Genomic DNA, 246454 nt, shown 5'->3' on the forward strand with positions numbered 1-246454 from the left:
TAGATTCCAATGGGTGGAAAAAAGGTTGCACGGTAAAAAAATTGTTGTGCAAAAATCGCCCATTTGCCGTTGCTAGGATTTTTTGGCGAAGCAAAATGGGACAGAATCACTCATCCAGGGCCAGATTTATGGCGAGGCCACAAACGCCGGGCCTAGGGCGGCACAAATTTAGGGACGGCCTCAGGGCGCCATGACTACGAATCCGGCGCCGCACTCATCGCTTATACTTAACTGTTTTTTTACAGGACATGTAATCTGTAAGCCTAGAATAAGGTTACATAATCATGTACATATTGTGGACACTTCTAGAATATCCAGTTACAAAGACTGTAGTAATTGCATGTAATTAAACTGCAATAAATTATTTTCAAATGATCTGGTAACTTTAGCCAAAGATACACTAGGAGAGACCCCTTGACACTGTATAGAGGTGCATCAGGCACACATTGTTCATTCACACTAAAGAAGCGATCTACTGGTGCTGGAAGCTGCCAACTGGGCACCCCATCCGGTCTGTAAAAGGCTGCAAATAAACGTGATGTGGCCCCGCATACAGCGGCCTCTGCAGAAAACTTCATCGTTTTCCCTAAAATTGTTCACATTTGGGAAGGGAAGTTCTGAATCCTAAATTCCAAAAGGGAAGTGGGTCCCAGGCTGCAACCATTTCTGGAAAAAAATACTTGGCCTGCCTACATTTTTTATATATTTTTTCCCTATTAATATATTGGTACCAAGTATCACTTTTACCCGTCAAGCCAGTAAATTACAAGCAAGGTGGCAAGTGGGTGGGGTTGTACACCAGCAATGGCCAGAGTAGATTGGAGTCAGGATCTAAAGTGTCTAATGTTGGAATGTAAGGCAATTGAAGGGCCATAGGTCACACAGTACTACTTTTTTTTTTTATTATAAATAATGGGACCCTTTAAAGACTTTTTTTGCCTCACTAATTTAATCCCTAACCCGATATATGTAACTCTAGGTAGAGATGAGCTAGGGGCCACATGTATTATGAGAATCTGTATGTGTACATAATGATATGCTGGGCACACAAGATTCATGGGCAGTCTGTATCATAGTCTAGAGCAGTGATCCCCAACCAGTCGCTCGTGAGTAACATGTTGCTCCCCAACCCCTTGGATGTTGTTCCCAGTGGCTTCAAAGCAGGGGCTAATTTTTTTGAATTCCTGGCTTGGAGGCAAGTTTTTGTTGCATAAAACCCAAAGTAAAGCCAAATAGAGCCTTCTGTAGGCTGCCAGCTCACATAGGGGCTACCAAATAGCCAATTATAGCCCATATTTGGCACCCCAGGTACCTTTTTCATGCTTGTGTTGCTCCCCAACTCTTCTTACATTTGAATGTTACTCACGGGTAAAAAAGGTTGGGGATCCCTGGTCTAGAGGAAACACTGCAATGAGAAGGGTGAAACTGCTGAACTACAGTCTGATGCCCATGACCCAAAACAACCCCAGCACAATAAGGAGCTGAGTTTATTCCAGCCTATAACTCCTCTAAAGCAAGCAATATGGCAGATCCTACACAGAGAACAAATATGAACAATTGCATAGTAACAAGTCATGAGAAATCACAGTAATGTTGCTATGTGGCACACTCTAGCCTAATATAACATTTCCAAACAGGGATGCTACCAATGGCTTATCAGGGGAAGCAGAGTGGGAAATAAACAGGAAACAGGAGTTCCATCCAGGAAGCAGTCAGTCCACAGTAAATGATAATGACAGCATTACAATAAAAGGTGCATCCCACAAATCAACAGGCCTGTAAAGAAAATAAACAATAGGACTGGCGGGGTGCAATATAATCAGTGCACTGAATTTTTTTTATTTACTTTCTCTTTGCCATACCATCCACCTTTCCGTTTAGAAATGATTATAAAAGCAGCGGTGCAAAGGGTGCTGAAATCTCTGCAGCCCCACCTCATGGTTTTCTGTACTGTAGTATTACTAATAGTGTAGATGGAGCATTGAACACACCTGACGTGCAGTTGCAGAGATTTCAGCACATTGTGCGCTGCTGCTTTTAAAGTGGAAGGTTGAAATAAATACTCTGTTGTACCTCAGCTGATGTGGAAACACTCCTGTCACGGCTCTGAATGTTGTTTTAAGGAAAATGCCCTGGCTTATCCAGACACGGCGGTGACAGGAAAATGGGCCATTTTGGCCACTACTGTTTTCTGCTGTATGGCAGTGGAGGACAAATGTGTGTGTGTACTGTAAGCCTAATAACTGTGAAGCATTCACTGCACCTCTGTGATCTCCCCAGTGCTAGAAGTGGCCATTCCTGTTCAGGTACAGTAGCTGAACCTACGTCTCATTATGCCAACCTACTACATAGTCAGCAAATTGCTCACATCTGTTATCTTCCTGCACACAAAGGGCAAAGACTCAATGCCACCTTAGGGTCACATAAACATATAGACCGCAGGCTTTGTAGCCAAGGACTGTGCCTCTAAAATTTTATGTTGTGTGCAATATATTGCATTTGCGAAACACCCAAGGCCAAGCTTAGCCTTGAGAAAGCACCTGGCATTGTGGGAACAGCTGTTAGCCATGAGGCAAAGCACTGCTGCAATTTGTATGCTAGCACGTCTCCCTCCCTGCTTGTGTTAATGTGCACTCACCCTCCCTCTTGCCCAGCGCACACACACTTCTTTTTTTTTTTACCCTGTTTTTTTTTTCCAAACCCATTTTACAATTTCAGCATGTCAGTAACAGAACTATTACTTTTGATTTATGCTTCTTATATGTATGTGTTCTCAGGCTCACAAACTTTCAGCTGTCACTATTGTGGGGGGGTAGTCAACCTCCAGCTGTTACAGAACAAGCAATGGCTGTATTATAACTTCCTATCACCATGTTCACTAGGCATGCTGGGAGCTGTAGTTTAGCAGTAGCTGGAATATGAAAAATTGCCTGTCTCTACTCTGTCTCTACCTTGTCAAAGACTAACAGTAAAGTACATGGTCACTTTCTATAAGAGTAGGAAATGTAATTTATGGCAATCTCCATGATGTTTCTGACATTAGTAAACTAATGGTAAAAATTAAAATTACCTCTATGATATGCCGTCTGTGTGCTTCCATTATTGTAATGATCTTGGGGGAGGGTCCTTCTGTGATGTGGGCTCAGCTCTAACTGTCAGCTCCACCCTTCTATCAGGCAAAACTCAAACTCCGTGCCCAGTAGTGTACTTTGCTTTGAGTATTTCATAGGGATTTTACTACTGTTATTGGTTTAGAAGGCACCATTATCACTTTAATATGTATAGACATGGTTGCCACCCCATTCCTGTAATACTGACTACATACAAAATCTTCATGCTGTGTATAATAATCAGCGCAGATAAATGCAACAGGCTGCACTGGTTGTTAATAAGCCATGCTGAAGTCTTTCAAACTAATTAGTAATCAGCTAAACCGTGTGTGGATTTGCTAAGTGGCCAATGTTAGGGCTCTCACACAAGGACGGTTTGTTTGACGTGTTTCAGATGCAGGTTTGAAGGCACCTAAATACATCAGCTAATTGTTTCCATTAGATTCTGCTTGGTTTTACTTATGAAGGTTCAGAGTTGCATTTGTGTTTCATCTTGTGCTTTAGACACAACATTTTCATGCTTTAGGCACATGTTCAAAAGACAATGGAATAAAATACTGCAATTAGAACACACAAATATGCACTTAGTTGCATTTAAAAAAAACTCATATAAGTGCAATATGTGTTGTTTTTTTTTCGCATCCGTTTGTAAATGCATAAAAAAGCCTGTGTGTAAATTTGCATCACTAGGTATAGATATTTAACTATTCTTTATTTATATAGCACCAATATATTCTGGGGCTTACAGTCTAAGGTCATTATTACATTCACTTAACACCTTGTGCCTAGGGTCTTTTTTTAATCACTAGCCAGTTAATGTGTCCATGGTATTTGAAGTGGCTCCTTGTATATCAGGTGCAGAGGGGCCCACACAACCCCCACAGGCCCATCTTACAGCAGCCCCTCTGGCATTTGCCAGAATCCACAGATTGCCAGTCTGGCCCGTGTCTACATTTCTGGATTGTGGGAGGAAATTGGAGCACCCACATAAACCCACCTGAATGGAACCTAGGACCCCTGCACAGCAGTGCCTAGCAAGGCAATAATGCTACCCACCACATTTCATCAGTACAGTTTTAAAGAAATGGTATGACGGATTCTGTGGAGCGGAACCAGTGCAACTAATTCAGATTATACACATTCAGTATCACTGAATCCAGACTTGTTTAGCAGTGCTTGTACAATATACACAAACACATAACAGCATAGAGTAGGGTTGCCATTGGGCCAACATATTACTAGCTGGTAAAAAAATGAGCCATTGTTATTAAAGTTGTTAATAGGAGAGAAAGACTAAAGGGATAGGAAGGTACTGTCTGCCAGAAGAGGTGGCAACCCAATGTACTGCTACTGGTCCAGAGCAAATGCTCCAACAGGATGTTGTTCTGGTTTTAAAATAATTCCAGGCAGCAACTGTTTTTGTGAGGTTTACAGAAGGCAGGAAACAGGAAATCTATTTGGGGCCGCATTGAAGATTAAGATTCAGGGAGAGCATGTTTTTGTGCATCAGTCTCCCAGTATGTGTCACGGTGCCATCTTTCATGTCCCAGGATGGGTTTATAGCATTGGCTGTGAGCACACAGCTGGGATGTGGCTAAAGGTCTAGGGCAATGTTCCCTCTTGGTCTTGCCTTCTTAGTTGTGTGCGCAAAAAATGTATTTTGTGTGCATTTTTTAAAGCTGAGTAGCAAGTAAATATAAGTACAAAATTATAGTCTTTACAAAAAATTATTTGTGCACACCACAAAAACTTTATGTACAAGCACACAGCCTTGAGGGGCAGTAGTCTACAGGCCCTGGAGCAAAATTTGGTGCAGATCCCCCTCCTGGTCAGCAGTGATCACTAGTTTCCTAATAAAGAAAAACTGTGTTTTTCCCATTATTGTTTTTTCTTTTCCTGTGTGTTATACTGGTTTGTCAGAGGGCTGCGGACAAGTATGTGATTTAAATGTATGGTTAATTTAGGGATAACATGTCTTGGGCTCAACTGGGCCTGTTTGAAATGTCCACACTTGCAGCTGGGCCAATCCATGGGTGGGCTGGACTGTATCTGTGATGGACAAGAAACAAAAGGCAGTAGCATAAGGGGTGCAGCCAAGTGCTGGAGCCCACTGCATAGGGAACATGGCTGTGCTGGCCAGTGCAACTGCTAATTATCTGCCCAAGACCATCATAGTGTCACACAGGGCCAGTGCAGGGGGAGGGGGGCTTACAAACACCAGCTCGTAATAGCATTGGCATCAAGCAACCTTTTTACTGGCCTGGTTAGTAAAATACCAGGCAGCTGGCAAACCTACACCTACTAGAAATGGCTTGTGAACACCGGAGCTGCCCTGCACCACCTCTATTGTCAATATTATCCGACATATCACCTTGTAGCACAAAGAGAGATGGGGCAAAAAAAAAAAAATATATATATATACAGTATATCTCCAGCATGGGGAGCCAGCACTCACATAACACTGGAATACTTTGCCTGGGTGCAGTCGCCAAAGATTTGAAAATGAATAAATTCCAATGTTTAGGTACTGCTTACACAGGACTTAGAATTCTTTTGAATGATGTATATATATATATATATAGTCAATATTTTTGCTATATACATATGGGACATCCATCCTGCATTTCTCCAAATCGTCAAATGTTGTTCAGATGTCTGGGGGATGCTGGGAACAACAATAGCTGGAGATTGCAGGTTACATATTCCTGGTTTACTGTACTGTTACTGTAATTCCTCTGCTAAGTCTTACTGCATTGCCAGAATCCCCTCCTTCTAACTTTCAGTCCTGTATATACAATAATTAAATTTAAAAAAAAAATACAGTAATAGAAATGTTATTTTATATATAGATTTAATGACTGCATATAAATCATTTGTGCTGAATTATACCACACTCTGTTTAACTTTTGTTCAAAATAACATCCAGGTTTGTAGCCTAGGAATAGTGCAATTACTCAGGGCACCTCAGTAACGCAGACAGAACAGACAGGATTATTCCTGGTTAGAGGAGCTTGCAATCTAAGCCCTCTGCAGATCACAGTCTGATACTGGAATATAAAAGCGACTGCCTGTGCCTGTTGGTAGAGCCCATATCTTTCCCCAAAGAGAACAGTTAACAATAGCATGCCAGGAAGAACAAAGGGGAAAGTTCCAACCAATAAATGGCCAGAACTGCCATTTCACAAAATGCAATAGGCTTGAGAAGGAGCCAATGGCAAAACGGTGTTTTCTGACTGTCAAAAACACGTGGGAAGAGATGATTAGAAGCTTGTATTTATTGGCTGGCTGGATCCCTCCTCCCCACACATCTCTCTGTCTGCATCTTACTAACACCCTGAGCTGCTCCCAGGCCTCCTCCCTGGCCAGTCTGCTCTTAACTCCTTGTGTGCCTATGTGACCTGCAGCAACTAATGCTATCATCCTTGATTTATAAAGAAAGTAGGGATCGGGCAAAATGAGCTTTCAGGACGCATACATATTATATAATAAATGTAATAACAGAGGGCCTTCCTTTCAAAATCTTACGTTACAAAGGCTCATTCTAAAGATTCCAGCACTGTTTCCATGCTTCCGTTTAACCCAGTGCGGGGGCAACAGATGGTAGAAAAGCACAATCTAGGTGGCTCCCAGTTGCACACAGTTAAATACAGTACAATGCTAACCTCTTCAGGGCCTGTAGGGAAGTGCTGCTTCTGTATGAATTAACTTTCATTCTCACCAGAGCACTTAAAAAGGGTTAAAATAAAGAATATGCCACTTCTTCTTGGTCATTGTACTGATAATAATATCAGCAATTATTAAGTATGTGTCAGGCCATCACAGATTGTATGTATAGGTGGCCATACACTGGGCAATAAAAGCTGCCAGGTTGGTCCCTCCAGAGTGTGTCAGCAGTTTATTGATAAGTCGGATATATATCAGTTTGGAAAAACCATCCGCTAGGAGTGCATTGGTGTGTACGCAGTCCTCAACTGAGGGGTCTCCGTGGCCCTATGGCCAGATATCAGATCAGCCTGATGTGGCCCAGAAAGTGGCCTAATCAGGCCCAAATCCATTATTTTGGTGACCTTACTATATGTAGTAACTCATATCAACCAATGAGTTCAGTTATCTTTTGCTGATGCAATGTAGTTGCTATAATGAAAGAGCATCTGATTGGATACTAGGAAGTTATGGAATGTTCGATTAAGACATCATAATAGTTCAGTCCCTATGAAGATGCCTGGAGTGAAAAAGTAAAACCAGTGTTTGATTGTGACCAGGGTGCAATGTTTCTTCTTGCTGTGTTTACTTGAGTTTCCACCAGGGGCTCCAGCTTTCTCCAATGTCCAAAAACACACTGCTAGATTAATTCAATTCTGATGAAATTCCCCATAATTTGTACATGTAGCAGGGAAATTAGACTGTAAGATCCCCAGGGATTGGACTGATGTGAATAACAGAGTATCCTCTAATGGAAACATATTGGCATACATGAATAAAGTAAAAATGATTCTTCATGCCAATGTTATTAATAGGGAAGAAGGTTAAAAATATAGAAAGGCTGGTGTTTTGGTCTTTTTGCAAAGCGGTTTTCCTGTGACTTCTGTCATGTGTCATAATAGTGACAATGGACAGTGTATAGCATACGGGCACAAACAGCATATTAATCTATATATGTATGTAACATGTATGTAACCGAGCACCAACTGGAGGGCTGCAGCCAAGTTCCCTTGCATAGCTGGGCCTAAACCTACTGCCGAGCTAATTTGTAATGGTCTTCAAGCTATTTGTATATAATATTGCTAATACAGCGTTTGTCTGTGCTTTTCTATTCTTTTCCCTGGTGACTTTTGAAACAATGTAACACAAGTGAGCAGACTGACAGACCTGTCTTGCTGGAGGAGACTGATCTCTGTGCAACATTGTCAAGCGCTGCTCTCAATAGCAATTACATTTACAAATAACTTGTAAATCACTAAAACATTTTTAATATTTTCATATTGGAAAGTTGCGTAGAATTATATTTTCATTTATTAAGCAAAGCCTTATTTTTGGGTTGACATTAATACAAGATTAAACCATTTTAAATATTCCATATCTATAGTTCTGGTGTTTCAGGTACATTATGATAGATATTTTTACTGTGTAACATGTATTATCAGGTTCGGACTGGGCCACCGGGAAAAAACCTGGTTGGGCCCCGGCTGCCCAGATCCCATCCCTTTTACCGCTCCCCCGGCCGCCAGCGTCTTCCCCTGATGCGTTGTCAGGATGTCGGGCGGGTGGCAGGGATGGGGGTCCCTGCAGGGGGTAAGGGGGGCGCGGCCAGAGGGGCACCTTGGGTGGTGAGGGACCCAAGAGGCGGCACCCCCCCAATATTATCATACATAGGTAATGCAAAATCATCAAGCAAATACATTTAAGGCACAATTATAGATAGCATGCAAAGACAGTGTTATTATAGATTTAATTTCTGGTGTCAGTATCTCTTTAAGTAGCACAGATTCATGTGGATGTGACAGTGACCCCACAGGGAAGCAGCTCGTAATTGTATTACAGTAAAAAGCTATGTCCTTGCATCTGATGTACTTAGCCAGGAATGCACTAACATTTTGAATAAGTAAGATGCAAATGCTATTCATATTATATATTTATATAACCTTGGGGCTGAGGCAATGTAAAATAAAATGGGGATTACTCTGGGTTAGGGTGCCTTCTAATAACCTTTCATTTAGATGATTCATTTATATGTATTTTGAAAACCTCCAAATGTATTTAGGTGTTTGTATATATAATGCTATATACAGTATAATGTAAGGGTTTCATCTTTATTATTCCAGTTTCTTTTAACTCACCAATTGTGTGAATTCCCCCTATAGCTGCTCTGTGTGGGTGACCAGTGTGTTCCCCCATGGGAAAATCAGTAGCCTACATTCCCATTACTTGCTTTGAGCAGCAGCTTTATGCCTTGTCAGTATGTATGTATGTATACAGTATATGTATAACTTTATTTATAAAGCGCCACAAGGGTACGCAGCAGGGCCGGAACTAGGGGTAGGCAGAAGAGGCAGCTGCCTAGGGCGCAATGATTGGGGGGCGCCAGGCAGCCTCTCCTGCCTACCCCTAGTCTGCGATCCACACATCGCTCTCAAACTGCGCGCGAAACAAAACGGGGTGCACGATTCTCAAACTGCGCATGCGCGCCAAACAAAAGGGTAGGGGGGGTGCGCGATTCTCAAACTGCGCATGCGCGTCAAACCAAAAGGGGTGGGGGTGGCTTGCGCGATGCAGGGGCGAGGCGGCCGACCGGGTAGCCTAGGGCGCCCGGTTGGCTCAGCCCGCCCCTGGTACAATCTTACAAAATTACACACAGGGAGGACAAGTGTTATAATAAATAAATACAATAAATATATATAAATGCACAGGGAATAAGTGCCATGTTGTATGAGACACAGTAGGAAGGAGGTCCCTGCCCCGTAGAGCTTACAATCTAAGGTATGTTTCTCATACTACCCATAAGTCCCCGCAGTGGTTTCTGTGCACTTAAATTTATTCCAATTAAACCCTTAAACTGGGTGTCTTGGGCCACTCTAGTCAATGTGAATAGAATGCAGAAACATAGAATCTATATAGAGATTCTAGTCCATCTTATTTTGTTCATCTGTATCAGCCACTGTGCTCCCCGTGTCTTGCAAGAGAACTCACGCTTTCTGCATTTAGATCCACAGTGTTTCTTGCTCTGTGTAATTAGTTGTGCAGTAAAATGATCATATTATTTCCTGATATCAATTGTTATATGTTTGGTGTTATGATATCCTCCAATGAGGGCACATGATCATCTCATACCAGATCCCACGTGATTGGCTTTCTTTTTTTAATTTATTTTTGTCTTCCTTTTTTTTTTATAAGAGACCTACTAAAATAAGATCTGAACAGTATACATGATTATAAATGTAAAAAGAAGTGAGCTTTGCCAAGTTTTCTGAAAGAAGGGCCCTTTAATGTTATGATTAAATGATCTTTAAGTGAGTCATGAAGTGCACAAGAAAGCACTGCTCCTGTGGCAAAATGAGCTTACACCAGGTCTATATGAGGTAAGTGCAAGCCACTCAGTCATAATGAATACTGATTAATCCACAGCCAGGCTGGGAGTGAAGAGAGGACATTGGCAGGAATGGGAGGGGGCAGTTTAGGGGAAGTCAGAAGAGGAAGAGGAAACAGATTGCAAGGAGGATACAATGTGTGCACAATAACCCAGCTGAGCAGGGCATCCTGTCTCTGCAATGTAAATCCGCACAGCTGCAGGCACCAGTAGTACCCATCATCAGGCTGCTGGCTAAACATACATCCATACACAGGGCAATGTCATTCCAGTTTGGTAATTCTTGTACACTAAAGCCCAAACAGCCCAAATTCACAGAGAATGTTTATGGCATCATATGGCATTTGTCAGAAAGTACACTGCCCTCTGCTACCATTCAGGAGAAAATTCATAATACCGACCTTGATTTAAAGTAGTTCCCTACTCTGCCTTCACCTATGTCTCTGTATTTATTAGCAAGTACTCACCAAGCTGCGCATTACTCCCTTCTATCGATCGGCTCCTTACTTATTACCTCTTCACATTCACATTTTCAGGACGTCGCTAGAGCTTCACCACCTTCTCCGTTAGTCCCTTCCACCTTCCATTAGACTTAAAACACAATTCTTAAGTGAAACTTGCCCTCATCTAGCTGAGCTCTCCTTTATAATTGTCTATAAGCCATTGGCACCTGTAATACAGTGCAATACACAGTGCCATGTCTGTCACTTTGCTGACTTTACCTTGCCCAACCCACTCTGTATCTTATACCTCAGGGGTAGGGAACCTATGGCTCGGGAGCCAGATGTGGCTCTTTTGATGGCTGCATCTGGCTCGCTGCCAAATCTTTAATAAAAAAAAAACGGGAGGCATGGCCAACACTCGGCGGATAGAAGACGTGTTCTAAGCCTTAGATGCATCCGCATCCGGCATCCTTGGCACCCACCCTACCTTCCCCTTGCGCTCGGTGGATAGAAGACGTGTTCTAAGCCTTAGATGCATCCGCATCCGGCATCCTTGGCACCCACCCTACCTTCCCCTTGCGCTCGGTGGATAGAAGACGTGTTCTAAGCCTTAGAACACATCTTCTATCTGCCGAGCGCAGGTCACGCCCTCCTCTGCATCGCATCTGGCATCCTTGGGATCCCCCCTACCTTGCCCCGCAGCATCCGCGGGCAAACATATTGTATGGCTCTCATGGAACTACATTTTAAAATATGTGGTGTTTATGGCTCTCTCAGCCAAAAAGGTTCCCGACCCCTGTTATACCTTCTTCTCATTTACCTTGTAAGCTGTATTGTGAAGGGTCCTCTTCAGCCTGTATATGTCAGAATATATATATATTCTGTATGTTTTATGGGAGCACCTTTCTTTTCAGCGGGACTGTGGTTTCTTTGGGTATTTAATGTTCCCCTTCCAAGTACCCCATATACAATGCAAATCTGAGAGAATTAGTGATTTATGTTGTGCCACACAGTTTTGCACACATTTGCACAGGGGAAAATTGTGGCACCAAATACCCAAAAGCACCTCAGTGCTGGCAAAGGGAATCATGTTAAAATGCAAACAATGGCAATTTTCCACGCAGAAGTGTTTTATTAGTTGTGAAGTATGAATATTGCCAGTGATGGATTTTTCACATGATTCCTCTTGCTAGTTGCTGGCAGTTTGATTCTGTATTTTGTGTGGAAACAAAAATGCTACATGTGCCATAGAACTCCTGTAACTTTGGCATCAATAATATAAGCATTATATTCTCCTTTCTAACAAATCTGTGGTGTATACCTACTGCCAGTCAGGCAAACCTGAAATCCCTCTGTAATGTTGTTGGAGACTAAAGTAATTAGAATGATCAAAAATGAACTCTATGATTGTTTGGGACGAGTATGGCCACTTTTATAGGACGGAGGGCACAGCTCCCTGTGCTATTATGGTTATACCATTTGTGTGGTTCATTACTCATAGTAACTGGGCACATTATATTTCTTTACCTGTACATTTTTTTTTACCAACAGAGATGATTGCCTTATGGGATAGACATTGCTTTAATAATCTGGTTATCCCTGCATCAAAGCATCAGTAAAAATGAATTCTGTGTGTCGGTTACTATGAGTGCAGGGGCCACTAGAGGTCAGCTTTACTCCTAGTGATCATTTTCTGTGTGTGCACTTTCTTGTTTTTGTTATTTAGTTCTAGTGGTGCATAAAAGGGAGGGGAAGCTCGGAGCAACGTGACTTTGGAAGGGCCCGGCAGCTGCTCACTGGGTTCATTTTTTACATAATTCAGGATTTAGCGTAGCTCTGTGTTACACATTGTAAATGGCATGTATGTGTACACACCAACAAAACCAGTTGTTGGTTGGGCTGTGGATGGTAAACAGACTTTTGAGCATTATCCCCCAAACAATGTTAGAGGGTTGGGTTGTGCTCAGGTTAAAATAAATGCAAAATTCTTTGTGTGCAGCACAATATATGTGCGCTGGCCTCACAATCTGTGTGCAAGGGCTCAAAGTGCACAGCTTACTGAGAACATTGCTTGTGCGACAGTGATATTAAAGCTGATTGTGCATATAAAGATCATCTGGTGAGATCATACAGCAAGTGGCTCTTTGCTTGTTTTGGCAACTGAAGTGGTATATATAAAATTGGGCTGATAAGATCATTTGGCTCTTTGGCCAACTACTGGATTATACCAGAGGCCCAAGTAGACTCACAGGAAAAGAACCACATTAACAGCCCTTTTGCTGCCCTAACCCTATGAAATTTTCTAACCTGCCTAATAGATAGGTTGACAATCCCCAGCCATTATGCAAGATGTCATTTTGGCCCTATACACATACCAATAGGGTGATGATAGATACCTGGAAAGTATATCTAGAATCTTTGCCATAAAGCAGGAAAAGAAGTGATTAAAAAAACTGAATATTGTATTATTAACAATACAATGTGAAGACTAATAGTAAAATAAATTATTTAGATTACTACTGTTTGCAAAAATGTGATATTTCTGTCAGTTTCCCTTGAACTGCTGACCAAAAGGCAGAGTAATACTTGCCTGCGTGCTCATAGCTTGTGCATGACTACATGTTATAGAAGTTGTTTTTAGCAAGCCATTGCAAAACAATAAACACATTAGGAAGGGCTCGAGTCTATTTCCCAAGACCGCAAACAATTTTCTTTGGGCCAAATGCTCACATGTACATAATTATGGACAGACATCTCCCAGCCAACATATAAAACTGCTCAACAATGCATTACACGCAGGCAAGAATTTAATTAAACCATAACACCATCAGTACATTCTTTCCACTGGCGGAGAAATGCTGAGGGCCGCGCTTATCATTCTCAGTCCGACCACTGGCTCAGCACTTGATTAAGAAAACTGATGCTGCGATTTGTGGATCTCTAACGTTTATATTTATATTATGTAAGAATGTATACATTTTATATTTGTCATCCTCCGACTAGCAGTCTTGGTAGAACAAGGGCTATAGAGGAGTTTCTCTGATTTAAATAGGATGAGCCTTTGCAGTTTGCTTTAGTGTGGAAGTGCAAGCGCAGGACTGGTTGCCAGATATTTAGGCCAAACACTAAAAAAAGTCATACACACAATTTCTTTAGCAGGAATACAGTGTTCCCTCAAAGCTGTAAGCAAGATGAATTACAACAGTACACAGCAAAATGATAAGGCACAGAAATGTTGTGTGTGCACATGTAATGCAATACCTGGCCCCCATGCTGCATACACATTTTTAAAATGAGTTCAAAAGCAAATTAAGTGCACATTCACTAGATGAGAAAGAACTTTGACACATTGTCCTTTCTTTGTTAAGATACAGCAGAGCCAGAAGTATTCTCTATATCCTTGACTTGGGTAAAGCAACTGAGAACACAGCAGGTCAAATAAAATGATGCTTAACTGCTGGCACAGGATGAAGTTCAGACACTGGTCTATTGACGGAGACTACTGTAGGTATCACAGGCATAGTATCTTTACCTAAAGCAGTATAGAAAGTCAAATGTCACACACTTTCAGAACCTATACTGATGGGTACAGTTCCTCTTGGTTCTCTAAAAGTTTTAGCAACTGTTCAGCTTTTGCCACTGTAATAACAGCACTAGCTGGCACCACCTAGATGTGTTTGTGCAAGGAGATACCAACTGATTCTCTAGTTCTCTGGTCCCCTCCTCTTGGCACATTTTGCCTCCTCATTAGTTCCGGTAGAGCTCACACCTAAAGTCACAGGCAGCTCACCAAATAGGATGGTCAGTCTGTGCTGTAAAGGTGATGGTGACTAAAAAATGTTTAATTTTGGTACTTAAAGTTAGTCTTTTAGGCATTATCCTAGAATCCTGCATTGAAATCCGTTTTTCAGATTTTTTTATATTTAATTTTGATATTTCCCATGGGGCTAGCCATATTATTTATTTCCCAGGGTGCCACAGCCATGTGACCTGTGCTCTGATAAGCGTCAGTCACACTTTACTGCTGCGCTGCAAGTTAGAGTGATATCACCCCCCTCCCAGAAGCCGATCAGCAGAACAAATGGGAAGGGAGCAAGATAGCAGCTCCCAGTAGGTATCAGAATAGCACTCAATAGTAAGAAATCCAAGATAGAGTGGACTCGGGGTAGGCAGGAGAGGCTCCTGCCTGGCACCCCCCAATCGATGGGCCCTCTTCTGCCTACCCCTAGTTCCAGCCCTGGCGCCTACACTCCAATAATACAGCTAAAAAAATACATTTGTTGTTTCAAGAATAACATTTTAAATGGTAGATTGAATTATTTGCTATCTAAACAATATAATTTAGAAATAAAAAGCATACCGTACAAATCATGACAGTATCCCTTAACAAATATCTGTCCCTGTGCCTACTTGTTCAGTTAAGTTTATTCTGTATAAAAAGATATTGGTAACAAGGAACTGCTGAACTCGTAATGATTGTAAGGTTTTTAAATATACATCTATCTCTATATCTAAAACACTGAATGCTTATAAAGCTGCTAGTGCAGATGAATTCTATTGATGAGATTTTTTTTCCTGTCCTGGCTGCAAGAAATTAATACTGTATATACTCAAGTATAAGCCAATCCGAATATAAGCCGAGGTACCTAATTTTACCTAAGAAAACTGGTGTTAGTTGGAGGGACTCGAGTATAAGCCGAGGGTTAATTTTTCAGCACATTTTGGGTGCTGAAAAACTCGGCTTATACTCGAGTATATACGGTACTGATGCTTAGGTTCTTTTCTTCTCAGGACTCATAATCTTCCCCTCTCACCCTATCATCCATCCAGAATTCATCACAGAACTAGAGGATTGGGTTCATGGCTATATTGGTATCATAAAACTCTGACCTGTTCCAACATTATGTTTGGTGGTCTTCCTTATGATGTCTCTACCTGAATGGCCTGCCTCCAGCAGAAAAACTGCATAACGTACCCTGTTCCTCTTAAAACCTTGCTATGCTCTTGAACTTGCTATGGTATTTGTTTCCCATCTCAATGGCATTCCTTCTTCTGTTGTTCCTAACTGAGGCACAACATAGAACCAATCAGTCTTGTTTCCTTTTCCTTGCTCTTTCTTTAAAGGGTTTCATGTAGGTTTCATGTAGGTATAATCCCTTTTTAGTGATATTTCATTTGGTTCCTTCAAACTCTAACTAAATGCTGCTGATACCATTGTACCTCTCTTGTTTTTTAAGGTGAGGATCCTTGTTTAACTTGGTTGTATGAAATCAATGTTTGATTTACTTTATGTGTAGAATGCCTTCTCTTCTTCCAGTAATCCTGCTTTTGTTCTGGTTACAAATGTGAGGTTTAAAACATCCTGGACGCTCGTAGACTTTGCGGCAAGATTCAGTACCTCCTTGGCTGAAAAGGTGTTTGTCCTGAAGAAGGGTCCTTAGTTTTATGCTGTTGATATGCATGCTTCTTGCATTATCAAGAAGTTCTTAGTCTGTGCCAACAAATGTACATACCCTTCTCCTTTAAAATGATTACCTGAAGCCTTGTAAAGCTGGAGATTGGACTGACCATTCTATGCTTCTTTCTGCCTTTGGTTGTATTTTGGTTGCACTTAATGTAGAATCTAATGTAGAATCTAGGCCCTGACCTTCAGCTGTGATACAGATTTTCACTTTCTTTCCTTCTTTCCTTCTTTCCTTCCATCACCTGGTAGAGTACAAGACCCTCTGATGCCTCATCCTTGCTGTTGCCTGAGGAAATTCAGATTTTCACAGGTGACCACTAGCACCCGTAAACCCCACCAGAAAAAAAACTGTCCATTGATACATAGGCATTGATACACAGGTCTAGGAAAGGCAGGTAAAAGCAAAATTAATTGAAAATCATATGGGATACAAATACCTTCAGCTACTCAAAGCTTTTACATGGTTTTAGAGTCATATATGGAAGTTACTGATCAAGAATAAATAAAAGATATTGCTGCTGAATTGTCAGTAAACTATTGACACTGATAAAAGCAGTAGGGAAATATACTGAAAGCACAGAGTTAATGTAGAGCATCACCGAAGAGTAATAACATACAACCTTGGATTTATTGAACGTCATAAGGGTGTTGGGTTGCACGTGATGCTAAGGAGAAGGGATGCAACTGTGAAATACTGTCTAAAAGGCTACCATTCTGTAGACAGCTCCTTATTAAGACAGGACCCCCAGTTCCTTTTTGCATGGTGTCCTATATATATATACAGGAATGCACCTTGATTAATACATACATCTGAGTCTCAACTCAAAGAGCCTATTTATAGGTGGAGGGGGATTTTTGTGTTTGGGGGGATCTTTCTGTAATTTGGATCTCCATAACTTAAGTCTTCTAAAAATCATTTAAATATTAAATAAACCTAATAGGCATGTTTCGCCCCCAATAAGGATTAATTATATCTTAGTTGGGATCAAGTACAGGTACTGTTTTATTATTTCAGAGAAAAGGGAATCATTTAACCATTAAATAAACCCAATAGGACTGTTCTGCCCCCAATAAGGGGTAATTATATCTTAGTTGGGATCAAGTACAGGTACTGTTTTATTATTACAGAGAAAAGGGAATCATTTAACCATTAAATAAACCCAATAGGGCTGTTCTGCCCCCAATAAGGGGTAATTATATCTTAGTTGGGATCAAGTACAGGTACTATTTTATTATTACAGAGAAAAGGGAATCATTTAACCATTAAATAAACCCAATAGGGCTGTTCTGCCCCAATAAGGGGTAATTATATCTTAGTTGGGATCAAGTACAGGTACTGTTTTATTATTACAGAGAAAAGGGAATCATTTAACCATTAAATAAACCCAATAGGGCTGTTCTGCCCCCAATAAGGGGTAATTATATCTTAGTTGGGATCAAGTACAGGTACTGTTTTATTATTACAGAGAAAAAGGGAATCATTTAACCATTAAATAAACCCAATAGGGCTGTTCTGCCCCCAATAAGGGGTAATTATATCTTAGTTGGGATCAAGTACAAAGTTCTGTTTTATTATTACAGAGAAAAAGGAAATAATGTTTATAGATTTGATTTATTTGCTTATAATGGAGTCTATGGCAGATGGCCTTTCCGTAATTGGGAACTTTCTGGATATCGGGTTTCCGGAGAAGTGATTCTATTATATTATAGGGGAATACAAATTACATTTATTTTCTGGTCAAGACTCAAGACCTAGAATCACATAGCTGCGATGCTCTTGTAGCTCTTCTTTAGTGGCACAAACCACCATTGCCAAGTGTAAGCTATGTTCTGTGCCTTGTGTTGGATTAAACAATTGGGTACAAGTTGCAGAGTTGTTGGTAAAGGAAGTCAGACATTATATACAGGCTAGCACTTTTTTGTCTCATAACCATCCGCAGTCGGGATATTGGCCCCGAAAATTCTTCCCTTGTCTGCCACTTCTAATGCTGCAGTATAAAAATGGCACACCAAAGACTATACCTAATGGCACACCAGACTATACCTAATGGCACACCAGACTATACCTAATGGCACACCAAAGACTATACCTAATGGCACTCCAGACTATACCTAATGGCACACCAGACTATACCTAATGGCACACCAAGACTATACCTAATGGCACTCCAGACTATACCTAATGGCACACCAATACTATACCTAATGGCACACCAAGACTATACCTAATGGCACACCAAGACTATACCTAATGGCACACCAAAGACTATACCTAATGGCACTCCAGACTATACCTAATGGCACACCAGACTATACCTAATGGCACACCAAGACTATACCTAATGGCACTCCAGACTATACCTAATGGCACACCAGACTATACCTAATGGCACACCAAGACTATACCTAATGGCACTCCAGACTATACCTAATGGCACACCAATACTATACCTAATGGCACACCAAGACTATACCTAATGGCACACCAAGACTATACCTAATGGCACACCAGACTATACCTAATGGCACACCAAGACTATACCTAATGGCACACCAAGACTATACCTAATGGCACACCAAGACTATACCTAATGGCACACCAGACTATACCTAATGGCACACCAAGACTATACCTAATGGCACACCAAGACTATACCTAATGGCACACCAAGACTATACCTAAGAATAATCAGCTGCTAGAGCAACCTTTCAGCCTGCTTTGTGCCCCAGCTTGTCTGTGATTTAAATGCCTGCACGTTCTAGTTACCCTAAGGCTGATGCCACACGTGGCGTTTTTCCGCTGCGTTTTTTCTCAGCCTAAAAACGCCACACAAGCCACACAGCCCGAGACTATGGCGTTTTTCAGCCTAGTACTGGTGACGTAAGCAAATCCCGTTTCCATGGTGCTAATAGTGCGAAATAGCAAAAAACGCCGCGTATTTCTGCTAGGTCTGGCAGCTGCCTTTGCGTATACATAGGAATAGCTTGCTTTGCAAATACTGGCGTATTTCGGCCAACGGTTGAAAAATCCGTGCTAAGGCATTTTCTAGCGTATTTCCGCATTGTGTGGTTTGCTTTGCGTCTTTTCAAGTTATTTCTATGGATGATGATATCAGGCGTTTTTCAGCCGCTGAGAGAATTAGAAAATACGCAGCGGAAAAACGCCTCGTGTGGCAACAGCCTTATGCTGGAATGGTGGGGAAATATTCTGTAAATTAGAATAATAAGAGCAATTTGGGTGAGTTTTTGATCTCTGCACATTGTATTTGCCTTAATAAATGAACCTTTGAGTTACACCGCACTTTATAATAATTTATAACAAACACAGTTAACAAAAATGGGTACAAATATAAACTGGGATCCAAGGGCTCTGCTAAGAAACCTTCAATCTGCTCCCTCTCTCTCTCTCTCTCTCTTTTTTTTTTTTGCAAATACTCAACTGTGAAGGACCATCAGCACATCTTATGGTATCAGCATGTCAATGGCTGACTGACAATGCTGTGAATTGCAGACTAACCCAGTTTGAAGGAGCTGCATTTTGGATATCTGTGGTTTAAATCACTAGTTGCAAGTAATTAGATTTTAGACAAATGACAACTTTAGCAAGATGCTGCAAAAGCTTTCTTGTGATTAAGAAGCTTCTGAAGCACTAAAAGCATCAGAATATCTTGTTTATTTATCTGATAGCTCATTTACAGGAATTAAGATCAGCCACAAAGTTGCAAACTGTCTGTGATTGGAAATGCAAACAAGGAATGGGTTAAACCATTCCACTGCAGGTTTCTGTATGTACTGACAGAGCTGTAGCTCCCTCTTCTGTCAGTCTTTGGTATTATACATTAAAGCTTGAACCCACAGCACCCTGTTAAACAAAGCAGACACTCGTTTGTATGAGTGTTTGTGTTCTAATAGTTCTACTTATGTACGTGGCACAATACAAAGCAGAAACATTATTTTGTGGTTTATCATTTGAAAACATATTGGGGATATTTAGTCTAAGGGGACTTAAACTTTTTGTCTAATTTCATTAAGTTTTTCCTATAGACTTCAATAGAGTTATTATGTGATAAAGTGACATTAGTTTTTCTCATTGAATTGCATCCAGCTCTATGGGAAAATCTGGAATGGAAAAAGAGACAAGAGGATAGAGGTCCTTGCAGGGCCGGAACTAGAGGTAGGCAAAAAAGTCATGTGCTTAGAGCACAATGCTGTCAGTGGGAACAAACACACACGAGCACGCTGACTGTGAGGGAGGGGAGGGTGATGGGAGGGGGGCAATAGATTGTACTGGTGAGGGGGCAGACCAGGTTGCCTAGGGAGCCCGGCACTGGGTCTTTGCCCTGTAGTCGTCTAAATGGATCTCTTGCTACATTGCTTTTGTACAACCTGTAGAGCAGTAGTACTATAGAAGCCTGACTAAATATAAAATGGAAATGACAGGGATTCTGTTATAGGCTACTGCAACCAACTCTTCACCATTTATTTGTACAGCACCAGCAAGTTAAGTCTCTTTACATTTATTAATAACAAACACAGGTTATACAATAGTTACAGAATAACAGGATCAGAGGGCACAGCTCATTATAATTCACAATCTTAGTTTATTAATTCTTATTGTCCTGTCATTTAAGATTTTAACTTTTGAAATATTCCAAAACAGTTTTCTGGCATTTGTTCTGCCCAGTCTTTTAGGGCAACTTAGGGATCACAAAAAAGTATGCAGGCCGCAAATTTACTATAAAGGTATACAGGCCTTCGGTATGGGGACCATGTATGTGCATTGATGCAGCCCTTGATCTGATGACAAAATCAAACCTGCTCAGTATACAGTGGCTTGCAAAAGTATTCGGCCCCCTTGAACTTTTCCACATTTTGTCACATTACAGCCACAAACATGAATCAATTTTATTGGAATTCCACGTGAAAGACCAATACAAAGTGATGTACACGTGAGAAGTGGAATGAAAATCATACATGATTCCAAACATTTTTTACAAATAAATAACTGCAAAGTGGGGTGTGCGTAATTATTCAGCCCCTTTTGGTCTGAGTGCAGTCAGTTGCCCATAGACATTGCCTGATGAGTGCTAATGACTAAATAGAGTGCACCTGTGTGTAATCTAATGTCAGTACAAATACAGCTGCTCTGTGACGGCCTCAGAGGTTGTCTAAGAGAATATTGGTAGCAACAACACCATGAAGTCCAAAGAACACACCAGACAGGTCAGGGATAAAGTTATTGAGAAATTTAAAGTAGGCTTAGGCTACAAAAAGATTTCCAAAGCCTTGAACATCCCACGGAGCACTGTTCCACCGATCATTCAGAAATGGAAGGAGTATGGCACAACTGTAAACCTACCAAGACAAGGCCGTCCACCTAAACTCACAGGCCGAACAAGGAGAGCGCTGATCAGAAATGCAGTCAAGAGGCTCATGGTGACTCTGGGGGAGCTGCAGAGATCTACAGCTCAGGTGGGGGGAATCTGTCCGACAACTATTAGTCGTGCACTGCACAAAGTTGGCCTTTATGGAAGAGTGGCAAGAAGAAAGCCATTGTTAACAGAAAACCATAAGAAGTCCCGTTTGCAGTTTGCCACAAGCCATGTGGGGAACACAGCAAACATGTGGAAGAAGGTGCTCTGGTCAGATGAGACCAAAATGCAAAACGCTATGTGTGGCGGAAAACTAACACTGCACATCACTCTGAACACACCATCCCCACTGTCAAATATGGTGGTGGCAGCATCATGCTCTGGGGGGGCTTCTCTTCAGCAGGGACAGGGAAGCTGGTCAGAGTTGATGGGAAGATGGATGGAGCCAAATACAGGGCAATCTTGGAAGAAAACCTCTTGGAGTCTGCAAAAGACTTGAGACTGGGGCGGAGGTTCACCTTCCAGCAGGACAACGACCCTAAACATAAAGCCAGGGCAACAATGGAATGGTTTAAAACAAAACATATCCATGTGTTAGAATGGCCCAGTCACAGCCCAGATCTAAATCCAATCGAGAATCTGTGGCAAGATCTGAAAACTGCTGTTCACAAACGCTGTCCATCTAATCTGACTGAGCTGGAGCTGTTTTGCAAAGAAGAATGGGCAAGGATTTCAGTCTCTAGATGTGCAAAGCTGGTAGAGACATACCCTAAAAGCCTGGCAGCTGTAATTGCAGCAAAAAGTGGTTCTACAAAGTATTGACTCAGGGGGCTGAATAATTACGCACACCCCACTTTGCAGTTATTTATTTGTAAAAAATGTTTGGAGTCATGTATGATTTTCCTTCCACTTCTCACGTGTACACCACTTTGTATTGGTCTTTCACGTGGAATTCCAAAAAAATTGATTCATGTTTGTGGCTGTAATGTGACAATATGTGGAAAAGTTCAAGGGGGCCGAATACTTTTGCAAGCCACTGTATATATTACCAATTTTCATCCAGTTATTGGTCAGGCATTGTGTCAGACAGCACAATAGATGGGCCGATAAGCTCCTTTTCCTCATAGTGGACTATATATTCTAGCTGTACACTCATATATGTAGTGCAAACTAGAGGCATGGATTAGTTAGCAGGGGGGAAATCAAAGAAAAATGTGTCTTTGCCCCAAACATTATGGAGGGCACTGTATATATATTTACCATGAAAATGCTTATACTATATGAAACAATGGTCTACATATGGGATGTTTCCTGTGATATATTTTTATTGAGGCCTACAATGTTTAGGGGTATAGACCAAAAAAGCCAATAGATGGCTGGCAACCCTGGCATGTAACTTTCTTTGTGTCTGTAATATGAAAAGCCTACCAAACCAGCAACATTACTATAGTAACACACAATACTCACCAACATTTTACTTAAGTTACATTGCCTGGGGCCAAATAAAAGAAAAATGTTGGATGTGAGTGGTTATGTTTGTCTAGGATTGAACAAGCTACAAAAAGGACTCATCTGGTGAAGGAAATAAAATGTATTTTTCCCTCATATCCTCCCCTTCTTGATCTTAATTGTCTCTATGCAATAGTTAAGAGCAACACACAGTTACACAGTGCAAGGTATAATACATTTTAGGCTTAAACAGCATTATATTTCAATAAAGGGTTAATGATTAGCAGAATGCAAGAAAATTTGCACAGTACCTGCAGGAATGGGAAAACTGTCATCACATATTTTCTCAAACATTCTTGTCTAATCCTGTTTAGCTGTTAACACAGGCTCTAAGGAACTGTCATCACCAACAAACCTAATGTAAACTGAAAGAGCATCTCTTTGTAACCCTGGATCTTGCTTTTCCATTTTCTGCACAATGTACAATATTTTTAGTTATTTGGTTCTCATATTGCAGACATGGCTTGAATGCCAACACTACAGCAAGTGTCTACATTCACCTTATTCAGTTTCTCCCTGTGGCACCTCCTGCACATTTTACTGACACCCCTAACAAGGAGTACAGGGGGTAAAAATGTAATTGGTCCCATTACACCAGTGTAAGAAAAAAGCAGGAATTAATATGGCTTACTGTATCAGATAGGGGTAGAAATGTTCTGCTTCCCCAGAGGAGGTTTTCTTAATATCAGCCTTGTCTCTGTCTCAACAGAGGCACAGAGAAGAAACACTGGGCAAGTTGGGGTTGTTTGCACTAGAGAAAAGGTGCCTAAGGGGGGATACCACATAATAAAGTGATAAGGGTACCATATAATAAAGTCCCTAAAGCTTTACCAGTAGATCATTCCAGCAGACACAATGATAAAAAGAAAGGAGGTGTCATCTTAATATTGGAAATTAGTTTTGCACAGTGAGATCTGTGAAATTGTGGATTTCTCTCACTGAATCAGTCTTACTGGCTGATACATTATATAGCTACAAGAAGGGGTTGGATGGCTTTTTAGCAAGTGAGGGAATACAGGGTTATGGGGGATAGCTCTCAGTACAAGTGAGGGAATACAGGGTTATGGGAGATAGCTCTCAGTACAAGTGAGGGAATACAGGGGTAGGGGAGATAGCTCTCAGTACAAGTGAGGGAATACAGGGGTAGGGGAGATAGCTCTCAGTACAAGTGAGGGAATACAGGGGTAGGGGAGATAGCTCTCAGTACAAGTGAGGGAATACAGGGGTAGGGGGGATAGCTCTCAGTACAAGTGAGGGAATACAGGGGTAGGGGAGATAGCTCTCAGTACAAGTGAGGGAATACAGGGGTAGGGGAGATAGCTCTCAGTACAAGTGAGGGAATACAGGGGTAGGGGAGATAGCTCTCAGTACAAGTGAGGGAATACAGGGGTAGGGGAGATAGCTCTCAGTACAAGTGAGGGAATACAGGGGTAGGGGAGATAGCTCTCAGTACAAGTGAGGGAATACAGGGGTAGGGGAGATAGCTCTCAGTACAAGTGAGGGAATACAGGGTTATGGGAGATAGCTCTCAGTACAAGTGAGGGAATACAGGGGTAGGGGAGATAGCTCTCAGTACAAGTGAGGGAATACAGGGGTAGGGGAGATAGCTCTCAGTACAAGTGAGGGAATACAGGGGTATGGGAGATAGCTCTCAGTACAAGTGAGGGAATACAGGGGTAGGGGAGATAGCTCTCAGTACAAGTGAGGGAATACAGGGGTATGGGAGATAGCTCTCAGTACAAGTGAGGGAATACAGGGGTAGGGGAGATAGCTCTCAGTACAAGTGAGGGAATACAGGGGTAGGGGAGATAGCTCTCAGTACAAGTGAGGGAATACAGGGGTATGGGAGATAGCTCTCAGTACAAGTGAGGGAATACAGGGGTAGGGGAGATAGCTCTCAGTACAAGTGAGGGAATACAGGGGTAGGGGGGATAGCTCTCAGTACAAGTGAGGGAATACAGGGGTAGGGGAGATAGCTCTCAGTACAAGTGAGGGAATACAGGGGTAGGGGAGATAGCTCTCAGTACAAGTGAGGGAATACAGGGTTATGGGAGATAGCTCTCAGTACAAGTGAGGGAATACAGGGGTATGGGAGATAGCTCTCAGTACAAGTGAGGGAATACAGGGTTAGGGGAGATAGCTCTCAGTACAAGTGAGGGAATACAGGGGTAGGGGAGATAGCTCTCAGTACAAGTGAGGGAATACAGGGGTATAGGAGATAGCTCTTAGTACAAGTGAGGGAATACAGAGGTATGGGAGATAGCTCTCAGTACAAGTGAGGGAATACAGGGGTAGGGGGGATAGCTCTCAGTACAAGTGAGGGAATACAGGGGTAGGGGAGATAGCTCTCAGTACAAGTGAGGGAATACAGGGTTATGGGAGATAGCTCTCAGTACAAGTGAGGGAATACAGGGGTATGGGAGATAGCTCTCAGTACAAGTGAGGGAATACAGGGTTAGGGGAGATAGCTCTCAGTACAAGTGAGGGAATACAGGGGTAGGGGAGATAGCTCTCAGTACAAGTGAGGGAATACAGGGGTATAGGAGATAGCTCTTAGTACAAGTTGATCCTGGGATTGGTCCACTTGCCATCTTGGAGTGAGGAAGGAATTTTTTCCTTTTCTGAAGAAGCTTCTTTTGGGGTTTTTTTTGCCTTCCTATGGATCAACTAGCAGTTAGGCAGGTTTTACATTAAAAATTAAAATTGATGGACGTGTCATTTTTCAGCCTAAGTTACTTTGATACAGTTCATACACGGCATGAAGTTGGCATCTATGACTGTTCTGGAATGAATTTATAAACAAACTTTTACTAGAACAATTTAAAATCAGTGGACCTGTCCCAATAACCAGTTTGGTTAGTATGATATATCCTAGATCACATCTGGGGCTACTTTTTCCTTCCAAGACAATATCTATAGAAAGTTTTTTGTAAGTATTTTGTAAAACACTGATGTTAGCATGTTGCTCCCATAACACTGCCTAGGCTTAACTCAGGAGTTGCATTTCAAACTTTTTACCCACAGGGTATACCCTGACTTGGATTGAGTTTCTAATTAGGTAACTGTTTAATAAAAGTTACTAGGTGACTAAGAAGCATTGGCACCAAACAAGTGTTCTTAGTTAACTAATACCTTTTTTTGAATTGTGATTTGGTTAAATATAAGACACAATAGAATACATATTTTAATATATCTCAATATCAATCGAGTATGTACAACTATTAACTTTTATTAAACACTTACCTAATTAGAAAATATCACCATGATAAAATCTAGCTTCAGCTTTCTCTGGGGATTCATTTTTAGTGTTTGGCACTTTTTGCATTAAAGGAGAACTAAACAGTACATAACTGGGCCCCTATCCAAAGTGGCCTTTTGTTGTTAGTATCAGTTCTTCTTTCTGTAATTGGCAACAATAACGAGGTGCAGTTGAAGCCAGGCCTAGATCGTCTTCACTAAGTACGATCCTGCTGGAAAAGGGAGGGGACCCAGGCATCGCTCCAGCAATTGTCATGAGAATTTTTTAATGTTTTACCCTCTTTGAAGGCACTTCCTGGGGCATCTTTTAGTTTTTGTTGTGCAATTGTTTGGTGTTGCAATTCTAGGTCGGGGGGGGAGAGGGTCTTTGGAGGGGACAAGCTATTAAGATAACTATTTGCAAGCAAATCATTGCAAAATGCAAACAAAATAACAACACCCAAACCAATTACTTTTATATGTAAAAGTAAGGGTGTGAAAGTTTTGTGTGCCGCCAACCTGCGTACAGGCAGGCAGAAATCCTTGGAGGGCTGCAGGAACCAAAATAGGGTCACCATGTGACCCAGGATGGAGGGGGTTGGGGCTCAGGAACCTGCAACATGGCATCCATTTCTCTGCTGCGGCCTCATTTGTGCCGCTGCTTGATGCCTAGGGGCAAACCAGAAGTGCTGCAGGTCATAGAATATCCAGTATGTGCCACTCTGGGTTTTTAAATACAGATCATAGGTTAAAAAGAGACTCTTAAACGCATGTTTAGGAAAGCACATGGGCACACTGGTTGTGATGCAAACTATTCGGCACATTCAGCGATGCTGTAAATGGAGTAAACACTGCATTGTGGGTAAAAACCACAACAGTTTGCCTCAGTTTTAGCACTTTGCACTTGCAATTGAGCATTTCCCTCTCAAACATTTCCCTATCTAATCATTCAGAGACCTGCACTGACTCCAATACCACTTTTACACTGCCTTATTGTCTTAGGGCTCTGGCACACGGGGGAGATTAGTCGCCCGCGAGCAGGGAGTTTTGCCGCGGGCGACTAATCTCCCCGTGTACCAGAGCCCTTATGCTGCTACAGTGCCTACAACAGACAACAATCTAAAATTATCTGACACAATCTGTCACATGACTGCCAAACAGTCTCATTCATACAGAACAAACATCATGTTAATGTACCTGCCTGTAGGGTTGCCGCCTGGTTGGTAAATACATGCTGGATCTCAATGTTATTAATAGGGAAGAAAGCTAAATAAATAGGAAGGCCGGTATTTTTTGCCACAAAGGTAACCATACCTGCATGTTAAAGGACATGTAAAGTTTTTCTCCAGGCTGGAAGAGAACAGCACAAGCCTGTGAAAAGAATTGCCTGAGCGCCTCCATTTTACTTACCTTTCTACCCACATCCCAGGCATCTCCTGTGCGAATTCCTGTTTGCACATGGGCAGTAGAGTATACCAGGTGAGATTTACTCTACTGCGCATGCACAGAACGCCAAGTACCGAGCAATAAGAAAGTAAGGTAAGGAGGTGCCGGCGTGGCTTCTAGTAGCAGCTACTTGTCACAGCTACTAAAATAGACAATACTGATAACTGTCTCTATGAGTGTTTTAACAGAGACAATTCTCAGTATTGCCTATGGCAAGGGATTTTCTGGTGTTTAGTAGGTATAACAAATAGCTCTGTGTGTCTATTTTGGGGGGGGGGGGTGCCTAACATATTGGCACCCCCAATGAGATAGACTTTACATGTCCTTTAATAGTCACTCATGTTTTCTAGCTGGCATGGAAAAGTGTGCCAGAGGGTTAGAGAGTTGGGTTAATGGCTATGACACATGGAGCTGCGTCTCGCCAGTCACATTTCTCAGCTACAAAACGTCAAAAAATACCCTGCCATAAACAACAGAATTTTGTAGCTACGACAAGTGGCTGACTACAATGTAGCTTAGTGTGTCATTGTCCTAAGGCTAATATCCCACGGAGTTAGTTAGATCTCTGCTACCATGGGCAACTAACTGATCTGAAATGCCTTTCCATCGGCAACAATTAGTAGCCTGCGTTAGTTCAAACTATAGGAATAGCAGATGCTTCAGCTTCCCAAGTCATGCAAAGTTGCCTGCAGGAGGAAGAGATGTGTAGGCCTTTCCACCTGCGATTCCAATTGTTTGATCTAACGCAGGTTAATAACTAGCCTAAGAGTCAATAACTGTTGATATTCTATATTAGTAGCCCATATGCCACTTTTTACATGCTAGATAATCCTACTAGTTGTCAGTGTGTTCTTGAGATCTTCTATCCCTCTGTTTGACCTGCCCTGACTCTTCACCATATTCTCACCACTTGAACTTTATTGGTTGTTTTTACAGTTCCACTAAGCACCTTGATAACATTTCAAAGAATAGCCAGTAAAAGAAATATGTATCTCTCATTATAGCATTAAAGGGGAAATAAGAAGGCTGGTTGTGAGGCTTACATATTGGGTATGGCCGCTCCTACACTTCCTTATACAGCTCACCATTGATTTACATAGTAACTAGGGATGCACCAAAGCCATAATTTTGGCATCCCTAATAGTAACATAGTAAATTAGGTTCAACCTTTTATACCTATATATAACCTGCCTGTTAGTTTATCCAGAGGAAGGCAAAAACCCATCTGAAGCCTCTTTAATTTGCCGCAGAGGAGGAAATTACTTCCTGAGTCCAAGATGGCAATTGGACCAGTCCCTGGATCAACTTGTACTAAGAGCTATCTCCCATAACCCTGTATTCCCTCACTTGTACTGAGAGCTATCTCCCATAACCCTGTATTCCCTCACTTGTACTGAGAGCTATCTCCCATAACCCTGTATTCCCTCACTTGTACTGAGAGCTATCTCCCCTACCCCTGTATTCCCTCACTTGTACTGAGAGCTATCTCCCCTACCCCTGTATTCCCTCACTTGTACTAAGAGCTATCTCCCTACCCCTGTATTCCCTCACTTGTACTGAGAGCTATCTCCCCTACCCCTGTATTCCCTCACTTGTACTGAGAGCTATCTCCCCTACCCCTGTATTCCCTCACTTGTACTGAGAGCTATCTCCCCTACCCCTGTATTCCCTCACTTGTACTGAGAGCTATCTCCCTACCCCTGTATTCCCTCACTTGTACTGAGAGCTATCTCCCCTACCCCTGTATTCCCTCACTTGTACTGAGAGCTATCTCCCCTACCCCTGTATTCCCTCACTTGTACTGAGAGCTATCTCCCTACCCCTGTATTCCCTCACTTGTACTGAGAGCTATCTCCCCTACCCCTGTATTCCCTCACTTGTACTGAGAGCTATCTCCCCTACCCCTGTATTCCCTCACTTGTACTGAGAGCTATCTCCCATAACCCTGTATTCCCTCACTTGTACTGAGAGCTATCCCCCCTACCCCTGTATTCCCTCACTTGTACTGAGAGCTATCTCCCCTACCCCTGTATTCCCTCACTTGTACTGAGAGCTATCTCCCATAACCCTGTATTCCCTCACTTGTACTGAGAGCTATCCCCCATACCCCCTGTATTCCCTCACTTGTACTGAGAGCTATCCCCCCTACCCCTGTATTCCCTCACTTGTACTGAGAGCTATCTCCCATAACCCTGTATTCCCTCACTTGTACTGAGAGCTATCTCCCATAACCCTGTATTCCCTCACTTGTACTGAGAGCTATCCCCCCTACCCCTGTATTCCCTCACTTGTACTGAGAGCTATCTCCCATACCCCTGTATTCCCTCACTTGTACTGAGAGCTATCTCCCATAACCCTGTATTCCCTCACTTGTACTGAGAGCTATCCCCCCTACCCCTGTATTCCCTCACTTGTACTGAGAGCTATCTCCCCTACCCCTGTATTCCCTCACTTGTACTGAGAGCTATCCCCCCTACCCCTGTATTCCCTCACTTGTACTGAGAGCTATCCCCCCTACCCCTGTATTCCCTCACTTGTACTGAGAGCTATCCCCCCTACCCCTGTATTCCCTCACTTGTACTGAGAGCTATCTCCCATACCCCTGTATTCCCTCACTTGTACTGAGAGCTATCTCCCATAACCCTGTATTCCCTCACTTGTACTGAGAGCTATCCCCCCTACCCCTGTATTCCCTCACTTGTACTGAGAGCTATCTCCCCTACCCCTGTATTCCCTCACTTGTACTGAGAGCTATCTCCCCTACCCCTGTATTCCCTCACTTGTACTGAGAGCTATCTCCCCTACCCCTGTATTCCCTCACTTGTACTGAGAGCTATCCCCCCTACCCCTGTATTCCCTCACTTGTACTGAGAGCTATCTCCCCTACCCCTGTATTCCCTCACTTGTACTGAGAGCTATCCCCCCTACCCCTGTATTCCCTCACTTGTACTGAGAGCTATCTCCCCTACCCCTGTATTCCCTCACTTGTACTGAGAGCTATCTCCCCTACCCCTGTATTCCCTCACTTGTACTGAGAGCTATCTCCCCTACCCCTGTATTCCCTCACTTGTACTGAGAGCTATCTCCCCTACCCCTGTATTCCCTCACTTGTACTGAGCTATCTCCCCTACCCCTGTATTCCCTCACTTGTACTTAGAGCTATCTCCCCTACCCCTGTATTCTCTCACTTGTACTGAGAGCTATCTCCCCTACCCCTGTATTCCCTCACTTGTACTGAGAGCTATCTCCCCTACCCCTGTATTCCCTCACTTGTACTGAGAGCTATCTCCCCCACCCCTGTATTCCCTCACTTGTACTGAGAGCTATCTCCCTTACCCCTGTATTCCCTCACTTGTACTGAGAGCTATCTCCCCTACCCCTGTATTCCCTCACTTGTACTGAGAGCTATCTCCCCCACCCCTGTATTCCCTCACTTGTACTGAGAGCTATCTCCCTTACCCCTGTATTCCCTCACTTGTACTGAGAGCTATCTCCCATACCCCTGTATTCCCTCACTTGTACTGAGAGCTATCTCCCCTACCCCTGTATTCCCTCACTTGTACTGAGAGCTATCTCCCATAACCCTGTATTCCCTCACTTGTACTGAGAGCTGTCTCCCATACCCCTGTATTCCCTCACTTGTACTGAGAGCTATCTCCCATACCCCTGTATTCCCTCACTTGTACTGAGAGCTATCCCCCCTACCCCTGTATTCCCTCACTTGTACTGAGAGCTTTCTCCCATAACCCTGTATTCCCTCACTTGTACTGAGAGCTATCTCCCCTACCCCTGTATTCCCTCACTTGTACTGAGAGCTATCCCCCTACCCCTGTATTCCCTCACTTGTACTGAGAGCTATCTCCCATAACCCTGTATTCCCTCACTTGGACTGAGAGCTATCCCCCCTACCCCTGTATTCCCTCACTTGTACTGAGAGCTATCCCCCCTACCCCTGTATTCCCTCACTTGTACTGAGAGCTATCCCCCCTACCCCTGTATTCCCTCACTTGTACTGAGAGCTATCTCCCATAACCCTGTATTCCCTCACTTGGACTGAGAGCTATCCCCCCTACCCCTGTATTCCCTCACTTGTACTGAGAGCTATCCCCCCTACCCCTGTATTCCCTCACTTGTACTGAGAGCTATCTCCCCTACCCCTGTATTCCCTCACTTGTACTGAGAGCTATCCCCCCTACCCCTGTATTCCCTCACTTGTACTGAGAGCTATCTCCCCTACCCCTGTATTCCCTCACTTGTACTGAGAGCTATCTCCCCTACCCCTGTATTCCCTCACTTGTACTGAGAGCTATCTCCCCTACCCCTGTATTCCCTCACTTGTACTGAGAGCTATCTCCCCTACCCCTGTATTCCCTCACTTGTACTGAGAGCTATCTCCCCTACCCCTGTATTCCCTCACTTGTACTGAGAGCTATCTCCCTTACACCTGTATTCCCTCACTTGTACTGAGAGCTATCTCCCTTACCCCTGTATTCCCTCACTTGTACTGAGAGCTATCTCCCCTACCCCTGTATTCCCTCACTTGTACTGAGAGCTATCTCCCCCACCCCTGTATTCCCTCACTTGTACTGAGAGCTATCTCCCTTACCCCTGTATTCCCTCACTTGTACTGAGAGCTATCTCCCATACCCCTGTATTCCCTCACTTGTACTGAGAGCTATCTCCCCTACCCCTGTATTCCCTCACTTGTACTGAGAGCTATCTCCCATAACCCTGTATTCCCTCACTTGTACTGAGAGCTGTCTCCCATACCCCTGTATTCCCTCACTTGTACTGAGAGCTATCTCCCATACCCCTGTATTCCCTCACTTGTACTGAGAGCTATCCCCCCTACCCCTGTATTCCCTCACTTGTACTGAGAGCTTTCTCCCATAACCCTGTATTCCCTCACTTGTACTGAGAGCTATCTCCCCTACCCCTGTATTCCCTCACTTGTACTGAGAGCTATCCCCCTACCCCTGTATTCCCTCACTTGTACTGAGAGCTATCTCCCATAACCCTGTATTCCCTCACTTGTACTGAGAGCTATCCCCCCTACCCCTGTATTCCCTCACTTGTACTGAGAGCTATCTCCCCTACCCCTGTATTCCCTCACTTGTACTGAGAGCTATCCCCCCTACCCCTGTATTCCCTCACTTGTACTGAGAGCTATCTCCCCTACCCCTGTATTCCCTCACTTGTACTGAGAGCTATCTCCCCTACCCCTGTATTCCCTCACTTGTACTGAGAGCTATCTCCCCTACCCCTGTATTCCCTCACTTGTACTGAGCTATCTCCCCTACCCCTGTATTCCCTCACTTGTACTGAGAGCTATCTCCCCTACCCCTGTATTCTCTCACTTGTACTGAGAGCTATCTCCCCTACCCCTGTATTCCCTCACTTGTACTGAGAGCTATCTCCCTTACCCCTGTATTCCCTCACTTGTACTGAGAGCTATCTCCCCTACCCCTGTATTCCCTCACTTGTACTGAGAGCTATCTCCCCCACCCCTGTATTCCCTCACTTGTACTGAGAGCTATCTCCCTTACCCCTGTATTCCCTCACTTGTACTGAGAGCTATCTCCCATACCCCTGTATTCCCTCACTTGTACTGAGAGCTATCTCCCCTACCCCTGTATTCCCTCACTTGTACTGAGAGCTATCTCCCATAACCCTGTATTCCCTCACTTGTACTGAGAGCTGTCTCCCATACCCCTGTATTCCCTCACTTGTACTGAGAGCTATCTCCCATACCCCTGTATTCCCTCACTTGTACTGAGAGCTATCCCCCCTACCCCTGTATTCCCTCACTTGTACTGAGAGCTTTCTCCCATAACCCTGTATTCCCTCACTTGTACTGAGAGCTATCTCCCCTACCCCTGTATTCCCTCACTTGTACTGAGAGCTATCTCCCATAACCCTGTATTCCCTCACTTGTACTGAGAGCTATCCCCCATAACCCTGTATTCCCTCACTTGTACTGAGAGCTATCTCCCCTACCCCTGTATTCCCTCACTTGTACTGAGAGCTATCTCCCCTACCCCTGTATTCCCTCACTTGTACTGAGAGCTATCTCCCCTACCCCTGTATTCCCTCACTTGTACTGAGAGCTATCTCCCCTACCCCTGTATTCCCTCACTTGTACTGAGAGCTATCTCCCCTACCCCTGTATTCCCTCACTTGTACTAAGAGCTATCTCCCATAACCCTGTATTCCCTCACTTGTACTGAGAGCTATCTCCCCTACCCCTGTATTCCCTCACTTGTACTGAGAGCTATCTCCCTTACCCCTGTATTCCCTCACTTGTACTGAGAGCTATCTCCCTTACCCCTGTATTCCCTCACTTGTACTGAGAGCTATCTCCCCTACCCCTGTATTCCCTCACTTGTACTGAGAGCTATCTCCCTTACCCCTGTATTCCCTCACTTGTACTGAGAGCTATCTCCCATACCCCTGTATTCCCTCACTTGTACTGAGAGCTATCTCCCCTACCCCTGTATTCCCTCACTTGTACTGAGAGCTATCTCCCATAACCCTGTATTCCCTCACTTGTACTGAGAGCTGTCTCCCATACCCCTGTATTCCCTCACTTGTACTGAGAGCTATCTCCCATACCCCTGTATTCCCTCACTTGTACTGAGAGCTATCCCCCCTACCCCTGTATTCCCTCACTTGTACTGAGAGCTTTCTCCCATAACCCTGTATTCCCTCACTTGTACTGAGAGCTATCTCCCCTACCCCTGTATTCCCTCACTTGTACTGAGAGCTATCCCCCTACCCCTGTATTCCCTCACTTGTACTGAGAGCTATCTCCCATAACCCTGTATTCCCTCACTTGTACTGAGAGCTATCCCCCCTACCCCTGTATTCCCTCACTTGTACTGAGAGCTATCTCCCCTACCCCTGTATTCCCTCACTTGTACTGAGAGCTATCCCCCCTACCCCTGTATTCCCTCACTTGTACTGAGAGCTATCTCCCCTACCCCTGTATTCCCTCACTTGTACTGAGAGCTATCTCCCCTACCCCTGTATTCCCTCACTTGTACTGAGAGCTATCTCCCCTACCCCTGTATTCCCTCACTTGTACTGAGAGCTATCTCCCCTACCCCTGTATTCCCTCACTTGTACTGAGAGCTATCTCCCCTACCCCTGTATTCCCTCACTTGTACTGAGAGCTATCTCCCCTACCCCTGTATTCCCTCACTTGTACTGAGAGCTATCTCCCCTACCCCTGTATTCCCTCACTTGTACTGAGAGCTATCTCCCCTACCCCTGTATTCCCTCACTTGTACTGAGAGCTATCTCCCCTACCCCTGTATTCCCTCACTTGTACTGAGAGCTATCCCCCCTACCCCTGTATTCCCTCTCTTGTACTGAGAGCTATCTCCCCATACCCCTGTATTCCCTCACTTGTACTGAGAGCTATCTCCCCTACCCCTGTATTCCCTCACTTGTACTAAGAGCTATCTCCCATAACCCTGTATTCCCTCACTTGTACTGAGAGCTATCTCCCCTACTCCTGTATTCCCTCACTTGTACTAAGAGCTATCTCCCATAACCCTGTATTCCCTCACTTGCTAAAAAGCCATTCAACCCCTTCTTGAAGTAGAGGCAGAGGTCCTATGTGTTGGAGGGTAGGATGCTGATCAGCAAACATAATATAGCCAGAGATGTTATACCTTAAGTAATAATGAAAATAATGTTAATTACTGAACCCTGGGCACATCCCTGTGGAACAAGCATATTACCCCAAAAGCCACAAGTCTACAATTTAACCTTCATGATTTTTTGGGCCCACTAGCTATCTACCTTAATGTATTAGCTGCATGCCATCTCCTGTTCTGTTTTCCAGCTATTTGGGACCTGACATTTCACTTTCCTAGAGAAAGTGCCTAAGTGACAAAGGTGGCTGTAATACATACCAGAGCAGAGGGCAAGGCCAACTAAAAGGCATTTTGCAAAGCAGGTCTGTGGTATCATATACATGTCACACAGACAACTCTAGAGAAGCTGCTGCCATTTCATTATGCAGCAGGGAAAAAGGCCCAGCAAAATGTGTTTAACCCTTTGCTCACCAAGCATATATAAAAGAGTGCAAGTAGCAATCCAGAGCTGCAGAATATGTTGGCGATTTATAAATAAATGTTAATAATAATAATAATAATCCATACAGGAAAATAAATAAATGGCATTTATATATTAAATAGATCATGGAAAAAAAGTGAAGGTTTTATGTCACCTTAAGTAACCTTCAAAGGATATATCAGAGCTTTTAAATATGAAACCAAGCTATTGATAAACACAACCAGAGAGCAAGGATTCAAAAGTTGAAATAGTTCTTCAGTCGGGCTCAGGATCTAACCTCACACTAGCTACTCCTACCTTTTTCTCCTACTGAGGCCCCTTACACAATAATATTGTGCAAAGCTGATAGACTGATAGAGACTTGCCCCAAAGGACTTTTAGTTGTAACAGCAGCTAAAGATGGTTCTTTCAAGAATTGGCTCATGGGACTGAATAATTATGCAACCAGCAAATGTCTGCTTTTTTAATTAATTTTGGTGACCCTATAAAAAATATTTGCACATTCAGTGTTGGTAATGTTTAGTAAATAAAATCCCATCTAAAGCCATTTTAGAAAACATTTAGAAAAAAATTTAGAAAACAGCTAGGCACAGTATTTGGCCCACTACAGGGAACCAGTTGGGCGGAATAGATATGTGATTCTGAATTCTTCACAGTGACATCTGCTATGATTAAGGTAAAGTGCAAACTACATTTTTCCCCACTCTTTTATGATGTCAGATTCCAGCCTGGATGGAATGAGGATCTCATTCCAACATCTCTGCACATCTGTTCTAGAACAGAACACTGTTAATTCCACTCCACATGGTGCTTTTGTGCCTGGATTCCAGTCTCACAGGACTTTCTGATGATTCAGCATGCAGCACACTAGGACAGGTTTGAGCAGAAAGGCAATAGAATTGAAGCCACAGAGTGGCCCTAAGGAAAATATCCTTGCTAAAGAGTATTTGGTATATTACTACATTAGTAAGTAAAAAAGTATACAAGACGTAGCCCTGTAGCTACTGGATAACATCTCCCACAACCCACCTGACAGGTGACAATGGTGGGATTTATATTTCAACAGGAGATAAAGTTTTAGCACATATTTTATTTATAAGCACTTCTAATTAAACTGGGCCATATTCCTTACGCACGTTTCAGTCTGGACTTGAAGCATTTTGTGTCATCATGCTAGCTTAGTTACAGGGCCTTCAGTTTACTTACCTGACCCCAACTCATTGCCCTCATGTAGGGTCCACTGCCTTCATGAAGAAACAGGATTGTACTTGCTCAGTACTCAGAAATTGCCAGCAGGAGGTGTAACATTGCCAATGTCTTTTTTTTCTACTGCAGATGTTACAATTTAACCTATACATTTACATTAAAGCCCAGTGAGAAAGAACTAGCTTTCACTATTTCAGGAAAAGAGACTATTAAATAAACTCAGTATATGTCACTCAATAGTAATAAATCCAAGTCCGGCTTGGGATGCCTCCAGGTACATGGGAGTAGGAAAAATAGGTTACCTGAAAGCAGTTCTAATGTGTAGTGCTGGTTCCTTCTGAAAGCTCAGACTCAGGCACGATGCACTGAGATAGTGCCTACACACCAATATTACAACTAAAAAGAAAATACATTTGTTGGTTCAAAAACAACATTTTAAACAGAGTGAAAGTAAAAAAAAAAATTTGAAATAAAAAGTACACCATAATCATAACAGTATACCTTTAACTGCTTATTGGTGGCTATGGCTTCCCAAGCAATACCCCCCCCATATTAATCATCTACTAAACCATAGCCTAGCTACACACTAAGTTTCTTTCCTATATTCTCTGAGCCTTCTGGCAATCCCAATCTGATGAGGTAGATGCAGGAAAGCCAGTTATAACTTTTAAATGCAGAGCTGAAGTACATGTATGTATGAGATGGCTGCAGCAGACCGAGTGCACAGCTTGGCTATGTCCCTTCTACAGATGCCCAGTTTAGCCCTTTACAGCAGTCAGTTCTTCCATGCCAGCCATGCTATAGGGAACCAGCCTCTGTGCTGTGATGCCATTAAACAAATGCATGCAACACTACACTAATGACTACCTGTTATATTTGCTTGCATGTTGTGTTGCAGGATATGCTGGTACTAGTAAATAGGCCACACATCTTCTGTATTACATGCCAAGAGCACTAGTAGGAACAGCAAGATTAATACTAAACTGTGCTTTGGATTTGTGGGGGCTTTTATTGCACTCCCTCAGGAACCACTGATCAAAGTACCCAATTTATCTGACATGGCTCCCAATAACTGTATTTCCCCAGGCAGTGCCTTTAGTGTATGGGTGGGATTTAGCAAGTAAAGGTTATTGGAATCTGCACTTCTCAAAGTAGTGCCATAAACCCAAGTAGACTGATTTGTCACATTAGTAGGGAAATAAGCAGTGGAAACTGGACAGTGGAAAGTAGTGTGCAGCCCTGTATGTCAAACAGCCCCAGCCCTAATGTGAATGTTCAATATACCGAGTAAAATGCTGTCCCCCACCAAACTTGTTACTCAGTGCTTAAACTATTGTGCCCAAGTGCTGCTACTAAAATTACCCACAAAACCATTGAAGACCAAGTGGGATATGGAGTTATATTTGAACTTAAGTTACCAGGAGCAGGTTGATGAATGCACTAATGTATAGGTCAGCCAAGAGACATTAGAGATGTACTGTGTAAAGCTCAGATTTGCAGAATCTTAGGCTGTAGAGGTTTCCAGCTTGAGACTCCATGCTACTCAGTCACAGCCAGAGAAGCCGATGATCCACAGAAGTTAGAAACTGCTAACAGACCCAGTTGTGGTTTAATATAGCTACAGTTTGTATTTTAGGTTCTGAAAACCAGATTGCTGCATGTTGCACTACATAGGCCTTCCCTTGATCACCAATGGAAAATGGCATAAGTTTGAGCAAAAGGTGAGAAACCTGTGTCATAACTGCAACAGGCTACAAATACAGAAGCTGCAAGAGGCATGGCTTCAACAAATACCTTTAAAGACTGCCTCAAACTGTTGTGAAGACTCATGCATAAGATACCAAGAGCTAGCTGTATCAATGCTGTGTAGGCTACACACATCATTTAATGTGAAGCTTGTGGCAACTGAAGGCACTGGATTCTCATGTAGCACCTGGGTTTCCCCAGATAAGCAATATGGCTCACCAGGAGACATTAAAGCTGCCCCAAAGTTGGAATCTGACAACTATAGATAATGCAAAATTGGAAGGGGCAAGAGTAGCCAATAATTATGGCACATTACATCTATGTTAACACAAGTTTAAGGAACACACCTGGCAGTCCAGAACAAAAACCAAAAACAGAAGTTATTTACTGCAGCGCTTTATTTTATCCTTACAGAACGGTGTTTTGGAAGTTACAATTCTCATCTGGATGACATACAAATTTTGGTTTTCTACGTTGTGAGAACATTAAGGCAACATACAAAAAAATTTACATAAATTAACTTGGATGCATAAATTTACAGGTGTTAACTGCAACATTTGTAACTTTCTTCAGACCCATTTTGAATGTTGGGAATACAACCTGGGTTAAGAAAAAGACTGGTTCTTGGGCCTGAGTGTCAATTTCCAACCTTACTATAAACTGGAAAGATAGAAGAGATTCCTTCATGAACTGACCAGCCTCCGACATGAAACAATGGAGTATTAAGCGCTTAACTGTGTGTGGAAGTCTAAACCTCAGATACCCTGTACACATCTCCAAAACTCGACTTCTCCATAAACAGCCCCTGTAACCTAGAGGAGAAGTGTCATTCGCAATACTGTCGCAGATCGGCAGCCTTTCACAGAAATGCTTCTTTCTACGTAAAGCTTAGCTTAAGTGTCACCCAGACTGTATGCCAACCAGGCAATATAAGAGATGTGTACAGGGTACAATATGCTAGCATTGATGCCACAGGAATGATTTGAAGAGACAAGCACAAGTCTTGCATTACAAAATCCCCCAACAGTGACTATGTGTGTCTTCAATTCCTAGGATAAGTTCATTTGGAAGTTGGCCCTTTTTCCAGTTTCAAGAGGCTAGCATGAGGCGTACACATTTGCCAAGGCAAATTAATACTTTGAAGAACTCACGCAGCAAATGCAACGCATCTGCTAGCAGTCCATTTAGAAGCATTTGCGGTGGACAATGGATGGGCCAGATTCATCATACTCCTGCTTGCTGATCCACATCTGCTGGAAAGTGGAGAGGGAGGCCAGGATAGAGCCACCAATCCAGACAGAGTATTTGCGTTCAGGTGGGGCAATGATCTGTGGAGAGGAATAAAGTTCAGTACCAGTGCATAAATACTGGAGATTCAGGAGAAGAGAGACAATAGTAACCAGTTTGTTAACTCACCTTAATTTTCATGGTGCTGGGGGCCAAGGCAGTGATTTCCTTCTGCATTCTGTCAGCAATACCAGGATACATTGTGGTACCTCCGGACAGGACAGTGTTGGCATACAGGTCCTTACGGATGTCAACATCACACTTCATGATTGAGTTGAATGTAGTTTCATGGATGCCACATGATTCCATACCTATGTGTAAAAAAAAAAGTTAATTGCTAAAGTTCCATTCTTACTTATACTTGGTTCACTTTAGTCACTTTAGTCACCTTTAGCAACTATACAGTGTACTGTGGAAACAGGACCTACTACCTAGACCAGATGTTCAGGAGGAAGAGTTATTAGTCAGATGAAATGCAACGTCTTAACAGATACCCACCCAGGAAGGAAGGCTGGAAGAGTGCCTCTGGGCATCTAAACCTCTCATTTCCAATTGTAATTACTTGTCCATCAGGCAGTTCGTAGCTCTTTTCCAAGGATGAGGAGGATGCAGCAGTTGCCATCTCTTGTTCAAAGTCAAGAGCAACATAGCAGAGTTTCTCCTTGATGTCACGCACAATTTCTCTCTCAGCTGTGGTGGTGAAGCTGTAGCCTCTTTCGGTCAGGATTTTCATGAGGTAGTCTGTCAGGTCACGACCAGCCAAGTCCAGACGCAGGATAGCATGGGGCAAGGCATAACCTTCATAAATGGGTACTGTGTGGGTGACACCATCTCCAGAGTCCATCACGATACCAGTGGTACGACCAGAGGCATACAGAGACAGCACAGCTTGAATGGCGACATACATAGCTGGGGTGTTGAAAGTCTCAAACATGATCTAAGGGATACATGAGAACAATGTTAATTCTAAAAATCAAGACGAGTTAGAACCCCAAACCATGCCAGCATGCCATCATGCAAAACAAAGAGATAGATGTGTAGAAAAACAGAACAAGCAGAAATAAACCAATGAAACAGAAACCTGAGACTTCAGGAGGGAAATGCCAGGAGAGGTACAGAGCCCTGAAAATATTGAAAGAAAATTGGAGTTTGAGAAATAAGAATGAAGTGTACAAGAACTACCCCAAAATAAGTGTATTTGGGCCTTCCACTGAAAACAAACCTGTGTCATCTTTTCTCTGTTGGCTTTGGGGTTCAGGGGAGCTTCTGTAAGCAGGACTGGGTGCTCTTCAGGGGCTACACGAAGCTCATTGTAGAAGGTGTGATGCCAAATCTTCTCCATATCATCCCAGTTTGTAACAATTCCGTGTTCAATTGGATACTTAAGGGTAAGGATACCCCTCTTGCTTTGGGCTTCATCACCTACATAGCTGTCCTTCTGGCCCATACCAACCATTACACCCTAAAACAAAAAGAACAGTAAGTCAGCCCAAGAAAAAAAATTTAAGCTGCATTTGCTGGATGAAGGATTAAAGCATCACTTATATATACCTGGTGTCTTGGGCGTCCAACAATAGAGGGGAACACAGCACGGGGAGCATCATCTCCAGCAAAGCCGGCTTTGCACATTCCAGAGCCATTGTCAACGACGAGTGCTGCAATTTCCTCATCCATTTTATTTCTGTGTGGTAAACAAACAGATCATCATAAGCAAAATAAGGGACTGGCTATTTATCTCAGTCAGTAGCCACAACCTCACTCCGTACACAGCTAAGCCATTTGTAGGCAAGTGTACCAACAGTAAGGCATAGTAACCGTTTAATCCACTTCAGCCCCACCCTACCATGAGCGACAAGCGTTAAACACTTGTTTCTTAAGTAAAAAGATTAATCATGAATTATGTGGAAAGTTTGTACACTGAAAGCTGTACAAGGTAACAGGGAATATCCCACAGCTGATTAACAGCATTAATAGTAACACAATCAACACTTCTATGATTAGATAATCGTTTAATGAAAGGCTAAGGCAGCCCTTTTCATAGGCTAAAGACTTGAGGCAAGTGGTACAGCCAGTCACGCCCTGTTATTCCCCTCAATAGGGAAAGGGCACACCACAAAAAAAAAAAAAAAAAAAACACAAAAAGGCTACAAGACTTCAGCTGTCAGGCTAACAATACAGTGTAGCTATCCAAGCAATATAGAACATTTACAAAAATGACAGGATGTAAAGCACACAATCACCCAAGTTATTTGTATTTAAGAACAGCTGCCCATACTGCAGAATCTTTAATTTAATATAGTTATAAATAAACATAATAGAATAGATTTCTCTGACTCGCCCTAGTGTTAACCCCCGCCCTTACTTTATACAACGCAGGAGCCGGTACCGGCTAATGAACAGCAGCCCCACCCCTAGAACTGGTGTGATGTTTAAATCTGCCCTGACTGCTCGCTCAGCCAATCACAGAGCTCTTGCCCTAATATGGAAGCAGAATGCAGCAGCCACGCCCTGCCGCTGAAACAAAAAGCTACAAGCTTCAAACTCGTGGGCGTGGCCAACAGAGGTGGGGTGACTCATACAAGTAACTGGGGGGGGGAGGCGAGAAATAGCTTCACCCCTACCCTTTAGAATGGTGCAGCCCGTCATGCTATCGCAGGGAAACCCGCGCAAACTTCTAGCCATAAGGGAGGGAAGCCACCTCCGAACGGCGACTGACACCAGAGCCATATAGTTCTGTACATAGCCATATTAACATCATTCGGCACCCAGGGTAACCAGAAGTATGACAAGGGCCAGATATGTATATAGAATATGCCTATTTTAAAATAGAATATCGCAGGGCATTGTAACACATTAAGATCAACAGCAGCTTTTTAGGAGAACAAGTTAAGCGTGCATTACTGGAGACTTACAAATATCCAAGCCACAGACAATACGGTCATGTAACAATATATAGACAGAACACTACCACACGCTATCCCGGCCAACGGTACCCCATAAGACTTCTTCCGCCCACCACCCACACACAGCCGTAAGACATTGTCTAAGGTCTTACCTTGGTGCTGGAGGTTTCCTTAAGAGGAGAAATGCAAAGCTGGCAAGTTGTTACAAAGAGCGGGAAGTAGCTGTCAAGTCCGCTGCCACCGGCTGAATGAGAACCCAGTAGCGGCCGTTATCTCTATTTAACGTCACAGGCTTCCAGCCCCGCCTGCTGCCGCACAGACAGAAGATCGCCAAATATGGGCATCTTTCAGAAACACGCCTCGCCATTGGTTGCTTGGTTGGGAGAAGAGGCGGGACCGGAGTCCTGGCCCTACGTCCACCCGGAACCCCTGAAGTTACATGCGCTTATGAGCAATAGGGAGGCGTGTAAGGCCTGGCCGTGTTAGAGCAGGAAAGCCGCTACCCTTGCACATATATGTTACTATTACTTGAAACATTTCTCTAAAATGTATTGTAAAATACAGGGAAACATCGTAGTCCGGGGATTTCTAACTCTCAAGTTCTTATGCGGTGGGACAGTGAGATACGGATTACTGGGGTAGCGGAGGTTGCTGGGAAGCGTAGTTAACAATAGCAGGCGAGCGTGGTGCCACTATGGCCAAAGGGAAGGATGGAAATACCTTTTAAGGTCATGTTTTTTTCCTTAGGTGTTTCATTGTCCTTATACAGAGGGTGTGCATTTTCCTACAGTATACCCAATAGGAACACATTACATCCTTGAAACTTTATTTTTATTTCTTTATCTAAAATTAGAGTGGGATCTGGTCGAATTCCAAGCCCAGGGAGTTTTGTAAATAAAGTGCTAAGTGATACATGGGCTAAACCCTATATAGATATAACACAAATGCATGGATTGCCTATAGACAGGATATTAAAGGGCGTGGTTCTACTACATACCCCCTTTAGGTACCTTGCTGGGAAATGCTTTATTTTGTATTCTCTGAAGCCTCAGGTGCTTGAGCATTCTCCCTTTAGGGCTAAGATGGAAGGAATACATTCAGGGTGGGACTGCTGGGAAGTGAGCTCAGTCTTGCATGTCACATTACCTTAAACAGAACTTTCTAAAGAACAATCCCTGAAGGCAAGGGCTGCTTGGTGGGTACATTGCCAGATTATAAAGACAGATTCATTAAAGATGTTCGGAACAAATTGGAATAGACATTACACATATAGAGAGGGAATGGCTTAGGAATTGCAGCAGTTGTTAGAGGGAAGCTTACTTGCAGAATATCCTGTATAGTGACAGTCATGTGTTTGGCTTCATGCAGAAAATGTTGTTATGGTGAAACAAAGTTCATGGTACGTTACTGGGATGGTCTCTGTATAAATCTGTTCAGAAACATAAACTATAAGTGCAGAATGTACACTTACCTATACTGATCTGCCCAATTTGAGCTGATAGTTCTCTTGACTGTCTGCTTCTACTGGGGAAGGGAGTCGATTTTGGGGTTCAGGAGGGGCAACATCACACAGCAGAATGTAAATCCACAACATAACCAGGTGGGCCATACCTAATTGTAAATAGAGGAAAATTATGATAAATTGCAACCACAGAGAACTACTGCTTTCAATGCAAACCCCTTTTCATGCACTTCCTTAATTAGATTTAAGTCACAGAGAAGTTCTGTTATCTATGATGGCAGTCTGCACTGCAATATTAAATCTATGTGGTTTGCCTTACATGCTGTTCAGCTTTTTACATTAATCCCATACTGCATGTTCAAGTGCCTGGTTAGGGTGAAGACACATGGAGCTACTTAGTAGCAGCTACTTGTCACAGCTACAAAATGCCAGAGAATACCCTGCCATAGATAATACTAGAATTGCCTCTGCTAAAACACACTTAGAGCCAATTATTATTAAATAATCAGCATTTTCAGTTTTGTAGCTGTGACAAGTAGCTGCTACTAGTAGTTCCATGTGTCTTCACCCATATAGTGAAATGATGATGGCAATGATGAGAATGGTGCAGCTATAAGTAGTCCCTAGTAGTATGTGTGGCATATAACCTTGTACTATATACATAGTTAACAAAAAATGTGCAGCTGAAGAGATTCACCTCAGAATCATCCCTCTGCTGATCCTTCACTTTTGCACAGACCCTGTGCTGGGAATGGGGGGGGGGGGGGGGGGGTTAGTGACCCCCTATAAACACTACAGTTGCTTTTTTACTTCTTTATATGATGTACCCCACATAGTACTGGTGCAGACTTAGATCCTATTGGATGTGTCTCCTGTCAGTCTGATACTGTTTCCTGTGCCTGTGACAGAGTGCTGCAATACAATATGTGGATTTGTCAATAGAATAAAATAGAGTAAAAAAAAAAAAACACTCCCATCCCTTCAGAAAACTGATCAGAGAGACAGGAAAATGACTGATTTAACAGGTATAAAAAGTAACTTTTAAAGTGGCCTTTGTAGTTTTTTAGTGGAAAATGAATTTTTAACACACTGAGAGCATTGTTGGTGGTTTAATAAGATTGGGAATTTGAAGGTGAACAACCCCTTTAATAGTGAGGTGTGCCGCCTTAGAGGAGTGGTCATAGCTGCCAAAAAGAACAAGAGTCAATTCAAGGGTCTGTTCACTAGGAAGTTCTTACAATATCAGGTTCTGAGTGTTAAGTGAAAAATACATATACAGTGCATACACATGTTTAAGCTGATTCCACCTCGGCTGGTGTTCTTCCTCCATCCAGTGCAGGTTCTGCTGCTTGATATGCCACGGCAATCAGTAGCCTCTGGCCAACAGCGATTGGATCAGAACACAAAGGAAACCCAAAATATTCACATACCCTTTAAATATTCCTATTATAACAGTTTACAGTAGGAAGCGGCTGTAGCCAGTACTAAAAGGGTTAGTGGTATACCCAGTGGTGCACCAATTTGATACAGATCCATGCCCAAATAACCCCCCTCATTCCCATATATCCCAACATGTGGCATCGTGTTGGCACTTTCTTACTGGGTTCATGCTCTTCATAGATATGCTACTGGCCGAGGTGTGTGGCTCATAGGTCATGCAGCAATACATTTGACACTTCCATGTACCTGAAACCCAGCCCTTTGATAATGTTCACTCGGTTCCATGACAGCTGTAATTCTGCAACAACTAGGGTGCCAAAGGTTCCCTGACCCAGCACTAAACGTTCATGTTTCCACATATCAGCAATAATGCAGTTTGCTAATACTGTATTTGCTGCCAGATGGGCAAGAGTGCAATACTGACCACCCCTCCCCCATCGTTTCCTATTGTGTGGCTGGGTCTCCTCAGAAAGCAGGGGATGGGACTGCAAGGGGCCTGTGAAGGTCTAAATATTAAGTGGCAACAGCTTTCCTATACAGGACGAGCTAGGATGTGTATGGCTTGTTTGTGCTGTAGAGCATATTTATCAAAAGGTGGACTATTGCTCATTACAGTTCACCAGAGGGAAATTTTTATGGAATTTCTTTAAAGAAATTTTATCAGGGTGAACTCTCACTTTCAGACTGTAATAATACCATACAAGTAAGTAGAAGAGAAGAGAAGTTTTAGTTGCCACAACTAACACTGCATCATTTATTAAACTGCAACAACATATGATTAAAATACAGGTACAGGTATCGGACCCCTTATCCGGAAACCCAATATCCAGAAAGCTCCGAATTATGGAAAGGCTGTCTCCCATAGACTCCATTTTAATGATATAATTCAGATTTTTAAAATGGATTTCCTTTTTCTCTGTAAAAATAAAACAGTGCTTTGTATTTGATCCCAACTAAGATATAATTAATCCTTACTGGATGCAAAATAACCCTATTGGGTTTAATTAATGTTTTATTGATTTTTTAGTAGACTTAAGGTATGAAGATCCAAATTACGGAAAGACCCCTTATCCAGAATACCATTGGTCCCGAGCATTCTGGATAACGGGTCCTATATCTGTATCACTAAGGTAATTTTATTTATGCCACTAAATACACAGGCTGATTTCAGCTGCCGTTATCGGTCCTTTAGACCGTTTCGGCAGCTTATCTGCCCTTGTATGGGCACCACCGAAATTGCCCTGCCCTTGTATGGGCAACACCTGAAACTGGGCAGATATCGTTTGGACAGGTTTGATTTTTCCATTGGATTTGGGTCCGCATTGGGTCGTTGCTGCGGTCCCCCAAAAGACATATCAGTAGAAGATCCGCACGCTTGGTGACCTCTTATGGGGCCATGTATGGGCACTAATAACGGGCCTGCCTGAACTTGGGCAGATCTCGATTGGGCAGATTTAAAAATCAGTCGGATCGGGGACTGCATCGGCTTGTTGATGCGGTCCCCGAACCACCGGATGCCTATACCCGTCGTTCTAATTCGATCATTTGGCTCCAGGGCCAAACTACTGAATTAGCCGATAACGCCTACCCGTTGGTGGGGGTATTGGTAGAAGATCTGCTCGCTTGTGACCTAGCCAAGTGAGCGGATCTTAGCGTATATGGCCACCTTTAGTCATTGGTGTTCTGACCACTGCAATGATATACACTGTCCTCCTAGGGCCCTAGTCAATCAGTCAAATGAAAGCAAGTCACACAAAATATACATTCTGTTTTCTGAAGAGAATGTGAGGCAGGCAACAGGTTTCAGATTCCTGCTCTAAGGTACCTATATTGACCTTTGACATAGACAATGGTGGCTAGAAACATGTGGATGTGATATATCATGCTAAGCTAGCTATTCAGGGGAAAACATTTCTATCTTGTTCTCATCACAAGAATTCCTCACATTCCTTTTGTTAAAATGGGAGAGGGACTGATTTCCATTGGGGATGGCAATGTGTGTGTGACTGGCCTTAGCGAAAAATTCCATGTGATTTTCTTTGTATGGTTAAATTCATCCATCCTATATTTGGTTAGGAATCCTTTCTAGAACTGATCCCTATCTCTTAGGTATGATCAAGGAGTGATTTTATAAAATCACCATGTCCATTGAGCCTTTATACATGCAGGTTTACTAGTCATGACTTAGTAACTATGACAAATTGCATAATAATGTACAAGTTAGGGACATATATCAGTTCTAATGGTATACCAGTATTTGCTCAATTTGAATCGTCATTTAATAGTGCAGTGCATTTTAGCTCAGCATGTCTAGAAATTAGTCTGTAGGGTCCATCTACCATTTCTCCCAAACAGGTGCAAGAGCACTAAGGGTGAAAACACACAGAGCAACTAGTAGGAACTACTTGTCACAACTACTGAAATAGACAATGCTGATCATTTACTGATAACTGTCTCTGTGTGTTTTAGCAGAGGCAATTCTCAGTATTGTCTACGGCAGGGTATTTTCTGGCGTTCAGTAGCTGTAAAAAAGTAGCTGCTACTAGTAGCTCCAAATGTCTTCGCCCTAAGGGATGCAAAAAATGCTGTGCTTAGGACCCATGCACAGAGCACCCACAAGGCAGACCCTTACACGTTTTAGGCATCCCTTACCCAGTCTCCCAACACAGTAAGCAATTCTCCTGAAGAGTTTGTGTGAGCAGTAATCATTATTTGATGCAAAGGGCCTAGTGCACATGTGCAGAATTCATTCTGCAGGATTGGAACAGTGTTTGCACATGCGTGATGATGTCATGGCATGACATCATTAGACTACACAATGCAGCACAATGCTTCACGTGGCCTTTGGGCAGGTGGTGAGAACAGGGCCCCGATGTGAGCGGTGTGTCCTGCTGCTCCCTACCTTGCTCTTCTGAATGACCTGCAAGGATGGGGTGGGTAGGGGGGTGCCTACATGCCTCCCCCTGCCTGCCTCTGCTGGCTCTTTTGCTATATAATGCAGTCAGTGCTGGATGCAAAGGCTGTGCAGCAGGTTTTATGCTTTCAAATGGATCGCAGAGGCCCACAGTCTTCTGTTCTCTGTACTGGTGTACAGCAGCTGTGTTAGTAAATCAACCCCTCTGTGATTTTACTGCAAGTCCATGGATGTGAGTGCTGTGGGTCTCTGTAAGAAATGGGAATATATACAATTATACAGTTCAATAAATGTGGTAACAGAAACTGAAAGAAGTAGGACCAAGTCTGTTTGGTTTGGGTACCACTGAAGAATAAGGAGGCAATGTGTGTACCAGAGGCGGATAATTTCATTTCCACCCAATACACAATACAGTGCAGTAAAAGGGATCACAGGTTAATTAAACCAGTGACTCAAAGGGCGGCAATCATAGCCACAATAAGAAACGTGACTGTTCATCTTCACACTCACAAGTCTTACACAGGCCGGCCTACCTATAAATAAACAGTCATCAGTAAAGTGCTAAAGCAATACAGACCAGATGGGGCAGGACATGGAATTTTATCATTGGTACACAGGGCAATTCACTCTTTGCTGTATATTACCGCAAGGCAAAATTACAATGTGTCCTGATAGGTTAAAATGTACTTTTTGTAGCTTTAAAGGAAAACTATACCCCCAAAAAACGCAGGTCTCTAAAATTATATTGTATAAACAAGCTCAAATGTAAAAAACCCTGATTCATCTAAATAAACCATTTTCATAAAAATGTACTTTATTAGTAGTATGTGCTATTGGGTACTCCTAAATAGAAAATCTCCATTTTAAGAATTAAGGACTGCCCCCTGGGATAATAGGGTTCACAGTGCACACAAACAAGCCAAGGCACACATACATGCTAGGCCCCATCAGCCAATTAATGGACAGAGTTCTGTCTTACTTCCACACTTCTTCCTGTTACAGTCAGAGCTGCATTATTTCTGGTCATGTGATCTCTGAGGGAGCACCCAGCCCATCACTAAATAGGGGCTCAAGGGAAAGGATGTAAAATATTTACTGATTCTTTAATAGGTCACTTAACATACTATAAACTGGGGGTATAGTTTTCCTTTAAAGGAAAAAAGTATATACAGTACATTGATAAATGTTATTAATAGCTTCGGCCTTGCAGTCTCTTAACTGTGGAGATCACAATGTGATATTCTTTGCTTGAGGCACACAGATAAAGATCTGATGCAAGAATGAAACTAGAATGGACATTCTTCAGATTCCCTGTCCCTTATTTCCAAACAAAAGTGCAATTTTGCACCAAGGCTGTAACCTATAGCAACTAGTCAATTTCTTTCATTATGCTTAGCTAACTACTGGTTGGTTACCAGGGGTTACAGTAACAGTGAAAATTAGCATCTTTGTTCCAACTTTTTTTTTATGTGATAGGCTTAATGTATATATAATTAAACATACAAAAGGGCAGGATTGCTTTCTCACTGACACCTATTATATCACCTTGGAAACTGATGGTGCCACCATACACCAGATTAAAGCAACAGCTTCAGGCATGTCCTATGTGGGCACTATACAGAATACTGAGCAGCAACTTCAATTTACATGCACAGATCAAGACAAACCAACGCCCTGCTTGGCACCCAGACAGAATTGGTTTCAAATTAGCCTTAACCGAATGCAGTTTCCTTTGATTACTGAACTGCGCCCTCCCTTCATTCCACCCACCAATCTGTACATCAGTGAGCAGCTAGGGTGTCCAGAAAACCCACGTTCTAGGGCAGCACCATGACTCAGTGTGCAGCTGGGGAAGGCTTGTAGCTTTATTTCCTAGATCAGGGTGGAAATGGTCGACAGTCATGCTTCTACTAAAATAAGTCCTGCACTGGGCAACAATATGCCATTAAACTGTGATGTTTCTTACATCAGGCCATATTCTTTTATATATATATATATATATATATATATATATATATATATATATATATATATATATATATATATATATATATATATATATATATATATATATATTTACTAGACCTTTTATGAAAATTTGGGAGTTATGAAATGGAAATTTGAGTTGTCTGTCCCCCTGCTGGGACTACAATTCCCATAATCCCCTAGCAATTCTGTATTTCTGTACTTCTTCCAAGGGAAACACACTCTCTATTCTACTCTAAAACTGTCCCGGTTTTATCTACAACTACTTGCATTTCTTGTACGTTGATCATTCATAGAAGCCCCTGGCGTGTTATGTACAATGATGCAAGTCATACCAGTCTGATGACTAAGATGATGCATGCTACCAGATGTATTAAAATGTGAACCCCTTTCTTTTTCTAATAGAATAAATTGTATCTTTCAGTGTTTGTAGGGACTAAAGTGAGAAGCTTTAATGTATATGTCATTTACATGTATTTCAATGGTGTCATATACTCATGGCAAAGAAAGGGTTTAGCTGAAGTCTGTACGCCACAATCATCTTCCTGTGTGATGAAACCATTCATGAATTTGCAGCTCTGATACATTCTTCTGATGATTTCTATCACCCCTCCCTGCACCTCATTTGATTTTCATTGCATGCAAGAATAGCCAAGAGCTGTCAGATAAATGGATGGCCCTTCTGGTGTGCACTGGATGGGAGTGTCCCAGCCATGAGAAACAACAATCATTGTTATTAAAGGGGAAATTTTCCTCACTGTATTTCTTAAACACATACCTTAATACCTTTTGTAATTAACCAAAATTGATCCACATCAGCCCTATCTGACTCATTCAGTGAATAGAGACATACATATGTGTGCATGAATGTAAATTGTTGTAAACACATTCTAATTACCTAGGGCAGTGCTGTACAACTGCGGTCCCCCATCTGTCTGGTTGCTGTGACTGCTTACCTTTGTGTAAGATTCAAATGGTATCCATACTGAGATTAACTGGCCCCTGCTTTGCTCACACCTCAGATTTAGGCTGTAAATTCTACATTGTTCACACTGTGTGTCCCATATTCTGCCTGCTCTATGCTGTGTGTGTGCCATATTCTGCCTGCCCCATGCTGTATGTGCCATACTCTGCCTGCACTATGCTACCTGTGAGTGTCATACTCTGCCTGCCCTATGCTGTATGAGTGCCATATCCTGCCTGCCCTATGCTGTGTGTGCCATATTCTGCCTGCCCTATGTTGTGTGTGTGCCATATTCTGCCTGCCCTATGCTGTGTGTATGCCATATTCTGCCTGCCCTATGCTGTGTGTGTGTGCCATACTCTGCCTGCCCTATGCTGTGTGTGTGCCATACTCTGCCTGCCCTATGCTGTGTGTGTGTGCCATACTCTGCCTGCCCTATGCTGTGTTTGTGTGTGTGTGTGCCATACTCTGCCTGCCCTATGCTGTGTGTTTGTGTGCCATACTCTGCCTGCCCTATGCTGTGTGTGTGTGCCATACTCTGCCTGCCCTATGCTGTGTGTGTTCCGAAAAATTCAGGCCCTCGGTAACACAGAAGTTGAACAGTGCCTGACCTAGGGCATATATGAAATGTTTCAGTATGGAAGAAAATGTATACTAGGGAGAATAAGAATGCCGCTGCAGGGGAACGCAGGCCAGAATGCCCACTTGTATCAAGTGTAATGAAGGAGTATTGACTATACTTTATTATAGGGCTAGTTTACATAGGTATTAGATTGCACCAGTGCAGTTACTCATAACAAACAATCAAATCTTTGCTTTCACTTACTTTTCATTTTCTAAATCTGGCCATATACAGTAAGTTCAAGTAGTTTGGTTAGGTCTCCAAATGAGCACATTTTCCTGATTTAGCTCACCTAACTACAGGGTTGGTACCTCCTTCCGCCCTTACGAAAAAATTATATATCCACAGAGCACAGTTTAAGGGCTGGTTCAAACATGGAAATTAGTTTAAAAATAAAATACAGATGCCCATCTGGCAAAAACAATACAGGTTCCTCTTGTCCAGGTGCCCATCTGGAAAAAGCAATACAGGTTCCTCTGGTCCAAGTGCCCATCTGGAAAAAGCAATACAGGATCCTCTGGTCCAAGTGCCCATATGGAAAAAGCAATACAGGTTCCTCTGGTCCAAGTGCCCATCTGGAAAAAGCAATACAGGATCCTCTGGTCCAGGTGCCCATCTGGAAAAAGCAATACAGGATCCCCTGGTCCAGGGGCCCATCTAGAAAAAGCAATACAGGATCCCCTGGTCCAGGTGCCCATCTGGAAAAAGCAATACAGGATCCTCTGGTCCAAGTGCCCATCTGGAAAAAGCAATACAGGATCCTCTGGTCCAAGTGCCCATCTGGAAAAAGCAATACAGGATCCTCTGGTCCAAGTGCCCATCTGGAAAAAGCAATACAGGATCCTCTGGTCCAAGTGCCCATCTGGAAAAAGCAATACAGGATCCTCTGGTCCAGGTGCCCATCTGGAAAAAGCAATACAGGATCCTCTGGTCCAGGTGCCCATCTGGAAAAAGCAATACAGGATCCTCTGGTCCAGGTGCCCATCTGGAAAAAGCAATACAGGATCCCCTGGTCCAGGGGCCCATCTAGAAAAAGCAATACAGGATCCCCTGGTCCAGGTGCCCATCTGGAAAAAGCAATACAGGATCCTCTGGTCCAGGGGCCCATCTAGAAAAAGCAATACAGGATCCCCTGGTCCAGGTGCCCATCTGGAAAAAGCAATACAGGATCCCCTGGTCCAGGTGCAACCTGCCCCATACCCTGCACTCAGGTGTAAAAACTCACAGCCAGGGAGAGCCCACTTCCAAACAAGAAAGCATTATGCTTACCAAACAGTCCTGTTGACCCGAGTGTTCCTGCCCCGAGCCCGTAGCCAGGGGACAAATCTCATAACAAAACTTCACACATTGGCAGTGCACTCCAGGTCAGCATAAAAAAACGCAACAGTTAATATTAAAATCGATCAACCTTTATTTGCACATCTAAAAAAAACAGCTTGAGGTCTTACGCGTTTCATGATAGCGCACTTCCTCAGAGACCTCCCTCCGCCACAGGGCATGTAATCATTCCATCATTTTCCCCTCTGTCTGTATAATATATTGTAGAACTGTACAGCACTGTATATATTGGTAGCGGGATATAATAAAGATACACATTCATACATACATACTACTGCTGATATATTCCATATAACCCCCAGCAAAATAGTCTTTATCTTTTCTCTCTCAAGATCTACAGGTCGGGGCATGATATTTTAAAAATGTCCATCCTCCAATAAAACCAACATTCTTGAGGCATAAGCCCTTTCAGGCAGACACTTCCTTGTCTTCTGAATTGATCTGACAATATTTACACATGTAAAGCTGGCCATACACGCACCGATGATGTCGTACGAGACCCCGTTTCGTACGATATTCGGTGCGTGTATGGCAAGTCGGCGAGTCGACCGATATCGCAGGAGGCTGCTGATATTAGTCGACTCGCCGATCGGGCGTGTTAAAAGATTTTGATCGGGTTCCATAGAAGGCGCCTGATCAAAATCTGCCTTCAGGGCTGAATCGGCAGAAGGAGGTAGAAATCCTATTGTTTTTACCTCGTTATCTGCCGTTTCAGCCCTGAACGGTAAGTGGCCGTTTGTACGATCTTTCGTGCGACCATTGGTTGCACAAAAGATCGGAAATCGCCATGTGTGTTGCTTCTGCATCACATTGACATAGCTTTGTCAGAAACAATGATTTGATTGAGAGTACTTCCAGAGACCTTGTTCCATAGGTCTTAAACTACTGCCAAGGGCTCCAATCTGCAGAATGGTTTGTCTGCACCCAGAGATGCTGCATCAAGGTACTGACACATGGATCGGATTTTGGTGCGAAAATTTTTGGCACCACCGAAATGCGAGTGTCTGCACCAAGGCCATCGCAAAGTCTCTGGGTGGAGACACACCATTCTGCATATCAGAAAGGAAGGACAGTTTCTCAGCCTGCACCTACACACAGTTAGAGAAACTGCTCCGTGTGGCAGTAGTAGGATATACAGCGCTTAATAGAATTCAGAATGGCTGTAGTAAGATACACTAAATAGGATACAGAATCCTTTACAGTGAATATGAAACTATAATTTGTGTATTCAAATTTAAGCATGGCTGTGAAAACTGTATAATATTTTTGCTGTTACCTGACATGAAGAGCTTGGTTTATTGCATATTAAGGTTTTGTGGAATCCTAAACTGATTCCTGAATCCTTCGACTATCCTGGTAACTGAAAAAAAAGTTAAGCAGGGTTATGCAGGAAACATTCAGCATTACAATGTGGTCTAGTTGACAGTGTTATGGGCCAATGTGTATTGGAGACCCGTGCAGTAGCAACTGTGAGGAAGTGGTGGGGCAGGAATGCTCTGTAGCCTTTATTTCTTTGAGAAATGATGTACTGCATCTGCCTCCCCAACCCCTTGAGAAACTGCATTCCATACCTTTAGCACTCTCAAAAATACCTCAGTTGGAGATTAAACTTACATGTTATTTTAAAATGAATTTGCTCAAGGCTTTTGTCACATTCTTCACTTGTGCACGCAATATATTATATAGGTTTCCTTCTCGGAACCGTTCAGTCAGCCTTATAAAATGAAATAATTGAGGTAATTTACTAACAGAGGTGCTTCATTGCAGCATCACCTTTACCATTAGCAACCAATCAGCAACGATTTGATTTGTTACTATTGGTAACTGCACTGGTATAATTTAGGACTTTGTTAGTTTATATACCCTAACGTCTTGTTGCTTTAGCCTTGTTTAATATACCAAAACATTCTTTATAGGGCTGTAGGTGTATAATAAGCAAAATCATATAAGAGAAGTGTTTAAAACTCTTGAGTGAGTCCCACACTTGGTGAATTGATGAACGTGGGTGTGGTAACCAACGGAAACCAAGAATCAGCAGCTAGGTAGCAGTCAGTCTAGTTCAGTCAGCAAATTAAAATCAAATATCAGATTAGGCAGCATGGCTGATCCTTCATTTATATTTGTGAGTTACTTTTCTTAGTCTAATTTAATTACGCCTCTCCTATATTGCAAGAGCCTTTATAAAATACATACTGCAGGGGTAACTTTCTCCATATTTTTTACCATTAATTTATTTAAGCCAAAGTCTAGCTATATGAAAGTAGTTGCTAGCTGACATGTAATGGTTGCTGATAATTATTACTAATGGGTTAATTATTCAAGAAGGATGCAAGGAATTCCAGCATCAATGGAATCTTAGTGGGACAGGTAATAACAGCAGCAGGTTTGGCCCAAAGGTTAATTCTGAGTAAATTCCCTCAGCTGTCAGCACTGAGTCATTGCACTGGGGAAGAAATGCGGGACTGCAGGTGAGGTGTGGCCCCCTGAGCGACTGTTGCCTTTCTGTCCTTTTATGGAGTTGATACACAGAGCGGCATGCAGTCTCCACTCCTCCCCTCTCTGCACACACCTAGGCCCCATAATCCTCCTTCCCTGAACAACTACACAAATATGGGTCTGGCATGGGTGTTCTTAGCCTGCGCTTGTGACTATGGGTGTGTTACCATGAGGACTTCCTAAATATAACTTGTTATCATAATGACAGTCTGTGTAGTAATATAATGCTAAGTTTCACTCAGATGAGCTTACATTCAAAATAGAAAACCAAATCTCTCATACAAAAAAATCCCTGAGAACATTTGCGCTTTTTGCAGCTAGCGGCAGGTTCATTCATGCAAGTACTAAAAATGTCTGGCATATAATAAAAAAAAATAATAGGTCATTTGTACCAGAGGCAGTTTTCCAAGGTGCCTGCATTAAGACTGTGCTGCCATGGTAACATAGTAACTTCAGTTGAAAAAAGTCCATCAAGTTCAACTTTTTATGTCTATATAAAAAATGCTAGCTGACCCAGAGGAAGGCAAAAAAACTTCTCTCCAATATGCCTCAGAAGGGGAAAAAAAAATCTGACTCCAATATGGAAATCAGACCTGTCCCTGGATCAACTTTGTACTGAGAGCTATATTCAGTGACTGTGTATTTTCTCTCACTAAAAAACTATAACAGGATTCTGGGAAGAAATTCCTTAAGGCTCCTAGAAAAGTCCCATTTACATGGGTTTATCCTATAGGCTAAAGCTCACCCACTGGGTTTAAAGGAGAATGCAAGTCAAAATTTAAAAAGCATACTGCCCAACAGTCCTCCTATTGTTTAGTAAAAACGCCACACTTTTGGCTCACCTAATCAAATATTTACTCAGTCACACTTACTTCACATTTTCTAGAACAGGCAGCCATCTCTAAAAAGGTATTCTCCCTTCCTTTCCCTCCTTGCTTCATACTGCACATGTGTTTCATTCCCTCCCCCCCTCCCCTCTGCCAGATCCGCTTCTGATTGGCTGGTGGGCATGTGTAGCTCAGAACAGGAGACAGGATCAAGTTACACACATGCTCAGAGAATAGGAAGGCTGCCGCTGGCACCTACAGGAAGGACAGAGATATTTTGGTGATGTCACTGTAGGCTTCACACTGCTGTAGGCTGCCAGCACCATATCTCAGAGAAGGAAGCAGGGATCTGGGAATTTAGATATGCAGTAAGTACTTAAAAAGAATGCCTTTAGACTTACTTTTAATTTATATTAACCTTTCATTGTCCTTTAAAGCAGAAGCCAGGATAATAGCTGATCAGATTCCCAACTACAGACTGGTTTCGCCCTTTTTGGGGCTCATCAGTGTAGCGCAGGGTTTCCAACCCCTTCTTGAAGCTATCTAGTGTATCTGCCAGTATGACTGATTCAGGCAGGGAATTCCACAACTTCACAGCTCTCACTATAAAAACCCTTTCTGAATATTAATTGGAATTGATGTCTGCTGGAAGCACCTAGTGGTAAATAAAGCATTAGACGATTATTATATGATCCCCTTATATATTTATACATAGTTATCATATCCACACTTAAGCACCTCTTCTCCAGCATTGACAGCAGTCAATCTTTCAATAAAAATAATGTCTTTATTTGCTCAGCTTAAAAACATGAGATCCTTAATGGCTTATGATACAGAGTGACTGAGATCCTGTACAATCAGTACCCATGAGCAATTCCCCTGCAGTGCTACCTGACCATGTAATTCTGCAATAAACCTTTGCTAAGATCAGCTGATTATATAGGCAATGTACCCTCTATCATAAAAGCTAAGAAGCTAAGTCAACAAAGAGTCCCGTGACCACATGAGGGCACAAGGCCTATAGTATACAAATGATATCACCATTTATTGATTATAACCAATGACATCACTAGGCACTGTTTCTAAGAATATACAGTAAATTATATTTTGATATTGTGTATTTTATAGGGGCTTACGCAGTAATATGTTCCAGCAGTTAAGTTTTGTTGCTCTAGTGCAGACAATAAAATCTAACGTCTTACTGTTGCTATGAAATACTGGACAGATTCAAATGTAGCTTGTGTTATTAATATGTGTTACATATGATGTATTAAAGGGAAAGCATAACATTTTCCAAGCTATACAGATTATTCCTTGTTTTATTTCATTATGATCAGTTGAACCAGACAAGCAGTCCATGGACTGGTTAATTCATGCTAGAGAATCATGTCACAAACAGTTACAGGTCAAAAGAGGAAGGATACTGTAAGTAGAACAAGGATAAAATGGGAGTAATTCTCTGAGCTGGCTTCAAGGTGAGGAGGACGTATGAAAAGCTGGCATTTGTCGCAGAGAATGCAGAAGCTGAAATGGGGAACAGAAAGAAAAAAATGAGGAATTTACAGGAATGAAAAAGCAGTTTACCCAATATGATAAGCTAATTCTACTGATGAAACCAAATGCATAGACCTTGCACAAACAGCTTGGCTCAATATATAACATATTGTTTTACTTTGTTAGTGGTGGAATTGGACCTTTATTAAGAGTATGTACTTCTACATGGTTTATATGCCATTGGTACCCAATATAAAATCTATGCAGTGTGAAACAGATACAGACTACAACAAACTGCATACCTTGCAACTGAGTGATATGATTAAAGCTCATCTTCTGAGGTTTCAGAGCCTCACTCTATGGTTGTGATGTCCCTTTGCTTGGGTGCTCCACACCAATCTCTGTGCTGTAACACTATTATAGGTTTAGAACTAGCTAGAGGGGTAGACATGTCCTTCAATACCCTTGTAAGCAAGTATCACTTTTACTGATGGCAAATGTAGATATTCTTTCTGGCTCTATGCAACAGCAGGCGAGAATAGGCATTATGAACAGACAGAACGAGAAATGGCTAAACAGAAAGCATGGAGAGTAACAGCAGGGTACAGTTTGAAATGGGTTATACATTAGATTAACAATATTAGAAGCAAATTCTCCAGCCATAACACAATACACCGAAGGCAATCCAATGCTATTGGAGATATTATACCCCAATTTTTTATTTTTTGCTTATCCCTTCAGATGTCAGTGTAGTTTGTTATAGTCCATATGAAATTGCACTATTACAGCATATTAGAAACATGACTATTATTCTACATGTGAACCCAGATCCTCCAGATATATCTGCTGGAGTCTGAATATGTGGTTATATGAAATGTGGTGGAATTGTTCACTGTGGGATTGTTACGTGTACAAGGATAGAACAAAAAATAAGTACACACAGGCAGCATAGGGCAGGCAGAGTATGGCACACACAGGCAGCATAGGGCAGGCAGAGTATGGCACACACAGGCAAGGTAGGGCAGGCAGAGTATGACACACACAGGCAGCATAGGGGAGGCATAGTATGACACACACAGGCAGCATAGGGCAGGCATAGTATGGCACACATAGGCAGGGTAGGGCAGGCAGAGTATGGCACACACAGGCAGTACTTCGCCTGCCCTATGCTGCCTGTGTGTGCCATACTTTGCCTTCCCTATGCTGCCTGTGTGTGCCATAATCTGCCTGCCCTATGCTGCCAGTGTGTGCCATACTCTGCCTGCCCTATGCTGCCTATGTGCCTTACTCTGCCTGTCTTATGTTGGCTTTGGGAGGTAAAACTGGCAGGGGTTTGTTAGCATTTAGAAATAATCATTATATGGTCCATAAAGGGTGTAATTATATGATGGGAATTGCTGTGCTATCCACGGGGGAGGCATATAGATTTAAGGGTGTGTCTTAATATGACATAATATAATTCTTTTACATTTATGAATGAAGGGTGATATCTCTACACCAATCATTTTGGTTTTTGCTGCGCTACCACCATTAACGTGGGTATTGTCTTAAATGCTCTTGTGATAACATGGGTGTGGTTTGAAGTGGGTGCAGTTTAAAAAAGGGGAGTGGTCAAAACTGGCTTCCATTATCGGCCCTCCACCATGTAGGCCAGAAAAATTCCAGCCCTCAGTACCACAGAAGTTGGACAGCACTGGACTAAATGATCTTCTTTGAAGAAAACTAACACCATGTAGGTAAGGTAGTACAGTATTATTTAAACCTAACATGTGGAATGTACCGAAACAATTGGCAGGACAGAACCTTTTAAGGTGATAGACAATATCTATCTGATTCTCAGACAGCCAAAAATAAAACAACATCCCTAAGGCTCAAGCCCCTAATGCTTCTGGGACCCTGTGTCAGTGCAGACTGCATTGTGAATAGTTCAGCCCTTGGAACCTTGTGCTGTGTAATGGTCAGTGCTAATACTAATACCTTTTTCTGCAGATATAAATAATCCCCACACTGAACCCTTTCTGTTACCCCATGTGACCCTTTCATATAATCCATCACGTTGCTTATTAAGTGTTTCCCTTTAGCTTCTTACATTGCTTCTTGTAACCTCTGTTGTTCCAATTACCCACCAGCCCTTTTGTATCTTCCGTGCAAAGAAAAAATCACACCAATAGTTTGTATTACCAATTCCCATATTGCATTGTAATATGCATTGTAATACACTTTTATCCCTCCAAAGGCCCCTGAAACTTTAGGAATAAAATATTTTTCATAAACATATATTACAACATACTATCAGTATGTTCCCCTTTAGACTGAATATATTTGTTGCATAGTCTGTTTCATTTATAGATACACCCCTAAGCCTATATAAGTTATCCCAAGTACCCATGTCAGCTATAAAGTGAATGTCGAGAATCCAGTATTAGGGTGTGAAGGATCCCTTTGAGGACTAGTCATGTGACCTGCTAAAGGGATCTGTCCCCAAAACTTTGTGTTTGTTTGGCTTGACAATGTAAAACGCAGGGGTTATCCCCTTTTTGCATTCAACCTGTGCGCTGGTGAAACCTGTTATACAGAAAGTTATGAATTACAGGAAGGCCATTTCCCATAGACTCCATTTTAATTAAATAATTCACATTTTAAAGAATGCTTTTCCTGTAATAACAAAACAGCACCTTGTACTTAATAGGAACTACGCTGCATGAATCCATATTGGTGGCAAAACAATCCTATTGTGCTTAATTAATGTTTAAATGATTTTTTAGCAGACTTAAGATATGAAGATCCAAATTACAGAAAGATCCCTTATCCAGAAACCTCAAGGTCCCAAGCATTCTGATTAACAGGTCACATAACTTTATTAAACAACAGGTCCCATAATTTTATTAAACAATTTAGCTTTTATCTGTTTTGTGCTTGCCTACTTTTTTATCTCCTTTACCAGATTTGAACTAGAAGAGAAATGTACATATATTTTTATCCTTTTATAAATTGTGCCAGCATATTCTGCAGTGCTTTATAGAGATTATCCATCCTCAACATCAGTCCCTGCCCTAGAGGAGCTTACAGTCTAATCTTTATTTGAAAAGCTCTTTCAGTTTATGAGCAGATTGCATCTATCAACACATAATGCAACTCAGAAGCAAAGACTGGAAACTGTATTAATATTTACTGCAGTAGTGATGCATATTTTGTATTAATTGCTATTAGGTTTGCATTGGAACCTGGAAGACTGGAATCCCTGTGCAAGTTTTTCAGACTTTTTCACAGTGACTTCATGGACAGCTAGGCGCACAGGTGGATTTTTTCAGCAACAGCTCCAGGGCACCTTTCTCTGCTCCCGCACAGCAGCTGTTGCTGGAATGAGGACAGGCAGCCAGAAACATGTTTGTGCCTCTACACTGGAAATGATGCATGGGGTGGGGTGGACTTATTAGACAAATGGCTTTAGGTGCAATAGTAAACTGTTATACTGAGAAAGTACTTTACATATATAGGCCGCATAACTTTAAAACAGAAAAACTATACTGAATATGCCAAGCTCTTTACAAACTTTTGTAGCCACGATCATTAGATATAATTTGTATATGCTCTGTCTGGCCTGTACCATAGAGCAACAGTGACCCCACAGCTTTAAATGACACAGTTATTCCCAGCATTAAAAGGCAAAGTGACCCACAACATTGAATGATAGTAACTCAGACACCCTTAGAATTAAATAGCACAGTGACTTTCATCATTAAATGGCACAGTAAGGATCATTTACAACTGTAAAGGAGTTCAAAAACAGGTGCAATAAACATTTTTTGCTCTTTTCACACTAGAGAGACAGTCCAGAAACGTAGTTATTTTAAAAGCCGTTGTTCTGTCTTCCAGGCACTAGGGAAGAAGAAACTAAAAGCTGAAGACATTCCATGTGCATAATTATTCATGCCACTGATTGTGATCTTTACATTTTTGTTTGCGGACCTGGTAACAGTATCAGACTGGGGTGTCTGGGGGCACCAGGGCTGCCACCCCAGGGCCCCCCACCCCAGCCATAAAGTCAGAGCAAGGGTCCAGTCCAACTGGTAATGCTGTTGTAGTTGTGCTCCCGCTGGTCTTTTGGTTTTTGCTATAGGTTTTGCACTATTTGCTGGTACAAGTATGGGATCTGTTATCCAGAATGCTTGAGACCTGGGGTCTTCTAGATATAAGATCTTTCTGTAAATATCTTAAGTCTGCTAAAAATAATTGAATCATTAAATAAATCCAACAGATTGCTTTGCCACAAATATAGATTCATGCAGCTAAGTAAGGATCAAGTACAAGGTGATGTTTTATTGTAACAGAGAAAAAGGAAATCATATTAGACTATATCAGCAACTTTCTAAAACACAGTGTTCTTCTGCTACCTCTGTCAGCACCATACGCTGCCACAATCACTCATGTCATGGACCCCCCCCCTCGACTCTCAGTGAAATAACAGCAGAGCCACCTGGCAGGCGTCAACATGGCCCAAGGGTCTGAGACAGGAGACGTGAACAACAGATAGGGGACTCGAAATATGTAATTATAACCTCTTAGTTACACTTTTTCTTGTTATGTATGTTATATTGTTTGTATATAAGTGTTATAGAACCCTGAAAAGCAGGTTTTATTATTCTGTTTGTAGTTTGTAATGTGCTTTTGCATCAGTGTTTTCCGATAGGTGAATGAATCTGTTTATTGATGATGATGATTATTATCATGGATTTATAAAGCACCAACATATTCCACAGTGCCGAACAATAAATAGGTTTATACACTGAACATACTGAATTGCATACAATGTATCTCTTCTAATTATCATCCTGCAATCCTTTATACTACTTTTCCTACTGAAAAGCACATTTCTAAAGTCAATGCAAATAAACTAATCAGCCTGCTTGGAGAAGTTTTCTATGGGGGGTTTGTAAGTGCATGACCTTGCCTCACCAGAGGTGCAAGGACAGCCAGTAAGTACAGGTCCCCATTGCAGTGGGGAGGGGGGGGCATGTACCCCTCAATAGGAATATGCTGCAGGCAGGAAGGGTGGGCTGCAGAAGTTCAAACAAACCATGAATGCTTTTAATCAAAGTAAAAAATCTTTATGTCATTTAGCCATGAAAATGATAATATGTCAAAATACATACAATACATATATGAAAATCCACCTAATAAAAAGCAGCAAAGTTTCTTGCAATCACATGACTTCTTTATGCACCTTTATAAAGCCAGTAGTTCATTAGAGCCCACGAAGTAGCGATACAGTTGCTGTACAGCAAGAGTAAACGAATAATGACAATTTACTGCTTCATAAATATGCCTGAAATGCTCTGATCCAGCCAATTCACAAGAATTGGCTGCTTTAAGTTCCCACTACAATTGTTTTTTAGCACTAGGCGCCTTCTAATAGCAACAATTAATGTCCTAGGCAAGTCAGGATGCTTCCTAGAGAAGCTGAAAGATGGCAGTAATTTTATTGGAATGTGCTATGAATCAGATGTGCCTCCCACTCTCACATCCCTCTGTTCTTTCCATCCTTTCTCCAGGTAGCACAAGCAGAGGCTGCTGTAATGTGTGTATTACTCCACAAGGTGTACCAGCACTCACTCAGGGTGTGCCCGGATATCAGGTTCAGCAACCACAGTGTATTTGTTACTAGAAATGCAAGCAACAAGCAGCTTAGTGATCTTCATTCTGCATTGCACAACAGCCTTTCAGTTGCTTATAATAAACCAGAAGGAAAGGAACATCTCATTTTATCATTAGTCATGAACTGAAACTGTAATGCTCCTTTTAAATGATATACTGTATACTTAAAGTGCATGTTGCTCCTATGTATAATAGGGCTCAGCGAACATAAATAAAAAGCGGCTGTAAAGACTTTCTGTGTTTGCAAAAAGCACTATTTGAGACTTATGTAATGCCAGAACACTCTTTTTTTGCACTGATCTTTCACAGTTACTCTGTGTCATTTATGAACACACCCACGAACACAATTCATCCAAAATAGACAAACTGGAGAGCACATATGAAAACATTTCTTTGCATCCAAACACACCCCTGCTAATTCATCCATAAGGGCCGGAACTAGGGGTAGGCTGAAGAGCCACATGTCTAGTGTGCAACAAAGGTGGGGCACTAGGCATGTACCTTAACTACCTGCTTACCCCTAGTTTGGCTCATCTACCACCTGCCTACTTCAAGTGACCCCACCTTCCCTTGTCAAGCCACTCCTCCACCCCCTGTTCCTCACCTCATGCTTAGGGTGCCCCCATAGAATTGGCAGAACTGTAAATTTTGATTCTGGGGAACCCTGGAGCTACCACCACACCGGACCCAATTTGCATTAAAATGCAAGCACAATTATGTATGTATGTATATCTTTATTTATAAAGCGCTACTTATGTACACAGTGCTGTACAGTAGAATACATTAATACAAACATATCTGTTTTGAACACACTGGGTATGAATGCAGAATTTGCTTCTGAAACTGCACATTGTACTTTAATTCATAAGCAATCCCTACTGTTTTAATCCTTTTGTAGCAGTGTCATAACTACAGGGGTCATAACTGTAGGACAGACCCCATGTTTCCATGAAACAGCTTTAATGATACAGATAAATAAATGGAGCATAGGGAGTATAGTTGCAAATCAAGTTGAAAGAAAACGTTAGCTCTGGATTATATATTTCTGATGGATATTTATGTCCTCTGAATATTCATCTATTATATATACTTAGACTTAACTTTGCCTTTAAGGGAACAGTAACACCAAAAAATGAAAGTGTATAAAAGTAACTAAAATATAATGTGCTGCTGCCCTGCACTGGTAAAAGTTGTGTGTTTACTTCAGAAAGACTACTATAATTTATATAAATAAGCTGCTGTATAGCCATGGGGGCAGCCATTCAAAGGAGAAAAAGCACAGGCACATAGCAGATAACAGATAAAACACTATATTGTATTCTACAGAGCTTATCTGTTATCTGCTATGTAACCTGTGACTTTTCTCCTTTTTTCCAGCTTGAATGGCTGCCCCCGTGGCTACACAGCAGCTTATTATATAAATTATAGTAGTGTTACTGTAGCAAACACACCAGCTGTACCAGTGCAGGGCAACAGTGCATTATATTTTTATTACTTTAAAGCTCTTTCATTTTTTGGTGTTACTGTTCCTTTAAGGGCTGCATATGCTGCTTGCAGGCTTCAGTAGTTGCAAAACTGGCCTTGTAGATAATTTCTGTTTTTCTGTTTAATCATCCAGCTGGGTATCCAGTAATAAGCTCTATCTTTCTATGTCTTCATCCTCCACATAGAGCAGACAGGGAATTGCCTGTAAGTTTTAGATAAAGCACAAGTGGGTCCCTCTTCAATGGGTCTTGTAGGAGACAGGATTCTTTGATATGTGAAGCCTCTTTTCTGATTGACAGGTGAAAGTTTTATTCTCTGCAGGGTTAAATTAGAAGTGTATATTTGTACATTTTTCCTTTACTCGTGTCACAACAAAGACTTGTACAAAGCAACATCAACATCTCTTTCTCCAAGCGATCAGGTCAAAACTCTTTAATATTTTGAACAGAGGCCCCCTTTACCACTATGTTTTGATTTGGATCAGCCTTACAAATAGAGGTCAGATGAAGCAGAGACTGAATTGCCAGGGCACCAAAGGATCCCCCGGTGATCACAGGTACTATCAACTAATATAAGTTTTAGGCCGCTGTTGGGCTTTAGGAGGCCAGGTCTGATACTAAGAAATAGGAAGTGAAAATTCTAGAGAAATGTGTTTCCCTGCTGAGTACTGCTTTCCCTGAAGACACAGAAAACACACATAAAAAATCTGTTTGTCTATTTATAGGTATAATATAGATGTGGGTATGCTATAGTAGAGCCTCTATTTTGCTACGGTTTCCTGTTAGTTTAGCTAAAAGGCAATAGCTCTTTTACATCACTACAGCTTGACATAATAATACCATTTTGGACACCCTATCAGTTTATGGTTATGTTTACTAATTGTTCCCCTGGTGCAGAGAAAAGTAAGACTTTTCTTGTTTGCATTTCCATATTTGACAGATTTATTGATATGTTATTGAGTATCTATGATCTGGGAACCGGTGCTAGATGTCAGGTGCGAACTATGGTATGACTGCTCTATAATCTGCTGTGTTTTCTGGCAGCTGCTTTCACTGGCTTTTTATATCCTTTTATGCTTATTCTTTGCTGACACTCTTAATATGGACGGGAGTTGTATTTCATACCCCCAGCTATGAACATCCATGATCACAACAGCGGTCTTGGTGCTTTTCCCCAGCCATATTTGGGTGGTCCTACCAGTCCCAGTATCCAGAGTGTCTGTAGTACTAGTGCATACCTTCATACCCCAGTGTTGGTTTTTCAACCCTATGTAACTATGTAACTCTATTCTGTATCACATAGAAAAGCTAATGGAGGTTTAGCTTTGCAAAACAGCTTTTTTTGGAATTCAAGGTATTTGTGCTGAGTATGCCCAGAGGTATGGGCTAATAGAGCCCGCACTCCGGTTGGGGGAAACAATAGTTTTTAAAAAAACAAAAAAAAATAGCCCCTGCAGCACTAGGCTGCCCTCACCAGGAGGGAGCTTGCAGGGCACAAGTGTATGTGCATAATTAGTGAATAGGGGAAACTCGTTCATTATGCGGCAAACAACATGGCCACAGGCAGCCTAGTTCTGGTGGGGCTGTATTTTTTTTTGTTTTTTAAACCTTTGTTTTCCCCAACCAGAACACAGGCCCTATTAGCCCGCACCTCTAGAAGGGGAAACCATTAGTGGGTGATAGGTGCACTTTAATGGCATAATATTCAGACATAAATTATATCACTGTATCTATGCATTCTACTAAGGAATAGGATGTAGATATTTGACACGGTAACACACAAGGGAGCTGTACACAAGATAGAGAGCAGTTCCACTGGAAAACATATGTTCTCTGTTAAGAAACACGTAAAAAGATCAGGAGCAGCCAATTGTAAATTGGAGTTTGTGAAATGCCGTTTAACTTGAAAGAGCCGTTTCTCACTGTTTCCTTCTGGCTCCAGTGGTTTTTATTATCTTTGTCAATTGCCTTGTAGTGCAGATGACATCTACAGTAAATGTATATGGTGATAATACTAAAAGAAGATTATTTGCCTGTATCTCTCGCTCTCTCTGTCTAAGGCAATGGATACAATTAGGACACATGCACCGCCATTGTTAGAATGGGATGAATGAATGAGACAAAGCCAATGCTGAGTGAGCACCTCAGACTCAAACCAAAGAGGACAGTTTCCAAGAAATCCTCTAAATTTCTTATGCTTTCTGTACAAAGATTAAAATATGTGAAACTGAAATGCTACTCTTTAAACCCAAATCTCCACAGGTCAGACCAGAAAAACTAGTAATATAGAAGTAAAGGATCATTTCGCTGCCAGGAAGCAAGTTGGAAGCAAGACAAAGTGTGTACGATAGAGAAATCCATGTACCTTCATTCTTGGTTATTTAAAATAGAACTACCCCCCCCCCCCCCCCCAGGTACAAAAGTCCCCTTAACTGACCTCCCACTTCTTGCATAGCCTAGAACTTTGAAAAGTGGCCCTATAGAAAAACCCAAGCTAATAAAGCAGAGCAGCGCAGCCGCATACCTAGGCAGGCGCTTCGGACCCTGCTTGAGCATGCGCAGTTGGGGCTAACTGGGAATCAGCCGCGATTGCACAAGCAGGATCCGTGTCAGCAGTGAGACCCAAAACATTTTCTAATGAATGAGTATGGTGCCTAGGTACACTGCTGCACTGATCTGCTTTTTTAGCTTGGGCCACTTTTCAAGTTAGAGGCTATGCAAGAAGGGAAAGGTGAGAGGGGGTCCATGCAGGGCAGATTAGGGGGCTTTTAAAGTGTTCACCATGGCCTTGAAACATTGTTTGAGCCTCATAACTTGTAGTTAGGTATAAATCAGATCTGTTTCTGAAGGTAATGCTATGTCCTTACTGCAGTATTTGTGGAAGTTTGCAGGCCAGAATGAGTTCTGTAATTAAAGTTTATATGCTGCAGTACATATTCCCAAAATCAACTCAATGTGACTGTTAACAATATGTCTTTATAAATATGTAACCTTATCATAAGCCAACTGAGAAGGGTGTGCAAAGACCAAATTTTGAACTGCAAAGAGTGGTCGGAGCAGGCCCAGATTTGTGGCGAGGCCAAAAAGCCCCAGGCACAAATTTAGGGGCAGCATGCCGCCCAAGCTGCACTGAAACTTTGCTGGAGCCAACCAGAAACCATGCTGTACTGGATCCAGTGATCTCTAACGGCCCAGAACCTATAGCAAATGTACAAGGGGTTGAACCTTTGGGTAATAGTGACCATAATATTATTTAATTTGATGCAAAAACAAATATACACTGGGGCTAACAAAGACCCTTAACTTTAGAAAAGCAAATTTTAACTCCTTAAGGGCAGTTCTCCAGAGCATAGATTGGGGCATTAGGTTTTCTGCTAAAAACACAGGGCAGAAATGGTTGTCATTAAAAATAATATTAAATAATTACTGCTGTCAATTAATTCCCTTAAGAAGTGAAGGTAAAAGCTTTAAGAACCACCCTATGTGGCTTAATTCGGAAGTACAGAATTTAATAGGGAAAAAGGAAAACATTTAAGAAATAAAAGTCAGAGGGGACAGAAACTGCATTTAATGAATATAAATACTATAACAAGTGTTGTAAAACAGCAATCTGGAAGGCAAAGATACAAATGAGGAGCTCTTTGCGGCAGAGGCTAAAACTCAAAAAGGTTTTTTTTAAGTATATTAATAGTGAAAAGATGCAGGTTGAGAGTGTGGCCCCATTGAATGATGGTAACATTATGGTTACAACAGATATAGAAAAGTGCAAATGTGCTAAACCAGTTCTTTTCTTCAGTGTATAAAATAGAGGAGCCAGAGTGCCAAGACCCACCCAATAGCTGCATTCTTTGCTCAGTTCCATCTATTCAGTAGCTGACGCAGTTATTGCAGTTGTGGTTGCAGTAGATGTGATCTATTTGGATTTTGCCAAAGTGTTTGATACCTTGCCCCACAAATTAATGCTTTCTCAACTAAGGTCTGTTGGTCTTAGTGAAGTCATTTGGATAGGAAACTGGCTACAGGATCGGGTAGAAGAGGGTGGTTGTTAATGGTACATTCTCTACTTGGAGTAAGGTTCTTAGTGGGGATCCCTCAGGGTTCTGTACTGGGTCAACTTTTGTTTAACTTGTTCATAAATGACTTAGGGGAGGGTATTATAAGTAATGTATCAGTGTTTGCAGATGACACAAAACCAGGATGCAGCAGGATCTTCACAAACTCTCAATCTGAGCAACTAAGTGGTAGATGAGAATTTATGTTGATAAATGGATGGTCATGCACCTGGGATGTAAAAATATGCAGCCACTTATACCCTTAATGGGACTGCACTTGGCAAATCCATAATGGAGAAAAGGCAAGCAATGCCAGGCAGCAGCTGCAAGGGAAAACAAAGCTGTATTAAAAAGGGGCATAGAATAGAAGGGGGTTATTCTTCCAATTAAAGAGTACTGGTAAGGCCCCATCTAGAATATGCCCTCCAGTTTTGTACTTCAGTGCTCAACTGGGATATTATTGACAGGCCCGGATTTGTGGAAAGGCCACAAAGGCCCGGGCCTAGGGCGGCACAAGTTTAGGGGCGGCATGCCGCCCCGCCGCAACAGTTTTTTTAAATTTGGCTCCCATACGGAGCAGTCGGGACCTCTCCCCACTGCTCCGTATGGGAGTTTAAATGTGCGTTTGCGCATGCGCATTGATCGCGCGGCGCCCTCTCCCCCCAGTGCGCATGCGCACTCGTGGGGGGGCGGGGGCAGCCTCGGGGCGCCGACAAGTTAAATCTGGCCCTGATTATTGAGTTAGAGAGGGTACAGAGAAGGGCAAGTAAACTGGTAAAGGGTATGGGAAGTCTCATTTATGATGAAATACTGCCCAAGTTAGGGTTGTTTTACACTGGCGAAGAGTTGCTTAAGGGGTAAAATGATATTTATGTATATATCAGGGGATCATATAACAATCTTTCTAATGCTTTATTTACTCAGTAGGTCCTTCTATTGACAAGATATTAGAATTAGAAGAAAGAAGATTCCGTCTTAATATTCGGAAAGGATTTTTCACAAGGATTTGTAACTTTTTGTGTGATACTGTATCAAATGCGTTAGCAAATATATGGGCAACCCATGACCCAGTGAATGATTACAGTGGTCATTGATGGATTTAGAGTTGGAGTTGGGCTTTTGTCTACTTGAATTGCCAGGGCCTAGTTTGAATCTCAGTCCAGACCTGTGCAAGATGATTGAGGGTTGAACTTTAAAGTAACAAGCAATTATTAAACAAAAAAGAAGAACTCAGTGCCAATGATCCTGCCCCATATGGCTGCCAGTAGGATGCCAAGATAAATGTTTCTTGCCCTGCACATAAGCAAAGGCCAAGAAACAGCACCTCCACTCCATTTGTGTGTTTTCTCTGCACTGAGAGGATCTGTCGATCTGGATGCATACACATGGAGATAATTCTGGCATTAAAATGCATACATAGAAATCTGTTCCGCCTATATGCACCCAGGCTGTTGCAGAGCCTGTCAGTGCAGAGACACACACACACTTAGATGTGAGCAGAGGGGCTATTAGCCTGATCTAATACACAGGCTGCGAAACAGCTCAGCATTGCACTAGTCTTGATGCAGTGATGAACACAAAAATATTAGCATAGGCTCCAACTCTAAATCCATCAATGACCAGTGTAATCACTCATTAGGTTATGGGTTGCCCATATATGCTAAAGCATTACATACAGTATCACACAAAATGTTAAGGATTAAAGGAAGGAATATTGGCCTGGAACATGATATTTGTACCTGGATAGAGAACTGGCTGAGAATAGATTACAAAGAGTGGTGGTAAATGGAACATTTCTAATTGGACCAGCATTGTTAGTGGAGTACCGCAGGAGTCTGTTTTTGGTCAGGTGGGTTCCTGACCACTTGCTCTTAGTGTTGGGACCTGCGGGAGCCCTCCTGCCGGGACAAAGACAAGCTCGGGGACAAGAAGGATGCAACCACAGGGGCAATTCAAACTTGTTCAGTTTATCTCTGTGCGCACATAGCTTTTATATCCTTTGTGTACATGCAAGAGCAAAAGAATATGTTTAAACAAAGACCATCTGTACTTCAAGGCCGATCGGTACGGGATGTGTCAGCAAAGGGATAAGATACAAAATATGGAAGCTGCTCAAGGATACTTCTTAGAGAACTATTATAGGGTGTCAGGCTTTGCAGACAGCAGTTACAAAATGGAGTTATATTTAAAATGGAGTATAACAGGCTAAGCTTGAAGGAAGGAAGGAGCAGCAACCACTATGCGACGATCGATTGATCGAGCCTAGCCTTCTTTCTGTATAGGAAGGAGTCAGGCTAGGCTCGATTGTCGCATAGTGGTTGCTGCTCCTTCCTTCGCCGTAGTTTTAGCAGGTATTTTCTATTAAAGCATTTAAAATACTAAGTGGTTTGCAGGACAGGGCAGTTATTGGTGCAGGGTAGAATAGCTTTTTTACTTAAAAAAATTTTGTGTTACATTTCCTTTAAGAAGGATATTTATGAGCTAGAGAGAAAGTGCAGAGATGTGCAACTAAATTGATAAAGGGGATGGTAAATTTAAACTATGAGGTTAGACTGCCAAGGTTGGGGTTGGTTTTTCTGGAGAAAGGGAGCTTGCACGGTGACATGATTACTTTTTACAAGTATGTAACAAGATATTACATACAGATAGTGGAGGATATTTTTTCCCATAGAAAAGATCAGTGCGCCAGAGCCCACCCCTTTGCGCTCGAGGAACTTAACTTTACAGCCTTAAAGGTCACAGGTGGCGTGCAGCACTAACCAAAATAAGAAAAAGACATGGCAATTTTTATTATTGAATATGCCTGATTAACTATATCATGTGGCATGAAGCAACTAGCTAGGAGCACTTGGCAATGCATGGGCAAGTCTTTTTAGGAGATCATTTTTATTACGGTACTCTTTACTTATATTGTACCAGCTGCCTATATACCACTTTATACTGTAGAAATGTAAAGCACTTTGGGGGACCAGTGCCGACCCTAACCTCTCGGTGCTCGGGTCTTCTTTGCACATGTGCGCTTTGGTGTGTGTTTTGGCTAGATGCATGTCTGGACACATGTATGTGCACTAATGTCTGGTGTGGAATTTTATATTTTACTGGCCTTCTGCTGGTAAACATTGCCTAAGCTATCTCGGAGTATTTATTTCCTGCCCAAGCCTTGTCTAAGTTCTGTTTCTCTGGTTTTTGACTCTCTGCCTGGTTTTTTGACCAAGAAAGCTCTTGGTCTGTCTTGACCTCTTGCCTGACTTAAGGTGGCCACACACGTGGAGATCTGCGATCTTTCGTGCGACCATCGGTCGCACGAAAGATCGTCAGACCCGCCACTAACCTTCAGGGCTGAAACGGCAGATAAGGAGGTAGAAACAATAGGATTTCTACCTCCTTCTGCCAATTCAGCCCTGACGGCAGATTTTGCTCAGGCGCCTTCTATGGCGCCCGATCAAAATCTTTTGACCTGGCCGATCGGCGAGTCGACCGGTATCGCAGAAGGCTGCTGATATCGGTCAACTCGCCGATCGGCCATACACGCACGAATATCGTACGAAACGAGGTTTCATACGATATTATCGGTGCGTGTATGGCCAGCTTTAGTTTATGATTTTGCTTTACCCTTGCCTGTACTGCGTTATTGATCTTACTCCGCAGTGTTCAGATTCTCCCAGCCCCCAGCAGAAAGTTCCGGGGCCCCAAATGGGGAATCGGTCACCATAGTAGCCTTTGCAGCTTTACACAGTCCTTATGCCCCGCATCTAGTCCGGCTGATTGCACTAGTGCAATGTGAAGGCAGAGCTTCAGGACATTTGGGGGAATCCCTACTTACTACTGGAATTACCCATATTTTTCACTGAACTTAAAAGCTATTGGATATGTTGTGGTATTTGTAGGTACTTTTGGATGTGGTAATGCTGACATGATATTTGATGCTGCTTTTATTACTCATTCATTATTTAGCAAACAGTCGTGTAGATTTAACAGTGGGGTGTCATATTTTCCATTTTGAGTTTGTGGAGAATTATATTATAGCCTTTTTATTAGTTCTCCACTAAAATCCATCTGTTTTAGCAAATGAGCCCCAGAGTGTATTTCTGTTTATAAATGATACGGGAAGTTGCACTGCAAAGTGTAGCACCTTAAAAAAATATAGACCTGCTACCTTACCCACTGGTTAATGCACAGCCTGACCTACTGCCCCCCACTGCCCTGAACCACAAAAAGTGATGTCATCATGAACACGGAAGTGACATCATCTGAGATGGACTGAAGGGTGAGTGAAATGCTGTACTATAACTCACCCAATACTTACTGAACCATTTTCCAACATTTTGCTAACCACTACTGACTCAATATTCTCAGGACCCACAGGTACCCTACCCACTGTTGGACTTTATCACGTCCTTACTTATGGAACAATCCTTCTCTTGTAGATCGTTGACTTCCCACCAATAAATGATATGTAGAGTAAATTAAACTGGTAATCAGCACCAATATTAGTTATGAATTGGTAAGCACCCCAGTTCAAAATACACATTTAGTACAAAGACATGGCTTTGTACTGCATGGATCTAGTTTTTGATGGTGCTTCTGTATACAGGGGTATCTTGGGATAATACCACAAACACCAGAACCCTTGGAAAATGGTTGTATTTGGTAATTATAATTAGTCATTTTGAAGCACTACATAAATTGGCATATTAAATAACCTCAACCCTGCCAAGAACTATTTATACACTCCCAGATCCTACTACATATTGTTAAATGCTAAATTATTCAATAATATAGTAAAGAGATAATATTCTCTTATTGAATTTTCACATATAATGGACTATTAGGGAGCTCTGATGATGATTCATGTACTGTTTCCACATTGCTATGGAATTTGAGCTCTGCATCTGATGTGTCTTCTATTTTCATTTCTACTCTGCTTTCAAGAATATTATGACAGCTTAATATTTTAAATCTTGTTTCATGTTTATTTTACATTGCAAATGGCATTATATAGTGTGTGTTATGTGATGGGCAGATTTACTAACCCAGATGTTAAATTGCACTAGTGCAGTTACCCGTGGCAACCAATGAGCAATAACTTTGATAAGACAACCGCAAGTTAGAAATAAAATATATTATATCTGATATTTTTCCTGAAGGATACTGCTATACAATTATAATTCTGGGGACATGGCCAGGCTAGACACGTAAGCAGGTGTGTGTACGTGAAGCTCCGTTGGAAACAGTCATTCCCACCTTTACGCAATTACAACAGACTATCTTTCCATGCTTCCTATTACAATATCAATATCTTCAATTAAGACACATTTTCAGGCAACAATTTGGTACCCTATCCTTACCCCACAGCTTGAATACAGTAGTGGTACCGTGAGGGACTAACCGCTCAGAAATGCCTTTCCACTGGAAACAATAGGTGTCGCTGGTTAAAGGCCATCACATCGCTTTCTATGGCACACACAGGCAGGGTAGGGCAGGTAGAATAAGGCCATACTCTGCTTGCCCTATGCTGCCTGTATGTGCCATACTCTCCCTGCCCTACCCTGCCTGTGTGTGCCATACTCTGCCTGCCCTATGCTGCCTGTGTGTGCCATATTCTGCCTACCCTATGCTGCTTGTGTGTGCCATATTCTGCCTGCCCTATGCTGCTTGTGTGTGCCATATTCTGCCTGCCCTATGCTGCCTGTGTGCCATATTCTGCCTGCCCTATGCTGCCTGTGTGTGCCATACTCTGCCTGCCCTATGCTGCCTGTGTGTGACATATTCTGCCTGCCCTATGCTGCTTGTGTGTGCCATATTCTGCCTGTCCTATGCTGCCTGTGTGTGCCATATTCTGCCTGCCCTATGCTGCCTGTGTGTGCCATACTCTGCCTGCCCTATGCTGCCTGTGTGTGCCATATTCTGCCTGCCCTGTGCTGCTTGTGTGTGCCATATTCTGCCTGCCCTATGCTGCCTGTGTGCCATATTCTGCCTGCCCTATGCTGCCTGTGTGTGCCATACTCTGCCTGCCCTATGCTGCCTGTGTGTGCCATATTCTGCCTGCCCTGTGCTGCTTGTGTGTGCCATATTCTGCCTGCCCTATGCTGCCTGTGTGCCATATTCTGCCTGCCCTATGCTGCCTGTGTGTGCCATACTCTGCCTGCTCCATGCTGCCTGTGTGTGCCATACTCTGCCTGCCCTATGCTGCCTGTGTGTGCCATATTCTGCCTGCCCCATGCTGCCTGTGTGTTCCATACTCTGCCTGCCCTGTGCTGCCTGTGTGCCATATACACAAGCAGCATAGGGCAGGCAGTACATACAGTGACACAAAGCTGGCACTGCTTCTACAGTTTGAGGTGTGAACAGGTGAAGAATGTAGGCACTTACAGTCTGAGCCTGAGGTGTGAACAATGCAGGGACTGAAAGGTGTGAACAGTTCAGGGGATTACATGTTTAAACAATACAGTGGTTTTTAGCCTGAATCTGATACCATTTAAAGCTTACACAAAGGTAAGAAGTCACAGCAGCGAGACAGAGGGGGGTTGCGAGCAGGATGTGGCTGCAGGCCACCAGTTGGACAGCACTGTCATAGAGGAACTACCTAATGTAACCAAAGCATCCCATATCTTAATCAAAATACTGCTCTTCTATGCCAAAAAAAACTACATTTCAAAAAGAAACTCTTGGCCCTATACAGATTAACATATGAAAGTAGAGGGTGTCCAGGTAAATACTAGAAGGTCTTGGGACCATAGGGAATTGATCCAGAACTAGACCCACTAAGAAAAGGTACCTAGTGATGGTGCCCCCCTAAATAATTGTAACACTTCAATGCCATGTACTAATCAAGGTTTTTGTTTGAAAATCAATAAAAAGTATATTGGGAAAAAAAAGATTACATAATTTCTGCACTGCAATCAGTTATATGATATTTTGCTGACCTTTCTTTTGGCTTTAGAAGTCTCAGACTTTCCATCCATTGCTTATGTAACTGAATGACAGCCATATGTAATATAATGTAATACTATGTCATTGAATGATAGTGTTGTAGAGTGCTTTCATCATCTGTCCACTTGAAACCTGCAGTTATCTTTGAAAAATACAAAAAACTACCCTTTCTGCTTATTCTGTCTCTGTTTTCTCCGCAAAACCAAGTTAAATTAAAAATTAAATATTTATATATATATATATATATATACACACACACATGTAAGCATAATCTAATAACTGAGTACCATCAACCCCTCCTCCAAATATATGTTCTTTCTTTAACACCAGCTTGCAAAATATAGTAAAAAGTAAAATGACCCAACCTTCTTTCTGCAGTAGTACACTCAGTTACATTATGTGTTACATTAAGTATATGTCATCCTAAACCAACCAGGGGCCTAGCTGAGCTGGTAAGGGATGATCTATCCTCTGAGGCTGGAAAGAGATAACACAGACATAAAAAAATCATTAGAACCCAAGCTGCTGGCCTTATTTTCAGGAAGGGAGAGGGGTGCTTGAAACACAACCTTCGCCTTTAGGGAAACAAGTAGTGACTGTAGAATCAGACTATTGTCTTTACTCCATTATCATTAGCTGAGTCTTGCAGAACGTTAACTGATGCATTCATTCTAGTGAAAACTGCATATTTGGTATGCACTACTTACATAAGTAAGCTGGAATTCCCCAAGTCATAAGACTTTTCCCAGTTTTTTTATGGTTATACCCTATGTAAGGTAATTATATTTGAAGCCCATATTAAACCATTGTTTCCATGTACCTTACATGCATATAAAGCCTGGATGATTGTTTCACAGGAGCACATGGACCACCTGATTACCTGTTCCCTCTATCTGATAATAGTATCTTCAACAACACAACATTTGCACAGAACTGAGAAATGCCAGTCTTGCCATTAAGGTTCCCCAAGTAATAATCATTATCTGCTTTTTGCTTTTGGTTTTCTACAGTTGGTTTGCACCAATGATAACGAGACCTCTGAATTCAAGGTGGTTTTGGAATCAGTAATTTAGGGCAGCCCCTAGGATTCCAGGAAACAAAAGCAAGAGGTTTTTCTAGTAGTGACTGGCTGTTGCCATCAGTGGGTTTCACAGGCAAGGTATTTCCATGATTGTTTGTGGGAAAAAGCAAATAAGGATATGTTGACCATCCTCCATATAAATGTGCAGGTGTGTGTGTGTGTGTTTGTGTGTGTGTACACATGCCCCCACACTCGAAAACAAGTGGCTCAGCTGTAAAGTACCCACTTTAAAGCAAAATCACCTACTTTGAACAATACTATCTAAAAGCCAGAGTTGTGTTTGCAGTATTAATCAGGTCACATTCAAAAAGCTCAGCACAATAGACCTTTTTAATAGAGCAAACAGTATAGTCAGTAAGAGATTTGAATTTCAGTTCTCTGAGTCTCTGCTATTTGCTCTGTTAGGGAGGAGGACTGTTGGCATATGCCAAAAGTGCCTTCATTAAAATGGGGTAACAGAAAACTCCTTTGTAGCTATTGTTGTTACACGTTGAACTACCTGGGTTTCCAATTTCTTTTCAGTTTTATGTGCCTAGACTTTTTATTTGTAGAAAGAGAAAAGTTGATTGTACCCAATCCAATACACGCGCTTTTTTTAAGCTGCTCTTTTTTAGGATCAGCTGCATACAAGGTGTAGAACAATTTGGCCAAGTTATACAAAGACAGGAGTTTAGATAATGCACAAAAGCACTTCCATTTATTTGGTGCCTACTGGTGTATCGAGGCAATGTGTAGTGAAAAAGAAATGCTGTAAAATGCTTTTCAGACTTAGAAATAATAGCATTAAATATATATATTTTTTTATATTATTAATATTGCACTAATATATTGTGCAATTGTACAGCGCTTTACATTGTACACATCAATCCCTGCCCCTGTCAGGCTTACAATTTAAGGCCCCCCATCACATTTACACACACAGGGTCGGACTGGGGGGTGCAGGGCCCACCGGGGCTTCTGCCTCAGGGGCCCCTGCACCTCCCAATGGCCTCCACCGCCTTTACAACCCCCCCGACAGAGGCCCCCAACACCCTCTGACCCCCTCCCCCCGAGCGTTCCTAAATTAAACTTACGTGCGGAGCGTCTGGGGAGGGAGACCAGGGGATCGCGGCATTGCCGTGGGGGGATTGGATCTGGTCCACTGGGCCCACCGGGTTTTTTCCCAGTACCCCGGCAGCTCAGTCCAACGTTGTACACACACTATTTTATCAGGAGCCATTAAAGCTTCTGTGTTTTTTTAAAGATCTGTGTGTTTTTGAAGTGTTGGAGGCAGCTAGAGTATCCGGAGGAAACCATGCATGCATGGGGCTAGTGCCCTGGCTGGACATAAAACTAGAACCCCACAACTACATTGGTACCCACTGCACCCCCAGGCTGCCAATATTGTATACCTCTACAGGTATGGGACCTGTTATCCAGAATGCTTGGGACCTGGTATTTTCTGGATAAGGGGTCTAATCGTAGTAGGATCTCCATGATTTAAGTCTACTAAAATCATTTAAACATTAAATATACCCAATAGGATTGTTTTGCCTCCATTAAGGATTAATTATATCTTATTTGGGATCAAATACAAAGAACAGTTTGTTATAACAGAGAAAAGCAAATATGTTTGAAAACTTTGTATTCAATCAGGGTCGGACTGGGGGGTGCAGGGCCCACCGGGGCTCCCCAGCCGTGTCCCCTAACCCCCCCAGGGGCCCTCCTAACCCCCCCCCCGCAGGGCCCCCGCCTGACGTCCTCCCCGAGCACGTATAAATTGAACGCGTCAGGGGAGGAACAGTTAGTAGGGGGAGCGCCAGCAAAGGTCGGACTGGGCCGCTGGGGCCCACTAGGGCCGGGGCCCACCGGGATTTGTCCCGGCGGCTCAGTCCAACCCTGTATTCGATTAAAATAGAGTCTATGGGAGATGACTTTCCGGTAATTTGGTGCTTTCTGGATAACGGGTTTCCGGATAACAGATCCCATACCTGTATATGTTTTCAAACAATTACACTGGACGCAACTGCATTTTTCTCTTAAATAGTACTTTCTTGGCAGAAGGGTATAAGCCCATTTTGCACTGATGGGTTTGTGAAATACAATTACATTAAAGAAAAAAGGCAGCATAATGGTTAGCGGCAAAGAGCAGATGTTCTGTTTGTCTAGATTAAAAAACAATAAAGCGTCCTAATACCTCTTACCAAGTGAATGACATTGGTAATGCACTAAAGAGCTTTCAAGGTTATACTTAAGCAGTCAGAATTAAGCCTCATAACAACACAGTAAAAGTTTAAGAAACTACTTTTCTTTTACTTGTTCCAGTATTTTAGTCAAGGACTTGCATCCCCCATGTTGCAGACTTGGTGTATTCTTCTAGAACGCCACGGAGGTTCAAAGGCTCAAACCTGTAGGAGTTTTGAACAGATGAAGCCAAAGCACAGTTTGGAGCCGGAGGAATGCTAAACGGATTAAACAGAAAAAAAACTATCAGGATAATTGTAAAGGAGATTATACCCTGGGCTGCAGAAGGGGGCCTAGGAGGTGACCTATACAAGCAGCATAGGAATCAGAGAAGCAGGTAATGTTATACAGGTGTAAAAAGGAAAAGATACAGACAGAATTCAGCTGATGGGGAGGAGGGAAGTATTGTATTACCAAATTGTTGTGCTTTTTATCCTGTAACATTTTAGTCAGAAGAAAAAGGCATCTGCCAGTGAAGATTTTGTTTTGTTTTGTTTTGCAGAGAGCTATAAACAAAATATTTTACATCAAAATACATTACTCTTTTTTATTGAAACAGAATTTAATAGCTCTATAAGAACCAGGAGAAAGTGCTCACTCAGATGAGTTGAATATTTGAGAAGCAACTTGACAAAGGAACCATTGTTTGTGGCTTATGAAATAGTCCACTATTGGTTACTGGATGTTTGCGGTTCATTGAAAACCAGGGACAGAGCTTTTGTAATCCTAGATGTGGCCAATTAAACTGGCTGCAGCTACCTCTTGACTGAGCAGTCTGGATGCAAGCTAAACATGTAAAGACGAAAGTCTTTCTCTCCATCCAGTCTGAGAGGATGATGCGAGCCGAGCTTCACCGTGCAGATTAGAGGAAGGCAACTGATACAGCCCAAAGTAGAGGCATCAGGAGCCGGATCAACAGAGCGTCATAAGGTGTTATGTTGAGGTGCTCTTAAGTTCATTCAATTTAATCCAGATCTGGCAGGGCTGCTTACAAAGCACCTAGACACGGACTACAGTTAACACAAGACTCTTGCATTAAACCTCCATAGAATATTTCCTTGCAAAAGGAAAATATGCCAACCAATGGAATACACCAGATTCTGAAGATCCAGTTTGGCTTGATCAACTGTGATAACAGGTATCTTACAGGAGAAGCATTTGGTTTTAAAGTGTATGCAACAGCTCCAAGCCTAAAAAAGAAGCAAATATGGACTTTAGAACAAGACCAGGTGGACAGTTCAGTAGTTTACCTTAAAAGCCATCACCTGGCACGATATTTGTCTGCTGACAAAGATGGAAATGTGTCTTGTGAAGCAGAGAAGCCAGAAGAAGACTGTCGTTTTACCATCTCTGCCCAGTCAGATGGACGGTGGGCCCTCCAGTCTGATCCCCACAAACGCTTTTTTGGGGGATCAGTAGACATGCTGTCATGTTTTGCACAAACCATAACTGAGACAGAGCTCTGGGCTGTACATTTGGCAATACACCCTCAAGCCAACCTTCTCAGTGTCAGCAGAAGGAGATATGCACATTTGACTCCCCAGGAGGATGAAGTCTCCACAGACAGCAACATTCCTTGGGGAGTAGACTCTCTTATAACTTTGGTCTATCAGGATAAAAAATACTGTTTGAAGACATGTGACAACAGATATCTGCGGAATGACGGGAAGTTGGTTAAAGAACCTGATGAAGGAACTGGCTACACCTTGGAATTCAAAGCAGGAAAGCTGGCCTTTAAAGACTGTAGTGGAAAGTATTTGACACCTATGGGACCCACAGGTACTCTGAAATCTGGAAGGAGTTCAAAACCTGGCAAGGACGAACTCTTTGATTTGGAAGAAAGTCACCCACAAGTTGTCTTCATGGCTTCAAACAGAAGATATATTTCTACAAGGCAAGGTAAAGAAATTCACACGTTATTACCATAGTCATAGTCTAACCCTCTAAATGTCACTGACAGGCATGAGTTTAAAGAAGAAAGTGACTAGTTACTATATTAACTGAATTTTGCATTTCTAAGACTTATGTTTATAAGCAGATGTAAGCTACTTCTATCCTAATTATCTTATCTAACTACTAGCAAACCTATTCACAGTGCAGTATATAAAACTCTAAAGAGCCAGTCTAATGACTATGAAATACATGTATGTGCTTTCATGACATAAGACACAAAAATAACTGACTGCTGGACTAAAATTCCCATCATCCTTTAGACATATTAGGGGTCATTTATCAACACTGGGCAAATTTGCCTTTGGCCAGTAACCCATAGCAACCACTCAAATTGTTGCATTCAAGGTTCTACCTGCAGCTGGCTGAAAAAAGCCAATCACTTATTGGTTGCTATGGGCATACTGCCCACGTTGATAAATGATCCCCATTGGGTAGATGTTATGACTTACCTGGGGTAAGCATAGATTAGCAGTAAGTAGTTAAGTTATTGGGGAATCTTTATTTCCAGGGATTTCTTATCAACTTAGTATAGGCATGTTGTACAGTAAAAGGCAAAAATGTCATTATTGCTTTTCTTCTGTCTCATAAAAACCATATAATATTTATATGCCCTAAATAAAGGCTATAAAATAAAATGTTCTGACACATGATAAAACGTTCCTTGTATTGTGTTGCTTGCGGTTGTTTGCAACACTGGGGATCTAAACAACTCAAACTCCCATCATTCCCCAGAAGGGGCCACAGGCTGCAAATCTCCTATCTTCATTCTCTACTTTCTGGCCAGAAAGCTGTTTCCTGCTGTGTAGGGTACAAACAACTCAAAATTCTTCCTTTCAAACCAGTAATTAAAGTAGCCACATTTTGAATATTTTTAGAACTATCAACATATGGGAAACCCTTTGATCTCTCATACTATGTATTCCCCATCATGCCCATTCTGAGAAAGTTAGGGACTGTTTTATTCCTTTTCACCATTGTCCTCTACATATGATTTACCTTTAAAAGGTTTCTTGAAAGGTCAATTATTAATATGGTTTAACCAATAAGTGGAAGCTTTTCCATTAGTTTGGACATCATATAGAATAATTGGGAAGACCAATTGCTTGGTAGTTCCTGGCCATGTATAAAATATCATTGGACTTTGAACTTTTTTGGGGTCAGGCTCCTAACTGAGTGCTCTGGAGTAGTAACCCCTCCCTTGGGCTGCTTGGAACCAATGGGGTTAATGGGGAGGTTGGATTTGGGTCTTTGAACCACTTAAATGTTGTTTGTTCAGGTATTATGCTTCACTTAAAAAAGGGCTTTGCCCAAAACATGTAGTGGAACATGCCAATAAACACAAAGTCCTGCAGTGTCAGGTGTCCTCCATTGTTCTATATGATGTCTATGTATAATAGTGCTACAACAGGAGCACAGGAGCGATAGCCTGTCTGAAGGAATTAGCTGAACTGGAATACTGGAATTGGAAGGATTTGAGAGACGACCAATACAATGTTTTACTAGGCTCTAATACCAGCACTGTAAGACCACAGTTGTCATTCATGAATAAAGCTGGCCATACACGTGGCGATCTGACGATGTTGGATCTGAGATCCGCCACACACCATTCAGGGCTGAATCGGCAGGTAAGGAGGTAGAAACAATAGGATTTCTACCTCCTTCTGCCGATTCAGCGCTGAAGGGAGATTTTGGTCAGGCGCCTTCTATGACGCCCAATCAAAATTTTCAAACTGGTCCAATCGGCGAGTCGGTCGATATCAGCAGCTTCCTGCGATATCGGTCGACTCGCCGACATACCATACACGCACCGAATATCATACGAAACGAGGTTTCGTACGATATTATCGGTGCGTGTATGGCCACCTTTACTCCAGATTGAAAAAGATTTCTATTCTCTCTTAATGAGAGTTTTCTAGGCACAATATGATACTAAGGGTAGACTTTGCAGAGTTGTGCAGCTAACTACTGTACTTGGAATACTGTAATGGAATACATTTCTACATATCCAGTATAAAAAGCCAGATTAAATGGTAGCTATAACAAAATCTATACATTTAACACCTGGATTGTTAGTTATATTTAATGTGGAAGGTTTGAAGCAATTCATTTACCTGTTAGATTCTCTGTTGCTTGCTAGCTTGCTAGTTACTGTATGTCTGTATGAATTAATCAGGGCAATAGGATTGTTGCACATGATGTGAAAATGTATAGGGAAAGGAAAAGGTATTTTTCGAATTAAAAGTCTTTCTCTTCATGTTCTTGTGTTCTCAATTTATTTTTTTCAAAATGGACAGTGCATAATATATGCACGAAATAACAAAAAATACAGTAGAGGGAATACTACACTCTGTCTGTATACTATAATCTGTATTCTATCATGTTATCCACCTGGGAAGAATCTATGTTTTCCTTATCAGGTGAAAAGATAAGATTGTTACTGGGCAGGGACAGAGACTTAGATGCAATTTTTACTTATTGTTTGTTGCCTGAAAAAGATCAAATTATGAAAGTCTGTTTTAAAGCAGCAGACAGTGTCCTTCTACTAATTGGTCTACCCTAGAGTGTAAGATGATGCGTGAAGCCCAAGCAGCAAGTAACACAACTCTCATTTGCTTCACCTGATACTCTGTCAAAAGCCACAAGCTGTAACCAAGTCAACAAGACAGAGGCATCTCCTCTGCAGGATGATGTTATTTTAGTATCATCAGCTACCATAAACTAAACATAGATAAATGATTTTTGGCTTTAATGTGAAACATCTGTTTGGGCGGCAGCCAAAAAGTATATCGGAATCATTCATCTGGGCCATCTTTATTTACCTTCATGCCTTACCTACCATAACATTTAGGTAGAAATAGGATCAATGTGTATAGATGACTCGCAAGATACCCAGGAAAGATTCAAGTTAAGGTGCCCATACACAGGCAGATTTAAGATGCCAATTTGAGTCCTTCAGATAATTTCAGCTGCTTATTAGCCTGTGCATGGGGACCCCTGACAGACAGGCCTGGACTGGCAATCTGTGGGTTATGGCAAATCCCAGAGGGGCTGCTGTAAGATGCCATAGACAGTCACTACTTAGTGGGCTGGTGGGTTCTGTCTGGGCCTCTGTTTACCAGAGGCCTACTTTAAATCCCAGTCCAGACCTGCTGAAAGGCCTCTCTGACTGATATTTGGCCAAAAATTGGGCAGGTGAGGATCGGTTGAGTTTGATTTTCCCGTCGGATCAGGGACTGCGTTGGCTTGATGCAGTCCTCACTGCGGTGGCTCCTATACCCCTAGGGTAAAATGATTGAAAAGCCTGATATCAAACACCTTAAGGGGGCATATCAGGAGAAAAACCCGTTCATTTGGAGACCTTACAGCAGTTTATAGTAGGGGATGTATTACTGAATTTGTTGTTTTGAACATAGCAGGCCCTATAATTACTGTGGAAGACTGTATCTAGAAATGCTTTTCTTGTCATTTCAGCTTTTGTCCCATGCATAATAGATCATTATTATATCCAATAGTCTGAAATTGCCATGTGCAAATACATGGGTTCAGGTTGCTCCTATGGGGGAAGGAGTGGCATGTGGGTGGGACATGGGGGTGCCCTTACACATCCTTCAGTTGGGTGAAACTCAGTTTGTGCAACCTTGGACTAAGTAGTGTACAGTGGTCCCTTGCACACTCTGCTATTTTAGAATCCAGTGATCAAAATAAAGTAATATTCTGTATGAAATAATGTATCCCCATCAATGAAAATATTACCAGTGCTACAGAGTTTAGTATGATGGTGATTACAGTAACAATGTAAAGGTGGAATCATTGTAATGGAAAGCAGAGGAATTTTAAAAGTGTGGAGATGGATAAAGGCAATGGTTCATTAAAAATACATTGGGACTCAAAAGGCACTCATGACATGGGCTCCCTAGCTGCCAGAAATGAATGAACAGAACATGGGACCAATAGAAAAAACAGCTGGGATTAATGGATTTGTGTTTTTAGGGAAGTAATCTTGCCCTTTAAAAAGCCACAGACAGATGGACTAGTAACCGCTATGACTCTAGGACCCTAGCCAGCCATCCCTTCCACCTTCACTATAATCCATGATAGGAAAGAAGGAAATCTTTGGGTAATATATGTGTGAATTACTAGAATAGAAATAGAATTAAATTAGAATGAAACAGACCACAAAAAGAATCAACATTGTGCTAAAATACAAATACTTCTTTTTTAGAAACATGTTTATGTGACTTGTGATTGGCCAGTGCAAATGAAAGTATATAACAAATGTATAAGTGAAACGTCAATGTGAAGTGAAGATCTAAATGATATTGTTACTGAAACTGATAATACAGAGAATGTCTGAGAAGGACTCAACAAATCTAAGACACTAGTCAAGGTAAAATGCTGTTTGCTTATACAGAAAAGTTAATTAAGTAAACTAGATGTTAATTATGGAAAAGTTAACGTTTTTGGCATGAAAACTAGTTTCAAACAAGAGAAAGGCTTATTTAGATTTGTTAAATAGATCTTTTTCATAACTAGAAGAACAAGCTGGAAATTCGGCTTTAGTGGACTGATGGCTTTCCAACCAAATACTGCTGTCCGGGTATAAGAGCTCAGTAACAGCTAAAAAATGATATATGATGTGTTAAATTAAACTCTATGAAATATTTGACTGGGATACAGTACTCTGTAATGTCTTGTTTAATAAGGTCTTTTGCAGGTACATCCCAAACTCATCGTATTCTAGAGAAAGAAGAGAGTATACAGCAAAGATAAGGTGTTTCTAAGCCATAACTATAAATAATCAATGCAAAGCTAATACACAAAAGCTAAATATCTGCCCCTACAGAAGAGTTAAGATAATGTGGCGAATTGTCCAGGCAATGACAAATTAGCTTCAGTGTAGATACATGTTAGATTATGCTGCATTATACATTAATTGTATACATATACAGTAATTGTATAGATTATATGAACATGTATACAATTAGCAGTAACACATATGTGAATCATTATATGTAGGTACATCAGAGAGACAAATATCTAGTATTAAAAGTACATAGCAAGCTTGGTAAGTAATTCACTGGCAGACATCTGCTGCATTGGTTAATCAAATCTCTGAATGGATAAACCGGATAAACCCCTCAGCTTCAGAGTACAACTGCACAGCTATCTGTGAAACTTATAGAAGACCTTGCAAAGGTCCAGAAATTGCCAAGACCATAAATTAAGAGAATGGATGATAAAGTCTACTGACAAATTGGATTTAGCATTAGAAATGGGCTGCTGTGGCAGTGTCCGGACCAAGATGAATGATTATACAATTCAGTTATTTGCCTTCTTTTTCTAACTATTTCCAGCTTTCAAATGGGGGTCACTGACCCCGGAAGCCAAAAAACGATTGCTCTGTAAGGCTACAATTTTATAGTTGTTGTTCCTTTTTGTTACTTATCTTTTTATTTAGGCTCTCCTCTGTTCATATTCCTGTCTCTCTTTCAATACACTGCCTGGTTGCTAGGTTAAATTGGACCCTAGCTGCTGAAATTCCAAACTGGAGAGCTACCGAACAAAAACCAAAATAATTAAAAAACTGCAAATAACACAAAATGAAGACCAAGAATAGCATTCTCTACATCATACTAAAAGTTATTGTAAAGATCAACAACCTCTTTAAAACTGGAGCAATAAAGAGGTATAAGAAATGTATTTTTTTTACTGTAAGGACAGACAGGGTCAGACTGGGGGGTGCAGCCCCCCCACAGGGGCCCCCAACACCTCTCTGACCCCCTCCCCCAACCGCACCTAAATTAAACTTACCTGCAGCACGTCGGGGGAGGGAGACCGGCATATCGGGGGAGGGAGACCGGCGTATCAGTTGAGCACCCTGTGGGGATTGGGTCTGAGCTGCCGGGCCCACTGAGTTTTTTCCTGGTGCCCAGTCCAACGCTGAGGACAGATAACCAAGAGGTGTATGGGCAAAATGTTGCCTGTGAAAGACCTGGCTGCAACAGCCAAACCATTGCAAAACACTGGAAACACACAGCAACAGTCAAGACCCCAAGATCCATAGGCCTTACTTTTCCTTAATTTTTTTATGACTACTATCTCTGCAGAGGCTGTAGCTTAATACAACACAAAACTTCCCTATGCCAGCCCTACGATTCCCTATTCCAGCTCTACGATTCCCTATGCCAGCTCTACGATTCCCTATGCCAGCTCTACGATTCCCTATGGCAGCTCTACGATTCCCTATGCCAGCTCTACGATTCCCTATGCCAGCTCTACGATTCCCTATGCCAGCTCTACGATTCCCTATGCCAGCTCTACGATTCCCTATGGCAGCTCTACGATTCCCTATGCCAGCTCTACGATTCCCTATGGCAGCTCTACGATTCCCTATGGCAGCTCTACGATTCCCTATGGCAGCTCTACGATTCCCTATGCCAGCTCTACGATTCCCTATGCCAGCTCTACGATTCCCTATGGCTGCTCTACGATTCCCTATGGCAGCTCTACGATTCCCTATGCCAGCTCTACGATTCCCTATGCCAGCTCTACGATTCCCTATGGCAGCTCTACGATTCCCTATGGCAGCTCTACGATTCCCTATGCCAGCTCTACGATTCTCTATGGCAGCTCTACGATTCCCTATGGCAGCTCTACGATTCCCTATGCCAGCTCTACGATTCTCTATGGCAGCTCTACGATTCCCTATGGCTGCTCTACGATTCCCTATGGCAGCTCTACGATTCCCTATGGCAGCTCTACGATTCCCTATTCCAGCTCTACGATTCCCTATGCCAGCTCTACGATTCCCTATGGCAGCTCTACGATTCCCTATGGCAGCTCTACGATTCCCTATTCCAGCTCTACGATTCCCTATGGCAGCTCTACGATTCCCTATGGCAGCTCTACGATTCCCTATGCCAGCTCTACGATTCCCTATGTCAGCTCTACGATTCCCTATGCCAGCTCTACGATTCCCTATGCCAGCCCTACGATTCCCTATGCCAGCTCTACGATTCCCTATGCCAGAACTACGATTCCCTATGCCAGCTCTACGATTCCCTATGCCAGCCCTACGATTCCCTATGCCAGCTCTACGATTCCCTATGCCAGAACTACGATTCCCTATGCCAGCTCTACGATTCCCTATGCCAGCCCTACGATTCCCTATGCCAGCTCTACGATTCCCTATGGCAGATCTACGATTCCCTATGGCAGCTCTACGATTCCCTATGCCAGCTCTACGATTCCCTATGCCAGCCCTACGATTCCCTATGCCAGCTCTACGATTCCCTATGCCAGCCCGACGATTCCCTATGCCAGCTCTACGATTCCCTATGCCAGCTCTACGATTCCCTATGGCAGCTCTACGATTCCCTATGGCAGCTCTACGATTCCCTATGGCAGCTCTACGATTCCCTATGGCAGCTCTACGATTCCCTATGCCAGCTCTACGATTCCCTATGGCAGCTCTACGATTCCCTATTCCAGCTCTACGATTCCCTATGGCAGTTTTTTTTGTTTAATTTTCATCATTGAAATTTGCTTGGTCGCATCTTGAATTCAACACATTATAACCCACATAACCACAAAAAATTCCCTTCTTAATATGGACTATGTAGTTTCCCTCTGCCCATCATTTCTAATATAATATTAGAAGATATTTATGATTGGTACATTTATTATTTAAGGCTAGCAATTTCCCTTAAATGCTTTATACACCTTTAAAGGGATACTATCATGGTTTTTATCATATGCTTTTTATTTCTAAATTACACTGTTTACATAGCAAATAACATTTTAAAAAATGTAAAATTTTAAATTTTATTCTTGAACCAACAAATGTATTTGTTTTTATTTGTAATATTGGTGTGTAGGCGCCATCTCAGTGCATTGTGCCTGAGCTTTCAGAAGGAGCCAGCACTACACATTAGAACTACTTTCAGGTAACCTATTGTTTCTCCTACTCCCATGTAACTGGAGGAGTCCCAAGCCAGACTTGGATTTCTTACTATTGAGTGCTATTCTGATACCTACTGGGAGCTGCTATCTTGCTCCCTTCCCATTGTTCTGATGATCGGCTGCTGGGAGGGGGGATATCACTACAACTTGCGGCTCAGCAGTAAAGTGTGACTGAAGTTTATCAGATCACAGGTCACATGGCTGTGGCACCCTGGGAAATAAAGAATAAAAACATTATTTCCCATTATTGTATCCCTTTAAGTCCCCTGCCACTGGGCGCTGTCTCTGGTGCAAAGCAAATGCTACACTGCTATTGGTATTTGCAAGAGGTTGCCAGGGGCAGGCCATGAGATGATCCCCTAGAATGTATTTGTTAGTGTTTCTAAAGGCTCAACAAGACTGGCTTGCTATTAACCAACCAGCTGATTAATCATGTGCCTAAGGGGCTTAAGGGTCCATATCCGTTAAGCTAAATAGCTTGATTGTCAGCATTTGGCAACTGTTGAGTGTCACTGGGAATTTACAGGCAACATTTTGACATAGAAAATAGCTGTTCAAGGAAACTTAAGCGCCGAGCTGCTGAGAGTTACAGAAAGAGTTGACAAAACGACTAATATTTCCTCAATATGCCTTTTGCCTCTTTGCGTCTTTTTATGGCTTTTACTATTTGCCAGATTACTGTGGTACTTGCCTGCTTTGACAAGGTACTGTACAGATAAGCAACTGGACAAATAAATTACTTTCCATAAATTGAATTTGTGCTTCTTCTTCCTTAGCAACTTCATTAAAATTGGGCAAAATGTTAACTCAGTCCTTTATTATTTTTCACGGATCTTTCTTCTTGACACCTTTCTTTGCAGCAGTCTAACCTTAAAGGAACAGTAACACGAAAAAATGAAAGAACTTTAAAGTAATAAAAATATAATGTACTGTTGCCCTGCACTGGTAAAACTGGTGTGTTTGCTACAGTAACACTACTATAATTTATATAAATAAGCTGCTGTGTAGCCCCGGGGGCAGCCATTCAAGCTGGAAAAAAGGAGAAAAGGCACAGGTTACATAGCAGATAAGTTCTGTAGAATACAATAGTGTTTTATCTGTTATCTGCTATGTGCCTGTGCCTTTTCTCCTTTGAATGGCTGCCTCCATGGCTACATAGCAGCTTATTTATATAAATTATAGTAGACTTTCTGAAGTAAACACACAACTTTTACCAGTGCAGGGCAGCAGCACATTATATTTTAGTTACTTTTATACACTTTCATTTTTTGGTGTTACTGTTCCTTTAATACAACTGCTCACTCAGATCATCTTTCCTTCTTTTATACTGGATCCTATCCCATCTACTGGTTCACTTACTGCTCTGGCTGTTAATACTCTGTTGTACATTCATATAATATTTCCCCCCACTCCTTTAAAGCATCTGATTTTTCTTCAGTCTCTACTTTTATCTTTCACTCTACAATAGTTTGTTTTTTGTGCTCAGTTCCAGGCAGTTTTCTAATCACCTGCAATAGAGAAGGGAAGTCAAAATCACTTTTTAGTAGTTACAGAATACAGGTATTGGATCCCTTATGTGGAAACCCGTTATCCAGAAAGCTCTGAATTACGGAAAGCCCGTCTCCCATAGACTCCATTTTAATCAAATAATTCCGAATTTTAAAACTGATTTTCTTTTTCTCTGTAATAATAAAACAGTAAGATAAGATATAAATAATCCTTATTGGAGGCAAAACCATCCTATTGGGTTTAATCAATGTTTTACTGATTTTAGACTTTTACTGATTTTATTAGACTTAAGGTATGGAGATCCAAATTACAGGAAGACCGCTTATCCAGAATACTCTTGGTCCCAAGCATTCTGGATAAGGGTTCCTATACCTGTACTGGTATTTGTAGCTCACAAAAGCTGGAAAGCCATGGAATTGACATTGCTTATTTACAACATTCCAAAGAATAAACATCTTTCCTTTTTAAGTTTATCAAGGCAAATGCTTTTAACCACAACTTCTCTGAATGTAAAGCTCATAATTAAAAGCCCTTACTCAAAGCTAGAAAACTCAGTTTGTTGTAGGGAAAGGCTACATTAAACATCCATTGATTGGGTCGGAAAAAGTATATAAATATTGTGAAATGCGTTGGTCAGTAATAAATGCCATTCCCATAACTGACACGTAACAGCAGGTCCTAGTCAATTATAACATTTCTTGTACATCTATTTTGTCTCCTAGCAAGTGCAACATACAACTGGATTAAAGTGATTTGCATACATTCTGGGAAAATACCCAGCAGCAGATCACTGTCCCTGAAAGGGGCAATGTGATGGGTACATTATTTGAACCTTAACTGTACAAAACACATATGTTCTGACTTCTGAGCACATTCATACTGAGGAATGTACCTGAACCCAGAATAATGTCTTCATAAAGGCTCTTATCGCACAAACCTTAAGTCTGATCTGATTCAGAAACATTAAATGAGTCCTCGTCAGTCTTTGAATTGCTGGGTGCTACATGGAGGCACACTATGACATTATGCTCAGTGCTTTAGGCACTAAAAATAATTGCAAGCATATATGATGAATGTGTTTAAGGCAAATAAGTATTTACGCACTAAATGTATCTATAATGTATGTGCTGAGTGCTGAATCTTCACATAGTATGGCACAGATTTCCAGGCTGTGGGTCTGCCCCCCTGGGGGCCCACAGCAGTGGAGAAGGCAAGCAGTGATGCGATTCTGAGCAAACATTGTATGCTGTCCCAGATTTCCTCAGAACTATAGAAGGGTGAATGTTACAGCAATGTTTTTCTATGGCCCATTGTGTAAAATCATGGCATCGAAAGACCAAAGAGAAACACACCTGCTCGCCATTGATAGCAACAGAAATCCCATCCAAGATCCATCACTGATACTGCTGCTCAGTGAGAAGTCGCTATTAAATGAAGGATAGATGGTCCACAAATGACAGTGTGTATTCTTTCTCATCTAATTTAAATGTATAATTATCATCAGAAAACATGTTTAGTAACCCATGAAGGATGAGTCCCTTTAATAAAGACCAAAAGGGGCATTGATGAAGGGCCTACAAGGACATGGAATTTATCATGAGCTTGTCAAACTATAATGTTTGCACCTCAGGATATGAATATCAAGATAAAGCTATGGCCTGGGCTGTGACTACATTACAGCAAGTCTGCCCTTTGTTAATGTTATTGCAGTAGAATAGGGCTGTCTAATTGGAGGCCTATGTGCTGGAATTTGACCTCCAGTGGTTTTTGAATAGCCCTCAGCCTGTCCCAGGGATCCACAAACTATCATATCAGGGCCAAAATGTATGTTGTCATTTAACAGCCCCTATAATCCCTCTGCCACACTTTATTATATTTGCTCAATATTTATTACCTGAACACATTTTAAAAATATTAATTATACAATCCCTATTGATGATGATGCAAAAATTATGTCTCCAGTTTCTGTCATAATTAACATGTTCTTTTAATTCTAGAGAAAAGGTAGGAGTGGCTATTTGGTCTTCTCTTGACAATGATATTGCTGATCTTTGTTTTATGAGTACGAAAATAATCTTTTATAGTTAATTCATATATTTTCTCTTTAAAAAAAGGTTAGCATCTACTATATAGAGTTGAAAAAAGGTCATAAAGCTAATGCCAGATGGGTCTGATTCTCATCCCCTACACAGGGGGATGGGGACTTGGGGACTTGGGGACTACATCTGGGATGGTGCAATGGCTCAGGGTGCAGGTACAGGGAAAGGTTGATACCAGAGATGGGGCTGATTCTTGGCCTGCATTTCTCCGCAGGCCGCTAATCAGCCTGTCTGGCATTAGCTTTAAGTCAATCTTTGCAAAACATGATCAAGATGAAGCAAAACACCCCACCTAGCTAGTTGCTGATTTCACTTCTGAAACTAAAAAGAGGGTCTTTATTCTGACTTCACTAATCGTGTTGATCATGTAACTTCTACAGCTGTCAGTTGTTGGGACTTCCTTGTTAAGGGGAGTGGGTCCTCTCTTACACTAGACTACCAGTGGGTAGAAAACAAAAGAACTGCCACTCACGGGGTTGTTAATTCTGAGACTGACACTTTGGGGTGGGGGGGGGGGACTGTTAATTTCAAGACAGGAAGAACTGGAAGTGCTTTATTATCCCCATGTGCAAATAATTATCCTTTTAAGTCCCTTTATAAGTCCCCCCCGACCTATGGTCAGTGCTTGGTTATTAAGCTTGCTAACTGAGATTGTTCTTGTTCCTGACTCCTTGCCTGGTTCCATGTTTCCTGCCTTGTTCCTGTACTCCTATGCCCCTCCTAGCTCTTTTCTTGTGGATCTTCTGGTTTTAACCTTGACCTGGCCTCCGCTTGCCAGCTGCCTGTCCTGATAACCGGCCCGATTGCTGGACTCCATTTCTGTCAATGGCCTGTATATTTGTTTATATTTTCAATTTGCGCATGTTGCTGTTCTGTTATTTTTCTTCATTAAAACCTTGCATTAACATAATCATGGCTTCACAGCTCAGTTCTGCCATTTTACCCTGGGTTATCCAGTATACAGACACCCATCTGCTTCTCCTCAGTATCTGTCTGTAACATTTGGGGGGAACGGGAACTCACTTTGAGAGGAATAAAGACCCCTTGGCTGTTGAATTTAAGGGAAGCAAATAAACACCACTTAGGCAGGGATTGGCAAGTCTTTGTCCAATTGGCCAAAAGGGACAGTGTAAATAAGAGACAAGTGTTGGGATAAACAAGCAAGTGTTCACCCCTGCCAAAGCCAGATGTTGCACTAGGCTTTCTAGACTACTGACAACTTTAAAAAAAGGTGGGTTGGTGTCTCCTCATAAGCTAATTGCTGAGTAGTGAACAAAAGAATTAACATTTGTTTTCTTTATCAGTTAATGGTTATTGAAATTATGTGACTTGTATGAGATACTATTATATTACTCAGCAGACAAGGCTGCGTTTGGAAGATTTGTGGGATGGTGGCTGTAGGACATGGGCTAATAAAGTACCATGGAGCAACTTGTTAATAAACCTTGTGTCACAGTATAGTGATGGGTTTGGTAGGCAGCTTCTAATTTATTTTGCTGGGTTTGTTGCCTTTATAGCTATAGATGTGAGTTATGGTAAAATAACGCAATTCATAATGAATCATGCAATTTAGGGACAAATAATCTTTATTTGATTAAATGTATGACATTTTCTGTATGTACTGTATTTTGCACAAATTATATTGATATTGGTGAGTGATATGGTAAAATAATGAAATTCTGAATGAATCAGATTATTGTATAAGACTTGTGCCAGTGCAGGGATGGCTTTGAAATACTTTTATTTTATCTCATCTGCGAAATCTAAATAAACCATTCCATGGTCATTTTAATGAGAACAAACCAATTCTTTTTCAAATTGTGCCTTTTTCATCTGATCATTTGCCTCCAATCCCATTCTTGATACATTTTCCTTATGTTCCAAAACTCTCTGGCACTTAGTGTTGTAAAATGAATACAAGACACATTCCTTCTTACTTTTTAAACATTTAATAAAATCCAGAACAAATCATCTCCTCTTTCATTTATAAAATTATATTATGCTGCTCAGTTGTAATAAACCCTCCTCATTCATAGTTGCCGATTCATTATCCGTCTCCTATATATTCCTATTTTTCCATTTTACGATAACCAGAGTTTTGCAAAGAATACAACTCTTTCTATATTTCTTTTTATTTGTTTTCCTTAGCTTTGCTTTTTCCTTCTCCAGTCTGAGGGGTTTAAGCCTCACTTTTAAGAACTGAGCATGCAAACGACCACAGATTACTACAGGTCCTTCTCAAAAAATAAGCATATTGTGATAAAGTTCATTATTTTCTGTAATGTACTGATAAACATTAGACTTTCATATATTTTAGATTCATTACACACAAGTGAAGTAGTTCAAGCCTTTTATTGTTTTAATATTGATGATTGTGGCATACAGCTCATGAAAACCCCAAATTCCTATCTCAAAAATTAGCATATTTCATCCGACCAATAAAAGCAAAGTTTTTTTTTTAAAACAAAAAAAGTCAACCTTCAAATAATTATGTTCAGTTATGCACTCAATACTTGGTCGGGAATCCTTTTGCAGAAATGACTGCTTCAATGCGGGGTGGCATGGAGGCAATCAGCCTGTGGCACTGCTGAGGTGTTATGGAGGCCCAGGATGCTTCAATAGCGGCCTTAAGCTCATCCAGAGTGTTGGGTCTCGTGTCTCTCAACTTTCTCTTCACAATATCCCTCAGATTCTCTATGGGGTTCAGGTCAGGAGAGTTGGCAGGCCAATTGAGCACAGTAATACCATGGGCAGTAAACCATTTACCAGTGGTTTGGCACTGTGAGCAGGTGCCAGGTCGTGCTGAAAAATGAAATCTTCATCTCCATAAAGCTTTTCAGCAGATGGAAGCATGAAGTGCTCCAAAATCTCCTGATAGCTAGCTGCATTGACCCTGCCCTTGATAAAACACAGTAAACCAACACCAGCAGCTGACATGGCACCCCAGACCATCACTGACTGTGGGTACTTGACACTGGACTTCAGGCATTTTGGCATTTCCCTCTCCCCAGTCTTCCTCCAGACTCTGGCACCTTGATTTCCAAATGACATGCAAAATTTGCTTTCATCCGAAAAAAGTACTTTGGACCACTGAGCAACTGTCCAGTGCTGCTTCTCTGTAGCCCAGGTCAGGCGCTTCTGCTGCTGTTTCTGGTTCAAAAGTGGCTTGACCTGGGGAATGCGGCACCTGTAGCCCATTTCCTGCACACGCCTGTACACGGTGGCTCTGGATGTTTCCACTCCAGACTCAGTCCACTGCTTCCGCAGGTCCCCCAAGGTCTGGAATCGGTCCTTCTCCACAATCTTCCTCAGGGCCCGGTCACCTCTTCTCGTTGTGCAGCGTTTTCTGCCACACTTTTTCCTTCCCACAGACTTCCCACTGAGGTGCCTTGATACAGCACTCTGGGAACAGCCTATTCGTTCAGAAATTTCTTTCTGTGTCTTACCCTCTTGCTTGAGGGTGTCAATCATGGCCTTCTGGACAGCAGTCAGGTCGGCAGTCTTACCCATGATTGCGGTTTTGAGTAATGAACCAGGCTGGGAGTTTTTAAAAGCCTCAGGAATCTTTTGTAGGTGTTTAGAGTTAATTAGTTGATTCAGATGATTAGGTTAATAGCTCATTTAGAGAACCTTTTCATGATATGCTACTTTTTTGAGATAGGAATTTTGGGTTTTCATGAGCTGTATGCCACAATCATCAATATTAAAACAATAAAAGGCTTGAACAACTTCAGTTGTGTGTAATGAATCTAAAATATATGAAAGTCTAATGTTTATCAGTACATTACAGAAAATAATGAACTTTATCACAATATGCTAATTTTTTGAGAAGGACCTGTATCTATATACATGCTACAAGCTTGGAGGCTGTTGTTCCTTACTAATGAGACCTAATATCTGGAAGCTAGATATATACCTCTGTATACCTGAGAGGTACTATGCTATTAAACTTTATAACCCAAGGGATTCTACACAGGGCTGATACCTGGCCTGTGGAAAAACACAGGCCCAGAATCAGCCTCTCTTTGGAACCATTGTGTCAGACCTGGTGTTTTCACTGATATGTTACGTCGAAATAAACACAGCAGAATCTTACTGATGGGGCAGTTATTATACAGAGGGCACTTGAGGAGTTGGGGTCCCACACTGAATGCCTGCTTTGCTGTGCCTTAAAACCAAGGCCGGAACTAGGGGTAGGCAGAAGAGGTAGCTGCACAACGATTGGGGGGTGCCAGGCAGGAGCCTCTCCTGCCTACTCCTAGTCCACGCTCCTTTGTCATTCCCCCCACCTTTGGTCATTACGTGGTGGGGGCAATGACCCATTGCATTGCACCAACCTGCCCCCCCCCCGGAACTGCGCATGCACGCCAAAGCTCACGCGAGTGGGGGGAAGGTGCAGGGGCGAGGTGGCCAACTGGGTTGCCTAGGGCTAACTGTGTGTAAGGTACTATATTTGTGAACAATTGCCAATATTTAAATAATTAACGGTAATGACACTACTAGTAGCAGCTACTTTTTCATGGCTACTAAACTCAAGAAAATACCCTGCCGATACTGAGAATTGCCTCTGCTAAAACGCACGTAGAGACAATTATCAGTAAATGATCAGCATTGTCTATTTTAGTGACAAGTAGCTGCTACCAGTAGCTCCGGGTGTCTTCACCCTAAGGTCTTTCTAAGATCAAGCAGGGGACTGACAAGCTGAGCACTCACATATCTGCTGAGCACTGTACAAAGCAGCTTATGCAGAATGAAAGCTAACAGTGAAGATTAAAATAGGGTGAAGGCTGCAAGTGATGGAACCGCCAGGCAGATGGAAAGAGAGGCAATCAGATTACCATGCTCAATTAGAGACAGTTGTTTAGGGAAGGAATTTGTGGCCTTACAAAACTGGGATAGGGAGGTGTAGAGTGCTGCATAAGATTCAGTGACGACCTGATGATGTGAAAAATAATTTGGAGAGGAAGTCTGTTGGTGGTGACATACGGACATGGCATGGCATAAGAGGGATTAGAAGCAGCTCATCTGATAAATGTTACCGCAGAGAGTATGACTCTTTACAAATACACAGGCAGTAATTGTTGGAGCTAAGAAGTCATTGAATGCCCAAGTATAGGAAAAGTGGATAAGAGGGTAGGCTATTAAGGATCAAGGAAATTCAACAGAATGTGACTAAACCCATGTCTACAAATGCAGATCAATACATATTCCCTGGCCTCATGTTGTACTAATAATTAACTGTTAGGAAATAGAATACAAAAACAGGAGTTTTAATCAGGTTTAAATAAAATTGGCAACCAGAAAGTAGATCAGTTCTGCAGTTGGATTGTTATAAAATATCTTTCTTATCTAGTCTTCACCTCTGTATCTTCAAGTCTGTCTGGTTGCAAGGGTAATTGCAGAGAGGCAAGAGATGAGGTGGTTAGGTAGGGTACACAAGAAAGGGTGAGTGGAAGAAAAGATGAAGGAGATAAAGTAAATTGAATCTTAATTTCATTCTTTAGACTGTGATTAAGAATTAGGGATGCACCAATCCTGGGTTCGACTCAGGGTTTGGCCAAATCTTATTGTTTGTTGCAGGTTTCATGTTTGGCTGAATTCTTAGTATTCAAATGTGCCAAATCCAAACACTTTGGATAAATCAATGTGTTAACTTCTTGTTCACAGATGATACAATTTTTGGTTTTCGCTCAACTTTGAATATGAAATATTTAGTGGTAGATGTAATATTTGGCCATATCCAGAAAGGAATTTGGTGCACTGCTAAATTATATAATGAATACAAGTGACTAACAATGGCATTCCTCATACTACCATGTACTGATATATAATAAGCTATAAGCCTGAAGTTTTGGCATACAGTTATTGATGTATATCCCCAGTATGGCTGTATTACATTTGGCGGTGCCCTAGGCACCAGAATTCACCCCATCTCCTTCCTTTTGAAGAACAGTCTGCACATGTGCAGATAACAAAGAGGGTACCTTCCTTCCGCTCAGCTCCTGTTACCAAAGTGTCCAGTGGTGGGCTGTGGGATTTATATATCTTGGACCCCTTAAAGCTGCTGCCATAGACACCTGCCCTTTGTTTGTTTATATGGTAGATATGGCCCTGATAACCAGCATACATTTCCATTGTTTCTCTGTGTATTGGTTATAGAACTGAGGTGAGAAATTTAGGAATAAATCTTGCTTTGGAATATAAAACTTACTGGAACTGAGAAAGTATATAAATATTTCATGCTTATTATTTTTAATATTAAGGCTATTACAGACGTTTTACTGTCTAAGCTTGGTAGGTGGGCGACACGACTCTTAAAATCACTACCATTCATTTCCGTGGCATTCACCTGAACTCCCAAGTGCAACCCTGACTCATTTGGCATTTGGGGTGTCACTGCCAAACTGGAATTCACTCGGGTGACAAAAGACCCAGAACTAGCCCATTTACCATTGCTTTCACAATCTAATTTGCCAGCACAAAAGTATCCTCTCTATGTGGTGGTCATATCTATTCTGTGGTGAGAAAAGAAATATTATTTGAAAGTAGGAGTGACAGGAACCTTACCTCTGGAACTCTGGAACTCCTTACCCCTGGAACTATCCCTGAATCCCTCTGTAGGGAACACTCACTAAGAAAAAGCTCAGCTGTTACCTTTTGGAGCACTAAAACATTATTTTGCCCAGTCCTGCACTTAAGGGCAAATGCCCATACCTGGTGCACTCTTACCTTCCATTTTGTGCCTGTATGTTACCCAACCACATAGACTGTAAGCTCTACGGGCAGGAACCTCCTTCCTTCTGTGTCTCATACCACATGGCACTTATTCCTTGTGCATTTATATATATATTTATTGTATTTATTTATTATAACACTTGTCCTCCCTGTGTGTAATTTTGTAAGATTGTACAGAGCTGCGTACCCTTGTGGCACTTTATAAATAAACTTATACATACATACAAGAACAAACTGGTCTGCTGGCATATTAGAGAATATCCCTACATATCTACATGTCTTCTGCAGATGAAAGACTTGGGGCCTACTGCAGGCCACAGGCAGAATACCCCTGGGAACTGTACCATGGATCACTGTGTTCAGAGCTACTACCCTTGTTCTCCTGGCACACTAGTATGGGTTCACAGGCTTTCAAAACACACTGGAGCTCGGCTAGGCAAACAGACACCCATGTGTACAAACAGAAAAAAATAGAATAAAAAGTTTTTTTTGTCTGTTTTTCAAACATTTTATTTTTTGTTCTGACTTTAAAGACTGTATTTTAGGTCATCAGGTGACTTTCACTCACTTTCTTGTGATGAAACAAGAGCCTGGTTTATGCCAAAACTGACCCAACAGAGCTCCATTGACTCACACTATCAATGAGTCTCTCTATATGGATAGCCTGAGAAATCGTTTGTTTACATACAGTAAGATAATGCTCCTTTATTGAAAGTCTTAAAATCAGGGGAAGTCTTGTGCGAAAATATTAAATAAAGCAAAGCAAGGAAAAGTTTTATATGCTCTGGCAAGTACTCCTTATGCATATTTTTCTATTCTGCTATAAATCCCTATCAACACTAATAAACATTTAATATACTGTAGTCAGTCATATTCTAAGGCAGTTTGCATTTAGTCTTAATGCTTTTTTATTACTGTGGTTTTTTTACTTACAACTTTCTGTTTGGCATTTAAACTGTAACTTGGTTGCTATGGTACTAATTATCTAGCAAAAAGCAGTGGTTTCAATAAAAATAAAAAGATGAGAAACAGAGGGTCTGAATAGAGAGAGAAACTACAAACCTGCCGCCTCAGAATAAATGCTGACTGATGGGACTCACTGACCCCAGCCATTAGGTTGGAATAGAAAGGCAAATAATTCAAAAGCCAGGAAAATAAAAACAAATTGGTAATTTGTCTTAAAGAATCAGTCTACATATATGCTTACATTTAATTTAAACATGACAACATGCTTTGATTTCCAAATCACCTGATAGATGAGCGTAGCCATGACTGCAGGCAATTGCCATACAAACAAATGGAAGCGATTCCTAACTTTGGTTAAGTACTAACAGGCCTATTTATTGTCCAGAATTGTGTGCCAGTGCTTTTAAATTGTTATTATTATTTATATAGTGCCGTCAATTACAGAATAAATGAATGTATTCATGTGCTGTTGGCATATTTGATGACAATTATGACAAAACATTCCGCTTCTTTAGGTGTAAATGTCTCTGCTAATCAGGATGAGGAGACGGATTATGAGACTTTCCAGATGCAAATCAACAAAGAAACCAATAAATGCAGTTTTCACACCAACGCAGGCAAATACTGGACTCTGGTGAGCCATGGTGGAATCCAGTCAACTGCCACAGAAATGTAAGTACTCCAGCCATGTACTCACTGAGGGTCAGTCATGACTGCTTTAAGGTATAAGTGGGCCCAGGGCCTCCACAGCTACCCCAGGAAATGGGTAATACGATTAACCTCAAGCAAAACAAGGCAAGAAATAAAGAAATAGTCTGAGCTTACTGAGGTGGATATGAGTTCCAGGCATGTCACCCTGGACCAGCTATGGGAGCAGAAAAACTGTAATCGCAAATACCATCTTTTTATTAAGAAATATCCTTCTATATCCACTAGTGAATATAGAAATAAGATGTGAAGCAAATAAATGAAAACCATGTACATCTCTCTCTGGGATGAAAGCATATTCTAATGTATGCCTAAGGCCAGGGGCACACATTGTGTTTTTTCCACTGGAGTAGACATGCCAGATAATGGCAAATTTATAATGGAGAAAGACTTTGAAGTCTTGTAGATAATACATTTAGCTGTAGCAAGCAATGCCAGGCAGCAGCTGCAAGGGTAAGCAAGGTTTTGAGCTGTATTAATAGAGGCATAGATTCAAGGGAGGAGGGGGTTATTCTTCCCCTTTACAGAGCACTGGTAAGGCCCCATCTAGAATATGCTGGTCTTCAGTGCCCAAATGGTATATTATTGCAAAGAAGGGCAACTTCACCTGTAGAAGTTTTGTTGTCTGTGGTAAATCTGCACTACAATGACCACACAGATTTGGCTTAATCTCAGGGAAATGTTTTCACATTTTTCCGTGATTAATCTCTTTATGGAACGTCTGAGTTAAGAAGAAAGACTGGTCAATTTAGGGTTGTTTACCCTGGAAAAGGGCTACCTTAGGGCTCTGGTACACGGGGAGATTAGTCGCCCGCGGCAAAACTCCCTGCTCGCGGGCGACTAATCTCCCCGAGTTGCCTTCCCCCTGCCATCCCACTGGCGAACATGTAAGTTGCCGGCGGGATGGCAGACGCGGCGGGGCAATTTCGGGAAATCGCCGAAAAAGCCTCGCGAGTCTTTTTCGGCGATTTGCGCAAAATCACGCCGCCGCGTCTGCCATCCCGCCGGCGACTTACATGTTCGCCGGTGGGATGGCAGGGTCAAGGCAACTCTGGGAGATTAGTCGCCCGCGAGCAGGGAGTTTTGCCGCGGGCGACTAATCTCCCCGTGTACCAGAGCCCTAAGGGGAGCTATTCTAACTATGTATAAATTTGGGGACCATAAACTCTAATGCACACAATACGGAGTAGACAGGAGGAGATTGGAAAATGCTTTGTGTGCCACTGGCTTTATATGCATTTGTTTCACTGATTACATCTTGTGGGTCTTGTCAGGTGTTTTTAGCTGTGCATATATTGGAATAAATTTTCCTCCTGGCAATCTTTTATTGCCTTTTTCTGGCTCTTGAATGAATACAGATGTTTAAAGGCCAACAATATATAAATTTAGTCAGAGACCTAACAATGATGCCCTGAAGAAATCTTAATAGGGGCCTGGCGCTCACCTACCCGCTATCCCTCCCATGTGCCCCGCTCCCCAACTGCTCACACCGAGTAGATAAGAGGGGGGGAATTCTTACACCAAGAGGAAGCAGACCCCCCCCCCCCGTCCCAAGGCCCCCTATTCCTGCAGGGTCTGCTTCCTCTATAGTTACGCCACTGAATTTAGTAGCCATAAAGCACTGCAGAAATTTATTGGCACTTATAAAAATTTGTTATAAAATGTTTGTTCTGTATATACATAATAGTAACATAATAGTAAACATTAGTAATTGTCTGGATTTTGCAAAAAAAAAAAAAAAAAAGTGTCAACTAAAATCCTCATGTTGGGTTAAATGAGAATTAAGCATGGCTTACATTCTTTCATCCGTTACAGTGCTGCCAACACAATGTTTGATATAGAGTGGCGAGGCCGGAAAGTTGCGCTGAAAGCCAGCAATGGAAAATACATCTGTACCAAGAAGAATGGACAGCTAGCAGCTGTGGGAGACACTGTTGGTGAGTAAACATAAATATCATAAATACGATACTATGGTCCAGACCCAGCAACCTGCAGGGGCCCTCCAGACAGAACTACTTGAACTCAATATAATGTAAAGCCCAATCACTTGAGTCCATTGCCCATGTATCAAATACAGGGTGGGACTGGGGGGTGCAGGGCCCACCTAGACCCCTGCCACGCACCCCTAACATCCCCTGCCCGACGTCCTCCCCTGAAAGCGCATATGTGAACACATCAGGGGAGGACATCACCGGCCACGGGAAGCACCAACAGGATCGGGAAACTTTGGGTGACTTCCAAAAGCCAAAGCAACACCTACTGGTAAGAAAGCATTCAGAGGAGATTGGTCACCACCACTAGAGGATATTAATGGAATGACTAATCTCCTCATTATTATTATTAACAATTATTTATAAAGCGCCAACATATTCCACAGCGCTGTACAATAAGTGGGTTTCAGACATTGGACATACAGAGTAACATATAAAGCAATCAATAACCGGTACAAGAGGTGTCAGTGGCATAAGGGGTACTTATTCTCTAAACACTTGAAAAACGCGCAAGGTACGATGTGGGTAGGAGGAGGGATTTTTGCAAATTGAGTATTCTAATGCAGGCAGCATTCAATTTAGGAATAAATCCACAGGTCTCTGCACTCTGACGGGGACCAGACGCACGTGGCTATTTGCACAATGCCCTACACAGTGAGCACTGACACCTGTGAGCTTGTGAAACTGTTCAAAAATGCTAAAATCATGAAGAAGGAGCAGATAACATTAATCCTTGGCTACAGCCCTGATTAAGGAGCTGGTTTCTGTGATAAGTTTGGTCTCGGTGGAAAGAGGTGGGGGGAAGCCATCTGGTTGAAGGCCCAAAAGAGAAACGATGAACTAAATCAAGTACAAGCAATCAGGTCATTAACAAAATCTCATTATTTTATTTATAGAGAGCAAAGCTTAAGCTTGTAGGTAGTTTATAATAGAACACATAATACTTTCTATAATAGCTGTATACAGAGCACAATGGTGTATCAGAAACGTTAACAGAATAGTTAATTTTCATGAAAACATATAAACTGTATCAAATTTTATATCATGGAACCAAGCTTAGATTTGTGAAAAGACCGGAGGGGTTTATTTTTGGCATACACAGCAGACGTAGAATCTCATTTAAAATGTGCTTATATACATTGGATTAAACATTAGATAGCTGAAGAGGTTGGAGGTAATAGCTGTAAATAATAAGTAACAGTTATCCCTTATCATAATGTTGTCTATGTATTTCAGTTCAGATATTTTATCTCAACCACATAAGAAACTTAAGGTGGCCACACACGTGGTGATCTGCGATCTTTCGTGCGACCTGCCACTAGCCATCAGGGCTGAAACAGCAGATAAGGAGGTAGAAACAACAGGATTTCTACCTCCTTCTGCCAATTCAGCCCTGACTGCAGATTTTTTGACCTGGCCGATCGGCAAGTCGACCGATATCAGCAGCCTCCTGCGATACCGGTCGACTTGCCGACCTGCCGTACACGCACCGAATATCATACGAAACCGTGTATGGCCAGCTTTACACAGTGGGAGCAAATTGTTAAATTTCAGGCTTCAAAGAAAGACAATACACACCACATATTTTGACAAAGAGTAAATACAGTGTACAAAAGAAACATAACTCTGATTTTGCAGGAGAAGATGAAGAATTCATACTCAAGCTGATTAACAGACCCATTCTGGTACTGCGGGGAGATCTAGGCTTTGTTTGTCACCATAAAACCTCCAATATGCTGGATGCAAATCGTTCATCTTATGATGTCTTTCAGATAATATTTAACAATGGAGCCTACCAAATTAAAGGTCAGTATGTAATTATAATAATTATATCTACCATCAATTGGCATTATGTGTTCTCTATTGTTGATGTATTATGCAGTATATACTTGTTGCTGTACACCCTGTTTGTTAATAAATATATGTTGAAAACCCACTGGCCCCCTGCATAACTGTGTTATAGCTTTGGTTTCCCTTTGCTATAAGCAAGAAATCTCTCTGGATGTAAGGGTTAAACCTGCTGGGTTTAATTGGAAGAGTTGAACTTGATGGACTTTGGTCTTTTTTCAACCCTGTGTAACTATTTAACTATGTAACCTTGCCAGTGCGAGGGGATTTTGAAGCCCATGTTATTGTAGTATTATTACAAGATGTAGTAAAGTAGCCATAGGGGGCCCAGACCCATAGTTTTGAAACTGTAAGCCCAGTCAGTTGCCCACATAGACATACACTACGTCAAACTTCATATACTCACTTCAATGTGTATTTAAGTTTTGGTGTCATTTACTTGCCATTTTTATTTCACATTCATTTATACAGAGGTGCAATTCTGTATCCTATTTCAGTGATGCACTACCAATATTAGCAGAGTTTGTTGTTTCTGTGAACTTGCATAGAAACACATAGCACAAAAACATTGAAATACAAATAGAATATTGTCTGAGAATATTCAGAAATTATTTGGACCCACCCAGTGCCCACTTCTTTGACTGAAAACTAAATTAAATCTCTCCATTTTCTCCTTAGGTCAGGGTGGAAAGTTCTGGTACATTTCTAGTAATGGTACCATTTGCAGTGATGGAGATATGTCAGAAGAATTCTTCTTTGAATTCCGGGAGCACAACCGTGTTGCGATCAAGGGCAAGAATGGAAGATACTTGCGGGGTGATCAAGCTGGAACCCTAAAGGCAGATGCAGAATCTGTGAATAGTGCAACCCTGTGGGAGTACTAATGCACACTCAGCACTGCTCAGGCATGGAGATGTTGCTCTTTATGCAAGAGGCTTAAAAAGGCTGAGTAATGCAGGGGGCACCAAGATATCCATAAAGTGATCTTTGTGAGATGGGCAGAGCCCAAATACCCAGCAGTCACACACATACACAAACACACACACACACATACACACACACATATATATAGCAGCTATTTTTTTTTAATCAGATCACAGTCATTTTGTCAAAAATGTAAAACACAGGGTCCAACAGAGAGTCATGGGCCATGCATGTAATTACTTATTTACAACTGACTCAATAGTTTTTCTTATTTATATTAGATTTAAATGTTTAAATATGGCCTAGGGTTGCAGCATCTAAATAGAGATTTAAAAACACCTGTCATACCTAATAACAATAAGCTATATATATTTAATACAAGAACTTCGGCGGTATCATTAAGCTATTTCAGTCTATCTGCAGGGATGTTGCTCATCTTAAAACTTAGGGTGCTTTCCACAAGTGATTTGCCCAGTGCTCTAAGTCTTATTAACCACTTAAAAGTATATGTCTATATTTTTAAACTATCTTGGAAGCTGTAGGCTTTAAACAGTGACTTTGGTGCCAGTGGGAAGCAAGTAACAGTCATCGCTATGAAAAGTTATACAGACTGGTGCCATGTTTGCACACCCCTTTTACAAACCTGTTTTCCTGGTCTTTTGAGAAGCTAGCAATATTCCTGGTAGACACGGTAAAGAACAGTTAGCAATGCCCCGTAATGAGACCCTATGCCAAGCACCTACTGTACGTCACACCAACTTTCCTTATTGGAGAAAGATACTAAAAATATGGGCACTTTTTAAAAAATATAGATGGATATATAGTGTTTAAACCATGTGCTATTGATGTTATTACAAATTTTAATAAAGACGTATTTGATGGCCACACAATCAAAAGTGTGTCTTGTATTAACCATACAGGAGTGAGTGAAACATTTTGGCACAATTTGGTTATAATAGGGCAAGCATCCCAGCCCCAGTAATCTCTGCCATTATAGGCCCCAGCCAAACCCAAGGTTGGTGATACAAACCCTATATAACGTACTTCTACAATGAGGAACAGGTTACAAAGCCGATGTGCAGCATTTGGGCAAGGTATTAGGAAAATGGCCAGCTTGTATACAGCTTGTATGTTCTGCCTGGATCTGTGTGGGTTTCTCCTGGTACTGGTTTCCTCCCACATTCCAAAAACATACGGGCAGGCTAAGTGGTTGCTGATGAAATTGCTACTAGCTGCTGTGTGTGTGGTAGGATAATCAGATTGCAATCTCTCCTTAAGGTGGCCATACATATAGCAATAACGATGTTTCATCAACCATTGGTCGCACGAAAGATCATTCCCACCCTCAACTGACATTCAGGGCTGATACATCAGATATAGAGGTAGAAACAATAGAAATTTTACTGATTCAGCCCTGAACGTAGATTTTGCTTGGGCGTCTTCAATGGCGCCCGATCAAAATCTTTTAACCTGGCCGATTAACGAGATAACCGATATCCACGGCCTTTTGCGATATCAGTCGCCTCTTCGAGCTGCCATACACGCACCGAATATCGTACGAAATGAGGTTTTGTACGATAATTTATTATTATTATTAACATTTATTTATAAAGCGCCAACATATTCTGCAGCGCTGTACAATAAGTGGGTTTCATACATTGGACATACGATAATATCAGTGCGTATATGGCCGGCTTTAGGCAAGGACTCGTGTGAATGATTAAACATTCTCTATGGAAAGTGATAGGAATTATGTAGCAAATAAAGGGTAATAAAAATAAGGGGTGGATTTATTAAAATAAGTTCTGCTTTGCATCATTATAGTTATTTGGTTAAATTATTGGTATGATATTCCAGTATACATTTGTGCAGGGCATGGCCATAGACATTGCCCTCAATAGAGACACCAGTAAATATTTTATATGGAACCTATTAGTGCTGGATTATAGGCCTAAAGGATTTGTAGCTGATAAATCCACATGGACCTATTTAGCTGATGATTATGGAACTCACACCTTGGTTTGTCTATACGTGTTCTGTAATTACCCAATTACCCAGGCTGTAACATTTCCTGTTCTTAAAGTGTCAGTAAACCATAGTAGTAAATATTTTATTTACATTTAAATGTTATATCTGCTTGTCCAGCATTCATACCAAACAGCTCCATATAGCAGTAGTCTCATAAGTGTGCATATAAGAGCAGGCCGAAACACAACTCTTTGCTCCTATCAGCTCTTTGTTGTCGCAGTGTTGGCCTCGGTGCAGACGCATGAAGTGGATTTTAACATGAAAATGCATACTCACGTGACAACACGCGACAACAAAGAGCTGATAGGAGCAAAGAGTTGTGTTTCGGCCTGCTCTTATATGCACACTTATGAGACTACTGCTACATGGAGCTGCTTGGTATGAATGCTGGACAAGCAGATATAACATTTAAATGTAAATAAAATATTTACACTTTATGGTTTATGTCGAAATCCTTTCCCTGTGTCTGCAACCAGACTGACGCAGTGACTCTGGGTTCAGAACATGGAGGCCAAAAAAATTCCCCATTCGTCAATAGACTAAATGAAATATTTAGTCCTACTTTTGGTTATTATCCTATAGGTGATCCAAACATTACATTTGAACGTATCTCTACTCAAGTACTAAAGGGGTTATCCATTATCTACTATACTAGAACTTTAATGGCAGCCCCCTTGGCTAACAGTAACCTGTTTATATAAATTATATCAGAGCTGCTGAAGTAAACATATTTTTTACTAGTGCACAGTAACAGCACATTATTACTATCATATGCTAAATAAAGCCTTTCATGTTACTGACCCTTTTTACTGTGACTCAATAAGATTAATTTTCCAAGGTTACAGATTAGCAGAAATTGTATTGTATTGGCCTTTAAGTATATCTCAAGCATTGTTTAGAGCAGTGATCCCCAACCAGTGGCTCATGAGCAACATGTTGCTCCCCAACCCCTTGGATGTTGCTCCCAGTGGCCTCAAAGTAGGTGCTCATTTTTGAATTCCTGGCTTGGAGGCAAGAGTTGGTTGCATAAAAACCCAGTGTAAAGCCAAACAGAGCCTTCTATAAGCTGCCAGTTCACATAGGGGCTACCAAATAGCCAATTATAGCTCTTATTTGCACCCCCAGGAACTGTTTCCATGCTTGTGTTGCTCCCCAACACTTTTTCCATTTGAATGTGGCTCGCAGGTATAAAAGGTTGGGGGTTTAGAGTAAAGGTGGCCATGCACGGCCTGATTCAAGCTGCCGATATCGGTCCCCTTAGGTGGGGATATTGGGAGAAGATCTGGACGCATGGAGACCTCAACCAGCGAGCAGATCTTAGTGTGTATGGCCACCTTTACACATAAACTGTTATCCTTTATATTGATAATGAAAGATAATCCAAAGATCATCAGGGGATTATTTACTAACAAAGAGGCAAAGTACACAAGTGTCCAAGTAAAGCAAGTATCAAAACATGGAGCACATTATCATTATCACCCTAGTGAAATAGGGATAGCTGATATATCTGCATACAAAGAAGATCACTTGCTGGAGGGCTGGTTCTCCTTTAACTATCAATTTTATTGCATTCTCTCAATAAGGTGGGCATTCTCTATATTTATTATTTTTTGCAGTTTTGAATATTGGTAATTTCGAAATATTTGCTATATTATGTAAACTGCTCAGACTTTTGTTGCTCTGCTCTGTCTAAGCTGCAGCACCGTTTTTGGTTGGTCAATGCAGGAACAATGGTTGACATTTCCAGCATGCTAAAATCCATGATTCCAGTAATGATGTTAGCATTCAATTCAACACAAGGGGGGAGGGAAATGCTCAGGGCTGCCAAAAAAGCATGATCTGGGTCTGATTTGACTACCCACAAACTGGGCCAAATCAGGCCCCATACAGAGGCCAATAAGTTGGAGAATTGTTCGAGAGGGACCAACCTGACAGCATTCATCAGTCTGTATATGGCCACCTTATCTTATCCATATGTCATTGTATTAAGTGAAACGAGGGATGTTAGAAACTGAAGGGGAGGGGGATGAATCATGCACAGCCTAAAGCTGGCCATACACGCACCGATATCATCATACGAAACCTCGTTTCCTACGATATTCGGTGCGTGTATGGCAACTCGGCAAGGCGACCGATATCGCAGGAGGCTGCTGATATCGGTCGACTCCCCGATCAGGTGGGTTAAAAGATTTTGATTAAGCGCCATTGAAGGCGCCTGAACACAATCTGCCTTCAGGGCTGAATCCTATTGTTTCTACCTCCGTATCTGACGATTCAGCCCTGAATGTCAGTGAAGTGTTGGAACGATCTTCGAACATCGGTCGCACGAAAGGTCGAAAATCGCCACATGTGTGGCCAGCTTAAGAGGGGGTGAGGAATGATACTATTTATGTACCCTTTTTTACAAAGTATATAAGCCCAACAGAATGAGCTGATATCAAAGGGACATCTTTTTACCTTTAAGTGCAAGTAGCATGTGCGGATGTCTAGACCTCTAAGTGTGACTTGCACTCGGAAACTCCTCAAGGTCTTCATTAAATAAGCTGGCCATACACCTAAATACCTTTGCAAGGTGCCAAACAAGCAGATCGTGCCCCAGTATGCCCACATCAAGCTCTCAGGCCAACAAACGGTTCATAACTAAGGTAAAGGCAGGCCACCAGGAGAGGCCCACATGAACAAGCCAATTAGGTCCTCTTTCTGATGTGGTCCTCATCCCACAGGCCAGCTGGCAGGACCCATACAAAGGCCAATAAGCTGCTGACTCTGTCTGGAAGGACAAAATTGGCAGCTTTTATTGGCCCCTGTAGTGTTGTATGCAATTTTACATTTTGCACCCTTATATTAGCCCATACCCTACTTCTTTCTTTTCATGCTGCTAAATTAAATCATCTCCCTGTAAAAAAAAATGCCATAAAAGTACTTCTGTAGATATTTTATTTCAAATAGTCACTGTAACATTTAAACAATGCATTTTGTTGAAAGTTTTCAGTACCACATGTGTATGGTTAAGTAATGACTGTTTGTGTATATACAATATAATCATAATATGGATCATAATTCTAATGTTCACAATCACAAAACTCTAGAAAAAAAAATCACAATACTCAGACTTGTGTTGTTGTTGAAGACTTTTTATACAGAGAAATGTTAAATACTGAAAAAAATGTCTAGTGTGCTCCAGATGTTCAGTTCTTCTCCTCTCATACCCCCCTGCTTAATGGCTGCCTTGCAGTGCTTCTACTTACACCTCTGAATAGTCTCAAACTGGGATACCACATTTGTTAAAGTAGCTATAGCTTGGTAATTACCCATAAGAATGTGGGTTGATCTAACAGGCGTAGATTATATAAGGCATTAGGCCTCATGAACATAAACCATGGTTGGCATATAGCATTGGAAGCGCTGGGAAACAACATTTGTTTCAGCAACATGGTTTCTCTCATGCTAGTAATCGTTAATTTAAAAAATAAAAACTACTCATGCTAAGATTTTAAAGAGCTTTCAGAAGTAATATGATATTATCTCTTTAAGAGAAGAAACACCATCTGTTGAAAACATTGCCTTGAGGTACCATTTACAAACATTAAATATATATATTTTCTTTCAGATGCATCCCGTTGCTTCACGATCAGTACTGACAAATTTGCCACAGAAGTTATTTGTGATATTTATATTGAAATCTTATTACAAAAGGGGGATATATTGGTCCCTGCCTGCTCCACTTTTTGCAGAAACAGTTCATGCAGGACAGGCCCTACTCTACTATGGTTCTGCCATGGTTATGGCATACGGCAGGATCCCCAACCTTTCTTACTCGTGAACCACAGTCAAATGTAAAAAGACTTGGGGAGCAACACAAGCACCATAAAAGTTCATGGAGGAGCCAAATAAGGGCTAAGATTGGCTATTAGGCAGCCTCTATGCACACTATCAGCTTACAGGGGGCTTTATTTGGTAGTAAATCTTGTTTTTATTCAACCAAAACTTGCCACCAAATCAAGAATTCAAAGATAACTCCTTGGTTTGGGGGCACTGAGAGCATCATCCAAGGGGTTGGTGAGCAACGTGTTGTTCGCGAGCCACTGGTTGGGACCACTAGCATATGGGGTCAAGCATTGAGCATTTTGTCTTCAAGGTGATTTGTAGCTCTTTCGGCAGGAGGCAAACCACCCTCCATTCACGTGTGTAGCAATGGCTTTGCATGTTTGGTTGCGCTCACAATCTCACCCATTCGCAGTTATTTGCAAGTGTGGTTGCATTCATTTGTTAGATGTTTGTCATCTGGAAACTGGCACATTTCTCAGCAATTATCACGCCCAAACTTGTTGGCATTTTGTGACCTGCCCTTTGGTTAATTGTGGTAGGCTTCTTCCCTCCAAAATCGTTCATAGAAGCCAGCTTTTCTTCAGCTGAGGCTCCATTTCCCACAGTGCCTTGCATTCTTAGTCTATTAATCGGCTTACTTTTGCTACATACCCAGATTCTGCTTTCAATTATGTTTGCAAATTAAAAGCCACCAAATACTTGTGAATGAATGAAATAAGGTTTACATTTTTTGATTTATAAATCATTTAAACCTTATTTTGTGATGTTTCTGTGTTTTATACATAAGCCACACAATCAGCTTCTTTAGGTGGATGGAAGGGGTGGTGAAACCATAATTGCATAATCTGGCATTTCCCTTGCAATAAGCTCAGCTGCCTTCTCAGCATTTCTGTGCACAATCAGATATAAAAATTCTAAACCAGAAGCAGGCAATATTCTCTCCCAAATACTGCTGAACTAAAAGTCCCACATCCCTTGATCTGTTAAAAGCAAAAGAAATGCAACACTAAAGGTTATAGATCTCTTTTTTAAATTAGTTTTGGGGTAATTCCTTCATGGTAGCCATTGTACTAACTAACAGATATTTAGGGTGCAGTTCTTTTCCAAATAACACCATTTGGTATACAGTTTATCACACCAGCAATTGATGAGTTGAGTACAATAGATGTCAGACAACTACTGTGTGTATCTGCTAGTACAAAACCTCTTACTCAATACGGCCTGTATGTTTAGTCAGGAACACACCCACAGTATCCATTAGTTATAACCAAAACCTGACCTAAAAAAGACCCAGCCTACTCTGTTCCCATAGGCTAGAGAACAAAACAAAATAGTGCAAACTACTTGCCATTCTTGCAGGGCTGGACTGGGGTTCAAACCAGGCCCTGGCATTGCACAGAGAGGCCCAAACAGCCCCTACAGGCCCCACTTAATAGTGACTGTCTATGGCATCTTACAGCAGCCCCTATGGCATTAGCCAAAATCCACAGATTGTTAGTACAGGCCTGCATAATAGTACTAGTAAAAAGTCCATGAATGAATTGCAGTGTATCAGGAAGCTCCTAATAAATAATAGCTAATCCTTAACTGCACAGCACAGCTCTTACAAAGGGTGTGAAGTGGTTAGAAGAATAAATAAATGAAAATACATAGCTCCTTCTGTGATGAGGGAGAGGCCCTGGATGCTCACAGGTCCTTTTTCACTCTTTTAAACTGTTTCTCCATTTCTCTGTGTAAGTGTAGGAGTAAATGTTAACATGGGGGTGGCAAACCTCAAATCCTGTAGATGCTTTGGACTACAACTACCAACATCTTCACACAAACATGCCTTAGCACCAGCTTTAACATATGCACTTCAGTGAATTTGAATTCCGTTAGGAAAATGAAGCAAATTCTCTGCGAGCAAATAAACTGCTCATTTGGCCACCTACTGTATGGCTAATTAAACTGTATGTTTGGCCCATGGGCCTAATGGTCGAACATCGTACATGTCAGTCCATGTATACCCACCTCTACTCTGATGTTTGTATCTCAATAAGTTGCTGACTGCACAGCGAGTTGTTGCATGTAATCTAAGTGTTGTATGTGAATTAAGTGTTTAGCAGGCGTTAAAACCCCAAAGGCATTATACGAGATATTGCACTCTGTAAACTGTAAGTACCCAGTGACAATATGAGTTGCCGTGGGATTGAGGTGTCATTTGGTGTGTATCTTGTTGCATGTATGTGATCCTGGAGCAGCAGTTCCATGCAGCATTTACCTGCGAGAGATGCAGGTGGGTTTTCCTCTTGGAATCTGAATTACAAAATCTACCAGAGCAACCACTGGCAGGGGCCAGTGTAGTGGGGGGTGAGATGGGACTGGGGAGACTAATCAGGGAGACAATTTTGTGACAGTCAAGAGGCGAAGTAGGGGACAGAAGGGTAGGGGGGCTGAACTGTGTGCTGCTTGCCTGGTGCAAGGGTTTGGAATGCAGGGGAATGAGTAGACAGATTATTGAGAGGGGCTGGGGTACACATAGGTACCAATGATAAAGTTAGAGGAGGGGGGGTCATCAAAAACGATTTAAAAAAAAAAATAGGTGAGAAGTTGCGGGCGAGGACCTCCAAGGTAATCTTCTCAGAGATATTGCTTGTGCCACAAGTAAAGTTAAGAAGGCGTCGAGAGCTCAGGGAGATTAATGTGTGGCTGGGAGATTGCTGTAGGGAGGAGGGCTTTGGGTTTCTGGAGAACTGGGTGGATTTTTCAATAAGCTACAGGCTCTTTGCCAGGGATGAGCTTCGCCTCAATGATGATGGTGCAGCAGCTTTGGGGGAGAAGATGGCTAGAGGGTTGGGGGAGATTTTTAACTAGGCATAGGTTGGGAAGATGCAGTGAGTGATTCTGGGGAGGACAGGTTAGATGAGGTAGTGGGCATAGTATGGGAAAATGGGCGTGGAGACTGAAGAAGAGGCACTTAAGGGTGGATATGATAACTATGTATAAATATATAAGAGAATCATATAACAAGGGCACCCATTCCGATTAGAAGTAGGAAGGTTCTGTCTGAATATTCGGAAAGTGTTTCTTATAGTGAGAGCTGGGAAGTTGTGGAATTTCCTCCCTGAATTAGTCGTACTGGCTGATACAGTAAATAGCTTCAAATAGGGGTTGGATGGCTTTGTAGCAAGTGAAGAAATACAGGGTCATGGGAAATAGCTTTTAATTGATCCAGGGACTGGTCCGATTGCCATCTTGGAGTCAGGAAGAAATGTTTTCCCCTCTGCGGCAAATTAGAGAGGCTTCAGATGAGTTTTTTGCCTTCCTCTGGAGCAACTTGCAGTTAGGCAGGTTATATATAGGCATATAAGGTTAAACTTGATGGACATATGTATAAGCTAATTTTCTAAACATGAGGAAGCCCAGTAAAAATGAACAGCTTAGGGGTAATGTGGATTTACCCTGAGATACCAAACAAATGAAGTTAATAGTTCCATATAATCAAACTGCACAAGGGCAACAATGGATTATGACTTTGATTTTACACAGATAAACCTATTCCAGATCAGTATCACAGGCGATGTCAAGTCCAAAATAAACTTGTCAAATGAAAGAAAACATCATTCCAAACAACTTTACAAATTTACTTGTAAAGGCAATAATTGAATTGCTATTGAAATCTGCAACTTTTGTACATACACTGTCAGTTCTCCAAGCTATTGTAATGCTTACAAGTGATTGCCATTGACAACAATAGGGCTATTCTGAGAACTTTGTCACCACTGCCACCAAGCTTCATAACACTGAGCATGTTTAATGCTACTGGCACACAAAAAGATGGTCTAGCGAGATCCAAGATAGGAAAACTACTATGGACAGCTTTAAAGGCCTGTATTATTACAATTATACCAATTCTTTAACAGAATTGGTAAGAAAGGCACTTTTAATATACTGTATGTAATTTTATATATTCTGTATTTTATATTTACAATTTGCACATTAGTGTTTAAACCCTTGTAAAAAAAATAGGATCACATTATAAATGTGAAATTGTTGGCTAATAGTATGTTAAATATGGTTTATTCCTGCCTGCTTTATATGACTGTAGCAGTTCTTGTGGGTATAGAGGTCTCATTTCTGGGAGAAAGGTCACAGTTCCTTCTCTATTACCTGTTGACTAAGCATTATGACCATTAACTTTACTCGTAACACATGGCTCCATTGTACATGATTTACAAAAAACAAAAGCATTTACTGTGAGGCAACATAAATGTCCTTTTATAGATATAACTCCAATTCTGTTATGGCTATGGGAGGCAGATAGGCAAACAAAGCTCAGAATGAGTAGAATTCAAGGAAGTGAGATAGAATGCCATTTTGCCTTACATTCTGCATACTGGGAAAAGCTGTAGAGAAAATTAGTAACCTGGCTAATAAAGCTTAAACATGAACATGGGCTGCCAGAAACTACTGTGAGTAGAAAATTCTGTACCATAATGAAAATATTATTGCTTTAAGGCTATGATAAGCATCATGTAAAGTTCCCACTGCTTCTCATGGGTATCTGGGCCTTTTTGGAATGATTGTGTTAGCTTATGGATTATCATACTGTTTAATTTGTAAGGTGAAGGCATAATATGAAATAATATACTATGACATGGCCATACTTATTTACATTAGGTTTCTAAGACTAAAGTCACACTAAATGGATTCTCTGCCTGTGTTGTTCCGCCAGAAGTGAAACGCTCTTCACTACCTGATATTGTCCTTTCTGTCTGCTATTTGCTTCAATGGCAATGCCCATCCCTGTGCAAACAGGATGGATTTTAGCCCAGAATGGGGTCAAAATTTGGCAGGGACAGGTGGTTTACCAAAACAAGAACAGTAATAGGCCAGTTGCCTCAGGGTGAAGACACACTAAGCTACATAGTAGCAGCTACTTTTTCATGGCTACTAAACTCCAGAAAATACCCTGCTATAGACAATACTGAGAATTGCCTCATACACATTGCCTGTTAAAACACACGTAGAGACAATTATCAGTAAATGATCAGCATTGTCTATTTTAGTAGCCACGATAAGTAGCTGCTACTAGTAGCTCTGTGTGTCTTCACCCTTAGGGCCAGAAGAAGACACGCGGGGCGATTAGTCGCTCTGACTTTTAATTTTGCCAGTCGTGGCGACTTATCACATTGACTTTTCTTCCATAGAGTATAATGGAAGTCACTGCGACTAATCGGTGATGTGGCCAGGTGGGTGTAGGGGGCCCTGTAACTAGTTATGGCAAAGTATCGGTTAAGTATTAACCCTCTTGTGAACAAATGTTGACTTTAAAAGGGCAACAGAACACAGAGCTACTAGGATACACACCGTGTACAATATTGATAAGTACACACAGCGAGCTTTCCTATAATAATAACTTAACTGAATTATCTTGGCTCTAAATTATACAGTAATGTAAACAATGGGTTTTTAGACCAATTCTTAGCAGTCAGAACTCCCTGTTAAAAATATAGCACTACTCTTACCCATAAAGCATGACAGAACTGCTGCACTGAGAGGTAAAAGATTTTTCTTTCAAACCATTCAAACTACTGAGCAGCCAGTAGATCTGAGGATGTATATATACATCTGAAACCATAACATTTTATTCATTTCTGCAGAATCCCAGCTTATTCTGCATACTTCACATGCCAAATTCTCACAGGGAAGCTTCTGTGTTTATATATATTGATACATGCACTCAGTTGTATAGTATTCCAGATTATGTTGGGGTGCATGTAGATTTTTTTGGGGTTCCCTTCTGATCAACAGCACTTGAGTGTCACTAGGTACTGCAAGACAAAGGCCTGTAGGTAACACTAAAATAAGTTATTGTAGGGATCGATTTGGTCAACTTTTCATCATCATTCCTTAATATCTCCATATTGCTCAACCATACCTGCTACCCCCTTACTCCTTAAGGCAGTAGCCTCTACCATTATATTTGGGCCCAAGGCAGCAGACCCTACTTACAACTCTCAAAAGACAGTTCTGCAACAGAGCTTTACAGATTTTAGGTACAGATATGGGACCCATTATCCAGAATGCTCGGGACCTGGGGTTTTCCAGATAAGAAGTCTTTGTAATTCGGATCTCCTACCTAAAGTCTGCTAAAAACATTATTTAAACAGTAACTAAACCCAATAGGATTGTTTTGCCTCCAATAAGGGGTAATTATATCTTAGTTGGGATCAAGTACAAGATACTGTTTTATTATTACAGAGAAAAAGGAAATCATTTTAAAAAATGTGAATTATTTGATTACAATGGAGACTACGGGAGATGGGCTTTCTGTAATTTGGAACTTTCTGGATAATGGCTTTCCAGCTATGGGATCTGATACCTGTGCTGACAAGGGAACATGGTTTTCCAACCTGACCCAAAGTTGACAGACATTATTGACCAGCTCTCTGCAACAGGGCTGGAGCCAGCAGAGGGTACATTTAGTTAGACAGAAATGAAATTTCGTTTTGTAGCCTCTGTACACAGACACATCACTTCCACACAGCATCCTCTATATATATTCTTGGTTTGCAGCTTTTGTAGCAGATTCCCTCATGTATTCTCTCCATCTTTGTCTATATAAGGTTATACAGGGCCACACTGTCCATATATATTTGTGCCAGAGGTTTTGCAAATATATTTACGTGAGGTTAACAGAATGCCATGGTTCTTATACAGCACAGCACATTTCTCACAGTGAACTTAACTGCAGGGGATAAAAAAAAATGGCCCTGATAAGGAGATAACATTAACTCCCTGTCTTGCAGAAGCTCCAGCCTGTGACTGCTTGCCCACACAATGCTTTGGGACATTTCAGGGGCCTTGGGGGTTAACACAATCAGGCTGCATATAGGAAAGCAGTGCAGGGCAAGCACTACAATATTATGCAGTAATCCGAGTGGAATGCAAGGAAGCCAGCAGTTCTCTGTAGCTTGCTGAGGGAGGGGTAGGAAAGAGTTCACACAGACACGCTCTGTAGTTTCACCTTATAAGGACAGAGCCAGAAAAGAGGAAGTTAAGGATTGGTCGGTGTCAGGCGTCCCAGTCACATATTATTCCTATTTAAAAACAAAGGCCGCTTTTGGGCCTCCAGTGCCGAGCCTTACAAGCATACGGTGCGCGTCAAACAGAATAAAGTTCATTTCCGTCGGCGAACTCGATTCTATTTATTGGCTAGTTCCGTAACAAACATATTCATAGTCATCACAAAATATCTGTCGCTGAAGTAGAAAAAAAAAATGTCATAAAACAACAATAATGAGCCTCTTCGATGTGTTTTTGCACAGGAAGAGCTTTTTGGTAATCCACTGTGTGGCTGAAGGGAAATGCCAGGATATTATACAGAGGGAAATAAAGGGCATCTGCAGAGCACACAGCAGGCCCCAGGATAAACGCGTTAGCGCAATAACTGGCAACAAGCTGCAAGTTTGTTTGGCAGCACAAAAAGACAACACTGCATCACCCTATAAAAAGGCCATTTGGATAGAACCACCGTTACATGGAGATTAAGCAGGGGGCACCTATTCAGTTTATTGTATGCAGGGAGTACTCCCTCCCATCAGATATTGTTTGGCCCATCAGAGGGATATCAGAGACTTTATAGTTTGGAACAATAGGGGTGCTGTTTTATTGAGGTTTATATTGAATACCACAGCCCATGTATAGAACTGTCACTAGGGTTGTAAAAACTGGGGAAGTTCCCCTATTCCTGCACAGGAAATAAAGCCCAGCCCCAGAGGAAAGTAGATAAGATGATGACAGAAGGGTAAAATGGCTACAGTAACAGCTTGAGTAGCCTTTCAGCTAAGATCAAGTGTAGTATCAGTTCTTATCGGTCGGGGTACTCTTACTACCCTGAAAGTAAGGCAGTGCTCGCTTGATCCTGTGGCCAAAAGGCAGACACTATGGAGCCTGAGCATTTTACATCCCAGGAGGGGGGTGAATGGAGGCACCACGATCAAGAGGCATTTGGCACTTAAGCAGTACTTGCTCTTTTACTCCAGCCTGTTTGGCATTGAGTGTAATTGAATTTTTTAATATACAGCGGATAGGCTGGGACTGCACACAGCGACTTTTTTTATGCATTTTATTTACCTTTTACTCCAAAGAGGCCTCCACAAGCCTTGCAGCTAAAGGAGTATTTACCTTTTACTCCAAAGAGGCCTCCCCAAGCCTTGCAGCTAAAGGAGATCTGAAGACTATTAGGCCCTTTAGGCCTTTTGGCCTGGGGGTTGGGGTTGGCTCCACAGGTTGTAAAGTCCTACATTATATAAATGACGGGGTTCCTAGAATGTTCATTTTGACTTAGACCCACCCACAGTTCTGCTGAGGTAAGGAGTTTGGCAGCTCCAATTCAGATTTATAAATGGAATACATAATAGAGGAGGAAACCCATCACCAAAATAACAGCCCGTGCAGGTCAAAAAATAAACATATAGAGATGCATAGGAAGCAAAAAAAAGGAAATAATAATAAAATTGAGTGAAAATAGGTGAAACTACAATGTTACAATTATGTTCAAGAGGTTATTAGGTATGAATGTATCAAATGAAAGACTGTTGCAAAAAGGGCAACCCTAACCCCTACAGCTGCTGTCCAGCCTGCTCCCAGCTCTGCAGGAGTGTGCGACTGGGGTGGGGGTCCCCCAGGGAACACCGCTTAGGTCAAATAAATGAATCTGTATACAGTAAGAGGGGTATATGTACATTCTGTGGCTGCATATAATACCATTACAATCAATGTAATGTAATGTACTCCGCATTTTGCTGAATAGGCCCCATTTCCTAGCCTAATAGTAAATATTGTTTGTGTCATTTAATATTAATTCACTATTAATTCCACTCTAGTCCTTTTTTAAAAAAAAATCTGAAACTGCAACGGTCCACTGCCTGCACTTCGGACTACTGACCCCTATATATGTAGGGAAGAACAAGGCTAAAATGCAGGAATAGATTTTTTATTATGACACGGTGCCATACCTTTGAGAACTATTAATTTCCTTCCACTGAAGTAAAGTAGGTTCTGAGCTATACTAGGGGGGAGCTGGGGCTGGGGGAGGGTACAGTGTTTCAAGCTATTACTTCAGTGTGCTTTGCCTTAAGACTACCCCCAGGGAAGTGAGGAATGCAAAGCAAGTTGTCTTCCCTGAGGGTTGTAAAACAGCATATGCACAATATATCCCTAATTCTATCCAATGTATATTAATCACATTACAACAGCATAAAATTCAGTGAGTATACCCAAGAAAGTCTGATTAAATATTCTTCATTCGGCAGACACCAGTAACCCATACATTGTAATACTGTGAAATGTTTCTACGCCCTCCTACACTTCCTGTGATTCATGCATGTATATGTCAAGGGAGGAAATGTCCAGGTATCCCCACCCCTCTACAGGCCTCAGTGGAAGAGATGTGTCAATGGAAGGGAGACACGGCCACTTCTAGATTCAATAAGCATTTTAATAAATAGAGTTTGCTGTGTAGGTTATATTATGTGTAGGAAAAGATTATGTTTCATGAGTATAAGCTCACCTAAGCAACAGCAAACTACATTTACATTTACAGTAGGTTTAAGGGATCTGGCAGCCCCACTTATTGCAGGAAGGCTGAAGTCCCAATCTTGTCAAATTATGTAATAAGGATGTTTATAACATCTACAACCATGCAGCTGGTTTTGCACTAAAACACCCAGCATCCTTCCACAGCCCACAGCTGTGGGTGGGGTGATGGTAATTGCAGATAGGCATTTCTCATGTATATTTAACTTAAATGATTGGGACCCCGGGTTAGTGGCCTCTTTGCCATAACCTTCTTATACTTCCCCTTTAAATAATAGAAAACACAGCTGTATGTTGCATAGTCTGTATTTCTGAATGTCACATGAGAAGTGTCACAACAAATTGGATTAACTCACTCTTTTGGCTCCTTATAAGGAAATCTACCTGGGCAGGCAACACGCTGTATTGCAGCAGCTACAGCAGAGGAAAGGTTATGCTTAAGGGCTTACATTATCTATTAGATTGCTAACCACATACTTTCATTTACAGTTTGTTATGCTTTGAAACATAGTAAAGGGGGCCTAACACAGGACAATGTTATGTGTAGTCTTCAGAAATGGGGTGCAGAACTGGCCTAAAAAACTGGGCATTTATGTGGATGGCTAAATTGCACTTATCTAATAAACTGCCCAAAGGACAATCAATAAGTCACTATATATTGTGGTTGGACAATTAACCTCAGCACAGGGATACTGAATGTTGCCCCCCAAATAATTATAGCAGGGGTCCACATCACCCTTTAACAGCAAAAGCATGTACATGAAGAGCTCACCTTAACAGTACTTTATCATTCACAGATCATAATAAGAATATGAACACTTGGAACTACAACTCCCATCATCCTTAGGAAAAAAAATGCTAGGAATTTAATAACCTGTCATTTGCAGTGTTATCTGGGGGAATAGTTTAGCAGTACAGAATGCGTCCCTTCTCTATTACTGAGAGATAATAAAATTCTAACACTGGAGACTAAGAAGAGTTCAAGGCCACTCCTCTTAGCACTGAAACTATCCCTTTGTAAGACACCAGTATAAAAGAAATATATATTCATTCATGATAATATCCAGGCTCTGCTGCACTGGCTCAATGCACATTCTGCAACTAAACACACAAGGACTGTAATGCTCACATCCTTCTCTTTCCTAGGGCAGGCAAGCAACCCAGCTGGAGGGACACTTTAATAATTCATGGTGACAAGTTGATGCAGGAGTTAGGAAATGATAAGAACTGTACTCTGTAAACTTGCTGTTACCTCTCCTCCCCTACTACAGGCGGCTATAAGGAAGCAACAGCCGGAAGCAGGGGTCTTCCTACACCCCAGAACACTTTAGCAAGAGACCTTTAGTGTATCAGTGAATGTGAACAAACCAGCACTCAGTCATGCTGCTTGTCCTAGAATTTTGGCAGTGATCTAACTTGGAATAAAAAAGATTTTGTAGGAATCCTAACCCCTAGTCCTTGTTTGTTCAGTGTTCTTACCAGGTCCTGTTTATTCCATGGACCAACCAGCATCTGGTGGAGCTACTGTTGTTACATCACTGATTTGAAGCTGGCCAAATATGTATAGATCTGCTTGGTTGTCCAGGTTGCCAAGTAAACGGCTCTTTAGCTTCATGTGGCAACCAATGGAGCAGACCGAATTGAGCTAATTCCATTTACAGAAGCTATAGCATTTATAAGGCATAGCAGCTATCTGCAATTTTTTTTAAAAGGTATTCTGAAACTGCAAATCAGTCAACGTAGTTTTTCCCCTGCCTTTTCTGCCAGTGTTGCTGGAAAGAAAGTTAAAGCGTTAACAATTCTATCCATATATATGAAAAGTGCAAGGTTGCTGGGAAGAAAGGAGTTAAAATAATTAACATTCAAATCTGTCGCCTCAACAAATATAGATGTGGTTTTGCAGACCCACAGAAGGACATAAGAATAGAAAACAAACAAGCAATTACAGTGTGCAATATAAAACAGTTGGTTGCAGTTACTGAATATTCTGATTTAACATTCTTTCCTAAGGCTTATCTGGCAGTGAGAACTTTTATTTGCAAGTTATTATAACTGATAAGAGCAGCAAAAAGGCAGCATCAAACCTGTGCAAGTTAGTCTCTCTCTCTCTGTCTCTCTGAGAGACAGTGCTGCACTGTCAGGACACACAAATTCAAATAGATCCACATGGCTAATGTTTTGGCTGTGCCTACAACCTTTCTCTCACAGCGAATCTTCAAGAGAGCGCTGAAACTTCAGCCGTGTGAATAAAGTATATTTAAATTCCTAAGTCATGTGAATGGGGCTCTATCATTTGAACATTATTTGGACTGCACCCAGGCATGCCGATTTCAACTTTGTGTTAGCGCTTACATCTTGGTGTTTTCCATGTGCTCCCAGTTTTTATATATATAGTTTCATACAAATATTGGATTTACAGACGAAAATTATATTTAACAAGTATGTTTTCAACTGAAAAGCATCAATTTCTAATACACAGTGGAACTGCCTGAGCAGGACCCATGATTGCTGGTCAAAGGCTGTTAAGGGGAACTGAGATAGTAGTCCAATAACAGCAAAAGAAAAAAAGTTTGGAGAGCAGTGGCGTAACAATAGAGGAAGCCCGTGGGGGGCGCCTGGACCACAGGGTCTGCTTCCTCTATCGTTGCTTATTAATCCCCACTCCCTGCCAGCTCAGATAGGAGAGTGGGCAACAAGCATGAATTCATAAGCAACGCAGGGGACGCAACAGGGGGAAGGGGGCCACTCTGCGCCCATCTGAAGATTTTTTTGCAGGGGGGCCAGGTGCAGAGTAGATACTCCGACGTTATATAGTCCTGCTTTAGATGAACAATGGAGGCTTGCAAAATTTGTTATGTTTTGAATGTCATCATATCTAGAGATTAAATGTGATGGGGCCAGGGGTAGAACAGGATATGCAGGGTCACAGCCTTGCATCAGTTAACTCCAAGTCTGGTTGCCTAACATAGTAATGAAGTTGTACAGATTCCTAGTGTAGTCATCGAATTCTCATACTCCTTTGGAATTCAGGGGCTGAAACTTTCCTAAAGCAGCCAGAAGTCAGGACTGTGGGCCCCAGGAACAAGAGAATAGAAGGGTGGGCCTATGAACACTGGAGAGCTTTGCTAACCTAATGAAAAAGTGCAGAGCCCACTATAAAAGCCTGTAATGTATGCCCTCTGGGGAGAAGAAACTCACATCAGTTCAGTGCAGCTGCCAAGATCTGCGCTAATGGGTTAATGGGATTGAGAAGCTGTGGGTAAGACTCAGAGGAGCAATACAAAGAGACTCTCCATCTGTTCTGCAGCCATTAACAGAGGGGAGGGCAAGGGGCCTGAATGTTAACCCATTTTGACTGTACTGTCATTGGCTCAGTCACTACCATATGCGCTTGCTTCATATCATTATGCTCCAATAATTTGGATTTTGGAAAGGAAGGGTTTGCATACTCTTGAGTACACAAGTAAAGGTGGCCATACACGCACCGATATTATCGTACGAAACCTCGTTTCGTACGATAATCAGTGCGTGTATGGCATGTCGGCGAGTCGACCGATATCGCAGGAAGCTGCTGATATCGGACGACTCGCCGATCGGACCAGTTTGAAAATTTTGATCGGGCGCCATAGAAGGCGCCTGACCAAAATTCTCCCTTCAGAGCTGAATCGACAGAAGGAGGTAGAAATCCTATTGTTTCTACCTCCTTACCTGCCGATTCAGCCCTGAATGGTGTGTGGCGGATCTTACGATGTTTCGTGCGACCGATGGTCGTACGAAACATCGTCAGATCGCCACGTGTATGGCCACCTTAAGGTAGGGAGACTTAAGCTTAAATGCAGAAAAGGGTAGTTGCAATTGTGTTAGTCTAAACAGACAGGGTAAAATACAGTTCGTAAGATGTTCAATTAGCAGGGGCACTTTAATATAATATAAGAGGCATTACTTTTCAGTGTGTTACTGGCACAGATTTGGAAACCACCAACCAGCTCATTCTAACTGCAACGGCTCTCAAGTCAGAGATCATAAAAAAGAGATCTGACATCAGTAGTCAGTGCACCCCTCATGTGCAAATTGCTTGTTTCCTCTATTTGCTCTGCTGCTATGTGCATGTCTGTTTCCTCCAAGCCACCCACCTTCCTCTTTCTATTCAGCATACTCAGCTATCTATTTCTGCCATTTGCCATAACCTACCACTATAAGCAGCTCTCCATTTGCCCTACCCAGACTTCAGATGTGGGGCTGTATCAGATCCATTGCCTTAAAAGTTAATGTTCCGAGGGGACTGCAAATAAAAAGAATAGATTAATATGGTACAATGTTGTGTGTGCTGCAGCTGCTGCTCTGCCTCTTGCAGCTGTGATGAGTGAAGCGTTTTACAATCTATAAAAGATTCATCACAGCTCCTGGCTCTGGTTTCATAGAAGGCAGTAGATCTATACAAGTCAGATAAAGGAAGGGCAGAATGAATTGGTCATATGGCTCATTCTTACCTCCTTTCCCAGGTGCACAGTGTTTTTATTTAAATGTAAAATGTAATTGTAGATAGGCCAAACCAGAAAAAAATTATGGGACTTATGGGACTATGGGAGTTATGGGACTAAACCCTAACCCCCTATATACAGTATGTACATTTTTTATTAATATCCTAGCCTGAATTACAATACATTTGCATTAGCAGTTTTATAGGGCCCTTGTCAGTCCAAGAGAATATACAAAAATGAAATGCTTTATATCCATTGATTGGGACCCTGATGATACACAGAGTTAACCTGAAGCTGTCTCACCTTTATACAGGGGTTTAGCAGAATTGGGTGGCACCCTGCTTTTTTTCTCAGCAACATACACATATGTCCTCCAAAGCAATAACAAGTTTTAAAAATCAATTATTTTTTTTGGCAAGGATGCCAGATAAATGGATTTGGCCAGCCATGTGTTAGGCCAAATTATGTTAATCTGATTAAGTCCCATCGTTAAGGACTGCATCACCGATTGTACTGGAGCATACTCATTGGTAAAGGGCACTATTCATAGCACAATTCCAGCTTGGAAGACAGTTATTCCATCATTCCTGATTATTTGCAGTGGATGTGCGCAGCTGACACGTCTCTAACGCCATTAGGTGGTGCCTGGCTCTAGGTGTTTGGAAGGGAACGATGATAATTGATTATGGTGTGGATAAGTAAATAGAGCACAGTAAAGTTCTTGGTTTAGCCTGACTCAGAGTGACTTTCCCCATGCAGTTTCCTGCCTGTAGGAGCGGTGGGGGAGGGGCTACAGGGAAGCACCGAGCGAGAAGGACAAAGTGTGGTGCAGTCTCAACAAAGACTCAGCCATAAAAGGAGAATCTGCAGTGAAACTGGTAGAGGTGAAAGGGAGAGGCCAGTGCGCACATGGGTTCCTGTGTGCTCTGAGGAAGTGATCACGCCTACTTATTATAAGCTTTTATTTTAGAAAGCGCTGACAGCGCTGCAGCATAGTACAAATAAAGTACAAACCCTGTAAATAACAGATACAGACCAAACAAAAGATTAGAGGGTGCTGACTGGAAATACGTACAGAAACACCTTATAAAACGTCAGAGAATATAATACAGCCCGCCTTGCCTGGCTATGCTTTACGATGCTCTGTCTCTGGAGAGCTTTCTTTTACACACCCACATGATAACTGAAGTCTAGAACAGGCCATGCTATTCACTGAATTGCTATTTACTAAGGGGCTGCAAAAGAACATTCCCATTAGGGCTCCTACTCACGGCCATTTCACCCTGCAGTCTCCTGCGGTGGCTTCTCCTGTGTTCCACCACAGTGGAGTGCAGCCCTTTCTTCCCTATAGTGCTCAGGCACATGTAAGTTCTACTGCAGGGAAATGCAGGATGAAACACCCATGCGTACAAGCTCTAAGGTGGTCCCCAACCAGTGGCTTGTGATCAACATGTAACTCCCCAACCCCTTGGATGTTGCTCCCAGTGGCCCCAAAGCAGGTGCTCATTGTTCAATTCTTGGCTTGGAGGCAAGTTTTGGTTGCATAAAAACCGAATATAATGCCAAACAGAGCCTTCTGTAGGCTGCCAGTCTACATGGGGCCTATTAAATAGCCAATTATTGCTCTTATTGGCACCACCAGGAACCTTTTTCATGCTTGTGTTGCTCCCCAACACTTTTTCCATTTAAACGTGTCACGGGTATAAAAGGTTGGGGATCCCTGCTCTAAGGTATTTATATATTGGCTGTTTTGGGGTTAATCTGACCAATCAACCCTTGGGGGAATTAAGCCCCACTATTGTCAACCACTAAATATGCACCCTCATAAACCGGTATGGCCAGGGTACTGTGTTTCCTAAAAAAACAAACTGTTTTAGAAAAATGTATATTTTCATTTGGAAAAAATTGTAGTCACTTTTGGACTAGGTACAACAACTAAATGCCAAGAGGAAGATGAAAAACTTGCTTAGGTGGCAGTGTTTAGCAGTATTGCAACTACAGGCTGCTACAACTGGCACAGGCCTCAAAAATGCCTCAGTAACTCTCCTTTCCATCAATCACAGATATACCTGGAATTCTAACTTGATTTATATCAATTCAGTTCATAGAAATACCATTTTCCAACCTGTAATCTATTATTCAGGTGTATTATTTGGTGTATTCTCCAATGGTGATGACTGCCCAATGAAGAAGTGCGCCCAAACATAGCCATGAAGCCTGCCATTTTCTTTAATGGAATCCATGTGTCACTGCTGCAAAAAAAGCAGGTGGAGAATACACCATTTGCTATTCATCTAGGTGCAGCATCACTTGCTATCATTATTGCTGCGCTCTGGAATTTAAATAAATGTATAGGATATCATAGACATCTCTAAAAATCCATTGAAAAGGGCTACACTCATTTGGCTGCACACATTTGCACTATAGCACTAGTAGCCTGAAGACCAAGATTTGGCACTCCATGGGATTTGTATGGCTCTCAGCCAGCCCTATAGTTCCGCAGATTTGTAATTAGGGGAGCCCTGAATCCATAACGTTCCGCTTGACCAACTAACAACTAATATGGTAGTTACTATGTAAAAATAATATGGTTATTTGCTATGTAGTAGTGACACATTGGAAAACTGAAATTGCATTGATTTACACACCGCATTGCTGCCTCATTCACTTTTTTGCTGTAATATGTGTTGTGTATTGTTCATTCTTTTATGGGTCTGTAACTCAGGCCCAGGGGATAAGAAACTGTGTATATTATTATGTATTGTGGTGACACATTGGAAATTGAAATTGTATTGCTGTTTTTTTACACTGCATTGCTGCTCTGTTCACCTTTTGGTAAAATATGAGTTATGTATTGTCTGTCTTTTTTTGGGGCCTAAAACTCAACATTTTCGTCCCACTGAACTGAACTAAATCCAAAGCCAAATTTACATATTAAAATGTAAGCAACAAATGGCATCAATTCATTGTTCAAAGATTTAAAGTCACATTTCTTAACAGGTTAGGATTCAGCCTGGCTGTGGACAAACCAATTCCCGGAAAAAGAAACAGGATTTTCATTAATCCTGGAGTCAGTGCATCCCGTACTTTTAATGCTTTAAATAATAAATGGAATATGGTGGGTGCAAATGTGGATGCAAGAGATAATCAGACATTAAGCTCTCTGTGTTATACTTAGGAAATCTGAATGTGATCAGTCAGTTACTCTACAAGTGTATATTGCTATTATGACTTGTAACAATATAACTAAAAGTTCACAAGGCACATTTGAAAGAGCAAAACAGAAGGAGAGAAGTTGCAAGGCTTGCAGAATACCATATCGATTCTGGCTGCAGACCACTCATGGGCTCTCACTGAGATGCAAGCTAAAGGGTCTTCTAAGGATGTTGCAAGCCTTTGGGCAGTATCCCCAGAAGGACCCTGCTGGTAATTAGCACCTTGTATTTTTTTGGTATGGAAGTTATAGTCGTGCTTAGCATTTCTTTTTTCAGTGGCAGTAAATGCTGTAGTGTATTGTAAATTGTGTAAAGGCGCAGCAGCTTACTGTGGAATAACAATGAGAATGTTAATTGTGGGAACAGACATTAACATTCCAGATCCCCAGGACTTGAGCTCAGGCCATTGCTAGGGTATTGAGATGGGGAAAAAGACTGTGCTGACTCCACATGGTGACAGGCAAGTATTGCAGGGACTTGGCCAGCAGCTGATGTGCTTTTAATGCAAATGGAACTACACAATTCTGGTTGGCTTTTCATGTGCGATTTTGCAAACTAACCAGTTAAAGGATGGGCGAGGCTGCGTGCTAAGGGTCTTCATTCCCTGTAACTAAGAAATGCCAAGCTCTTCCCACAGACTGTGCTGCAGCAAGGAAATCAGCAGGAAGCTGCCTGTCATCTGGGTTGTTAATAGCTCTTGTGTTTTTGCATCCTTGAACAATAAAATTCATTACTTAGGCAACAAGAGTCTCTTCACAAAGTAAATACATGTGATGCATCTTGCATAGAACTACAGCAAAGTCTTTCTGCAGTGAAAGCTATGTTAGGAGCTTTTACCCCCTAATATTACTGCATGCTGTGTGAAGTTCAAGCAAAAAGGTATACATGATTCTATTAGGAAGCTAGAATGAACGATAGGGTCTTCACAATATGCACAATGTCAGGATGGAAATCCCAATAACAGTCTACGGTTTGGAACAGTCATACAAAAATGTAAAGCAGTTTCCCAAATCCTCATTGCACAGGAAAGTTAAAACCTTCTTTTTTCCTTCCACATGATATTTCCTAAAGCCTGGTTAGGAAAATATAGCTTAGCAGTGACACAGCGCCTCCTTCAGGCCATGCATGTTGAAATCTTGAGCCTGTTGAATGTCTTCAGCAACTATTAAAATCATTTTTTATACAGTGACCGTGCTGACGTTACTGGGCATTTTACAGGGTTTCAGCCCATTTACAACAGTTACTGCCCCAAAGGAGCTTACATTCTAAGGTCCTATCATCTCCACACAATTCCCTTGGGTCAATTTCATCAGCATCCATTGAACCTGCCCATATGTTTGTGTGTGGAAGGATACCAGTACTCATAAATCCAATACAGAGATGGGGAGAATAAACAAACACCTTGAAGATGATGCCCAGATAAGAATATCCTAAATTATAGTTCAACACCATCTTCAGTTTCACATCTTGGGCATCGCAAGGGGGAATAAAGAATAAATCAATAGGCTGTAGCAAGATGGACAAACAAGATTCATCCTAATTTAACCGATTCACTGCTGGATGATAATGTGATTAGCACCTGGCAGGAAGCCCATGAGCCCTGTGGATTGTTCTGCAACACCATGTGGTTTTCCTCCCTTATGAAGCCAGTAATCTCTGCCTGTGCTGTCGCCTGTGATAATCGGAGCTGTCACAGAACAAAGAGCTTTGTTCCTTCCGGGAGTATTGTATGCCTTGTAAGCCCTGAATTCTACAAGTCACATTTATTTATTTTAAAGGAACAGGCTACAATTCCTCTGCCATTTAGCTTGACAAAGTGTTTGCTGACCTCTGCTGGCATAAGCCTATTACTGTAAAATTTACTTAGAAATAAATATATATATCAGCATGTAGAACACAGAGCACTCAAGGGATTTAAATTATGTGCAAAAATTTAAAGGTGTAAGTCAACATTTCGGTCCTACACAGAGGAACTTCATCAAGACATCAAAGGTCTTTTATGTAGGACGGAAATGTCGATTGCATTATATTTTTGCACATACTGTAAGTCCTACATGCTGATACTATTTTTGCAGCCTTTTTTGCCTTTGTTTTTTTTTTTTGTTTTGTAAATGCGCTGCGTTTCAAGCTCACTGTCTCTCTCTCTCTAGTGCCTGCATGGAGATATATATATATATATATGCATGCAGGCATAGTTATCAACAATGTTTGGACCTTGCCATACTCCTCATCCTCATAAATAGTTGGTATTTAAGAATCTGTTTTATGTTACTGGAATATAACCCTTCATAATATAACAGTAATGTATTGTTTCTACTACATGCGGCACTATACATGATTTTTTTTTTTTTTTTTTTTAAATCAGGATAAGTCAGTGGCCTGAAACCACTAAACAGTGTAATGTATGGTGATTTAGGGCATAGCAAGACTGAGGGGCTTATCTATGGCCACAGGACTGCAACATAATTTAATGAGCTTGGGTCCAATGGTCCATTACCTGGCCAATTCATCTTTAGTCTGGTCCTAGATTCTCTTCCAAAGTGGAGATGAACTAGCCACTTGTGCGCAGTTAAACACCCTGTTGTGTGTTAGGGTGGAGTATGTTTTCTCTCTTATCTGGCTGAAATCCAATTAGGTTATCCCTAAAGGGCAGCAGCACAAGACCCAGATCTGTCAGTTAAGAGGCCAAATGGACCGTGCAGCCTGGCAGGAGCCTCTACAGGCAGCATGCAGGCAGCAGAGTGTCAAATTCTAACCGACAGAATCTCAGCAGCCTCCTACAACTTCAGTACTCAGTGGAATATGGAGCAGTCCAGTGTTCCCACTCAAACTCTAAAAATGCAGTTCATCTCTTCAAAACACCCCCTAAATATAATTCCTGAAAACAATGTGTTTCTCTCCTCTGGGTAAAAAACAACAACGTAAAGCTTAATAAAGCTATACACTCCACCAAAAACCTACCAATGCCTTTTCTTTCTACTTGTTACCTTTATTGTTTATTCCCAAGTACTTTCGAGACATCTGCTTGAGTGGTTTTAGCTACTTTCATTTGTTGCACAATGCACACTGCCCTTAATTGCTGTAGCCAGACAGTATTACTTCCAGCAAATCTCATATGCATTTTATTCCCCATTCATTCACTATAGACGTGTAGTTTTTACGGAGTTCTTTAAAAGGAACTCTTTAGTCAGCTGTGTATCATTTAATTGCATTTGGTTGACCGAGACTGGACCCACCTTTTTAGATCACTCTTGCACCTAATGAAAGTCTATAAAAGGCAAATAAATGACCAAGCAATGGGCCACAGTTAAATCTTATCTTGATATTCAAATATACAATCTACTGCAGTAATCTATTCTCAAAGATAAAAGCTCATATCATAGCTATAACATTTAGGCCCATGCCACACCAGGCATTTGGTTAGCCAGTGGGGAAATGCCTGACAGAGCTAATAGGCAGTTTTAAGCCTGAAGATGTGCATTAAAGTGTGTTTAAGCCATTGATAACATTCTATAGTAGCAGGCCAAGTGGTATCCACTGACGGAGCAAACACTTGCTGTGCTATGGGCCACAGATATTTGTTAGTTGTTCCATGCTATACCTTCCCACTGACATCTTAACCGCTCTATACTGTCAACCTAACTACCCCTAGATAGAAACCTCTCTCTTTGTTCAAAATCTTCAACTAACTAATCCTCTTAAGGTAACCATACAAGTTACAATTACGATCTTACCTGCGACCATTGGTCATGGGAAAGATCGTGCGCTTTCTTTACTACCATTACGTAAGCTATCCGCGCACATGTGTGTTTCTGTACGGCACTGTGCAGAGCTGCCAAACGACCAGATGTTAGATGTTTCACCTGCATTCAGAGCTTCAGCTTGTCAACCTTTTAATCTATGTTGTCTCTAGTGATGGGCAAATCTGTCCATTTCGCTTTCCTCATGAAATAGCAAAAATTCACCTAATGCACAGAAGTCGGTGGGTGTTTTTAGTGGCTACTGGAATCTATGGGTGTTTTTTCACAGTGAAACCTGGCGAAAAATATGCTCATTACTAGTTGATATAGGTCATGTTTACATGGCAGTGGCAAAGAGCCAACCTGAAAATATACCGGCCCTCATGTACATATTAAGTGCCCAAAACCCCACCCCCACTGTCTTAGGCCTATCCCATATTCCAAACTTTTTTTCAGCAGCTCTTTTTCTGGCTGAGAAAAATGGAACCACTTCCATATGCTTCCATAGTTCCACTGACACAGCAAAACACTGCATTTTTATGATGGACACAATTGCACTTAGTTTTTTAACAATGGGGAAACTGTGGTGTTAATAGAGTGTTTTGGTATCTGTAGGGATACAACTGCTTACGACTACAAGAAGGGTATGAAACGTGTAAGGCAGCACTCTGTGGGTGTCTGTATGTTTTTAATAAGGATATTCTGAATAGAAATAAAATTTTTTAAGTAAAGACTTTGTATTGAGTTTGGGATTCTATTTTGATATGGACTGCAGATATGCCCTTTTATTTTGGGGGCAGTATCCCATTAACTTTGGCCCTTTTTGACTGGCCATCTAGGAGCTCTATTACCAGTAAACTGACAAGTGCACTTAGCGCAACTACAATGTACATGTATGAGCAAGAAGCATGCTTGGTTGCAAGTATGGTGCCAATACTGACAACATGTGCGGCCATTTATGTGCGACCACATTTGCACTTAGGCTTATAGATTTAGAAGTAAATGTATTTTAAACAAGTCCTGTGTCATCAAAAAATGTTTTATTACTGGAAAATCCACAATACTGTCTCTCAAATGAAATTAGCTTGCCCTGCTCCCTACAGCCCCAAGCACAGACCAACCATCTGCTTCTTGTCAAAAGATCCTTCTGAACCTTGAAAACACAGCTAATGACCTCTAATTACACCCATATCCATAAAGCCTCTATGCCTGAAAACGGAGCAATGATGTAAAGTATGCACAAGAGAGAAATGTAGGCACTGACCTCACAAGTACTTCGATTGTTAGGATAATGCAGATGGTTCTCTAAATAACCCATAGATATTAAGAATACAAACCTTAGTCAACAACAATATGAACCAGTTCTCTATGATATAAATGTAGGTATATACTAATGTAAATGCATTGTTTTTATTGCTTGATATATTGACAATGGTTTTGTGCCCTTTTTAACGGCTTTTGAGGTACTATGGGTAGTGGTGTAACTACACTGTGCCAGTCCCCTGCAAAAAAATCTTTGTAGGGGCCACAGCACCCACTAATCACCATCCCCTCCTGCTTGCAGATATATGAATTTTCAGATGGGAGAGTGGATCTGGGGCCCCCCACAACCCTAGGATCTATCCCTATAGAATATATCACAAAATTGAAATAAATAGGGCCAATGCACAATTACATGTACTGTAACAGATATGTGACAAATAGATGGGAACATTTTGGGGGGGCATCTTGAATCTCTGCTTCTTTAATAGACCTTAACAAACCTACACAGAATGCAAACTTTTGTGCTGGGCCCTCACTACAGTAACTTAGGCTTTTTTTTTTTTCGACTGCTTTTAAAGTAGGGCTATAAATACAGACATGACAGTGCTGAAGAATACATTGGCACTTTATAAATAAATAATAACCATTCCAACAGGAACTCACTCATATATTATTGCCAGTTATGTCAACACAGCGCACCTTCAGGATCCAATGGTTTAATCCAGTAATGCTGCTTTGCTTGCACTTGATGGTGTACACATATAGATGGATGGAAGCATTTGCATATCCCATGAAAGGAAATGACTTGATACAGTGAAATTTCATGTATTGCTATTACATCAGCGTTTAGAAAACGACCCATGGGAAAAGTGAACACTACTGGGGAAGAATGAGAATCTGTTCTACTGACAGCTGGACACAAACACAAGGCAGGTGCTTTTAGTAGAAGGAATGAGACAGACATACATGCTCATTGCATTCTCAAAGATTCTGTAAGTAAAATAATGGGCATCATGTAGCCAATATTTAAGAGCTTTACAGGTCAACATACTGTTAGCTTGGGAAGGTTTGATTCCAGTCAGTGTAATACACAGAGCTGTAGCTGGACCTAGTGGCTGGATAAGGTTATCAGAAGCACTAGTGGGTTTCAATAATTGATAAGCTGTCAGCACATAGGGAAAGCAGCTTGCTAGCAACCAGTCCATTAGCTTAAATTTATACAGCTCCAAACCAACTGGAGAACTAAAGGAAGCTGTGGATGGTACAATAACCTTCATAACCATTATGCTTGATGAACCCCACATTTATAAATATTATTTAACAGTTATTATACTATGTAAGTGGTCTTTTAATCACAGAGTGTTCATTTGTAACTTATGTTTTTTGGGTTTTATGCAGTTTTACAAACACAGTATTGTACATTCATATCTTGTATGAAACAATTCAAAAATGTTTAAACATGCTGAACAAGTACTAAGGAAAAAAGAGAGCAAACACAGATCAGATTCCGGGGTGGTATGTAGGTTATGGTTGCCTCTGGCATTATCGGCTGTATAGATGGATAGCAACAATATTGTGCTATGAGAGCAAGATTATGGGCTACATTAAATTGGGCAGCGTTAAGTGGAGTATTGGGATGGAAGTTATTATCTTGGGCTAGGGAATTAACATGCCCTATGCTGAGATTATTATTATTAACATTTGTTTATAAAGCGCCAACATATTCCGCAGCGCTGAGAAAAAAATAGTAAAACCATATCGACAAGACCTTTTCATGCAACAGGATTAACCCTTTATGCCTTGAGTTCATCTCCTCCATTAATTTCATCTCTTGCATACAGTTTATGAGCTTGCCTATAGTGGGGGTTGTTACTGACTTCCATTTTTCGCTAATGGAGACCCTAGCAGCGCTATAAATGTAGTTCAACAACTTATTCTCTTGTCTCGAGATAAGGGTGCGTGGTTTTCCCAGGAAAGCATTGAAAATGTCTATGGGGATCTCTTCAAAAAAGATAAATTCCTTAATATCTTTCCAGAATACTATAAGCCAGGGCTGTCCAACTAGCAGCCCGCAGCCCCCCACCTGTCTGGCTGCTGTGACTGCTTACCTTTGTGTAAGATTTAAATGGTATCATTACTGAGATAAACTGAACCCCTGCATTGTTAACACCTCAGATTCAGGATGTAAGCCCCACATTGTTCACCTGTTCACGCCTCAGACAGTAGGAGCAGTGCCAGCATTGTGTCACTGTATGCCAGGGGGCTCAAACTCAATTTACCTGGGGGCCGCAGGAGGCAAAGTCAGGATGAGGCTGGGCCGCATAAGGGATTTCACAAAATGCAAGCCTTCATGGACTTTATCGGATAATGCAAGGCACGGCGGGCGGGAGCTGCTGATTGCGGAAATGACGTTATGCCATCATAACAGTTATTATGGGAAGACATTCTGTGTGCACAATTAGCTGCTAACTAAGGAGCTAATTGTGCACACAGAACGTCTTCCCATAATAACTGTTATGATGGCATAACGTCATTTCCGCAATCAGCAGCTCCCGCCCGCCGTGCCTTGCATTATCCCTTGAATCGCAATAAAAATCGTGATCCATTCATTGCTTTTGCGAAGGCATTGGTGCGGGCCACAAAATATTGTACCGAGGGCCGCAAATGGCCCGCGGGCCGCGAGTTTGAGACCCCTGCTGTATGCCACTTGTGTGTGCCATACACACAGGCAACAATGGGGAGGCAGAGTATGGCACACACGGGCAGCATAGGGCAGGCAGAGTATGGCACACACAGGCAGCATAGGGCAGGCAGAGTATGGCACACACAGGCAGCATAGGGCAGGCAGAGTAGGGTACACACAAGCAGCATGGGGCAGGCGGAGTATGGCACACACAGGCAGCATAAGACAGGCAGAGTATGGCACACACAGGCAGCATACGACAGGCAGAGTATGGCACACACAGGCAGCATAAGACAGGCAGAGTATGGCACACACAGGCAGCATAGGGCAGGCAGAGAATGGCACACACAGGCAGCATTGGGCAGGCAGAGAATGACACACACAGGCAGCATAGGGCAGGCAGAGTATGGCACACACAGGCAGGGTAGGGCAGGCAGAATATGGCAGACACAGGCAGCATAGGGCAGGCAGAATATGGCACACACAGGCAGCATAGGGCAGGCAGAGTATGGCACACACAGGCAGCATAGGAAAGGCAACATATGGCACAAACAGGCAGAGTAGGGCAGGTAGCGTATGACAAACACAGGCAGCGTAGGGCAGGCAGAGTTTGGCACACCCAGGTAGGGCAGAGCAGGGAGATTATGGCACCAACAGGCAGAGTACTGCCTGTATGTGCCATACTCTGCCTGCCCTATGCTGCCTGTGTGTGTCATACGCTGCCTGCCCTACCCTACCCTGCCTGATTGTGCCAAACACTGCCTGCCCTACACTGCCTGCCCTATGCTGCCTGCATAGGCGGAATTTCAATAAAGGCTAGGGGAGGCTAAGCCTCCCCAAACCTGCTTGGCACCTTAAAAAAAAGAAAACAAAAAAAACCTCACTCCGTTTCTGTGCTGTCCTGCAAATCTTCTGTTCCTGCAAGCCGATTCTGCTTGTGCTCCGACTGGATCTTTCTTCTTGTGGATTCTCCAATCAGAGCACAGCTTTCTTGACAGACAGTAAAATTGACCAATCAAAGCACACATGCATACAGGGATCGGGAGATTTTGCAAACTGAAGGCAGTGCAGAAATGAAGACTGAAAAGAAGAATCTGGAGGCTGTATACTTTACCTGAGAACCAACTCTCAACTTTTGCTGCAGATTTCATCCCACTCCCACAGGTACTATACACAGGTACTATACAGTTCTAAAGGCTGAATCACTAGTTGAAATTAAATTGTTTTTTGCCTGACCTGACATTTATAATATCCCTATCCCCTACCCTAAGAGATGGATGGTAAGTTAACGCTTTCCCCCTTAAAAAGCTCATTGCGCTTTTATATATTTGTTGTTTTTTGCACTTACTATTTTGTTTTTTACTTTTGTCATTTCTATTTCGGTACAGTGGGGCCAATCTTGTGTATCAGTGCCAGTGTTATAGTGCCAGGGCCTGAATATCTGCCATCAATACCCACTGCTTCTCACTGTATATAATGTGCTGGTTTTGTAAATACAGACTGCGTCTCACTGTATATAATGTGCCTGGGATATCAGTACCCACTGCCTCTCTCTCTATAAAATTAACTAAAACACATCTACAGGGGAGGTTCACTTTTAAGTTAACGTTTAGTATGTTATAGAATGGCCTATTTCTAGCAACTTTGCAATTGGTCTTCCTAATTAATTTTTTTTATAGTTCTTGAATAATTTGCCTTTCTCTTCTGCCTCTTTCCAGCTTTCAAATGTGGGTCACTAAGCCCGGCACAAAAGTATTGCTCTGCGAGGCTACAATTTTATTATTATTGTTATTTTTTATTACTTATTTTTCCATGCTGACCCCTTAACTATTCATATTCCCATTTCTTGTTTAAACCACTACCTGGTTGCTAGGATAAATTAGACCTTAGCAACCAGATAGCTGCTGAAATACCAAATGGAGAGCTGCTGAATAAAAAGTACCAACTGCAAATTGTCTCAGAATATCAATATTATATTAAAAATTAATATAAAGGTGAACTACCCCTTTAAGCTAAGTGATGCCAAATACAAGTGGATGGAGAACCCCTCACAGAAGTGCACGTATGAATACTTTTACATCCTAAGCATTTTAAGTTAAAAAAGCTCTCCCACTCAGTCAGTGGGAACGGCAAGAGGTAGTTGGGAGGTTGATTTTTTACACCAGCAGCAAATCCACTAAGTCTCACATTAGCTGTAGGTCAGTCTCTGTGTGGCCCATCTTTAGCCTCCCCAAACAAAAAAGTCACCCTCTGCCTATGGCTGCCTGTGTGTGTCATACTCTGCCTGCCCTATGCTGCCTATGTGCCTAAGGGGTATATTTATCATGCTGTGCAAAAAGTGGAGTAAAACATTCCCGGTGATGTTGCTCATAACAGCCAATCAGATGCTTTGCTTTGATTTCCTAACAGTTGAAATCTAATTGCTGATTGGTTGCCCTGGGTAACATCACTGGTAATGCTTCACTCCACTTTTTACACAGCATGATAAATATACCCCTTACTCTGCCTGCCCTATGCTGCCTGTGGAAGGTGGTTTGTTCTGGAAGTTTGTTAGCATTTGGAAATAGTCATATATAATTATGTGCTGGGGGTTGCTGTGCTATCCAGAGGGGAGGAGGAGGCTTATGGATTTAAGGGTGTGTCTTAAAATGACATAATAATTCTTTCACATATGAATGAAGGGTGATATCCCTACACCAACCATTTGGGTTTTTGCTGTGGTACCACCATTAATGTGGGTATGTATGTATAACTTTATTTATAAAGCGCCACAAGGGTACGCAGCGCTTTACAATCTTACAGAATACAAAATTGCACACAGGGAGGACAAGTGATATAATAAATACAATAAATAAATATATATATATATATATAAGTGCCATGTGGTATGAGACACAGTAGGAGGTCCCTGCCCCGTAGAGCTTACAATCTAAGTGGTTGTGTAACATACAGGCACTTAAAAGCATGGGTGTGGAATTATTTGCTATGTAAATAGTGTAATTTAGAAACAAAAAATACGCCATTAAAATCATGACAATCCCTTTAATGAATTAGATAAAAGTGCGTGTAGGACTGGCCAGACCGGGGATGACTTTGAAGCAGTTGGCCAGCTTGAAGTATATTGCAATATATGGACAAACAATCCCTGTTTTGCTTAAAGGGGAGGGCATTTCTTGGTATACTAATGCATAGAATGTCTTAATTTCCTATATATATTGATAATGGGTCAGTGCAGTAGAGTTAAAAGCGATTTTTTGCTTCTAAGCTGGCTTTTCACTTTACGCACCAAGAGCGGAACACCAAGAACAGGCCTAAAGAAGATGATGGTGGCCTGGTGCTCCTACGGTTATACCCCGGCCAGAGCAGTTTACAGCAAGCAAACACAGCGGCAAAAGCCTAAGGTAAGTCATTATAATCAATGAAGAGTTACAAACTTTTTGGCACCTCCCTTTTCATCTCCTTTAAAGGGTGCAAAACGACAACCTACAGTTTAGGAAACACAGGAGATAATACATTGTATAATAATAAGCACATAGCTGGTAAGGAACCTGTCTGCCTCAATTACAGATCCAGCCTCAACCTGCCATCATTGCTTTTTTAGTTGCAGTTAATAGCCCATCTGCATTGACTTATCCCACACCATGAGCTACCAGAACTTCTAATCATATTGTATTTGCTGCAAAGGCAAGCAAAAAGTAAACTGCAGCATGATTATGTTTATTTTTTTCACCTTCATATTTAAACTATGCAGTGCTTTGGTAAAATCCACCCTAGTGTGTAAGCTACGACAACAGCTGCACATCAAATGAATTAACTAAGGCTTCAGATACTGTAAATTATGTATAAGAAACTCTTGGAATATAAACTATGCACTTCTGATCTGCGTTTCCTTAAGTAGTCATAGAAAAGCTAAGCAAGAGAATCGCAAACAGAGAGTGACCTTCAGCAACAGAGTGCGGGGGTAAGTATGGTTAGGACAATAAGCCAAGCAGGATGTACGACTAGACCATTCAGCTAGGCTAAAGGTGGGAATGCAGAAAGGGATGAGGGAAAAAAAATCTAAAAGCAATTACCTTTATAATCTTCTTATACATTAAGCTTTTCACGTACTTATGTCATCCCTAAAAGACACTAGCTTGGCCATGCTCATTTTAGAGCAGGTCATAAAAGACCAGATTAAAATCAATGACAAATCATAAAATAATGTTTTATCACATGAAAATGTATAGGCGAGATTTAATTCGAGGAGAGAGGAAAACTTTTTACCTAATTTAGTTCCAGTTTTTCCTATACAATTAAATAGAGTCTTCTATGTGATAGACAAGGAGACAAGTTTTTTTCACTGAATTGCATTTGGCTATGGGACGATATGGAATTGAACAGGGAGATAAGTCTTTCTCATCTGACTGATTCTGGCCCAAAGTCTAATAATGCAAACATTTGTGAAGCTCACTAGTGACAAGGTAGGGTCTGGATGCTCTGTCCCAGACTTACAGCTTAGGCAGGCAAACTAAAGCACAACTAATAAAAGCAAGTAATCAAGCAGATTCCACACTCGCAATGACTTGCCAAGTTCCCAAATTTATGTATGTATATTTTTATTCATAAAGTACTACTTGTATACACAGCTCAGTACATTCAAACCATACATTAACTAAACAGATGGTACCACAGCAAATCCCAGCGTCTAGATCTTTCCCAGTCTATTATTTATCTGCAAATGTGGCAGACTGACTGGACAGGATAAAAAGGTGTTAAGGAATAATTAAAGGGGATCTGCTGTTTTGTGTGTGTTGATATTTGAGCGCAAAGAAATATTTTTTCAAATATCTTGCATTAAAGTCTTTGGGATTTTTATATGTTTGATAGTTTGCTGTAGCCTTCCCTGCCCTCCCCCTCTGAAAGCAAATATTCCGACTCAGCTATTTAACTGGCAGTGCTCAGAGAATTGTCTGTACTCTTCTGCAGAATTTCCCTTTTCAGAAAAATCCTTTCACCTCTTTATTCCTGTATGTCAATGGCCATCTTCTGCCTCATCACAGCACTGCCTAGCTATGCTTTGCTTAACAGACTGACAATGCAGTAGGTTGTGGGAGCTTCAAGAGAAGTCTTCTTTATGCTGTGTGCAGATGTGTGTCAGGCAGTTCTCAATGGTGTTAAGGAATGGTTGTGTACAAATGAGGATAGTAAAGTGAGGAGATAAATATTGGCAACAGTAGGAGCCTGGCAAGCTCAACCAATGGCCAAAAATGTAGTAAAAACTGTTAAGGCCATAGTGAATTATAGTCTGAGAACTGCATATATTTATTTTCAGGAGGGGAAAAGTATTAACCTTGCATTGAGGTAGAGAAGAAATTGGAACTTAAGAATAGTTTAAATCTGGATGTTGTAGTGATACTGAGGGTGACACTTAAGTTTGTAATTCTTACTTAGACATAAGAAAAAAAAAAGTTGTGTAAAAAAAAGTCTGAACTCCAAAATCAAAGCAAGAGTAGGCCAGGGTCCCGCAACTCTTTGTATAAACATAAAAGTCTCTTTTTGGCTGATGATTCAAAACTTAGATCCTTCCTCACACAAAGATTGTCCAGCAAGGATTTCACTTCTTTTAATAAAGACTGCGAAGCAGAAAAAAAATCAGCATGTGAATATTAAAGGCAAGCATGCTACTTCCGACCTGCTGCAAATGTGGCAGACTGACTGGAAAGGAGAGAGAGGCATTAAGGAATAATTAAAGGGGATCTGCTGTTTTTGTGTGTGTCAATCTTTGAGTGCAAAGACATATTTTTTCAAATATCTTGCATTAAAGTCTATTCACATGTCTAGCCACACTTCTCCTTAAGCTGTTTAAATTCCATATAAAATATAATAATTCTCCCCTACGTTACACTTTCTATAATAACAATTTAAAGAATTAAAACTGCATGTTAGAAAAAAGTAATAAATGACAAAAGGGTTGTGTTGAGGTGCCAATCTGTTAAGCCTTTAGTGCTCTGGCACACGGGGAGATTAGTCACCCACGACAAATGTCTCTGTTCGCGGGCGTCTAATCTCCCCGAAATGCCATCCCACGTCTAATCTCCCCGAAATGCCATCCCACCAGCGAAAATGTAAATCATCGGTGGGATGGCATACGGGGTGCCGCTATTTCCCTGAAATCGTGGAAATTGCCTTGAGAGGAAACTTCCGCGATTTCGGGTCTCTCAGACCCGTGTGCCAGAGCCTTATAGAACAGTAGAGGCTATTATATCAGCAAAGGGAGGAACAACTTCATATTAATACCCTTGGTTTGGGAATAAAATACTGTAAGAAAATAATGTCCCTGTACAATGTTGTGTAACATTCATACAGTTAGCCTATAAAGTACATTGTTGAGTAGCAACTCTAGAAAACTTGCTCTGGTGTAGTAGGTAGAAGGACCAATAAAAGTTGCTGACTTGGCTTCTCCAGACCGAGTTGGTCTTATTGGCCTGGGTATAAAAACTGCCTGTCTTACCAATATCTGGTCAAAAGTCAGGAAGATATCTATTAAACATGTCTTTCATACTGAAGAATAGAAAAGGACTTATCACTTACCTCCCTGGCAATAACCTGTTTCTGGATGCTATCCAAATTTATTTCTGGGGAGATGCAGCCATCCTGGTTACATTTTTCTGCCAATATCTGGAAGTATGGATAGCATTTTAGCTCAAACAAACCACCAATACCAACTAGCCCAACAGAGCCAAGAATGGAAATTATTGTACACACCATGGTATTTTGTAAGCAATTGAAAACAACAATCCTCTTATATATATTCTGCTTTATTCTATGCATCTCTCCATGAATTGTTCCTCCAAACAATTTACATTAAATTGCCTTTTTGTTAGGACAAGCCTGTTACCACAAATGTGTTTAACTGGGCTGGAATTTAAGCCACATGTTATTTATGTAATCACATGAATACATATATATTACTGCTAGAACAGACTTGTTTCATCAGCGCTTAACAAGCATGCAGTTAAAGCAGAGGTTTTCAAATTATTGTGGTTTAAGACATGCTTTAAGATCCAACCTTTAGTCTGTACCCCTTAGCTTATTAGAAAATAAAAGATAAAATGGATAGATATTTAATGGACGTCATTCAAAAATAGTTTCATCAATATCTGGGACAGTAAATGAGTTGTCATCCTAAATTTTATTCTGATAAACTTGGCTTATAATGGCATTTTCCTCCACTGCTTATAATGGCATTTTCCTTCACAATCATTCTAACTCACTATTAGGCTGTGTCCCCTTACCTACTGTTCCAGGCCCCAGTAAAGGGTCCAGCCTCATAATTTGAGAACCACAGATTTAAAGGGACTTGGTCATCTTTTGTTTATAAGAATGGATATTTCGCTTCCATTTGAAAGTGAGCCAGTGATAAGAAAGGTAATGTAGTGTTGCATTCAAATATCATCATAAGGGACACAATTCACTAAGGTACCACATTTAAAAAGTATTTTCTCCAAAAAAAAAAAAAAATGTATAAACAAAATGGATGGGGGAGATCGTAGATAGAAAGTATATTCCGTTCTAGAATCCTCCATGAAGCAGCACAGAGGGCTGCAAAAAATGGGCACCTGGTAATAAGGTGGGGGCTGATTAGCACCAGATGTTGCTAGAAGAGGTTTGGCTCTGGGTGTGAGCTCTCTCAGACCAGAGAGTAAGCTGGGGAGCTAAAGGTTGTTTAATTTGTTCATTGTTCCCTTAAACACTGAGATCAAGTCTGTTGTGTGGGAGAACAGTTGCATGTGGATTTGGTTAAAAATGCTAGGATTCTGTGGTATCAGGACCGCCTGTTATTTTGGCTACACTAAAGTCAAGTGAACTGTAATTTAGTTTATATGCAAAGCATCGGGTAGATAAAACACATGTACTTTCTATTGAAAATCTCTGTGGAGCTGCCAATACTATTTAAAGAGCAAGTCCCCCACAAAACATATAAAGAATGCCACACATTAGCTGCATTTGAGGCATATGTGCGTACATACATATACAGAAAGCGAACCGAAATATTTGATTTTTTTATTACTGAGACTGACCTGAGAGTGGCAGTATGGTATTAAACACAGCTCTTATATTAGTACTAATGAGGGTACTCATATCTGATGAACACAGAACATTATAAAGCCTGACAAAAAAGAACACAAGCTAAAAATGATTTTCACCTTGAAGGAAAACCATTTGTTTCTCGGCATCTGATAAAGCTGCACCTTTAGTATTTTTAACAGGTTCTTACAAATGAATACATACAAATAATCAAGAATACTTCTTTAGCAGTCATGTTTGTTTTGTTTCCTATATTTGATAAAGGTACGTGGGGGGATGTAACACAATCAATTTACCTGAAGGCGACGGATCACTGCCAAATGCAAACAGGCCAGAGCATCCAAGTGGGGAGATATTATTTGGACTTCAGTGGCTGGGATAGGGTTGGCAGGGGACAGATCATATGCAGATACCTGAAAGAGAAATACAAAAATAGTGGTTTTTTCCAAAGGCATGTACTATGATCATTCATCCCTGCAGGTGGTTTAATTCCACCATGCAATATTCAGGTTAAATAACTCATATGATATAACCGAGTCTCTGATGACAAAACCCATGAAGACACAAGGATCAATTAATATAAACCTATTTTTTTCACACCTTGCTGACTTTCCCTAATGGAGACTTGCAGCTCTACACTATAAACATTTTGAAATAATGTTCTTTGTACTTGGACATGCAATCCAAAACTGCTTCCAGATTGTGCATTATAAAAAGGTTTAGGATCCCTGCTCTACATCATACTAAAAGTTAACTTAAAGGTGAACAACCCTTTTAACCTTTTCCTAGAGTCCCATGCATATGGAAGGTGTTAAAAGTTTCCTGAATATAATTCTCCAAGGTCAACAGACAATGGCCATATACAAGTGCCCTTACTTACTGTAACCTGTACAGTTATACTTCAAAAATGATTACCTCCCCAACTCGTAGCCTAAATTCTCTTCCATTGGGGGTCATGCCATGCACTTCTACCGGATTCTGGGACAATGGTAACTCTGCTGACAGGAGCCAGTGAAACAACAAGCTGCAAAGCGAGGTATCTGTGGGAACATAAAGCAAGGACATCAGTGCAATGCAACTGTAAGCAGAGGTGAGAGCATGTATATTATATATATTAGCAAGTACAGGTGTATAGTACAACAGAGCCAGTATATCAGAAAAAAGGCTATAATGCACTAACAAGCCCAACAGAGAATGTTGCTAATTTATAAATAAAAATCAGTGACATTTCATTAAAGGAGAACTAAACCAATTCTCGGACTCCCTCCCTGCAAGAGCTATTGTGTTCAGAAGTCTCCTTGTTTGGTAACCTGCTATAAATCTACAGAGTTCCGAGCAGAGTTTAATGGCGCCATCTTCTGTCCGTCTTCTGATCCTCTTCGGTCAGTTCTCCAATACAGATATTGCAGAAGCATGTGCAGTTTAAGCTGATTCAGGACGTGGATTCAACTGTGCATGCTTCTCCAGAAGAAGGTCAGAAGGACAGGGGAAGATGGCCCCTTTAAACGCTGCTGCACAAATCTGCAAATTTATGGTAGGTCAGGACACAGGAAGAATTCTGAAAAGAATAGATGCTGCGAGAAGGAGCAGTGGAGGGGAGGATGGGATTGGGTAGGATTTAGTTCTCCTTTAAGCAATAGATTTTCAACATCTGTAAAAAATATGTGGTTTGCTAATATTATACCCCAATAAAACTTATATAAAAGTAATTCCATTAAACCAATTTCCCCTATATAATTCTTTCCTGCAGTGTTTAACATTGATCTAATGGGTAGAAGGTTAAAGGGGTATATCCTGTTCCTAGCAACATTTCACTTGGTCTTTTTTTTTTTTTTTAATTATGTGTGTTCGATTTCTGTCTCTTAAGTCTACTACCATATGGGCCTGACACTCAGCTCACTACTGTGTCTACATTTAGAGGCACTGTGTCATCCTGGGTGCAGACAATGCCAGAGTATGCATTTTTCTCATTGAAATTTGTTCTGTGTGTCTGCAGTGATATAACCGGTGTCGGACTGGGCCGCCGGGACACTGGGAAAATACCAGGTGGGCCCCAGACCCGACCCTATTGCTGTTTCCCCTTGCCGCTGATGTCCACTGGACACATTTCATATATGCGCGTTCAGGGCGGGGGCCCCTACGGGGGGTTAGGGGTGCATGGCAGGGGCCCTTGCGGGGTTAGGGCCCTGGCTGGCAGAGACACCGCTACCACCCCAGGGGCCCCTCACCCCCCAGTCCGACCCTGAATATAACAGGTTTTTTTTTACTGTCTCCATGTAAAAAGTTGTAGCTGTAACAACTAAAAAGCAATGTGGATCTAGAAAACCGATAGTGCAGTAAAATATTGTTGAGACACTAACAGTTATGTTATCTTTAAACTTAGTTTCAGCACCACCTAATATTTACATTAGGTAAATCCACAGGGATAATTTAAAATGCACTTATAACATACATACATGATATAGATAGATAGATGAGAGAGAGAGAGAGAGAGAGAGAGAGAGAGAGAGAGAGAGAGAGAGAGAGAGAGAGAGAGAGAGAGAGAGAGAGAGAGAGAGAGAGAGAGAGAGAGAGAGAGAGAGAGAGAGAGAGAGAGAGAGAGAGAGAGAGAGAGAGAGAGAGAGAGAGAGAGAGAGAGAGAGAGAGAGAGAGAGAGAGAGAGAGAGAGAGAGAGAGAGAGAGAGAGAGAGAGAGAGAGAGAGAGAGAGAGAGAGAGAGAGAGAGAGAGAGAGAGAGAGAGAGAGAGATATAGAATTCCACTCTATGACATAAGAAATAATAAATAACCACATTCCTCAAGTAGTGCAAAATGTCTTAACAGAAAAAAGGGCATGAAGTAAACCAATAAGTGGATGGTGACTTTAAACCCTGACAGCAGAAATGCACATGTATTAATCTCTCCCTGGTGAGCTACAAAATGCAGCATACAGATACGTTTCACACGCATTTCCCTTATAAGAATGGGCTTTTCAACATTATTACACTTGAATTTTTGTTTAAGGCACAGAAAGCAGAACATCTCCCCAAAAATAAAGGCTTACAGTACATATTAAAATACCAAATACATTTTTTCCCCATTTACCAGAGTCTTCTTTCTTTAAAGCCCGATGCAGGATCACAGATGCCACTCTCACAGAAGCCACCAATGTTACTGCATAATTACTTTCTGCATTACAGATAGCTTTAGAGATGGCACTTGGTTGCCCAGGCTTGCATTCAGCTCCACCAGAGGACCTCAAAAATGCCTCTACTGGATCCAAGGGAGACATGCAATGAAAGGTGGTAGGGAAAGGTTGCCCAGTGTGTGGTTTAAGACGAAGGCACTGTAAAATGTCAATGATATGTTCTTGTAGAGGTAAGCAAATGCTAGACTGTGTATGGGAAAATAAAGAAGACTGGGGATCTTGAAAAGAGCTTTTATCAAGTTCCTGTAAACTGTAAACCAAAGCAAAGGTAATTTTAATAGGAAATTCCAAATGTTCACTTTCCTCTGTGACTAAAGGAAAAATAAATTCCATATTCTCTTCTGGTTGCAGATTCATGACAGAAAAGGAGTACGAGGTACCAGAGCCCTCTGTACTTAGATGAATACACAGGTTCCACCCACTTTCCAAGATAAAGTCAGTCTTGTTCTCTAGGATGCACGATGCAACCAAACAATCCTGCTGAAGTCTTCGAGTCCATAATGGCTTCACTTTGCAGCGCACAGGCATGTTAGCACCCCGACTGGTCAGTACAGCCTGACTTATTGCTACTACTTTATTGAGATTTAGTAAAGAATGGTTTCTCTGCTCTATAAGAGACTTCAGTGGTGAGGCCCTGAGGACAAGAAAATGAATGGAAACAATAAAACATTATTTGATTTTGTAAAGTTAGCCTTATGAATATGCTATTTTGCAGTGGCATCACTGGAGCACACATTGTTTTTATACATGTGTAATATTTTATCACAAGGATTGTTTTTACATAATTAAACTATTTTTCAGTATCCTTCCTTACAGTGCTTCCGATCTGTGAAGGTGCAGCAAAATGAAAGTTTTCTAAAATATGTCACAACCTTCCAGTCATGCTGTGTACCCCATAAATGGTAAGCTAATAACTTGAGAAGTTCCATTTATGCGCTTTTTATTTTGTGTTTGCCTTTGAATTTGCTATTACTATTCAAGTGCTTTACCGCTGGTAAAGACCCTGTAACTTCAAACTTTATTTTCATTACTTGTGTCCAGTACAGGAGAAAGCATATTCTAGGCAAAGGTAGGTTCTATCTTTGTAGTTTACAGAGTATATGGGGTATTACAGAACAAATATATTTACAATTTGCTCTCTAAGGGCTGTGGCACACAGGGAAATGCCATCCCACTGGCGAGAATGTAAATCGCCAGCTGGATGCATACGCAGAAGTTGCCTTGAGAGGAAACTTCCATGATTTTGGGAAATCGCGGCGCCGTGTATGCCATCCCGTGTGCCACAGCCCTAAGACAAAGCAGAATGAGCTAGAAGCACATTTATAGATATAATTCATCTTAATACATTTTATTGATCTCACACAAATGCAAAAAAATATATATTTTTTTAAAGGTAATGTTTAATCTATTATCATGAACAAAACAGCAGTGGATGTGAGAGAGGATGTGGCAGGATGCCACCCCATCACTTCTTTATTCTGGCAAATAGCATCCCGGTAGGCACCCAACTGAAGGTTACTTATGAATGCCTGCGATGCCACTGCCAAAAATCAAATCTTATACACAACCGATGGTCATATCCTTTGATCCAATCGTTCTCGCAAGAAATACCCTCATACTGGACACAATGATGGGAAAATTTCTCCAAATACATAGAGAATGGGCACTATTCAGTAACACTGCTTATAGCTTGCAAAATCTGAAAAACACTTGGTCAGGAGACTGGCGACAGCAGCTCGAAAGACAATTTTAGATCGATGGCTAACGATTTACCACCCCATCTATATCCTTATAAACACAGAAACTGCGTCATATTTTTCATATGGATTGGTGAGAAACATTAAACAAAAAAGAGCAAAACACAGGAAAGTTCTTTAATTCAGGTATAGGACCTGTTATCCAGAATGCTCGGGACCTGGGGTTTTTCAGATAAGGGGTCTTTCCGCAATTTGGATCTCCATACCTTAAGTCTACTCGAAAACCATTTAAACATTAAATAAATCCTATACAATTGTTTTGTCTCCAATAAGGAGTAATTATATCTTAGTTGGGATCAAGTACAAGGTACAGTTTTATTATTACAGAGAAAAAGGAAACCATTTTTTAAAATTAGAATTATTTGCTTATAATGGAGACTATGGGAGATGGCCTTCCCGTAATTCGGAGCTTTCTGGATAATGGGTTTCCAGATAAAGGGTCCAATAACTGTACATGGCTCTCATGCATATATATCCTCCCATTGACACCCAATCCAACAAACCATATGGTACAACACAGAAATCTTAAAAAGCCACCCAACTCATCCCTATACATTCAGCGCCTACACCAAAAAAAGAGGCTATTAGACTATTCATCCCACAGGAATCACCGTGTTAACGGACTATTGGCAACTCTCCTGCACTAAAAACCTGTTTTTCTGTCCTTTGACAGAATTCGACAGAACTATAAGATACAACTGTTATTTGTTGAACTTAATACTTAATGCAACTGTTGTTTTGTCATACTTAAAAACTGTTTATGCTTGAAGAAAACAAACAATAAGTACTGCTATTGTAAACATTTGAAAAATGACAATAAAAACACAATTGCTTGCAGGTGCCAAAGCATAATTAAACAAAAAGTTTAATGTATATTTTGGGGTGCCCCCTAATTATTAACATTTATAAAGCACCAAGTTTTACTGCACTGTACAATATGGTGCAGAAATCAAACATACAAACTACTTATAGATACCGATACACAAGGGTTTTTCTGGTATGCCACCCCAACTCACTTACTTCATTTATAAAGAGATATTAAAAGATAGTGCAGACTGCCTTTATTGTATGTATGTGATATTTATAAAATAAGTCAAGGCTTATTTTGTGAAATTGTTGTCATATATTTCTAAATACTATTAAGCAAATAAAAAGAAGTTGGTCCTCACCTTTCAGAGACCGAAGCAATTTGGGAGAGCAGCTCTTTGATCCTCTGTCCTGCTTGGGAACATGAAAGTCTAGCTCTCTGTGCTGTATCCTCACTCTGTTTCAAAATGAAAAGCATGAGCTTTCCTTTGTCAGAAAGGGCCAAAAATTCCTTATCTCCTATAAAGAAAGAAAACTAAAACGATGTTTCAAACTTTTCATTTTGACTACCAGCACAGTACATAAAATGTTTTATATGGACTGTCAGCGATAATCAAATCCATATATGGAAACCAATAATGGAAAATATTATGTAATAAAGTGACCTACCTTCTGAGCAGCAAGAAATTGGAGACATTGCTCTGATCATAGGGATGTTATAACTTGAATAAGAAAGGATGCGATTTTGCAGATCTGCCCCTGGCTGAGGAATGACAACACACTGGATATCAGAGCAGGTGCTATAATACAAATTAGGACCAGAACAGAAAGCTGATTTTACAGGAGCTTTCAAATGATACTCTCTAAACTCATAAGTCCCCCCTTCTGCTTTGTTTCCAGCAGTTATTGTTACCATCAGACCTCCCTGGCCCAAAAGCAATATGCAGTCACAGAAAAGTTTGTTAGAGCTATTAGTCCAAGGATTGTTCTCGCCATCTGATATTTGTGCTTTTGTAGCCCCAAGAAAAACAACAGGCTGCTCTAGATTATAAAGAAGCGGCAAACGAGTTGAAGACTTGGTCTGGTTATCTGTAAAGTCACTTTTGGGAGAAGGAACAGTCTTCAGTGGAAAGAATACAACCTGTCCATCTGGAAAACCACAGATAACAACTGGGGAATTTACCATTGCCAAGTCAATTCCAAAAAGGAACGTGAATAAGGAAGGCTCTATTGTAAATTCATGGAAATCCACAGCTAATTCTTCCTTTTTCCACAGAGAGACACAAAGTAGAACTGGAGGGAGACTATTCCCTTTACATATGTCTCTGCATCCAGGTGTGGGTTTGACAGAGATTTCCATTTCTCTGATTGCTGATGGATAATTGCCTTTATGATCAGAAGATCTTATGTTAAACAGTCTGATTTCCCATTTGTTCTGGTTCATGGATACAGCGACTAAGACTTCATGGCATACTGTAAAATAACAGATTGAAGGGTCCAGTAGGCAGCAGAATTCCACTCCTATAAAGAATATGTTTACTCCTCCTGTGCTTGTAGCAGACATTGGTTCCTTCAGCAACCTTTACACACACAAAAATAATTTACTGTGAAACACATCAATCAGAGGTACTAAACAATTCTCTACATTCATACATTCTCTACATTCATACATTCTCTACACCTGTCTGAGTGCGCACATTTGGTACAGAAATAGTAGACAAAAGTAGACATGAGCTTCAGCTTCACAGTAAAGGTGGCCATACACAGGCAGATTTCAGCTGCCAATTGGGGACCCTTCAGACCAATTTGGCAGCTTATCTGCCCTCTGGATTGGGGACTGCATTGGCTGCTCAGTCCAATGGCCCATATACCCGGCAATTTAGGGCCCAAGGATCGAATTAGCTTTATATCACCGACCTTAGGTGGGCATATCGGGAAAGGATCTGCTCATCTGGGACCTTGCCAAACAAGCAGATCTTTCCGTGTATGGCCACCTTAAGCAAAACACTGAACCTTTATGGCTTGTGTCTTTTCAATTTTAACTACCATAACTATAAAAAAAATAGTAATTCAGGGGACAACTCTGGAGGCATAAACTTCATATGAATAATTGTACCTCCAGGCTGGTAGCAAAGCTTAATGCACATTGTTAATTTTTAAATGGCCTAATCCTGTGGATTTATTTGAATTAACACTGAACTGAAATGCTCTCACCTCCCTTTTTCATCCCACTGCAGGAGGTAGATTCCACTTTGGCCGCATAGTATATAAAGTTGTTGAGTCTTTGTGTCCAGTTCAATGCACCATATTTCAGTAGCAAATTCATACACAGCCTGCAAATTAAGTGATGTATTATGTAATAATTATGTTATGTAATGCATAAGCATCTTGATTAATATAAATAATAGCCATATTGTCAGTGAACGAAATAGTTATATCTCTGATGTTCTTCTTTCAGTTTGCTCTCTCTCATTAAACCCTCCAGAGGCCACACATACACAATTAATAAGGAATACAGGTCTCATTTACTTAAGCAGAGAAAAAAATATATTCACAATTTGTCTTTTTTTTTAACCCATAATGAAATATTCTTTCCCATAATTTGTGGCTGTAAATTGAATGCAAGTAGGGTCCCAGCGGGCAAGACATGGTAGTGCATTTAAAAAGCTTGGCCAGGTGTTAGGTACAGGCCTGACTTTGTAAACCAGCATCAATGCTCTAAATGTAAATGCTATGTAAAAATCATAAGGTCCGCTGTATGATTGCTTTGTGGAAACCCACAAGCTGGCTTTCTGAAATTAAAAAAAAAAAAGTTTAGCAGCTTTTATGTGCCTGCATTTATGGGCTCCTATGTGGAGCAGAGAAATTACTGTTTCAGTTATGATCACTTCCCATTCAAAGGAGGTCCACAGCTGCCACTGCTGCTGTCTGCCACAGCCACAACATTTCTCTTTAACTTGAATGGGAAGAGATCTGAGCTGGTGATTTGAGTCTCTGTGATTGGTTTACTAGTTCTCTAACATTAAAGATAACCAAATCATCTACACAAACAAGACAGAGTAAATACCTGTATTTCATTTTGAGTGATTAAACCAGAAAAAAAACTATTACGCAGGGCGAAGACAAACGGAGCTACTAGTAGCAGCTACTTGTCACGGCTACAAAAACTAATAATGCTGATCATTTACTGATAATTGGCTCTACATGTGTTTTAGCAGAGGCATTTCTCAGTACTGTCTATGGCAGCATATTTTCTGTCGTTTAGTAGCCGCGAAAAGTAGCTGCTACTAATAAGCTCTGTGTGTCTTCACCCTTAGGGTGAAGATGTATGGAGCTACTAGTAGCAGCTACTTGCCATGGCTTATAAAAGAGACAATGCTGATCATATACTGATAACTGGGCGGGGGTAATTGGCAGGGTAATTTCTGGTGTTTAGTAGCCATGAAAAAGTAGCTGCTACTAGTAGATCTGTGTGATCACCCACACCTTAATGGGGTGTCTGCAGAACAGTGTTCGATGTTTCTCATTCTGTAAGCAACACAGATTGCTGTTCAGTGGATGGCTTACATTTTGTTCAATCAGATTTTGGAAACCAGACCATCTTAATGAGACTTAGGGCACTGTCACATGAGGCAAATCCTTTGCCTGTGGATAAACACAGACAGAGAATCAAAGGCTTCAAAAAGCTTACTGATGCGCCCACATCCATTGCATCAAAAACAACAAAACTTTTAGTCACTTTTAGTTAATTTCATATTGTTTAATAGACAGTAAGTAGCAGATAACTCACCAACATGCATTTCTTTTCCATGCTGTATTCATAGACAGATTTGCCAATGGATACATAGACATTGCCCTTCCAAGGGATTAACTGAGCTCCATGTGCTGCCAGACCACCTGCTGGGCAGTGAAACCCTGCCAGATACTGGACAGAAGGCATTGCGCATGCTGCAAAGTAAAACAAACAGACATATTTGTAAGATCTACAGCCCAATTACAAATCTAGCGAACACTTAAGGGCAATAACACGTTACCATTTGTCACCTGCAGGAAATCTCTGAAAAAAACCTTCCTATCTGTCCCTACTGAAAGCACAACATAAAAACACTTTACATGTATTGATAATTCATATTCAGGTGAGAAGCAGAGGTGATTTGCCACAGATGATAAAGTTTGACCTGAGATAGCTGTGGAAAGGTGGTGCTGGCAGCTCAGCACAGACACCTAGTTTAAATCATGCACAATAACTAACTTGCCTCTGCACAAAATCTTTTTCTTGCCCATCAGGCAGGTTCACATTTGCACCAATTGGAATTCACTTGTTGCATAACTAAACTCCTAGCCTATAAAAAGGCATGCAGTCATAGTTAAAAAAAATGCACATAATCACAGTTAACCATGGATAACATTGCAAATGTGGCAATTAAAAATTCCCAATTATCTGTATATTTAATAAATATAATCACAGAAATTAATTGTAACAGTAATTTCCACAAGTCACTGTTTCCAGCACTGTCACCACAGCAAACACAGACAGAGCACTGGAGTCCCTGCAAAGAATGGCACAGTAAACTGCTTGGGTAGATAGGGGAGGATTGGCCTGACTGAAACATCACAATAATATTGCTGGAAAAATATAAAAGTGGCATTCTGCATAGAATAGCAGTGATTATCACATAGAATAGCACAGTCGCCAAATATTAAATGGCCCAGGGACCCCAGTACAAAATGACACTACTTTATGAATAATATAGCACACTGAGAATCAGCCGGGCAAACTGGTCTGTGGGCAATAACCCATGGCAACCAAAGTGTTGAATTCATCGTTCTACCTGCAGCTGGTTGAAAAAGGGCAACCGTTCATTGTTTGCTATGGTTTACTGCCTATGAGCAAATTTGCCCAGTGTTGATAAATGAGTCCCAGAACTGACTTTACCCAGTGATTCCTGCATAGATTGGTGCAGTCACTCCAACATGGGGTGACACTGTGACAAGGATAGACTGACACACTGTTTCTGTACACAGATTAGCAGGCTAACACCCCCATACCTCCCAACATTTGAAAAGTAGAAAGAAGGACAAAAATATCTGCTGTGCGTAGCACGGCAACATTTTAGGCCACGCCCATTTTATGGCCACACACCCCCAACAGGCCCATTTTACAAAACTACACATGAAAAGTATAAAATACACAAAAGCGCACCAGAAGACAGACACAGTAGCCCCAATCATTTTATGACATATTGTGGACCTAAGGATTTTTTTATGCACTGTGGCACCTGTATATCATGACTCATGACAGACATAGCTAGCCAGGGCCCCCTAAAACATTGGTCGTCAGGGCCCCCCTAAAACATTGGTAGCCAGGTGTTATGTTTTGCATTGGTGCCAGCGCAGGGACCCCCAAAAACATTGCTAGCCAAGTAAGCCCAGGGCCCCCTAAAACATTGCAGGTCCTCCCCCAGTATCCCCATACTATGGACCACTCCCCACTGCAGCATCCTCCAGCTCCCCCCAGCATCCTCCAGCTCCCCCCAGCGTCCTCCCCAACATCCTTCAGCTCCCCCCAGCATCCACCCAAAATCCTCCAGCTCCCCCGAAACGTCCTCCCCAGCATCCCCCAGCTGCCCCCTGCCTTCCTCCAGCTGCCTCCCAGCATCCTCCAGCTGCCCCTTACCTTCCTCCAGTGTCCTCCCCAGCGTCCCCCTGCATTCTGCGGCTCCCCCTGCTTGCTTCCTCCGGCTGCGCCCCCGGCTCTTCTCCTCCTCCCCGTGACGTAACACGCACGTCACTTGTTAGCGCCGCAGCTTCTGCACAGTGAATCCATAAAATGTTAGAGTGGCGCAGAAGCTGCGGTGCTAACGAAAGTTGCGTGTGACGTCACAGGAGCAGAGAATTTTAAAAGCGGGACAAATTGGCAGCTATCCGGGACTGCGGGACAGAGAGACAAAATCGGGACTGTTGGGAGGTATGCACCCCCAGCCCCAAACAGCAAAGAGACCCCTTCCCAGTCAGAAACTGACCTACCTAGCAAGAGAATGAAGAGAAATTCAATGCCATAAGGCAGTGATCCCCAACCAGTGGCTCGTGAGTAACATGTTGTTCCCCAACCCCTTGGATGTTGCTCCCAGGGGCCCCAAAGCAGGTTTTATTTTTTTTTAATTTCTGACTTGAAGACAATATCTGAAGGCATAAAAACCATGTATTCTGTCAAGCAGAGCCTCCTGTAGTCTGCCAATCATCATTGGGCTATCAAATAACCAATCACAGCCCTTACTGGCCTTCCCCAAGGAAATATTTTCATGCTTGTGTTGCTCCCTGACATTTTTTACTTTTAAATGTATAAAGCAACACTGAGACCCACCAGCATAGAATGCACAGTGACTCCTGCACAGGATAACACTTAGGGAGAAGCACACAAACATAACACACTATCACAGTCATTGCTATTGTGGGGGTAATATATAATGTATAAATACAGGATCTCTACATGCTGTGCAACTTCACACAGTGTGTGCCTATTATATACATTCATTAATACAGTATTAACAGGAGCAATGGCTAACTTACAGATTGTTAGTAAGAAGTTCAACATAAAGTACAAGGATCCCACACACCCACCCCTAAATAGACATTATTATAACCACCTTCTGAGCAGTAACAATATAAACACATGATATATGGTACAAGCAGCTCTACCTTTACATTACTCAGGCGAGATAAATCCTCATAACCAGGAAGAGCTGCACTTGCACAGAACTAACCCATGTGAGGAGCCTGCTGATGACATCATCACTCTGCACCCAGCAACTTTATTAGTCAGAGGTTTATAAACTCGAAGTAAAAGCTCATAAACAGCCACTAGATGGAGCTCTTAGCAGCGTAACAAATTACATGCCTGAATGTGATTACATAAAAAGTATTGTGCTTGCCATATACAGGTATAGGACCTGTTATCCAGAATGCTAGGGACCAAGGGTATTCCGGATAAGAGGTCTTTCCGTAATTTGGATCTCCACACCTTAAGTCTACAAAAAAATCAATAAAACATTAATTAAACCCAACAGGGTTGTTTTGCACCCAATAAGGATTATTTATATCTTAGTTGGGAACAATTACACAGTGCAGTTTTATTATTACAGAGAAAAAGGAGATCAGTTTTAAAATTCTGAATTATTTGATTAAAATGGAGTCTATAGGAGACAGGCTTTCCGTAATTCGGAGCTTTCTGGATAACGGGTTTCCGGATAAGGAGTCCGATACCTGTATTTATGTTATCCCATAGCTACATTTGTACCTTATAATAGAATGATACCGTAATGTCCAGCACAGAAGAGTACTGTAGCTGCTACCAAATGTGTCATGGCACATTAACAAGCATCTCACATTGTTCTGACCCAGTGTTTCATGGCAAGTGCCTTTTCCAGCTACCCTGGCACATTTAGCAACCCAGTTACCCTCCAGCATGTCATGACACAGTGAAGGGCACATTTATCAAAACATGACTGGGTACGATTAAGAAAAAATCATATTTCTTCCAATTTATAGAACCTTGCGTATTTTCCACGATATTTTCGTTAATTAACTTTTTCATGCCTTGTGTCTATTTGTGCGACAGAATCGTATTTGACGCAACGACTACAAAAGTTTCGGAATTCATTCAGCCTTCGGTATCGTGACTTTCCTTGGGCCAGGTTGGAGCTGCAGAGTGCCATTGAGCCCTATGGGAGACTTTCCTTGGGCCGGGTTGGAGCTGCAGAGTGCCATTGAGCCCTATGGGAGACTTTCCTTGGGCCGGGTTGGAGCTGCAGAGTGCCATTGAGCCCTATGGGAGACTTTCCTTGGGCCGGGTTGGAGCTGCAGAGTGCCATTGAGCCCTATGGGAGACTTTCCTTGGGCCGGGTTGGAGCTGCAGAGTGCCATTGAGCCCTATGGGAGACTTTCCTTGGGCCGGGTTGGAGCTGCAGAGTGCCATTGAGCCCTATGGGAGACTTTCCTTGGGCCGGGTTGGAGCTGCAGAGTGCCATTGAGCCCTATGGGAGACTTTACTTGGGCCGGGTTGGAGCTGCAGAGTGCCATTGAGCCCTATGGGAGACTTTCCTTGGGCCGGGTTGGAGCTGCAGAGTGCCATTGAGCCCTATGGGAGACTTTCCTTGGGCCGGGTTGGAGCTGCAGAGTGCCATTGAGCCCTATGGGAGACTTTACTTGGGCCGGGTTGGAGCTGCAGAGTGCCATTGAGCCCTATGGGAGACTTTCCTTGGGCCGGGTTGGAGCTGCAGAGTGCCATTGAGCCCTATGGGAGACTTTCCTTGGGCCGGGTTGGAGCTGCAGGGTGCCATTGAGCCCTATGGGAGGCTTTCCTTGGGCCGGGTTGGAGCTGCAGAGTGCCATTGAGCCCAGGGCCGGATTTCTCTCCGGTGCGCCCCGAGGCCGCCCCTGTGGGAGTCCCCCATGCGCAACGCTCTTTTTAACTCCCATACGGAGCAGTGGGGAGAGGTCCCGACTGCTCCGTATGGGAGCAAAATTAAAAAATGTTCTTGCGGCGGGGCGGCATGCCGCCACTAAACTTCTGCCGCCCTAGGCCCGGGCCTTTGTGGCCTCTCCACAAATCCGGGCCTGATTGAGCCCTATGGGAGACTTTCCTTGGGCCGGGTTGGAGCTGCAGAGTGCCATTGAGCCCTATGGGAGACTTTCCTTGGGCCGGGTTGGAGCTGCAGAGTGCCATTGAGCCCTATGGGAGGCTTTCCTTGGGCCGGGTTGGAGCTGCAGAGTGCCATTGAGCCCTATGGGAGACTTTCCTTGGGCCGGGTTGGAGCTGCAGAGTGCCATTGAGCCCTATGGGAGACTTTCCTTGGGACGGGTTGGAGCTGCAGAGTGCCATTGAGCCCTATGGGAGACTTCCAAAATCATGCAGTGAAGGATCAAAGTCAGAAAGTTTTCCGGGCCGTGTACGATCGTTCAGATATGAAAATTTCATAACTTTCGGATCGTACCACAATATTTGTGTGTGACCACGATACAAATTTTTTACTCCGAATGGGTGGCGGCCTTGGGGCGCCAGGGTTTGAAATCTGGCGCTGCCGCTGTTGCGCCCTAGGCAGGTGCCTCTTCTGCCTACCCCTAGTTCTGGCCCTGCCCCTGGTCTCCCAATGTGATTTAAATTCCCCCAGTTGCTCACTGTACATGCGCAGTTAACTTTAGTGAAGTCATTTGGAGCAGTACGCATTAAGTCACTCCATTGCGTATAATGTCACTTCTATAACGTCATTCCCACACAGCACACACAAAACTAGCACAACTTGACAACTCTGTGTCACAATGACCCCGGGGCCACAGTACGTTTTAGACATATAGCTCAGAGATCCCTGAAGAGGTCATGGTAACTCCACTAGTGGCACAGTGTGCCCCAATAACACAGGTTCAGTACTGTATATCATGATATAGCAAGCCCTCCAGTGTCACCTCCAGATAGATTTACCACCTAGGGCTGCCACCTGGCTGGTATTTTACCGGCTCAAGTGTCAGTACCTCACCGCTAGTATTTCATACAACAGTGATCCCCCAGTTATAATGACCTCCACCACCACAAAACTTTAACCAAATTTCCCTCTCAAATGTCACAGCACAAAGTAACCATCAGCATGTCATTGCAATGTGACCCAACCCCAGAATGTGACCTTGTACTGACACAGTACTGTAAGATGAAGTACAGTACCCCAACACATATCTTACTGTATTTTATGTGTATGCAATATTTTATTAACTTAAATATATTAATAATATGTATTAAAAATAGTAAGTATAGTATATATACACAGACACTTGAAGTTCCTAGACTTCTCTCTTTCTTCTTCTTCTTCATCATCAGAGCTGTTAGTGTACCATTTTAGGTGCCTCCAGACTCTATTGTCCTCCATAAAGCTGCTGGATTGCTACTGCTGCTGCTTCTTCTTCTGTTCTTTTCCTTCATCTTCACCTTCATCAGTCTTTTTCAGACTTTTCCTACAATTTACATCACAGTCTCTTAAAATGCTCTTCAAAGACATTTAGCTTTCTAATTGCAGTCAAAATATCAGAATAATATTAACCCAGTCTCTATCGAGACTTAAACAGATCTAAATGAGATGAAGGTGTTTGCACCACTGCCATTCTGCTGAGGACATGGCAAGGTTTGCTACATGACCACTTCAGCCTAGACCAGGGACAGACACTTTGCCAGACCTGGAATATCCTACCTAGCACTGTAACTAAAGGCTGTTGGGACACGCTGGGAATTGTATCCACATGTTCTGTAAATCTCTAGTATAGACCATTATAGGAGTTTAAGATGTTCTTAAACACTAGTATACAGTATGTACCTATAGGGGCTCATAAATACATTAATACAATGTTCAGTTCTATAAATGAATCAATAAACTCCAATTATGGGCAAATATTGGAAAATACTAAATCAACATATTTATTTGAAACATTACTTCAGCCACTAACTTTTGGCATGTTGGAAAAAGCAAAAGCGAAAGGTGCTAGGGTAAAGCCTTTTTTTGTTTGTTTTTTGGTACAGTGTTTATAGGAGTAGTGAACTGTTAGAATGATGCACAGCGTGATCATTTGCAATTGGTCTTCATGTATTTTTTAATTATTTTGCATTTGAGGCAGAAGAGGAAAGCCAATAATTTAAATATGGTGAATTAACTGAATGCTCAATGGTCTACATATGCTGGAAGCATTAAGAGAACCTGCAGGAAATTGTGTTTTTATGTGGATATACACACGTTAAATACAGGGATTAAAAAACTCTTAAAGGACAAGTAAAGGCTTAGTCAATAAATAAATAAATGAAAAAAACATGGGCATAAACCTAAGAAGCAAAGAGGTTTGCAGATCTCAGAAGCAAGATGGTGGCTCTGTGCTGCCTGCCTGGGGCCTGAAGGTATTGATTATATTCACTGGGGGTGAGGCACTTAAAAGGCTTCTCTAATGCCCAGTCATGTTTGAGCACTTTGCTATTCTCTCCCAAATGTTTTGTGAAGAGCTTTATCTTCTGCTTTTGTGTCTGGTCCTTCAATGCTTCTTTTTACAAGTGCTTGATAGGTCAGGGGCCAACATCAATTATCCTATATCATGATCTACATCAGTGATCCCCAACCAGTGGCTCGTGACCAACATGTTGCTCACCAACTACTTGGATGTTGCTCCCAGTGGCCTCAAAGCAGGTGCTTGTTATTGAATTCCTGACTTGGGGGCAAGTTTTGGTTGAATAAAAACAAGATTTCCTACCAAATAAAGCCCCCTGTAAGCTGATAGTGTGCATAGAGGCTGCCTAATAGCCAATCACAGCCCTTATTTGGCTCCTCCATTAACTTTTATGGTGCTTGTGTTGCTCCCCAAGTCTTTTTACATTTGACTGTGGCTCAGGAGTAAGAAAGGTTGGAGACACCTGATCTACATAGTGAAGCTTTAATAAACCATTCATACGCCCAAATTAAAAAGAACAGGACAAAGAACAGGAATATAACCTTTTATTCAGAAGTCAGAGCCAGATAGGCCTTCTAAAATAATCTAAACTCACCAAAAATAGCCAGATATGCTGTGCAGGGTCCCCTATTAATTGCAGCCAGCCTACAGCATCACTTGCAACTGAACACTACAGACAGTATTTCTCCAGCAACATAGACTCTCTATTAAAAGCCGCTGTTGGTAACTTAACGAGCCAAAATTGCATTTTTTAAATATCAGCTCCTCTAGTGCAGAGGAAGGAAGGACCTACTGGTAAATAAAGCATTAAATTATTTTATGATCTCCTTATTACAGGTGTCCTTGCTGCCCTGAGGCGGCCTTTCAGATCCCGTCTCCCTCGGAGTCAAAATTCCAATGTAAAAATCTTAATTTTGGCTCACAGTTACCAGGAGCAACTTTTAGCGTCCCTGGTAACTAGTTTTTTTTTAACTTGCAGGGCTTCCAGGGAATGGGGTGAGTTGTAGGCAGATTTTGGAAGTGGCCCTTTGGGAAGATGAGGGCATGTCTTGGGCAGATCATTGGCATGACATTATGTACAGTGACAATGCTTCATAGTTGGGAGGCAGGGCTTCCAGGTCACCGGTGGGCTATTGCACAGGGGGTTCTCCCATATTGCATTGTTTTAAGCCTCAGGTTCATTTTGCAAAGACAATGTTTGGCTGTATGGCAGCTCCAGCAAAGTCCCAATAGCAATGAATGCAGGACTAGATGCATGTATGTAATGCTCGAGCAGATTTTTTGGGTTGCAGGGTGTGTCCTGGGTGAATCATTGGGGTGACCTACTGTACAGGGACAATGTTCAGTCATTGGGGCATCATGGTATTGGTCAGCAGGGCTCTCCACAGTGGGCTATTACTTGCCCACCCCCCCCTCCCCATATTGCATTGTTTTAAGCAACAGGCTTGTTTTTCCTTTCATTTTGCAAACTGATGATTGGTTGCTATGGTTTACTAGAAATGGAAAGAACCTTTCATTTTATACTTCTGGATACATAAGCAAACTTGGGCTTATTTACAACCAATGGGCAGATGGTAGCTGTGATCTGTTTACTGCAGGTATAATAATAAATGCAAATTTGACAGTTAAATAAATGGGGGTCCTTGGTAATGTAGCTAGAAAGCAGGCCACAGCTACTGGGGAAAAAGCCACATAAAACCTGAGATCCCCAAGTTATTGCTGAACCGCTGGTCCCAGCATCCTTCTTGAACCCCTGGCTGGGATTTGGATGAATATATTTTGACTACATCTGGGTGACTTCTAGTTAGCACCAAGGGCATATTGTGGCCGAGGATTCCTTTCTGATGATGGGCCCCAGAAGTAGTACGGTGGGGGAGATTGAGCTATTACTGGGAACCTGTTAATGGAGGTTGTGTTTGAGAAGAACCAGTCCCTTGGTTAAAAACATGCCCCTGTTTCTTATATAAAATATTTTTATTTATATTCAATCACTCAGGAGCCACAGTCAAATGTAAAAAGACTTGGGGAGCAACACAAGCAGCATAAAAGTTCATGGAGGAGCCAAATAAGGGCTGTGATTGGCTATTAGGGGCCTCTACGCACCCTATCAGCTTACAGGGGCTTTATTTGGTGGGAAATCTTGTTTTTATTCAACCAAAACTTGCCCCCAAGTCAGGAATTCAAAAATAACTCCCTGGTTTGGGGGCACTGAGAGCAACATCCAAGGGGCTGGTGAGCAACAAGTTACCCCGGAGCCACTGGTTGGGGATCACTGATCAAGAGGTTTAGGGAATACAGGGTTATGGGAGATAGCTCTTAGTACAAGTTGCCCCAGGGACTGGTCTGATTGCCATCTTGGAGTCAGGAAGGAATTTTTTCCCCTCTGGGGCAAATTAGAGAGGCTTCAGATGGGGTTTTTGCCTTCCTCTGGATCAACTAGCAGTTAGGCAGGTTATATATAGGCATTATGGTTGAACGTGATGGGTGTACGTCTTTTTTCAACCTAACTTACTATGTTACTATGTTACTATGTTACATAGTTACAAAGAAAGCAAGTAACACAGATATGAAATATGCTACTTGTTCCCACCATACTCTCACCATGCTGCCAGCTCCTGTTCAGGACATTCTACCACACTACCAACTGCAGGTCTCCAGAGTACTGCTTTTGCAAACATTGCTGATGGTGGGGTCAGGTTGGAAAATGTTGCATTTGAATACATAAAAGGTAAACGCCTTTACTTTTACTCCTTTAAAGTTTGCATTAATCAAAATAGGGGTATGGAAGCTAGCCTGAAGTACTGGAGATAACTATTTTTAAAATAATCAAAATTATAATGACTTTTTAAAGCTATTTAAGCTTTTTATAAGCAATTTTTGCTATTTTAGGACTAATTACAATTGGTTTTCATATTTTATTTGTGGAGAATTGTGAATTATTTACTGAGCGAGACTGGCCTAGTTGAGCTACACAGGATCCCCTTGTGGGCCTAGGTCCTAGTATGCCTAGGATTATTCCTATTAGCCCATCTTTATTTCCATCATGGGTCTATATAAAAACCTGTACCATTTGTCACAATATCTATCTGATGTGAGCGTGGGCCCTAGAAACCACAGAGTCATCTTGTTTTTTTAACACACGTTTTGTCAGAACTCCCTCATTATCACATGTATGTGATTTTCTGGTATTCACCTGCACTGTGCAAGTAGGGTCGCTTCTTGGCTGGCATATTACAGGCCTGGCTGGTGAAAATTACAAGCACAATGTGTGGCCCCTCTGCCTTTTATTACAGGCACAGCCTGTTGACCTACTCCATTTTATTACAGGCACAGCCTGTTGACCTACTCCATTTTATAACAGGCACAGTGTGTGTGTCCCAACCTTGCATTTAATGGCAGCTAGGCACAGTGTTTGGCCCCAGCTTTCTTGACAGGAACAGCTTGTTGCCCCCAGCATTTCATTACAGGTACAGTGTGTAGCAACCAGTAACCACCAACCTCCCCCTAGCCATAATCAGAGCTTAGTATCCACTTCCCCAGAGAATGCAGCCCATCTCCAGGTGGCAGACTGTAAGCACTTATTAGTTAGAGAGGGGTAATGTCATAGACTTTGCACAAACTATCAAGCATTGCGTGTTGGGACTGAAAGTTGGGACTATCCCCTGAAAAGTGGAACAGGAGGCATGCTTAATGTCACTGCCCATGATGACTTGCAACTGTCTGGGTCCAGGCAGACTCCTTCTGGGCCAGGAGATGCAGTTTTAATTCAAAGCCTTGAAAGATATATAGTAGCACTGGCCTTGCTGTTATCATTCCCCTGTTGCATCGTGTCACTGCTACCCACTGTACTTGCGCATGATGGGGCCACTCTTGCCACTGGGTACCTGACAAAAAAAAGTAGTGTATTTTTGGAGTAGCTGAAATATTAGTGATGACATTTGTATGTACAAAGTACAAATTGAGGTCTAAATCATGCCACATGCTAATCCTAGGCATTTAGAGCGTTAACCTGTTAATGAGACCCTGGCATCTGTTGTGTTTTATCTCTGTACGTAATGACTTATGGGAGACAAGGCGCACAAGATTTGAAGTGATTTTCAGAAATGTACCGGTAATAAAAGAAAGATATATATATGCTATGAACCATTCCTTGTGTGTATGTTAAGCAGGATGGATGCAAACAATAATAATAATACTTTAATTGTACATTAAAAAACACAAAAAAATGACTTTTCAAATTATGAATCTATATAAAAAGTTACCTATAGGTCATGTTGATCTTTTTTCACTAGTATGGCTGGTTTTGTAAGTAATTGTTACTTGAAGTTCCTAAACCAGACTGTTTTGCCAACCTGACTGTCCCTTCTCAGCCTGTCAGTTATAGCTTCTAATGTAACAGCCTCCTGCTGCACAAACATGGCCGCCCCCTCATAGAAGAACATGGGGGATCAGATAAGGAATGGAAAAGCGCCAGGAAATACTTTTTGGCAAAATTATAAAGCTCATGCAAAGACAATGTTATGATAGATAAAAAAAGGTTTAATTTCTGGTGTCAGTATCTCTTTAAAGGAGAACAAGGGAAATTTATAAATGTTAGTTCCCCTGGAGAGGGCACCCCCGGCCTGAACCAAACCACTGTGGTAAAAGATACAGAATATCACTTTCTTTTTCTATATAAATGTTTTTATTGCGATCTCAATAAACAATCTGCAATTAAAATAGACAATAAGCAGAGTGTGAGTATTTAATACCTGGATGATGTACATAGTTACTGGCTAGTATTAGTGAATAGAATAATACATTCAGTATAACAGAGGCAGAGCTAATTTCCTCTTTCCTTCTTAAGACTTATTAACAGGAGCTTTGGGCCTCCTAAACTTTCTTTGGTTATTAAGGATCCCAGGGCCCAAAACCAAAGTTTCAACGTTTGGCTGCCTGGATGGTTTTGCCGCTGTAGGAACTGGTTTTGGGGGTGCCATCTGCCGACCAGCATTCATTTCATCCACAAAGGCTTCTACTCCTTCAAACTTGGTACTCAGTTCCCCCAGGCGCTCCTTTAGGGCATTAAACTCTTTGTATAAGTCATCCAAAGCTTCCGAGAGGGACTTGATCCTATAATTGGAAGAATATTATTATCTTTTATTTATATAGCACCATCATATTATGCAGTGCTTTATTGAGATTTTACAATTTTGCATTGGTCGCAGTTGAGCTTACACTCTAAGGTCCATATCACATTCACTCACACTAGGGTCAATGTAATCAGGAGCCAATTAAATGTATGTTTTTGGAGTGCTGGAAGAAAGCAGAGAAAATGCAGAGGCAGAGAGTCCATAAAAACTCTTTGCAGATAGTGTCTTGGCTGGAATTGAACACAGGACTGAAGCTCTGCAAGGCGACAATGCTACCCTCTGCACCAATACATTTAGTTCCCCATGTTTTCATGTTAAATTTGGTTTACAGTACTGCACAGCATGCTGCTCACTAGCTCCTTTAACAGATTGCAGCATAGTAATATTGCTGTGAGAAGAATGGTTATGGACCTGAAAGATAAATTTGGCTCTTCTGCCTGTTTATGGGGCCCTCAGGCAGGCTTGTATCCCCTTCATTGCAAAGTAATCGTTTGGCCACACAATCGCATTTGCACAATATCACCCACCCAAGTTGGGAATATTGGGAGAAAGATCTGATTGTTTGGCGACCTCACCAAACAAACAGATAGTGTATACCACCTTAAGGGAGGGAGTATCTTGAGTACATGCCACTTTTTTAAGGCACTACGCATTGATTCAGCAAATCCACAGTAAACATTTCATAAATTGGGTTGCTATAGCTAATGATTCTGACATACTCTGTATTAGGGTGTGGGGGCACAGACATTGCCCAGAAAGACAGTTTTTAGTTTAGTTTTAATGTGTATTATGGCATAGGTGCAGTACTAACAGAACTAAGTGCTGTAGTGCTCTTCATCTTCCCTTCATCCTTTAAGAACTGCCATTACCAAGAACTAATACAGAAATATAATGTAATAAATATCACCTCTAATTTACTTTAATAGTAATTATGCGCTAAGCATTCTATGATACCCCTAAGCATTATACAACAACCTTGTGAAACCTGCATTTTATAACAGCCACAGTGACTGTCCCCCACCAATTTCTTGACATATTTTCATGACAGACTTGTGTGGCACGAGCATTTCACAGCAAAATTCTTGTGGCCACATAATCAATTTCAAGCCAGGCCTCCAACTGCATTTCAAGTGTGCGGTGGCCAAACAGAGAATTACAGACTCCTTCTGGCTGCAGCAAATGAAACAAGCAGAAAAGGAAGAGCTGGAGTCTTCAGATCTTTCTGGTTAATTCTCCGAAACCAGCCGGAAAGATCCGAAAGCTTTGAATTTTACTGACACGTTTTTTAAAACAAGCCAGACTTCTTTGGCTCTTTGCGGTGCAAGAGCAATCTTAAAAACATGACTGTCCCGTGAAAAGTGTGATAGTTGGGAGGTATGACTTGCACTGGTGGTTCAAGGCCAAAAACACACAAATTAGAGTGTTTTTAGGCTCAAAACTGTAGCAGCGTCAGGCAGTTTCCATTAATGTAACACATCCTAGGCAGTTTTGGGCATTTCACCTAGCTTACACTGGGCAATAAGGGGCAGTGCAGGAATCAGCTGCATTTAACAGCTGTTTGAAATGCCCGCCTTTTGCCTCCATGTGGTTTGCTTCTACTGCTTTTCAGGTAATTGTTATGTTATATTGGTTTGCATTAGCTATTTAGACCAGAGAAACCTGAAGGTATGGGACATACTGTATGCTTCACCCTGAGCTACTTATTAAATGTTCACCTTATATATTTCATATACTAGTTATCATATCCCCCCATAATTACACTTCTCCAGTGTAAACAACCCTAACTTGTGCGCACTGTTCCATCCCCGGCTCGAAGAATGAACAGATGGTACGTCGCGCGCCTCAGCACCCATGGTCTGTGAACAAACCCAATGGTACAAACGCTATGGCACTGTCCTGTCAGAGCTCATGGCAGACACAAACTTTGTTATGCAGGTAAGAGACAAGTACCTGTTATTTTAAGTTTATTGGAATAAAAGCACAATAAATGTATGCTGTATTTCTGACCTCTTCATTTCCCAAAATGCTTGGTCCCTAGAAAGGTACCTCTGCTGTCTGCCCCCATTTTCAGCCATACATATCAGCTAGCTGGCAGCACTGCCAGGTGGGCACAGGCCAGAGTCCCATACCTGAATGTGTTAGGTTGTTAGAGGATGCTGGTTGTAGTTCAGTAATGGCTGTAGCAAGGATAAAGGGTTGCAAACACACAGCCCTGTTCTACATCTGTCCAGTTGATGATGGCCCCTGTGGCTCCATAAAGTAGAGTAAGTCCTGTGCCAACTGGTCAGAGTTACATTAGCAGCTTAATGCTGTTAGATGGCCAGAGAATGTATTCATGTAACAAGCACCGGTGATTTACACTAATTAGTCCATTTGAGTGTCCTTTTATTAAATAATTTGATTATTAAAACTTAGCAGTAGCGGCTGCATTTCCCACCCTAGGCTTATACTCGAGTCAATAAGTTTTTCCAGCTTTCTTAGATAAAATTAGGTACCTCGGCTTATATTCGGATCGGCTTATACTCGAGTATATACGGTAATCATATATTCATGTACTTTGATAATTTTTATATACTTTGATGCTTAGCATATCAGGGTCCATTTTAGAAATGTATATCCATAGTGTCACTGCAAACAGCAAGGCTTGAACATCCCATAATAGTGGTTTTAACCAAATAGTACCCTTGCACGGCTTGCACCTTACGAAATATATGGTTTGAAAAACAACTTAATTTTATCTGTGCACTGATGCATCTCTTACTCTTTGTATACTCCTTAAATTCCTGTCCTGCACCAGTTAACGAGGTCCTACTCTATTTTTTATAATAAATTCTTTGTACCTGCACGTAAACCAGAGGTATAAAAGCTATGAGCACGTACGAATAAACTGAACAAGTTTGAACTTCCATTGTGGTTGCATCCTTCTTGTTCCCGTATATACGCCTTTGTCCTGGCAGGAGGGCTCCCTCAGGTCCCTACACTTACGGTCAGAAACCCTAACAAAGTGGAAGAATAACACCATCTCCCGTGAATCTACAGAAGGTTTACAGTGATTTTATACAGTGACAGCTGTGAAGTTGTGGAATTCTCTCCTTGAGTTGGTTGTACTGTCAGATACATTAGATAGCTTCAAGAAGGGGTTAGATGGCTCTTTAGCAAATTAGAAAATACAGTTACTAAAAAGACCCCCATTGTGTGGCCCCCTGTCTAACTGCTGTGACTGCTTACCTTTTGTAAGCTTTAAAAGGTGTCAGTGCTAAGATTAACTGTCCCCCGTAACATTCACACCTGTAAGGCCTTGCAATGTTCACACTAGAGATGCACTGAATCCAGTTTTTCAGATTCGCCAAACCCCCAAATAGATTGCAAAGCATTTGGCCAAGTACTGAACCAAATCAGAATCCTAATTAACATATACTAATTAGGATTTGGAAGGGTTACATTTCCCAGGGCAAAAAAATTTCCACTTCTGTGTTTACGTGACAAAAAGTCACGTGATGTTTAGGATTCCGATTTGGTTCAGCCTGCCCTATGCTGCCTGTGGGAGGTGAACCTGGCAGGGGTTTGTTCTGGGAGTTTGTTAGCATTTGGAAATAGCTGTTAAGGGGTGTCTAAGGTGTGGAATTATGTGTTGGGGGTTGGTGTGCTGTCCACAGAGGAGGAGGAGCCATATAGAAGTAGGGGTATGTCTTAATATGACATAATATAATTCTTTCACATATGAGTGAAGGGTAATATCCCTGCAGTGAGCACCAATTATTCATTTTTTTTTGTGTGCTACCACCATTAACGTGGGTATGGTCTTAAAAGCTCTTGTGATAACATGGGTGTGGTTTGAAGTGGGTGTGATAAAAAAGGGAGTGGTCAAAACTGGCTTCCATTATCGGCCCTCCGCCATGTAGGCCAGAAAAATTCCAGCCCTCAGTACCACAGAAGTTGGGCAGCACTGCTCTGGATGAACATGTATCTGTTTTCAACATAATTTACTATGTTAGATCCTCACAACAGACCCCAAAGCCTTAATCTAAGCAAATCTAACCATTGTACACTCAAGCTTATGTATAGGTGCTCTTAGGGCTCTGGTACACGAGGAGATTAGTCGCCCGCGGCAAAACTCCCTGTTCGCGGGCGACTAATCTCCCCGAGTTGCCTTCCCCTGCCATCCCATTGGCGAACATGTAAGTCGCCGGCGGGATGGCAGACGCGGTGGCGCGATTTCGCGCAAATCGCCGAAAAAGACTCGCAAGTCTTTTTCAGTGATTTCCAGAAATCGCCCCGCCGCGTCTGCCATCCCACCGGCGACTTACATTGTCGCCGATGGGATGGCAGGGGAAGGCAACTCGGGGAGATTAGTCGCCCGCGAACAGGGAGTTTTGCCGCGGGCGACTAATCTCCCCGTGTACCAGAGCCCTTAAACCATGGGCTGTTTAGGGTCAGCCTTTATTGTACCTTTAAACACAGTCAAGCTTGATATTTTTGAGAAGCAGTCACATTTATTTAAAGAGAATAAGGTATTGGTATTTAACAAGAGAACCGAAAAAGTAGAAACAGAGTTCAGTTATATAAAGAAGAGAAAATGTAGGAAAAGTCAAATTAATTGTACTTGAATTTGTTTTAGAAAGACAGATGGTTCCTCTAGGCACTTAGTGGGATCTTTAATTTATCTACTATGATAATGTGTTGAATAAGTGCTTATTATACAGTTATGGGACCCATTATCCAGACTGCTCGGGACCTGGGGTTTTCTGGAAAATGGATCTTTCAGTAATTTGGATTGTTTTGCTTTCAATAAGAATGAATTATATTTTAGATGGGATCAAGTACAAGAGAAAAATAAAATCATTTTTAAATATTAGAATTATTTGCTTATAATGGAGTCTATTGGAGATGGCCTTCCCGTAATTCAGAACTTTCTGGATAATGGTTTTCCGGTTAACATATCCCATACCTGTATGTCCCTACAGAAAAAGGATTACATCTGGTATATGGTTTTAATGAGTGTATGTAAAATATACTAAAAAAAATTGCAATTAAACTAGAAAGAACAGTTTGTCTTTTACGTATGTATCAAGAAAATATCAGTTCCCCCCACACTGTGGGGTCATTTGCCCAAATTTGCCCATGGGCAGTAACCTATGGCAACAAATCAAATGGTTGCATTTATTGTTCTACATGCAGCCGGCTGAAAAAAAGCCAATTGTTGATTGGTTGCTATGGGTTACTGCCCATGGGCAAATTTGCCCAGTGTAAATAAATGAGCCCCACTAGTAACCTTCAGTTACCTTTTCTGGTCACATAACCATAAGGGCAGGTTTATTTCTAGCTTTCAATATGTTGTGGACCATAGAAGTTGCATTGTAAAGGCTTTAAATGAGCATGAATATGGGATAAATCTAATAGTTCTACCTTCCATAGTCCGGCAGCACAGTGTGATGATCATAGAGGAGCAGGTTTCTAAACTGGGTCATAATAGCGAATTTCCAGTTGTCCAGCACAGTAGTCAGATTAGCACATCCTCGCATGTTCACCTTCTCAGCTACGGGAAACACAAAATGGCACTGGTGATGTCTATTCAATAACTGAAATATGCCTCAAGGCGCAACGGTTTGTGTGCACTTTAGTAATGCACTATATGCAAGTGGCAGCTGCACACAAGAATCACTTTTACTGCCTTCCAGGCATTAGTGACTCCCTAAAGCAGTGATCCCCAACCAGTGGTTTGTGAGCAACTTGTTGCTCCCAGTGGCTTCAAAGCAGGTAGTTATTTTTTGGATTGGAGGCACGTTTTGGCTGCATAAAAACCAGGTGTACTGCCAAACAGAGCCTTATTTAGACTGTCAGGTTATATAGGAGCTACCAAATAGCCAATTACAGCCCTTATTTGGTACCCCCAGTAACATTTTTCATGGTTGTGTTGCTCCCCAACTCTTTTCACATTTGAGTGTTGCTCGCTGGTAAAAATGGCTGGGACCCCTGCCCTAAAGTTACACCCAATTACATAGACCAAGCAGTTCAGTCGATACTAGCTCATTGGATATACCATAGGGCGCACCAATTACTAAATCTCTAAATCTATGCACCCTTAACTCTATAAAGAATTTCAGAGCAGCTTACCCTCTGATCGATAATCCCACTCCGACGGCTCTCGCCGTTGCTTTACAGCAAGCATCAAAGGAACCAGCAGCATCAGGCACAGCAGTGTCCTTTCCATAATGAAATCTGAACGTAAGGAGAAGAAGTGGTATATATCTCGCTGTATATATAAGCCAGATGACTGGTACCTATGCCCGCAGTGTGGAGCCTGCAGTGCACCTTACATGTGTTGTTTTCCCACTGACACCAGAACAGAAAGTGAGTGTGCTATGCATGTGAGCAACATCTGTCTCTGAAATATTCACGTCATGCAAATGGTTTATAGCTTATCCAAATGTTTTCTTTCTCACGCAAAAGGATCAAAGCTGATGCTTAAAGGGGTCACTTTTTTGCCACACCCACACATTGGAAAGTTACAGATGTGCGCCCACATATCAGTGCAACCATAGGGTGGAAATAATGAAAATTAACATTGGCTTAGCCTACTTAAAAAGAGGTCAACCTTTTTATTTGTTTTCCAATAGAAAGCCTTCTATTTTTAGCCATTCCAAACAAAAATTCCCCCTACTCCCCTGCATGTACCCCATCCTGGCTATAAACCCACACACTGGCCATGTATCTGTCACTTTCCCTTACTGCTGGAAAAGAACTTGATGGAACTCAGAAGCTGCTCGATTTCCTGCAAACTAAGCTGTGAGATCTAGCAGCAGTTTTAAAGCCTGTTCATGGTTTTTAAGAAGCAGATTCTCTAACTTAAATAGAAATATACCACATTTGCAATAGAGGAACTCTAGTTCTCTGCATATTTGTATTGTCACATATAAGCCGGAGCTGCTATATTGCTTAATATGGCTGTGGTAATATCAGAGAATGGCCCATAGGCAAACATTTGGGCAAAAATGTATGCATGATTTTTATGGTGTCTGCTCATATTTAAACAAGGGTCAATGGGATGTGTAATGCCATACCTTGCGAAAGTGCCACTCTGATTCCATATTGTATTGGGTTTATACTCAAAATGTGCTTATTTGGCTGGACTATGCAGGCTGGTTGATTTTGTAGCCTGGTCAGGAGGATTTTCTAACTTGCCTGGCAGGCATAATCAATTTTTGATCAGATATTAGTTAGACAGGACTGAAAAAGGCCTTTCTGTCTGGCTATATAAAAGCTGTCTGATTATTGGCAGTATAATATATAACCACTTAGTCCATATAGCCATTAGTTTTAGCTGAATAACCAGCTGGGCAGATTCTAGCTGTAGCAATAAGCTTCAGGAAGTTGTGTCCACTTCTATCTTTCCGATCAGCCCACAGTCCCCTTTTCGCTCCTTGCTTTACACATCTAGGGTAGCATCTCTTAATGTGACAGCAGGGTGATTTATACACTGCCTGCTAGTATCTGGAACCTTCAGCTTGTTCAACATAGATTCAGACTACTCACTGGGAAATCCACAAAACAAATCTGTTGTTGGATCCAGTGGTTTGATCCAGCCTTGAGCCAAACTGGCAAAATAATTACTGCAGCTCCTCTCTGAATTGTTTACTTACTCTTCAGATTTGTGTTTCCTCCCACGCAACACTGTTGTGATGCCAAACTGGTCTAGTGCCTGAAAGAGGGAAGCGGTGGAATATAAAAACATCCATAATATAGCTCTCGATCATATCCAGAACGTTATTCCTTCAAAGCTCACAGCCCTGAGCTCTTTAATGTGCTACCTGTTGATGCTGCCCCAGTGGAAACGTGTTTCCTTTGCTCCACTCTTGCTCCCTGTTAGTTCTCTTAGTGCGTTGTGTCTCTGCTTTCTTCATTCACTCTTCTTTTAAATCTCTCCACCTCTTTTGGTCTGGATCCAGCCCTGATCTCACAAGAGTCTGCCTGTTTTATTACCAGCCCAACAGGAGTCTTTCTTGTGGTTTCACAGCAGTTTTAGTGGGCTGCTTACAGGATATTATGTGAAACAGCCATTATTAATGCAGGCAATGTAGCAAGTGCTACCACAGATAAAAGAATATGGTACTAAGCGCTTACACTCCAGAACCCATATAATTAGAAAATCTTTGCTGTCCCAGCTAAACTACAAGTCCATCTTCTCTGGTTCCCATGCATGGAGTTCTATCTATAGAAGTGCCACACTGCCTCGTTAATTGTGCTTCACAGTGATCCCCTTCATAGACTAATGGATGAGCAAGTACACTAAGATTAAAAAATGTTAGTATCCGAGGAGGAGTGCTGACCTGGGGAAAAAATGTAGCAATTTAAGATCATTGTCCCACAGATCTGATTCTCAGCCTGCAGAAAAATGTAGGGCGAGAATCAGCCCCTCCGCTGGCATCAAGCCTCTCTCACCTGCATCCGGAGCCATTGTGTCTGCCTGAGTGCAGGTACACATGGCGTATATCGTTAAAGAAACGCAAGAGTTCGCATTTCAGAGCCAGTATCCACCTTATGTGCCTGCACCTGGGCAGACACAATGGTTCTGGGTGCAGCCAAGGCAGGAGGCCGATGGAACAAGGTTGCTTCTCAGCCTGCATTTTTACACAGGTTAAGAATCAGCCCGGTGTGGCATCAGCCTAATCCACTGGGCAACGCCAGACATATTGCTACCTGCCATTGAATTTGCCTTTTCTTGTCCTTTGATCCTAAATCATGTTCTGTAATGTGTGATACTTAACATTGTGCTCTCTCTTATTAGCTGTTCCAGTACCTATGGATTGGAAGAAGGCGTATGTCATTGCCATATTTAAAAAGGGAGTAAGATCTCAGCCTGGCAATTATAGGCCTGTAAGTTTGACATCCGTGGTGGGCAAGTTATTTGAAGGCTTGTTAAGGGATCACATTCAAAATTATGTAGTGGAGAATGGCATTATGAGCAGTAATCAGCATGGCTTTATGAAGGACAGGTCATGTCAGACCAATTTAATTGCTTTTTATGATGAGTTAAGTAAGAAGCTGGACAGTGGGGGTGTAGTAGATGTGATCTATTTGGATTTTGCCAAAGCATTTGATACCGTTCCCCACAAACGACTGCTTTCTAAACTAAGGTCTATTAGTCTTAGTGAAGTCGTTTGCACATGTATAGAAAACTAGCTACAGGATCAGGTACAGAGGGTGGTTTATTCTCTACTTGGCGTAAGGGTCTCAGTGAGGTCCCTCAGAGTTCTGCACTGGGTCCACTTTTTTTAACTTTGTAAATGACTTGGGGGTGGGTATTATAAGTAATGTATCAGTGTTTGCAGATGATACAAAACTCTGCAGCCCAATTAATTCCATCCAGGATGTGGCATCCCTGCAGCAGGATAAACTGGCAATCTGGGCAGCTAAGTGGCAGATGAGATAAATGTAAAGTCATGCACCTGTAATGTAAAAATATGCAGCCACTTATACTCTTAATGGGACTGCACTAGGCGAATCCATAATGGAGAAGGACCTTGGAGTCCTTGTAGATAATAAACTTGGCTGTAGCAAGCAATGCCAGGCAGCAGCTGCAAGGGCAAACAAGGTTTATAGCTTTATTAAAAGGGGTATAGATTCACGGGAGGAGGGGGTTATTCTTCCCCTTTACAGAGCGCTGGTAAGGCCCCATCTAGAATATGCTTTTCAGTTTTGGTCTCCAGTGCTCAAACGGGACATTATTAAATTAGAGAGGGTCCAGAGAAGGGCAACTAAGCTGGTAAAGGGTCAGGAAAGTCTGTTTAAAAAAAAAAAAAAATAAAAAAAAAATAAAGTCTCAGTTATGAAGGAAGACTGGCCAAGTTGGCTTTGTTTACATTAGAGAGGCGCTTAAGAGGTGACATGATAACTATGTATAAATATATAAGGGGATCATATAATAACCTCTCTAATGTTTTATTTACCAGTAGGTCCTTCCAAATGACACGAGGGCACCCACTCCGTTTAGAAGAAGGGAGGTTCCGTTTAAATATTTGGAAATAATTTTTTCCTGTAAGAGCTTTGAAATTGTGGAATTCCCTCCCTGAACCAGTTGTACTGGCTGATACATTATATAACTTTAAGAAGGGGTTGGATGGCTTTTTAGCAAGTGAGGGAATACAGGGTTATGGGAGATAGCTCTCAGTACAAGTGAGGGAATACAGGGGTAGGGGAGATAGCTCTCAGTACAAGTGAGGGAATACAGGGGTAGGGGAGATAGCTCTCAGTACAAGTGAGGGAATACAGGGGTAGGGGAGATAGCTCTCAGTACAAGTGAGGGAATACAGGGGTAGGGGAGATAGCTCTCAGTACAAGTGAGGGAATACAGGGGTAGGGGAGATAGCTCTCAGTACAAGTGAGGGAATACAGGGGTAGGGGAGATAGCTCTCAGTACAAGTGAGGGAATACAGGGGTATGGGGGGATAGCTCTCAGTACAAGTGAGGGAATACAGGGGTAGGGGAGATAGCTCTCAGTACAAGTGAGGGAATACAGGGGTAGGGGAGATAGCTCTCAGTACAAGTGAGGGAATACAGGGGTAGGGGAGATAGCTCTCAGTACAAGTGAGGGAATACAGGGGTAGGGGAGATAGCTCTCAGTACAAGTGAGGGAATACAGGGGTAGGGGAGATAGCTCTCAGTACAAGTGAGGGAATACAGGGCTAGGGGAGATAGCTCTCAGTACAAGTGAGGGAATACAGGGCTAGGGGAGATAGCTCTCAGTACAAGTGAGGGAATACAGGGTTATGGGAGATAGCTCTCAGTACAAGTGAGGGAATACAGGGGTAGGGGAGATAGCTCTCAGTACAAGTGAGGGAATACAGGGGTAGGGGAGATAGCTCTCAGTACAAGTGAGGGAATACAGGGGTAGGGGAGATAGCTCTCAGTACAAGTGAGGGAATACAGGGTTATGGGAGATAGCTCTCAGTACAAGTGAGGGAATACAGGGGTAGGGGGGATAGCTCTCAGTACAAGTGAGGGAATACAGGGGTAGGGGCGATAGCTCTCAGTACAAGTGAGGGAATACAGGGGTATAGGAGATAGCTCTCAGTACAAGTGAGGGAATACAGGGGTATGGGAGATAGCTCTCAGTACAAGTGAGGGAATACAGGGGTAGGGGCGATAGCTCTCAGTACAAGTGAGGGAATACAGGGGTATAGGAGATAGCTCTCAGTACAAGTGAGGGAATACAGGGGTATAGGAGATAGCTCTCAGTACAAGTGAGGGAATACAGGGGTATGGGAGATAGCTATTAGTACAAGTTGATCCAGGGACTGTTCCGATTGCCATCTTGGTGGAAGGATTTTTTTCTCCCTGAGGCAAATTAGAGAGGCTTCAGATGGGGTTTTTGCCTTCCTCTGGATCAACAAGCAGTTAGGCAGGTTATATATAGGCATTATGGTTGAACTTGATGGACGTATATCTTTTTTTCAACCTAACTTACTATGTTACTGTGTTACTTTCTCCATGTAATCTTCCCCCCCCATAGTAAGGGGTATTTTGGTCCCTTTTTCCATGCTCATTCCATCAGCAGTAGGAAGCATGAGCTTGGTAAGAATGTCACCGTACAGTTTAGGTTTGCTTTCAGTGCAACCAGGGGCTCTGGGCTAAATCAGGAAAACTGTCCCAAACCATATCCCTTCGCTACCAACTATAAGTTTGCATTATGCAATCAGGCAGCTGGCTCCCAAATCCACAGCTGCCAGATGTTATTACTACAAAGAATTTGTTTGTAGTGCAGGAGAGTCCCATGAAGTGTCAGGATATTTCTGGCCATACCATGTTGCATAGAACACATGGCTGTATTATTGCATATGGGGCAGGAATAGTGTTGCAGAAAATAAGCTGTTGGAGCAGTAACCAATTTCTGTATTCTGCTTAGCAAGAAATCACACGGATGGGGCATACTGCATACTCTAGACATAGAAATGATACACCTGGCTTGAGTTAGTAACGTTTTATGTCCACGAAGTCTAGCTCTATACATCATTTTCTAATAATCTAGTTAAAATGAGAGGTTCTATAAATTGGCAAGGGCTCTAATGAAATCTCTGGGGATTTTCTCCCTTACTTTTAGTGGTCTGTGAATCATTACACTGCTGCAAGGTTAAGTATTGCATTCGCCTACAAGGCAAAGCGGTGCAAGTATTTGTCACACATTTGTTGTTGGTCTCTGTGCTCCAAAATGGAGGGCATGGACATGAAGCAACTTACACCTTGTAAATGACCCCTTTTGGCCTTTCGAACTGTGATGGTGTAAGAATGGGGCATGGGAAAAGGAAACTGTAAATGTATGTTCTACAGGTGTAGCAGAAAGAACATCTGGGCAAGACTTAAAGTCTGCCCATGACCACCTAGACCAGGACTTCAGGAACAATGTTCTCTGGACAGACAAGGCAAAAATAGAGTTATTTGGCCACAGTACCAGAAGACAGTATTTAACCAGCAGAACCTAATTCCAACCATAAAATGTTGGTGAAAATATTATGGTATGGAGCTGCTTTGCTGCATCAGTGCCTGGGTGGCTCACCATCATAGAATGCACTATGAATTCTCTATTGTACCAAAGGGTACTTGAGGATAATGTAATGCAATCTGCCAGAAGATTGAAACTGCACTGAAAGCGCACCTTGTAACATGACAATAACCCTTAACATTCTATAACTAGTAATAACTGGAAATAAAAATCCTGGAGAGTTGTGGAAAGGGCAAGTTAAAGTTCAGATCCCTTGCCTGGATGATTTTGTATCTAAGAATTCCCTCGAACATTAAATACCCAGAAAAAGTCCACATGGAGGAATGGCAAAAAAAATTCTCCAAGCTGAAGTCACTCAGCAACTTCACTCCACTTTACTATGTTTTCACATATCCTACAGATATATTTCTATTCATAAAATTAATAAGTAACAATATGCATTATGGCTTCCTTTCTTTTTAATTAAGTAGAACATGCCCAAAATCAGCTAATTCAGCACCTCCCAAAATATCTGTATCTTGCAAAGGCCAGATTATTATTAGGTTTGTTTGACTTCTGTAATCTTCCGGGGACCAATCTCCCCCAGATGTGACCCATATGTTTTCCCACTAGTAATTTACATTATTGCTGGTATTAAAGCATTTATAGTAGACGAGTTGCCAGTGATAGCGCAGATTAATTGAGAACAACTAATCTCCCTGTGTGCCATCGCCCCCCACTAAATGGAAAGCACAAAAACAGCTTGGAGTAGGCCTATGTGAAAAAGAAATTACCAGGACAAACATCTAACTTTTTCAAGCAGTTTTATTTCACTCCAAATGAACTAAAACAGAGCTTTTCTAACCACTTCCTGCGTTATATTCCTGTAAGCCCCATAATAAAGAAATAACCATGAAACACATCATGACAATCCAGAGCTACACTTCAAGAGCTGTGAGATCGGTGACTTACCCGTGCTTTGCTTGACTTCCACTACCAGAGCTGGGAGAGTATTGTCACAAGAAATGTCTGCATAGAAAACACTGAAGATACCTTTATGGATACTGGCTGCTAGTTCAGCTTTCCTTAATCAAACTGGCAGATCTCTGCACCTTATATTGAGCCCAAATGATTGCCTTTCCAGTATTCCTTGGACCATGCATACTGTTCACACCCTGTATCAGTTAAAGGGCCAACATTTGGATGGACTTCATTTGGCCAATAAGATATGAATAATTCAGGCTTTTGTTCCTAGAATGCCTGCCAAGGCATCAACCATGCAGCATGTGGCTCCGTTTAATACATTATTCTAATCAGCCGACTATCAAATTATTTGAGCAGACCTTTTTGTTCAAGGCCATGCTTATAGATGATAAAATGCTACACCTAAGTAAGCACTATGCTTCTTAATTATTTAAATAAGAGGAGGTTAAAGCTAGAACTGCCCTGTGCAAAGGTAGGGAAGCAATGAATAAATATAGTTGGGAGGTGCAATAACACTATGAAGAGCAGAGTGGATATCTGGTGTGGTAAAAGGGAATAAGGCACTCTAGACTTTGGTTCATAACCTCTGCATTTCAGCATAATAAATGCAATAGCCTAGCCCAGGGGGAGGCAGGAAGAAGAGTATTCCCCAAAGAAAGGGGAAAAAAAGAACTACCCAAAACCCCAGACAAAATAGAACAGAAGCTCTGTGTGCACACTTACATACAATAACCATAGCAATAAGGACAACCATATGGGATAACTCCACACTACATGCAAGGGACATTATTGGAATAAAGCAGCATCTACAGCTACACACTCAGTTTGGTAAACAGAGATTAACCCACCATTTGTGTTGTCAGAGCAACAATAAGATGTTAGCAAAAGGGGGCAATAATAATTAGTAGTAGAGATTAGACTATGAACCAGAAAGAAGCCCAGATTCAGAGGCTGCAAGCTGTTAACCTACATCTATAGTAAGGCACACCAAAATAATGCCAACAAGGATGTGGTCCTCCAAGTTACAGCAGTTTTTAAAAAAAACAAAACAAAAAAGGAGATTTTGTGTTACTCACCGTTAAATCTCTTTCTCCTCAATGGCTTGGGGGACACAGGGACAGTGGGGTATAGCTCCAACCTGCAAGAGGCAGGACACTAGGGAAGCAAAAAAAAAAAAAAAAAAAAAGAAAAAAAAAGAAATGCTCCTCCCTTCCCGGCTATACCCCACGGCGCAGCCAACTGTAACTCAGTTTTGTCTAACGAGGTATAAAACCAACTATAACATAGGAACATAACAGAACATATGGCAGAGAGCGCAATGAGGATTCCGCTTCCGGGGGAGGGAAGCCCTGTGTCCCCCAAGCCATTGAGGAGAAAGAGATTTAACGGTGAGTAACACAAAATCTCCTTTTCTCTCACAATAGCTTGGGGGACACAGGGACAGTGGGGACATACCAAAGCAGTCCCCTGAACTCAATAAGCGGTGGGCAGGAAGCGGAGTCGGAATTAGACTACCGCTGCTTGCAGCACCTTGCGTCCAAAGTGTGCGTCAGATGCAGCAAAGGCGTCAAATTTGTAGAATTTCACGAAGGAGTGAATGGAAGACCAAGTGGCAGCTTTGCACAGCTGCTCAGCTGAGGCCTGGTTTCTGAACACCCAGGATGTACTGACGGATCTGGTGGAATGGGCCCTTATCAGTCGGGGGGCCTGTTTTCCTCTGGATATGTATGCTCTCCGAATTGTTTCTCTGAGCCACCGGGAGATGGTGGTCTTAGAGGCAGGTTGCCCGAGACGGGTGCCCGTGGGAATGACCAGGAGGGCATCAGACTTGCGGATTTCCTCCGTGCGGTGAACATAGTATTTGAGAGCACGTACTGCGTCCAATGAGTGGAGAGCGACTTCCTTTGGTGACTTTGGATTAGGACAGAAGGAGGGAATGGTCAGCTCCTGGTTAATGTGGAACTTGGTCACCACCTTGGGGAGAAAGGACAGCACCGTACGCAGTACCGCCATGTCCAGATGGAAGATGAGGAATGGGGATTTGCATGAGAGAGCGCTCAGCTCGGAGATGCGTCGAGCTGATGAGATAGCCAGGAGAAAGGCCAACTTCCGGGTGAGCCAGATAATGGGAATGGAGGCGAGGGGCACAAAGGGAGGTTCCTGCAGTGCCTTCAGAACCAGGTTAAGGTCCCAGGGGGCACAGGGGTGCCGGAAGGGGGGCCTGATGTGAGTGACGCCCTGCATGAACGTTCTGATGTCCGGGAGGAGGGCAAGGCGCTCCTGAAAAAGGGCCGAAAGCGCCGAAACTTGTGCCTTGAGAGAGCCGAGGGATAGTCCCTTGTCAAGGCCGGCTTGAAGGAAATGCAAGATGGTTGGGATAGAAAGAACAAGGAAGGGGACGTGTTCCTTAGAACACCAGTCCCGGTAGGTCCTCCAAACCCTGTGGTAGGCTTGAGCGGAGACAGGTTTACGCGCTGCCAGAAGAGTCTTGATCACGGGTTCCGAAAATCCCTTCCTCCGAAGGATCAGGGATTCAGTAGCCATGCCGTCAAATGTAGAGATGTTGGGTTTGGGTGGTGGAAGGGACCCTGGGAGAGGAGGTCCGGATCCTGAGGCAGATGCCATGGTTCGTCCTGAGACAGGGACAGAAGGTCTGAGAACCAGGTCCGGCGCGGCCAATAGGGGGGGGATGAGGATGGTCCTCACCTTTTCCCGTTTGATCTTCTTGATGACTCGAGGGAGCATGGGCAGAGGGGGGAATATGTATGCCAGAGTGAAGGACCATGGTGTCGTCATGGCGTCTATTGACTCGGCCCGTGGGTCCCTTGTGCGCGCCAGATACCGGGGCACTTTGTGGTTGGTTCGAGAGGCCATGACGTCCACCTCTGGTGTGCCCCACCTCAGCGTGAGGGCGAGGAACACGATGGTCTTGAGGGACCACTCCCCTGGGTCCATGGTTTGCCGACTGAGGTAGTCGGCCTCCCAATTTTCCACCCCGGGAATGTAGATGGCCGAAAGGAGGGTGTGATGAAGTTCCGCCCACCTGAGGATGCGGCTGGCCTCTGTGAAGGCTTGATGGCTCCTTGTCCCACCCTGGTGACTGATATAGGCCACGGCTGTGGCGTTGTCTGTTTGGATGCGAATCGACTGGCCGTGGAGGAGAGTCTGCCAGTGGATCAGCGCCAGACGGATGGCCCGAAGCTCGAGAATGTTGATGGGAAGTAGCGATTCCGTACGGGACCAGGAGCCTTGGGCTAACTGTCCCTCCAGGACTGCTCCCCAGCCGGATAGGCTGGCATCGGTCGTGAGGATGCGCCAGGCAGGGTCTGCGAGGGAGCGGCCGCGGGTGAGATTGGTGGTGTTGAGCCACCACCGCAAGGATGTCCTGGTCAGTGGGGAGAGCAGGGTCTGTTGTGAGAGACTCCTGTTCCTGTGCCATACCGAGAGAATGTTCCACTGCAGAGTCCGAAGGTGGAATTGGGCAAAGGGCATGGCCTCGATGCAGGACACCATCGATCCGAGCACCTGCATGCAGAATCGGAGAGATGGGCGAGGAAGTGAGAGAAGTAGGCGAATCAGGGACTGGATGCGATGTACCTTCTACTGGGGAAGGAAGAGTTTCTGGGCTCTGGTGTCGAAGGTTAGTCCCAGGAACGTCATTACCTGGTTCGGATGGAGGGAAGATTTGGCAAGATTCAGCTTCCAGCCGAAGTCTTGTAGGATGCGCATGGACAGTCGGAGGTGTTCCTCCGCTGTCTGGAAGGATGGAGCTTTGATAGAGACCCCCTTGGACCTGATGACTGCTGCAGTGACCGCCATGATCTTCGTGAAGACGCGTGAAGACTTCGCACACCCAGGAGTCCTGGGCTTGAGCTTGCCACTGTGTGTGGAAGAGCTGTAACCTTCCCCCCACCGGAGCAGTTGATGGACGGGCGGACAGTCATGCGGTGGCGGACTTGTCCATCTGTTTGTGTGTGGGCTTACGAGGTTGCCAAGAGGAGCGGGTCTTGTTGGAGAATTTCCCGCGGGAGGATGAAGGTTGTGAGGACTCGGAAGGTTTGGAGGATCTGTACCCTGAGCCACGAAAAAATCGCCCCCTGCGAAAGGAAGGCCTGGACTTGCTCTGTGGGAGGAGAGTGCTCTTCCCCCCTGTGGCCTGACTTATGATTTTGTCCAATTCCGGACCAAATAGTAGCTTGCCCTTGAAGGTAAGGGAAGTCAGCGATTTTTTGGAGGGAAGTCAGCGATTTTTTGGAGGAAAGGTCAGGGGACCAAAGCTTGAGCCAGAGTGATCGGCGAGCAGCCACAGTAAGGGCAGAAGCCCTGCAGGTTAATTGGGCGGCATCAAGAGTTGCTTCACAGATGAAGGAGTTGGCCTCTTTGATCTGGGATGCCATAGAGAGTAGTTCTTGTCGAGGGACTCCAGAGAGAATGCTGTCCAGAAGAGTTTGAGACCAGGACTGGATTGCCCTGCTAACCCAGGCAGCCGCGAAGGTGGGGCGCAGGGCTGTCTCGGAGGCCGAGAAGGCAGAGCGCAAGAAACCCTCCATTTTTTTGTCCATTGCATCCTTAAAGGAGGATGCATCAGGGACAGGAAGGGCCGTGTTTCTGGACAGCCGGGAGACCGGAGCATCGACGACTGGAGGGGAGGACCAAGTGTCCACGGTTTCTTGCGGGAAGGGATAAAGCCGTTGGAAACGCTTGTTGGCCTGGGAACGCCTCTCGGGGGTTGTCCCATTCCGATTGTACAAGGTTATCTAGCTGTGCGTTTGAGGGGAAGCATATGGACTGTTTTTTGTGCCTCTTGAATAGGAGTTTAGAGGCGTTGGTGGGATTGGAGGAATTTTCGATGACTGAGGCAATAAGAGCCTTAATCTCCTCACATGAGGATTTGGGTAGGTCATCCCCGGCCGAATCTGAATCCCCGGAAAGCTCACCCTCACTTAGAGACGCATTTGGCTGAACGGGAGAGTCAGCTGTGAGAGGAATGTCGCTCTCCTCATCAGATGAAGGAGGTGCATGACGCTTGTGAGAGGTGATTTTGGGAGCGTCTAGTTTAGCCAAGAGCTTGTTGAGGGAATCCGCAAGTTTGGGGATACCACTGGAGAGTTGAATGGCCCAGTCAGGGGCAAGCTGAGTAGTGGCAGAGGAACCCAGTGAGGCCTGGTTTAGTTGGGGGGGCAATGAGGGGGCCCCAGAGCCAGAGGGCTCAACAGAATCCGAGGCATTCAGCTGAGGAGCTGCAGTAGCAGTGTCAGTGGGACTACAAGAATCGCAAATGGGGTCTTTATGCCCAGAGGGCAGATGCTTCTTGCATTTGGCACAGGCCAGGAATTTTATGCTGGCCAAGGAGGCTGGGCCCCGGGGGAAAAGCTGTTTGCTGCCCTCTGCCATAATGTGCTGCAGGTTTGATTGTGCTGCAGATTAGATTCGTGACGCTAAGCTGGCCAGGGGGGAGAGAGAGGAAGAGAGTGCCTACCTCCAGGTAGAGCAATACCCCACGTCCTCAGGCGCTGTATACTGCGCTTCACACTGGCGATGAGCCCCCAGGAACCGCGCCGCAGAGAACCGTTCCTCCCTCTGTGTAGAAGGCGCGAAGAAGAAGCGCGAAGAGGGAGCGGAAGAAGAGCGGTGCTGGGAGGCGGCGCATCATGGCAGAGGGCGCGAGGGGCCAATGGGAGCGCAGGGCCTGTGCGCGCCCATTTTGAAGAGAGGAAGGGCCTTCGGCGCTCCGGGTCAGCGTACCCGATCAGCCGGTAAGGGGGCCCCGGAGGGAGCAGGAGGCGAGCCGCAAGCCAGGGAACCCCCCCCAAAGCGCCGCTCCGATTACAGGGGGAAACAGGCGCAGGTACTTACCAGCAGCCCAGAGGAAGGGCTGCGCGCTCCCCTGGCTAGCCTTCTGTTCCTCTAGGAGGTCAGGGAGGCTAGGCTTCCCTAGTGTCCTGCCTCCTGCAGGTGGAGCTATACCCCACTGTCCCTGTGTCGCCCAAGCTATTGTGAGAGAAAAAAACAAAAAACAAAACTTAACTGCCCAACCTGCATTACAAGCACAGGAGAGATACCATTCAAAGACAAATCCTCACCACCAAGTTGTAAGTAGTCACCTGATGTGTTTCAAGCCTCTATCTGGCACTTCTTCAGACCTTTCTTCCTTAACACAGTGAGATGCGACATGCATGAAGAATTCTCACCATATAAAATCACTGCCCTAACGCTCTGTGAAGAAGCCATATGTGAAGTTTTGCTGTCAAGTAATCTTTTGTCATACAAAGTATCCCTACTACACTCACATAAGGCCCACATGGAGTGAGGGAGGCTGAAGATTTTCACATTTATAGTGCATGGTTTCCTTACCTAAACCTAGTTATTTTTTGCAGATTACTAGCAAAACGGTCTTCATCTACCACTCCACACATAAACCCTTTACTCTCCTAAATTATGTTTTATTTTGTAAGGGTCCCAAAATAATAGTTTCTATACACAAAAGCATTGAATGGACAGTTGAGATCTTTTTTATTTATGCCAAGATAAGCAACCTGCCTCTATTACAACCCTAGAAATCAGGAGCAGGTGAGGATACCCAGTACATAGAGCTCACCCAATATATCAGGTTTCTGAAATACAAAGGATTTGATTTGCCAGAGTATTTACCAGAGAATTATCATCTGAAAAATTGTAAGGTTAATAAGTGCTTTCCATTTATTGTTTCCACTGAAGTTCTTATAGTAAATAAAACTTCGTAGCTGTGCTAGTCCCAGATTTTAAATTACTGCTACTGCAAAATGCAGACAATGCTGTGAATATGGGGTAATACAGGGGTGAACATTTGGGAGCTCAACCCCTAAAAACACAAAAGGGCTGCGGTATCCAGCTGTGGACTGGGTCAATGTGTAAAAACACTACCCTTAGCTCTGATGGCAGAGTGTGAGTAAGCAGGTTTTGCAGCCAGAACACCTCCCTGTCAGTCCTAAAGCACATTGATAGGAATGGGATAGGGACTTGCAGAAAGTTTGTTTCAGGGGCCTGCTGTTTGAGGATCTGTTGGCATATCCCCTGGTCTGCAACCTAACTTTAGGTGCGGGGCAGCCGGCACATTTCACAATGGTCCGTACCAGCCTGGTTCATGAAGGTGCAGTGCACGCAAGACCACATAGATGAAGATGCAGCATGTGAGGCTCCTCCAATGGCACCATAATCATGAAGTTCTGAGGGTTGGTGCCCAACTGTGCCTGAGAAATAAGCAGGAATAAGCAAATGGTCAGAAAGTACAAGACAAGTACAAAATGAGTGGACTTAACTTAATTTGCAATGCAGTTATTGAAAATATATTAGGCCTGGGCCTTAAAAACCAACACTGACAAATACATGGGAATATCTAATCAAAGAAATACTGCTACAGTACCTCCATTTTTGTCCTACTTCTAACCTCACTGTATAGTAATTCCATCTAAGGTGGGATTGGTCTGGGTTGGTATGTCTGTCAGGTCTGTATTTCCCATACAGGCACCTGAGGGCCTGTGCCTAGGGCTGCAGTCTTAAGAGGACGGCCCTCGAATGCCAATATTGGGGGGGAAAATGGTTTATCAAGCCTGCCACAGGAGACTGGCCTCTAAATCCAGCAAGCTTTTAATGCCTTCCCCATTTGGTGCTTGCATAGTGTTGGCTTTGTGCACACACTGACTGGGAAGGTAAGGGGTGACTTTTCCCAGGGCAGACCTGGCTGCTAATACAGCCCAAAATTAGTGTAAATGTATGAGCGGTACTCACTGCAAAGCTGTTCAATTGTGGCCCATTGCTCTGATTTCTTCCAGGTTTGGGCAAGTTCTTCATTCCTGGTCCGTACAGCATCTAAGAGCAAACCGATACTTTCCTGCGTAGCCACAAAAGACACAAAATGTTGACAAGGAAGGAGACATTGATATAACTGTCCTTTTACTGTTAAATCCCCTACGAAAGGAACAGTCTTCAAGGAGAAAATGTATTGCTGTTGCTTTTTCTTTCATTCTTTACTGCATTAAGGTGAGCACAATATATACATTTATATACAGTTGTTCTTGAAAGTTTGTGAACCCTTTAAAAATTTCTATTTTTTTTATATGATTGTTACTTAAAACATCATTTGCTTTTCTAACAAGTCCTAAAAGTAGATGAAGAAAATCTAGTAAAATAATTTGGTCATCTATTTATTGAAAAAAAGAGTGAGTGAGAGACCCTGTTTTATTTAAAGAATGGGGATTTAAGCAAAACATTTGTGGATATGTATCATGGCTCAAATAAAGGAGGTATGGACCTCAGAAAAAGAGTTGTTGATGCCCATAAAGCTGGAACAATTTACAACACTATCGCTAAAGAGTTTGGACTCCACCAATCAACAGTCAGGCTGTGTACAAATGGAGAAAATTCAAGACTGTTGTTACCCTAACTAGAAGTGGGCGACCATCAAAGGTAACTGCAAGGCGTCTAATAGTTTGAGAGGTTATAAAGGAACCCAAGGTAACTTCTAAGCAACTGAAGGCCTGTCTCATATTGGTAAATGTTGATGTTCATGAGGCCACCATCAGGAGAACACTGAACAGCAATGGTGTGTATGGCAGGGTAGCAAAGGAGAAAGCAGCTGCTCTCCCCAAAAAATATTGCTGACCATTTACAGTTTGCTAAAGATCATGTGGACAAACCAGAAGAATACTGGAAGAATGTTTTTTGGACGGATGAAGCCAAAATAACAATCCTTGGCTTAAAGGAGGAGAGTTACATTTGGTGAAAGAAAAACACTGCACTCCAGCATAAGAACCTTATCCCATCTGTGAAATATGGTGGGGGCAGTGTTTTGGTTTGGGCCTGTTTTGCTGCATCTGGGCCTGGACGGCTTGCTGTAATTGATGGAACAATGAATTCTGAGCTATAACAGAGAATTCTAAAGGACAAGACATCAAGACATCTGTCTGTGAACTGAATCTCAAGTGACAGTGGGTCATGCAGCAAGACAACCGGTCCTAAACACACAAGTCATTCTACCAAAGAATGGTGAAGGAAGAGAAAAGTGAATGTTCTGGAATGGCCAAGTCAAAATCCTGACCTTGATCCAATTTAAACGTTCATATGAGGAAACCCACCAACACCCAAGAGCTGAAGCTGTTCTGTATGGGCGAAAGGGCAAAAATTCCTCCAAATCAATGTGCAGGACTGATTAACATTTACCCACAAATGTTTAGTTGCAGTTATTGCTGCACAAGGGGGTCACACCAAATACTGACAGCATGATTCACTTACTGTAGCCACACAGATATGGTATTGGATCATTTTTTTCAATATAATAAGTTTTGTTTTATTTGTTTAACTAGGTTTTCTTCATCTTCTCTTAGGAATTGTTTGAAAATCAGATGATGTTTTAGGTCACATTCATATAAAAATATAGAAAATCTTGAGGTTCAAAAAATTTCAATCACCACCATACATATACATTTATATAAATATTATATACGCACACATAAAATGATCTACACAGTGCATAGATTGGTACATTGTACAAAACCTTTTCTATTTGGTCCTGATTACCAGGCAGACAAGGTCATCCCAGATGTTTTACACATGCTGAAAATGACATACTAGAATCTGGCCAACAGGCAGCTAAGGAAAGTGTGACTGGTTTCCTGCCAGTGTGCTAGTTTGCCAAGCAAGGCAAAACCCAATAGGGACCTTATACAGCCTGGGACTTTCTCAACCCTGTTTCTAGGAAGAGTGCAGAGACCACTGTAGTGTTTTTTTTTATGTCGGATTTTTTTTTTTTTTTTTGGCAAAAGTGCCTAAGACTCCAGGAACAGAATACAGTGTTGGCCTACAAGAAGCGGTTTCTCTTAAAGGAGACATATAACATGATTGAAAATCCCCCTAATCTTGTGGGCAAAAATTAATACTATATGGTGCGGCTTTCATGCTGCGCTTAAAATAATAATTTCCTTTAAAAATGGCCCCTTTATTGCACCTCTGCACAGATCTGTCTGTTTCAAATGAGGGGTGGTGTGTCCTAATGGTCCCTGCCAGAAATACAATAGAAGGGGACAGGCAACCACAGCCCAACATTCACACAGCCAGGTTTCAGTTCCCTATCAGGTTCCTATCCTAGAGTGCAGTGTGCTGAGTGCCGCTGGCACTGAGTGGTACAGATATGTGGGACTAGTAGGGTTTTTGAAGAAATTTCCAATAAATTAGCTCAAAACACAACTTTTTTTTTTTTGCACATTCCTTCTATATTTAGAGCAATAACAATGCAATTTTTTGGTTTTTTTTAAACACAAAACATCTCTAAAAATGCGCAATGTTTTCTAGATTTCTGTAAATTATAGCCGACACAAACAATTCAATGTGTTATGGAAATGTACGGGAAACTGAAGGGTTTATAATTTTTATATATGTTGTTTATTTGTATGTATGTTGTATCAAAATAGCAGAACATCTTAAACATTTTTTTTCTGTACCTGCCCTAACCACCTGATCCTCTGTTTAATCATTCACATTTAAAGTTTAAAGAAGCAGGAAAGGTAAAAACTAAGTAAGCTTTATCAGAAAGGTCTATGTAAATCACTTACAGTAATGCTGCTCTGAGCATTGCTATTCTCCAAAACATGATACTGAATGTGATACCTTTAGAGTCCTCTATCAAAAGAAACACAGGATTTCTTGTCTCTTTTTTTGTAGACATGATGTTCCAGTGTTTGACTTCCTCTCTCAGAAACATCCTTAATTCCAGTGGCCAGTCTGCACAGTTTTCTCCCTCTCAACCCTTCCACTAAAATGCGAAGAACTCCCTTCCCCCTCCCTTAGGAATGTGTGATTTCAGCTATAACAGAGCTGCAGGCAGGAAGCTACTTAAAGGAGAAGGAAAGGCTAAGTCACTTGGGGTGCCAAAATGTTAGTCACCCCCAAGTGACTTCAATCGCTTACCTTTTACCCCGGGCTGGTGCCCCTGTACGGAGAGAACAGCACCAGCACAGGGTAGCAGGGAGCGATTCCTCCTTCCTTTTCGCTTGCGCACGCATGCGCAGTAGAGTGAAAAGCCGAACTTAAACAACAAAGTCGGCTTTTTACTCTACTGCGCATGCGCCGGCCGACGGATTTCGCCGGCAGAAGAGAAAGGAAGGAGGAAGCGCTGGTGCTTTTTTCTGGGCTGGTGTTTTTTTCTCCTAACAGGGGCACCAGCCCAGGGTACAAGGTAAGCGATCTAAGTCACTTGGGGGTGCCTAACATTTTGGCACCCCCAAGTGACTTAGCCTTTCCTTCCCCTTTAAAATGGCAGCTGCTATCTTAAGCAAAGGGAGAAAGCTTCTAAAGCTGTTTACTTATAAAAGCTGTTTATTTATAAAATCATGTTAACAACACTGGCAGAATGATTTTTCATTTTATGGACATAACTCTTACCCAGAAAACATCACCTCCCAAGCATTCATGATAATAGATCAAATAAGATAATAAGAAAGAGTCATTAGAACTATTACCTTCCACACACAACTAAATACTTTAGGTCTCTGTGTCATGTCACAACTATATAAAAGCATAAAGAACTCATTACGAGCACTACATAAGTACATATCCATTCTCCAGAAGAGGATTCCAATTACTTAGGATAAAACCTAGGCAACCTATAGGTAGTATGAACAAACGCACTTATTTGCACATATTTCTTATTCCCTATGCTCTAGAAGTTCAATTACTAACCTGTAAAGGCATAACATCATTGGTAACCAAGAAGAGAAGCAAATGGAAGTCAGAGATGATCTCAAGGAAAACGGATGACAGATTCTGGGAAAGGTAGGTGGCTAAACTGTGAAAGTCCTGTTGGGCAGCAGAAAGCACAAACTCAGCAGATGTTAAGCAAAACATAACATTACACTTGACAGAAACATTCTCATTAGGCTCTCTTGTACTTAACTAATGTTAATGACATGTCCTTGCAGCCAATACAATCTAGCTTAAAAAGTAAGTGGGTGTGTGAGCAAAAATAAAGGCAATGTCTCTTACTTGTGTCTCACCCAGGGCATCCCGGTTTTCAATGGAGAACAAATTAGAAGAAGTGGAAAAGGTGTACACTGGATCCTTGGGAAAGGTTGCTGTGATCTAAAGAAAAAAAAAATCACACACTTATGAGCAAAAACAAAGAGGGCTTTTGCTACACATGTGCCCTCAATCACCAGTTAGGTGTTAAATACCTAAAATATTTTTATTGATTCACTTGATACACCACTTTAATAGATGACACACTCCTTTAGGAGCTTTCAATTTAAGAGGAAAGGAAAGCAGAGCAAATGCGAATTATATTTCACTGTATATACACAGAGCATTTTGCTTTGTGTCTAATCGGTAGGCTGGGAACAAATTACAAAAGCTCTGTGCCTCCATTGGTTATAATAATTATGAGGCTGTTTTTATAAATTAAATGTTTAAAAACAAAAGTGGCCTTAAAGCATAAGTAAGCCTTTAAAATATATGAATGTAAAATGGACTACAGTGCTATTCTAAGCTATTTTGCAATTTATATTTATTTTATTAAATTCCAAGATATTAAGGGATATATTTACTCTTTATATGGATGAATTTTGTTACAACATCGCCACCTACTGGTCAGTAATCTAGTCAAGAAACGTCAGGGGATAAAAGGGCTGGTCTGATGTTGTTCTGGTTAGAAAAAAACCTCAGGTAACTTTTCTCACATCCTTACCAACCAAAAGAACATCAGATCAGTCCTCTTTCTTTCTCCTGACCAGTTCCTTGACTAGACTACTCTCATAAACTGACCAGCAGGTGGCACTGTTGTAACTAAATGTATTTATATTAACGGCATATATATCCCTTAATATCTTGGAATTAAAAAACATGTAAATTGCATAAGTTCTTATTATAGCACTCATCAATTTTAAAGGTTTACTTATCCTTTAAAGGAAAGATTAACAATGTAACATAGTAACAACATTTCTTTAGATCTTTAGTTCTTTATGAGTGATTGGAGACAGAGTATGCATATCATTTAAGTGAAAGAATTGTATTGAAGACATACTCACATCAATGATAAGGTACTCTACAGGGAGAGGCCGTGCAAGCTGGGTAATTTCATTACCAAACTTGTCTATGTCCTGCAATAATGATATCAGCTGGTTAGAAACAAGGTACAATGTAGACTGGCACAAAACAAAGGCCTGCAACACTAAAGAACTTGTAATTCACTACAGAATCAGTACATTCAGTTCTCTGCCTATACTGTACAACATTTCTTGAATGAAGAGTAATTTTACATTGAGGACCAACAAACAAATGATGAATGTCACAGCCATTTGCTAATCTGCCTAACTAATGTGCAAGAAATCTTATTTAGTGGGTAGGATGGAAGAATCAGAACTGGTCCTTATTTCCTACAAAGCTCTGATTCCAGTGTAAAGTGGTGTAATAAAATAAGTGCACACATTTTGTACTGCAAGGTAAAAAAAGAACATACCATACAGTATAAGTGCATAGAACATATTGGGCCCGATTCACTAAAGTCCGAAATAAGGAGTGCTATTTATAGCATGCGTTAAAAATCTTATCACTTCTTATTTTTCGCTCGATTCACTAAAAGGACACTTGTCATAATTAAGAAGCGATGTTCTTGGCGTTATTTATCTTGCAACGACATATTTTCAAGCAACGTGCTGCATAATATGTTGTGCGCTGCGTAATATATTGCTTGAAAATATGTTGTCGCAAGATAAATAACGCCAAGAACATCGCTTCTTAATTATGACAAGTGTCCTTTTAGTGAATCGAGCGAAAAATAAGAAGTGATAAGATTTTTAACGCATGCTATAAATAGCACTCCTTATTTCGGACTTTAGTGAATCGGGCCCATTATGCAGGATGTGATTGCTTGAAGCGTCTAACTTGCTCACACAATGCAATATCTGTTTGAAATTACCAATCAGTTGTATTACATATTAGCCTATGTGGTTTGTAGGTCTCCATTCCTGTGGCAGCCACCTAATTAATGTAGGGTCTATACATAAAATAAAAGGGGATCAATATGGGGGGGGGGGATACAAGCTTCAAATGTTTTTCATTATAGTACTTTGTCTATGCCTGATGTGACACCTGGTCACTAACGAAAAAAAAAAAACCTGGTTACTTGTATAATTTTATGGACTGGACAAAAGAACTAGTCAATAAATTGCTTACATTGGAACAGACATAATTTGCTCTGTAAATAATGACACAGATCTGGAGCACTGACCTTGTAAAACACATCTGGTACATACTGCTCACTGCTGGACTCCTTAGCATAACCCAGCTCAGGAGCATCTCTGCAGGGCAGGAGGCACTCATCCCGTACAAGTGCCATGCACTGATTTGACACCTGATATCCTTCAAAGTGCACCTGGTTATCTGGTCCTCCTACAGCAGTAAGAGTAGCATATTAGTGATATGCAGTTCCACACAATAGGATATTTGGGTTTTACTGAAAAACCCCAACAGTCAGTGTCCATACAGAGCAACTAGTATCATTTCTAGGTAGCACTGCCGCTGGTGCACAGTGAAAGTCCGTGAATAGTGGCCTGAACAAATATAAAAATTGAGTAGAACTTTACCTGTTGCCACAACTGTCACAAATTTAGAACCAAAATGTCCATCTGGTGACAATCGACAAAGGTTTGGATGCTTGTTCTGAAAAAACCCGGATGTAATGCATTCTTCAGCACTTAAGAAATAGGTGTCCTAAGGCAAAAGAACAGCGTTCGTCACTGAAGAAAACCTGACAATGCATATTAAAGGAACAGTAACACCAAAAAATTAAAGAGTTTTAAAATAAATGAGATATAATGTACTGTTGCCCTGCACTGGTAAAAGTTGTGTGTGTTTGCTACAGTAACACTACTATAGGTTATATATAATAAGCTGGTGTAGCCCCGGGGGCAGCCATTCAAGCTGGAAAAAAGGAGAAAAGGCACAGGTTACATAGCAGATAACGGATAAACTCTGTAGAATACAATAGTGTTTTATCTGTTATCTGCTAAGTGCCTGTGCCTTTTCTCCTTTGAATGGCTGCCCCCATGGCTAAACAGCTGCATTCTTTATATAAACCATAGTAGTGTTTTAGAGGCAAACACACCAGTTGTACCAGTGCAGGGCAGCAGTACATTATATTGGAATTTCTTTTATACACTTGAAATCTTTGGTGTTACTGTTCCTTTAAAAATATAGTAGAGATGTCAGAGCTTGGTCTAACCTTGTTCCTGCTGTACCGGACTGTACCTTTCCTTGTGTCTTCAGAGACCAGGTCAGTAAATATCCAGCCAACCTTTACAAAGAATAAAATATTGGTAATATTCCCTATGTTATATGTGCTTAGAAAAAAAAAAAAAAAAAGACTCTTTTAAGATGGTCATACACAGGCAGATTTAATCCAGTTAATCTGTCCTGCCCTGCCCTGTATGGCCCTGCCTGATTATATTCCCATCAGATATATGTCAGAAATTCAGCCAGATAGCCATCGGGTAAAAATCCGCATCGGTGAGTTAATGTGGCCCTCTCCTGGTGCCTGGTTGTGATCTGGTTATTGGCATGGGGGCATAAATAGACCAGATGTTTAAAAACAAACATTTGGTTGCTATGGCTGCCTAAGCCTGGTGCCTTTTATTATAATATTCTTGAATAATAACCACCATCTCTAAAAGAAAATGCAGAAGGATCTACTTTCCCACAAGTTTAAGTACTTGCCTTTCTTAGTCCAAGCTTGGCTGCAATCTCATCTACTACCTTGGCCTTTGGATCATCAAGTAGCTGCAGGCTGTTCTGAGTTCCAATCTGCATTCAGACCAGAAAACAAGGTCATTCAGTCTGTATTACTATGGAACATGCAAAATAGTAAGGACATTTTCAGTTCATATTTATGTATTATACTAGGAGCCATTTAAAAATTCTAAAATGGACAGTGAAGAGTACATATTTAATTAGGATCGGGAAGGGTTAAAAGTCGCTGCAAAAATTTTCCCCCTAAAATGGAAAGTGGATTCAATCCACTGTCCCAGATTAGGCTGGATTAGGCCCGAATCCTGAACCAAATCCGGGATTTGTTGCATCCCTAGTTGCCAATGCAGCCATCATGCCTCTTCTGATAAATGGCGTGCAACTGTGCCTACTTTCACAGGGGAACCCTGGAGCTACTACCACTCTGGATCCAGGGTTCCAAGGGGGGACTGAGTCAGTAGGTGCACCGGACTTGTGGGAAGTGAATCAGATGCAAGCACTATTTCCAACTTATTCTTCAGAAGCAATGTAACCACAACTCTGGAAATGTTAGTCGCAAGCTAATTTGTGTTCCAAACTGCTCTTGCATTTGTAAATGTATTTGTATTATGTCTGTATGTTGCAGCAGGCACACAGCAATGGTATATTATGAAAGCCTATTTCTAAGAAATAAACTTTGAAACTGCAAGTGAAAGTAAAGAAGATCAAATATACCACAAAGGCCATATTGGCATAGGCGTATAGTTAAATTGTATGTTTTTGCAAGCAGATCAAATTGGGCCAATGGGACATTAGGAAAAATCCTGGTGGGCCCTAGGTCCGCCGCCTGTTCAGAATCTGCAAGTAGGGGGGATTGAATTGTGGCAGCCACAAGGTTTTCAGCACCAAGCAAACAAAAGGAGGTAAGTGGTGTGGTGGTGTTTGAGATGGAAGTGGGGGCCTCTGCTGCTGGGATGGTGGGTCCATGAGGTAGTGGCCTCCAGTCCAACATGGCATAAATACAACTTGTGAAGGTTTCAGACAGGGGATATTTAACCTAAGCCACCTACAGCTCTTTATTTTAAGAGCCAAAGTCTCATCTACACCACCACCCTTGCATTATATAGAATACATTCTATAAATAGCTTTAATAAAGAGAACTAAAACATAAATGGTGGAAATCACCTCTGAAGCCTAACAACTCACTTCGGTATTATTAACATTAGCCATTAGATCTTACCTGTGGAGGCTCATAGATAGCAGCTACTTCTGCCCTTAGCCCCAGAGGGATATCCTTATGCTCAGTGTATCGGCCATACAGATAACCAATACGTTGGTTTCCAGTTTTACGCCAGAAGTCTAGGAAGCGATCGGCTATGGTGTGATTCTCAAACATAATGTTGTCTACATGCCTGTATTTCTACAGTTAGAGAGAGACAATAAGGCATGTTATCTATCATGGGCAGGAAAAGATTTATAGAAAACCTCAAACAATACTACATAATTTGAGGACACAGAAACTAGCGACTCTGACCAACACTTTGGGGTTCAATTATAAACCTTGGGCAAATTTGCACACAGGCAATAAGCCAATGTAACCAATCATAGTAAAATAGGTTGAAAAGTGGCCATCAACTGGATCCAGAGAAAGACAAAACAAACTCCCAGAATTTTTTTTTCTGATCGGAATGGATGCTCTTTTGCCAGTTTATCAAAATCCTGCTGCAAGGATGCCACATCCTCGATAGAATTGATTGGGCTGCAGAGGTTTGTGTCTCTGCAAACAGGTAGCTTACTTACAGTACCCTTCTCTAAGTCACTAATGAATGAATATAATTAAAAGTGGACACAATACAGAACCCTGTGGGACCCCATTAAGAACCTTACCTCAAGTACAAAATGTACCACTGACAATCACCCTCTGTGGACAGTTTCCTATCCATGTACAAGCAGCATTACTGAGCCCAACAGACCTTAGTTTAGAAAGCAGTAATTTATGCAGCAACAGATCAAGTGCTTTGAAAGATCCAAACCGATCACATAAAAAAAAGCAATCATATAGGTCTGACAATGACCTATCCTTTATAAAGCCATGTTGATTATCACTGATAAGCACTTTTTTTTTAAATTCTGGTACATCAGAGCTGCAATGTAGGGTTAATTATCAATAGCATCTAGCAAAAATATTTAAGAGATTCTTTCATGATTTTTATGATGTATTTTTTTTCTAAATTATACTATATACAAAGCAAATAATTCAACAAATGTATTTGTTTTAGTTGTAATATTGGTGTGTAGGTGCCATCTCAGTGCATTGTGCCTGAGCTTTCAGAAAGAGCCAGCGCTACTCTCATGTAACTGAAGGAGTCTCAAACCAGACTTGGATTTCTTACTATTGAGTGCTATTCTGATATCTACTGGGAGCTGCTATCTTGCTTCCTTCCCATTGTTCTGCTGATCTGCTGCTGGGAGGGGGGTGATATCACTCCAACTTGCAGCACAGCAGTAAAGTGTGACTGAAGTTTTTTAGAGCACCCTGGGAAATGAAAAATATGGCTAGCACCATGTGAAAAAAAAAAAAAAAAAAAAAAAAAAAAAAGATTACAATGCAGGATGTTGCTGGAGAATAGAGCTGGGCGGTATGACCAAAAATTTATATCACGGTATTTTTCAAAATTATATCGGTATCACGGTATTTGACGGTATATAAATAAAAAATAAATAATAAATATTGGTGGCCCCCCCCGCCCCCCCCAGCCACAACCCCCCCAACCCCCCCAGCCACAACCCCCCCCCAACCCCCCCAGCCACAACCCCAGCCCCCCCAACCCCCCCAGCCCCAGCCACAACCCCCCCAACCCCAGCACCAGCCACAACCCCCCCAGCCCAACTTACCCAACTTGTGGTTCCTCCAGCTCCAGCGATGCGTCCTAGCGACGTCGCGTGCGCGCCGACGTCACATGCGCGCCGACGTCACATGCGCAACCCGGATGTAATTGGAGAAAAACTGCAGGAGGCGCGCATACCGGTATAGCGGTATGTTCAAAAATCATATCGTTTTTTTTTTCAAAAACCGGTATACCGCCCAGCACTACTGGAGAAGCTCTATTAACAAATGCATTTTGAAAAAAAACATGTTTTCCCATGACAGTATTCCTTTAAGTATAGTAGTGCTACAAGGAGCTACAATTCTAATTTTAAGAAAGGATCATAACCTTCTATAGTGCAACTAAATATCTTCTAGTGGGTGCACTCATGAAGTCTATGAGCAGGCCACATCCTAAAAATATACAGTTCAAAATTAAAATCAATTTGATGTTGTTGGTTTGATGTTGTGAACTAAACTGGTTAAGGGGATGGAAGATTTAAACTATGAGGTGAGACTGTCGAGGTTGGGGTTGTTTTCTCTGGAAAAGATGCGCTTGCGAGGGGACATGATTACTCTGTACAAGTACATTAGAGGGGATTATAGGCAGATAGGGGATGTTCTTTTTTCCCATAAAAGAACATCCAAGAACGGAGCTTCCATTTGAAGCAGCGTAGTTGGTTTCTCACGGTGAGGGCAGTGAGGTTGGGGAATGCCCTTCCTAGAGATGTGGTAATGGCAGATTCTGTTAATGCCTTTAAGAGGGGCCTAGATGAGTTCTTGAACAATCAGAATATCCAAGGCTATTGTGATTCTAATATCTACAGTTAGTACTAGTGGTTGTATTTATAGTTTATGTATGTGAGTGTATAGATTGGTACTTGTGGGTTAGGTGTGCTGGGTTTACTTGGATGGGTTGAACTTGATGGACACTGGTCTTTTTTCAACCCTATGTAACTAACTATGTAACTATATGATTTTGTATGATTAGTATTTAACAAATTCAGAAATGACAGATTTAGTGCTTCCCTAGACTATGTTACTATGGTTTAGTATTGTGTATTGTTGTTATTTACTGGAAAATTATCAGTTATGCTATTGAATTCTTAGACGTCCTGTGTTTTAATGGCTAATTATAAACCCTTGCTTTCATAAGTGTTCTCCCGGTAAAAAATGGTTCACAGCATTTAACCTATTATGCCATAACCTTCCAGCTGAGCAATGGGTTTGGGGTTTATATATTTTTATAGCAACCATATGTCACATTTAGCAAAAGAGGTCTGCAAGAAAACATAAATCAAAAACAAATATGTACATTGTGATATCTTTATGAAGAAAAATACATAGACATTTCATTTATGACACTCCTGATTTGCTGCCATTGGTGTAAAAGAACTTTTGCAATTTAGCACCTACAGCCTCCTCATATAGGGATTAAAAAGAGAACATAGGTTTGCAGAACCATTTAGCAACTATTTTCGTAATTTAGCCCTGTAAGGTCCTTTTGCACCATAAGCAGTACAGTAATAACATATAAAGCCTTACCTGTCTGTTGAGTGTTATTGCACTGGGCTGGCACTTGGTACAGATTCCCTCTGGCCATGGTGGGTGCCCCTCACAGCCAGATTTGATCTTGCAACTTATATTCTCTAAGGCCACAAATTTTCCTCTAAAAGTAATCAAAGACAATGAAAATTGACATACAGAGTAGTATCAGTGTACAGTACAAAGGATATTGTTCCCCCTCTTGTTTAACATGAATGCAATGAATATGACCTTTGATGAACATCTGATTTGCCTATAGTTTAAATTTTAAAAAAATCTATGGTTTTGGTTATTTCTTGAGCTAAATAGGGCAAACAGGAAAAACAAAGCTACTCTATAATTAATCACACAGATCGGATTTTTGCTTATATGTATATTGGGAATCAAATGATCTTCCTTGCAAGAACCGAACGCAACAGAGTAGCTTTAATTTTCCTGTTTAGCTCAAGAAATAAAAAAAAATATAGATGTTTTCGGATTAACACACACAATATTTAAAAAGAATGTTTAACTCAAGCCCTGTTCATTAAATTCATGTTATACTATCTAATGTAAAAGGGACCTAACAGAGAATGCTTTCTACTGTATATTATTTTTCATAGATCAAAAGTATTTTTAAATAAATGCAATTGCTATAGAAAGCAGTATCTGCCTGTTGCTATTCTCTGTACCCTGTTTTTATTCTCTGTACCCTTTTTCTATTCTCTGTACCGGTTTTGACTTCTGGAAACAAAGCAGAAACCAGCCGATTAACAGACTTGAAGGAGAACTGACTTCTAAGCTGTTTAAGAGAGAAAAGAAGAGAAAAATAATCTGAGCTGAATTAACATTTCACAGCTGCTTTCCTGGACTAGGCATAGCAATGAGTTCTGTTATACGGGACAGGGGAGTAGGGGGTAGGCACATATAGAAAATCTGAAGCAACAGGGACACAGCCAATGAAAAGTTTTCTCCTGCTAGCCAAGGAAGAAACGCTCCTGCCCCCTGAAAACTTTCTCTAGTGCCTCTGTATGAACTTCAGCTTTTACAGTAAGTTTTAAACAGCTTATTCAGACACATAGATACACAGTATTTGCATGACACATATAATCATACACAGGGGAACATAATGTGCCATTTTTTGGGTAACCGTGAAAAAAGGTACACAACCCCCTTAACAGCTTTAGTTGATCTTTTTCAAGATTACTAACACCATACAATAAGCTATTAGGGAGAATGGATTGCAAAGGTGCAGAGAGATTGAATTTCCATTGAAACAGCTTTAGGAAGAACAAACTGTAATGTCTCCCACAGTGCATTTAGACTCTTGAAATGTTTTTGTGGTGAATCACTTACAGAAATGTTCCTTTTAGCATTTCTGAACATTGCTTATCTGCATTGTCTGTGTGTGCTATAATCAGAGCGCTTTGCTATGGGAAACAGCAAGAGATTATTTAAGGTGTTTTGCCCATGAGGGGATCTACACTAGAGTTTTTCATGCCCTAAACCTAACATGCAGATAAGCCTGCATTGCTCATTTCTTACTTGTCTGCACCTCCCGTCAGCTTTCTGATGTTGGCGTGGAAAGACATGTGCTTGACTGGGGGATCAAGGTGATTGAGATAATCCTCATCAAAAGGCTAAAAAGTAAAATTAAACAAAACAGACCATTTAGTAGACATCATAGCTATCACAATGTAGTGCACTTTAGCTAAATGCAGTGAAAGGAAGCAATCATACCTCTAGTGGAACGCAATGTACACATTTACCCAAAGGACCATGCCGACACCTGCAGAAGAAAGAAAAGCAAAGTTGAAAGAAATATGTTTAGAAGGCAATGATTGAATATGAATGTAAATTCAAAAATAATTTTTTTTTTTCATAATATTGGGGTGTTGGGTTTATTAAAAGTAATGTTCACCATAAAATTAACTTACATAGACAATGGTATCATAACAAAACTTGTAAAAAGGTATTTTTCAATTACTGTGTTTATCAATAACAGGAAAATTGGAAATGAATGGGCTGGGAGCTTAGTGTAATTAAATACCCGTACTAGCAAAGACTTATAGTATAGGACAACATCCACGGAGTCCCTGATAACAATGCTGTTTATGGCTCTTTAAGACTGGCCCTGTTCAAAATGTCAACACAGTAAAAAAAGACAAAAAAAGAAAAACATCAACTCCCTTAAAGGAATGCTGTCATGGGAAACCATGTTTTTTCCCCAAAGTGCATCAGTTAATATTGCTTCCCCCCCTTAGGAATGTGGATCTGAGCCAATCAGCAGGAAGCTTCCTCATAGTCTTACTAACTGAGCATGTTCACTTGGTCTGGGTCTCGGTGCAGGAGTGAGGCATTGTGGGAACCTTCTTTACAGCTCAGCGTTTTTTCTTCCTGTTTGGCTTCTGATCATCTGAACAGGTGAAATATGGGGAGACTTAAGGGGACTATTGAGATAACTGAAGGTATGCCTGCAGCTTGAGATTAACCCTTTATTAGCCTTTCCTTCTCCTTTAAAATCCATTTTTTAAAAGAACTGGGGACAGGAGCACCCGGGTCAACAGGACCATTTGGTAAGCATAATGCATTCTTGTTTGGAAGTGGGTTCTCCCTGTGCAAATGAGTGCAAACTAATTTCCAAGTTTGAACCAGCCCTTAAACTGTGTGGCAACAAAGACACTGAATTTTAGGAAGGCAAATTTTAGCTCCTTAAGGGCAGCGCTTCAGGGCATAGATTGGGGCATTATGTTTTCTGATAAAAACACAGAGCAGAAATGGTTGTCATTTAAAATGATATTAAATCATTACTGTTCTCAATTTATTCCATTAATAAGAAAAAGTAGAAGTGTTAAGAATCACCCTATGTGGCTTAACTCTGAGGTAAAGAAGTTAATAGGGAGAAAAAGGAAAGCTTTTAAGAAATATAAGTCAGAGGGGACAGTAGCTGCGTTTAATGATTTTAAACACTATAGCAAGTGTTGTAAAACAGCAATCCGGAAGGCAAAGATAGAAAATGAGGAGCGCATCGCGGCCGAGGCTAAGACTAACCCCAAAAAGTTTTTTAAGTATATTAATAGTAAAAAGATGCAGGTTGAGGGTGTGGCCCCATTGAGTTATAATAACAATATGGTTACAGCGGATACAGAAAAGGCAGATGTGCTTAACCAGTTCTTTTCTTCTGTGTATACAGTAGAGGAGCCAGTGGGCCAAGTCCCACCCAATAGCTGCACTGTTGCCTCAGCTCCAACTACACAGTGGTTGGCACAGGATATGGTGCTTAAAGGGTTACACACGATAAATGTAAACAAGGCACCTGGGCCAGATGGAATACACCCTCGGGTACTGAGAGAGCTAGGGGCAGAATTGCAGTGGCCCTTGTTTCTGATATTCTCAGACTCTCTTTCATCAGGTATGGTACCTAGGGATTGGAAGAAGGCGAATGTCATTCCCATATTTAAAAAGGGAGTAAGATCTCAGCCTGGCAATTATAGGCCTGTAAGTTTGACATCCGCGGTGGGCAAGTTATTTGAAGGCTTGTTAAGGGATCACATTCAAAATTATGTAGTGGAGAATGCCATTATGAGCAGTAATCAGCATGGCTTTATGAAGGACAGGTCATGTCAGACCAATTTAATTGCTTTTTATGATGAGGTAAGTAAGAAGCTGGACAGTGGGGATGCAGTAGATATCATCTATTTGGATTTTGCGAAAGCATTTGATACCGTTCCCCACAAACGACTGCTTTCTAAGCTAAGGTCTATTGGTCTTAGTGAAGCCGTTTGCACATGGATAGAAAACTGGCTACAGGATCGGGTACAGAGGGTGGTTGTTAATGGTACATTCTCTACTTGGAATAAGGTCCTCAGTGGGGTCCCTCAGGGTTCTGTACTGGGTCCACTTTTGTTTAATTTGTTCATAAATGACTTAGGGGAGGGTATTATGAGTAATGTATCAGTGTTTGCAGATGACACAAAACTCTGCAGACCAGTCAATTCTATCCAGGATGTGACATCCCTGCAGCAGGATCTTGACCAACTGGCAATCTGGGCAGCTAAGTGGCAGATGAGATTTAATGTGGATAAATGTAAGGTCATGCACCTGGGATGTAAAAACATGCAAGCCCCGTATAACCTTAATGGGACTGCACTAGGCAAATCCATAATGGAGAAGGACCTTGGAGTCCTTGTAGATAATAAACTTGGCTGTAGCAAGCAATGCCAGGCAGCAGCTGCAAGGGCAAACAAGGTTTTGAGCTGTATTAAAAGGGGTATAGATTCACGGGAGGAGGGGGTTATTCTTCCCCTTTACAGAGCGCTGGTAAGGCCCCATCTAGAATATGCTGTTCAGTTTTGGTCTCCAGTGCTCAAACGGGACATTACTGAGTTAGAGAGGGTCCAGAGAAGGGCAACTAAGCTGGTAAAGGGTATGGAAAGTCTCAGTTATGAAGAAAGACTGGCCAAGTTGGGTCTGTTTACACTGGAGAAGAGGCGCTTAAGAGGTGACATGATAACTATGTATAAATATATAAAGGGATCATATAATAACCTTTCTAATGTTTTATTTACCAGAAGTCCTTCCAACGGACACGAGGGCACCCACTCCGTTTAGAAGAAGGGAGGTTCCATTTAAACATTCGGAAAGGATTTTTTACAGTGAGAGCTGTGAAGTTGTGGAATTCCCTCCCCGAATCAGTCGTGCTGGCTGATACATTATATAACTTTAAGAAGGGGCTGGATGGATTCTTAGCAAGTGAGGGAATACAGGGTTATGGGAGATAGCTCTTAGTACTAGTTGATCCAGGGACTGGTCCGATTGCCATCTTGGAGTCAGGAAGGAATTTTTTCCCCTCTGTGGCAAATTAGAGAGGCTTCAGATGGGGTTTTTTGCCTTCCTCTGGATCAACTAGTAGTTAGGCAGGTTATATATAGGCATTATGGTTGAACTTGATGGACGTATGTCTTTTTTCAACCCAACTTACTATGTTACTATGTTACTATGTGTGCTGTGGATATATAATGTGTCATGTGGCCTTTGTAGTGGTTACCTTGGTATTTATTACAGGTGGGTGATCAACACCAAGATATCACAGGAAGACAGACACACACACAAAGATTAAATGGAAGGTCAGGGAGAAGTTCTCTGAAGGCTGTTCCCTATAGAATTGATTCTGTGGGCAAGTTTGTAAGAACTTTGTATTATTGTTTATTTGCGGTCTTTGGGCTTGACAATCTGAATAAAATCACTTCCTCCCTAGAAAAGAACTGTGGTTGTCTCCATTTACCTGGCTGTGGTAGATATTGGAATCTCCAGTATATCTGTAATAATATACTACACACATTATATATATTATATATATATATATATATATATATATATATATATATACACATACACACACACACATATATCTCTACACTATACAACACCATAAAGAAAATTTGTTAAGAGTAAACTATAAGTGTGCCATTTTACAATCCTATGAAAACTAGTCTAACTTAATAATTAATGCATTCAATACATACAGTTGGGGATCTCTGTTCCTGTAGATTTTTCCATCTTGTTTGCTCAGATATTGGTCAATTTCATCCTCTACCACCTGTGGGGACCGAGAACCTGAAACTGTTGCGCTTGTATCCATGACATCAGAGGAAGGGCCTGCAAGGCCTGCAGAGCTGGATGGGAACAAGAACAGCATATCCCCATGCCTGGAAAAATGAATAAAACAAACAGACTTGTGAAGTTTATTACTACATTAAAGCAAATAAAGATAGTGAAGGTCAGAAATATAATTGGCTATAAATGTCCTGCAACTGCAGTGCACAGTGCCACAAAAGGTAAATCCCCTACAAGCCAGGTACACACATGAACACTTTAACATAATGAATGCAGAGCACAAGGTCTTGTGAATCAACCACATTCTGAAGGTCAGCCTCAGCCAGTAAAAATAAGGGTGTGCATGTTGATCTTATTTCAGATGAAGAAAATCAGAAATACTGTGTGATACATAGTAAGGTTGGCTGTAAGTTAAAGGCACACAAGTGCCGTGGGGCTATATAGCTAGAACTAACTAACATCTGTTATACTACTAACTACTAAGTGTTTTTCAGCTACGGAATTCTTTCTTTGTGGTGTTCCTTCTCTCTCCTAACTGTAACCATAGCACCTGCAAATTCCATGGACATAACCCTGCCATACAGCCTCTTGGCACTATATTTTTTTTTTCCTCAAAATAATCTTTTATTATACCATTTTAAAATGTATCTAATTGCAACACCCATAATATATTTAAAGGGAAACTAAACCTTCAAAATAAATACTTGACCAACAATGTATATAATATTAAGTCAACTATTAAAGAATAGAGAGCCAGAATATTGCCCTTTTGCATCTTTTCCCTTAAACCCCCATTTTGCCGTGGTCCATCAGAGATCACCTGACCAGAAATAATGCAGCTCTAACTGTAACAAGAAGAGGTGTGAGAGTAGACAGAACTTTATCCATTAATTGGCTGATGTGACCTAACATGAAGGTGTATGTTTGGTTTGTTTGCAGTGTGAATATTTTGATCCCAGGGGGCGGCCTTTAGTACTGTACTTAAAATAGCAATTTAAATGCAGAATTACCCAATGGCATATACAGGTATCGGACCCCTTATCCGGAAACCCGTTATCCAGAAAGCTCCGAATTACGGAATGCCCGTCTCCCATAGACTCCATTTTAATCAAATAATTCAGAATTTTAAAACGGATTTCCTTTTTCTATGTAGAAATAAAACAGAACCTTGTAACTGATCCCAACTAAGATATAATTAATCCTTATTGGATGTAAAACAATCCTATTGGGTTTAATTAATGTTTTATTGATTTTTTTAGTAGACTTAAGGTATTGAGATCCAAATTACGGAAAGACCCCTTATCCGGAATACCCTTGGTCCCGAGCATTCTGGATAATGGGTCCTATACCTGTACTAATAAAAAGTACGTTTTTTGGAAATAGCTTATTTAGATGAAGCAGGGTTTTACCTGCATTCCATTATTTTCTATTTTTGTATATGCATGCAGGCTCTTACCAATTGTATGAAGGGTCTAAAGTGAAATGAAGAGTTGATTATCACTTAATTTTTTGCTCTGGAGTGCTGTACATTTTTGGTGTTTTCTGTACATGGAAAGATACATCACACACTGGAAATCCATGGCACCCACAGGCAACAAATCTCCTAAAAACATCTCTCCAGTGCTTAAACAAATGAATTGTGTAATCCTCATAATTTGGCTTTTTTGCCAGTTATGCAATTCATATACATACATATTTTTGGGAGATTTGTTAGTCGACAAACCCATATATATATATACGTGTGTGTCTTTAAAGTTCTAGAACGTGTCAATGGAATGTCTGCCTTTACAAACAAGAGCAATGGAGAGTCTCTAGCAGGTAAAGTTACATTACCAATTGTCTTACAAACGTTACATTAGAAATTGCAAAACTACTTACATGTATACTTTGGAAAAAAAGCTACCCTTTCCCTGGAATAAACATTTACAATTCATTGTTTATTACTAATTAAAAAAAAATACAAGGAGCACAAAATAGTTATTCAGCTGATGAGCTGGTTTACAATTTCGGAATGTCAGTAGTTCTGGGAACAATCTCTAAGGGATAGAGGCATGATGCACTGCAGTTGTGCACTAAAGAATTTTCTCATTACTGTGGGGTTTTTTCACAAAGCCTTTGCTGACACACACAGACACTAGTATTCACTAGCATGTGATTACAATGGAGTTTCTGATCCTGATGCACCATGGCACAGATCACACAAGACATTCTATTTAAAACCAGTTATATAACTGTAGCTTACATCCAATTCCAGCTTACAGCCAATACAAAACAGGTCACAAGCAGGCTGTTATGAGTGAGGTTACTAAACCAACATTGGGGCTTTGCCACTTACTTGATTTTAAGGAAATGGAGGGACTTGTTTTGGGTAGCAGAAATTTCTCCCGTCCGATTTCTATTCACATATACAGAAAATCCATTATTCCTGAAACCAAACTCTTTGGCTACCTGGGAAAGTATAAAGACATAGTTTATTTGGTCTGAAAAAACAAATACATGTGTCCATCAAGTTCAGCTCTTCAGTGTATATCTCTAACATCAGTGACTAAAATACAATTTGAATCTTGAACAAGCTAAAATGTGAAAATTTATTTTTTCACTAGTGCTGAATCACATGGTCAGCAAGCAAGATATGGTTTAAAGGAGAAGGAAAGGCTAATAAAGAGTTAATCTTAAGCTGCAGGCATACCTTCAGTTCTCTCAATAGTGCCCTTAAGTCTCCCCACATTTCTACCATTCAGATGATCAGAAGCCTCATAGGAAAAAAAATGCTGAGCTGTGTAAAGTTCCCATAATGCCTCACTCCTGCACCAAGACCCAGACCAGTGTACATGCTCAGTTAGACTATGAGGAAGCTTCCTGCTAATTGGCTCAGATCCACATTCCTAAGGGGGAGGGAGTGAGTGACTTAGCATTCTTGAGGGAGGGGGAGCAGGAGAGGGGAGAGAGCTGCGTGTCTCTAGCACAGGAAAACAAAGACAACAAATCTTTTGACAGAGTATTTACATAGACCTTTCTGATAAAGCTTAGTTTTTACCTTTCCTTCTCCTTTTATTAATTACACATTTGCCATCCCTATTCAATGCACATTCAACAGAATAATACAGTCTGCAAACAAATGCTAAAATGGGTACATGGTTCCACAAGTGCGAAAAGAAGACTGCAGTGTAAAAAACACATCTGTTGGCATTTCTGGGTGGAGGTTAAATGAAGAAATTATGGGCTTGAAGAACAGAGGATAGATGTTAAATACTGGTAAGAATTCGGATTTCGATGTATCCTGTTCTTCTCATTGAGTTCTGATTTACCCATAGCATTACCCACCTATTGGTTAGCATTTTAGATTGTGTACATTTATAATTTGCTATACTTTGACGACTTGCTTATGTGTCTGACTCTTTATATAAGACGTGGGATGGAGTGCTTCCACCAGTATAAAAATACCCATAAGGGTCAGGTTCCTTCTAGTATAGGGGCCCCAAACTGCCAGGAGCCCAGAAAATCAATCATGACTCTTTATATAAAAAATATTTAATGTGAACATTTTTTGAAATGTATACACATATTTTATGTGTTCTTAGCTGTACCCTTAGATATCAAATCCTTTAGGCTGTTTGCAGCTAGTCATTTCTAAATTATATTTTACACTGTTCCTTTAAAATGTTAATGTGCCTTCTTCCCTCCCATTTTTTCCTATTGGCGTCTAGCATTTTAAACAATGGTGCTGTGCTGTGCCCATTTAAGCCTATGATTAAGTGCCAGATTCAAAACACTAAGGCTTTATATCAGGTTTAAAAGGAGATTTTGAGAAACTCACCGTTAAATCCTTTTCTCTCAGGTCTTTGGGACACAGGGACCTTGGAGTATAGTATCCACCAGCAGGAGCAGGACACTAGTCAGTTTTGTCAACACGATAACCAAGAACAGAAAAACTATGTACAGTTAGGCAGAGAGAATCCAAGTGAGCCTCTTCCAAGGAGAAAACACTGTATCCCACAGATCTCCTAAGAGAAAAGGATTTAACAATGTGTTTCACAAAATCTCCTTTTCTCTTACAGGTGTCTGTTGGACACAGGGACCTTGGAGACATACCAAAGCTGTCCCGTTATGCCATAAGGGTGGGCACAAGTGTATGACTGCTAGATCAACAAACTGCAACCTAAAGAAATTTCCTTCCAAAATGAGCATCAGATGCTGCAAACACCTCAAAGCTAAAAAATTTTGTTAAGGAATGTATGCGCAACCAGGTTGCAGCTTTGCAGACCTGTTCGGCTGAGGCTTTGTTCCTGATGCCCAGGAAGTAACAATGCCCCTGGTGCGCAGAGGTTGCCATTTCCCTCATGCAATGTAGGCCATTTAGGCCATCTTTAATCCATTGTGAAACTGTGGTCTTGGAAGCTTGTGAACCTTTTTGGGGGCCCGTATGCAAGATGAACAAGGAGTCAGTAGAACGTAGATAAACTTTAGGGTCCTGACTGGGTCAAGAGAATGCAGGGCCACTTCCTTGGAAGATGTCCGATGAGGGCAAAAGGAAGGGATGGTGATGTCCTGGATGATGTGGAATGAAGGGATCGTTCAAGACTGCACGGTCAGGTAGGGTTGACAAAAGAGGGAGCTGAGCTTGTATACTCTGCGAGCTGCGGCGATGCCCAGAAGGAAAACAGTCTCCCAAGTTAGCCAGGCTATTGGAATGGTAGCTATGGGTTCAAACGGTGTGGCTTGTAGGGCAGCCAGAACTAGGTTGAGGTCCCATGGAGGAATGGGATCGTGGAAGGGAGGGTGTAGGTGAGACACCCCCTGTAGGAATGTGACCACATCTGGAAGGGTAGCTAGGCAGTTAGAATAGTATGGAGAGAGCGGAGATCTGGGACTTAAGGGAAGAGACCCTTTACAAGGCCTGATTGCAAGAAGGATAGTAGGTGGGTGCCCATAAGTGTGGCACCAGTCTTGGTAGGTCTTCCAAACCTGGTAGGTCTTTCAAATTCTGGGTTGAAATCTGGGACCTTGTCAAAGCACGAGATGACCACTGAGATAAGAGTTGATGGCTTCCGAGGGAGGTTGATAAGGCTACTCTGCGCCGCCAGCTTCATCAGACGAGATCTCCCCCTCACTAAGAGAAAAGTGTTCGGCTGTTGCATCTGGAGACTCCGGGTCACTATATTCCCGTGTATGATGAAAATCCTGGCTCTTTAGATGTGTAGCACGTGCGTTGGTGCCGTCCTGGTCCAGCTTGTGTAGTAGCTTGCCTAAGCATTCTGCCAGCTTTGGAATTCCCATGGAGAGCTAAACGGCCCACTGAGGTGGTTCCGCATTTGAGATGGAGACTAGGACAGGGGCCTCCAATGCTGTTGGGATACTGGATCCTCGGAGGCGGCTGAGGCCAGCAGTTCCTGAGCCTGGGAAGAAGTCTCTTGAGCTTTGGAACAGGAGCTCCTTCCTACCTGAGAGAAGGCGTTGCAGCATCTAGCGCATGCAAGGTATTTAACTTTAACAAAGGTAGATGCCCCCCTGGTGAAGGGGCCAACTGGATTGCCCTCTGCGAAGATAAGGAAGGCTTTAGTATGGATAGGCAGAGAAGATGCCATCTGAGCAATCAATGTGGAGAAGCACTAGACAGTATGAGAAGGGCATTGCAGAGACATTACAGAAAAGGAAGGTCAGAGTAGTCAAAGGACAGCAAGCCAGTAGCAGGAGTGCTGCCCTTATAGTCAGTATAGGTAGTTTTGCACACTAGAGCAGAGTAGAAGGAAAGAGGAGAGAGACCGCTCCTGCTATGTGAGATACCAGACACAGATAGGAATACTGTGAGGTTCCCCCTTCAGGAAGGAGAGTGGATCCATGCTGGAGAAGTTCCCTGCTGTTCAGGATGGAGAGCTGAGATGTGCGCGCCAGGCTAGCTGAGAAGAAATGGCGTAAACCAGTAAGCTTGCCAGAGAGTAGAGAGGAGGCTCGCACGATTTGGCGTGGAACACATGGGTGGCAGAGGGAAGGCATGCCGGTTGGAGGAGTGAAAGAAGAAGGGTACCAGGGAAGGGAAGGCAGGCACGAAGTACACTAAACATGGCTGGATACACTATGAGGCTCTGGACAGCTTCTGCATCCGGGTGGGGAAGCAGGGAATCTGTGGTTGCCCACTCCAATGGAGTCTTACTGCCCTCAGTGCCTCATGTTTCACATAGGAAGGAGCCTAGATAGGAGCACTCCTGGTGGAGGTCCAAGGTCAGCCCCTGAATAGTCAGAGATAGTTGAAAGGTCCTGTCTCCTTAAGGTACACTAGAAAAAACAGACGGTAGCAGGAAGTGAAGGGGAGAATAGCAGCAGAGAGGAGGGGCTGGCTTACTCTCCTAGTGTCCTGCTCCTGCTGGTGGATACTATACCCCAAGGCCCCTGTGTCCCACAGACACCTGTAAGAGAAAAAAATATTTCTTTTCCATTTTTAACTATTTTTTGTTGGCCTGTTTGTGGGTTGAGTGCTCCATACCTTTTTTTCTTCATTTTTACATAAGGATTGCCTGCTCTCCTGAACTGATGGTATGGGGCTAGAGCACCTGGACCACCTTCTAGTTTGGTGAGTTTTCTACAGGGGAGAATGCATTAGTGTCTGCTTTCTCTTGAAGAATTGGTGTCAAATCATAGTTTGGCAATATATACACAGAAGACCCACTGACTGGTAGAAGTATGTGTGCAACACATCCTGGTCAGAGTTATGAGAACAGAACCATGGCGACAAGTCTTTCCACTTTCTATTTCATTTGAGCAAGTACAGCTGGCCAAATGTTACAGCAACAGCTTATCCTACAGTGTGTTAAGGGACTGTCTGAGTATGAGTGACATTAGATACAACAAACCTTTTTAAGAAATGTTGCCGCAGATTCCCTCTTGCTTGCATTAATTCGCTTAACGCCATCTGGAGACTGAATGCGAATTGTCTGAGGAAATATAAAAAGATTTTATTTAAAACAGAAGACACATATATATGACTCAAGAAATGTTCACACTTTTTTTTCACTTAAGTTTTGCAAGCATAACGTACAGTTGAAGTTAAATGATGTATAATTAATAAAACTGACGGATTGTCTGCTATTATACTACATAATAAGGCTTCATCTGTTTTAATGCATAAATTAATATTAGTTACAGAATAAATTAATTTGTATGCTCTGGTCCAAAATTGTGTCACTTTAGGACATGTCCAATTTACCGCCTGCTTTATGGGAAACATTTGTGTACTTGAGAACTCAGACTTTCATTTCTACTTACCTTTAGTAAGTAGAATACTAAGGGGCCACCAATGGAGGAGTCATTTTGATATTTGAAGCTGACCAAAAGATAACAGTGTGCTGCTTCTTTAAGATACTGGAACACTAAGATTATTGTGTACTGTATCTGAAAACAACCTTATCAATGTGAGGGTAATAGATAATATGCTAGAGCAGTGATCCCCAACCAGTGGCTCGTGAGCAACATGTTGCTCCCCAACCCCTTGGATGTTGCTCCCAGTGGTCTCAAAGCAGATGCTTATTTTTGAATTTCTGGCTTAGAGGCAAGTTTTGATTGCATAAAAACCAGATGTACTGCCAAACAGAGTCTCCTGTAGGCTGACATAAAGTGTTCTTTATCACCTCTAAGCCCTGTGATGTTCGGATCTCCATTACATTCTTAATTCCTTATTTTCCAGGCTGCACTGCATTTTTATTCTTCTTTAATTTATGGTAGTTATGTAGTATCATGAGCAATTTGGATAAATATGGAAAGAAGCATTTTATATGTTTTAATTTGAAATTAACTAGGCCCCTGTAAAGTGGTACTAGTTATTGTTTCTCCCCTAGGAGAATCTGTGTGCGTATGAAATGACGATAGTGTCACCAACATCATAAAGTTTTGTATCTTGTTTTTTCTTGAGCTGAACAGGACAAATAGGGAAACTGAAGCTGCCTCACGTAGCCTCCTTGTGAGATAAATAATTAAATTTCCAGAACACAACCCCTCTATTCATCCTTGGTTGTGACTACTTTGTTAGGAGTCCATGATGCTGGGGGAGGGGGTATCTGTGCACTGGTAATCTAACTAATTGCCTTACAAGAACCAAACATGTATTTACTTAGGTAACACTTTGACAAGGATACATAACAAATGCTAAATTTGTGCGATTAAAACAATAGACAAAAAGTATATTTAGCACAGGCCATATTCATCTACTCATTTGAAAAAAAAACAAGTAAATCATAAAGAAGATGATGAGTAGGTATTGCTTCTGTCACTTCCAAGACCTCCTGATGCCATACTTACATGACAATAAGAAGTTTCATTGTTTTGTTTATAATCCACTGGGATTAAAAAATAGTGTGACAGAGCTACCTCCCAAGGTGTTATACTTAAAATGGCAAGTCCACAAAATTTTACGTCTGCCCGTGAGTGAGCCCCATACACGGCCCAATAAACTGGACCACCATCTTACTGGCCACATCGGTCTGTAGTGACCAAGTCAGTAGCTTTTATTGGCCTGTGTATGACCATCTTTACACAAATAATCCAACAAATGCTGATTATATCTTTGCATGTATGGCTATGGTAAGGCCCAGTCCTTATTATATGAGATGCATTTTCAATCAAGAGACATTGGAACAATATCAAATTTCATCCAGCTAAGCAGTGACGCAACTGCCTAAAGGTGAACAGGAATTCTAATAAAATTTAGCCAATCAAAATATGCTAGAGCCTCAACCGATCTGGATCAGGTTCACTGACAGTTTTGTGCAAAAACATAAGTCAATTCTAAACATATTGTAGTCCAAATGGTTCTTGCAGTAGGAATTTTAAAAGGATAATGACTGGGTGTTGATTCTGCATGATTGAGTAATTGTATTCGCTTACTTCTGAAAAAGCCCCAAATCAGTGTACTGTTTTTCTGAGGGTTGCTGTATTATTCCCATTTCCTTTTTGCATACACAGTAAAAAAAAAAATTGCTATTACGTGTATGCACTCATCCAAAGCAGTGCTTGCTATGCTGGGAAACCCAGGATCGGAATTAAGTAACAATAATCATAGTGGTGAACATGGCACCCCTCAATAAATGCTATCTTTTCTTTGCCCTATAAGGGTGAACATTTGCCAAAGGGCTTGAAAGTTAGACTGTATCCATTTATAACTCATGTTATAACAATGAACAGTTTTATATTAACAATGAAGCAGAGTTGTTAATATTTAGAAAGATTTTCTTTTCCTAAATGTTTCCCTTTAAACCAAGATAACATGTGCAAAAATATATATTAATGGGATAATTCACCTTCAATTTAACTTTTATAATGTTATAGAATGGCCAATTCTACAATTTGTCTTGTTTTTTATAGCTTTTGAATTATTTGCCTTCTTTTTCTCACTCATTCCAGCTTTCAAATGGGGGTCACTGACTCCAACAGCCAAAAAACAATATGGTCTGCGAGGTTACAAATTTATTGTTACTTTTTATAACTTATCTTTCTATTCAGGCCTCTCCTACTCCTGTTAGTGATGTGCGGATCAAGAAAAACTCCGCAGTCTGACCCACAGCCAGCTTGAACCTGCAATGATCACCCAAATTTCATCCCTAACCTGCCTGACCAAGGGTTAAACCCATGGGTCAACCCACACATTACAAATTCCTGATTGGACCCTAGCAACCAAATAACTGCTTAAATTCCAAACCGAAGAGCTGCCGAAGAAAAAGCTAAATAATTTAAAAAAAAACCCACAAATAATAAAAAATGAAAACCAATAACAAATTGTTTCACTAAAGGTTATTTTTAAGGTGAACAACCCTCTTAATACAGGATGAGCTTATGGTATTTCTGCCCAAACCTAACCCTTCTTCTCCTTTACCATTACTAGTGATAGCAAGACCATTAACCGCACTATACACGTTAAGATTTTTCTCTCCTTAACGACCAGTGCAATCTGACAAATGTGAAAAATTATTGTACGGTTAGATGGCATCAAACGCCGTTAGCAAAGAAATTTGTCCAATTATTTGCAGGACCAAGCAGGTAGTTTTCCTAGCTATTTTACTAGACAAAATTGCTTGAAACGGTAATTTTCATTGATGGACAAATAGTACTTTTAAACAATTGTTTCAGGCAAAATCTTTGTCTCCTTGTATGTTGCTGGCCATCTTCTATTCTCCTCTCATAGCCACCATCTGTTGACACCATCCATACCAACTATCTATTGCCCAATACCTTTCTATCCTTGTGAATTATCCCTGAATTTCTCTGTAGGGAACAATATTCCCGAATTTCTCTGTAGGTAACAATATCCCTGGTTTCCTCTGTAGGGAACACACTCTCAATCTCTTTAAAAGAAAACTTACATTCCATCTTTTGGACCACAAGAACATTTTCTAGTCTACTCCAATCTTGGCCAATGCCCAAACCTTTGTTCACTTATGCCCTCCAATTTGTGCCTGTTTGTTATCCACCCACTTAGATTGTAAGCTTTACGGGGACTTCAGTCCTACTGGGTCTTTTAGCATATGAACATTAATCTCTCTATTTATGATTATTTATTTTTATTATCATAATAGTTATCCTCCCTGTATGTACTATTCTACATTGTAAGATTATACAGTGCTTTGCATCCACCTAGAGTTTTATAACTAATGTTATCAATAATAACAGCTGAACAGTGTTTACATTTGAGAAAATCTATTAACTTTGAGCTGGCTATAGAAGAGCTGACCACTCTGATCTAAATAGGAGCTGCTGCTGCTTCTCTTTCATCTGCATATACCAATGTCCTCTCCACCTACTGAAAATGGAATTAGCTAGCTGCAATCTCATGGACTGCAGGTCTTTCTGTTGAGACACTAAGGGGCTGATTTACTAACCCACGAATCCGACCCGAATTGGAAAAGTTCCGACTTGAAAACGAACATTTTGCGACTTTTTCGTATGTTTTGCGATTTTTTCGGATTCTGTACGAATTTTTCGTTACCAATACGATTTTTGTGTAAAAACGCGAGTTTTTCGTATCAGAATCCGAAAAAATCGCAAAACATACGAAAAAATCTCAAAATACCGATCATTACGAAAAAAACGCAATCGGACTCCATTTGACCCGTTCGTGGGTAAGTAAATCAGCCCCTAAGGCTACGTAAATATGGTGGATTTTGTGGTACTGGGCTGACACTTGCTTGGAGCACAAACCTGCACCCTAAAACAAAAAAGACATTTGCATGGAAGTTTATGCAGAATAAAACTGCGATATCCTTTCCTTATGGAAAGGCAAGCGGTTTTCAAGTAGTACAGAAGTCCCCTATAGAAGACTCTAGGGTGGGGTCTTTCCGATGCTTGGCATTTTAAATGGATTTTAAACATAAACATTCATAGGACCATGTCAGTATTACAAAAGAGTTGCAGCATGAAAATCTGACAACCCAAAGCCACCCAGCTCAACTGGACTCACCTGAGCAACACTATGACATGGCAAAAGTATCCTTTTTTGTTTCCATCACATTGGGCTGGAGGTAGTTAGTTCCTTACATAGGCTGGGGTTCTCATTTGCAATTACCTATGGAAGGATCACGCTGGCCCCAGCCAAATGTGACTAAGGAAAGCAGCACGGCTTCCTCTGTCCCCTGAGCAGGTACAGCTCAGCTGTTGGAGGTTTGTTCCTTACATAGGTTGGGGTTTTCATTTGCAATTACCTATGGAAGGATCACGCTGGCCCCAGCCAAATGTGACTAAGGAAAGCAGCACGGCTTCCTCTGTCCCCCAATTACCTATGGAAGGATCACGCTGGCCCCAGCCAAATGTGACTAAGGAAAGCAGCACGGCTTCCTCTGTCCCCCCAATTACCTATGGAAGGATCACGCTGGCCCCAGCCAAATGTGACTAGGGAAAGCAGCACGGCTTCCTCTGTTCCCTGTCCCCCGAGCAGGCACCGCTAGGCTGGGGTTCTTTCAGGGGCCTTCCACCTATACAGATTTTTATTCTGCAGCTCTTAATAAGTAATTAGTAATTCTGACACAATCCCAAGGATTTTCATAGGAACGTAATATTCCATTAAAACGTTTATAACACTGCCACATGAGGTTTTGTAGCTGAAGGTTCATGTTGGCACAAGTTACTGTGGGCCCCACAGCCCAATCATTTTCTTTCCAGACATTTTTATAATCCTGCTGCTGCTGCAGTGTCTGCTCCCTCTATAAATTACTGCTTCATGCCATAACTTAACATGATCTGACATACCAATTCAAGTCAAATTCCATTTACCAACATGTTCCTGACAATACCAGTATTTATAAAGTTAATATTGGATTTATATATCCTGGGAAGATCCTATAGAATTGCTGAGACACTGTACTTAATCTATGGGCTGTTACTTTTACATTTCTCGCCCACTTTCCATAGTGACGGCGACCCGGTCACCGCCTAAGCTGTTGTTAAGACACAACTCCCAGCAACCCCAAGGGATGTTGGAAGTTGAAGTTGTACAGTAGCTGTAGGGCCACACGTAGAAGTGACCTGCTCTGTCGCCCCCCTCATTCTCTGTCGCCCCTTTCCCTCACTCACAATGCTCTCCGACATGACTGTCGCTCCAGCAAATAGTTTCGCTTTGGGACCTCGGCTGTCTCTTGGAATTCCCCAAACGTAGGCTACCGGCAGCTTCGGGACCTCTTGGCGTAACCAAAATACGGCTCCCTCGGAAATTCAGTTAAGCAAGAAGGTTCCGGAGCAATTTTGTTCCACCCAGACGGCTACGGTGTCCATTTTAGGACATCTATACAGCAAATTCAGCGCGTCCAGCCCTCTCCCTATTACCAAGAAATTCGTATTGCACCTCCTCTCTTATTGTGCTGACAGGTCCCTCCTGCCATTTCACTAATGACATCCCCTCTCTCCCTCCCTAGTCTGTCATCCCATGTACTTTGGCCCTTCACTATGCCGCCTCGGCTTTCCTCCATTCTTCCTAAGGGCTTTATGAATCGTTTGTTCTCATCCCACACACTTCCTCCCTCCCGAATGCATTCTACCGTACGCATTGTAGCTTAAGGCAGCTGATATCCGCTTTACTCAGCCGGGTGTATGTAATTACCTCTTCCCTGCTTCATATACAATTTAACATTTTACAACACTAATGACGCAATGCTGCTAGCAAATAAGTATGTTTGGAGCAAGGAATTACATATACAGTTGTTAGTAACGTATGAAGCATGATAGAGGCTATACAATAATTAAGGGACTATTATTATGAACTAGAGGTTTGTTTGCAGCGTTGAAGGCCCCGGCATGACAGTGCAAGTGGGAAGGCTGTGGTAATGACAGCAGGGCGGATGGAGGAACACTATTTCTCTAGCCTATGAGAATGAAGGAGGAAGACTGAGGCATTGCTCAGAGCAGGGCCAGGATGACTTTACATAGAGGAGGGGCCGGATGACGTTGCATAGAGGAGGGACTAAGGATGACATCACAGGCTCACAGAAAACACACAAGGGGATTAAAAGAGAGACATGAGGTACGTTTAGATTTGGCCTCTCCATTCAATTGTAAGCAGTCTGCCAGGATTAAGGTCCCCATACACTATAAGATCCGCTCATTTAGCGATGTCGGCAAGCGAGCGGATCTTCTCCCGATATCCCCACCTACGGGTGGGCAATATCGGGAGAATCCAGGGTAATTCGATCGTTTGGCCCTGGGGCCCTGGGGCCAAACGATCGAATTATAGCGGTGAGTATAGGAAAAGTCGGTCTGGGGACCGTATCAACGAGCCGATGCGGTCCCCGTTCAAACTAGATTTTCTAACCTGCCCAATCGAGATCTGGACGATTTCAGGCCAGATATCGGTCGGGCAGGCCCGTCGGAAGTGCCCATACACGGGCCAATTAGCTGCCGAATTAGTCCAAGGCACCGATATCAGCAGCTACTATCGGCCCGTGTATGGGGACCAAGGCCGCCATCAGAAATCACGGGGCCCCTCACAACAAAATTTTCTGGGCCCCCCTCTTCCCACGCCCCCAATGGCCCCTCCCCCAGTGACCCCTCCCATCAGTTTCCAAGCAGCCTATGCAATAAAATGTCTCTAACAAATGGCACACACTACACAGAACACAAATGAGTTTTATATTTGTTAAATCACATTTATTACTATTATTATTAATACAGTACAGGAACTTAGAGGAAATGCTTTCTCCTGATCCCCACCCCCCATGGTCCACCTGCTTTCTCTGGCTCCACCCCCCCAGCGTGCTCTAACTCCCCCCCAGCATCCACCAACTTTCTTCTGATTCCCCCCCCCATTATCCACCTGCTTCCTCTGGCTCCCCCCTCAGCGTGCTCTGATTTCCACCCCCCCCAGCCCATCCACTTGCTTCTCCTGATCCGCCCCCCCATCGTCCACCTGCATCCTCCTGCTTCTCCCCGCATCCAACTGCATCCACCAACTCCCCCCCGCGTCCAACTGCATCCACCAACTCCCCCCCGTCCAACTGCATCCACTAACTCCCCCCCCGCGTCCAACTGCATCCACCTGCTTCCCCCCCCTGCGTCCAACTGCATCCACCAACTCCCCCACCTCGCGTCCAACTGCATCCACCAACTCCCCCACCCCGCGTCCAACTGCATCCACCAACTTCCCCCCCCCGCGTCCAACTGCATCCCCCTGCTTCCCCCCCTGCGTCCAACTGCATCCACCAACTCCCCCACCCTGCGTCCAACTGCATCCACCAACTTCCCCCCCCGCGTCCAACTGCATCCCCCTGCTTCCCCCCCCTGCGTCCAACTGCATCCACCAACTCCCCCACCCTGCGTCCAACTGCATCCACCAACTTCCCCCCCCCGCGTCCAACTGCATCCCCCTGCTTCCCCCCCTGCGTCCAACTGCATCCACCAACTCCCCCACCCTGCGTCCAACTGCATCCACCAACTTCCCCACCCGCGTCCAACTGCATCCACCTGCTTCCCCCCCTGCATCCAACTGCATCCACCAACTCCCCCACCCTGCGTCCAACTGCATCCACCAACTTCCCCCCTCGCGTCCAACTGCATCCCCCTGCTTCCCCCCCCTGCGTCCAACTGCATCCACCAACTCCCCCACCCTGCGTCCAACTGCATCCACCAACTTCCCCCCCCCGCGTCCAACTGCATCCCCCTGCTTCCCCCCACTGCATCCACCAACTCCCCCACCCTGCATCCAACTGCATCCACCAACTCCCCCACCCTGCGTCCAACTGCATCCACCAACTTCCCCCCCCGTGTCCAACTGCAACCACCTGCTTCCCCCCTGCATCCAACTGCGTCCACCAACTTCATACTGCTCTCCCCTTGCTCCCTCGCTCTGGCTCAGGCTCTCCGCTTCGTCCTGACTTGTGTCCATCAGGCTCCAGGCCCCGCTGCATTCTCCGGCTCATCCTCACTTTTATAAGGTCACGCCCCGTGCGTACTGGCGTCACGCGTACACACAGGGCACGCGCAATCAAATTACCCGCTGACCACCAATGTACCAAAAATACTGTATCACGGCCGGGCCCCCTTTAAAGCGAGAAGTGTCCGGGCCTGGGACAACATTCCCCCCCTGTGCCCCCCTGATGGGGACCTTTAGGTAGATCCAGTAGTGTTCCAAGGTGCACTGCTCAGGGGTCCTATCGGCCATCTACTGTTTTTGTTATTGTTATTTGCAAAGTTTTTAATTTAATTTGCATGGTTCAATGCTGGCAGGCGACACACCAGTCTGGGGTTGCACAAACAGGGGAGACATAGGAATTCAGCGTGATCGGGGGCCTGTTCAATTATTATTTCAATTTTCTTTTTTTGTTATTAAGTTGGGTTGAAAACCCCAACCTACTGTTCTTCGACTTCAGCTGATTCTTCCACTTTTTCTTCTTATTCTTAGCGCCCCCCATTTTCTAAACGCTACTCCTACAATTTTAAGAGTACAACACCCAGACTCCCCACACTTCTTCGCCCTATAGCGGAGCAGGCTGCTTGTGCTTTTCTAAATGATCCCGCCCCCCGTCTTTTTGTGGCGCCGCTCAGAACCCCTCAATTTTTCCGTTGACTTTGACAGGGAAGATTTTCAAACTGCTGCCACACTTACAGCTTTGAAGCTACATCCCCAAAACTTGAATAACATAATATTGGGGTCACCCCGAATGAAACCGTGACATTTGTTGGATGACTCCAAAGTGGGAGAGGCCAACAACAGCCAATCAGATTTTACCTATTGACTTTCAATGGGGAAGTTCAACCTGCTGCCAGTCTCACAGTATTAACCCCAGGGTCCCGAAACGTTTCACAGTTGGTCACTAGGGGGCTGCAGTTTTAGTTTCAAAAAGTGGGTGGAGTCACCAACAGCCAATCAGATTTTACCTATTGAAGTTTATTGGTTTGATGCCAGGGTTCACAAACTTTGCACAGTTTGTCACTGGTGTGACTATGTTCCACATTTAGAAAAGTGGGCGGGGCCAACAACAGCCAATCAGATTTCACCTATAGACTTCATATGTTTACATTTAAACTGCTGCCATTCTTTATATATTAATACTAAGGTCCCCAAACTTTGCAGAGCTAGTCACCAGGTAACTGCAGTTCAGAGTTAGAAAAAGTGGGTGGAGCCACCAACCTGCTGCCATTCTCACTGTATTAACAACAGGGTCACTAGGGGGCTGCATTTTTAGGTTTTAAAAAGTGGGTGGAGCTACCAACAGCCAATCAGACTTCACCTATTGATTTATTTTTATTTTTTTTGAATTTTGAATTTTTGAAATTTTTTTTAAATTTAAAATGCTGACTTTCTCACACTATTTATTTCAGGGTTCCCAAACTTTGCACAATCAGTCACTGGCTGACTACATATTCAGGGTTAGAACAAGTGGGAGGAGCCACCAACAGCCAATCCATTTCCACCCATTACATTTCATTGGTTTATATTTAAACTGATGCGATTATTTAAGTATTAATTCCAGATTTGTTAAACTTTCAAGAGTTAGTCACTGGGTATTTGCAGTTCAAAGTTAGAAAAAGGTGGGTGGGGCCACCAACAGCCAATCACATTTCACCTATTTACTTTCAATGGTGAAGTGTAAAATACTGTCAGTCCCACAATTTTTATGTCCCTAAAGTTGTTCACTGGGGGACTGCAGTTCGAAAATAGGAAAAGTGGGTTGGGCCACTAACAACCAATCAGATTTCATCCATTGAATTTTATTGGTTTAAATTTAAAATGCTTCCATTCTCACACTATTTATGCCAGGGTGCCCACTGTTTGTCACTGGGTGACTTCGACTCAAGGTTAGAAAAAGTGGGCACACCCACCAACCACCAATCACTATTTACCTATTGACTTTTATTGGTTTAAATTTACTGCTGCCGTTCTTTAACTATTAATCTCAGGGTCTCTAAACTTTGCAGTCGCTGGGTAACTGCAGTTCCAGGTTAGAAAAAGGGGACGGAGCCACCAACCGCCAATCAGATGTCACTCGTTGACTTTCAGTGGGGAAATTTAAATTGCTGCCATTCAGACACTATTAAAACCAGGGTCCCCAAACTTTGCACAGTGGTTTTTACTGTATAACTGTGGTCCAAAATTAGAAAAAAAAGTGGGCGGAGCCTACAACAGATCAGCTTTCATTCAATGACTTCACGCTTTTCAACCCAACTTTTAGTATGATGTAGAGAGTAATATTCTGAGACAATGTGTAATTGGTCTTCATTTTTTATCATTTGTAGTTTTTTCAGTTATTTAATTTTAAGTTCAGCAGCTCCCCAGTTTGAAGTTTCAGCAGTTATTTGGTTGCTAGGGTCCACATTACTTTAGCAACCAGGGAGTGGTTTGGATGAGAGACTATATGAACAAGAGAAGGCCTGAATAGATTCTTATTAGGTTACAAAAAGTAACAATAACAATAAAACTGTAGCCTCACAGAGCAATAGTTTTTTGGCTGCCGGTGTCAGTGACCCCCATTTGAAAGCTGGAGAGGGGCAGAAGAAGAAAGGCAAATCATTCAAAAACTATATAATAAAAAACAATTGCAAAGTTGTTAGGAATAGGGCATTCTATAACATACTAAAAGTTAGCTCAAAGGTGAACCACCCCGTCAAGTTTTAAATATTTTTTTTAATAACTACATTTTGTGAGCTTCTAAGTTGTTAATAAATAAACTCATATTCGAGTTTGGTGAGTTTTTGCGTTTTTCTTATTTCACTAAGCTTTAATTCAATATTTGTTAAATGGGCCTTTCAATTGATTTTGGTCACTCTCAGGAGACCTTGCTCAAGACATTAAAACAAACAAAACCCCCAACAACCTTTAAACCCAATGGTACAAACTGGCACCAGAACACTCCTCCTGATGTCACATTCACTGTATAACCAGTTTAAAAGAAAACACAGTTGCCGGTCACCTATACCAAATATCTTAGTCAAAGTGTATTAGTATTAAGCCCAAAAACCTAAGTACATCTTCCCGATAAAGCCCCACACTGCTACAGGGGGAGTATATATAGGAACACACGTATGAGGTGTGCTGGAGCGATGACAGAGCATATAACTAGCACTTCCACAGAAACGTACTGTTACAATCATGAGCAGATCCCAACAGGGTCAGACTGGGGGGTGCAGGGCCCACCGGGGCTCCCACCCCAGGGGCCCTGCAGGTGCCCCAGCCAGCCGTGTCCCCTACCCCCCCAGGGGCCCCCCTAACCCCCCCGCAGGGCCCCCACCCAACGTCCTTCCCGAGCGCGTATAAATTGAACGCGTCAGGGGAGGACCAGTCAGTAGGGGGAGCGCCGGCAAAGGTCGGACTGGGCCGCTGGGGCCCACTAGGGCCGGGGCCCACCTGGATTTTTCCTGGTGTCCCGGCGGCCCAGTCCGACCCTGGATCGCAACCATGAGTATCTGTTACATTCGCACAGCCTATAGGGCTATCGCAAACCCAAACCACGCACTGTTAAAGGAGAAGGTTACATTACTAAATGTTAGGCACGCCCCCATGATTATAATTGTTTATATGATACCCCAGGCCAGTGCTCCTATTAGAAGCAAAGTACACCGGGCTGGGGTACTTCTGAGCGAGCACCATGGTGTGATTGTCTTCTTCTCCTACTTCTTTCTCTGATTGCCCTAGGCCTACACACGCTCACTGGGGTGAAAAAAATAGTTACGCTTTTCACTCTCCTGTGCATGCACATCCAGAGCAGAGAAGAAAGAAGGTCGCTCCATGGTGCTTGCGCAGAAGTACCCCTGGTCAGGGCAGTTTTTTTGCTAACGGGAGCACTGGCTTGGGGTATCAGGTAAGTGATTATAATCACTAGGGGTGCCTAAAATTTGTCATTGCCCAGTGATTTAAAGGGAATATTCATCTTTTGCAAATTCCTAACAAAGTGGAATCAGTTTTAAAAAATTCTTTCTTCATCCTAAGTGGTTAAAATTTCCACTAACTGGACCCTTAATGATGCGCTATCACCCACTCCCCACACAGATAAGCAGCAGGGTGTAAGGAGATTCCCAGGGTAAGCGCTTCTGTGCATGTACGTCTCCTGGAAGGGGTGCAGTTTATAGTCTTTACAAGCAGGACCAATGGTATGTGAAATAAACACATTTTTTACTTATTTTGAGAGTACTGGTCTTGCTTGTAAAAAATATATACCGTATATACTCGAGTATAAGCCGATCCGAATATAAACCGAGGTACCTAATTTTACCTAAGTAAACTGGAAAAACGTATTGACTCGAGTATAAGCCTATGGTGGGAAATGCAGCGGCTACTGCTAAGTTTTAATAATCAAAATAAATACCAATAAAATTACATTAATTGAGGCATCAGTGGGGTATATGTTTTTCAATATAAGTAAACAAGCTCTGTAAGCGGAGAAGAGGGTCAACAAAAACAATATGAACACTACCCCACGCTCATTGCACATTGGCAAACTGGCAGCAGACCCAGTCCCGGAGGAGATGTAAGGGCAAATAAGTATTGCTAGTGGGAGCCTAGGCCAGGGCACTGGAGCGTCTGGTTGCAGGTGGCCTAATTGCACACAAAGGAGAGAGGGTGCTATTCTAGAGGGACCCATGGTACCCAACTCGAGTATAAGCCGAGGGTGACTTTTTCAGCACATTTTGGGTGCTGAAAAACTAGGCTTATACTCGAGTATATACAGTATCTATAAATCTACATCTAACCATCTATCTATCTACCTATCTATCTATCTATCTATCTATCTATCTATCTATCTATCTATCGAGAGAGAGGATTTCCAGTTATCCAGGATACTCTGAAATACAGGGAAGCCATCTTCCATAGATTCCTTTATACTCAAATAGGTCAAATTTTTTCTCTGCAGGAATCCATATTAGTGCCAAAGCAATTATACTTGTTTTATTTAATGTGTAACTGTATTTTCACATTAAGGTTTCCCGATAAAAAATTAATATATATATATATATATACATTCCCAATAATTATGCGTTCTGCAGCTTCCTTCCATCCGCTTTATTGATAATTTACTTTATGGTTAAAAAACATCAACGTTTTGGTCCTGCTCTGGGACCTTGTTCATGATGTCAAACCCCAGAACCTATACACACAATTAAGCTATATAAAGGAAACATAACCCCACCCACCTGTTTTGTATATATATATATATATATACACAACCACCCTAAATTTGTATCTTACAATATGGTCATTAAGTTAAACACATTTTTAGATTTTGAATCCTGTTTTATTTAAAATATAGAAATAAATGTGTAATAAATAACATATTTCTTGAAGAATCTCATAATTATTCATCACAGCTTTTTTTCCATTGAGGGATCTCATTGTAGGTGCAGAGATCTTCTGTAAATGTAACTTGCTTCTCCTTCTGTCGTAGTTATACTTCTCACCATCATCTCTTCATCCTCATTTTCTTCCTCAAAACCATGCTTTTACCAATATCTAAGTGAAACCCACCAAACTTCCAGTTGATCCAGAGGAAGGCAAAAAAACCCATCTGAAGTTGTGTCCAATTTGTCTCAGATGGGGAAAAATTCCTTCCTGACTCCAAATAGGCAGTCGGACCAGTCCCTGGATCAACTTTGCAACAAGAAGTCCGTTCACTAAACTTGTAGTTATTCCCTCACTAAACACAAATCTATCAAGATCAACCTTTTGCTTCTAAGAGAAACCCGCCAAGCTTCCAGTTAATCCAGAATAAGCCAAGAAACCCCAGGCAATTTGCCTAAGATAGGGAATTCCTTCCAACTTCTGAGTCCATCAAGATCAAACTTTTTTCAATATGAAACCCACCAAACTTTCAGTTGACTCCAAAAAGGCAGGCAGGCCATTCCCTTGATCAACTTTGCAGTATGAGGTAATTTCAGTCAACTTGCATTTTTCTCCTTCTAAAAAGCCATCCAAACTATCTCATTTATCCAATAGTACAAGATTCAAAGAATGCAGATAAAAATCCAGTTCAGAGCCTATCATAGGAAATAAATAACCACCAAAAACATTTCACATATCAGACAAAATAGTAACTGCAAACAGCTAGATACAGGGACCTGCCCCTCCACTCGATAAAGTTACCCACTCTCAATTCATAATCACAATTTTCACAACTCCCACTCCTGCGTCATTCCTCGCACCGTACTGCCGCTCCCCACTGTGTCCTCCCACTCCCTGCTGCGTCCTCACATCATGTCACAGCAATGAGGCAGACAGGTAGTAGCCAGGAGTGAGGATGCAGGGGGAGCTGGCTAAATCACCTTGGGGGCTGGATCTGGCTCGCCGGCCATAGTTTGAGGATACCCGTTCTAAAGAATCTTATAAATTTCTTCTTCCATTGTGGGATCTCATAAGAGGTGCAGAGGTTTTCTGTGAAGCTGACTTGCTGCACTTTCTTGTCATCCTCTGCACCTTCACTGCTCTCCATTCATTCTTCCTCACTTGTCCCACTGCTTTCAATTCCTTTCAGTTTCTTTCCCTCACTGGTTTCAGAGCCCTCACTGCTTTGAGATTGCTCTTCTGCAATTTTTTCACTGCATGAAGTATTTTCCATAGCAGTTTTGTAACTCTCTTCAGTGAGTTCTTCTTTTGGTGTTCTATAGTCTTCCTCACCTGATCTTTTCTCTTCATTTCCATTATCAGGGCCTGTATATTGGTTATGACCCCTGATATTTCATCTACTCTGCCCTACAAGTAACTTGTAGCTGGACTTTTACATGCATCTAGGGCAGGGTTCCCCAAACTTTTTAAACAGGGGGCCAGTTCACGGTCCCTCAGACTGTTCGGGGGCCGGTCTATAGTCCTCAAAGTACGACCCTGCCCCCCCCACTCCCCACTGTGTCCTCAAAATTACGGCCTGCCCCCCTCTCCCCGCTGCATCCTCAAACTATGGCCCAGCCCCCCCTCCCCGTTGCGTCCTCATACTACGGCCCACTCCAGCTCTATGCTCCCCACTCCCAGCTGCGTCCTCAAACTACGGGCCGCTCCTGCGTCCTTCCTCGCTCCGTACTGCCGCTCCCCACTGCGTCCTCCAACTACGGCCCCATCCCCCTTCTCCCTGCTGTGTCCTCATACTACGGCCGCTCCAGCTCCCTGCTGCGTCCTCATACTACGGCCCGCTTCAGCTCCATGCTCCACACTCCCAGCTGCGTCCTCAAACTATGGGCCGCTCCTGCGTCCTTCCTCGCTCCGTACTGCCGCTCCTCACTGCGTCCTCCAACTACGGCCCCGCCCCGCCTCTCCCTGCTGCGTCCTCAAACTACAGGCCGCTCCTGCGTCCTTCCTCACTCCGTACTGCGGCTCCTGCATCCTTCCTTGCTCCGTACTGCCGCTTCTGCGGTCTTCTTTTATTTCTTTTTTTTTTTTTTGTGCTTTTTTTGTATTTTGTTTTTTTTAAATTTTTTTTTGCTTTTTGTTTGTTTTAAATTTTTTTTTACATTTTGCTTTTTGTTGTTTTTTTTTAATTTTCTCACTGCTTCCTCTGACTGCTTTAATCATTCAGCAGCTGATCTTCCTCATGATCTAGAATTGCGCTTTTCCAATGCCGGGTCCCATCATCTATTATGGTGGTAGACCCTTTTTCCATGTCCGTGCGTTGCCCACTTTCATCGCAGTTTTCTCTGTTCTCTTTAATCCCACTTTTCTTAGATTTCTTTCTTAAGATTCTTCTAAAGAATCTTAGAAATTTGCTTCCTTTTTCCTTCTTCCTTTGTGGGATCTCAGGAAAAGTGCAGAGGATTCCTGCGAAGCTCACTTGCTTCACATTGTTTTTGTCCTCTGCACCTTCACTGTTGTCCATTCTTTCTTCTTCACTTATCCCGCTGCTTTCCGATCCTTTGCGTTCCTCTCCCTCACTGATAGAGCCCTCACTGCTTGTAGGTTGCTCCTCTGCAGTGTTTTCACTGCTTAAGGAACTCCCCATAGCAGTTTCATAAGACTCTTCAGTAAGTTCTAATTCTTTCCTTTCTTTTCTCTTCATTTCATTTATTAGGGCCTGCATATTGTCTATGGACCCTAATATTTCATCAATTCTGTCCTACAAGTAAAGCAAAGAATAAATAAAATCATCAGGACAATCATTTTTACATTTCTAATTTCATACAAAAAAGTAGTTGTATTTTAAGATAAATAAGTCCATTTATACCATTTAAGAAAGCTGACCTACTGCAACAATTCAGAAATTGGGAATAACTGGCCTTTGTTCTATACAGTAAATACAGGGTGAGGCTCTGCACAAGTGTTGGGAGGTGGTGCATTGGGGTGAGTGGCAGAAGGCTGGGCATTGTGGGCTGGTAATTAAAATGTAATTTAGATGCAGGTATAAATGCTCTGTAGCCAGATTCTAGTTATCACGTTAGATGTAACCCCTAAACACTGCTGTTTGTCATAGATGACCAATAATTTGTGTATTTACAATGATAGCATTCTTTATGTGAAAAGGAATATCTAGAAAGAAGTACATGAAAAACTAATAGTGCAATACTGAAAGTACTAAAGGTAACAACAAGGAAACCATATTCCCTATGGGTAGTGCTTTAAGTTATACGGGAAGCCACAGTTACATGGGATGGGGACACATACCATCGTACCAACACAATGCGCCCTCAAGATGTGCTCTGCTCTTTGAAACGCACAGGCACAATATAGCTCATAAGCGAGAGCAGAACCGACAGGGACGCACAAGGAACTGAGCGCGAGGTCATCTGGGCTCATTGGGAACCAACTAAAGGACTGTCTTAATGGGGACTAAGGGGCACTAATCATGAAAACAGTAAATAAAGGAAGCTGCATTTGAACATTGAAACATTTGGGTGCTCAGCTCTCTTGTTATATCATATATTTATATACAGTATATAGAATTCTTTAGTGGAACACAGAGTATATTTATTATTTACATACCTCTACATGAGTCAGCGAATCGATCCAGGCTTCCCGGATTTCCTCCAGCTGCTCAATGTAGTTTCCTTCTATTTCTGGAGAAAAAGAAAAATATTTGTGAGATATGTTCTGCTTTACATAAACGATAACTCAAACCTTGTGATTAAATTAAAAAGGTGCCGAAAGGTGTTTTGTGTTGTCAAGAAGTAAAGGTTTAGTGCTATTACAGGGGAAATATGTCTAATTGTTAGGTTCTTTTATACAGATATTCTTATTTTCCTGCTTAGATTTATATATATATAACTGGAAGCAGCCATGCTGATTGCTTCTTACTTGTTTTTAATCTTGTTCTTAGTCTTTAAACAAACAGTGCCTTCCAGTGATTAAATTGCCATAAAAACAAGCAAAATATTCATTTTTCTATATCCATAATTGGCCCCTATACTGTCCTTAGAGGATAATCCATAGTACATTATTAAATGGTTATAGAGTTCCAAACTTTGTGTGTGTAGGTTCATAGGAGTTAGCTTATGAAATATCTATTAAGGGAATATCGAAAGAATTTGATTGTTACCTTTCAATTCGCGCTCCATTTCAGTCCTGAATTGTCCAATGACAACTTCAAACTCGTCCAGCTTTTTCTGCTGAAATATAGATATTTATATGATTAGTGAATTCAGGTTAAATGTTGACATTTCACTTCAAACTAATTCACTTTAAATTAAAATGCAGTCAGATCAACTACTGGGGTGCATCTGAGTTTCTTTAACTGTTACATTAGCTGATTCATTATTTTGATTAACATCTGCATACACATACTTCTAATAAGCTAATACTACACATACTTCTAATAAGCTAATACTACACATACTTCTAATAAGCTAATACTACACATACTTCTAATAAACTAATACTACACATACTTCTAATAAGCTAATACTACACATACTTCTAATAAGCTAATACTACAGATACTTCTAATAAGTCAAAACTACAGATGCTTATAATAAGCTTGATTACAGTTAAGGAGTGGGAAATAAATTTAACAAAAAACGCCAATAAACAATGCATTTTGCATATTTTTTAGCAGTTTCATGATTTTTTTGCTGAAGCAAAATGGGACAGATTGGCTCGTCGCCATTCCCCAGAGTTTATATTAGAGGATTTATTGGATTGTAGAATCTGCATACAGATCGCTCTGACATTCTCCATTTCGGTTCAAAATGTCATATAAGCTTCATCTCATGGAATCCTACATGTAGAGACAGATTGCTGAGGGATTGTGACAATAACTTTTTGAATGATTTTGTTTAGAAAGTCTCTTTCCATGAGATTTATGTTATATTAAATGTTTATTTTGATGAAAGTTCCCCATAAATTAAATATTTTAATATCCTTACCGTTTTCCTGCATGGCAGGCAACAAAAAAGTCTGGAACACATTCTTTAAAAAACTGCGATATCTCGGTTTTTTTTATCAGATGGCAAGCTCGTCTTCACGCTCTGATGTGAGGAATCAAATGTGGCTGAGCCTGGGTGTGTGTGTTCTACAGCTAAACAGTGACCATTGTGACATCATCACATTGTGATGATGTCATAATGGCTCTGGTGTTTACATTGTGGAATACACTCAGCCTTAGAATGTTGTTACTATGGAAACCTATTGCACACATACCTACAGAGAGTTTCAATGCTCTAAATTGCAGTTAAATGGGAAATGTCATGAAAACAAAAGTGTAATACAGGCTTAATTTTCATGAGACAGATTGCTGAGTGGGGGATAGCAAAGAGCCATTTTTAAAATTACTTTGTTTAGAAAGCTCTATTAGATTACATGCAAAACTATACTTAATAGTTCCCCAGAAATTAAATACTTGTTCCAGCCTCTGACTGTAGTATAATATCAAATGTCAGTAACTAACCTTAAAATAGTAAATACTCATGAAGTGTAAACTTTAACACAAAAAATAATAAAGAATCAGTTACTGGGTCAGGAGTGAGTTTTATAGTGATCGCTGATGCACAAATATCCAAATACAACATCCAGTATCAGGGCTGCCATCTGGGGGGAGGGGGCAGTTGTGCTGGGCCTGGTGAGATCTGCATATGAATTTGGGCCCAATTGTATCATTAAAGTTATTAAAATTGCTCAAGTTACCTATAAAGTTACATTAAACTTACACACGTTGCCTAGAAACTTAATAAATAGGAGCTTATATAACTAGCGTAGCAAGCAGTGGCAATGCTGAGAAGCTTAACAGGGGCAGGGGCAAACTCCACCGACCATCATTGAATGAAACAACTTAGGCTCATGTCAGACAGGGCATATTCTTGTCATGCCGAAAACGCTTGCTGAGTATACACCCCGAATGCATCCTACCTGTGCCTGCACCCAAATGAATGAGATACGCTCAGGTGCAGGCACATGTAGCCGAAATACGCATAAAAACGTGAGAGAATGCAAAGTCTGGCGGTTTTATGCGTATTTCGGCTACATGTGCCCGCACCTGAGCGTATCTCATTCAATCGGGTGCAGGCACAGGTTGGAAAACAGTAAATGGCAGCACCCAGAGCACTGCTCAGTGAGAGCTGTAAATGACTGGCCTGCTATTGTTTAAATAAAGATAAGTAAAATGCTTTTTATATTTTTTAATATGGAATATCAAAATAAGTGCGAAAGAAAACATAACATTTATAGCAAGGAAATTCTGTGGAACTAAGCAATGTTATTAAAAGGCACCTATTGTATCATTTTCCCGACCAGAGCCTGTACTCTGGTTGGGGAATATCATTTTGGCCAGAAAACGCTCCTAGCGAGCACTATGCTACCAGCATCGAAGCACTTTCTGGCTAAAACAGTATGGGGTCCCCCAACCAGAGTGCAGGCAAATAATAGTAAGCGGTGAGTGCTTTTATTTCCTTCTAAAGGAAAGAAATTTACTCCAATAAACAATATGAAAGATGAATATAAATTAACTATATATTCCTACTGTTACATGCTAAAATGTAGCACATAAACACACAAGTGAAAAGGCCCAAATAACAAATCATCCAGAAACTGCACAGATAAAATGGGAGGCAACAACGGTCTCGACAACAGAACTGTTACATGTTTTGTATATTTCTCTTGCTCTTTAAGTTAATGCTTGTTACTTTCCAGGTTTTAATGTCTTTTGACTTGGAGGACAGTGGTATTTAGAGTTAAGGATTGCGTTCTCTCTCAGGACTGTCACTCCTTGTACTCAAGCTCTTAACCCTTATAGGGCCTTTTATTTATCCTGGGTTCCCCAAGAGATGTAGTCTGGACGAGTAGCTGCATGGTACTCATCTATTAACTGCTGCACAATTTCCCTTGAATTATCCAGCTCATCAAAGTTGTCCTTAAAAATGTCTTCCTTATGGAACTGCTCCAGGAAAGCCTCACGTTTTCGCAGTTTATCGTACTGCCGACAAGTTCTCTTAAACAGCTGGAGAAGAGAATATAAAAGTAGATGAAGCTGGAGCAGAGTGTAGTATAGAAACTAATTGTATCATTTTGAGGGCTGGGACTGCATGAGATGATACCACTGGGTCAGTGCCAAAAATACTGTTCTGAGCTCTATGTAAGTTCATGGAAAAGGATTTCTTATGATCAGAACACAGGGCCCTCAAAGTAATATGTCTTTAAAGGTTGCTAAAACTGAGATAATGATGCAGTTTTTTAAAGTTCGAATCTTAATATACAAATTAGAATTCTGATTTAGTTTGTTATTTGGCAAAATCCTAGAGAATGGAGTGTTCAGCTTAACCAAAAATACTGGATTTGGTGCATTCCTACTGAATATACACAAGGCACTAGTGCATTAGTGGATGCAGTAAAGGAAGATGGGGAACTACTGGGGGCCTATATTGGGGGCACGGATATTCCCTGCTAAAGGGCTGGGGTTGCCTTGGGCTGGTACAGAAGCCCAAAACATAATGTACAACATTTCTAGCCTATTTCTAAGTGTTAGTTCTCCTTTAAACTATGGGGGAAGACTGTCAAGGTTGGGTCTGGAAAAAAGGTGCTTGCGGGGACATTATTACCCTGTGCGAGTTCAATAGAGGGCATTATGGACAGATAGCAGGGAATCTTTTTCTAGACTTAAGGTGGCCATACACGGGCCGACTATAGCTGCCGATATCGGTCCCTTGGACCGATTCGGCAGCTAATCGGCCCGTGTATGGGGAGAGCAGAGCGGCCTGGCCGACCGAGATCTGGCCTGAAATTGGCCAGATCTCGATCGGCCAGGTTAGAAAATCTGGTCGGATCGGGGACCGCATCGGCTCGTTGATGCGGTCCCCGATCCGACTGCCCCATTGCCGCCCACATAATCCGATCGTTTGGCCCCAGGGCCAAACGATCGGATTATTTTTTTTTTAACCTAAATGCTCCCCGATATCGCCCACCGGTAGGTGGGGATATCGGGGGAAGATCCGCTCGCTTGGCGACATTGCCAAGCGAGCGGATCTGCTCGTGTATGGCCACCTTAACAGAAGTTTCATTAGAAGCAGTGATGGTGGTTATTTGCAGTGCGAGCAATGAGGTTGTAGAATTCCATGCCAGTTGCTGCTGTGATGGCAGATAAGAGGGGCTTTAATGATTCTTGAACTTAAACTATGTACCTATGTCACAAGAGCTTTCCTTATATGGAATGTATAGCAGAATTATACAGGAAATGCCCAGTATATATGATAAGCAACACCCTTATCCTTTTCTGTCTATGTAAGAGAATAACCAAAACAGAAATTACTTTCTATAACAGTATAATAGCCTACTCACCGAGGAGATATTGGTGTGATTAGCCATCATTAGCCATTAATCATTGTAGAATAAATAAAACAGCTAAAAAGCCCTAAAAGCCCTGTATACCTGTGTGGGATCCACTTCCCCTTGAATGATGTTCAGCAGTGCTGTCCAACTTCTGTTGTACCAAGGGCCAGAATTTTTCCGACCTACGTGGTGGAGGGCCGATAATGGTAGCCAGTTTTGACCACTCCCCTTTTTGAAACCGCACCCACTTGAAACCACACCCATGTTATCACATGACCATACCCATATTAATGGTTGTAGTACAGCAAAAACCTGCCATACTCTGCCTGCCCTACCCTGCCTTTGTGTGTGCCATACTCTGCCTGCCCTACCCTGCCTGTGTGTGTCATACTCTGCCTGCCCTACCCTGCCTGCGTGCCATACTTTCACTGTGTGTGCCATTCTTGGCTGGTTTGTGCCATACTTGGCCTGTGTGTGCCATACTCTGCCTGCCCTAACCTGCCTGTGTGTGCCATACTCTGCCTTCCCTACCCTGCCTGCGTGTGCCATACTTTCACTGTGTGTGCCATTCTTGGCTGGTTTGTGCCAAACGTGGCCTGTGTGTGCCATACTCTGCCTGCCCTACTCTGCCTGTGTGTGCCATACTGTGCCTTCCCTACCCTGCCTGTGTGTGCCATACTTTCACTGTGTGTGCCATTCTTGGCTGGTTTGTGCCAAACTTGGCCTGTGTGTGCCATACTCTGCCTGCCCTACTCTGCCTGTGTGTGCCATACTCTGCCTTCCCTACCCTGCCTGTGTGTGCCATACTCTGCCTGCCCTAACCTGCCTGTGTGTGCCATACTCTGCCTTCCCTACCCTGCCTGTGTGTGCCATACTTTCACTGTGTGTGCCATTCTTGGCTGGTTTGTGCCAAACTTGGCCTGTGTGTGCCATACTCTGCCTGCCCTACTCTGCCTGTGTGTGCCATACTCTGCCTTCCCTACCCTGCCTGTGTGTGCCATACTCTGCTTGCCCTATGCTGCCTGTGTGTATGGCACACACAGGCAGCCTACAGTGACACAATGCTGGCACTGCTCCTACAGTCTGCACAATAACTATATATTAAAAAACTTTTTAATTGCAGTACCACCACAGTATATGTTCTTTTTGTAGTGTGCAGGGTTTATTTGTGGGTTTCTACTGCTCCTGAGGTGTGAAAAGGGGAACAATGGGGGTGATTACAGCCTGAGCCTGAGGTGTGAACACTGCAGGGGGGTGAACAATGCAGAGATTAAAAGGTGTGAACAGTACAGGGGATTACATGTTTAAACAATACAGAGGGATTACAGCCTGAATCTGAGGTGAGAACCATGCGGGGGGGGGGGCAGTTAATCACAGTACTGATACAATTTAAAGCTTTCACAAGAGTAAGCCATCAAAGCAGCCAGACAGGTGGGGGGGCCACACAGAGGGGGGTCGCGGGCCGCATGCGGCCCGTGGGCCGCCAGTTGGACAGCACTGATGTTCAGTATTGCAATATAGCAGTGGTTGGTTTGCTGGTCACGGCCAGTGGATACCACATGTTGATGGTATTTGTGTTCTCTCTCTACAAAGAGCAGATATTTTCATCTGGTGCTCACAGCACAGCAGGCAGAGGGGTGCAAGTGTTTGGCAAGTGATTATTAAAGGTCGCACTTTTTAACCCCTTAGTGTTCTTGCACATGCTCCCCCTGGGGTCACAAATGATCTCAAATGGTGCTAGAGTTACATACAGTAGGTTACGTAGGTTGATACAAGTCCTTTATTCTGTAGATAATTCCCTATGGGAGCAGGCAAGGTGAGATAAAATAAATGGTACAAATTGTGAGGTTTTGTAAAGTAAAGGAAACAAAATATTCAGTTCATACATGAAGAGCGAATGACGTTCTATGTTCTGCAACATATATACTAATGCTAACTCCTTATAACTGGTGTATGTTAAAACCAGTATGTACCAAGGTTCTTCAAGGTTTACTTAGAAAAACATGAGCAGATGCATTCCACCATTAACACATTTATATGCAGTGCCTTATTTAAAAACAAGTAAGTCATTTATTATAAAATCAATTATATTTGTATGTGAAAATAAAAAAAATTCAATAATGTAAGGGGTGAGAACGGGGGAAGAGATGGATGTAGGTCAGGGATCCCCAACCTTTTATACTTGTGAGCCACATTCAAATGGAAAAAGTATTGGGGAGCAACACAAGCATGGAAAATGTTCCTGGGGGGTGCACATAAGAGCTATAATTGGCTATTTAGTAGCCCCTATGTAAATTGGCAGCCTATAGAAGGCTCTGTTTGGCTTTACACTGGTTTTTATGCAACCAAAACTTGCTTCCAAGCCAGAAATTCAAAAATGGGCACCTACTTTGAGGCCCCTGGGAGCAACATCCAAGGGGTTGGGGAGCAACATGTTACTCACGAACCACTGGTTGGGGATCACTGATTGTAGATGGTGCAGATATAGGATACAAAGGCCCAAGTAACCCCAATTATAACTGTATAGTGATGACACAAGATCTTGACTTGTAAGAAACATTAAAGGGATTCTGTGATGGTTTTTGTTGTGGAGTTTTTATTATTATATTATACTGTTCACATTGCAAATAATTCATTATACCATTTGAAATGCTATTCTCCAATCAATAAATGTATTGTTTTTGCTTTAATATTGCTGTGTAGGTGCCATCTCAGTGCATTGTGCCTGAGTCTGAGCTTTCAGAAGGAGCCAGGGATACACATTAGAACTGCTTTCAGGTAACCTATTGTTTCTCCTACTCCCATGTAACTGGAGGAGTCCCAAGCCGGACTTGGATTTTTACTATTGACTTTTATTCTCGTATCACCACTAGGAGGCATGGGAACATTTTTATCAGGGAGCTGCTATCTTGTAACCTTCCCATTGTTCTGCTGATTGGCTGCTGAGGGGGGAAGGGAAGGGGGTTAGATCACTTCAACTTGTAGTGCAACAGTAAAGTGTGAGTGACGTTTATAAGAGCGCATGTCATATCACTGAGGGCACCTAGGAAACTAAGAATATGCCTTGGCCCATTTTCAAATTTGAAAATTATATATGAAAAAGTGTTTGCTCTTTTGAAAAACAGATTTCCATTCAGGATTTTGTTGGAGAAGCACTATTAAATGAAGCATTTTGTAAAACACATGTTTTCCGATGACAGAATCCATTTAAGATGAGATGAAATCTTGCAGCAATTTGTGTGAACTGTAGAGTGACCTCCCTGCTATTCTTACAGGACCCCCAAACAGCCTTCCCTAACTGTGTGCTCGTGGGCACGCACACAAATTTTTTAATTCTGCAACTATCAGTTTTTTTATTGGAACAGCTACCTTGTTGCTTGAGCTTAATTACCCTAGCAACCAAGCAGCAGCTGGGAAGACAGAATGGGAAGACAACTGAAAAGGATTACAATAACAATAATCAATAATTAAAGTGAAACATTGCTGATTTTCTGATTTTAGTTGCTGGGGTTAGTGATCCTGACAACCAGATAGTATTTTCAGTTGCTGGTAAGGTAGGCCAATGAAAAAAACTCAAGAAATAAAAATGAAGGCTTATTTCAGAAGTGCTTAGAATAGGTCCATCTTTAACATACAAAGGTGTAGTTCTTCTTACGTGTGTCTAGCACTGCAAATACACGAGGCCCAAAGTGTGTGATTCTTGTATTGTAATTATGGCTACAAATTATTACATTAAAGATACATATTAAAAACATATAGTAACTACACAAATGACATATAAAGCTGCTGATTAGTCATTTTATTTAATTACATCATTAGATACCAGAATAAAACATCTTAAATATAAATTCCACTGAACAGTTTGATGCCCAATGTACATAGGTTTACGTATTTTGCATGCAGGGACCCCAAGATAGAGAAACTCCATATTATCTGTCATTTCAAAGGCAAAATCAACACATTTGCAGCATTGCATGTGGGGTAAAGTCACAAAAAAGTGCACCCCAAAAAGCCATATATTTTTGGAAAGTACTCACGCACCCAAATTCAAAATGGGTTATACTGCACCAAGTACCAAGCCACGGAGCTTTCCTAAATTTGGCGAATTTGCTAACATTTCCACTTTGCAGCATCTTATCTCCCATGTATCAATAGATGCCATGAAACTCCCTAAATATGAGTGCCATGAAATGAAAGGGAAACATAGGTTTACCTGAGTATTTGGCATGTAGAGGTCCCGAGGTAAAGATACCCCCAAATGATCTATCATTTATGTAATTTCAGCGACGGCAAAATCAACACTTTTGCATAATTTTATGTGGGATAATGTGACAAAAAAGTAGACACCCCAGAAATCCAAATGGGTACACAGCTTAACTACCAAGCTGCAAAACAAAATTGACTCTGCTGCTGAAAAAACACATTTACTGCATTTTTTGGTAAAGCAACAAAGAAATACATTTACACCCCAAACCATATTTGTTTGGAAAGAAAGTACGCATTTAAGCAAATCCAAAATGGGTAACCATGTCTTTCTACTCCAGTCTACTAACCCTTTACTAAAATTAGGGTTTTTAATGAAATACCTGAAAATTGCTTTAAAGCTTTTACTTTCTAGCATCTCATCTCCCACATTTATCCAGGGCTACACTTTGTGGCAATAACAGAACAGAGAGGATCAGAAGTTTCTCTGCAAATGACCCAACGCAGTTACAAATATAACTAGGTTTCTTTTCAGAAAAAGCCTGTGATATAAAGGTGAATTTGTGTCGTATTTAGTTGCTTTGCAGCGCACCAGTCACTAGATGGCACTGTTCAATCCATATTGCCTCTCACTCTCTTGTCCAAATACTGAGCTTTTTAATTTACCAAGAGCCTATAGTGTCCTAGAGCAGTGCCCATCATTTTTTCAAAATTGCTCCTGTACAGTCAGTTATACCCCAATACTGAGTTTAAGAAATCAATGTCCTGGTTTTTCCTGGGCAATGTTTGTATACGTAAAAATAGGGATTTGCGAGCTAGCATGAAGGGTAAGAATAGGATAAGGAGAGAATTAATGAAGGTTACCCAAGCTTTTAATGTACTTTTTGTTTGCCAAGGTCAGTCTTATTGACAACAACGTAGCAGTTTAAATTAAATGCTGCATAGAGAAGAAATGATTTATTTTTATATTGTAATTAAATTGTTTAATCATTGATTCACTGATTCCTAGGAGCTGGCAATCTAATTTCCATAGAAGACCCATTATTAAGGGATACTAAGACAAATTCAGGGAGCACATCCAAGTCTCAGACAGATAGTATCCTGGTTGCAGTGCTCACACTGTGCCAATAAAGAGGCTTATAATACACACAAATATAAATAATACAATAGATTATGATGATCTTCATATTTTAGTGAATTATATGCAGGGTCAGACTGGCTGAAGAGAGTGCCAGAGAAACATTTGGTGGGTGCAGACCCTAATGTGCCCCAGCCTAGGAGATTTCCCACCAGCCTGTCTTTATTTCCATTGTAGGCCTGTATGAAAAAATTTAATTTGAAATGCTTTACACACATACTACTTTAGTGAAGTATGCAGCTAATAATAATTATAAATAATAATGGCAGCGTGGTAATAGAACTGCATGAATTACACCAGTGATCCCCGACCAGTAGCTCACAAGCAAAATGTTACTCACCAACCCCCGGATGTTGCTTCCAGTGGCCTCAAAGTATGTGCTTCTTTTTGCATTCATGGCTTTTGGGCAAGTTTTAGTTGCATAAGAAACAGTTGTACTTACAATCACAGCCTCCTGTAGGCTTCCAGTCCACGTAGGGAATAACAAATAGCCAATTCGGCACCCCTAGGAACTTGTTTTTATGCTTCTTGTTGCTCAAAATCTCCTTTTACATTTGAATGTGGCTAACAAGTAAAAAAGGTTGGGACTTCTGAATTACACTATAATCACTAAGGGTACACAGGGCTCTTTTAGGGCATTACAGTGCCCAAAAATTTCTTGGTCTATTTGGGCAGCTCCTGGGTTGAACAAATTGTAATAGTTTGGTGACTTGAAGTACATGTGTCAGACATGGCTAGACAGGTCTTTTTGTGCATGTGGTGCACGTACCAGTGATCTCCATGTCACAAAATGAAGGGGGAGACCAGTTTTATGGAGTCCCAGGACTGACGGTGCTGCTTCCATCATGGCCTTTGTTTAAGTGGTGTTCTTCTCTAATGCCATGGGCACATGAAGCATTTGCCTTAAAACACAAAAGCAGGCATTTTTGGGCGGACCTCCCCTCCATGTACCTGCAATCAAGCAGAAGCGGTACTTTTTAGTGCAGATACACGGGGATGCGGAAGGGAGCAGATCCCCTTCTCTAACCCTGCAGACAAAATGCTCCCCTACATAACCAACTGTAATATTGTACCATGCTGACATCTAGAGATAATACAGCAATATTTCTGTATGACAGAGATACTCTGTAGGATTCTACAGTCTTTATGCAAAATTTACACTGGTATGTATTAACCCATTAGGTACCCTGTCCATTTCTGGAAAAAAAAAGAATTGTAATTGTCAAATCCGCAATATTTAAGGTGCTAATAGTTTTATTGTAAGGCTTATATTCTTGTTTCATGACATCACTTTACTGAAACGAAACCAACAAATTACTGTAAACTTCAAGTTCCGCAATAAAGAACGGAGTTCAAAACATTCCAACAATTATAGTGAAATGCCAATTAATGTAGTGTTGCCTAATTACTCTCTGTATAACCTGTCAGATGTATATATTTATATGGACTGGTTATTATAGAATAACATCAGCAATTTATATTGGGATCTGTTTACTGAATTATATCAGCGTTTCCTACATTATCTTTTCAGCAGGGTAATGGCTCATTTTTGGGCCCCACAGCAACATTTTTGGGTCCTTACAATTACACAATTTACAAAACTTATTCCAAAATTTACGCTACTTTCAAATAAATTTAACTTACTTATAAACTCCACTGTCCCCTCCCCAATTCAAAGACTGACCTATTAGCACATTTTTGTTATTATTTTTTTGAACTAATACTGACTAGTTATTGGGCCCCTAAATTTACGTACTTTACAAAACCTTGTGCAAAAACTCACGTAACTTACATACAGTATAAAGCAATGACAGCACAGAGCAGGGGCAGGTAGGTGGGAAGGGGTTAAACTTTGAACAAACTCCACTGACCCCCAATGAACTGACTTTTTAACACATTAATCAATGGAACTCTTTATATGAACCGCTTATTGTAGAGTAACATCCGCTGTTTATATTGCACACATGGACACAAGGGGCATGGGCAGAATTGTAGTACTGAGCACTTGTGTTAATGGGGGGCCCATATAAATAACTTGAACGGAGCCCCATATTTTCCATATTTATATTATGCTTCATAACCCACAAAAGCACACCCCATCATAGAAAAGTGCTGCGTTTCCATTGTTTTATTATACTGAGATTCCCCCCCCCCCCCAGAGTGTGAGCTGTGCCGCTACACTATGCTTACTGAGTGCCGGGGCCACAGGCTGAGGATGAGCATTCGCACTACTGAATTTTAGCTGCAGGAAGTGGCGATAAGTAAAGCCAAGATAGGGGCCACAATGTATAAGGTATAGGTCATACATGTGAAGGCCATGCCTTTAGTTTAACAAATTGGAAGAAAAAACTGTAGGAGACATAATGATGCAAATCTGGGTAGGATAATGGGACAATAATTGAAAGAAAGAATCCTAGTTTAGCCATTTTACAAGTTCTTACCCATAGTTGAACCCAGCCTGGTTTCAGTGTGCATCCAACTCTACACAGAATGATGGGAAATGTTAGCTTTTATCAAGGAAATTGGGAGTGGGCTTTGGGGCCTGGGTATATCAGACCTACTCTTGTTGAACTTTTTTGTGCTTGGTGAATGCACAGTTGGCTTGTTATTTTCAGTACTTTCTGGAACCATGCAATGGCTTGAGTTGTTTAAAGGAAATTTCAAATATTCTATGGCAAAATTCTAAAGTTCACACAAGGACAATATTTTTTATAGATTTAAAAAACAGTTTAAAACCCCAACCTACTGTTGTTCGACTTCATCTTATTCTTCCGCTTTTTCTTCTTATTCTTAGCGCCCCCCATTTTCTAAACGCTACTCCTCCTACAGCTTTAGGGGTACAACACCCAAACTCCCCACACATCTTCGCCCTATAGCGGAGCAGGCTGCTTGTGCTTTTCTAAGCAATCCTGCCCCCCATCTATTTGTGGCGCCGCTCCAAACCCCCCAATTTTCCCATTGACTTTGACGGAAGACTTTCAAACTGCTGCCACACTTACAGCTTTGAAGCTACACCCCCCAAACTTGAATAACATAATAATGGGATCACCCGAATGAAACAGCGACATTTGTTGGATGACTCCAAAGTGGGAGGGGCCACCAGCAGCCAATCAGATTTAACCTATTGAATTTTATTGATTTGATGCCAGGGTCCCCAAACTTTGCACAGTTTGTCACTGGGTGACTATGTTCCAAGTTTAGAAAAGAGGGCAGTGCCAACAACAGCCAATCAGATTTCACCTATAGACTTCATATGTTTACATTTAAACTGCTGCCATTCTTTATATATTAATACTAAGGTCCCCAAACTTTGCAGAGCTAGTCACCAGGTAACTGCAGTTCAGAGTTAGAAAAAGTGGGTGGAGCCACCAACCTGCTGCCATTCTCACTGTATTAACAGGGTCACTAGGGGGCTGCATTTTTAGGTTTTAAAAAGTGGGTGGAGCCACCAACAGCCTTCACCTATTGGGTTTTTTTTTTTGGTTTAAATTTAAAATGCTGCCTTTCTCACACTATTTATTTCCGGGTTCCCAAACTTTGCACAAACTTTGCACAATCAGTCACTGGCTGACTACATATTCAGGGTTAGAACAAGTGGGAGGAGCCACCAACAGCCAATCCATTTCCACCCATTACATTTCAGTGGTTTATATTTAAACTGATGCGATTATTTCAGTATTAATTCCAGGGTTGTTAAACTTTCAAGAGTTAGTCACTGGGTATTTGCAGTTCAAAGTTAGAAAAAGGTGGGTGGGGCCACCAACAGCCAATCACATTTCACCTATTTACTTTCAATGGTGAAGTGTAAAATACAGTCAGTCACAATTTTTATGCCTGAGTTCCTAAAGTTGGTCACTGGGGGACTGCAGTTCAAAAATAGGAAAAGTGGGTTGGGCCACTAACAACCAATCAGATTTCATCCATTGAATTTTATTGGTTTAAATTTAAAATGCTGCCATTCTCACACTATTTATGCCGGGGTGCCCACTGTTTGTCACTGGGTGACTTCGACTCAAGGTTAGAAAAAGTGGGCGGAGCCACCAACCACCAATCACAATTTACCTATTGACTTTTATTGGTTTAAATTTAAACTGCTGCCGTTCTTTAACTATTAATCTCAGGGTCTCTAAACTTTGCAGTCGCTGGGTAACTGCAGTTCCAGGTTAGAAAAAGGGGGCAGAGCCACCAACCGCCAATCAGATGTCACTCCTTGACTTTCAGTGGGGAAATTTAAATTGCTGCCATTCAGACACTATTAAAACCAGGGTCCCCAAACTTTGCACAGTGGTTTTTACTATATAAATGTGGTCCAAAAATTAGAAAAAAAGTGGGCGGAGCCTACAACAGATCAGATTTCATTCAGTGACTTCACGCTTTTCAACCCAACTTTTAGTATGATGTAGAGAGTAATATTCTGAGACAATTTGCAATTGGTCTTCATTTTTTATCATTTGTAGTTATTTCATTTTAAGTTCAGCAGGTCCCCAGTTTGAAGTTTCAGCAGTTATTTGGTTGCTAGGGTCCACATTCCTTTAACAACCAGGGAGTAGTTTGGATGAGAGACTATATGAACAAGAGAAGGCCTGAATAGATTCTTATTAGGTTACAAAAAGTAACAATAACAATAAAACTGTAACAGGCGTAGACAGCAGGAGCGCATATGTGAAAAATAAAGAATACTGTATATAATAGTGTAACAACGTTTTACACAGATTTGGTATTATATATACCCCACTAACAATAAAACTGTAGCCTCACAGAGCAATAGTTTTTTGGCTGCCGGTGTCAGTGACCCCCATTTGAAAGCTGGAGAGGGGCAGAAGAGAAAGGCAAATCATTCAAAAACTATATAATAAAAACCAATTGCAAAGTTGTTAGGAATAGGGAATTCTATAACATACTAAAAGTTAGCTCAAAGGTGAACCACCCCGTCAAGTTTTTAAGTTTTCAACATTTTTTTTTTAATAACTACATTTTTTGAGCTTCTAAGTTGTTAATAAATAAACTCATATTCGAGTTTGGTGAGTTTTTGAATTTTGCTTATTTAACTAAGCTTTTATTTGAAAATTCAATTTTTGTTAAATGGGCCTTTCAATTGATTTTGGTCACTCTCAGGAGACCTTGCTCAAGACATTAAAACAAACAAAACCCCCCGCAACCTTTAAACCCAATGGTACAAACACCAGAACACTCCCCCTGATGTCACATTCACTGTATAACCAGTTTAAAAGAAAACACAGTTGCCGGTCACCTATACCAAATATCTTAGTCAAAGTGTATTAAAATTAAGCCCAAAAACACAAGTACATCTTACTGATAAAGCCCCGCACTGCTACAGGGGGAGTATATATAGGAACACACGTATGAAGTGTGCTGGAGCGATGACAGAGCATATAACTAGCACTTCCACAGAAACGTACTGTTACAATCATGAGCAGATCCCAACCATGAGTATCTGTCACATTTGCACGGCCTA

At 41.8% G+C, this 246454-nt stretch overlaps 5 protein-coding genes across 10 annotated transcripts; 1 reads left to right on the top strand and 4 right to left on the bottom strand.

Moving 5' to 3' along the window:
• Positions 1 to 39079: 39079 nt before the first annotated feature.
• actg1 (actin gamma 1) lies at positions 39080 to 43126 on the bottom strand. Its single transcript, NM_204001.1, is given in 6 exon segments — positions 39080 to 40027; positions 40116 to 40297; positions 40485 to 40923; positions 41209 to 41448; positions 41538 to 41667; positions 43042 to 43126. Coding segments are annotated over 5 exon segments (1128 nt in total). The 5' UTR covers positions 41661 to 41667; positions 43042 to 43126; the 3' UTR covers positions 39080 to 39883.
• A 14579-nt stretch (positions 43127 to 57705) lies between these two features.
• On the bottom strand, positions 57706 to 158002 carry faap100 (FA core complex associated protein 100). Of its 6 annotated transcripts, none has more exons than XM_004916354.3 (10): positions 157959 to 158002; positions 154985 to 155142; positions 153409 to 153527; positions 151864 to 152774; positions 151557 to 151713; positions 148528 to 149264; positions 146361 to 146485; positions 145742 to 145858; positions 143949 to 144035; positions 57706 to 58462 (listed from the first exon to the last, which is right to left on the bottom strand). In XM_004916354.3, exons 1-10 carry the CDS (start codon positions 157960 to 157962, stop codon positions 58409 to 58411), a joined length of 2469 nt encoding a protein of 822 aa, XP_004916411.1. In that variant the 5' UTR covers positions 157963 to 158002; the 3' UTR covers positions 57706 to 58408. The 6 variants fall into 6 exon arrangements, with proteins under 6 accessions (XP_004916411.1, XP_004916410.2, XP_004916412.1 ...); XM_004916353.4 differs by lacking the exon at positions 57706 to 58462 and adding an exon at positions 79547 to 80078; XM_004916355.3 differs by lacking the exon at positions 57706 to 58462 and adding an exon at positions 81585 to 81747.
• On the top strand, positions 80865 to 107445 carry fscn2 (fascin actin-bundling protein 2, retinal). The gene is made up of 5 exons (NM_001100254.1): positions 80865 to 81759; positions 101600 to 101756; positions 103608 to 103729; positions 105422 to 105589; positions 106310 to 107445. Exons 1-5 carry the CDS (start codon positions 80934 to 80936, stop codon positions 106513 to 106515), a joined length of 1479 nt encoding a protein of 492 aa, NP_001093724.1. The 5' UTR covers positions 80865 to 80933; the 3' UTR covers positions 106516 to 107445.
• Positions 158003 to 166833: 8831 nt separating the features above from the next.
• Positions 166834 to 175222, bottom strand: LOC100489067. The gene is made up of 5 exons (XM_002940091.5): positions 175109 to 175222; positions 174941 to 174999; positions 173415 to 173519; positions 172707 to 172836; positions 166834 to 167280 (listed from the first exon to the last, which is right to left on the bottom strand). Exons 3-5 carry the CDS (start codon positions 173509 to 173511, stop codon positions 167010 to 167012), a joined length of 498 nt encoding a protein of 165 aa, XP_002940137.1. The 5' UTR covers positions 173512 to 173519; positions 174941 to 174999; positions 175109 to 175222; the 3' UTR covers positions 166834 to 167009.
• A 12033-nt stretch (positions 175223 to 187255) lies between these two features.
• nploc4 (NPL4 homolog, ubiquitin recognition factor) lies at positions 187256 to 219160 on the bottom strand. Its single transcript, NM_001142240.1, has 17 exons — positions 219062 to 219160; positions 213361 to 213441; positions 208848 to 208960; positions 206422 to 206604; positions 202637 to 202685; positions 202442 to 202536; positions 200918 to 201041; positions 197747 to 197926; positions 196498 to 196584; positions 196007 to 196078; positions 195369 to 195495; positions 195014 to 195174; positions 193812 to 193883; positions 192775 to 192870; positions 192472 to 192588; positions 188527 to 188629; positions 187256 to 187988 (listed from the first exon to the last, which is right to left on the bottom strand). Exons 1-17 carry the CDS (start codon positions 219074 to 219076, stop codon positions 187831 to 187833), a joined length of 1833 nt encoding a protein of 610 aa, NP_001135712.1. The 5' UTR covers positions 219077 to 219160; the 3' UTR covers positions 187256 to 187830.
• Between the last annotated feature and the right edge of the window lie 27294 nt (positions 219161 to 246454).

The sequence above is a fragment of the Xenopus tropicalis genome, chromosome 10 (assembly GCF_000004195.4).
Source record: "Xenopus tropicalis strain Nigerian chromosome 10, UCB_Xtro_10.0, whole genome shotgun sequence".
Classification (NCBI taxonomy): domain Eukaryota; kingdom Metazoa; phylum Chordata; class Amphibia; order Anura; family Pipidae; genus Xenopus; species Xenopus tropicalis.

What these genes read in the sequence shown, in the direction of transcription:
- fscn2 (NM_001100254.1), top strand. Translation starts at nt 80,934, where the DNA reads ATGCCAACCAATGGAATACACCAGATTCTGAAGATCCAGTTTGGCTTG. An exon ending in CAGTCAACTGCCACAGAAAT is followed by an intron (nt 101,757 to 103,607) that starts GTAAGTACTCCA and finishes CATCCGTTACAG; the next exon opens with TGCTGCCAACACAATGTTTG. An exon ending in TGGAGCCTACCAAATTAAAG is followed by an intron (nt 105,590 to 106,309) that starts GTCAGTATGTAA and finishes TTTTCTCCTTAG; the next exon opens with GTCAGGGTGGAAAGTTCTGG.
- faap100 (XM_004916351.4), bottom strand. An exon ending in TGGAAAAGAAATGCATGTTG is followed by an intron (nt 153,528 to 154,984) that starts GTGAGTTATCTG and finishes CTTAATTTGCAG; the next exon opens with GCTGTGTATGAATTTGCTAC. An exon ending in AATTTCTTGCTGCTCAGAAG is followed by an intron (nt 151,714 to 151,863) that starts GTAGGTCACTTT and finishes CTTTCTTTATAG; the next exon opens with GAGATAAGGAATTTTTGGCC.
- LOC100489067 (XM_002940091.5), bottom strand. Translation starts at nt 173,511, where the DNA reads ATGGAAAGGACACTGCTGTGCCTGATGCTGCTGGTTCCTTTGATGCTT. An exon ending in GTGGGATTATCGATCAGAGG is followed by an intron (nt 172,837 to 173,414) that starts GTAAGCTGCTCT and finishes TGTTTCCCGTAG; the next exon opens with CTGAGAAGGTGAACATGCGA. An exon ending in GTGCTGCCGGACTATGGAAG is followed by an intron (nt 167,281 to 172,706) that starts GTAGAACTATTA and finishes TTCCAATTATAG; the next exon opens with GATCAAGTCCCTCTCGGAAG.
- nploc4 (NM_001142240.1), bottom strand. An exon ending in CCAAGCTTGGACTAAGAAAG is followed by an intron (nt 196,079 to 196,497) that starts GCAAGTACTTAA and finishes TTCTTTGTAAAG; the next exon opens with GTTGGCTGGATATTTACTGA. An exon ending in TAGAGTACCTTATCATTGAT is followed by an intron (nt 192,871 to 193,811) that starts GTGAGTATGTCT and finishes TTTTTTCTTTAG; the next exon opens with ATCACAGCAACCTTTCCCAA.